The following is a 251,765-nucleotide window of genomic DNA, read 5'->3' on the forward strand; positions in this document are numbered from 1 at the left end:
TTATTTTGTCAGTCGCTGAAAATGAAGGCCTTTAATGCTCCAATTTACACTCTACTGATTTTACAGTGTAATACAAAGACTCAAATGCTGTGAATACAAATCCTATTTGCAGCTATTGGAGCCAAAGAGAGGCATATGAACCAACCCACCATGGGCCTGCACAAGTCTGGGGGAAAGACTGAAGCTCTCACTTCCTTAATTTGCAACAGCCTCTCTTCCACCATGGCATATCTAAGCTTTCACTCATATTCTTAGCTGCTGTATTTCTTTATGGATACAATTCCATAAAAGTATCTAATTATGAGGAACAAGTATTTTGAAAAGCTAATTAATATAGAGCTTAAACTTCTATGGAAGTGTATATAATCATAATGAACTGCTGCATAAAAAAAAAAAAAAAAATCACAGGAGATCCTACACTTCCATGAGAATCTGATCACAATGACTTGCCATGTAAGAAAGCTAAAGCATCCCCCCAGTGAAGTTTTAAAGACTTAATTCAGTTACTTTTGTTAAGCACTAGCTTCAGCAGAGCCATGTCTGATTTCAATTAGGGAAGGCAAAAATCAAACCATGTTCACTTGTCCTTTATATGCACTTCTGAGATACTAAGACTTCACACAATAGATCATGTGCTTTTCAATCCCATACTGATTGAAACTTTTCTCAAAATAGAAAATCTCACTTTAAAACAAAATCTTTCTGTCACATCATATGTGTGCAGCAAAAGACAGTGATGGTTTTCGGGGAAAATCTTATTATCATCTCCATTTCATTTGAGAATGACTGTCTTGCAGCATTTACAATAAGAAATAATTTTAAAACTCATTTTTACAAGGAAGTGAATCCTGAAAACTACTTGATACACACCAAGGACTTTCATGTCCACTTCAGCATCAGTAAATAATTTAATTTCTGTTCTGTAATCCAAGAAGTACCAGAATGAAAAGCTGCATCTTTCAGCACCCAGTTAAGAACTGAACAAGACTGAAAAGTCAGTCAAAAGGAAGGAATGTTCACTCTCTCCATCTTGAAAGACACTAGAATAAAGGATGTGGACAAGAGTCTGAATATAGCTCCTTTCTCTCACTGATTCTGTTAAAAAACAAAACAAAACAAACCAATCCATTTTAACGTTGCAGCTTTATTTGAAAGTGACTTAGAATTTTGGTAACACCATTTTTTATACAAAATCAATACAATGAAAAATAAACTTCAGAGGTTTCCTAGAGCAGATTACAGGCTGTAAACTCATAATCAAATGTACTACATAGAAAAAGGTAACTTTGTTCAAAGTATTGTTTGCAGACCAGCACCTAGTGATCCTGAAAAGCTAGTTTTACTCTATGTGACAAAAAAAAAAAGCTCACCGAAAACCTTGTTTCCTAACTAAGCCAAGTCTCATTGCAGTTGTTCTACCTCACTGTATTTCAAATTTACAGTAATAGTTGTGACTAACTGTACACAAGAAACACATCAAGATACCCAACAATATCTTCAGTGAGTAAAGATCAACTTTTACATACCTGGTATTTTAAAGGTTTTTAAGGAGTCATGGACAACAAAGTATTTGGACAAAACTTTACGAATTGCCATTTCCAAAGAACTCAGAAGTCCATTTAAAAAATAACCCAAAGCCCTGTAACAGTTCCTTTTAAACTATTTCATTTCAGCAGGTCAATTTCACAGACTGTGGGATCACTAATTATTTTTATTCTTATGTCTGCAGCACATCAAAATCCCATCATATAAACTAGCAGTATTAACAGGATCGGGAGGGGGATCTATACAGTCCTGCAATTCTTTTACCATTCTTACCACATGCTCAGTAGAAAGTAAGGCTCCTCCTAAAACCTATCTCTCTTTATTTTTACCTTTGTTGGAAATCAAGTTTCTCAGACAGTGAATCTATTTTGAGAACAAACTTTCTCATTATACACACAGTTCCTCAAACATCCCATTTTTGGGGTGTAACTGTACAGCTTGGCTTCATGCAACACTTGTAGGCACAGGAAAGGTATTGTTCCCCAAATATTAAGGCTGTAGAGAGTTACCCAACAGGAGCAAAATACTATTACTGCAACTGTGAAAATAACTGCTACTGTAATTCTTACACTTACTGTTCTCTGTATGCCACAAAGCAAAATGGTTCTGAATCATGCAAAGTCCTGCAACCGCATTATACTCTGCAGAAGACTGCAAGGGTCTGTTTCCTGCTCTCTGCTAGGCTTGCTTCTGGCTTTATGATGCCTGGGCTCACCAATCTGACTTTATTGTGGCCGTTCACGCAGGTGCGCTAGGAACAGCACCAGTGTAAAAGGATGCAATCCAGTAACCCCAGAAAATGTGCAACTTTAAGTCTTCCCTAGAAATTGAAAAATTTCCCTAGAAAATCCATGTCCTTTTCAGGCTCTTTGCCTTTTTCTTTCATCTCTGAAACATACACCAATCGTTCTTTATGATGGCTCTCCACCCTGTGATACTAATGTAAACAAAACCCAGTGATAGAATAATCAAGTTTTGCCAGTGAAACAAAGCACCACAGCGTTAAAGCTTTGTTCCTTTCAGTAGAGTTACAGCAGCATTTAGAGACCAAAGCCTCACGCATACTATTGCTTATAACCTTGCTCCCAGGTCCTCTGTACTAAGGTACTCTGCAATGCTTTGGATCCTGGGATTAAAACAGAAAGAGTTATTGAACATACTACGTGATCACAGGAACACGGGTAGTAGTTTCTGTGAATTTCTAGCTACATAAATTTGTGTGCAACAGACCTCTGTTGTGCCTGGTGACATTTACAATGCAGATTTAGTTCTCCTGTGAGGCTGATGAGTCATTCACTATTCACTGGCATTGAACAGTTTTGCCATAGCCACCTCTTCCAGCATCATAGTCTTGCCGATATTCGTCTCGGACCTTACAAAGGAAAAAAGGGAAGTCTAGTAAAGACTAAGAAGAACAATTTCTCAAAAACTATTACACCATCAGAATACAGTCAAACTGAGTTCACGACATGCAAGTGGCATCAGGGAGCTGACTGACAAAACAGAAGGCAAAGTGCATCATGCAGAAGCCCAGAATACAGCATAACCTAACTTCCTTTTCAGTAATGCCCAGGGGGACTCTTTAATCAAGACAGCCAAAGTGAGGATGGCTAGCCTCATGCTTCAGCAGCAAAAGCATCTGCTACCTGCTCAACTTTAGGTAAGCTAAGTGCTGTCCTCTGTGTTCTTGACAGCCTTACATCTTCTGGGCTTTTTTATAAGCATTATCTCCCCAAGCAGCCAAGAAGTCTGAAAATACTCTCAGTGAAATACACGAATAAATTACTTATTCTTAGTGGCTAACACCATCACTGGTAAGATTTCTTACAGACTAACATACGGTACTATATTAAACAATAATTCATAAGTTCGTATTTCTGAAGTTGTTCTGAGTGTGTTCATTCAAAAAGCAGTAGTTTCACAGTCCCTTAAAAACCAGGCTGTACAACCTACCTGGCCCCCTGATCTTCCACGACCATACTGTCTACCCTCCTTAAATCCTGCATCCCAGTCTGTCCTTATGATCCTATCATCAAGTCTGGTTCCATTGATGTACCGCATTGCATTTTCAGCATCTCCTCTTGCATAATACCTTAGGAATAGGTTAACGAAATAAAATGGACCTCTATTTTCAACACAAGGAATAAAGAACAATACCAAAGAGGATACAAACCCAAGTATTTGCTTGGATCAGGTTCTTGCTTGGTTACTTTTAAAAGCAACTGCTTTTATGAAGCTATGTGGGCTGAGAAAACTGCTAGTGAAACTGCGCGACATGCAGGAATTCAAGCATATTAAAAACGCACATATAGGATCGAGTTCTTTAACCGCACCCACCCTTAGAAGCAAAAAGCTCTATTACTAAAGAGAGACTGAGAAGCGCCCCCCCCGCCCCCCATATGCATGTTCCGTTCATGCTGCAAACTTCCACCATTTCGGTGAGTTCGCTGGAGCCGGTAACAGAACGATCTTCAAAGAGACTTGCATGTAATGACGCCAACACGTGACAGGGATGCAGGAAACCAACAGAAACTTTACGCGCATGCTCGTTTGAACAGAAACACCTCTACTCGGGCACTGAGAGTATGCTTTTACTGCAGAAGCCAACTATCTAGAAAGCGTCTGGCTTAAAGTATCTGAGTGAAAGCAACCTAATAACCACCACGTAACGTGCAGTGTATGTTAGACCCACAGAATCGTTCCTTTAGGTTGGAAAAGACCTTTAAGATCACCGAGTCCAGCCGTTAACCTCGCCCTGCCCGCTCTCGCCCCGGACTCCCACAGACGCTTTAGCAACCGAATAATTTCGTCCTCGGATGATTTTCCCGTGACTCAGAGCCCGCATTTCAGTTCCCCCACGCCCTGCCCGCTCCTGCCCACCGCTGCGGCGGCCTGCGGGCGGCACCACCAGCCGCCGCCCCAGCGCGGGGCCCGCTCCCCCTGCCCGGCTCAGCGACCGCGGGGCAGCAGGCCCGGGCCCGCAGAAGGATACTCCACGAAGCAGAAGCCGCAGGCGGTTTTCTTCACTTTGTCCAGCCCCATGATGACCTTCTTGATGTCGCCGCTCTTGCCGAAGAGCTCGTGGATCTGCTCCTCCGTGGTGTAGAAGGAGAGGTTCCCCACGTACAGCGTGCAGCTCTTCCTCAGCAGCCGCTCCTGGTCGTACCGCGTCCCCTGAGCCGCAACGACAGCGTTACCCCGCAGCGGGCCCACGGCCGGGCCCGGGCGGCGGCCCAGGCGGCCCGGCAGCCCCCACCCCCGGCAGCGGCGGCGGCGGCGCCCCGCTCACCCGGAAGTGCTGGTCCCGGTACTGGCTGAGGTCGGCGTAGGAGTCGCTGCGCAGGATGCTCAGCGTGCCCCCGGCGGCCATGGCGGCGCCGCCGCCCGCCGCCCCTCAGCGCCCGCCCGCCCCGCGGCTGCCGCGCGAGCAGCCAATGGGGAGCGGGGCGGGCCCGGGCCCTCGCGAGAGCGGGCGGCGCTGGCGGGCGGCTCTCGCGAGAGCGGGCGCAGGATGGTGCTGCGGCGGGTGCTGGTCGCGCTCCTCAGCAACCCGCAGCTGATCGAGCGGCTCGCCCAGTCGCGGCCCATCCGCGCCGCCGCCCGCCTCACGGCCGCTGCCATCACCCGCGGGCAGCTCGGCGCCCACCGGGCGGCGCGGGGCCTGGCCCCCCGCCTGCTCCGCCTGCGCGATACCTTCCTCGGGGAGCTCAAGGACGGCGCCCGGGCGCGGGGCTGGCCGTGGCCCCCCGGGCGCGGGCCGGGCCGAGGCGGCCGCCCCGGAGCAGCGCCCTGACCGCCGCGCCGCGCCGGGCCGGAGGCAGCTGCGGAGCCGCAGCGGGCGCAGGATCCCGCCGGGGAGGAGGTGGGAACCGCGGCCGCTTCCCAAGCGCAGGAGGACGAGCGCGTTAGAGCCGGCGGGGGAACGGGCCCCTGGGCCCCGGCGGCAGGCGGACACCCTCAGCCTCTCCCGAAGGCCGCGGAGCGCCGCGGCGGAAGGCGGGCCGCCGGCTGCGGGCGGGCGCTGCTTTTCCAGAGCCTGTAGCCGGGAGCGGCTCCTGGGGCCGAGCATCACAACGCGAAGCGTGCTGCTGCTGGGTATGACGGATTTTCACCTCAAAGTCAGTTTACACTTTCCGCGGTACTCGGCAACAGGCAGAAGGCAGACAGACTCACATTAAACATCGTCCAGAATACGGTCAGGATTGTCACTTTAAGTGCTCGATAAGAAACTTGAAATAAAACCCAATGTCTCACTGGAGTTCCTTTAACATTTTCCGTCTACACAACAGTAATATTCTACATTTGATACGACTTTGATACAAAAAGCTCTAAATGTCAATGATGATGGTGATGGACAGGATAATAGCCCGTTTACAGGTAGGTAAGAGTCAGTAGCTATTCTGAAAGCACACCTCAAGTCTATGGTAGCGAGAAGGGTTTAGGGGAAAAATCAACCAATAGAGCCATCCTAAATATAAATACAGAAAAGGATGGATCCAGCATAGGTAGTGCACTGGGCTGGTTTACTTAAGGTGCTGTATCTAACAACATGGATGAGACTAAAGTAGTGAACCTTCCCTCATAGCGTGTTTCATTATTTAGTGTAGCTGACTCGATGCTCGGTTAACTGGGAAAGATGATTTCCAATCTCTGTATTACTCTAGGTGAAAAGAACCTTGCATGTTATCTGAGATACAGTTTCCAGCAGTGCCGGTAAAATTAAACCTCCCACCAACAAAGACTTAGGCGTGCATGGATGGAAAAAATGGATCTATGGTGTAAAATGATAAAGGTCTGGCCAATGAGACAAAAGCAGTGTATTTTCAGTCTGAGTTAGTATTTGCAGTCCAGGTTCTCTTCCTGGCTCTGTCACAGGTTAGCTGTGCAGCGGTGGAGAGGTCATTGTGGCATAGGAATCGTGCTCCATCACACCCCTGATGAGTTTCAGGAACTACCCCACTGAGAGTGTCAGAGATCTTGAGTTTATGAAAATAACTTTTAAAACTTAACCTGTTTAAGAAAGCGGAAAACAGTAAGCAGGACATAGTACCAACTGTGCACGTGGCTATTTTCCCAGAGAGAGCAGAAAGGAAATCAACTTGCAAGATACATTTGGTGTCATGATGCTTTTGTAACTACTTCATGCGTTATCAGTACAAACATACACACCCCCCCTCTCCCCCCCCAACATGCACCTTTAATTTACAGGCCTGTCAGTAATGAGGGATGAAGGATGTGAGACAAGCATGTAGGGGAGACAACACAAAATGCTTTACAAGAGAACAAGAGCTATGTTTCCTAAACATCTAGATTGTACATATAGTTTGGAAGACACAGGAAAATCCTTCACACAGGGATTTTTCCTAGCTTCCCTTCAGAGCCTGGCATCAAGCTATAGTATCCTTGTCTGTGTTGAAAACCTGGCTCATGAGACCTTACATAAAGTTGTGTGGATGAAGAACTGCAAAAAGCATTATTGCTGTTGCAAGCAGGAAGAACTCAAGTGTCAGATTTGTTTCAGAGGGAGAGACTTGACCTACAGTGCATGTGCCAAATTAGTATCTCCCTCCCTGTCGGGATGTTTTGTATCCAGAAGTTCATGCAGGCAAAACAAAAATTCTTAGTTGTGCTACACTGTTAAGCATATACCTCATTCTCAGCTGAAGCTCGGGGTTATTTGTATCCCACTTTAAAAGCAGACTGCTCTCCGATAGAGAGTGGGGATGGGATCTGTCATTCTCACTAGGCTGATTTAATGGGGAGCTGTTACTGAAAGGGGAGGGGGTCGCAGGGGATGCGGCTTCTTCCGCGGATCCTCACACACTCCCCTGCAACAGAACTGGTGGATCTCTAACCCTGTGGTAAGCCAGTTCGGAAAGCCATCTGGTCAAACGCCTACAAAGGATCAAGTCCTTGCGAGTCACCTGTTTTCTGTCTGCGCGGCGCCTTGAAGCGGCTCACCGCGGGGCCTGCTGTGCACCACTGCCGGTGTCAGAGCCACGGCAGAGCTATGAAAGCTGTGAGACGTGCAGCAGCAGTGTGCAAGGGAAGGGCTGCCCCCTTTGCACAGCTAGACAACAGACGGGCTTAATGCCATCAAAATACAGCGTTCTCAAGCTGCTGTAATGGAACTGTGGCAAGAAAGACTAAACAGGCAAAATAAAGCTTGGATTTTAGGATTTAGCACGAGTACTGACGCTGAAGCATCTTCTGTGTTCTAAATCTGATTCTGTCAGATCAACAGTGGGGATTTTTCAAGACAGAGTCACCTAAGAACCAGTATCAGACAGTATCATGACGCTGTGATCGCTATATTGTGACTGCAGTCTGGTCTAATGAGTGAGGGGATGCTCCAAATTTTGAAGAGCGTAAAAATAAAACCTAAGACCAACTTTTGTCTAGTCCTGTAACCTCTCTCCAGCAGCTGAGTTAATGCCCATTATCAGTTTTTACCACACAATCCATACCCCCCCTGTTAGAGATTATAAGAACTTTCAAAAATAAGTCTCACATGGGAAGAGCTAAGCTTGAATCACAGTTTTGGTAGGCTTTGATTTCATCCTCTCTCATTAAAAAAATTACACAAGTTCATATGAAATACCACAGGGGCTGAATAACTCAAATTTTAAGCAGATTCCATCTAGAACTGGCTATACTGGTGAGTGTAAGAGCATGAAGAAAGGGAATAAAGACTCGGGAGCTCCCAGTGTCACTGCTTGTGCTGAAGGGGGGTCTGAAGAGGAAGGTCTCGCAGCACCTTGGGCAGCATCCAAGTGAAGTGAAAAACCATTGTTCTAGAATCTAAAGGGTCTGCTGGTCCCTGTCTAGCTGAAGGATGTACAGTCCTAACTGACTTCTCCAATTTCCACTGAATAGGAAGGGTATTTGTGGTGGGTCTTCCATTGATAAGTGTGGAAATATCAAAGTCTCATTCTTGAACGAGACACCACATTTTGTGATTGTGGCTCTGACCGTACCAGGGATTATAACAAAAACATGACAGTTATTGCAGATAAAATTGTTTACTTGCTGCTCTACTGTTTGGCAGAGGGTTTCTTCTTCAGACCCAGCCATATCAATGACTTCTACATGTGTGTCTCTCTTCTTGATATTAAGCAGAGACCTGGGAGGCATGTAGGTGTGAGCAAAGAGTAGCCTGTAGTGGCTGGGCTGGTTTGAGGACTCCGGAGAATGCATGAGTTGCTCCAAGTGAAGCAAACATGGTATCAGTCCTCCCTGGTGTAAGCACCCAAAGAGCAAAGCCCCGAGAACATTGAAAATAATAATGATGTGTTTCCACTTCGCAGCTCTATTCTGTGACGTGCTGAACAGGACTAAAGGCAAGATGAGAGGAATGAGAAACCGAGGTTCTTGGTGACTGAATAGGGAGAGAAATGCCAAAGGAACAAAATAAAACAGCAGTAATGTTGGATTGCCCTCGGAATGCACTAACAACCCAGACGACCGACGGTAATGTGATTTGACCCATATTAATTGGTGGATATATTTCTTCAACATTTTAAAACCAGCACCAATGGCCAGAATATGTAAGATCCCAAAGAGCATTATTCCATTGACTGTAAAATGTGTAACTCGTGGGTGACTTCCATGCAGTGCAAGGTTACGAGGGTTAAGATTATAGCTGAGAAAATTGAAAGGCGTTACTATCACTTTCTCATTTAATTGGCCTATTACATCAAATAGGCTGCTCTTTTTAATGCTGTAGAGGTTGTCTAAGCCTATGGAGGTAAAATAGAAGGTGTCAGCTGTTACAAAAACAACGGCAGTAAAACATGCACATAGGAGAAGCTTCAAAAAGTAGTTTATGACAGTTTTAATGTTCTTTTGAGAGTCAACAATTAAACCAGCCCAGTAAAGCAGGGGCATTAGAGCAAATGCCAAAAAGGTTGGCCTGTTGAAAAACCCCGCAGTTGTTATAATACCTATGAGAGGGCTGCTTGTAGGGTCCGCTAAGCTGCCGTCAGACTTTCTCGAGGAAACCAATAGCATCAGAAGAGCAAAGAGAAGTCCTTCAAGCGTGTTGGTAAACGTTCTTGTATAAAACACCAGAGTGACATACGATCCGGCAAGAAGTACTAGTGCTTTCCACGGATCCGCTTCCCAGAAAGGAGCTAATCTGTAAACACTGTAGTCGAGTATGAAAGAAAAGACTGTAAAGAGAAGGCGAGGTGATACAAGAAGGGTGTAGCTGTTGATGCAACTCGAACATATGTCCAGCTGCTGCAAGGACTTGATCACCCAGTAGGTAACTCCTGATGTCATTAATGGGAAAACAACTGTTCTGCAAGGAGAGCTGGAAAGGAACTCCCAAGGATAATAGACCTGTAGGTTTAAAATATCTCCTATAAAGGAAGAAAAAAAGAAGAAAAAACCCATACATACATAATATATTTTATTCAGTACTTCAGCATTAGGGATACAACTTAGTGTAAGAGGCATCACGATGCAGAGCAGTCCCTAAACTTCTGAGACTGGTGTCAACCTTGAAATTTTTAGGAGTATGCCATTAATTTTTCCCTTTAATTTTTAGAAAACTTCCAAGAGAAAAAAGAGAAGTCTATCATGGTGACACGGTTCCCGGCGCCACTCGCTGTGGACAGCACACAGCGGGAACGCAACCCCCAGGCGGCGGATCCGCTCCGAGCCTGCGGGCGAGGGTCGCTCTGTGACAAGAGGCAGCACGAAGCAGGCCGGCAGCTTCGGTTTCTGCGGGCGCCCCGCAGCCCCTGGGCGCAGGAGCAGGCTGGGCCTCAGCGCCAGGCACCGCTTTACCTCCCCCGCGGGACTCGCGCCGGGGGGGCTGCAGGGGAAATGCCCTCTCGGGGTGTCTCCACCGCCGCTGCCCGCTGAGGGGCGGCGGCCGGGGCCCAGCGCCCCGCCGGGCGTGTGGGCACCGCGGGGCCGGCCCGCCCCAGCCCCGCCCCGCCCGCCGCCCTTACCTGCCATCACCTCGGGCGACTGGAAGAACTCGTCGGGGTGCAGGTAGCCGGCCTGCGGCAGGAGGCACCAGCCCGCCCGCAGCGCGGCCAGCAGCGCCCACAGCCGCCGGGCCCCCATGGCGGCACCGCCTCGCCCCGCCAGGGGGCGCCCGCCCGCCCGCGGCGCCGCAGCGGGAGCCCGGCGCGCATGCGCAGCGCGCTCCGCCCCGCCGCACTGCGGCCCCGCCGCTCCGACAGCCGAATGAAACGCACCTCAAGTCGTAGTGATTTAATAACTGACCAAACCCCCAAGAGATAAGGAAAACACCAATACCCGCCTTTGGGTGGCAGTCTGCCAGTAACTGGCTCGGCCCCGTACCGCTGCGGCAGACGCAGCCCCAACACCTGCAGTACCCGGCCGTGCCGCGTTGTGCCTCTCTTCCCTCTTGGCCCAGGGAACCTTGGAGCGAATGAAACGGGGGGGCAGAGCAGCGAGGAGCAAATGTTGATTTCTCAGAACAGTGAGAAAAGGAGTATAGCTACCAGGCCGAAGTCTGGATAAACTGTAATTACTTCTCGTGTTTATTTGTTATTTTCACTTACAGTATTACTATCTGGTTTTACCAGCTTTTTATTACACCGAATGCCTTTTCATCCCAGGATCATGAGGCAGTAGCTGTAGTCAGGAGGACGCTGCCTGCCAGCAGCACAGCAACATTTGGTGTTATTGCAGCTATATGGATAAAAATAAAAACCAAATGCTACAAGCCAGTAGATACAGAAACTGTTAATCAGAAGTGAACTACTTTGTTTCACTAACAGCAAATACAAGTTTCATGCACAGACATTCAAGATAACCCCATGCAGAAGGAGGACAGCCACAAGTTTCTTGATGGAGACTGCATCAAATTAAAGATCACAGGGCAGACGACATCTCTCTCAAGCACTGAGAGTACTGGTTGTGGAAAGTCAACAAGCTCAGTGGACGCACACATTTGGCTTCGTTCTTTTCCCCTCCAAGTCCCTCTGCCCACCTTCTTTGTCCAATGACTTTGGAGATTGCCCCTAGTTTCTTCTACTGGAAGGTGGAGGACCTTGCCTGTGGCAGAAGCTATATTCTGGACTGCAGGTCGTGTCTCTGTCCACCCTCTGTGCACTTACCTCTTCTGGCAGCAGAGCTCAGGAGAAGCTTGCTCCCAACAAGGGTAGGATGGGATAAGCAGGGATGTAGGAGTCTGAATGTAACCAGCCAGGAGGCCAGAGAGGATTCACTAGACACAGTTTTTGATACTGTCTTCCAAGACACAGAAATTCTTCTACAGGTCAGAAACCCAGTATCCATCTAACAGTACCTGGGAATCCTCCAGCCCAGGGTGGTTCAACATCAGCAAGATGACAAAGACACTCCAGTTTTGGACTGATCTTGTAAACCATGCTGACACTGTATTGCTGGCTTCTGCCCCAAATTCCACCCCATCCATGTGGACAGGCGCTGCTTCCAGCCCCACCCCACTCCCCCGATGAGCAGGTGCTGTTAGCACTTGCCCTGCAAAGAGGCAGGAAGAGGCATTCCAATGTTAGCACAACAGGTTATCCAAACAGCAGCTTATCTGAAGAAAAGGTGTGGTAGGGCAGAGGTGGCCTGGAAGTTGGCATTTGGACCATGCTAGTCCAAACCTTGTATCTGACATAAAGTAAGAAGGGGAACGACAGTAGTCATGAGTAGGTATTGTCTTATCTTATTACCTGCCCCAGAACACTGTGGTGTTTGCATCCCTTCAAGGGACTCAATATATTCACTCCCCAGCCACTCTGCATATGTCCTCCTCTCTTCTACTGGCACAATCTCAACAGCAGAATCCTTAAAGATCAAGTTTTTTCCTTGAAAAGTTGAAGAATCAAACATTTTGAATCCATTTCCATTGCTGCTATTTCCAAAGTAATCCTGAAAACAATACATAAATTTCAGTATTTTGCAAGATTAAGTGCCACATTCCTCTCATGCAACATGAAAGACATTAGGAACATTGTTTTGTAGATGAAAAGTGCGTACACAACTGCAGAATCTCTCTGATGTGTTTGCTTTTAGACACTCCAGTAGATTAGATACAGAATTCTGCCATTAGCAATCAAAAGAACAGCATTTGTGATTTTGGTTTTTTAGTTACTATCTGGAAAGAGCTGCATTTTTAAAAAATTTTTCTGTCTAAATATTGTTGTGTAATACAGGGTTGGGCTGCACAGGAGTTACACAAATGACTGAAACTTAGCATGGAGATACTCAGTATTGCTTTTAAACTAGTTAACTTCAGTATTAACCTGAACCTAGCTGTGGCAGCCAGGCATGGTCTGCCTAGATGGTTTACCATACACATGGCTGCAGCATAAATATACCCAGCAACATTCTGTTGCACTCCTAGGAAGATTCCAGGATGGAAAAGTGTTAGCATGTACGCTATTTCTTGTAGACTTCAAAGTCATGCAGTTTGGGAGAACACCTTAAGCTCCAGGAAAATTACCCCTGAAACCAGTGGCTGGGCAAGAAGTTGAAATCCTTTGTGCACCGGGGTGGTTTTACTAGGAGAATTACACGGGTTGTATTTTACCTTCTCTGTCCCACTCCAACAACAGCGCTCTGCACAGCACATGTGCTGCCAGGCCCATGATGCAGGGAACATAGTATGGCAGTATGGTCCTGTTGTCTTTATCTTTGGTCTGTACCAGACCATATGTAACTCCCCCACAGAATAAATGGATTATCAATACCTGGGCTTTGTCCAGCAGTCCGTACAGAGCAAAAATGCTGGTATCTGGGCGAACCATAATGGCCTGAGCTGGCACCTGAGCCAGGTGACATTCAGCAAACTGGGTGACTTCCGCACGGGCACCATTTGGACACAGTAACTGGAAATCACTGGACTTCAAGTTTTGGGCCCAACTATCAGTATTTTTACCTGGAAAAAGAAACTGGTCACTCATTGAATACTTTAGAGCAAAAAGATTTAAGAAAAGTAACTGAATTATAATAAAGAGATATGTAAAACTAAGTACCGTCTGTGTTCTCAAACACTGTCGAGTGCTTGACAAAGGCCACATCCCCAGAGTCCTGTGCCAGGCACCTTTGGGAAATGAGAGATAAAAATTCAATTCAAAGCATCTTTATGTGAACCACATTTTTTCTAATAACCGATAAGTTTAGAATTCATTTTTGCTTACATACATTCCTGCAAACAAATGCACTGGACCCTAAGACAATAAGCAAAAACAGAGAAATGAAGCATCTTGAGAGAAAACCAACTTCTTTGCAAGTTTATTAAAAAAATATTCTGAATTAAGAATTTTAAGAGAGGAATACAGCAGGATTTTTTTTAATTAAAAACAGTGTGAGAAGAAAAAGGCCAGTATTAGATGAGCAAAGAAACACAAAATATGTGACTCAGTGAAGTATTCCCCATCTACTAGCAGCAGCTTTCACTCCTTTTTAAACCATATACAAAGTATATGTCATTAAGACTTTTTTGCCTAAAATCATTCGAGTGCATAGCCAAAGAGTTTATAAAATTCTGCATATGTGCATGTGTGCACACTCACATGTATACTTTGTTTTTCCTCTTCTTTCCAAGTTAGAGTGACCTTGGTGCTTGCACAGACACTGCTTCTACAGCCCTGCACACTGAAGACATCCAGTTGATCTAACTGCAGTTTCTAAGGGTACTCTTCCAGAACTAAGTTCAGTTTCCCCTAATCTTCTGAAGCAGAAGCGGCCCAACATGCCAAGGGCACCCTAAAATCTCCTCCTTTTCTACAAGTGTGGTATCCCATTCCAGAAGGTTTCAGGGCAGAGGTGTAGAACAACACACCTTTATCAGCATTTGCTTCTTCCCATGTTATATCGTGGTGGTGTCTAGTGCACGATACAACAGGCGTCACAGACTGTTAGGAGATTTTTTACTAGGCCTGAAATACGAAGTCAGCAGATAGGATAAATGCATGGCATTTGCTTTAAACAGCAAATAACACAAATAAAATCAACCTCAATTCAGTGAGCTGGGTGAGCTAGCAAAGAGATCTAACTTCCCAGGTATTTTGGGTAGTGTGCGCTTGCATAGGATGGGTGGGTAAGAGAGTTTAGTGGTGGTGTCTTGTAGTTTATTCTACAAGAGTTTTCAAGATGCATTTCCTAAAAGAAGACAATTTAAAGCTGTAACTGAGCATGGTTTATGTAGTACAAAATGTGAGGGGAAGTTATTGCTGGTAACACTTACCAAAATTACGTATATTCCACATGTACCTAGTTTAACATGCGCAGTTATAATCAAAGGTCTTGTCACCACGTGGCTGACCCTGTCATGCAGAGAACTGAGGACACAGTAGGTGTTGTTCAGTGCATGCCCCATCAGAAAAGGCTGTTCCAAACAGACATTTTGGTACTCTGCACAGTTTAGTCTACCCCAAGTAGTGAATTATACACAAACTGAATGACCTCTCATACCTCTAGTCAGGTCAGTCTGAAGATCTGCAGAGCTCAAGGAATCTGGAAATCTGAGGCAGCATTTTAAGCTCATGTCACCCATTCTTCTTTCAGAGAAGATCACCTAAGCATCACAGCCAGACCCATCCCTACCTTGCAGAAGACTGTGACCCTGCATTTTTCACCCAGATCCTAACCTTTTAAAGACCTAAAACCTTCCACTTCACTCAATGAATTAAACATCATCTCTATTAAAAAAAAAAAAAAAGAAAAAAAGTGATCTCCATATAAAGTTTGGGCTGTATGGGCACTATTATCAAATGCACAACCTTAGAATATGAGCAAGACTCATACAGCCTGTAACAGCATTTGTTGCTTATTCCTTTGGTGACTGGTAGCTAGCTCTGTTAATCTATGAAATACAACAGAGGATCTGGAGTTTGCCTGCAAGGCATGGACCACGGCAAAGCAGCTGGACACAACTAAATAGATTTGCAAAAAGTAGTTCTCTAAGTCTAGCACTTCGATATTTACCAGGCAGCTGCTGTTAGTCTCCTCCCCTGAAGGAAACAGACCCCTCACTGCCAGCTCTGTTACATGCACCACTTCCTCAGAGGTGAAGGTCAGGAAAAGGAAGTGCTACACTACTAAGAGTTTCATTGTCTTTGGGTATGGCCCCATATGTAGATCCCTGCTGTTACACAAAGTATTTATTCCATTTTATACTACTTCCCTCTGTATCTTTAACAAATCTTGTTTTCAAGAGGATTTGATATTTGAACATTGACCATAGCTGTTTGTGCTGTTCAGAAACCTACCTTCACATACAGCCACCAATGAGTAGGGACGGTGAAGACCCACTCCTGGCTCCCCCTCACTAGCCTGCCATGCTCAGCATGGACTCACAGCAGCCAGATACTGGCTACTATTTGCCTGCTTCCCTGCTAAAATTCTTTATAGATGACCCAACCATTCAGAGTGGCAGAGTGTCTGTCACACTAAATTAAAGCAAGACTGGAGACCGATGACAATCCACTTGGTCCTCACTCTCTAGGCGCCCATTGCTCTGTAAACAGAGACATGGATTTGGCTGATGGTCATCTGGTTGGCTGCAGGCCAGGAAGCTGGCAAAAGGCTTTGACATGATCTAGCGTAATGCCTTATGACGTACCTGTATTGCTGAAGACATCTGGGGACACATGTCCCACTTCATTTATGGCACATGCCATATAACTGAAGCAGCAATATCTGCTTTTTGCTGACTGGGATGGAAAATAGCTCCTCTTTGCACTTTGACAAGCTGACAGACTAAATAACAACCCTATGTATTAATTACCTGAAGGCTCCACTGTAGCTGTAATAACGTTCTTGGCTACTTGCACTGCATTTATTGTTTCCACGATTGTCTCCAATACACAGCTGACAGAGTTTTGATGGGTAGTTGTCCTGTTTAGCTGAAGGCACGCAGCTGGCAGAGAAAAACTCACTCACAGCTGAGAAAAGACAGACAAATCAATATAAGGAGTGAAAAGCGTGAGCTCTTCACAATAAAGGTAGCTACACTGTAGTGAAGTTATAACCAATGCAGGTTTCAGTAGAACACTGGAAACATGAGTTACAACTGCCTTACTGGAATTCACAAACTACAACTTTTAAAATATTTTCAAAGCAACACTTAGCTGATTATGTAATGAAACCAAAGAGCTTCCTGGGAGATAGGAAATAGGCAAGCAAAATTTGCATCTGGAGTCCTATGGTCACAGATCCTTTGCTTGTTGTGCTACACTGCTCCATTACTAAATAAATGAAAATAAATGTACTGAAATTCAGGACAGGGATACATCATTTACTGCAGTGACATCCCAGAGCTGGAAGTACCACCTAAAGGGGATACAACTGTATAGACAATGTGAGTTTCTGTGATTGTCCTATTATTGATATCTGACTTGGGTCAGTATCCTCAAGCGACAGCTGAGACAGACAGGTGTGAAAGCAGGATTTTCAATATCATATGATAAGCTAAAAGTTGATGAAATACAAAAATCAATGGACTCTTCAAATGCATTTCTGAAAACCGGAATAAACTTTTGCGGTTTGATACACCAGAGGCCAGGGCTGCCACTGAGATGGATCCAGACAGGCCGGAGAAACAGGCTAACAGGAACCTCAAAGTTCAACAATCATAAATGCAGAATCCTGCTTTTAGGATGGAATAAGACCATGAAAGGCTGGGGACTGGCAGGCTGAAAAGCAGCTCTGTAAGAAAAGGACCTGTGGATCCCAGTGGACAACAAGTTGACCAAGAGTCAGCAGCGTGCTTTCGTGCCTATGAAGGCTAATGGCATACTGGGTTGTGTTAGTGGAGCATTCAGGGGAAGAGATTACTCTCCTCTGACATCTGTGCCAAGTTTTGAGCTTCCAGTGTTGGAAAGACATTGATATTCTAGAGCAAATACAGTGGAAGGAGAGTAGAATTCTCAGAGGGCTGGAGCACATGACATACCAGGCTGAGAGCGGGGTTTGGTCAGCCTGGACATAAGACTGTGTATTGCTGTCTTCATTTACCTAGTGGGTTTTTCAAGAAGACAGAGCCAGATCCTTCTCAGAGATGCAGAGCAAAAGGATGAGAAGCAACAGACTGAAGTTACAAGAAGGAAAATTCAGATTAGATACAAGAAAAATATTCTTTATATGAAGGATGGTCAGGCACTAGGATAGGGGTCCAGCAAGGTTGTGTGTAATCTCCATCCTAGGAGTTACTCAAAACCTGCCTGGACATGGCCCTGGGCAGTCTGATCTAACTGGACCTGCTTTGAGCAGTTGGTTGGACTAGATGACCTCCAAAGGTCCCTTCCGACCTAAATTAGCCAATGATTTTGTGATAAAGAGGGAAAGGAATACTTTTGTGTTAGATATAATATTCTCAGTACGACCCCTCCATTAACCTACTCTGGTGACAAACTTAAAATTTCAGATCATTACATTAAAAACACAACACCCCTTCACAAACAGATAAGCTTAATATAGAACTATGAAATATCAAAATTACTTCCCTAATGAAAGTTTATAATTAGACTGTTACTGCATTTTTGACATGTAGTACTGTTGTCTTACCTTGAGGAATATTACAGTCTCTGGTCTTGATAATGCCCCTCTTAATTAGCACACCAATGGGGATATTCCATCCAGCAGTTCTCCCCAGTCCTGTGTGGCAGGACTTCTTCCCTTTCAGGTCACTGATGGTGAATGCATTGGACAGACTTCGTTTCACCAGTGCCACAGCATAGTATGCACTGCTGTTGTCATCCGCTTGCAGAAAAAAACCAAAATGCATTACAGCTTCCTTTAAGCATTCCCACTGCTTAATGATCATCTACAGATCATTACACTTACATGGTGCCAACTTCAACTGCACCAACAATCAGCTAGTCAGGAATTATGAATGTACATGTAATTATTCTTCACTTCTACTACTTCACAATGTTGCATTCACTTATAGCCTGTATACTGGTACTGCCACGCACTTGAACTGAATAACCTAGAGCTGAACATGAAAGTGTTCTTGTTAACATTAGCTCTTATAAATACATCCCTCCGAAAAACAACATTTGCGTCGTTAGTGACTTGGCGAAACTGCTTTAAGTAGCTATTTTTATGGGAAAAGTCAAACCTGTATTAAAATTTCTGTGAGTTTTGCAGCATACTGAAATTCTGCCTTAGTGACACAATGCCCACAAGTCCTTTTTTTTCATCAGACTCTGAAGCAGCCACATTGACAGGAAGAATTTGTTTCTAACTAGAATCTACTGTAATTTCTGTATTTTTGCTTATGTTAAAAATATTTTGATTTTGTGAATACTATTTTTTCCATTGTAAATATTTTTTGCAGAATTGAAAAGACAAATAAAGAGGTACAAGACTCAAAACTGCCACAAACTCACTGTAGGAACTCATCCATCCCATACTTATTTCCTCCTCTGTCAAGACAGGAGGATAGCAATTCTCATTTCCTTTGAAAACAGTTTTCCCAGCAGGGCTAGGGAATAGAAGCTATGCTTTTAGAGCTGTTTTCAAACAACCTGGAAAAATAGGGTCTATATTTATGTTTCCTGACCTTCTTACCAGAGTAACTTTCTCCAGCAGCTGGTACAAGGCCATATGTCTTCCCAGCTGTGTAAATATCAGCTCCACCCAGAACTACAGCATCACTTTCTTTTTTCTGAAAAATAAAAGTTTGAATTTCTGTAAAAAACCAGCAGATACCTTCCCTGCTACAATGACGACATCTCTAGCATCATACCTGTTGCATCTTGAAGGACAAGTCTGACACTAAAAGAGCAATACACTACTACAGAAAACCCCCAAAACCTGCATAAAGCGTCATCAGTGAAATGAGGACAGGAGATTTCACACATACACACTTGAGCTAGATGGGCAACAATGCCCTCATCACAACTGAATATCATCAGGGTTCAGGCCCATCCATACCATGTGAGCTACAGATCACCTCCTTGAAATCCAGTATTTCTACTGGTCACGTAAGGGCGTATCTCTCTGACCCTACCTACCCAGCAGAGAGCAGCTTGTGTTCATTTGGTTTACTGCACAAGGCTTGTAGCAACCTACCTGGATCAGCTCCATGCACTGCTCCTTTGTCTTGGCTGAAATACACTGAATTGATGGTTTCAAATTCTTTTTCTTAAAGGCAACGGCCATTTCACCACATTTCCAAATCTCCTCAGTGGATATAACACACCAGTTCAGGCTTTCTGGCAATGCTGCACACAATTGGAAAGCAAATACGACAGTTCACCTTCTTTGTAACAGACAAGGAGGGACACACACTGCCCACTGTCAATACATACCATACAAGATATTAAAAATATTTACTTCTCTGTTTCTCTCCATCTCAGACTTATACCTGATTAGGAACCACAGAGCTCTCCCAATTAGTGGTATGTCCACACTGCAAACCTATCCATAGCAAAGGAACAAGAACTCCTACAATTACAGACCATTAAGTGCAGCCGTAATGTATCAGCCGGGTGGAGCAAAAAACCACCCTGAACACAGGCATCCTCATAGCTGACAGTCACTGAGCAATGCCCAGAAGAGACAAGTCTGGGAGGTGGGGGCTTTGCCACAGCACGGAGCATGTCTGGGAGGCTCAGTTGCCATGATTATTAAGCTTCTAAGGGAGAGATTCTTACAACCTGTGTTTCTGACTGCCAGAATGCACATCGAGTCATTTCTGCATTCTTCCAATAGTACCAAAGACTGTTAACGCTTCAATAAAGAGCAGCTGAGGGTTTCTTCAGCTTCTGGAAGAGATTCTCTGCTAGGAACCCATTCATCCATTCTTTACAGACTACCTGAGGATTTACACAGCAACACATTACTAGCAGGTAAGAAATGGAGTACCAGGTAGCAGCAGCCATGTACCAGATTAATGTCTCACATATAGCAGAAAGGGTGGAAAATGCCTGCACCTTATAACACAAAGTGAGCCAATTTGCACAGGAGAGTATTCTGCAATGTGATACTGTTTCTAGGTCAGAAAGTGACCTTTCTCCATGTTCAAAGATTAGGCTGGCATCTTGCCATAACCCTTCAAGAGTCAGAAGAAAATAAAGCAGAATAAAGATGGTCTCTGTTATCAGCTATCTCTGTTCTTGGTTATGAATAGGAATCTAAAGATAACTTACTGTTGGGGTTGCAGCTCAGGGCTTGCATGGCATGAAGATACTCATCACCCAGCCACGCCTGGTAATTCTGAGCTGTGATTGCAATGAGCTCTGTGGTGGAGTCTCTGAACAGAAGATTCTGGGCACCATAGGCTGCGGAGTCAAACATCTGAAACTTGGTGCCTACCCCATTAAATCTTTGCTGTCATGTTAAAGAAAGAAAAGAAGCACCTGTCACACACCCCTCTACCTGGGATGTGTGACATCCCATACCCCTTCAAACCCCACAGAGCTGAAGGTGCCCAGATATCCTGTCTTCAATTCAGCTAGACAGGTGGGAGAACCCCTCTAAAATGCAACGCACTGATGAAAAAATGGTGTCCTACTTGTCCCTGGTTCAGGAGCTGGAAGACAACTGTCCCATCTGTGTCAGGCCGCACAACCACGGCACGAGCTGGGATTCGGGCCAGGTGGCAGGTTCTCCACTCTGTCACATCCGCTGTGTTGCCGTTGCGGCACAGAAGCTGGAAGTCTCGGGAGCGGAGCCGCTGGGCCCATGAAGAAGGACTTCTTCCTGAAATCAGACAGAACATGCTTATGGAACAGACATCAGGTGGGGCTGATGCTTCTGGCTCCATGTGCACATGTAGAGCAGAACACACATCTCCTGAGCATCTCTGAGCTATTCCTGACAGTGTATCCCAATGCATCTACATGGTCCTTTAGTCTTGTGCCTCTGATAAGACAATAAACAGCTTGTGAGAGAAGACACTTGTGAGACTGCACTGAACTGTACTGGGGTCTGCAGCAGTATCTAGAGCGTCCCTAAGTCTAGGATCACATGCCACATTTTTTTTGTTTTTTTCCCTGTAAATGATGGGCAGACAAGCCCATGATATTCAAGTATTGTTATGCTCAAGGTAGATTTCACTAAGTGCCAGATAGGCCAGGCCACATCTTGTTAACTTCCTGCTAGTCTGTGATGAAATCCCTGGGTAGGCAGGAGCAATGTAACAGCCCAGGTCTGTATAAAACTAAGATTTTAGTGTTGTTTAAGCTCTCTTTCCAGAAGAAGCTTAAGATTCCAATTCTAACCTTTACTGAAACTATCAAGCATTTAAAGGAAAAAAAAAAAAAGGATCACATGGACTCCCTATTTCCTCGTGCTTACATCTGTGAGTGCATCTGTTTTTGCTATTAGAGCATTTTTTGCTGATTCCTCAATTCAAAATAAATCAAACATTTGATATTATTCTGTCATTATAGACACCATACTTCAGACCTTGCAGCCACTATTCAACAAGCCTCTGGATTACTCACCATCTGTATTTTCAGGCACTGTGCTGTGCTTCACAAAAGCGACTTCTCCAGCACCTTCAGCCAAACACCTAATAAATATAAATCCAACCATGAAGACGCATCACAAAGCACAGCTCCCATGCGCTGGTCTCTGCCAGCTGACAGCCAGAGGGCTGTATGCAACGATCCAGCAGCCACAGACACTGACCTATTTCCTCGTGCTGGGAGTTTTGCTCAAGGCAGAGACTAGTGGCTGTTAGAGCATGAAGTAAACTATCACTGTCATTTGGTGAACATGGACAACATGTTCAGTGCTGCCTGGGACAAACACCATGACCTTCTTTGTCCAGGAGAGTTCTCCATCTAAGGCAGTCATACAATCCTTTGGGGAATACACAGAGAGGAGCAAGTGTTTCACACAAGCAAATTCTGCCCTTGCTCGGTAAATGCTGTTACCCAGGGACTGGGAACTGAAACACAGCACACAGACAGGAGGAAGGAAAATAAGGGAAGGATTGGTGTGCAAAAATGGAGGGCAGAGTAGCTCAGTAATTCAGTGCAGCTGAGGTGGGGTGACTGAAATAACTGAGCAGGGCAGCAGTTCAGCTCTCGGACTCCAAGGGTCATCAGGTTTTACTGGGAAAGATACAACCTGCAGAAACAAACACTCAGGCTTGTATTAACACCTGCTGGACAAAGCAAACAGCAGTGGGATTTCCCTGCCCAGTGTAAGTGCTGTATATCCATTTGGTTTTAATACTCAGGTATTAATACCTGAAATAGTGGGTTTAGAATTACTTTTGTTCAGTCTCTAGGTTTAAAGCATGGTTGTCCTAACACAATAGCAGATTTTCTAACAAGATCAACTGGAAGTTCTCTGGCTTCAATTTCCTGTCAGTGAGGCCTGGACACATGGCTGTGGATAGACCATAGCGATAAAAAAATTGACAGAGCCATGAGTTTTACCTGAAAGCCCCACTGTAGTCATAGTATCGCTCTTGGGAACTTCGTTTGCATTTGTTCTGCCCAGCCGAATCCCCTTTGCAGAGATGACAGAGGGATTTGGGATAATTTGCACCATTTGCTCCAGGAACACAGCTTGCATTGAAATAGTCACTTACAGCTAAATGTGAAATAAGAATGAGAAATTTTTAGCAATGCATCAGCAAGATCCTACAATCTCATCTACACAGTACATCTCTGAAAACATCTAGAAGGGATAAGTCATTTTGTTCTTAAAAGACAGTTTCCAAGTTTAAAAAAAACCCTGCAGTCTTCATCAGACCTACATTAGGTCTATTCCATCTTACAAGGAGCATCAAAACCAAGGAACAAAACAGTAGCTAGAACCACACATTTCTGTCCACACACAGGGTCGCAAGACCATACAGAAAGGCACTGGTGAAGAACAGATCTTTGCCCTGTAACTCTTACCTTTCGGAAGGTCACACCCCATCGCTGCCAGGCGCCCGCTCTCAATTAGATAGCCCACCGGCACATCCCAGCCTGCAGTTCTGTTGATGCCTGTGTGACATGAACTGACACCCTTCAAGCTGTTGATGGTGATGTTGGAGCTCTTCCTTACCACAGCCACGGCATAATAGGAAGTTCCAATCTCTGCTCACAGGAAGAAAGAGAAGCAACCAAAGTAGTCTCGCAGCAGCATTACAGTGAGATACCCTGATTTGTGGCCTCTTCTGTCTCCCCTACCCACAGGCAAGTCACATTGTTCACATCCTTAGTGAGAACCTGCTGGAGTGAATGTCCTCCATTATCTTTTCAGTGTGAAATGTCTCAGTTAAAGGCCACAGGCAATCTGCCCTAACTTTTAAGGTCACCCTGCTTTGAAAGGGAGGTGGGATGAAAGACATCCAGAGGTTCCTTCCAAGAAGAAAATTTCTCTGTCTCTAAATATATTTGGATTGAATTGATTACTATAATTAATAGTAATAAGTAGTTATAATTAATAGTAAAAAAATGTATTCCCCAGTTGTCTACTAATTTGATCTTAATTTAGACACAGCATAGCAAGTTGATGTCACTGGAGCATCATAGCTGATTTCATTCTCTTTGTTTTACAGTTTGATATAACTCATACAGTCAAGAGTTTAGGGTCTGAAGTGACCATAAAAACATTCAATCTCACTTTATTTAGATTTATTTATTATTTAGATTTATCTATTTATTTAGAAATCATTAAATTTCATTCACTTTTCTCTGATTTAAGCTCAAAACCTGATTAATGGAGATAGCCAGCCTCTGGATCATGAGGCCCATTTAGTTTTGAGAATCTGAAGCTCAGTTTCCGCACCAGAGTTACGATGTGGTTAATGGAGGAGGCGGGGGGCTGCTGCAGGTGATCCAAGTCCCTGCAGGCTGAGCCCAACAGGCACTTCTAAGGATGCCTCAGCCAGATCACACTAAGACCCAGCTGCAAACAAAATCCAGCTCCATTTCACGACAGAGTGGTGGGGCACCAGTGCCTGCAGACTGCTTCCAGAGCTGTTTCTTCCCTTGGGACTCTGAAAGTTATGGGGGACATCTTCCAGCTCTGAACTGCACAAACATATTGATGCTGAGCCCTTAGTTAGGATGACAAGTCACCACTGAATTACCATCTCTGTCTTGAAAGAAACTTGAAGCTTAAGGACACCCAGATAAGCAGCAGAATCTATCACTTCCTTTCTTCCAGCAGGTAATCATATACACTATTAAAAATAAAATCTAATTACTCTAATTTATGGGATTGAGAGACAAACCTAATCACAATTTATGCTTTGCAATTCATTCATTTATCTGCAAAGTATGGAACAGAGAAGAGAGTAAGCAGTGAGACAGTACAAAAAAAAAAAAAAAAAGGCAAAACAAAAAACAACCCAACATACCTATTACAGAAGTGGCTATTTTGACCTAACTGTTTCAGGACAGACTCTTTCCCCCACACATCCTGCTACAAGCAAGAACATCCAACAGGGAACCTGACCATGACCTACTGTTTAGAATCTTCAAGAGGAGGACCCCAAAATAAAATGGAAACAGTAAAAACGCATAAGAAAAAGTTCATATTAAGTAATCTAAAAGTTATTTACCTTGATCATATACTTCCCCAACCACAGGTTTCAGACCATGCTCTTTTCCAGCCTGGTAAATCGAACGGCCGTCCAGTGTCACTGCATCTGCCAAATCATCCTGTGCAGACACAAGGGCAGAATACGTGTTGAAGCTTAAGTATCAGTACTTCTCAACAGCCAGAGGCAGAGTACCCATGGATTTAGGAGAAGAAGCCCTTTAATCTGCATTTGTGAGTTTTCTCCAAAAAGTTCTTTTAAAGGCACTCAAATTTCTGAAGAACAATTACCAAGAGGGATTTTAGAACTTCAAAACCACTTTCATTCAGAAATAATGCAGAAACCAGCCCTGGACCATGATGGCCTGACTAGTCTTCATAGTCCAAAGGAATCTTAGAAATGAATCCTGCAGCCCTGTGACGAACTTTAAGGCCATTCAATTTGGAGTTTCATTCATCTCTATAGCTAGTGCTTCATAAAAGCTTGAAGATTTAAATATTTTTGAGGTTATACACATATAGTTTGAAGTAATGTCTTCTGAGGCCGCAAAATCGGAATGGCAAAGTGTACTCAAAAGCAACCTTAAAGCATGCTGGCTTGTACCTCAGCAAACAGCCACACATTTTGGGAGAGGGGAAGCAGATGGCAGTGCATTTTGGGGAAAGCATCTAAAAAGACTGTCCAAAGTGGGGAATACAAATCTGGGGCATCCATGGCTGGGAAGGTGCTCAAGAACACTGTATCTTTTCAGCTGACTTTATAGTCAAGCTGGCTGGAATCCTGCTACAGATGCAGGATTGCTCTGGATAGCACAGGATAGGACTTCCCACAGCAGCCAGGACTAGAGAACTGCTACACACACCTCTCATCAGCTGAACCTGGCTCTGTGTACTGAACCTACTGGAAGCCAGGAGAGGGCATCTTGCAAAGAGACAAGATACTGCTGAGAAAATAATTAGCAGCTTGACATTTTGCATTTCTAAGCTGATTCCAGGTTTCTTATCAGTTTGCTTAACCTCTGATTCAGCACTGGAGGGGGTAATTTAGTTTCTCATCCCCTGGCAGTTTGCTGAGCATTGGTTAGGGTAGGGCTAGGACTACGCTGCCTAATATAACACAGCAATTTCCCACAGGCTGAGCCACATAAAAAACTTGAAAAAATTTTAAGGGATCATGTGAAAGCATAGGTAATACAACGATGTTGACACCTAAATCAGACTTGAAGTTGCCATGTAATTTGAAATATTTTATTTATTTGGCTCAAGGGAGAAAAAAAAGATATTAATTAACTGAAACAATAGATGTCCTGAGAGTTGCTTCTCATGAATGAGAGCTGAACAAAGCTCCAAGGGAACATGGAGAGGAGTTGGGGTTTGGAGATATTTGGATTTTAAAGAATGGACACAATCTTTCTGGAATAACCAGATCTGATATTCCACTGGTGAGAGCCAAAGCACAGGACGACACTTCAGGAATCAAATATGGCCTTGTTGTTTAGAAGGGACACCTGACAGTGAGAGGAAGAAGAGGAGGTGGGAGTTACAAGGACCTTACCCTCAGGGAGAATGAGCCTCTAGAATTGGTGGTGGACAGTAAACAGAGCAGATAAAATGGGAAGGACTGGCCACAGAAGACAAGGACTGTATTATGTGGACATATTTCCATGTGAGATAGCACTGTACTGAGGGGAAAGCTGAGGCTTTGAGCTCTGTTTAGGAGAAGAGCCTCCTGTCAATAGCTTGTGTATAAATTAACAGAACAAGACAGAAAAAATGCCTATTGTTGTACGTGATGTGAAGTAGTTCACAGGCTACAGACCTTTCCTTTAAACACATACAATCACTGCTGAGGTGGCATATCAGCAACAGTATGGGCATTTTAATTTTTTTTGTAGCAAGCATTTGCCAATACATTTAGTAAAAGCATGGGATTATTCCACGTATGATTTTTTGGTAAGTATATGTGCGATGGTAATACCCTGGTTAATTATTTTCAGAGGGACCTCATTCCTGTGTGTCACGACCTTTGAGAATTACCTACAGAAGTGTTTAAAGACCTGCTGAAGAATAGCTGTGGTCACATTAAATATTGTCAGGTTCCCTAGTTTAATATTGAGACATTTCTCAATTTTTAAACACCTTCAAAGAAAAAGGTTTTTTACTTTATCCATGTGCTAACACATTCACAGGACTAAGTCCAAGTTACATAGTGTTATAAAACTGCGTATCTCTGCCTCTTCAGCCATTGCGTCCCGCTCCCTTTTTGGCCTCAGAGAGCAGAGTTCAGTGTAGATGTGGACTCAGGGCTTCCACACAGAGTTGGCCAGCTTGAACATTTAGTAGATTATTAGCACAAGACAAAAAGGTCTCAAGGACCAAGCCTCATCAGAAGCCTTAAAGTGAAGAGTCATTTTATCAGAATGCTACTTACTCACGCTATCTGCCTGCAGGTTTCTGAGTTCAGCTAATCAAGTTTTATTGGAATCCAAGGCTTTAGATAGGTACCTGCTGCTTGCAATGGCTTAAAAATGCAATTCTCTGTGCACTGTATTTCAGAAACAGACACTCATCAGCCCTTTTAATAACCTGCTTTGCAGAGTCTAACAGACCCCTCTATGGAATGCAGCAATGAGCCAAGCACCTTCAGGAAGATCTGGCATTAGAAAGTATTCCCTGTCTAATCCCAAGGTAAGAGCCACATATGTATCAATATCTACTCCTAACATTCTTCAATACAATCTTGATTCCTTCGCTCAAGAACAGTATTTATCAAGAGGCAATGTGGTAGTTTTAGCAGTCAGACAACTCTTCTGCTTCATTACAAGATACCAATTTCTGAATCTTCCTCCTTTTTTCTGGTCACACAACCACCTGACTCATCTCCCTTCAAACTACTCTGCTGGGCCTCATTTCCTGGCTCTGAACCTCTTGTCCTTGACAGGCTGCATCTCTTCCACAAACTGATTTTTTGGGCATGCCTACACACGATACATACGGTCATCGACAACAACCTCCACAATTCCTCCAATATCCACTTGTTGCCCCCCACCCCCTCCTAAGGAGGGAATTATTTTCCATACATCATTGTGCAAAGTCACATGTTTACAGTCTTTGAAACCTCCCCCAAAGCTCCTTTTGGAAACTGAGCATGCTCTGGGCAGCTGCTCACCCTACTTGCTGCTGTGTACTGGGAGATCTGGTTTGGCTTTACACTCATCTCATCTGTATACACAGCAGTTTCCAGGATGGGACCCTGAAATGGGAGTTTGATCCAGAGTTTATCAAAATACTATCTACTTAACAGGCTCAGCAGCACAGCTTTAACTAGCGTTTGCATCTTATGGCTTCATCCTTTCTTAAATATCTGCTAAATAAATCTGACAATTCCCAAATCAAAGATTTTGGGAGGAAATATTCAAGACCTTTGCTGTGTTCCTAATGACTGGCCATACATGACTAGCCAAATAGATGACACGGGGCCATTCTGACATTCAGGTTCATATGTATACCTTTATGACTCTTTAAAAAAATATATGCATTGATCTTTCAGAGACATGAATGCCAGGAAGCATACAGTCAGCTGCCTGGATCATCAGACACTCACCACAGAGCTGTGTACATTGCCACTGGATTATTATTAGGCACATGGGTAAATTAAATCGATGACACTGCTGTCACTCACAACTCACCTTGATCATCTGTGTACAGTTAGCAGCTGACGCCCCCTCTGTACACTCCAGAGGGGGAAGGATGCCGGCCCTACCAAAGGCCTTACTCATGTCATTACACTTGGAAAGTTCTTGCTCAGAGACAGTGCACCACCGGATACGTTCCAGGCTGAGAGCTGCAAACACAATACCAAGAGAAAATATTATAAAACACATCAGTGCCTTTGTAACAGAGCTTACCATTTAAAGGTTCCCAAAGAGCCAACCTTTTATTCTGTTCCTCCTCCCAAACAGAAAGAAATTGGGGCTCTTTCAACAGTGAGTCTTTAGAGACGGTTCCACCTTCATTCAGATTATCATGAATACTGAAGTTTTTTGGACTGGAAATGAGATAGGCTCAGACTCAGATACTGAAACTCAATGGCATCTGTTTCTGACATAAATGACCACAGAATAGGGCAGGGCATCCAGCCTATTCTTAAAACCTTGCAGAATACATCATCTTTCTCAAGCCAAAAGTGTTTAAAATTAATGTTTAAAATGATACGCTACAAAACCAAAGAGACTGTCCCAAAGACAACACTGTCTCAAGCATTGCTAGTTAGTACCTGGAGTCCTGCCACAGTCCTTTTTGGTCTGGATTAAAAAAAGTTGATCTTAGGTGCTCAAGAGCCTTGCTGCTAGGCTTATTATGAAAACTAAAAAAGTAAACTTCAAAACACTCTTACATAAGAGGCTGTTTCCACAGTCACGAAAAGGGGCAGGCAGTTCCATGAATGAAAAGACTCAAGCTTAGTAGTGGAGATTCCATTAATCAGTGAAGAAAGGTGTCTTTCAGCAGGCCCAAATGCTACCCTACTGAGCACCAAAGCTACAAACACTTTGTTGATTTTGTAAGAATATGTAATCATGTGCAAATGGTGCAGCTGTACATAAAACGCATATGCAAGTATGGCTTATGCCGATAAACAAGCAGAGATCATTTTTGTAAGCAGGGGGCACCACAATCCATTGCTTTTCTACAGTTCTGACTTTTTAAGTTGGAAACTGCTCTAAGTTATTTGTCATGTGGTTTTCTAAAAACTCTAACTGGCCCTCTTCTTACTCACCACTGTCATGAAGCTAAGATACCACACCTAACTTTGCAAGTTAAAATTACTCCACTAGTGCTCAGTAGTAGCCATGCACGTTTTCTGACCTTGTGGCTGCAGACTAAACAAGATCATGGATGCCATAAAGCTTGTTTTGCACCCGATACTGAAACAGAGGGTTTGGATGCTGTTCCACTCAACTCAAGAGCCAACTCTACTGCTGTCAACAAACATGAAGTCAGACTTGGAAAGCTTACAGAAGTTTTCATGGCAGTATGTGCTAGTAGAGGGATAAACAACTGCCCACCTCTGAGTTGCAGGAATTCTGAGAACCAAGATCATTAGAAAAAAGGTACAAGAAGGTCATGGTAAAAAGGCACCTCACAGAAACTTAACATCTACCTCATCTACCTAGATGAAATTTTCAACATTAATTTCTTGGTGCAGGAGGAAGAACCTCCGTTTTCATTTTCTCCTAAACACAAGCAAATGGAAATTAAGTTGGGTTCTCAGCATCTCAGTACACATAGCTAAGTGCCATTCTTCAGCCTCAGCAGACTGGTTTTAGATATAAACACACAAGAAAATGCATGAATTGTATGACAGAATCATTAGCCATATACACCTGAAACAAAAGTCATTTGGCTCTGTATTTCAGCCAAAACAGTGAAACAGCATGAATCTATTGCTTTTTTCCTCACTCATCTAAAAGAGGTCATTAATTTGTCCCTTTCCAAACTGCTGAACTTTGTTGTTACAGGAAAGCCAGGTCCTGGGCAATTTCCCGTTTCCTTCCTTACAAGTTAACCCATCTGAAGTGGGCTTGGGCACAGACAAAGTCTGTAGTTAGCCTCTCTTCCAACTGCCAACCAAGAACACCTTAAAACAGCAGGTCAGTCTCTGAACCCAAGTTTATTCACAATTTTGGCCCTTCTGTATATCTGTAGATATACATAAAGCATCAACTGCAGGAGCTGGCAATTTCCATCTGAAATACACTCAGGGTCCTAAACAGACATATAACTTTATCACTAGCAAACATCCAATTAACTCCTTTGCTGAAAGTAACAGCACTACATTGTGTAACATCAAATGGCTAATACAGATACTAATACACTATCAAGGACTTTCAACAGAAACAATGTAAAAAAAAATTTAAAAAAGAGAATAAACTAGGATAATTTCTTTTTGAGGAACTGCAGAGCGCTTCAGAAACAGCATCTGCACCTCCGGTGAAATTGAAAGCTTTCACCATTAGAATTTGGGAGTGACAGGAGAAAGCCAACATGTCACACAGAGCGTGACAAGTGGAATAAGGCAATTATTTTTATTTTTACAAAATAAGTGTCATAGAACTGTTCACACTTGTGAGAAACAGACACGACTGAACCAGATTCAGCGCTGAGAAAACACAACATTTGACACCAATGAGTCAAGACACATACATGGTGTTCAAACCAGCTTTTTCTACTCCTTTTCTATTTTTTCTATCCCTTTTCCTGGCCACATGAGATTGGTTCTGAAATAGTTGTAGTTTCCCTCTGCTCTCTCACATCACATATAAGTCAACCCCAAAGACACCAGGGCACAGCAAAAGGTTTTGGAGGACACTTACCAGCATGAAAGAAGAGAAGATAGAAGAGATTTCTGGAGCTCTTCATGGTGAAAATATTGGCATTTGTGTTTTTTCCAGCCTTCAGAACCCCCAGAGATCAAGGCTTCTGCAAGTGTGCTCTTCCCAGCCTGCTCTCTGGTGAGAATCAGCAACATCCAATTGCAGGTGCACTTTGTTCAACCATTTATCTTGCTTACCTCTGCACACGTCAGCTCATAATGACTATAGTGAAAAAAACCCTACCTCTCTTCATGCCGCCTCTACACTTGCAAAAAAATTCAGACTAGGACATTGCAAAATATCTGAGGCACCATGAGGTTGTTACTGCTTTAGCACCACCTATCGACTTCGATAAGCAGCTACACACTGACTCATAGGGGTAAGGCAGGGCTGTGTAAAGAAATCCTCATTTTAAGTATTTTATGTTCTGCGTATTCCCTGTGTGTTGGGGCTCAGGGAGCAAAAGTCGATGCAAGTCAAGCACTTTATCTGACAGAGCTGACGGTCACTTTTTTTGCCACATTCTCAGCATTGTCATGAATTCCATAGAGCCATAAGAAGAAACCCAGGCCTTTACAATAGTGAAGCCTGTACACTCTACAGGTGGTACAGTGCGTGCAAAGTGCACATCTCCTGAAATTTAATAGCAAGTGCTATGAAACTGCTGAAGTAGTTCGATTTTTTTAAGTCTTTAGAGAAGGCCCAGAAAGGCTCCTCTCTCCCCAAAAGAGTAAAAACTCTGCTGACAATAGTTCTGCTAAAAGCTGCTGTGAGTAGCTTTCACAGAGCAACACTCACTTATGCTGCCCTTTTCTTCATTTCTCATTAGTCAATGAACTGCAGCCGCCTGTAACGCTTTGTTTAGATAAAAGCCATTTAATGCCACTTTGCTTTGCTCTGCTGACTGCCATTTCTCAGCTCAGCACCCAGCCACCAGAAAAAGAACTGCTGTGTACTGCCATGAAGCCCCATGCACACCTTTACCACCTTCTACTGAGAGCATGCAGGAACAACACAACCCTACGCATCCTTCAGACAGTCTATACATCCAGGAATGTTGCACGGTTGCTTTCAGGAGTTAGTTACCTAGCTACTTGACTGCAATTCAGCCAGGCTGCTAGCTTTAACACCTACTAGCACCTGTAAGACAACAGCTGAGTTTAAGTCAATTAATTGCTATTTCAAGTTTAGAACTTAAAAAAAATAGATTATGACCCCTCTAGACCTTCTTAAACAAAACCTTATGGCCAAACTCTGATTCTTGGCTGCCCAGACCATCTGGAATTAGTCATTCCTTTGTTGTCTAAAGTGCTAAAGAATGACCTGGCACCACTGGAGTCCTTCAAATTTCTGGAAAGATCCATTATTGGGATCCCTCCTGTGCCCTTCCCACTGACTGGATTAACCTCTGAAGCCCTCTGATGCCTGCAGCAAGGCTTACATACACACACAGATGAGAAGACTGATGCACAGTCCTAGCGCCAGTTGCTTAAGCCTGCAAGGGTAAGATTAATAGGAAATTAATTTGGTACCAGGCCTCTCCTGTGGTTCTTCTGATCTTCAGAAGGTAGAAGAGAGCCTTTTTCTACAGGAGGCCTATTCTGAATGCAACCCCCTCTAAACCATCACACAAGCACAGTTCATGATAATTTAGCTCTTTTCCTATTTTATTCACAAGTCTATGAATATCTATGCTTTAAGGAGTTATTAAATTTCTTAACCTAATTTTCAGCACAATTTAGCAAAAATGCCCACCAAGGAAATTATTAATATAACTTAAAATAATAACAGAGAGCAGCAAATACTTCACCAAGCATGCTTCTGTATAGCAGTTACAAATAGTTGGGTTATGCAGGCAGGGAAGAAAACCCACAGTGCCTTCACTGGGCCAGCAAAAGTAGGGTGGTAATGCATCCGTACGACACCATTTGGATTTCCGAATTACTCTAACTGTTAAATTGGAAGCCTTAAGAAAAGTACACATATTGTAAAATGTATCTTTAAAATACAGAAAGGAAAGTGTACCCAAGAAACAAAGACATATCAGCACCCAATACTGGAAAAATGAGATCCAGAGAAACACTAATTAATGCAAGATCCTAAAAATTACAAGATAAAACAAGTCAGCTAGGAGCTTCAGGGCTGTCAGGATCAATTTTTCTGTCAGGACTCAAGGGCAACATCTGAAACAAATAAAACCAAAAATGCGAAGAAGACACCCCAGAGTCCTTTGGGTTTTCTTTATTCAAGACTTGTTTTCACTCAAGCATGACAGCCATGCAGGGTAAGTTCTGTGGACTTCAGTCTGAGTGTAATATTTGGTGACACCTGGCTAGTACATGACAAACACCTGGGAGAAAAGTTCTATGAAAGTTATTCAGACACTCCAATATATGAAAGAGTAATTCCTCACATATTTACTCAGCTGAACAGGACTCTTTCTGATGAGTTAAAAAAAAGAGGTCAGGAAAAAAAAGTGTATACAATATAGAGATCTCAGATGTTATTATGGTTTGCATATTTGATAGCTGAGGTTTAGACCCTTCGATTTTTTTTGTTGGTCTGTTTTAAGATGTCTCACTGTACACCTCAGATAATCAGTCACTCTCAAAGAGGCAGACTATAGTACACTTCTAGCTCCTTTAAAAATTTCTGACATTATTTATCAAAAGTTGCATCAATCTTGTACACCTTGCACTTGCATAGACAGAAGTCTCAGAAAGACAGCACATCTACTTCCAAATCTAAAAAGAAAAATTATTTTGGGCAATACACCAGCTACTTACACCTACTGTAAGTCTTATAAGTATTCCACATAACACCAGCAATATTTATGTCCCGAGTTTAAACCTGCTTTTAGTGTAATATAACTTCACTGGCACCCATCTGGTCACCAGTGTTCCTCTAACACATTATTTTCATTTACAGTCTGAGTCAACTGCTTTAAATGCCACAACACCTATATTTCTTTTGATTAAAAACACACTTGACAAATACATTGTACAATAAAGTTTATTAGCTGTTCTCCTCTTTCTAACAAATGGAATGGATAGTGTTGATAATTCTTTACAAACCAAAGTTAATTTGGTTCTGTGACTGCCCCGTGACTGCCATAAGTACATCCCTCTTATAAACAATCAAGTTTCAAACAAGCAATGGCAGGTACCAAATAATATGGGAATTAGAAAATTTCATTACTGAAGGTAGTTCCACGTTTTGGTACAACGTATTTATAACATTCGGCACTGAAGTTTGTGCATTGCAAATGGAAGATCTTGTGCCTATGCAAACCGAGATGAACACGTACAGAAAAATAAAACGTATTCTTGACTCTGAATTCTCCCTTTGGTTAAGACATGCATATTACAAGGGGTGGGTGGGGGGAAGAGACAAACACCTGAAACTCTGTAGAAAAGAGGAGAACTTGCATGTATTTTTTTTCTTGTAACTAATATACCCTGGACTTTATGCCCAGCCACCATAGCCCATTTGATTTCTTGTGATTAAGGAAGGTAAATTCTAATTTGTATTTTTATTCAAAACAAAAAGCTAGGAGTAGGTGGTAAAAGAAAAATATATATTTTTTATATATATATTTATACGTGTGCGCAACTATGTAAAGAAAATAATTCCCATAGTTACAGAGTTTAGTTAAAGAAAGTTTAATATATATATATTTATTATAACAAAATAGGCAGTTATTGTGGGTAAAATATTCATTAAAATCTGACCCCTAAGAACACACACATTTTTAGGCTACGAATCATTCTCTCATTGCCCTAATGACCATCTCTGCAGCTGTTTTCTGTATTACTGCCAATGGAAATCTGGCATTTCTCTGAAAAATACAAGGTTTCCTAGCACCTAAACATTTTAGGCTCAAAAAGTGTGATGACCATTATCTATAAACAATTTCAGTAAGACACTATAAATAGTGTTTCACGAGGAAGATTAAAAACATTACACATCTTTGTCCCTAGCAATTTTATTGGCAAAAAATGAAAAAATAGATTATAAGAATATCCATATGAAATTATGAAAATGAATATCCCTTGAGGAGTAGTAATGGGACTTAATGAAAATGTTAACTCAAACTTTGGAAGTTTCTCTCTAACTGCCTGGAAAGAAAAAAAAAAAAAAAAAACAAAATAAAACAAAACTGTGAGAATAGAATTTAACTCAGAAAATAAAACCTGAAATTGATTGCCCTGACCAAACCATGCTATTAAAGTTAAACGTGCAAAGTTACTCATGATTTACAACTTCCTTGAATACAACTTTTCTTTCAATTGTTATGAAATTTTAAAAGAACGTCTATAAAGCTTTTTTGAAAAATCTTTGAAAGTTACTTTCCCTTAAACATTAAGGAATTTTACCAAGCAATTCCCTCCCACCCCCACCCCAAACTAATAGCTGGTCAGGCCATTCCATTGTCATGTTTGATAAATGGCAAACCAACAACACACAATAATACAAATTATTTAAACTAAGAGAGACACCAAATGTAAAGCATTATGGGAACTGCAGAATGTGATGGTTAGGGTATGAACCACGCTGGAAAGAACTAGAGGCAGGCTCCACTGGAAGGGCTTAAGAGTCGTCAGATGTAGTAGGTGATGTCAGTTAGAAAATGAAAAATAAAAATCTGTTTTCATAATTTTTCCTTTGCTGGAACCCAGATGTAAGGCCCAGACTGTTCCTCTATGATCTGTTTCACTTGGTTGTAGATTTCTTCCAGTGTGTCTCCTTGGACAATAGCTGCAAAACATAATGTGGCAATCAGCAATCATCCTTCCTAGCTCTGTACAGAAACCAAGATGTTCCAAGCCAAGCTGTTCTTTTCTCTCAGAGAGGGCAAGAGGATTTTAGATTGCTGAAGGAATGGACACCCATGGAGATTTCTGGTTTCTGTGCTGGAATGAAGCCCATTGTTGATGGTACTGCAGGACACACAAAACACCATCTCTCCCACTCAGATGCTTGGGGTCAGGAAGTGGTTTTCACTTTACTACAAGTATATATATACACAACTGAGAAGATTTTTTTGCTTTTCCTAATCACATGTTAGAGCTTGCCTGAGTCAATTCATATCCTCCAGTATTCTTTTTGGTCCAACTTTCATGTGTGTTTCCAACACAACAAAGCAAGACAGACTACAGGGCTGTGTCCTCATGCAGTCAGTCTGAATCAGGCTTGGTGTAATGCACATTGGTGAAGTCCTCAGCTGGATCCTGAACTTCAGAGCAAGGCTGGCTGACCTTGGGATTTCTACCTGCTAGCACTACCTTTGCTTTTGGCCAAAACAACGAGGAACTCATGGAGTTTATTGCCCAGCCAATAGATTCAAATTTTATAGACAGTAGTCTTCCTTATAGAGTTAAAAGTGCAATTTATATTCAGATGGTGTAAGTTAGATATATTTTCTCCAAGGCTAGAAAATAATTAGAAATGAGCCAATATGGATGTGTTCTGACATATCAGAGTGAAGTATGGTCTGGTAAAAATAAGGATGAAGTTAAAGCTGTTCTTACCACGCTTCAGTCTGAAAGCAATCACCATGAGATAGCAACTTCTTTTTAATTAGGATCGCCACCTCAGCGTTGATAATCCAAGAAACAAGTTTAGCATAAAAAATAGTTTTGGAGGCAGGCCAGACTCACTCTTCTGCATTAATATATTACTGCTGCTTCCAAGATTTGCTTTCATGCAAATTACTTCTTTTATATTTCTACTTATCATTCCCATCTCTCATAAACTTTCTCCCCATCTGCAGCCCATTGTCATAGTGCCTGTGGGAGGAGGCTGTTCAATTATTATAGGTCAAGTATAATATTCACAGCACAACAGTGCATTAGAAAGATTCAGAAATGTCTTTGCATAGTCATAAACTTCAGCATCTTGCTTCTCTCCAGCTATGTTTAGCCACACCTCAATACACTCAAACCAGAAGATGGATGTGCTCTTCATGTGCTTCAGTGCAAAGTTTAAGTCTGTTTAAACTTAACCTGCTGATGAAGTTGATTTCAGTTACCCCACATGATGTGGTATTTTTTAACAGATTAAGGAATGGTCACACATTCTGTTTTACCATATCTGACATTTACCATGTCTGACTCATATGGGTGGCAGTCTCCAAACTGTAAGTAGTAATGTCTTCAAGTCTCAAACAGATTAGAAAAGGATTCCTGGCCTGAACTGGATTATCAAGGACAGAAATCTGACCACTGTTATCTTCCTTCGTCAACAAGTCCTACAGTTCTGAGAAGAAACATGGCTGTGAGCACTAGAGTGCTTAAAAAGGCCCACAGGTTTTTGAAACATCTTGAATTATATCCCTTAATTTCCTGAAAAAGTGTCCTATATAATGCCCTGAGACAGCCTAGCAGAATACCAGCTGTGAAATAAATATTTCATTAATATCTGTTAAAATTAACTAATTCATTTCCTGAACAACAAACCTGACACATTTGCAAGTCACTTAGTAAGGGACTCTAGCAGGAAGAATTCGCAATGTATGTTGAGAGTCCCATAACTTTCTGGGTGCAGACAGATAGAGCGCTATGGGAAGAGCAGGAGAGCTAGATGCAGTACTGGGATAAACTGACAGCTGCGAGGCAGCAGAGAGGGAGGGAGGCAGACAAAAAGGGATGGACTCAAGTTGTGCATTGTGTGGGTAGCACACAATGTAGAGAACAAGGCAGTGGGAAGACTGGGGCAGGGAGTCTACTGGTTCCTCTATCTTCTGCTCATATGAAGCCACCACCCCTTCCTGTGTCTCTGCCCAGGTGGAGCAGACCATTGCATTCACAGCTCTGCCCACATAAGCTGTGGAAGGAGGAATTGGGCAAAGGAGTCATGTCACAGAAAGGAGGTGAATGGGGCAGCAAACTGAAACACTGCAAAAGAGAACATAACAGGAAGGAAAGGAGTGAGTATCTATCTAGGACAGGAATAGGGAAGGCTCATCTGTCCTCCTGAAGATCCTGACTTGATCTCCTCCTCCGACTGCAAGCCACAGTGCAATCAACTAGCACAGTTTGAGTGCTTGCAGCCCATCCTTTGCTGTTACAGTTAGGTCTGTGGCATACACAAATTTGATTTGCTAAGTACCATAATGCGTAAGGCTTAATTAATTACCATCATTCTTTACTTCCTGATTTAATAAAAAATGGAAATGAGTAATTTTCTACAGGGAGCTTTGCTGGGCACTCTCAGCTCTGCAAATAAAAAGCTTTAAGCATCCAATATATCAACAAAGCAAACATCTGCATTACAATACCTAGGAAAATGGTAGAAAGTCTCACAGTTTTTAAAGCCTAAATTAAGTTCCTAGTCAATTTCTGTATATATTTAATTGATCAAATTGAAATTGGTGTAGAGGTACTAAGATGGCTCTATGCCTCAAAACAATCACAGATCACCCAGAAAACAAAATTCAGCCTTATCTCAGCAGCAAGGCAATTACTATTTTACAGCAAGCAATAAAACTTTCTGGCAAGGGAACAGTCCCAAGCAAAACACACCTGTGAAGTGTTCAGTAAACTCTTGCTCCAGTTTCATAGCTCTCTCAAATGTCTTCCTGGCTTGCTCTTCCGTTAAGCGTTTATTCATTTCCCTGGAATTGAAAACATTATACATTTAAAAACTATTATCAAATACTTGGAGTCTTTTGAATAAGGTTTTAAACTGTTGTCTGAGTATTAAACCTAATAAGAGGCAGTCTCCTAAATGACACACCTAAGCAAAGATTGTAGTGGGAATGAACTATTCGGACACTATGTTGCATGGAATTTAGCACAATGACATTTGTTCTCAAGAGCTTTAATTTGGATTAAAAACCCCGTCCAAAAGTCCCTAGAAATTAAACTCAGGAAATTAAATATTGTTTCAAATGCAAATATTACAATTGTCTTCACATAACTTGCAGTTGGCTTTTCAAACACAAGGACAGTCTCAATTTAGCCTGAGGTACTTTCTTTTACTCACATGATGTTTTCCACTGTTTTGGGTTTAATAAAAATGGAGATTGGGTACAGCTGGGCAATCTGCAACCTTTTGATCGCATTACCAGAAACATCAAGAATGCAATGTTTACCCTAAAAAGTGAAAGAGAAGGGAAAATGGCACTAAGCAAAGTTTAAGTCACAAGTATGCATAGCATAACAATTTAGAAAACATGTCTCCACTGAAGCCAACAAAATTAGAGCATTTGCATCAATGATACTATGACTTCACCACTTTGGCACAAGGTCCCACAATGCTCCTCTGTGGGAACAGACATCATTTGAGATGTTCCTAACCCTTCTTCCTTCCTTTCTCCACCAGAGGTTGCAGCCCAATCAACAATGCAGCACCATCCAGTGGAACAGCTGTACTTCAACCACACCACCAAAGTGATTTATTTTATTTTTTTAATAATTTGAGAATCCTTTAGGGAGGTGGCCATGTCATGGATGTAGTTTAGAGAGGAGCCAGACGAGCCAGATGATTTACCTGGCATACCTGAGGGAGTAACCACCCCTGATGGCAGAGAAGTATGTCACCATCGGAACTGTTAGATGGAACTGAATACAAGCACTCTCCTCCTCCCCCCAGGTACCAGCACAGTAGAATACCAAGTCTGAGATGGTGAATGTAATTTGTTTGGGCTGATTATTTCTTCATCTCTTAAGAAACAAATGTAACTTAACCGTTCCTTGGGCAGTTGGAAGACAAGGTGGTAGGGCTGCTTTTCTCCCCACTTCTACTCTCCCACTAGAAGCGATTTTCCATCGCTTTTTCTTTGGGGTATCTCATCTCAAAGGCTCTTCCTGTTCCTCAGCTCCTCTCACCTCTGAAACGCTCATTTCCACCTCACACATTTTTATTTCTTTCCTTTCTAAGTAGCACAGGAGTAATTTGGCATACCACCATTTTAGAAGGCGATGGGGGAAGAGGAACAGAAAACCACTGTCTGGTGACTAAAATAAGAAAATCTTTTTTTTTGTGAATGTGAATGGCAGAATTCTGTGATCCAGGATACAAACGCACAAGCACCATAAACCCGAAGGTTAGTCATATCATACAATGCACTTCCTGAACTCCTGAGAGGTCATTCCTGGACAGCACATGGAAGAGTAAGGAAGTGACTGTAGTCTGAAATGACTGACATGTTTCTGCTTCCTGGCAGAAGAGCTCACTAGGATCATTTACATTTGATTTCTTTCACAACAAACCCACAGAATTTTATTTCAGGAATTCTTAAAGAGGATAGAATTATTCTTCCCACATGAACAATACGTATCTGCTTGCTTTCAACTGATGATAGCTGTTTCCCAGATCCAGTCCATGGATCTGGATGCTGACTGGTATCATTTAAGAAAGGTGTTTGTATGTTCTAGCAGAGTGTTTTACTACATGTGCTGACCTGTCCACATATTTCACATGTTTTTTCTTTAAATGTGGCACATGCTCTGGGAACTGAAAATTAAGAGCACTACCCATTTTTCTTTTTGGGATAACACACTTAGTATTTGCTGTGTTTGGCCCAACAGCTTATGGCAGGTGTCAAAGGATTTTGGGCAAAGGGTGGAGGACTAGATGGCCAGCACAGTTGCTGTACTGGACCTTATGGAATGTAACTGTGATGGTTTATTCCAGATCAATAATGAACATGGATTAACAGGGGCCTCAGACACAGAGATTTGCAAGCTGATAGTGATTCCAAAGTAAAAAGGATATGAAAATTCCTTTCAAGTGAAGATTTGGAAGACAAGGAAAAGAAATGCAAGTACTTCATGATACAATTATCATGTTTTCATCCAGGGAAGCTATTTTGCTCTTTGCACAGTGCATGTAAACAATACTGTCAATATTGTACCTATTTTTCAGTTCCTTACTTGCACTGCATCTGATTGAGAAACACCGCAGAGCACACAGTGCCTTTTACAATAACCGAACAATGACATCAAAAAGCATGTTTAGCTGGGTCCATTGTAGGTAAGGAAATGAGAGAGATAAGGATCACCTGGAAGCATGGGCAAATGAACACAATTTAAAGCTATTGCAAGAATACCATTTCTGGTACTTCTGGAGTAGCAGCAGTCACTTCTGTTGTGTTTTTCTCTAAATTCATCATAGAAAGCTTGGAAATCATCTTTTGTATCCAATAATAAGACCCTCTGAAGAGAGTCAGCTCTTAAGCAAGATGGAGAGGAATACAAGGAAAGAGTAACCCCAGATTGACCAGCTCGCAGTCCTGCCATGATTTTGTAGTCAAGTTCTGAAGGACAGGCCATTGTTTCCCACAAAACTAACGTTAACTGGAACTGAGAAATTACTGCATCTACCCAAAGTCCCACAGTGCCTGTGCAAGAGATTTAATAGCATGGAAACATGTGGTAGTACTTTGTTCTTCATGTCAGTTTACAAAAGATTCACAGTCGCTTTGTACCTTACTAATCCCACTAGATGGGCAAAAGAACACAGCCAATTTCAGTTCTAGGATGGAAATAAAGGATTGTATCTGTGCTAGCAGGTGAAGCAACTGCCAACAGGTTTAAAATGTTTAAGTTGTTCAATAATAGTTTCATCTTTTAATCACATGATAGTTTCAAAACTTTGTTCAGCTTCCCATACAAAGTACTGTTCATTTACTTTAACAATTTTGTAATTAATTTTATTTTATTCACTTTTCTTGCTATATACACCACAGGGCCATAGGATGAGAAAGACAGCAGAAGAAAACTTCATCACATGAACCAGAATCTCACCATGTTCACCCTGGTTTTGATTCCAGTGAATTACACTTTCCAGAAATAACAATACTCAGCCATTTGGGCAGAATGGTCTACACTGTTTTCCAGAGGACTAACAACACTCTCGTGTCACATGGGTTAACCACACTTACCCTTTGCATGTCCAGACTGAAAGTGCTCATGCTTGTGAGTTCCCACCTAGAAAATAGCTGTTTCTTCTCTCATATGGATCAGATAACACTGTCTACTATAAATGCACTGTATTTGTAAGCAGTAGAGCAACACTCATCAACTTAACATGGAGCATTTGCAAAGAACTTTCACCAAAAAATTTTCTTTAAAACAAGCATCTAGCTCTAAGAAATATGCTTCCTTCTTCCAACTCCTTTTCAGAGAGCTCAAGTAAACTTCAGTTTGAATTTAGAAATATTTAGATTTTGCAAGAAACAGTTAACTAAAATCTGTTTAGGATAAAACCAGTAAAGTCAGTCTTCAAAATGGAGTGGTAGTTATATAAAAAGTCTTTCTAAAATTGAGTTTATTACATTTACTCTTTTCCCTTTGTCAGCTAAATCCATGAAAGGCACAAAGAATAAAATTTTTACAAGTTTTCTTCTGCACAGGTTTATATCAAATGGATCATCCCATTAATCAACTCCACCACCACTATTCTTAATTAGTTAATGATCTATGTATGTGAGCTAGGCTAATTAGCCTGTAATTCCAATTATTTCTTTATTCTCTTTTTTATAAGAGGGCACAAACTACAGTTGCTCTTTTCCTATTATTTAGTCATGATGTTTTCATTATTCCAAGGCTTCATTACTTCCCTAAATGCATTTGTGACAACACACTTTGTTTCTACTCTTGTACAAATTTCTTTTAAATTCAGAGGGCTCCTAATGGCTTCTTGCCATTCTTTTCTTTTCCCCTGTGAGCACAGTCAGATAATCACCTCAGTAAATGAAAGTAACTGGCACTGATTTACCTTTTCTGCTACTTCTCGCACTGATTGGACACTTGTTCCATAAAGATGATTATTGTACTGGCCAGCTTCAATGAATTTGTGATCCTGAATATCCTTCTCCATTTGCTCTCGAGAAGTGACAAAATGGTAATCACGTCCATCCACCTCATAATCTCGTTTTGGTCTAGTAGTATCTTTAAATATAAACCAGTAATTTTTAAAGCAAAACAGAAAACAGTGACTTTTTTCCCCCTACAATAGCCAAAAATAGTCTCCCATTTATACTGCAAAATTTTCACAAGCAAAGAGATGACTGACAATTAAGATAGGTCTACAAAGTTTAGACAATTTTTTTTTTTAACTCGACATACCAAGGATATCTATTAAGAAAATTAACAGGAAAAACATAATTTAGAATTGTTTTAGGATTTTCTGAGACTTACGTGGAACACATGAGCCAAATTTGTCTGGAAATTCTGAGATCAGATCATCATTTATTCTGTCTTTCATGGGTCCCAAAACAATCACAGGTCGAGTGTAACTGACTATAAACCACAAAGGAATAACATCAGTTATATTTTGGTATGACTGCTAACTTTTACAGTTCAGCACAATAAGCTTTATCACATGGCAAAGATTTTAATATCTAAAATTATTCCTAAAGGGAAGAAAAACATGTTCAAGAATGTAAATCAATTAATACCATAGTCACAGTAATATGCCAGATCTTCACTCTCAAATCACTATCCTGGGTGACTGAAAATGAGTCTTAAATTATGAGGTCTTTGGAAAAAAAAAATCTTTTCATAAAGTAACATCCTTCATTCTAATAAAAAAAGCAAAAGGAGGAAGTGTGAAAATCTTTACACTTTGAAGAGGTACCTAAGCAGTAGCAGAGTTCGTGAAATTCTACTTCTGTGCTGGGAGAAGCTTCTTTTCCTCTAAGACCACAATTAAATACTTGTATATGAAAAGGCTCAACTATATATAGCTTCTGTAACTATTAACTCCCTTATAAAATGAAGTGCTGCATCTTTTAAAAGCAGCTTAATTGTTTATAAAGTTATGAAGGGCTTTTGGTTGGAAATTAAGCTTAAGCAGAAAATATCTTATTATACTGCAAGAACCATGAAGACGATAATGCCTAAGTATCCTGCCATTAACATATAATTTCAGCTGTATAAATTTTAGTTTTAGGTTCAGTCTATCTTTACTGCACAAATAAGTCCAAATTAAATAAAGTATGACCTATGAAACATATTTTAATCTGACTCTCAGAACTATTTCTTTTCCAGGGCATTAATATATTCATAAAAGGAATGTCTTATATCTGTTAACCTATTAATTTAATAACCAACATCTTTGCTTAAAGACTAAGGATGGCCCACCAGCATCTTAATACCCACTAGTGTCTCAAGACCAAGTACCTTAAAAATTATTTTGGTCATTACAGTTCTTTATTCTTCTGGACTTCTTAAAAAAAAGTGCGGAAGTGAATTAGCGGACAAATGCAAATAACATATGCAGGGAATGTATTACTGCTCCTAAGCAAAGGAATGAGGTGCTGGCTCTTTTATGGCCCTCCTCATACATGACTGTAATTCCCTTTATGAGTCTAACATAGTGTATTTAGATGCCAAAGCACTCGGCTCTCTAAAATCTTCAGTTTTATATGATGGTTACTAAACCATTGGCTTGTGTGAAGTCTCATTCACATCTTTTCCCTTCAACCTTGACATTAATTCACTTGGTATTACTATCGTTCTCACTAAACCATTAATCTGGGAAGCTAATACCTGTTAAAAAGATTTTTCTCATTTTGTGAGACCCTCTGGTGTGCATACACGCACCAGACCTGGCAGCTGTTCACTGGAGGGTAACAAACCTCCAGCTCCCTAGCTTAAGCATGGCTTACTTAGCACATCGAAGAGGGCCTACCATTTTCCCATTTCTAGCGTGGTCTTAACTCATGCACTTCTCATCCATGATTTTATTTGGAGACTACCAAATTACAAATTATGTGATATAAATAATGTACTTTGTATTAGCGTTGTATAACAATTTTTACTACTTTTGGAAGCTTACTGATGAAATGATGCCCATATTAACAAGTCAGAGTGGAAAGTGAATACAGGCATGCATGTTCCACAATGCTATTAAAAGCAACTGGGCCATGCCACTCACTGCATGAAACCAAAAATGAAATTTTAACACTCAAAATTCATGTCTACATGATGTGTATTTACTTCGACTGCCACCTTATTTGATAGGTAATAGGTATCAAGTATTCCTGAAGGACATGCCTTTTACATATTAATTTACAAATACTTGATAGGTAATAGGTATCAAATACCCAAAGGACATGCCTTGTACAGACTAATTTACAAATATATGAACTATGTATCAGATAATGTAAATCAGTCGTTAGCACCTGTCCTGGTGAATGGGAACACTAAAAATTCTATATCTATTATACACAGTGAAGCAAGATCAGGACGAAGGTGAAAAGGAAATGATAGCATCCCCCCTGGAAATCAGTGAAAACATTTAATTTTAAATGGAAGTATGAAAAAATATCTTCTCCTATCAATTTCCATTTCATGCAAAAATATTTTTTTTCTGGAAAAAAAATTATCATTTGGCAATTGCTAACAAAATTAGCCATATAAGAAGCCCATACAGAAATGGAAGACTGCTGTATTTTAGAGACATTTCAATTAAAGTTTAAATAGACAAATGATCTATTGTCACACTTTTTGCTGTGCCAGAAAAAAGGAACTACAACAGTGAGAATGCCAAAGCAATATGAAACAGAAGAAAAACACAGTTTCTGAGGTTCATATCGACAAAACTGTTAAACATACCATATTTTCCTTATACAATGTAAACCACACATAATATATTATTTTAATTAGCACACCTTTGGCTCTTGCACTAAATAATTTAGCAATTGCATTTAATAATTTATGTCTTTATGCTTTATTCATATGAATAATAGTAACAAATTCAAAACAGTGAAGAAGTTTATCATGGTGCTCAGTACATAAGGGCACATGAAACATTCTGATAATTCAGATTATATTTACTTTATACTGAGCAAGATCTACAAACCTTCTTGTTGATTGACTGGTTCATATGACAAGACATATTCCTCTTGGCCACCTAAAATGCAAATGCAAAGACATATCTATGTATTTTTTTCTAAATCAACATATTTAAATTGAGTCATTCAATGAACTATAATGATACAGACATTTTGCAGTAATATGCATTACAATGATACTGATGAAGGACACTTTTCAAGAGTGATGAATTATAAAAATCACAAAGATAAGCCAAACACAAAATTTTAAAGCATAAGACACATACAGTATAAATAATTTCCTGGTTTATGTTAGCATGTCAAACTGACATCAAGCACAAGAAGAATTTTACAGCATTATTGAAATGCTTTTGTACACTTTTCCCTGAATGAAATGCATGCATGCTATCATTCACTGCTAGAGGCAATGCCACCTTCATCATGAAAATTCTCCATACTTTGAAGCCAGCATTTACAGTAATGCTTTTCTATATTTATACAGGGCTGACAACCATGTATGTACATATCTTCCATTAACTTTATCATGAAGTGGCATTTACATAAACATCTCAAAAATTACGGTATTTTATTAATGAATTTTTAAAGATGAAGTTGAAAAGAAAGAATGCTTTGTATTGTTCTCAGCTCCAGAAAGCACATCAGCAGTGAATGAAACTAAAATAACTGAGTTTTGACCTTTGACAGCTGCAGGCTTTTTAAATGTTAGTGAAAGCATCCGAAATATACCTCAGTTGCCATCTCTCTAGAAGATTATTTCTAGTCTAACAAGATCTCTCAAAGTAAGATTTCTTGCAATGAAATCACTTAAAATTAACTCCATGACAGCAGAGAATTTATAATTCTGAAGATACAAGTTCAAATTGTATGACATTACTATGAACTTCAAATAAAATACAGTCCTTCAATAACTCACTCGTGTAATTTTGGAACATTCTTTGGAGTTCATAAGCCATACTTACAACAGGCAAAGGAACATACCGATGCTATACCACAGTTGTTTAGAAACAGATGTCAGAAGAAGGCTTTTACAAATTCATATATTGCTTATATATATACTCTTTATTTCATAGCAAATACCATTGATCTTTTAAATCTAAAATTTATAATTTCATTAAGAGAAACACTTCTCTTATTTGCAATAAATTTGCATTCAAACTGTACTACAGCAATACATGACTGAATATTTTAATTTTGTAAGTTATTGCAAGTGAGGAATACCTTAAGACAGACATGAAAACATGCAACCTGTATATTTTAATATCTCAAAAATTTACTCATGCAAATGGATTTTAGAAGGACAGTATATACTTTCAGAACCCCTTTTAGGCTAGGGAGAGGAACAGGGAATCACCAACTATCAACTCATCTGTGAAAGAACCAGGTCTCATATAATTAGATATTTCTTTGGGGAAGTCACACTGCTATAAGGTCAAAAATTAGTTAAGCAAACTACTGAAGACATAATAACAAGTAAAAAGCATCCCCTGATTGAGGGCAAAAAGTATATATTGTCACTGCTTTTCAATATTTTGGAAAAATGAATATTAATAGAATGAACCTTTTGAACAACCGTACTCATCTGTAATCAAGATAACTTTCATATTAGACAGCAGTAAGAAGAAATTAAAAAAATTATTTTAATAAAAAGTGCTTGGAATTACACATTCAGATAAGCAAATCTGTGACACTAATAATAATATCAGGGTTCCTCAAGTAACAACAGAGTAAAAAACTAACTAGTAGTACCAATAACAAGCTTTAAACATAAATAAAGCAAGCTCTGAGAAAAACCTTGGTGAGGGGGAAAGGAAAGCAGCAAATTTATGAAGAAACAGTCACTGTTAAATAGTTTTAATGGCATGTCATTAAAAGTGGCTAAAAATTCTAAGTTTCTCAAAGGCACCTTCCATACATGCTCAGTTTTGTGTTATTCTCAGGGAACACAAATGCCTCCCCCAACTGGTTATTTTCAATTACTATCTACAAGACTGTTAGCATTTTATATACATGTATAAATTCTCTCCTTGAGTGTAATCATCTGGTAGAAAAAATGTGGATCATCATGGCTGAGAAAATCAACAGCTTCCAAACCAATATATCTGTTAATGAACCACCCTCCTTATTACCCTAACATACATTATATCTGTTTCTGAAGTGCCCATTATTCAGGCAACCAGAAGCTGATCAGTGAGCCATGCAGTGTCACACTGCCTGACTTTTACTGTTCTTGCTTTTCATATTTCTCTTCAAATCCTCAACTTTTTCATCTTCCTGCTCTGATCTATCCTGGGTTCCAGGTCTGGATTGTGCACCTTACTGAGGAGTTGTTCACTGGAAATTACCAGTGGGATTGAAGTTCTGGCTCTGATTTAAGACATTTTAAAAGCATTTTAGAGCAGCATCATGCAGCACTGTGAACATGTAGTACTACTGTAGCTTGGGTAATAGTAAATAGTACTGTAGCTTGGGCTAGTAAAAAAGCTAATTCAGACTAGTATTTAAAAGATACAACATCATCAGAGAGAGAGAGAAAGAGGGAGAGAGAGAGAAGAGAGAGAGAGAATGTGCACGCGTGCCTAGCATGCTAATTTATCATAACTGACTCCAGCACTGAATGTGTGTTGTATGCTTTGAAGGCAATTCATACTAAGCACCCACACTTGACAAAAATAGATAAATGAAAGCTGAAAGCAAGGGTAAATACATGTTAGCTTATCATTATTTTCATTAGAAGTATATACACATTAAATCTCAGTTGTGAAAAATTTTAGATAGGTATTGCACTATTTAAGGTTACACAGTTTAGTTATGCTTCCAGTATTATGCTCAACTACATATAATTATATTTGTCAGCATTAAATTTACATTTTGGTTTTAAGAGGTCTAGCTAGCTTGCATAATTTAAAAAAAAATAGAAATAGATTCAAATTAAGCTGAACTATGAAAATCATAGATCACAATAAAAATATCCATAAAGGAGGTTTGCAATGATTCCCTCCAGCCAGTTTTTTAAAAACAAAGACACAGCACAGTTTGCAGTACTCTACCAAATACATTCACATGGATTTCACCTAAATGGGAAGTTCTACTTAACATGTAAATACCCACAAAAGACAGACAAAAAAACCCAAATAAAGATCTACTAAACAAAGGTTCTAAATAAACAAAGAACTTAAAAACACTTACGGTAACTACTTTCACTATCGCTGGCATTAGAGGTTACATGCTCTGAAATTGCAACACAATGGGAAAAAAAAATAAGGAACATACACAAGGAACATGGCATGAGTCCAAAAGAAAGCAAATTGACACAAAATAATCCAGATGAAAGACAATACTGATATCAAAATGCTGAAATCAATACATACTGCATATAAAAGTTTTAAGGTACTTCTCATAGCTCTCAGGATCAAGCTTAATTTCATACGAAAGGAATTGATGTTAATAAAAAGAAAAACATTAAACAGCACATCAAAATAAGATTACAAAAAGTACACTAATTCATAGTTCACATGTAACCCTGCAATTTCTAGGTTTTCACTTCTTACTCTAGAGGTAAGAATACAGTTATGAAGCAAGTATGCTTCTAGTGATTAATAAACATCAAAAAAAGTCAGTCATCATAGGTAAACTAATTAACCTTTTAAAATGTTTTTGGATAAAGTGAACTAATATCTTTAAACCACAAATCTCTGGCTAGACTAACTCCCTCATTTCATTTCTGTGCAGGAAAAACAAATACTTCCTATGTTTGCAAGTACCAGTAATTTGGATCTACTTCCATTTCATTTCCTTGACTTGGAAAAAGAATGTCCATGGAAGAGGCAAATAGCGATGTTTAAAAGCTTTGTGGTAGAACATGAAAAGGAGGCATTGTTAATTGAGAATACAAGTGTTGTGATAGTCTGATAATGGGCACAATCGGTAAAGATGTAAAGCCTAAAATGCCAGCAAGAACAGCAGTCTTGCAGAGCCCAAGTAACACAGCTTGCATTAAGCATAGTAAGGCAGTTTCAAAAAGTCTGACTGTGCTGAAAAACAGGCTAGAAGCCATTTGTTTTTCTAACAGAATCACCTAGGGACATTTCTGGACCATATTACACAGTTCAAACGAGGTATGATCATAAGGCCATAAAGGCTGCTTATGATCTTCTGCTCTAACCTACAAGGCCATAAAGGTTGATAAGGTCTTCTGCTCTAGACCAAGAATTTCCCTGAAACTAGCCATTTCAGAAATGGAAAATTAATGTTATAGCTACCAGAATTTTTATTTCATGATTCAAGTCAAGTATAGAAGTACACCACTTTTTACATGTAATTTCAGGAACACTTTACGTAAGAGTTATGCCCTGTGAAGAAATGTTATTTTTAATGACTTCTAGTCACATGTCTTTAGTGACTAATTTTGCTATTCCATAAATGCATAACAATATATGTGTTTAATATCTGTGATGAAAACAAGGTCTTGACTTTTTTTTTATTTGTTATTTCAGTACAGTGGTGGTATCTGTGTACACAAACAGATCTGTTAAGAGTAATCAAACTTTTGAATCTTACTGTATTTAGTTAACATTTCTTCAAGAAATACAATAAATGCTTATGCGTCTCCTCTATTAGCTACCCCTTTACACGGTCTAAAAGCATCATAAGAGTTCAGATAAGGCAGACAGCAAAACTCCCATGGCATTTGTTAAGCAAAGTTTTTTGTTTAAGTAGTTGTAAACATCAGTCACCTAGAGAGACGACTGAAAACTGTAACTAATTAAAGCATTACAGTAATGGTTGTACTATTACTGTAAAAAGCCATAGGTTATTTTTAAATAAATAAAAACACAAAGACAAGATAGAAGTGACATTAAAAAAAAAAATCACCAAATTCAAAAACATGGTACTATTAAGGACAAACAAGTAAGCGCTGGTAAGCTTCTGAACAACAACAAAAAAATCTAATGTGATAGTCACATGAACTTAAAGTGACATGTTCCTGAAAGCAAAAAACCCCAGAACATTGCAAACTAGAAAAAGCTTATGAAACATTTTTAGTGTCAACCTCCTCATGCCAGTAGAGCACCAGTCTCAAAGAGATCTGTTAAAAAAAAAAAATAGTAGTAATTTTTCAGATGGAGGTTAAAATAACTTGGGAGTATTTTGATCACTTACTCAGGCCTTTTGATCCTATGTCGTCAGGGACCTCCTGCAGAGTAGTCCCCAGAGGGCAAGCAATAAAAAGACAATCACAAAGAAAATAATTGTCAGTAATATATAAAATTGGCGCTACGACAGGAGACAGTTCCCAGAACATCACAGGGGAGGATAAGTCTATAGGATTTGACCTCACTGGCACATGAAGTGTAATCAGTGATGCAAATGGCAGAGAATGCAGTTTATAGCAGACCTGGTCTGAATTAGCAAACGTCTGCAACTGCTTTTTGAGAAGACACTTTTTTTTGTTTTTTAGTGCTGACAACAACGATGAAAATCAAAGTAACCTCTCTTCACTGGGAAAACCAAATTAGAATGAATGACTTCGAAGAAGCCGGTCTAAAGAGACTGATTAGAGAAGCTGGTAAACTCCGTTATACTTTCTTTGCTGCTGTGCCTTCTCCTCCACATCAGAAATGAGGAATCATCACTGGAATACATCACTCCTCCAGTTACGTACACACTGTTACTCAACAGTATTACCCAGTTTATTCCAAACTGGGATACTCTTGTGTTAAATTTTACTTTAACAGCAAACAAACAGTTGCACTGATTTTGTAGATTGGTTTATCATTGGCACCTCAAGTTTGTTAGCCTGTTGCAGCTCATGAAACTGTCTCCATGGTAACACCCTACTGCAATCTAGCAGGCCCTTCTACATGTGCTTTGCTCTCCATCGAATGCCACATACTTACGGTCAATATCACTGGTTTCCTGCTCACTCTGGTCCTTGTTCTTGTAGAAGGGAAATTTTCGGGAAAAGAGGTTCTTTTTACGCTTGTCATTGAATGACTGCTGAAGAAGAGAAGGAGGGGCAAAACAAAGGATGTCTAATGTCTGTGTGAACAAAGGCCCAGACCAGCAGCTTTGTGGAAGCTGACTCCTATAACCACATTATGCAGTGCATATTTCAGTTTAACACTATCTTCTCAGCTCATTATAAAATGGAGATTGGGATCATGGCTTTGCTCACACCATATTTCACAAGTTTGTTACGGAGAGAACTGTCAGGCTGGTTCATCCTATATGGCGTGACCTGTATTTCATAAATTTAGGCTTGCTGGGAGTGTAAAAAGATGTGAAAAACTAGGCTGCTATAAGGTGGCCAAACCATAATGAACTTAAAGCCAATTAAATCACTGATGTTATCTAATATAGTGTTTACAGTATTTTTAAAAAATGCTGAGGCTTTACACCGCTTTTGCAAACAGCTGACATCATAACGGCACACCAGAATTATTTGCCAGTGTTACCCATTTGCAAAGGCAAACACTGTAAATACTGTGGTGACAACTGCTAAATAACATATTATACAGTAAAGAAAAATGGAAGTTAAAAGCTGGTGTTGTACTGAATGCTCTTACGATAAAACTAAGTAACAGTGAAATAGGAAAAAAGGAAAAAAGAAATGTGTCTAGTTAACATATCCAAACAATAAAACCCCCTCAAACCTGTGTTTGTTTCAATCTTTCACAATTGCAATTCATTGCAAGTTCACTGAAAGAGATTACTTCAGTCTACATAATTTTGCATCCCAATACCAAGATTAACTTTCAAAAGATCATAGAACACCAGGTTGGAAGGGACCTCAAGGGTCATCAGGTCCAACCTTTCCTGGCAAAAGCACGGTCTAGACAAGATGGCCCAGCACCCTGTCCAGATGAATCTGGAAAGTGTCCAATGTTGGGGAATCCACCACTTCCCTGGGGAGGTAATTTCAATGGCTGATTGTTCTCACTGTGAAAAATTTTCTTTTTGTGTCCAATCGGAATCTCCCCAGGAGTAACTTGTACCCACTACCTGTCTTTTCCATGTGACTCCTTGTAAAAAGGGAGTCTCCACCTTCTTTGTAGTCACCCTTTAAATACTGGGACATGGTGATAAGGTCTCCCCTAAACTTTCTTTTCTCAAGGCTGAACAAACCCAATTCTCTCAGCCTTTTCTCACATGGCAGGCTTCCCAGTCTTTTGAGATACAAACTCATTTCATTTGTTTACTGTGGCAATTATTTTTTCAAGGGTGCATTTATAGAGAATTACCACATGAAAAATCCTGTTTGTCCGAGGATCATGTTCAGCAACTTTTGACATTAACTGCTTATGTTGCTTAAGAACTTCTGCATCTCAGTTGCTGCAAAAATTTCTGGAGTTATCTACATAGACACATACATATCAACCCATTTGAATATAAACTATTATTGTGCTCCTTTTCTAAGTGATGGAGAGCATCAGTGTATTTTCATTCATATATAGGCATGTCTACAGGTGTAATTAACACAGATTTTAGTAATATCTGCCATGTATTCTGCTGAAGACATTATGTGACTACAGCACCTTTGATTTACTGTTCTAAGTCAATTAAAAAAACTCAATATATAAATAAATCAGTAACATTTTTTGTGCAATTATGCCCAAAACTAGAAAACAGCTAACTTGAAGCCAGCTGAAATTTCTTTTCATAAAGTGAACCATCTGACATGAAATTTGCCATGTGTTTGTCATTTGGTTTGCAGAAACTCTATTACGGGAAGGATGGCAAAAGTGAGAAAATGCCCAACTTGATTTTGAGACCCTGCATGGGGGGATTGTTTATTTCTAAGCCAAGCTTTCTAAGATAAGCTAAACCAAGCAGAGCCCACGTGCAGCAGGAAGTAATAAAACTTCCACAGAACCATTCTTTAAAAATTGCTTTAAAAAAAAAAAATCAATTCATACATTAAAAACTCTATTAACAGATACTTCTAAAATTTGGAGCATGTTAACTTTTAAGTAATTGTCTTCAGCTCATCTTCCTCTAATATATACAATACAGTTGCAAAAAGATATATTATCTTTTCTACCAGCATTAAGTATGGAATGAAATACAGTAACAACTAGGGATCAAATAGGACAAAGTTTTTTCTAACGGTAAGCCACCTTTTTTGGTACAGTTACAAAACTAGCATTTGGCCTTCCTAAAGTGAATGCCTATAGTGCAACACAAAAAGCTGCATCCTGCTACAGTACCAGTACTAACAATCCTTCTGGCCATCTGTTTTAATAGACTTGCTTGGCAGTATCAGATACTGAAACATCCAGTGATATTTTCCTTAACATTGTTTAAAAAAATTACTTAAAATTACCAGGTGTTAAAGAGGCACATGGTACCAAGGGAGCACAATCAGCAACATTGAGCTCTGGAAATAGCAATACTGTGTTAAGTGGGAAATCCATAAAACCTTTAATTGGCTGGCATCTGTGTTTGAGTAAAACTGTCATTCCACTGTAGGAACTGGTAAATTATCAACCTGACATATGGACAAAAGAACTGGTTTCAAGCCAATCATATGCTTGCAGGAACCATAGTGGGAATGGGCAAGGTTTAGGTTATGGTCTTCCTGACCTCCTTTACCTGAAGTCAGCAAGTCATCCCAATTGATTTCTCATAACCAGAAAGGTTACTGTAATCTACAGAACAAGGGCAACAAAGAAATATGCCCAGAGGTGATCTGAGTATACTGAAAAATACTGTAGAATTAATTTCAAAAAATGGAAGCCTCACATCTATGTAATTGTTCACTTCAGACAAGTCCCTCAGTTTGGGCAAAAGAATAGGGGAAACAAATGTAACAAAGCTAAAATGTTGCAGTTTAACCGAGGTGGTGAGACTCTGCGATTTGTATAGTTAATATGAGTGGCTAATTTGTTCTACTTCATAAAATGTAGTTAGGTTCTTCATTTTAGTTTTGAAAATATTTCATGACAAAAATTATTTTAACTTTCTGTACAGTACATCTCACTGAACTAATATCAAATTTTATATACTGCATGTATAATGGTCAGAGTCAGTTCCATTGCCAAAAAAAAAAAAAAAAAGAGAAAATAAAGGTAATATTATACTGATTTTGCATAAAAGATTAGCCAAAAGATTATTTTTAAAAGATACCATGATTATAAAAAGCTAGAGAGAATTGCTTATTAGTTGAAAATGAATAGTAATTGTATTAAATTTTTCATAAGCCCACTGCAAATCATAAACAGGCATCATAAGCAAGAATATATTAAAACAGAAGCAGCACAGAAAGTGAGATAAATGTGTATATGAAAGGAACAAACAAGAAAAAAAATCTAACCATTTCTGCTCCAGATTTTTTAGCGTTCCTTAAAATGAAAGGAACATGGATTTAAATGTTTGTTATCACTAGGGTTATTAAGTTTTTAATCTAGAAATTTTGAAGAATTGTAGAAAGTTGGCATTTCTCCTGTCCATGGAGTATGATCATATGGAGACACAGGAAGGCACACAGTCCATGAGGACATGTATGGTGCGGTGCACACAACTTACTGGGAAAAATATCATCATGACAAATACAGGAAGAATACTTCAAGGAGAAATTGTAACATTAAAACATTTACAGCTGAAGCAAAAGATTGTGAACAGTGTAAGTGTGTTTGCAAAATGAAATGTTACTAAAGAAAAAGAACTGCAGTTCTGTATCAATGGCAAGCGTAGTTGCTTTTCCACTCAGTATTTCATGCATATTGTTGGTGCTATGCTAGTACACAGTGACTGTGCACTAATTATGCTATTATCAAAATGCTACTTCTAATACATCGTTAATTAACTGTTTGCAGTTTATGGGTAGACAAACTACAAAACCATGCAATTATCTTTCAAAGAACATGTAACATTTGAAAAATTATTTCATGTAATTAAAATAGTCTAAACTATCGAAGCCATTTTCTTTATGTGACTTCTAAAAAGTGAACTCAAATTATAAAAATGATCAGGTTAAAAATTACCACATCAGTTTATAATATTTTATTCCAATACCAAAATATGAATGCACCAAAACTGAAAAAAACCTGCTAATCTAGTAAATCCTCAAGGTAGTACTGCAATCATTCATCAGAAAATAACTAGACTTATTGATTTCCTTTTAAACAAATACTTATGGAAATAAACATGACATTTTCTTCATTAATAAGCTAAACTGAAAACTGTGACATATAGCAGAAGGATGTACATACGGATTTGACAGTCTTTAAAGTATAAAGTCCTACACTATCAGGATAAAGTATTGAAGCTTTAATACTGTATAAATGTGATTTTTGAAGTTATGAAAACATAGTAACTGAAATAAATGACTGAAAAGAATCTTTAGGATTTACCATAATGACTGACTAATGTTGCAACATTAGTGCTATTGAAAAAAATAATCACTATTTAAGAAATAGCTTCCCTCAGATGCTTAAAGCACGTTTCAGATTTTTAAAAATGACACTATATTATTACTTTAGAAGGCTCTTAGATCTAAAATGCATATACCTAATTCTTGAAATTACTGGTTATATAATATTGGTAGAAATAGTAAGGTTATGAAATTGTTTCTCAAATTTCAAAACCACCAAAACATTGCAAAAAACCTCACTCTCAAAAAAAAAAAAAAATTGGCTGCTGTACCATTATTAAATTGCTGTAATTTCAGCTACAAACATTCCTATTACTACCTAAGCAGCTACATTGCTTTCCTGCCACTCATTCCCATCACGTGTACTGGGTCAGGCATTGCATATTGTGCAGTAAGCTACACCAAGGGACTGACTAAAATTAAATCCAAGATTTCTTTTGGATTGGGTTATTTTTCATCTACATTGGCTACTTTACACTATTTGAGTCCAGCCATATCTGTATTTGCGCCAACGGAGAGGGCGGTGAGAAAAAAACAGCTGAGAGATGGAGACTGATTCTGGTCAGCAACAGCTCTAGTCTTGAGTTTTTGTTGGCCTATGCCCTTGCAAGAAATTCTTTAAAGCTTCTACATCCGTAAGTGTAACAAAGAAGCTACTTTATGCTGTCTTTGTAACTGTGTACATTGTAAAACCTCATTTCATCATAGGGACCCTTTACTTCCTTGTTTCCTAGAGGCATTAAAAAACCTTAAAGAAAAAAAAGTTTTACTTTTTCTGAAAATTGGTAGTAAGCCCCATCCCATAAAAAAAGAGTCCAGGTGTACAATCCGTACTAAAGGACTAAACTGCTTTATAAACAGCACTTGCAGAGCTGTTAAAAATGGCGTTACTCAATACTTAATTAGTATCTACAACTCCTGTTACATTATAGCATTAATGATATATATTTCTACACTAATTCTTTAAACAATTTGCAGTGTTTTGGCAATTAAACTTTGCTTTGGTGCTCTGAATTATTTTCTGTTTGACAGAATTGAATCTTTTCACTAAAATTTGAAACTGAGTCTGCATTCATAAACCACTGAAAAACATTACCATTCACAATGTCAGGTGTAATTAGCACTTCATTAACTCACCCCTTTATCTCCTCTTGTTTTGGAATTGAATTTCACTGTCTTTAAACGGGCTCGTTCTTTTTTCTCAACTCTACCACAAAAACATACACAAAAACAGACAATCAGCAAAATTCCAGAACTTGAAGTTACTACTTGTTACAATGTAAGCATATAGATGTACCTTTGGTGGTACAGATTTTTATTGCTGATGACACCTGCAGAAAATGGAAGCCTGCTAATGGCAAAGTGTATTGGGAAAGTAGGGTTTTGTTTCTCAAGTGATGAGCTGTGAGGGTATTGGAGTGTTTTGTGATTATATAGGTTCAATAAATCCAGAGGGCGCAAACAGAAAACACGACATAGTGCATGAACAGCCTCAATTATGAGTCAACAGCAGATATTAAAATTCAGAGCACTCAATCTATTATTGGGGTCTCTAGTATGCCAACAAATACCTTGTCTCCGTTTACTCTGGCCACCAAAGAAAGATTTGCCAGTTTTCCAGGTTCTGGGTAGAAGGAATTCATGACAGTGTCATGATTTGAATTAAATTCACTTTACACCTTTTCATAGATAAGTGGAGTAATGTTATTAAACCCATAACTTGCTTACAGTGAGAACAGAGTAATGTACTTGAACCACCTTTATCAACTTCAGCACACAACTAAGGCTAAAGAGGATTTTAACAAAAACTTCTCACTGAGTTAGTCAGAATCCCACTAGAGGTTATTTCTTTTAAAAAAACCAAACAAGCGGCTGATGTGATACAGAATTACAAAGAGCAAAGCATATGCAATATATGTATTAATCATATCAGATGTTTAACAGCAGACATCTCAAAGTCAATAAAATATGACATACCTGCGTTTGCTTGGGATAACTCCAATTTCATCACTTTCTCCATCTGGAGTTACCTGCCGTGCTTGCCACCATTCATCATCAGAAGCATTAATGACATGGAGAATATCGCCAAATTTGAAGTTCAACCCTTGACTTGGAAGGCCGCTATCTTTAGTCTTGTCATAATCAAAAAGAGCTCTACATTGAAAAGAAAAAATTAAAGATAGAAAAAGCAAGAAAAAAATAGGGGAGCATGAAAGCACAAAATATGAAGCAAGCTGCCTGCGTTGGTCATAAATGATTGCATCATTCTGACAGTTGCTTAAAACAAGAATGCTGAATGCTTTCTCTCTCTCATATGTATCCACACACACTTGTAAATTTTAATGAATGAAAACAAACTTAATCCAGAGCAAAACTCTAATGCTTTATAAAAGGTCCACATAAGATACCTCCTGCCATTCCGGAAGTACTTTGCATAGAGCAAGTTACATATCAGCCTAGCATAAAAAAGGCAAGCAAGTATTTGAAGCATACAGCCCTGTCGAAAGTTCTGAAATGTACATTGTTTTATATCAAGTTATAAATTGGAATTATTTTAGTAACTAAAAGTTACTGTCTGTCTTTAAAATGAAAGTCAGTATCTTGCTCACAGGGTTGCAGGGAGAAAAAAAAAAGCAGCAACTTAGAAATATGATCTGACCACAACTTTGCTACTGGAGCACCCAAAGGCAAAGAACCTTATGCACAGTCTTTTGGAAAATTCCCAACCGTTTCAAGAGAATGTCATCCTTTTTTCTAAGGTAGGCCTGTTTTCAAATAGGCACTGGCAATACCCGAACATCAGCTTCAGTGCTGGCTACAGTTTTATTAACATTCCCTCTGCCAGCAAGGTCAGTTTATGCAAGCCCACTATTATCCACACCCACATTCATGCCTGCTTTGTACCAACTCCTTTCCCCTTTCTTGCTTATGAAAGCACAGTTGTCTGGAAAGGCACATGGTGCACCACACTGCAGAGCTGATCTGGGTTAAAATTAATTTCTTTTCTCCCTGTTGGATCATTTTATATCTGGATCTGCTCCCTGAGGAACTGAAGAGACCTGCAGTATGTTTCTCCCAGCACAAACAAGGGTTTATGTGGAAATGAATGATGACTGGAGCCTCTTACCAAATTTTAAGAGATACTCCTAAGATTATGCCTTATAAAGGACTCCTATCTTACATTTGAAAAAGGTGTATGAACCTCACCTATGTAAAGTGAGATGTGCCTGTATTACACAGGCTAAAAAATTCTCAACTTTATTTCATCTGCAAGCTCAAGTTTGTCAGTGATGTACATTCTAAACGATACCCTACCCTGATTTAGAGACTTAGTACTAAGTCCATCACAAAGTAGCATCAATCAATTACAGTGTGATGATTTAAAATGGTGTGCTTTTCCTTGTCCAAATTCAGTTCATTTATTCATCCCAAACAATAGTCTTATGTACCTTTTTCTGCTAGATTTTTAATGTCTCCGAATTTTTTTGACCCATGTAAGCACCTGTAGGTCATAACTGCTCCAAAATGTATTTTAGCTTTGTGAATTTTGCCTTTCTAAAGCACTGAGTGTATTACTTTGGGTTTGAACTGTTATTTTATTTGTTCGTAACCAATGACAAATTGCTTACATGGAAAAAAATTCAAAATTTTCTGTCAGATCAATTAATCTTTAGCATAAGGTCTACTGCAAAATGAGAGTTGTTTAAGACACCATGCCTTTCTTGGGCCATAAAAAGCATCAAAAACTTTTCATACAGGGCTAAAGGTTTTAATAAATATTGCTAAAATGTCTAGAACAAGACACAAATTTTAAAATGGCTTAGAAATATTTACTCTCATGATAAACAAAGCCTATATTTAAATATGCAATGCTTTTAATTTATTAAATTTATAATAAAATTTTGGCTTTCAGTTTTGAAAGAGCTTGAAGGTTGAAATACCACCTTCCTGCAGTAGTGCAACCTCCACTATAACATCTTTCAGTTTAATTCCATAACATACTTGAGAATACTGATTCTTTTAAAAAAATCAGAATTCTTATTTTCTTTGAAATAACCCAAATACTGCAGGTAAGAAACATATACACCTAGTAGTTATTACTCCAGATCTATTCTGCACATATTTGTTCAAGAAGCAGTCTGGACAAATATTCCATATCTCAAAATAAACTGCACACAATCCATTATGCACTTTTAATGCAGATTCAAGTTGTATACATTTTCACTGAATTAATTAAATGCATAATGAAATTTATTTTCTGAGAATTCTTGTTAGCATGCAAGCAATGATCTCTACCAGCACTACTTTTAACTTCTAAGTTTTAGTTTGAATATAAACTTATATGAGCAGTGAGCTGGGCCTAACAGCATTAACACATGTATATTTGTTCTCATGCAGACAACACACAAGAGTGAAATGGAAGCACAAATGGATAAAAAAATATATTATCAACATGTGCTCTTCAAACTAGATAAATGTTACACAGAATAGGTTTTGCACAATGAAAAGCAGTTTCATCAAATACTTTTCCTCTGTTGAAGTCACTTCAAGAAAAATAATTTTATTGGGGAAAAAAGTCAAAGCTGACAGAGACACTTTTATAGTAAGATGAATTAGGGCGTCACACAGTAGTGACAAAACTATGCAGCTAAAATTTATAGGAACACCAGGAACTGGTAACGATCAAATGAGCCAAAAAGCAAACAGAACTAACAAAAAGCTCTTGCGATTCCAACTGATTAACATGGCTTTTCCTGTATGCCTGGCAAGTCATCCAACAACAACTCATTTCACAGCCAAGATGACATATTTATCTACAGAGTGGTGCATAAAAAATCTCTTTTATTAACTCCCTCTGTGGAGACTTACATTTTACAGAGAAAGCACCGAGTCCTCCCTTTCATTTCACCTTGTATTACTCAGCAACTAAACAGCACTAAAAAAGGTAACTGGGTTCCTTCTTTTACAAGTCTACAGAAACTGAAGTCAAGTCACATGTCTCATGAGTGTTCATGCTTCAAAGCCAAAAATTTAATTGCTGTACAGTCAACAGTGCCAAATTCTCCAGAATGTCTTTTTACCTGGCCAAACTCATTACTTTCAATATCATAGGCTGCTTATCAAGTTTTACTGAAACATTTCTTCTTTTAGGGTACTCTTGCTGAACAAAGCAACAAGGAATTCCTGCAGCAAAAGCATCTCCGTGTATTATTTCATGAAACATGAAATAATCTTACCACTTCAGAACGAATGAAGGTAGCTTATAAAAGAGGTTCTCTTTCTCCCTCAGTTTTTGGGACAGCTGTTTGAAACTAGATGTTTCAAACTAGAATAACATAGGCCTGCCAAATTAAAATCCTGCAGGCACGTACACTTTTCAGGCCTAGTGCTAATGCCAGATCTTATTTTTCAGTGGATTTAGTTAAAACTTCCTAATGATTTCAAAACTGTAAAGTTTCTTCCACTTGGATATGCAACCATTTTCTGCTCTGATTCAAGCAGAAATCAGCACCATTGTTTGAATTTGAAATGTATCATGCTGTCAGAAAAATGCACAGAGGTAAAAGTAATTTTCATTTTTGAATTCTATGCATATTGCACAGACTGAGACTTGGCATACAAGATGAGATAAAGCATGGAACAAAATTTACTCCCTCTCAACATAGTATCATAGAAACTTGGTACCATGAAGGCATCTCACCTATTCACATGTAGGTTTTGAATCTACAGATGAAGGAGAAGAGCGTACAGATATAGCTCAGATGCAAAACCAGAAACTATGTATGAGAGAATCTCTCTCCTCTTAGAATAAAGATCAAAAGAAATATAAAGCAAAAATAAGAGAAGGCCATTAAATCAGTACATCCTAATTAGTAGGGAGGAGAGAGTGAGAATTAGATGTTCAAACGAAGAGTTAGCTGCTGCTGAATTGCTGTATTTGTATTGCCCTACAAGGACTGTTATATTGCTATTCATCATATACTGATATACATACAATTAAGAAGAAAAATCTGCCATTTTACTTCACACTGTATTTTCAGGCGCACAATTGTCTTTTCCTTAATATTACATAACATGCCCAAAATGCTGTTTACAGGCAGACTATTCATAAAGATATCAAGCTTCAGTTATGGGAACACAATGCTGTATCTGTTTTCATTTGCCATTTTGTTACCATGATTTTGAGACATCACCAGAGATTATTATTTTTAGAGTATTTTTATTTGATAGGCTTTCTACAATTATGGTTGAATGCCTATAAACATTTTACTGTTAGATTTACCATTCAATTCAGCATTACATTATGTAACTGGAGTCCTTTAAGGCATATACAAAATCAAATATTACACAAAAAAGATAGCTTCGGTTACTAAAATTAGCTTTGAATTGGTACAATTTAAAGTAGAGAATGATCATGCTAGAGTGACTTATAATAAGGAATAAGCTGGATAACTAACACATTCTGTCAGTATCTAGCAAGATGTGAAAAGTTTCATAAAACTTACTTCAGTGAGGTCAAAATTACATCAGAAACCAGACAGAACAGATGTGAACCCATCCTGTGTATACCAAGTTGCCTACCGGTCTTTGGCATCTTTTGGTGCGATGACAAGAGTAGATCTCAAAAGCCCTAGCAGCACCCTCTGTTAAGAGATGTGGGCGGAAAAGTACTTTTCCTGAGGAATTTTTGCATTTTAGATTTTTGTTATGACTTATAACAAAGCCGATTACCTAGTCTCAAAAACCTTTCTTGGAAAGTCTCCACAAAGCTTCTGCCAACAACCTGGAGAAGGCTGCATTTTCTGCAGCAGCCGGCAAAGTCAAGAGCTCACCCTTAGTCACTTACAGATAACAACTTCCAACAGTGGAATAAAAGCTACATAAACACAAAATGCTTGTCAGTAGCTTAAAATACCAGACCAATGTGTGAACATGAGCATAAGCGGTTTAGAACCTAATCAGACTATAGCTAACCAAGCAAAATAAAAGCATTTAGAATTGTTTAGGCTTAGTTATATGATGATGGCTAAAGCAATAAATTTTGGGATTATGGAAAGGAAGATGTCACCACAATATCCTTATGTACACCTACCTCCGGAAATTCTAAGACATGGATAACTGATATCAAGTACTTACCCTTAGGCATTTATCCTTAGAGATTTAAATTTTGACCCCCAAAAATATTTAAGGCAGACAAGGCACAGAAAAAAAAGAACAAGATCAGCTCTGCAAAAACGGAGTTCAGATAAAGCTACTAAAATAACTGGTCAAAACATAAGGGCTACATGTTATAGTCAATCTAACAGAAGCCCTGTATGACTAATTTGCTACATTTGTTTCTAAGTCTTCAGAAATAGGTTGCAAAGTACTGAGACTTTTCTGAGCATAGATGCAGTTACTCAGGTAACTGCCTTGTGTAAGACTTGCTTCCTTTCCCGTAGCTCAACAGATAGAGCACCATCAACAACACAGTATCTGCTTCAGATGGGAAAAGTCAATAGCACCCAAGCCTAGGCTTTAGCAGGTATACCAGTGGGGTCCCACAACATTTTAAACCAAGTCTAACCCAAGCACCAGCACTACTGAAGTCTCACCTGCCCTACTAAGATGTTCTGGCCCCTGCCAAGAGGCTACTGCTGGCCCTTATTCCGTCCAGAGATGAACTGGTTCGGGGAACTCAAAAATCAATTCATTTTTAAAAATGGAATCCTTTCACCCACATTCCATTCTTGAAGCATTATGCTTTATCAGTATATGATAACTGACGCTGGGAGTTAGTTGGCACATTAATGAGCTGCACCTTGCCATAATTTCCCAGTGAAACTACCTATTTTGTTAAATGGTTCATGCTTTTATATTTCCACTTCCTTTTAGCCTCCTTTATGTTTAATTCTATGTGAATAAATTAATGAAGACTGCTCAGTTCATTTGCATTGATGCATTTGCTCTCTTGGTTACCATGGAAATTATTCTATAACAAATGCTATTGGATATAGAAATAAGATTTCTTAATACAAGCTGAGAATACAGCTCAAGTAACCTGAAGGAAAGAAGATGGAAATCTGTCAAAGCTTAAGGGAGACTATAAATCTGAACTCAAGAACTGAACAAGGGAAAATATGAAGACTACTGTCACAGAAACACAAACTGAATTAAGCAAGCTGTTAAGACTTCACACACACTGACTTAAAGAATAAATATGTTTTTGCTGAAGTATTATCATCTCAGAGGCAGGACAAAAAGCAAGTAATAGCACCACTCTTCAAAGTTCACATAGGGTTCTTGGTGCTATTACTTCTTTTTCAGCTCTATTACATTAATCAATTGAAATTAAGCTTTATTTTTAATATACTTTGCACATAAATATCAATTTGTTAAGTTTAATAATGAGTAAATAATTACACAAAAAAGAAAATACAGAAATACTAAGTATACAGAAAAGCAGAAAAACACAGTAGAAATACTGTGAAAAAGACGATTACCTGACATAGAGGGATCTCTTCTGGCTGGTTCGCAAAGATCCTGATCCTGAACTAATGCTACTGTTCATCATCTGTTCCCGTAAATCATGTATTTTAGCTTCAAATCGACTGTATTCTGTAAGAAAGGGAGGCACTGCAATTAATTTCCCCTGAACTTCCACAATTAAATTACTCACAAAAAATGCTAAAAATCTCAGAGAGCAAGCATTTCTTACAGCTTTTTCAATAGAAGAAAAACACTCTCACAAACGCCAACATTTTTATTAAGCCCTGTATTCTGTAATTAAAAGCTATGATAAACTTTACATTTATCAACATTCACTGAAATAAAATCTGAAATAACTGTGATTAGCCAAAACTAATAAACAAGTTATTCTTAAAATTTTCATGGGTTTAATTTATAGTTCACAGTAACTTTTTTTTTCTAATTAACAGAAACATTTTTATTAATAATTTCTATAATAAAAAGACTGATACAGATAAATTTTAACCCATGACAAAAAGAAAACTTCGGAACATACATGTGAAATATATACGTTTATAATCAAGAACTATATACTTTGAAATTTTAAATGTTAAGAAATGGGAATGAAAAGTGTCTGTACTTTTAGATTACTGGTCTTGAACTAGATAAAGAATTTAGCACTACAAGGTGGGAAATACGCAAAACATCTTCTGAATAAGACAGTGTTCCCATGGGAGCTGAGGAAAGGAAAAAAAAAATCCAGAATTCTGGCATGAATCTCAATCCACTTGTAAATGGCATTAGAGACTCAAACAACCTCTACAGAATTATGTACAATGTTAATCCTGGGAAAACGGATTGTGTTCTTAAGCAGCACTGTGTACTAATAAAACTAAGCTAAATGCATTTGATTTTAGCTACAGGGGCAGACAGTAAAACAGTAATAGCTTCTTCTGGACAAACATTTCCTGAAGCAGGGTACTTACATGCTGTCAGAATAAAATATAAACTCTAAGCAAGTAAGTTTTTCCTTCCATTGAATAGTTTGGATTTCAGGATCAACAGATACACTTGTAAAAAACCTTCCTAGTTAAAGGAAATGTTCTGCAGCCACCACCTTCACCGGGAGACCACATGATGCCAGACTATAACAAGTCAACACTGGGAGAGCCAGGGTGCGTGCAGGCAGCTGCTGAACTGGGTAATGTGTTGCTCTTCCTAGCTGCACCCTTATTCCCTGCGGGCATCAAATTCACTCAGGAAATGCAAGAGTGATAGAGAGGGCTCTAAAATGCAAAAATCTTGAAAACATCTCTAAACTAAGGTTCCTTCAACAGTCATCTAAATACTATGACTGATTTATCATATTACAGCCTGTAGCACTTTCTCCCCACACACTCATCAGACAGTGAGCACCGAGGCTTACAGACTACCCAGAGAAGAAGAAGGAAAATACTAAGTTACAGAAGAATATTCTGTGAACCAGTTTCTGGTGTATCACTTCGTTCATCAAGGTTACTATAAATCTGATGCTCTAGCAATAGTAATTATAATTAACCCTATCCCGTTTATGATAATATGAACAGTCTCTTAAATAACCCTGGCTTTTGTCCTTCAAAAACAAAAGCTAGTAGTTTTTAAGGTAGTATCTTAATTTTTAAAACAGCATCAAGTGCCTTTTTATAAATAAAGTCCACAAATAAAGCACTAAATCAGGCTGATGAGGTCGTTTGACAAGAGATATAAAAACATTATTTCCACCACTACCAATACTAATAGCAAAAGAATTTAAGGTGACAGGATGGTAACCTTAAAGGAATGTGATAAAATTGTATTTTTTAGAAAGCAATATCCCTTAGGGAAGGACCCAGAAGCAGAGAGAGAATTGTCTACTCCTGCTGAGCTACTGCTGCACTGCATGACCTTGGGCGAGTCACCTCATTTTACTCATTTATACCTCTCATCTGTCTCTTGGGTGTTTGGGAAGATTAAAGCTCTAAACTTCAAACATTCTATCAGAATGGTAGCTGAGATTTCGGACATAAGATATTTTTTTTAAGCCCCCTGTGTGAAAGCATGGAAAAGACCAGATAATCTTGTGCCACAGCCTATCCAGTACTGAAAATAGCCACAGTTCTTTGCAATAGCTACTGGAACAGTCTACAATTTTCTGTTAAGAAAGTATCATGTGTCTTCTGTGGCAAGAATCAGCTTTCCTCCTATGTAGCATGTAGTATGTAAGAGAGCTATCAGGGAAAGCTATTCCTTACTACCGCTTAACTCTACTTGATCCTATATATCATCTTCAGGTTGCTGGTCTTGCAGTTTCCTGGGATAATTCATTTTTTCTAATCAGAACTCCTGGGAAGTAAGTGCTGAATGAGTGACAGGGACATCTGTAGGAGTAAGAAGGAGATTAAGAATAATTTCTACATAGAGGCTCTGCCATACCAATAAAGCAAGAAAGGAAACTAATGGGCTGGGATTGAGAAGGCTCTATGTTCAAAATGAAGGGGTGCCAAGAGACGTCATACTTAGGAAAAGCTTGAGCACTCTGGGCAGATGGAATCTGGTGAGTTCCTTTGATGTAAAGCAAGCTAAAAATTTGAGTTATATTCTCTTACAGAAGGTTCTGGGAGGAACAGGATGGATAGAAATCTCAGAATCATTGGATTTGGAGCTGAAAAGTAGACAGGATTTTGGTTTTTATAAAAGAAAGCTTGGTATTTGATACAGTGATACTGAAACTAATGTTGGAGACAGAAAATAAGACAACAGCAGGACTCTTGATAGGATGAGAAAAGCAGTATCCATTTGGTACCCAAAGGATCAGCACCCATCTCCTGTTGACTAACTAGGCTTCATTCAACTTCAGCATTATAAAGTAAAGTGTGAGTGCTGCTAATCTGTCCATGGGAGTTTCTATTTCTATCTCTATGATTAAGAAGAGTTGGATATCAACTGTCTTTAGCACCTTCAATCTCTTATTAAACTGAAGAACACTGATGCCATCCGGTAGTTTATGAAATGTAGAAAAGTAGTTCCAGGATAGCAGTCAGAAGACTGTCCACAGCTCCTCCATCTTATATGCCCTACAAGAGGGGAACACCAATAGCCAACAGCTGGTAGCAATACTGGACACTCGGATTCGAGATGCATATGTATCAAATGCAATCCATACAAAATGAAATTTTATTTGATTACAGAAGCACCAAAAAAACTACCTACACACATCTAAGTTTTTAATCAATCCCTGTAGTAATACCTTACTACTTATTAACTGCAGAAAAAACAAACAAAAAGCAGCGAAGAAATTATGGAGAAGTAGCATCGAATTTACACTAATGGAAGACTTCATATAATGGGTGTACCAGGCATAGATGACTTTGTAAGAAACCCCTTAGCTAAAATAACATAAAAGCAGAAGTACCAGATAAAACCAAAAGCACAATCTTCGCTTAATGCTTGTCTCTCTCACTGACGAGAAAGCAAGTATTTAGGGATGACAACTAAGCAAGCAGAGAATACCTTCAAGTATTTTCAATATTTACAGAATTTCATTGTATGTTTAAATTACCTGTTTCATTCAGCTTGTCATCACTAGATTCTCCCAAATGCTATAGCACTGTTTCCTTAACAATTCTATTCTTTCTTATGGGGTATGTCCAATATTACATATATAATGTATGACAAAATGGATGATATTTTTCTCCCTAAATCACAGTGAACAGCACAATAGAATTCCACATGTCTAAGTGTGACCAAGTCATACAATGCACATATAAAAGCTTTTCTTAAAAAGTTTTATTTTGCCACTTCAACATTCCAGAAATTTGGAGCTGCAACAGGCACAGGGAACAAGATAAGAAGGACACTCTGCTTTCTTGGTTAAGAGGAAATGAAGAGGTTGGACGAGAAGGAATATGATTGGTCTAATGTAATCGGATTAACCAAACAGAAAGGACATATGTTACTTAAATGAAAAAGCAAAACTGACTTTAACCCAAATGGAGTAGGCTGGTCACAGGAACTCCATCTACAAATACACTTCCAATTTCCACAGCCACCAAAACACTGAGATTCTGAAATATTATTGTAATTAGAACTATGGTGGCAGAAGAAACACAGACACACACACCCCCAGTGAAATTACATAACAAAACCACAGAATCCAAACCCTCAATCCTTTCACATAAGAATTTGACCAGGATTTGAAACCTGATGTATATGCAACAGCAGTGAATGGGACTTAACTCAGTATCTCTTCTAATGTTCTGAATTTTAGGAAAGCTGCTGATGCTATACATCAAATAAAGGGCAATAGGCAGCAAGACTAACATGAAATGCAATAAAATAAGAACATAACGGTATCAGTTCTTGGCTAGAATTTTCTCAAAGTTTCTAATAAGTTTAGGGGCAGGGAGGGAGTAGTACCTGCTATCATAACATAGAGCTTGAGGAAGTGCAAGCATCTGCTGCTTCGGTTCATGGCATTTATCCAACCGTACCCCACCATCACCAAAGAAAAAAAAGCCCAAAGCCTACTCAGGTTTACACATAGTTAGTTGTTAAGAACATTGGATGGATACATCTGGGCTCAAGTTTAAACTTTAAAATTATACTGGATAAGCAGATGGTGCAAAACTAGAATAAACCTGCTCTATTTCATGTCTGCATGTATTGCACAGCAACAGACAAAAAGGGGGGGGGGGGGGGGAAGATTAGGATATCCTGGAAGATTCCTTTGCTCCCGAGCTCTTAAAGTGATTTTGCCTAGAAAAAGGTAGTATTTTCAATGTCAACGTTTACATTAACAGAAATCAAAACTTCAGAGAAAGGGTCTGGGCAGTGAAACTCTCCTGGACTGCCTATCGAAACTCTCCTGACTGCCTATCTGGTGGGCAACAAGAGGACAGTGATACACAGATACATGGTGAAAAGGCAGGGGAAGAGAAGAGAGTCCACAATGAAAATTAATTTGGTCTGGAACACATGTTCTAGCAAATGAGGCAAAAGAACAGAAGACTACGACAACGGATGTAAAATTCAGCAAACAGCACAGAAGGAAAAGCGACTCATAGAAGCATAGATGGGTGTACAGGGAACAGATGGCAACACAGCACCGAGCAGCAGAGATTCTTACATATACTGAACCCACGAAGAGCTGAAAAAGTTCACTTCAATTAAAAAAAGTATGCCCCTTGCTTCCCTCTTCCCATCTGTCTGTGGAAAGCCCTCCTTTAGCAGGACCTATTGGATCTGTCAAAGCAGGACTCTTGCGCTGACAATTTTATATAACCACTGATTTATATTCTTTCCTCCACCCTCAGAATACTTGATTTTCCTTTTCATGGTACCTCCAAACAAACTGTGAAACGGAGCCTGGTAGTTAAGTTAGGATGGCCACCATCACATTGATCTTGCATTGACCTTCCATTTGTTTTCAATTCTCAGTTTGTGAGGCAGGACTGCCACAGCACGTAGATGACTCAAGTTGTATTTATGAGTTCTAGTCACATACTACTACCATCCTTGATTATCTATACTAGTATTTGATAAATTCATAGGAACCATTCATATTTTGCACACCTTTTCTTGTTACAGACTGTAGTATATATTTCAGTTGGTAGAGGAGGTTGTGGAGTACATGTTTAGTACAACCACTCAAAAACACTAGCAAAGAGGTTACCTATTAAAATGTATGGACCACAATAAAAACATCATAAATAATTTTTGAGGAGATATTGTTTCAGTGCTTGTCATTTTATATTAACATGACCTGAGAGAGAACACAATGCATTTCACATGCTATTGGTGGCTTCCACACACTCTTAATGTGTAATGACCTTGTACCTCATTAATCACTTGAAAGACTAGGCCACGCAATTTCAAAACAGACAAGAAAAAATTGTATTTACTTAAGAACACCTCCTGCAGAATCTGCAAAACTCAGAAAGAGAGTAGGTCCAGTCACTGCTGAAGTGAATTCACCAAAAATGTTGTCGAAGGTTTACTACACATTCACAACCTGTAAAAGACTGAATTGCCCTTAAAGACAACACAGTTTTATTTATTATATTAAAGAGCAGGAGTGAGGTTTTAAAGGTTTAAAACATGTGTAAGCTGCCTTATAGTGTCTATCAGGACTATATATAGCAGAACCCTTCTTCTAATCTTAATGGCACCTATTTTAAAGGTACTTTAATTGATTAATCTGGATTACTTGCAAATGAGTAGAACTAGGTACAAACCAAGCAGGAACAAAAGTTTAGAAGACTAAACACCACATACCCAAAACAGGGTAAACTTTTTAAAAATTATTTTTTAAGATTTTTTCATTTTATGAAATTGGGATGTACTGGTCTTTTAAACCACCTTTGGTTAAGACAATCCATGTTCTCAGCTAGAAAGCAAGGGAAACATCCTCTTGATACAGAACAAATACTGAAAACTGAATTTTGCAAAAGCATTATTGGCTTTCTGCAACTCCAGCTAGACTTTTACAAACAGAAGACTTATAACATATTTCAAGACAAATGCTCAAAAAACAATCTTAGCTTATACACATGGAAGTGCTTCCATTTCCCAGAGCTTACTTATTCTGTTTTAAATTCCACTAGAAAACAGTGCATAAATGGTCACAAACAGAAAAATTGGCCAAATACTGGCCATTGAAAGGTAAGCTCTAACAAAGCGTTTTTTGGGTTTTTTTTTCCTTTTGACTCATTTGTTTTAAAGACGAGAATAAAAAATATGAAGTTGTCATACTTGGATCTTATTTTCAGTAGATGCATACGTTCCTTAAAAAAAAAAAAAAAACAAAAAACAACCCACATGAAAATCCACCTAAAAAATCTGGCTAACCAAGTATGAGGAGTTTTGATTGAACTATGAATCTTGAATACATTTTGCAATGGAGAATCACTTATTTCTTTTAATAGAGCTGAAAGAAAAATGTGTGTTACCTACCTATATGAACAATATAAGTTCAGAAGAAGAGGTTTTACAAAAAATACCTTAAAATCTTCTCTTGAAGTTTTGGCTTCACCTTCTCCTAATCTTACACTGATCCACCCAGTCCCCCAAGAACATGGTCACTTACATCTTACTACTCTTTCAGAAAATAAGTGGATACATAGAGATGGACTTGAGCAACTGAATTACAAAGAGAAGACCAATGTAGATTCTAAATTCTAAATAACATGCAGCTGATAAGTCGCCTGAAAAAAAAAGACTGCTATACTAGTTAAAATTATAATTTTATTTTGTCAGGTGGACCCTCCCTTGGGAAACTGCTGCCACACTTTTCTGTCATGACAGGGTTATCTGAATTTTGCTCCTCTTTTGGGGGAAGGGTTAGATGACTTATGAATGACTCCTGATGCCAATACATTTTGCCAGCTTTTTTTTTCAAGACCCTCCAAGAGCAGGCTTTACAGTTAATGTATATCTAACTGCAGTTACCATTACAGATATACTTAATTGCCCACTTCTGATCTAGTAGAATATAACTACAAAAAACCAATGTTTAATCCACAAAATTATATTCTATCCAATTTCAACCAAATATATTTTCATACTTATAATGTATTTCTTTGGGTACTTTTCTTATTTTTAAACACTTAAATGCACTCAAGCTATAAAACAGTTATGGTAGCCTACTGGCACCTCATGCACCTCATACCTTTTCAGAATGACAAAACCTAACTTTCCAGAAATTCTGAATTTTGAAGTAACGTTACGTCATCGTCAAAAAACAAGAATGTTTCAAATGACCTTTTAATTCGAATGGACAGTCTCAAGAACTGAGACTCTCACATTCCTGTATCCCAACTACATAGCACAATCATAATTCTGACCATCTCTGAATCCCCACCCCCAGGAGATACATGTCTATCCAAATTGCCTAGAGCTTCCTCTCATTCTTCCACCTGAATATCACAGTTTTTCCTTGGCACCTTACGTCTGTTCAAAACCCAAAGAAGGAGATGGAAGTGTAGCACTGAGGTGTCTCTGCAGAGCCAGGGAACAACAGAAAAATGAAATGGCTCAGAAATCTCTACAAATTAAAATGGTTCATCAAAATGCTTTTGTGTACTGGAGAAACACCACTTTCTTTGAAACTGCTGCAGGTCATGGTTTCCAGCAAAACTCATGATAAAGCAAAATCCCTTTTTAGGGATTGATGAATGATGTCTTGAAAGGAGATAGAAATTTGTACTACAAATGGGGGAATACGGAAAAGCTTCCAAATGAAGAGAAAACCAAGAATGACATCCTGACTTCCTCACCACACTTCTACAGGATAGTTCCCATTTCCCAAACTTCTGCTCTTCTTCCACCATGGACACCTCTTCTACAGCATCCAGCCCCAGCAGGTTCAAACCCAGTGATCTCTGCAGCTAGGGAGATTTTATATACACACACATGCGTGTGTACATACCACAGAAGTACGTACAAGTACAACCCAATAGGGGACTCAACAGTTTACAGAAGTAGCTCCTAGGTAAGTTGCAAGATAAAGCATAGAATCTACAAAGAGAAAGCATAAGTTAATTGACTACAGTTGTGGTATTACAGACGTGGTGCCTGATGCACAAGTCACCTTTGTAAGCAGGAGAATACCTTCACATTCCCTATTTGGCTTTTAGCTATCCCAAAGAGTGCTGGTAAGTTGCTGAAATCTGATTCAGTATAGTAGGAAACTTTTGTAAGGCATCCCTCAAATTTACTGAACACTGCTGGAAACTAAATGAATTCTCAGGCGGATATTTTTAGGAATAAGATTACATCTGTTTTCACCAGATTCTATAACCAAGGAACATTTTGGGACATTTAAGGGAAAAAAAGTCAGCGGTTATGTAATTTGAGGATGGATATTATAAAAGCAGTATCATTCAGCCATATTAGCCTACCACAAGTCCAGGAACTAGTGTTTGGATTAACCACGGATTTGAAGAGACAGACATGGAAAATTCAACCCTTTCCATCATAGGAGTTTTCCAAAGATAATTTTTTCTACAGCCTACTTGGGCTTTTCTACAAGAGAACTGTTTGCAGAAATTCTCTTTTCCCAAAAATCTGAGTAGAAATACAAATGGTGAATTTCTGATAGAGCTAATGTAGTAGGATGTAAAAAAACCCAAACTAGGATCCCTGACCACATCTATGAACATACAAACTGTCATATACAATTACAGGGAGTGAAATGAGCTGGTCCCAAGTGTCTTCCAAATGCTCCTATCATACTGAATCTATTTACCCAGTTATAATGAACCCTGATGGATGTCTAGAATCTCCTTGATCTGTCCTAGTTGTCAGCATCTTTTATAAAATCCTGCTGGATTTATAAATATAAATAAAATACATATGCAATACAAGCAGTTGTAACTGATGCTCTTCATCTTTATGAAGACATGTGAGAAACACCAGTGATGAACAACAAGTTTATGAACTCTTCATTTTAATACTTAACTTTTTTTGAATGGCAAAAACAAAAAGTGGAGATACATATATACAAAATTTCCCAACTTAAATGAATCAAGTGAGGGAAAAGAAGACCATCTGCAGCTATAATTTAGGAAGATGATCAAAGAACATATGCCCTTTTATCAAGTACACTCAGTCATATGGATGATATTTTCTATTTGGAAAATCAAATCTCAAACAGACTACTTTCCTATGATAATAAACAAACAGTAACCTTTAAGGAAATATTGTCTTTACTAATCCGACTTACCTCCCACACCAAACCTGAAAGAAGCTGACAGCTGAAGTTCCATTCAACCTCTTTCCATGAGGAGTAAGAAAAAGGCAAGCAGAGGTGTCAAAGTCAGACATTAGTAACTAGAGCTCTCTGAGGTAGGTTGCCCATGTGCCAATTCATACTTTGCCTCTGAGCGACAATGGATTTCAATCTCCTAGTTACACTTTTCCTTCATGGCATACTTCAAAAGGGTAGAGTAAGCCCTAACATGCATCCAACATCCTCACTCTGAATGGAGATTTTAAGCACCATTTCAGAAAGACAGACGGTCATGCAGACCAAACATCTTGCGCAAAAAAAAAAAAAAAAAAAAAAAAATCCTTTCTTTGATTAATGTGTCACATGTCTGCCCATAATCTAGGATAGTTCAAGTAACATCTCCCACATGCATCCTCTCAAATTGGCCCTATAATTCTTTGAGAACAGCATTCTCAGTACAGCTCAACTGCATACAGTCTTGTTCTGAATGCTTCAGTAATCATGAAGGAATGAGTACAGCTCTAAGTTTGAAGTCTACAAGTGACAGTCACTGAGAAATTTCTAAGAGGCAAGGTACGTTGCTCTGGGCAAATCTCTGTGCAATGACTCAAAATCCCATCAGTCAGTCAAGAACCTCAATACATGTTTCAAGAAAATAAGTTATCTACTTGGACAAGTGGTGATGAAGAAAGATGTTATTTCCAATGCAGAATGAGCAGGAACCATCCAAAATTAGTTCTCTTATGCTAAAAGGAAAAGAGTTCTGACTTTCAGAGTATGAAAGGATTCTTTTCTTTTTAAAGCCTGAATCCCAGAAAGAGAGGACAGAAAAACTGCTGCTTTTGCATGGTCTGGATACATGTTTTGGTAATTAAAAAATTTGCTTGTGTCCTGAGATATATTCTACTGGAGAAACATTTCTTCTGCTACTAGAAGCCACATCTCAACATATCTTCCTGGCAGAATAAATAGCGACCAGCAATAACCTCTTTGAACAAAAAGATGGCCAGATGCTCAAAAATGACAACTCATGGGCAAATAAAAACACAGGTTTTATTTCTCACTAAGGTGAGGGATTGCTATGCAAGGAGCAAGAAGGTGTAACAATTTGACCCACCTGTTACAACACTGAAGACCTAAGCAGAGGATAGGCCAAACGTCTATCAAGAGAAATATTTGACAAGTCCAACACAAAGCCAAAGCAAATATTCCAGAACCAATGCTGACGTTACTATTCTTTCTAAAAGGAAGTCTCAGAGTGAGCACTGCTAAAAAACAAATCCTGGAACAGAGCACTCTACAGACTGAACACATGAACAGGATGCACTCCCCCTCAAGACAATACAGGCATTGACAACATGGACTGGCTACAGGGATTTGACCATGAACCAGTCACAAATGAATCGGCAGGTCTTATTACTGAGAGTTCCTAGATCAGTGGAGATATAGGATGTTGATGTGGGTGGAAGGGGAGGGGAATGTGAAAGTTAATGTTTCAATGACTTGAGGACCGCAGGATACAAGAAACATGATAGAAGGGAAGAAATAAAGAATGAAGAAGAGTATGCCGGCAATCAGCTACCTAACAATTTCAGGTGAAGGCAGCAGCCCTGTTCAATGTCTAGTCCTGATAAACACCTACACTACCCCTTGCTAGTACTGTTAAAGGAAAGGTTTAAGCAGACAAGTCACTGCAAGAAAGATTTAGTGATGGATCATCCAATTTAGTAACACTGGAGAAAGTTGTTGATCACCACAGTTCACAGTAAGACCTCAAAATTATTTTATATATAAACAATAATGTATGGGTTTACAAACTCACAGTAAGCATATAATTTTAGACTACTGAACTTTTAAAGTCTCAAATAGACAAAGACATTTGAAATGTGCTGTAGAAATACAAGAAAACAAATATGTGTATATTGTGGTGATGTAGTATTATTTGGCTTCTGTAGAACACACAAGGATGGTTAGCAGCAGCAGCTGCAGTCTAACCCGGACCAGATGAAATTGCTGGATAAACAGAAATACCAGCTCAGTATGAAACAGAAGAATGAAACCCTGATGATCTCCTTAGGTTATCTAAATCAACACAACAGAGAAGGGATTAGTCTTTTATCCTCCTACCGTTAAAGAAAATAAAGCCATCATATATTAAAGGGTGAAGACAACTGTGAAATACAGAAGTAACAACGTGGTATTTTTACTAAATTCTGGATTTACCAGCTTAATTTTCATGTTATGACAGTGTTAACATTCACTGAAGAAATCAAAATTCTGAACATGATCAGAGCAAGAAACATCAAGCTGTGGCACCAACACTTGCAGTTATGCTAACAGGTATGTGTCAACATCTATAGCATTATTTGTTTTTCCCCTCCTCAAAAGAAGGGTTAGGTCAGGTGGGAGGACACTGTAGATTATCCTTCTCTGAGTTTCAAATTGTAGAAGTGAACTTGAATGTTTAAGGCAACCCTTACCTTCTGGACGGTACTGAGCTACAATAGTTACTGCTTGGCCTGCGTTCTTCAGGGCTGCTGCTGCCTGTTCATGGGTAGCTGCTTTTAGATCTACTCCATTTACCTACGAGTAATACAAAACAGCTCTTTATCAAAATTAATGTTTGTGTTTATCATCACAGAACATAGACTCATGAAAAAAAAATTAACTGGACACAAACTAGTTTCCATGTCATGTGAGTCTTGCCGGTTTCCAGTACTACCAGCTAATTAATACAAACAAAGATTACTGATCCTTACTGAAATCCAAAGTCAATAAATCCCCTCTCACATATACCCTCTGTTAAGAAATACTGTAACTGTCATAGCATATCACTTCATGAATTTGTATTCGCTAGGTCCGTTTTCTTCTTGTTTAAGACTTTTTTCTTTCTTTTAAGGAGACACAGAGAATGTTACTTTCTGTGATGGTTCACCTCACCTTTCTACAACAGGGCTTCAGGGATCTCCTTAGCCAAAGTGTGCCTACTGACCATTACATTTAACATCCAGTGACAGACCACACCTATCACGGCTTGTTTTCAATGAAGCAGGTATAAAAATTGTGTCAGAACAAAACTGAAGCAGAAATGTGTGTGTCACATTTTAGATCAAAAGCATTTGTCATAGTTCAAACTAAAACAAAGATGCTTTTTAGTATTAGCATTTTAATAACAGCAGAGCCAAAATTTAAGAGAAAAAAATTCCTCTTAAATAACTACCAAATTATAATGTAATTGTCCAAAGAAATGATTCTCCATAAATTAAGTAATTTTACAAAGAAACACACAAAATCTTTATGACCTTCAGTACTAATATAGAAGAAGCCCTTAGACAGGTATGAGATGGATCTATTTAAGACTAACAGGAAGTTTAGCAGTTATTCCAGGAAGTAAAACACCCGATTTTAGACACTAGTGTCGAGTGTGTCTCCATCTCATTAGAAGCCTTATTTTTTTCAATTTCAACACACACATACCCCTCAGCTACCAGACTAAGATAAGTTAATGTCTTCACCAAATATTGCTACTGAATATCTCTGAGATAGGAACGTGATATTTTAATCAGGTTACAGATGAGAAATCAAGGCAGACTGAAGTTCTCAAAGATACTTTGGAATTATATTGGCATGTGTTCCATTGTCTCAAATTTAGCTCTTCTGTGCACATAAATCATCAACTGGCATTAATATCAAGGGAGGGAAAAACTTTTGTTGTTGTTTAAATAAAAGCAGCAAGGAATCCTACAGAAATTATACGATCTCCTTTCCTAAGCTCTCCACTCAGGTCAGCTGGCCCTCCTGCAAGGATGAAAGAGATGAAAATTCCTTCTCCATCTTCTCCTCCAACAATGTTGAAACCAAGACCTGTTGATCCTCGATGTAGGACAACCTTTCTAGGCTCCCTAAACGAAAGAAAGGAATAAGAAATCTTGGTCACTAGACGTGAATAAAAGTAAAATAAACAATTAGAAAAACCAGGTTTTCTCAGAGAAGTACTGTTGAAAATTTAGATATCAAGTTACACATTTTTTAAGGCAACAATGTCATGTGTCCTACTCCCCCTCACAGGTTCTCTCCCCCCAGAGCTTAGAGTTTTAAATAATATCTTCTATTATTTGTGTGCTTTCAATTCTGCTTCTAGATACAACACAAAATCCCCTCCCTGTTGTTAGGTGAACCGAACAATCTGTAAGTATGTATGTATTCTAAATTCCTATTATGCTACAATCCTATTCAGCACTAAATGTCATTACTTAACACCTTCCATATTGTTCAAGAGCCTCAATATAGCTCACAGTCTTATTCTATCTAATGGTAATAGCAAGCAACAAAATACTGTTTTCCCTTTCTGAAACTTAAAGAACAAATTCTAATGGAAACACCAATAATGAAAAATATGTCCTTACTGCTTTAATTTCACTCCAGTTGGTCAAGCACAGCAAAGAAAAATTCAAGAAGTATGCATAAGCCCTTTTGAAAAAAATCAGAATTTAGGGCATTCTCAAACACATTTGCAATTTGTTTGCAGCAACTGCAATTGAAAAAGTTAAATCTAAACCAAATTGGTGCATTCTTTTTATAGGATCACCTCCTGACTTGGATGAGAAGAGGAAAGAACAAACACTGATCAAGTTAAGATAAGGCCAATCAATTTCTAATGCAGAAAAGCTCCTTCCAAAAATCTACCAAACTGCTACCTGACCCAATGCAAGAAAAGCATAAATGATTTCAGAAACAGACATTTCTAATAAAGCAGAGCAACTGTGCACTGCATTTGAAAAATCACTAGAGAGCACTAAAGAACAATTAATGGACATTCTTAAGTATTTGGAGACATTAATTATTAATTTATAGGATAAACTAAGAAGCTGCATTTTTCTAAAACAAAAGATATCATCTAGTCCAATCTTTAAAAATGACTCCATTTTTGCACTAGCTCTTAAATCAACTTACTGTCAAATTCTCAAATTTCATCCCCTATGAACTATTATATTCATTTTTTTAAGAGTACTGTTTTATTACAAATAAATTACATTGTGAAAACCTATGTATGTTGCTCTGGATCACACTAATACATTAACAAAAATACTGCAGTTAGAGAACATAAATATGCAGTATCTTTTAAAATATTACTCAAAATTTTTAAACCTCTTTTTGTGATGGAAGTAGTGGAAGATGGGAAGGTAATTTAAAGAGAATCACCTAAAGCCTTCAGTGAATAGCCCTTGAGTTTCAGAAGAAATCTAAAAACTTCCTTTTATGCTTATTTTAAAGAAACACTATAAAACTGTAAATTCAACAATGCTATCAGCAGGACAGAATCACTTTGCCTTATATGCCCACCTATCTGAAGTAAAAAATAACTACGAAGACATATCCTACTTTCCAATACACTAAAATTCGTTCTTCAACTTATTATACTGTTAGGTTTCAACCCCAGGTAGACGCTGCCTCAGAAACTGAGTGACATTATCCATATCAGATAATGGTGTGACACAGAATTCAGCAACAACATAATGAAAACACAGTATAACATCCCTATGCTTGCAGAACAGAAGGGTAACAAAATTAGAAGAGCTTCCCTTTATCAGTGATGATGAACATAAGATTAATGTAATCTACTGAATCAGTGGAGGAATGAATGATCTGTTAATGGGAAAGGATTAAGAGCTCTCTAGTCCTTCTGGATTTACAAATCCATCAAATCAAGCACGGGGGAAGGGGGGAACCAAACGAGAAAAATCTCCTTACAACAGTGTTTACAAGTTATTTCTTGAAATAAGTGTTCACAATACTTATTTCTTGAAATAAAATATAGTATTCACTAGTATTTTGCCCATGAACACATCTTATGAGCTTCCCTCATTAACTAATTTGACATGTAGCTTTGACTATTCATTACCTGGTAATCTCATCATCTCCAAGCATTCCCTTGGGAATTGGTGAATATCGCCCTGGTGATGCTGGAGGCAGGGACTGTCCCAAGTAGGCAGATGGACTGATATGGTTATCCACTGGCTGAGAATAAGCTTCAAAGAGAAGAAGAAAAAAAAGCAAGCATTAAGGCAATAAGGAAAAAGAGCTGGAGGAACTGAAACAAAGTATTATAAGGAGTGACCTCTTCTGAAAAACAAAATGTAACAGTTCAAATGATACATTATCAATACAATAGTTCGAAAATACTGTGTCACATCTACACATTCCCCAGTCTCCTCACACTTTAAGGTAGTAATCAAATTTTTCAGTTTGGGTCTCAAAAAAGCCTTTTTAGAAACAGACACTGTGGATAGCTGAAGGCCATGAGGACATGAGTCTGGAGATTTACCTGTTTTTAAAGTTGTCTTTAACTTGACTGAAGTTAATTAAGAATTTCAGTTTCTTAAAATCACAGTCCTTCTTAAATTCACATCTTGGAGCACCAGTGAAATATAAAACATTTTAATGTTACACTTCTTCCAAACTGTCAGGCTGCCTACCTCTTTCCTTTCAGTGCTTTGATGTGGAGCACCTAACATCTCCAGAATACTCCAGGCCATTCTGATTAACAGGTCTGAACAGGGAGGGATGTCACATTTCTTATACACTGAACAAAACCATCTTTAATAGCACCAGTGCTGGTAGTGATGTTAGTATGTGCTCAGCCAACAGCACATATCAGGAAACAAAGGTAAGCAGCATCAATTTACTGAGAGGAATAAACAAGCTAGTGCAAAAAATTTAAACTGTACTGCAAGGGTCAGTTGATTGATTAAAACCAGAAAGGAGTATCAAAAGGATTTAGTCTAACCTCTTGCATAACAGGCCGTGCATCCTGTGCATGAAGTGCCTATGTTTTACCTTAACCACAACACACATATTAGAAAAACTTAGCATCTTAATGATTTCAACTGATGGAAAATATTCTACAATTCCAGGAGAGTTGTTCCAATAAATAATTGAGAGGGTGCATTATATTTCCAAGTTAGGCACATCAATTATAAGTGTCCATTCACCAGGTGTAGTCATAGCCACTGTCTCCTATTACAAAGCATTTTCTACAATTGAAAAAAATCTTTCTCCTGGTGTAGGTGCTTCAGGCTTTTATGCTTAAACATGGGAGTGTGGGGACACTTCACAGATTCAACATTAGTAAAGTTGCCAGATTCTCTCCACTCTTATTTGCTTGCTGTACCTGATGCAGTGCCTGACCTTTGAGGATTTACATTAAACCCAGAGCTTTTTAACTGAATAGACATGACACAGATTGTAGAAGAAACCTGTATATTCTCCTTTTTTCTTTTCTTTTTAAACCACTGGCAGAACATTTGGATCATATACAAAATTCATCAAGAGTATTTTTGTATGACAGATTTGCTAAATAGCCAGCTTTCAAACCACCCAACCTGCACGGGATTGATTCTATTTTAGATTCCTAGTAAACCTATGTGCAGTAAATTCCATACGTTGAGTATGTATCACATGAACACTGTCTTACCCTGATCAATGGTCTAATAAAAGAGGTACCAAGCCAGCTAGGGAACCACCTATAGTACCTTAATGCCTGGCATATAACATATGGTATCATATCTGATTAGCCGGATTGCTTCTTATTCTTTAAAGCTTTGTCACAGTATTAAAGAGTTCTTTCAATTTTCTAGAATGTGTTTCAGCAAGCATTAAAATCCACTATTAACAGCTTAGGTAGTTTAAAAGCACTAGCTGATAAAGTAATTGTGTTACTCAGGCACACCAGCCCTCAAGTGAGTTGTGTGCTCTAGTCTGGGACTTGCAGACTTCTGGAAATTGCAATGCTGAATTCATGGTAGCCTGTCCCCTTCTACAACACAGACAAAAGGAAGCTTCCTCAAGTTAGCTTCATGAGGTCTACAGCAAAGAGAACACTGCTTTTGCTAAAACCAAATGATCAACATAAGCATTCATATTTGAGAATTCCCTAATAATTATGAGTTACTCAAGACACATGACTCCTAAAACCATTTTTTAGAACAGCTGTAACACATGTACACTGCACCTTCACCCTTCTGTTCCCTGCAAGGATTCAACAACTGTAGATCCCACTACTGATTTCTTTCTGTCTGCCCCCGTACACTGTGTAGCTTCTATGCACTGGTAACAGATTTGGACAGTTTACTTTCAATTTCAAAACTTGGTTTTTAGCCACACTGGAGTTTTGGCAACAGATTTCACAATCATTACCAAACCATATGGCAATATTTACTTTTCAGTGAAAAAAATTACGTATTTTAATACAACAGTATATTCCCATGTCACTGTACATACTTTTTGTTTAAAGCAAGTGATACTTTAAAAAATGATTACTGTACATAAATAGAGTTGCTTTGGTTTTCCTCAGAAAATTTTACAGCTAAAGCACAAAAAAAAAAGGAATGCAGACTTTGAGCTCTTTTCCAATTAGTGGAAAATGGGTTTTGATTAAAAAAACCCTAAACAACTGTAGCACAGTATAGCAGCTGTGTACATTCTGTTCATGCACTAAATCTTCTCATTTCGCAAAATGAATTTACTGTTGCTTTTAACAAGTCAGTGGCAGCTATACCGATGCATATTTTATAGGGAGTAATTAGATTTTTCATAACAAATTCTATGGTCATTGACTTACAGTACTTTTTCATTTGATTGTTTTTAAGGTTCCTAAAGCTTTTAACTGCATCATATTCAGAAACATACATATCATCTAATACTATCACATATTCTTACTCTTTAAATTTTGTATCCTTTCACCATGCAACTAAAACTCAGCTATCACACAATATAACAGTTCATTATTTCCAAGCTGAGGACTGTTCCCCATCAGCACTGTCTACATCATTTATAAAGTTCTACATATGCTACTTGCTTAGAAAAGTCAGGTCCTTTCTCAAGGCTGGTATTCTCAGCACTATGGAAGCAAACCTGCAAGGCATAAAAAGGCTCTTTACGGAGTTCCTGCAAAAAAAGGTGCCTGTGCCTTTCCTAGAACTGTTTTAGCTGAAGATTACACCTTAAGAACATTCATGAGGAACATGATAGAAATAAAGGGCAAGCCATCACTTTCTGAATCCTAAATCAGGTCTAAGCTTCTATTTCCAAGTAAATATTTTTACTAGTTTTAACTGATAAAGGAACTGTGTTTTGGATGAACAGAGAATTACATGCATAAAATGAACTTGCTTTGACAGGAGAAGTCAAAGACTCTTAAGAAGAAATTCCATTTCCAAATCCACCTCCCCTTGAGGTAACAGTTCTACACAAAAAGGAAGATCTCCTATTATTTTCTTATCATCTGCAAAACGAAGGCACCAATCACAGTACAATCTCAAAAATGGGAAATAAATTAAAACCTTATTGTCATTTACTGTTACTACATATTCTTCTCTTCCCATATTTATGCTATTTAAGGAATGATAAGGCATTCGTGTCTCTAGTGAGAAAACTGATTATTCCCTACCTTGCAGTATTTTATTTCTCAATGCAGAGTGGAAATACCATACCAATGCACACACACACAAAGGAAAAATACTTTTAATTTGACTAGGAGTCAAAAATGCATCATTACTGTCTTCAAAGGAGACCTGGATAGGAAGCAAGCCCTCTGTCTCAAAAACTGTGTAGACACTTTTTCTGACTCTGATATTCTACAATATACACTGTACAGGTAATGGTGGTGTTTTTAAATAGCAAGTTCTAGATCTTCTTAGTAATATTTCAACACAGTAACTTTAAAAGCATTTATACCAACAAGTTACTGGACATTTGTTCCAGGAACCCTTTAATGACCAACATTTATATACAGATTACTGAGGCAGTTTACAATCTCTACTGACACACGACCTACTACAGAAGACTAGTAACTATGATTATCCAACACACAAATCAGTTTAGCTGCCAATGGTGCTAGCCAGCTGGGCGGCATTGGTCCCAAGGACCACCCCACCTACAGTGCTGCTGCTCCTCTGCATAGAATCAATGTAGGGGGTTTTTGTTGAATTTCTGTGTTTCCTATACTGGAAGTTCTTGTCTTTCAGTGTTTCAGACCCTGGATGCCCCACAGGACAACAGTACTCAAATGACAACGTGCTCAGACAGAACAACGTTTCATAATTCCATTCTTCTTGAGTCAGAAAATAGAGATCACTGTAAAGTAACTGTTTAAACTACCAATACACACCTCAAGGGTTAAAAGAAAAATCTCACAGAAGCAATAGAAACAGGCATATCAATCAACTATTCCAGACTCTGCGGTCAAGCTTTCATCCCCCATACACATACCAGTCTCTAGAGCTACAGCACATAACCATGAGCCATTTTTTCCACATTCATTTCCTGCTAAATGCTCAGGTGTCAGACAGCCCCAACTCTTCTTTAACAAGATTTTCAACGTTAACTTCCCCCATGGACAGCCAGAAGCCGTTCACTCACCCTGATAAATATCAAATGATGGAGGTCAATTTTCAGCCACAGGTGCACAATGTTGGCAGGATCTGTACTCTTCTCAATAAATTCTGCCATAAATCAGAATCTCAGAAACCTCTCGATCAAACATCCCTCGATTCAAAGACACTAACCCCAAAGATATATCAAATATCAAATGATTTAATTATCTATATGGATGCTAACTTACTTTGTCCATCTTTTGTACCATCACACCACCTGACAAGACTGTACTATTGTGTGGCTGGTACTCTTACTACAGGAGTTCTAAAAGAAAACAGATTTTGCAAAAAAGTTAGATACTGAAATTTACAAACCTGGTTCTTAAACAGTTCCTCAGTATAGTTAGCTCTGAATTTGGTGTTTTGTGGACTTTTGAGTGAACTACCACGTTCACAAAAGTTAGCATAGCAAGCAACCTACTGCATGTTCTGCAGACAGTACGGATACCAAGGTGGTAAGTACGGTGCACTATGCTTTTAGATGTTTCTGATAAAATGGGTATTTAAAAACCCACATACATTAAAAAAAACCAAAAAAACAACAAGGGAAGTTCTGGTCAGTGAGCAGTCTATATATACACTCAATCAGCAAAGAGGGTTTCTACCTTAACATCATTTGTAATGGACATGTCCATAGGCAGCCTCTGTGTGGATTTAAGAGATTCAGTAGTGAAATAAACAGTACGTTCTCCTTTATGATGGGCCTGAACTCCTAAGAACTTGGATAAGAGAATTCTGATGGACAGAAATATGAAGGAGGATTGCAAATACATGTCTCAAAACAGCTGCAGGCAAGTAGGTAAAGAAGGAAGACTGGTAAGTGTTTTAACACTCACAATCCAGGTGATTCTAGAAAATACCCCTTTAATATCTGTCATCTGGGAAAACCTCTTCAGAGTTTCTAACCTAAAGCTCCTGCTCTGCTAAATGCAGCACCACTTTTGGAGGTCTCATCTGAGATGAGAACGAAGGTGCAAACAAACCTTGGAATGGTGGCTCTGAAAACATCAGCTTCTAAAATACTATGTACAGGAGCCACCATTTTGTGCTATGAGTTCTATCTAATTCACCAGCTTGTTACAGAAAGTGAAGGCTTTCTAGCTGCAAAGTTATAGTACTCCTTTATAAAGAAGCAATAGCCTTCAAGGAGATTGGTATCTCCCTTTGAAATTTCCATCGTAAATGTGAAAATATCGAGGGGTACTGAAAAAGCTTTTGTTCTGCCCTGTATTAGAAAAATAGCATCTAGCATCTTAGCCATATGCAGTTGCTTCTTATAAGTGAAAGATTTAGGAAAAGGCTAAACTGATTTCCTTGTATTAAGCCATTAAACACCTCAGGCAAGACCTTTGGATCTATTTTGTGTGCAAAATTCAGGCAGTATATCCAGAGTCTCCATGCCAGCTGCAGTAACAGCCAGCTGCACTTTGATCAGAGACACAAACATATGAAGCCTTGGGTAGGAAAGGTTTTCCTGTTGTAAGGAAAAGAAACAGACTGAAGTTTCATCAAAGGACCCAGCACTTTGCAGAAGAATGTTCTTTGGTTAACAGTTGATAAAAGTCCACCAGAAACAGCGCAAAAAAACCAGAGTAACTTCAAACAGAGAACTGAAAGTTAAAGCTGAAGCTAAATGAAACAAAACCCAGCAAATCTACTCAAAAGTACAGCACTTTAGTGCACAAACCTTGTCAAAGGTCACCGAATGACAGAAGACAGACAGACAGCTGGAATCTAAGAAATCTTGTGTGATTTTTTTCAAAATGCATCAGCAGGAGGAGAAAGGTTCCCAGAAGCAGCTGCTGGAGCTTGAGGGGCATGACAGCTCAGGAGATTGGCTTTTCACTCCTCGGTGGACAGAAGTGCCACTTCACACAGAGGACAGAATACTGGGTGCACAGTCCCACTTACAGGGGGAGCAGCCAAATGGAGAGAAACCTGGCAGGGATGACTGTAATGGGACAAAAGAGGACCTACATGTATGGCCAGGGCATTTACCTCCATAAAATGGATGTGAGACTGTCATGTACACTGGGAAATTAAGGACTCAAGGCAAGATGGTAGTACACATCCTCATGGCAATCATGTGGGATTACCCTTGAGAGAACTCTCCTCAAGAGCCAACAGACATGGTAAGAAGGTGTTCTTGAAGATACCACTGTCTCTTTTATGGCTCTATGTTATGATGCAATTAACTTTAATGAACTGAGTCTCCAGCTCATCCACCATTTGAGAGAAAATAATTTGCTGCATGAGAAGGCCAGCAGCATGCCCTTATGACAGATCCTAATTTGCTAGACCATTTGCTAGAACAAATATTCCTTTAGAAGTACATATTGCTACAGACAACGTGAATATAAACACAAAATAATCACCCAAAGGAGAACACCAATTTGTAGTCAAAGAGGAAATATGACTGCTGCTTCGAACAAGACACTCAGCTGTCTGATCTCACTTACCTAAAAACCTACTGAACTACAGTACTGAGAATCAGCCACGCTGATTTTGGTATCTCTGTTCTTCACTTTTGAGTCTACAGACAGTCTTTTTAAGATCAAAGTATCATTTAACGAACAGTATCAAAGCACATAAAAATTCAAAATGAGAATCTACATTTATATCCAACCATTCCTTTATGGTTACCTAGTGAAGGGGTAGGTTTGTCAAATCCTACTACAGGTTCCTTCCTCCATTCATACAAACTGAACAGTTTCAGTTCAGATTTCCTCCCAAATGAGATCATCTGTACTCTAAATTGCTATAGTGCCTTGTTCTTTTCCATCTAAGCCTTATTCCAAGCTGTTTTTTAATAGTTAGGGACACTGAGCAAGAGTTAATAAGTATGACTTTTGCCAATATCAGGGTATCATTGATTATTAGAATTGGGCAAATTATCCTTCTCTACCCTTCCTCTCCCCAAACTTTCTTGAGGCTTTGCCTTTACCCCCACAAAAGATTCATAAAGTAAGTATCCCAGTGATCGAGTCAGGACACAGTAGTAATAAATAAGCTTCTGACAAACTTCTGTTTGTCACATCACCATCCACAGCAGTGTAATTGCATTACTGCAATACTACCAGGAACACTACATACAAATCAGGTTACCTCTGTTCCAGAAATCTGAGTTCAAGGCGAAACATATGAAGGGGGTGGTTACAACAGAGAGAAAAAGAAGTCTGCCTTCCAAGGAAACAATGGGAAAGGTTGAATTATTGGACAAATTAGATACCACAAGGGAAAATGACTGCTCTCTAACCATATATATAAGTATAAAACTGTGGATGAGTAAGTGAAGGCTGAAAATTAGCTTTATGTTAAAGAATGGAGCCTTCAAGTGCTTTCTTCTAATAAGACAGTGAAGACATAAAACCTAATTATCTCCAAATCGTAATTCAATAAGTTTACAAATAGATGTAAAGATACCATAGCTATCGCCAATAAATGATGGGTTTATAAGTACTTCAGTCCTTCGTTGTGCTGCACTTCTGTTTGTTGTTCTTTACATACAGTTTTAGATACTGTTTACATACAGTAATACATACATACACAGAAACAGTTTACATACTGCTTTAGATTACATAAGTGGCTTTTTAGTCCAAAAGTGTTCCTTTTCTCGTGTGAAGTAGTATCTGAACACATTGGTGCCACATATCGATTACTTGTATTTAACAGCACAAACCAAAACAACCCTAAAATAAGTCTCCAGAACCATTTTATGTGATGAGAGGAGTAAAACTGGTCATCCAAAAAAGTCCACCTATTCAGTCTTGGAAAGATACAGTTATACTATTCCCATCCCTTTCTCCAAACACTAAGCAGTAATATCCCTCTTGAAGAAACAGTACATTCAATTCAATTATTTCTTTGCATTGTAGTTCAATCCTGAACTTTTCAGATTTGGACGTTTGACTTCAAAAAGACTCTTGTAAATAGTACCCTCTTGTCAACAAGAAATTCTTGTAAGTATTTTCAATGTACCATTCACTGGTTTTCCACTTGAATTATCAGCAATTATGTCAAAACTGAAGGAAGATTTCAAATAAATTAACATGGAATTTCATAACACATTCACAGGCAGGCATCAGAGGTCAAGACCTCCCCCTCCTCCCAGTCCAGTTTATTCAAATACATGCAGCTCACGAAAAAGCAGGAAAAGAGAAAAAAGTAAGTCGGAACATAACTAATGTCTACCTGAAACAGTATTGTGTTTTTGCTCAGTTCACAGGACACTGAACATCTATGTAGGGCATTGTTTCTTATCCTTCACAGGCTCCAGGAGAATGAGGCACATGTTCTCCTTGTACTCATCAGCAAGGGACCAGAAACATTGAGCCACTAAGACTAGGCCACAGCAGTCACGGAAACACGCTAACCCCATTTTTGCTGTCTTTTCAGTAAGAAGCTATAGGATGTTATTCTGTTCAGCATACAATTTTCCTGATGAATCAACCTTCCTACATCAAGTTTTCACACTGTATAATTTTAAAAAGCTTGAAACTGTTAAAATACTAAAACCAGGGTATGTTAAAGTCTTAAAGGAAAAAATAATTACATCACAAAAATCAGCTGAACTTACAGTTTGTGATGTCAGGAGGGGCATAACTGTCATTCATGAACATGCTGGTGGGTTTTGCAACTTTCAGATAAACAAAATCAGATGTGTTTTTTAAGGCAGTCACTGCTTCTTCATGAGTAACTTCTTCTAAGCAAACACTGTTCACCTAAAGAGAAAAAATAAACAAATTCTCAACACAGAAAAACGTACCTTTTCACAGGACATTCACTGAAAGGTGTTGGAGCACTCTGGCATTGAGGGTCTTTATTAGGATTCACGTGCCACAGATATAATTGCTTATATAAAAGTTGTATGAGAGATGATTTGTAGTGCTGTGAAATGTAAGACATTTGTAATCCAAAGATTACAATAAACTGTATCGAGTGTAACATTGTAAAGAAGGCACACATGACTTTGGAAAACTAACGGGACAAATGCGACACTCAAAATGCCATAAGCGTGCACAATCACAGCACTGACACGGTATGTTACTGCAAGCATTAAACAGAAGAAAGGTTCTTCTAATAAGAATAAATCCTACATGATCTTGTAATGACGTAATTAAGTTCTAGATATTATAATGGGACAACATATTCTTGCAAGAGGTCAAAAGTAGGGATCAAAACTGGAGAAGACCCCAAAGTGTTTGATTTACATGCCAGGTAACAAGAACTAGTTTAACTTTACAGGCAACATATTTTTTAAACTATTGCTATTAAGGTGAAACACTAGCACTTCAGTTTGAAAAAAAAAAAAAAATCCTTTAAAAATTAGTATCTCATATAAAGCCTTAGTAAACTGAGTTGCTGACCCTATCTTCCATATTTTGAAGAGAGAAGTAACTTCTGCAGGTAATTCCAGGAAACATGGGAAATAAGGTTTGTACTGCACTGAACCTGAGGGACCAAAGACACTTTCTTCTGATCACTTAACTTTATATACTGTGTAAAAACAATTGGACCTTGTCAATTGTTGTTTGTGGGGGAAAAACTCTACTGCTAAAATATATTCTTTCCATTTTCTAGAAGTTTCCTAAAAGTTTTCCAAAAGCCTCTTACCTGTTTTTTAAAACAGATTTAAATTCCTACCACTCCTGGTGACTGAAAAGTCATTTTGCAGTGCATTGGTAATTGCAGTACAACAGAAACACACAGAAAGTTATACTCTGCAAAATACAGAGGCTTATCTCTACATTAGTGACTAAAACTTTGACTAAGTGAAATTCAGCTAATCAGAAGATATTATAGATGACATTATACTCACTTCTTTCCTAACTTGCAGAACTAAGGGAATGAGTGCAGGTACAGTAAATTAGGACACTATATTTACTATATCCAATAGCATATTGCATATGCTCCTTACATCCCCGAAACAGTATCTGATATTAATCCAAAACTACTTAAAATTTTGTCAGGCAAATTTTTTTAATGGATAAAGTAATACTGGACAAAGTAATCTGTTGCAAAAGTTTGATATTTCTGACAAAAAAATCCTTAAAACCTTCCGTATGATTTATGATATAAATAAGTTAGCATGAAATTTTCTTGTGCAGGTGACAAATTATAACACTGGAAAGCAGTTCGCCATTAAAAGGAAGCTTTCCAGTGCCCTTGCATTGTGGGGAGGTCCTATAATCAAACCACTTCCTATGATGCAGATTTTAAAATTTAAGAACATCAAATATTAACAGCATTATCATCAAGCAGCTGGATCTTTCGGTTTGTGAATTTGCATGGTATATGAAGATATATATTTATTGTGCAGCTCATAGTAAACATAATACATTCTCTCTCTCTCTTTTCCTCCCAATTCTCATGCAACAATCTGCCTAGAACTATCCATTGTAACACCAAGATCTCATTCCTAATGCTTCAAAAAAGCAGGATTCTTTAGATAAAGGGATAATCCCAGGATTCTTCATCTTTAAGTAGCTTCAGTTTTCCCAGCTCTGTATTTGTAAGTGACAAACTTACCCAAAAATTCTTTTTACAGAAAATGGGAAACTCTGCACTACACATTTAGAGTCAAGTTTCTTACTGTTCGAAGAGCAATAGAGCACACATTCTGCTGTCATGTACTGAGATGCACTCAGAGCTCTTACAGAAGCAGGTACTGCCTGGTAGAGGTAGGAGGGTGGAGCAATTACACCTTACAAGAGTTGAGTTTACAGTTCAGAAATTCATTCAGAAATTCCTGGCCCTGGACAACTACATTTGTGGATGGAATTTAAGGAAGCCGGAAGTTATTTTTACTTTGTGCATAGAAAATTCAACTTTGAAGTATTTTAAGCTTTAAAAAAAAAAAGCTATTCAAAAGCATTACAAACACTGAAATCCAATGTAAGCAGCAGTTTCACTACAGGCTAGCACCTTTCACCAGTACACAGAGTTCCTTTCCATTCCTCTTTTTTGAGAAGAGAAACAGTCCCATTGTATGCTGGTTTACAATCCTGTCACTCAGATCCCAGAAAAATAATAGCAGGCGTCAGAAATAAACATGCTGATTAATACAGTTTTTGCATGAAAATTGTGCTGAGAACAGATTTCAGATTTCCTGATGAGATGGTGTTGAACACTGCAGATTTAACTTTTATCATTGATTTCCTGGCTACATCAATTTTTTTACCGATTTCTATGAAATAACACTCCACTGGCAGGCAGATTAACCACAAAGTAAACCATGCCCTTACTGGGTCTAAAAGTGAATGACCATTAAAAAAACACAGCTCTTACTTACAGCTAAAAGTTTGTCTCCAATCTGAAGTTTGCCATCTTTATGTGCTGCCCCGCCTTCAATGATTTTGGTTACATAGATGCTGTTGTCTCCAGGTATATGCTGATTTCCTACACCACCAGCAATACTGAAACCAAGACCTGCTTGAAGATAAAGTCATTACTCAAGAAACCTTTTAGCATTCATTAGATTCAGATTATTACATCAATAACAATGCTATTTGTATCACACCTACATATATATCTACAAAAAAATATTAGGCTCTGGCTGAAGCAATACTGGATGCCTTTCAAAGTGAACTCCACAATTTTCCAGCAAGTTCTGGAAAAGATGTAACATTTACACAAGTTCTGAAAAATCAAAAGCTAAATATTTTACTTCATGTCTTGTGACAGATGCACACAGCACAACTATAGCATCACCACTGATATTTAAAGAACCATTGTCCAACATTTACCCATATAAAAACAAAATAATACTTTCTCTAAATGTTGTTTAATTTCTTATCCTTTCTAGGTAATTCAATGAAATATTTTACTCCCACTTACAACATACTTAAAAATTACTAAATACTATCAGAAACACAATTTTATTATTTGAAAGAATGCATTCTACAAGAACAGTTTCAAGACACACGGATGAAAATTCAGGAGCATTTGAGATGCCATTATCTTATTTTTCATTATTCTGCATTTCCTAGAACTTCATATGCAAGGTACTATTTTATTTTGAAAAATAAATGCAGAAATCTATCATCCAGTCTATCCTTTTTGTGAAACAGAAGCTTTGTACTTCCTACGTACCTTTAGGGCCTTTTACAAGTTTGATTTCCACTATTTTTTCTGTGACTGGTTTTCTTCTTTTGACATACAATCGTACAATTGATCCCGCTTCTTTCAATGCTTCAACTGCTTTGCTATGTGTCACATCACGAACATCCACCTCATTTACTCGTAGAATACAATCGTTAACCCTAGAGATAGCAACATTCATGTTCAGCTGTTGCGTTATAGCAGAGAGGATACATTAAGAGCCTAATATTTTATCTACAATACACTAACATACATGTTAACACATTAAGATACATAGATTTTGCTTCAAAACTATACTGAATCAAGACAATGCTCTAAAATTAATTACTAGTGCTTAAAAATAAAACAAGGATCACTAGAAAACATTTAACGGGAATATTTTGTTCACAGCCAAAGAGGATACCGTCTTGTGTGTGTTCATATTTAAATAGGATTTTGAAGACAGCTTCATACAAACTACCTTTTGTTTAGGGCTATAAGAAAGAGTTTAAAAATCCAGAAACTAGGAGGCACACAATGAGAACACACTAGTTTTAAGCCATGATACGAACAAGTCAACCTCCATTCCTGCTTTACGCGAGCTATTTAAGTGCTGGCCTTCCACTCCATTTAACATGTTGCTGTAGTAACACTGAGCTCTCATTACACTAAGTACAATGCCTGACTCACCTGCCACCATGTTCTGTCAGATGTACCTCTGACAATGGCCAACAAGCTAAAATGAAGCCTTAAAATAAGCTTATTAGGACTAAAAACCGTAACGCATCAGGCATTTGCACCAAAAATGACAGGGCAAGTTCTTGACAACAGAGAAAAAAAACGGTCCTACAATCGGATGTGGGTTTTTTTCCACACAGTGATACAGGAGTCTATTTAAAGACTGTTCTGGATTAGAAAAATAATTTCTTAATGCAATTTGTTATTAACTTCAAACATTACTCTTCAAGGGAAGTTGCAAATATCACTTGCTACCATCTAGTAATATGCCAACATTTCCTCACTAGGAGTTAAGTAGTAGTATCAGTCCACAATTAAATAAGGAAATGGGGTATACTGGAGAAGGAGTACTCTATTAATTCAAATAAAAATTTGCTTTTGAAGATATGTAGTATCTTTGAAAAATTAAAACACAGCGTAAGAGAGGGCTGTTATTAAGCTCAACTATCTTACAGATCAGAAAATCTGCACATGGATAATGAAGAGTTACCTATCCTACCTAAGCTTTTCCTTTGTCTATTAAGGACTATAGAACATATGGCATAATCAATTTATACCAGTGAATAGAAAAGATAAAGTTCACTTAATTTCACTTAACTGCAGATCTTATTGGTTGGAAAAAAAACCCCCACAACTGGTCTACTCAAACATTTTTTCATTATTTACAAAATACTTCTGTAAGAAAAACTTATTTAAAATGTAGTGTAGCATGATAACAAAAAAGTAACAAAAAGTGTTCTATCCACTGTTTGAAAATATAATAATAAACATTTAGCAACCCAACACAGAAAGTCATCATACCGTAATCTTCCATCCTGTGCAGCTGCACCCCCGGCTATAATTTTTGTAATGAAAATACTTGAATCATCCCCAATATGTGGGTTGTCTGTACCACCTGCAATGCTAAAGCCAAGTCCTGAATTTCCCTAAAGGTAGAGGGGAAAAAAAATTTACACATTTCTTTTTGGGGGAAAAAGATAGGCTAGTATATCTATTTGATTCAATATAGAATCAAATCCATATAATTTTCACTGATTAAAAAAAATATTAAAAGACACTTTAAGCAGTATACTACATATAACCATATGTAAGATGTAATTATACTTATTTTCACAGAAGGAGAACATAAGTCATTGTGTGACTGTAGGAGATACAGTTCCAACACCACAGCTTTCTCATTGAAGTGAGCCTGATAAACTAGATATAAACTTCCCTCTCTAGTGAGCTAGATCTTTGAGATTATTCATATGAATATTTGTTCCTCATTAAAATATTAGTGATGAATTATTTTTTCCCAGAGAAGCCCCCAAGAAATTTGTGTCACATATGTAATATACCCTCACAGATGCAGAGATTCAGCCTGACATTTCCCCTTCAAAGGTTGCCTGCCCTTACTACCAACTGCAAGACCTCTTCACCCTCTCAGTAACCTCCAGAACTGCACAGGTATCAAATGCAACCCTTTCTTTTTGTTAACAGTGCAGCTCAAGAAAAGAGAGCTGAGATAGATCTTAATGTTGTAAACCTAACAAAGCAATGCATATGACAAGGTGTCACTTGTAATCTCAAGTGGAAGCCTGAATCACAATCTAAAGCTTAACGGTACAAATAAAAGCCTTTCATAAATGGCAATATAGGAAACAAAATCATAATTTGTTATTACTCTCTACAAACCTAGATAACAACATTAAATGCAGTATGTCCCAGGGAGATCCTTCCCCCATTTTACTCTTAATGCTCAAGCATATGAATAAAAACTTCTATTCCTACTCCAGCAACTGGGTGTATTTTTTTTCCTTTAGGCTAAATAATCTACCTAGAGAAAAAAAAACAGTGAGGATTGTTTTGGATTGCCATTTAGTAGTATCAAGAGGTTAAATTTTCATTCTAACGTATCATAAATCCCATCTAAAACAGAGTACAGAAGGACATTTAGAATGTTACCCTTTCAAGAGTAATTTCTTCATACTCATAATCTGCATCCGTGCCATTGACCTATAATAAAAGAAGAGTGAGACTTACAGAGAATTTTACACTTTAGATGATACAGTTTGCTCAGTTAGAGGTTCACTCCCATCAAATCTCGGCTGATTCACAGTGACCACTGAGCTCAGAGGGGACGTGTGATTTTCATACTGCTCTGTACATGAATCAGACACTCTTGCTGTATGAGTTTAAAAGTTAAGATTTCAGAGGGCGGACTGTTCTACACAGATACTGTAGAGCAGAGGCCCTCTGCTTCTGATTGCCATAAAACAAAAAAATGCTCTTGAGATTCTCAGATGTTCCTCAGGCCATGTAGCAAGTTGAAACATAAGAAAAGGAAGGGGTCATGGGGTAGGGAAGAAATTGTATATAAGAACAGAGCAGTATTTTCGAATTGCTGTTCCTCACAGAGCAGAGGAAAATCAAAGACTGATGCTTTACACCATTTCTCACCAGAAATGGGTAAGACCCTTCTAAAGCAACATTTAACAATTGTTTAGATTACTATTTATCATGTTACAGATATACTAAAGATCAACAAATTAAAACAGGACCAAAACCAGAAGACTTTATAAGAATATTTAATAAAGCTAGATGAAAAACCCGAATACTAGAAGCCTTGTCATTCTTCAGTTAGAAAGGATACCCACTTTCTTTGCTGCCTACGGAATTAGCACAGAATCAAGTAACAGAAGAAATATCTAAATTAAGTGAAAAGAAATAAATATGAAATACTTAACTATATTTAATATTAAAGTAACATTAAGATTTTTTTTTCCATTACTAAGATATCTTGGAACTCAAATTCTTTCCTCCACAGATACCTACAGCAGCATATACAACATGTGACTACAGGCAATTCCCTATTTCAAGCCTTTTAGGATGAAACATTTATTCTATTATTTTACAAAGCATCTTTTCTATTAAGATATTCTGTATCTGGTAGTCTTCTGTTACATACTATTCAAGATTTTATAAAGATACAAAATATATGTATAAAAGAAAGCATTTTAAAATCTGTACAGTTCTCCAGCAGAGACTAAAGAAAGGGACTTTCATTCACCCCAAACAAAATTAAGATCATGTCTACTTCATTCTACATATGTTTATTTAAGATATTTAAAAGCTGCAAAAGCTGGAGATGCCACAACTTTCACAGGCTAATATCAAGCTCATATATCCCTCGCTACAGTTTTTTCTCAATCTCTAATTATATCTCCCCTTAACACAATAGAAGCCATGTCCATTCCAAACATAACAGATTATTATCATCATCTTTGTGCAGTACCTCAAAAATGATTATGTCCTTAGTAGTCTGTTCAGTGGAAAAGAACACATGATATTTCTCCATTAAAAAGGAAAGAGGTCTTGACCTTCTGAATACATGAAACTGTATCTATTTCTAGGCAAACACAAAAGAAGGCCCTGTGATGAAGTTTTTATGGTAGCTTACTCCTTGAGCTATTATCTACAACATGTGCTAACTGAACCAAACCAGGCATCCAGCATTACAGTACCTGGGAAATAGTTCATTATGACTGATCAGTATGTGGCACTTTTTTCTTCTTCTGTTTTTTGTTTGTTTGTTTGTTTTTTATAAATAACAAGGACATTAATCATTTCCCTATTCATTACCATTAGGCAAAACAAAGCCAATCCTAATATATTTAAGTAGTCTCTTATTTATTTCCACGTGCAAAACTCTGTAAACCAATTTTAAAATATCATCTAGATAAAGAGGAGCAAATATTGTCTTCTGCTTTAGCTCAGAAGCTTTAGAATTGATTTTATCTAACAAACCCTCCATTAGCAGAGACAGGAGTAAGGATACATCAGAGGATAAAATTCACTGTCCTATTCTACTTTTTGCAAGTTTTGAACTGCTCTTAGATCCACTAAGTCAAGCTTTATTTGCAGGGACCTCCCCTGGATGAAGGAAGTTTCTATACAAATGCTGTAATTATGCCACAGCAATCTTCTTGGAATCTGAAAACCTATTAGTAGTTCAGCAGAATTTGGTTAGAGCCTTTTGGCCGTACTACAGTTATTTTCTCTGGTATAGTTAATCTTTTCATGTGCCACCAACTTGAATTTTGTGTGCATTTCCTTGGGCTTTTACAAAGAATAAAATATATGCTCGCTGGTTTTTTTTCCAACCCAGTTTGAGTCCTAAGAGGGAATACTTCCTCAGCAGTTTTATGATGCAGATAACAAGAGCTGTGTTCTTGACCATTTGTTCCTTGATGACTTTCTAGATTCATATTTTGCCTTTTTTCTTCTTTCAACAGAAAAATTTTAATAGTCAAGGTTTTTGTAGATTAGCTACTCAGGGACCTAGAAGGGGATTCCTTTACCCAATTTCCTATGCTTACAGAGCAGGTTAGATTATAGACAGTTATGGGCTTGTTTGTTTTACGTTCACTACAAACTGCTAATTTAGATGGCTTATAATTTTGAGTGCCAGTTTGTTCTGTTAATGCTATTTTCTCTTCCTGTTTCTACTATCTACTGTCCTCCACATGCCTCTATCAGATGGGGCCTTCTGAAATGGGAATACATATTTATTAATCATTTTTCATCTTGGTTTAGTTTGTGTGTGCAGGGAGACACCTTACCTTCAGTATTTCTAAACAGTATCTGCATCACATCAATAAAAGGGCCACACACCGCAGGCTACTGCTCTGATCTTTTAGTTGGAGGCATCATTATTGCTCGGTACTCATTTATGAGCCAATTATGTCACTGTACTAACCTTCTGTCTTCTGCTTAAACTGTTAATTCATGCTTTTGTCTGTCTTTCTAGCTGCTTTCTAGCAAAGCTGCTAAGTTATGAACGCTTTTTGACAAGGACAAGATTTACTCTTTACTTGCCAATACCAGTACTTAGAATAAACACAATATAAAACAACTAGTACAGGCATTAACACTGTTCAGTAAAACAACAAGCAAGTGGGATACGTAAGTAACTGTAGGAGGAAGGTACAGGAGGAAAATTCAGACCTGAAACCTATGCCAAACTTACATACATCCCAAAGTCTCTATCTGCCAGTGGTATTCCTATCACAAAACACACACTGCCAAACACAAATTTTAGCCTCCACATAACGGCACTTATTACCTTAATGTTTCAAAACACATTTTTATGAGCATTTAGAGCACTAAAATCTTAAGTATAGCCACTGCATGAAGAAGTGTTTTTATGCAAAGTGCAACGGAAATAGCACATTAAATATTAAAGCGTCTGTCTGCACAGTTGAAGAAACAGATTGTTCTCTGAACACTGAACCTCTGGAACCTCAAAGAACCATGTTTTGCACTGTCACATAGTGGTACTCAGAACCTTTCACCTGCAATATACAACTTTTTTTTTTCATGAAATAGCTATGTAAAGACTTCAAATAACCATCAGGACAGCTGATGAAATCGAGCACCTTCGAAGAGGTAAAATAGGTTTTATTAAACAGTAACAACAGACCTACACAACCACATACATAAAACATTATCTGAAGTTATAACTGAAAGCAAATGTAGGCTTACGTATGTTGGAGTCTCCAAAGAATCTGTATTCACCAGCACTGGAGGGGGATTTGCCTTTAACAAAAGAATTAAAAAATTATACAGCATAAGAGAAAGCAGTACTAATGATAATTATAAAACATTTAATCTGCTGTTTCTCAAAGTTCTACTAAAAGGTAGCCTCAGCTTCAGAATCTCAAAAATTCACCTTCTGACACACTTTTTTCTACCCTGAACAAATTGCTTTCATGCTACAAAACCACACTCTTCCAGAACTCTGAGCTCATATTTTATATACAAGTTCTGCCATTTATTACCTTGTTTTTCAAAAGAACAACTGAGTCATGCAATCACCTGACATGATGTCAGTTACCCTAATACTTGTAGTATGACATTCAGAAATTGCTTTACCAGCCAATATCTTAAAACCAAATTTTGGTGGATTTGACTTCTCTTTCTTCCTACCAGGAACACTTTTTTTTCCACTCCCCTCTTCAACCTGCAAAATGGAAACTTACAGAAATGCAAACTTATGGAAGAAAGGATCTACAAAACTGACTTGTGAAAGCAAATTCACAGCAGACGTTAATCCACCGCCCAGCAGCATGTGATTCCATCAGAACATTGTTACAGATTCACAAGCCATAAGCAGGGATTATTGCTACAGAAATATGAAATAGTATAGCATTCTTGCTAGCCAGAAACTGGTAGAATAAGCTAACACTTTTACTCTCTGATGTTACTGAGAATTTTTCTGTGAAAAATGTGGTTTCAACTGAAAGAAAATCTGTACAGACTAGTGACATTTATCTGAAATACGTCCAAATAAACAGATTTCCTATTTTTGCATCAATTATCTGCCTTTAAAATAGGCAGTACCTAGCCTGCCCTGAGAACAAACAAAAAAAGTGTACAGACTACAAATACTGTTGATGCATTAAGTTCAATGGGACCTACAAACTCAGTGGCACAAAATTTCCTTACAGCTTTAATAAAGCTGAGATTTTTTTTAAATATGTACAAAAATCCATTATCTTTAAACTTAAGACTTTTTTTTTAATCTCTTATGTGTGCATGGAAGTAAATTTAGGGACAGTTTAACAGGCTGCAATAGAAGGTAGTATTAAACTCATTCAAAGATAAACCTAAGACCTACAGGACAATTACATTAACCTATTCATATTCTGCATTTTAGTTTCATTACCATGACAACAGCATACTTCTGAAGAATTCATAATTTTTAAAAGTTTCCAGAAGCTAGGAACTAAGCAATGACTCAGAAGTTCCTTATGAAAGACCGAGATGAATAATCTACCATCACTAGACAGGAGTCATGAATCTGCTATCAGGTTGCTGTGTCAGAAATTAGGCCTGTATCATTTAATAAGTACTAAAACCAGGTGGTATCTATGCAAGGTAACAGAGTAGACTATTAAAAAAAAGAAACAAAAAGGATGACACTTATGGCTCTGTCAAGATGCCGTCAAACACCTTTATCACCCAGCAATTCTCTCAGTAGAAGCATGGGCACACTTTATGCAGTACAGAAATCGAGTACCAGTTATTATTATCATGATAAAAATCTCTGACAAACAATGCTATCCCTCACAACCATTTTCTGCTATTAAGTTACATTGCAATTTCTGCTTCTTATTCAAGTGCAAGTTCTATTAAAATAAGATTAAATTAAAAATAAGATCCTGTACCCATCAATTAAATTATGCATCACCATCTCTGTAAGAGCTTTACAATTAACACACTTTTAAGAAAAAGAAAACAAAACAATACACTGCATTAAAAAGAAACTGACTGAATATGAGGCATTAGGAGTCTAATCTCCACTTGATCTACAAGAGACCAGCATACATACATTTATTTTATATTTGTGTATCAACTATGAAAATATTTTAGATTTATAAACAGAAAAAAAAACTAGGATTAATTTTGAAAGTTCAGTTACGTTATTTACATTTTACTCAATTTTGGAATTTATTTTAATTAATATTAGGATTCTGTAATATCCAAGTATATTCAACAAAAGCAGTGCCAGAGAAAGCTGGTTTCCCGTGAATCATTTTCTTCAGGTTGACAAGTGGTATTCTTTTACTGTCTTTAAAAAAAAAGAGGAAGACTAGCTAAAAGCAAATTGCTATTAGTAGCTGAGGTTTCTATGTGAGCAGTATGAGACACAAACTAGCCAACACCTTCCTAAATTAAAAGATGGTTCCTAATAGTCCTTTCACATTTATCTGAATTCTCCATCAAGAAGCAATAATTTACCATCACTTCCAAGCAGGAAGGAGAAAAGCTTTGTGCCAGGCATTCCAAAGGTATGCCCAGACACTGCAAAGACAAAGGGCAACATCTATCTCAAAACATCAAATGTCTTTGGAAGGAAGACCAGTATTTCAGTTTGTTTTGCAAGAGTTCTCTAAATTACCTAACACTTTCAAACTTCTGTGCCAGGGCTTGTTCAGATATTTAAAAGACATTCGACAAGTTTGTTTACAAGCCGACTAAGGACTTGCCTAAGGGGTAAAGTGATTAACAAAATAGAGAGTATCTATTGCACAAAAATGCATCTGCCAAATCCAAAATTGATTAGAACTTTCTGTGGTATTTTCTAATTGCTTGGAATCACAAATGATGCAGAATTACATAGCTAACTCCTGTAGACACTTGTATGCACTCAGAAGACAGAGGCACAAACCGCTCAACTCTTACTCTTCTGCTTGTAATTCAGCATCATCAATGGACAGAAATACTGTCACAGAAAGGCAGTCAAAGAACATATAAATACATATGGCACTGATTATTTTATTTTAAATTAAGTTTAGCCTATTGGCAATTCCCTGAAAGTAAATGCTACTGGAGACTCAGTTATCTTTATCCATCAAGGCTGACAATAGAAGTCCACTGCTTGCAACAGTCTGCCTCAAATCCTAATGTGGGCAGAATCTCTCTATAAGTAAATATTTCTTAAACTAACAAAATCTCTGGTCTGCCTGTTGGGAAAAGTAAGGGTGACAGATTCATGTAAATGCACACCCACTAGAAACTGCACAATAAAATAATCAAGTGGAAAAACTTTTGATAATTACTGGATTATGTAAAATTTAACAGTGTAGCAGAGATAAAAAAAGACTACACTAACTGTTGTGAGTTTAGCCACATAGTTTGAAAGCAGACATTAAGCAAAAAAAACATTGATGTGTAATACTACAAAAATATCCTAGTATTATTCTGGATAGCTCAATTCCCTTTTAAAGTTAATAAATATCTGTCACCAAACAATTCCAAAAAGTGGCCCATCTTTTCAGAAGGCAGGCACTCTTCATTTCAGATTTTTGCACTGAAAGTTACAAAAAAATAAAAGCAGAATACCATTCTATATGCAAAAATATAACTGCTACCTATCCTAAATCACATATTTCGAGTTATATGCAAGATATTAATGTTAACTCATGTTTACTTTCACTTGTCTTGACAGGGTTGTTTGTTGGTTTGTTTTGGGTTTTTTTTTCCCCTGTGTGTTGACATTACGTGACCTAAAGGTTGAAGGTCCAGAAGGGAAGCACATTTTATGAGCCAAATATGTTAGGAACAGAGGGGTAAAAAAATCCCCCAAAAAAACCCTTCTGTATTCTAAATGCCCCAAACGACACTAATACCAGCAAATGGTCAGAGAACATAAGAAATGTCATGCAAGTGCAATCGATGAAAGACATATATTATGTATTGGTATATGAGATGAGAAACATTTTTTCTATAAATAAATAAATGAGGCAATAATGCTTTAGTAAGGATGAAATGACTCTAAAATTATTGAACACAAAATATCCTATTGCTTCTTTCCATTCTTTTAAGGTTTTTTCTTTAGCTATATCACACCTTACTAATACACTTCCATATGAAAATATAGATATTTTAAATGGACTAAAAGCTGCTATAAAACAAAGAAAAATTAGGATCAAACTAGTGTATTACTAATTCAGCTATTTCACAGTTCAACTCAAAGCTGTGAGAGTACCAAAAGGTGAATTTAAACAAAGCAATGAAATAGATTGAATAAATAAAAGTTGAACAAATTTAACAAAAAAAAGAATAAAAACCTGTGGTATGGTGGATGGGATGACAGTGGTCTCAGCAGGGACTGGTGGGACAGGGATCACAGGGACAATGGGAGGAGAGGAAGGAACAGCTTCTGTGGGCTAAAAATCACCGACAAAATGTCAAAAATAACAAAAACTAGAAAAACTTTTTAAAACAAACAAGATTCAAATTTAACAGCTTTAAAAAAAAATCTGAAATAGCATATGGATTTGGAGACTATAACTAAAACTGAAGACAACCAACTACCTTTAACCATGCTGTATACAGCAGTGCATCCCCAGCAATGTGCTAACGTCAAAGAACACAAAGTAGTAAGGCATATCCAGGTTGCTTATTCATACCAAGTGACTCACCTTGCAGTACAGAGCATTGAGACTTTGGGGTCCAAGAGAAAACCTGTTCATGCCAATGGACAGAGTGAGGCTTTTTGTGGGCTGGTTTCACAACAGAAGCCCTTCACCATTATACAACAGTGTACAAAAGAAGGGAAACAGTGGCTAAAGTTGATAGCACTGCACCAAGTTAATATTCCTCTTTGATAAAGGGAAAAAAACAGAAGTACATTAAGGTTTCTAAACCGGGCAAAAATCAAAGAAAATCTTTCAGTCAAATGGGCTGAAGATCCTAAAACAGATCCAATCCACCTCTCAAAGATCTTCATACAGGTTTACCATACACGATCAGACTAGTAGAATTTTGGTCTCAGGAATTTTCATTAAAATAATAACCAGGAAAGCTACTGGCACATAAGCTGCAAGGGAAAAAGATTACAAATGGCATTTTGAGCAAAACATTGACTCAAATCATTTTGAGATGTTAACATACTGGTTGTCAACAAGCTGTCAGCAACATAAACTACTGGCAACTATCATCAAAATTACAAGCTGAACAGCAGATCAAAGCTCTTGCAACTTAGTTGTTCCAAGACATTCTTGTGATCCTTAAATATAAGTAAGCATAATGACAAAAGAAAATACTAAATCCTGAAAATGAACCAAAACCCCAGAACATAACAGTATTAAACATACTTTTAAAGTTTGAGTTCTTTTAAAAAACAAGGTACCCTACACCAACACCATACACCAAATTAAAGACTAAAAGCAAATATTAAAGAAACCTGAAACAGCCCAAGAGCAGCAACTTTTATTAAATGCATATATGGTATTTCTATAGGGTTTTTTCAGCTCAAAGTCAATCTACCCAAAATGAACAGCTGGTGAAAAAAGCTGCAGTTATTGAAAGATGTAAGAACAAGATATATGTGATATCTTGAAAGATGATGACTGATGTCATTTAAACATCCCTACATCTATGAACAACAGCACAATCTTTCAAGTGTTAAAAAAAGGAGGGTGGGCAAGAATCTCAACTGGTCTAGAAAAATGGTAATATGCATTTTGCAAAGGATGCAGGAAATGCTCAGTGCAATAAACCTCCAGATACTGGAAGAATGATGCAACCTTTAAGAGGACAGATCAAATTAAATAGCTTAAGCAATCACTCACCCCTACAGATGCAAAAAATAAGCCACCCCTTCAGGTCTGCCTCGTTCCAAAGTAAGCAGCTTCCCGTGTATACACAGTAAAAATCCACTTAATCAAAATTTCAGATATACACATATTACAAATATATAACACAACGTTAAGGCTGAATAGCTAAGCATTTAGCATGTCAGGAAAATTCCAGCTTTACACTTACAACTCCTGCAATAAGAGAAGGCTAAAACCAAACTGAACTTACTCTTAGATACTGACCATACACTTTCCTGCTCTTTCACTTGGCAAAATAACTGACCAAGTTGCAGTTGATTTCCTTATGGGCCAAACAATCTGCACCCCTCTCTTTGCACCAAATGGCAGCTTTATTTTCCTGCTTCCTTCCTTTTCTCAATTCCTAACTCCCACATCTCTCTGGGCTTCTCACTCCCAAATGCTTCAAGAACCCTTCCAACCGGTTCCAATTTTTATCCTTGTTATTTTAAAACTGACACTGTTCAAAGTCCTTCAATTCTCTCAGGTTCCAGTCTCACAAGCTATTTGTACTATCATTGTATTTTCCCTTTGTGCTGTTGGTTTACTATTCGTTGTCTCTTAAAAGCTGCTCCCTGCTCCTCCAAGCATCCTGGCATTGTTCCTGCTGAGTCTCCTCCGCTACCATGTGGGTGAAGAAAGAGGTGACAACACTGGCAACCACTTTCAAAGGATGTGCAAATCCAAATGAAGATAAGACTGTCTTCACTTGAATGTTTCATGGAATACAGTGAACTGAAGCAGGCACCATGGCTACCACAAGGAAGGACAATCCAAGAAATTAAAAGATTTTTAATCACCAGAGAAAGAAGACCTGGAACTTCCTTATAATAGAGGAATGCTAATTTTATTTTAGTATGGCACATAATCAGTCTGAAAATTATCATATGATACAGGTATCTGTGTGAGCAGCTGAATAAGCTCCAATAGCCCAGAGTATCGCTTTCAATGTTCCACTTCCCAGGAATTTTCAAGAAACACTTGTAATTTTTAGGAATTCTCAAAAAAATACACTGAAGTACTCTGAAAAACAAAAGTTTATCCTCAGAATAACTTTATTTAAAGATGTCTGGCTAAAGCATTTAATGATCCTGGTTTAAATGGACACAAATAAATCTAACTACAAAGAAAGTAGTGGGCCAATTAAAAACCTTGTTTTGAATATATATGAACTATAGCACACAATTATGATAGACCATTATATACAGGAATGCATGACTTGAACAACTCACTTTAACAAAATCTGTCAGCCTAAATAAATGTGTTAACACCTACAACAAAAAGCCATCCTGTTACAACAGTATGATAAAAATCAAGTAATTTTTTTTAAGTGTTAGGATGGACTTTAATATCTATATAAAAAAAAAAATCATTTAAGTGGCATGCTTAAAAAAGCTAGATAATAATGCCTTTAAGTGATCAGTTAAAACTAGTGCCTCCCAATCCAACACTAAGTTCAGATGTTTGAAAAGGAAGAACACACCCATTTTCTCATATTTAACCAACACACCAGCTAACCTGAAATTAGATCAGGGCACCAGACACATCCTGAAGACCAACTAAACCAGCAAATTCAAAAAGATATATTTTGGAGAACAGAAATCAAGCAAACCAGACTTTCCTCACTTTCAAGAAATTACTGTAAAAACCCATACTGTATACAGTGCAACAATCTTAATGGGAAGACACCGAGCAGTATTTTTTTGCTAGCCCAATTTCAATTATTGCTACTTTGTTTTCTAGCTATGAAATACAAAAGAAAATTAAGTTATATAAAGTCTCTAGAAATAGCAGGGATAACACTACAGAAAGAAAAAAAGTGTGACATACTTTCTACAGTTTGCATCAAAAATGCACATCTATAAATACCTAGTGCAATACATACCTTTTCTAAAGAACAACTAGAACATGAGCCATCAGACATCCAACCACTAGCAGCTTTTACTTTTGCTGTGCTTTTTGTAGGACTTTTTTTTACACTATCACGTAGGTTTATAAATTTTCCTCTGTGTTTGGAAGACACTGGCAGCATGGATGAACTAAAAGATGTACAAAAGCTCAGTGCCCGCTGCTGATGCCGAAAAGGCTGCTTTGGCTGCATATGAAGATTTTGACGTATTTCCATTCTTGGGCTCCTCGTTAAATCAGTGAGCTTGAGCGTTCCCATTTCACTGTCATCTGTAGCACCACAGTACTTGTAGTCATGACAGTGAGTAGCCATGAAACGAGCAACAAAGATAGTCCTTTTTGAAAAAAAAATGGAGGGAAAATAAACCAAAATATTGCTTCCTGAGAAAGTAAAAAATATGATTGTTTTCTAGATTATGGTCATAGGAAGAAACACTAAATGCTGTTTTAGCTAGTACTGCATGTTATGTACTCTCTCACTCTATTTAAAGAGCACCATTGAACCACCGCACAACAGTCAATTTGCTGGGCATAAATAATCAATGCAATGCACAAATTATTGAATAGATGGCAAAAGTCATCTGACTTTATTAAAAAGAAGCTATGAAAGGTTATAGTTTTCTTTCTCCCCTAAGATCCTACTATCCCTAAACTTGGTTGTATTTTACCACCTCAAAACTTCTCCAAGGTTTACATCTAGAAAATTTTAAAATAGACTAATTCCTCTACTTTTCTGAACACTTTATGGGCGCTGAAAACTAATCAATTTAAAGAAGCTTATGATGAAATGTATATGAATTGTGAACGGGCAGACACACGCAAGATTTCAACATTAAACTTCCATCACAGAAAACAAATTTGTTCAGACCATAACAAGAATTACTTTGTGTTAATAATTGAGTTGTGTTTCCATGAAATACAGCAGCACTGTGAGATCACAATTTTAAGATGCACATTGTTTAAGCTAAAGGATTTTTTTTTAAAAAAACCCAGACATTTAAATGAGCCTGAGTTCTTCATATTTTATTAATTCAGTTTTTAATGCCAAGGATGCATGATCTCTATATCACATCTTTACTCCAATTTTCAAAACAAAAAAGCTCCAAAACAACTCCTATCCCCACTCCAAAAAAAAAAAAAAGGGCACACAATGAGGAGTTGATTTAATTGTGCTGTTGAATATTTAACTTTTCAAGCCAATTTTAAATTAATCATTCTAAAAAGAGGTAAGGATCCAAAGTTAATTTCCCAGTGTCTACATGAAAATTGACAGCTAGAGACATCGATATTCCCAGCCTTACAGAAGGAAGAAGCAGGCTCAAGTCAGTGGTCATGCAGCCTTCTTGACAGTGGACACACAACCAGCATTGCACAGCTCTGGGCCAGCCACAGCACACACCATCTGCCTCTTGCCCCATGGGTCTGTTCTAGGAATATACTGTGAATCTGAGTATATGGCACTGGGTATGATAAAAATGAAGGACACCAGCCCACAGGAAATAAAGCTTGATTAGGTCAGATGTACTGTATTTGGATAAAATGGAGAGAGATTTCATCAGTTCCTAGCATTAATACATGGTTATTCTCCCTCTCACTGTACACCTTCCTACAGCAAATCTGAATATTTAAATAATATGAGTTGGCATAATTTTTACACACAGAATAAAATCTAGAAATATAGACCTACGTACAAACATTTGCAGTTATTTATAGCATGGATATTAAGAGATGAATAGGAACTGACAGCTGCTCTTCTAATCACCAAGAGCTGCCATGTCTCATCTTCTACCCAGAATGGATGTAAGCAAGAGCTGCATAACATATCATTAATGCAATATTCATAAATGCAGAGACAGAAGGGCTTCTGGCCAGTGACAGAAGCTGGAAATGCATTGGTCATACAAACATTCACAGACTTGTGCATGCGTATAGTAGGTGTGCCTTTTGCCTCTGAAGCATCAGGGAGCTGGAGGACTCTGTCCCACTAATACATAATGGGCAGATGCACCCAGGCTGTTCTGTCTGGAAAACCCAAGATCTCTAGATTTTGTTATTGAAGGGCAAAGGCAGAGAGGAAGACAAGCATGTTGTGAATGTGCATATAGGTAAACAGTTCAAAACCAGCACATCACAACTAACTTTTTCTCCTCTGAGAAATTGCCACAGACACATTAATCCTGAGCAACTCTAAAGCACGTTCTCCAGCCTGCAGGGATTATTTGGACAGAGACTATGTCTTGTGTCAAAGCCCCTGTACCAGTATCCTCTTTGGCAACAGTGTGCCAAATGAATGCTTTTGTAGACCACAAACAAACATTTTTTTTCCATAGATTTTATCAAGATTGCTGGAGGTTTAGCAGGCTGCATTCATACCACCCATTTTACTTGCATATCAGTACTCTCTATTTTCTATCCAGCATGACATTGTCTAATTACTAAAATGTAGAAAGGAAGAAGCAAGGGGTTTTGGGTATAAGGCTTTTCTCTTGCGTACATAATAAATCCCAAAATAGGTGATGTTCCAGATTCAAAAGGAACATCTTATTCCTGGAGGCATCAACTTTGTTGAAAACACGTAGACCAAGCAGCTTCTTGATTAAAAAGAAAATCAGCTTTGAAGCATGCTAAGTGAGACAGGGAGGGCAAGGGGAGGTGATGCTTGATACTATATTCTTGGAAACTCAGTTGTTTGGCTTCCTATATTCTCCTCCAAACAAGAAAGGTGAAGACACAAGGCAAAAGACAAGACAAAGGAATTCACATCTCTCCAATGTGCTTTCAGACACACTGATTTCAGAGTGTAACTGGTAACAGCACAAGGTTTTTTTTCCCATAAGTCTTCATGCCTTTGGTCCCTAAGATGATATCAGTAAGATATCAATAATTAAATGAAACAAAATCTTGAAGGCACCTGTAGTTCCAAGAGCAACAGTCCAAGCACCAAAACACAGCCAAGGAACAGGAGGTACAGGCAGAATACCTAACTCATCCAGGGCCGCATGGTGTGCCAGGGCAATCTCCAGTGGAAAAGCTTAGGACACATCGAAATGCAGCCTTATGCAAGTATGGAAAGTGAATCTTGGTCAAAAAGACACGGGAGGAAGAAAAAAGACATATATAATCAAAACATAGCAAGGCTTATCTAGAACAATCATGGTGTAAACAAAATGAAAACAGACAACAGAAAAAAAAATTGAAAGTAGAGAAGGCAAGAAGAATGTTATTAAAATAGATTAATCAGATATTTGAGAGTCACGGGGATCATTCTGCCTAATTACATTCACACATGTGAGGTAAGGCAGAGCCTGTCTTACAGTCGCACTGGTAGAAAAAAAAAAACCACAGATCGCTGGCAAAGCAGTGAGGACATATGCATAATTCAAAGCAAGAAAAAGCAGTTATGTAACTAAAGCTGCACAGGTTTGGCAGATCATCTTTTGACTGCAGAAAGCCTGAACCCGCAAGTGTTCTCTGCAGACTGTATTAATTACTAGCACGAACTGCTCTAATATCAAGCACTAAGTGATTTTTCATAACCAGAAGGGGTTCAAGATCAGGTTATGTTTTCATATTACGTACTAACTCTGAACAATTTGTTACTAACACAAAGCTGAATCATCAATATTTCATTCTTTTAAATTACTACATCGAATGTACAGTGCACACTTCTTTGCAGCAAACTGTTAAAGTACCAGTAATCTTTTACAAGTAGTATTTCTTCAAGGATCATTTTCTTTCCACATTCTATAACACCCACTGAAATAGCTGGATAACAAGAATACCCATGGAAAGGGAAAATAGTACTAATATTTGACCAGCAATGTCTACTGCAAAGGTCTGTTTTAAAGCTTCAATAACCAACCTCCATTACTTCAAAAAGCAATTCTAATAGCTGGGAGAATCCTCCAAAAATAATTCTGTACTTCACTCCTATTGCCTTCAAGCAGATACCACAAAAGCAGCAACTTCTGTTCATATGACCTGACTGATGAAAATAAGCCCATATTCATTACCTCTTTTTGAAAGTAGGAAATAAAATATCTTTCAAAGTGAACAAATCTTTAAAACTGGCAGGAAGAAACAATTTTCACTCAATACCTAGTGACAAAGCTGAATATAAGTCATATTTTCTTTCTATAGATATATAATTTAAGGTCTGGCAGCGTAGTTTTATATCTTTTCTTTGCACTACATCCTAGAATGCCACAGGACATTTCACTAGTGAAGTCTGCTATTTTAAGAATATTGCATCCATCTTCCTCAAAATCACAAAACTCAATACTCATCTAAACACACCTTCAGGGATTTAAGGCTGTTTGGTGGGGTCTGATGGTGGTAAGAATAAAGCACAACTCCCATCCATCCTCATCTATAATCCATGTTATCTGGATGGTGCCCAGCGCATCTAAACCTGAGCACACAGCTAGCATTAACGCTGCCATACTCCTCCCTCAGTCAGAGCCATCCCTGTGGCCTGGGCAGGTCCTTAGTACTACAATGTCAGTGACTTAAGCTGTTAAGCAATAAATTTAAGACACCCATATTTTTCCTGAGTGTATTTATCCAGGACTTTAAACAAATTGTAGCATCAAGAACATACCACAAGTTATTTCGCTACTGCCAAACAAAGTTTCACAGCAATCAAATAAAAAATTACCAAGTTTCACAAGAGGTGAAAAGTGTAGAACTAACTGAACATAGGCAATCATTTAAGTATTGAAATTCCAAACAATGTTCATATATCAAAACAGCATATAACACAGACATGCTAATATGCTGCATGTATCTGAATTTTGAGAACTGCGAAGACAGAAGATCCAATTCTACCCAGGCATGAGTACTGTCGTGCTGATAAACTAGTCTAGAGGGTAAAATACACTGAATACATACGATGGGAAGCAGAACCACCAAAAAGAGAATACCATTAATCAAAGTATGACTAAGATTTTCTCTCTCTACAGGTTTGTTATTTGTTTCACACGAGAAAGGTTCTCTCTTATCAATGGACCATTACTTTGCTTTAAAAATGTGCTTCCCACCTGATGAACTCAAACTCACCTGTACATCTTGCTCAGCATGTTAGTGCAGTAATTCTCCAGTTTTGATACAGATACCATATCTGACTATTTCATACACACTGGCTAAAAACCAAATTATTTAAAATATATGCACTTTTTCAGCTTTTTAACCACTCATGCTTACAAATGTTGTCACAAATTTACATCACACGTACTTCATGGGGATGGGGGTATTGTTTAGATTCTCCTGTCCAAGTCAGCATACTCCATACTGTGTTTAACAGTAAGTTGATTTACCACAAACAAAACCTTAAGAGAGTAAATTATAAGCTTAATTATGATGGCCTCAGCCCACTGGTGGTTACAATTAAATCTGCCTATCATTCTGCACTGATACAAGCATGAGAACTTCTGGCTTCAGATTCGGGTTTCTGACCCTTCTACCCCTTCAAGGGCACTCCCTGTTCCTTGCCATGATGGAGCAAAGACTGATTCCCGTGGTCTCCCAAGGATCAAGGAATAAAAATACCTAGATCTCCACCTGAATGCTGTCCAGGTCTCTCCAAGGAGAGTTTGGGCAGAAAGCACAGAAATGAAGAAGCTGGGACTGAAGCCTGTCAGGGTATGTCTACATGAAGATGGGTTGGTTAGTACACAGTGGTTTTACTGAGAGATTCTGAGGGCAGGCAAGCCATCTTGGAGCTGTAGCACTAGTTCAGATAAGTACTGTAACAAAGTTATGAAAGGTTTTCTGGATCCCAGAAAGGAGATTTACCCACCCAGCCCTTGTAGATTAAAAGGACTACTCTGAATGTCTGTGACTTGATTTTAGGTCTCACTTTTTTCAGAGTAAACCATGGCTCTTGAATATATATCTATGTGAGCACTCTATTTTAAAGACACATAGCTAGCATGCTGGATATGTCTAAACTGTAGGGGTTATCTGGTTGTTTGGTTTTGGTTGTTGTTTTTTGTTTTGTTTTGTTTTTTTAATTCAGTCAACAAATTGATTCTCTAACCTAGTTTCCTCCCCAAACCCCACAGCATTTTACAATGAACTCAAATGAACTTAAAATTCTGAACTTAAAACATAAATAAATAGCTTTGAAGGGGAAAAACAGTGACAGCAGAATATCAGTATAATCACAGATGGTGACAGTGACCTGAATTGATTTAAAGACAAATAAGCAATTTATTTACTGTCAATTCTTTATTGCAATCTTCATCTACAAAAACAACCCAGTGATGAACAATTTGCACCATGGTTACTTCAACAGAAGTAAAGTAGCAAAGGCAGTAACAGAAAGACTCTTATTTGCTGAGGCCTAGTAAACAATTTTTTAGTGCAGAAAATTAAAAAAAAAGGGAAAACAAACATACACCAAAAACACACCACCACAGAATGCTATTAACCATAAGCAATAATATAGGACAAGGCAGACTGTCTAGCAGTTTGTGGGATGAAGTTGTACTCTGTAGCAAAAGTAGAGCTTTGCATACAAGATAAATGGACACCTGCAAAGCGGAAATGGGGCAAAATTATCACCAGCACTCTCACACAGTATCCAGTGGTGGTTTGATGATAAGAATCTCATGCAAATACCTACAATAGTCTCAACAGAACAGTTTCAGCAACCAACCTCTCCTCTCTCTATCAAGATCTAAAAATGGACCCTTACAGACTTGACATCACAATGTTTCACACAGAGGAGACCACCACTGTCCACTTCTGATGTCTGGTATTCAGAAAGATTCACTTAGCTCAAACTAGTTCTCTCACGAACTGCTTAAATGGTTCAATCTCAGTCATATTCCAAATCCATAATACACAAAATGTACACAGAATTAATATTGGTTTTAATAAAGGTAATTTGTGACTTTTGTTTTTCAAATACTAAACGAAATGTCTAGCACTGAACCCTATGCATCTGTATTCACCAAGCAAGCCAGCACTCTAAACTCAAAACAGAATTACAAGGCTCCTCATTTAGGTTCATAAGTGCTATTGAGAATGAATTTAATGCATATAATTTGCAACTTAAAGCAAGGCCTAGAAAGCTCTATTTAAATAACAGCCTTAAGAATAGTAGCTTTCATTATAATGCTAAAGACTCCACAAAGAAGCCCAAGCAGGGTTTCAGCATCAGAACAGCCCAGGCAAAGAGAAAATATGTTCTAAGACTTTATTATAGAAAAATAATGGCAGCTCTAGGGTGTCAATATTTTAGTCTTTGAAATTCACAGTAGAAAGGTTATGCTGTGGTAGTAAAGTGAGATGTCATAGACTCTGTTCACTCCTGACAACTCTATTAAACCAAAATACAACAATAAAGATTGGATACTGTTTACATGCTTTAGTAGATATGACACTTCTTATAAGCTCTCAGAACACATAATTTCCAATTATTTCTGAATTATTCAGGGAATAATTAAACCCTCCTAGACAGCATGCTTATTTTGCTCTTTATAATTCATTCAAATAGCAAAGATGTCCTGTATCTATCTATCTCTGATACTACAAAGTGATCTCTCTCGATACTAGAAATGTGTCCATTAACTCTTAAAACTATCTCACTACTCTTCTCCAAAAGTTTTTTTGGTTGAGGGTTGGGGTTTTTTTGGAGTACATCTATAAGAAACATTACTCATAAAATATGGAAATTATGCATGTGAGCCTCATCTCATCTAAAGCACTATCTGTTTTTTCTTTAGGGTAAGAAACATTCAGGTTCACTTACTTATAGCACGCCAGTGCCCTTGAAGTATTTACGGGTTCAGTCCTAAAACAAGGAGTAATGAAGTGATCTCAAGAAAGTCAGTGAATCCAAGACAGAGCTTTCCAGTTCAGGACAAGAATTTATTATTTTATTGACAATTGTATTATTCTGTGAGCAATCTATTATTATACATCCAAAAATCTCTTTATAATAATAAACAAGTGTGCCCTAAAACACTAAGCATGAGCAGAAAGTCATTTACCTCACATTAATGAACCACAAACAGAAAACCACACAAGAAAACCCATATGTAACAACCTTTTAATTAAAACCCATTAGCTTTTTCAGGATGTAAATGTCAGAAAATTTAGGAAAATTAATGACTTGATTTACACATAGAGTGGCTTTACTCACTCCTTGCTTCATTTACGAAAGGCTTTGTACATATAAGTGGCATTAGCATTTTAACTTTACACATGCTGAATTCCTCCCAAACATACACTATTATTATCACTACAATTCTGATAGCTTTATATTGCTATCCAGATGCTCTGCTTTCTCATTGCTCAGAGCTAAGGCTAAAATCTTTACCATGCAATTACTAGATAGCACCTCATCTGATTTTATTCATTCTTACACCATGGAAACACTGGAAGCTCCTCAGACTTGCTTCCATGACAACATGCAGTTATAATACAGTCTCAAAATAAGTACCATTATACAACACATCCAGGCTCTAGAATGAGTCATAGGAGCCCTGCAACATTTCAGCAAAATAGGCATCTTTTATGTAGCATCAAACACTCATTGTCTTCAGCAAATTAAAATACTATAAAAGTCTTAACAGTTTTAATGCCTAGCATTACTTGAGCAAACTTTCACTCCACAAGTAAATAAAGGCTTTTTTCTTACAATGTTATTTGCTAAAAATTCCTAAGGATTCTAGCACTTTTCAGTATAACTTAGGAAATAATATAGCCTTATGCAACCTTGCAATGGAAAAACATTTATGTATAATTTTAAGTCTACAGTGTTGACTAAAAACAATGTGGTTTTAAAAACAAGGTGTACAAACTGGTTTTTGGTCTGTAATTATCCATAGGCATTTTATCTGGATTTTGGGTTAACTGCATCATAGAAACACAAGTCAGATTTGATCCGTTTATGATCAGTGCTGGACAAACACAGCTATGGTGCACCCATACCCAGGCAGTGCAGAAGCTGCTTAACCTCTCAAGCAGAGCAGGAAACCTGAGCCGTTCTGGGTTCCGTACAAAAACAGCCTGTACATCTCATGAACTGGAACTAGGCCAAGTCAGCTCAAAGTGGAACTAAAATGGAGCAAACTAAGCCCTTGTGTATCCAAACTGAATGCAGAAGCCATGTAAACAGTTCCCTGCAGTTTCCATGAGGACTCACCTTGTTCAGGACAGAGACACAGGAGCCAGAGGATGAGGTTCAGCACTGAGATCAGGTGGTTAACACCTCACCTGGGAAGAAGACACTGCAGTGACAACCACATGGCTCTGCTGGAGTCAGAGCTATTGTGCAAGACTTGCCATTCTGCATCAGTGCCAGGGAAGACCAGGGATCACATAAAGTCAGCATTTTGCGTTGGCATCACACTGACCAAAACGTCTATCAGCCACATGTTGTGTGGCACATCCTTGCCTTATTTACTCTGAATAAAAGAAATATTACCCATACCAACCTGAGAAAAGTGGGTAACAATAAATGTTACAAGAAGTAGCTTAAGTTTCTCAGAATACTATAGAAAACATGAAACAATGTCAGCTTTTCTTGAGTTATGACTTTAATTCCATTAATGGTTTTGGTCTAATCTTGACAGAATACTAGTTTACACAATCGTTTTTGACAATTTCCATTCAGTTCAGATAAATGAAATGCCTAATCCAGAATAAAATGTTTGAAGGCTTTAGGATACAAATATTTTAAATTCTTCATTACAAAAACATGTGTAGGAAGGGCTGAGACAAGGGTTCTGACTTCTGAATTTACAACTGAGGAAAAGCAAAACAGGATTTCTCAGTCCCTCAAAATTACAAACTATTTAAAGAAAATTTTGCAGTTTCATTTTATATAATCCCTATCTAATTCCAACAACATTACACAACACAATTCTACCAGCGATTCACACAATTCTACTAATGATTCAAGCACTTAAACACTGAGAAGCTAACGGACATCAATAAAATATTTCTATACTTAAACAGTTTAAAGGAAAAAAGAAGTGAGGTCATGGCCTGCATTTATTTACCTCCCTACCACAATTACTCAAAAAACTTTCTTCATTCTTACATCCTCAGAATAACGAGATACCAAGATAAATGTACTTTTACCCACACTTTTACAACAGTGGCCAGGCCATGGGTGAAGTTCTGGGTTTCAGGCTTTGACATGTGAGGTTCAAAAGTTTCCACTTCTCAGGCCAGTGCTCAGGCTGCTCCTTGCACAGGCTGCTCCAACAGCTCATCTAATCCCCAGATGCCTTTAAGAACAAACAAACTAAAACCAAATAGGGCCAACAACAGACAGGAAAGACAAATCTGACTCTTCAGTCCAAGGAAAGGGTATTTCCTTAACCTGAATTCTGTTTCCAACACTGTTTTGCATTAAAAAAATCTTTCAACAAAATGCACAAGAACAGGTCTCATAACCCTGACTCTCCTCCGCTAATTAGGTGATAAACAAGCAGAATTTGCTCCTTTCACCATTGAATCCTTGCCACTACAAGAAGGCAGGCCAAGTCAATGAAAACTCAGGGACTCAGGTTTATTAAACACACAAGTCATGTCCAGCTCTTAAATCCCTACACTGAAACAGACAGAAAGCTATGAAAGCCCTCAGAGGAAGCATCATACCTGTTTGTCCTGGGTTTATACTCTTCCCTAGCCCTCCAATCACTGCTGCTGGAAGGACCTTGACAGACATCCCAGTATTTTTCTTTTGCAGTTTTTCTTTTCCAGCAAGCAAAAATTTAAGTAGAAAATTGTATTTTACAGTAGATTCTACTTCATTTGATTATGATTGCTGAAGTTGAAGGACAACTGATAAAACCTGAGCAGCACAACATCGGTAGAAATGAGCAGATAAAGAAACAGGGGTGAAACAAATGGAAAATTAATACTGAAAATTATTAAGTGGTAATGGCATAAATAGATACCTACTTAATTGCTTTAAATTTGAAGAATCAGAAAACAAAATGTATCTGGTTAGCAAGGCTCAAATCCAAATTAGAAGCTGCCAAATTTTTCAAGTCCTGCATTAAAAGCAATTAGGTGAAAGTAATAATCATAGAATACAGAATGGTTTGGGTTGGAAGGGACCTTAAAGATCATCTAGTTCCAGCCCCCCTGCCACGGTCAGGGACACCTTCCACTAGACCAGGTTGCTCAAAGCCCCGTCCAAACTGGCCTTGAACCCTTCCAGGGAGGGGGGCAGCCACAAATTCTCTGGGCAACCTGTGCCAGTGTCTCACCACCCTCATAGTGAAGAATTCTTTTCTTACATCTAATTTAAATCTGCCCTCTTGCAGTTTAAAACCATTACCCCTTGTCCTATCACTATACTCCCTATCAAGAGTCCCTCCTCAGCTTTCCTGTTTTCCCTTTAAGTACTGGAAGGCCGCTATAAGGTCTCCCTGGAGCTTTCTCTTTTCCAGGCTGAACAACCCCAACTCTCTCAGCCTGTTCTCATAAGGGAGGTGCTCCAGCCCCCTGATCATCTTCATGGCCTCCTCTGGACCCACTCAAGCAGGTCTATGTCCTTCTGATGTTGGGGGCCCCAGAGCCAGACACAGCACTGCAGGGGGGGGTCTCACGAGAGTGGAGGGGGAGAATCCCCTCCCTCTATGTGCTGGCCACACTTCTCTTGATGCAGCCCAGGACACGGTTGGCCTTCTGAGCTGTGAGTGCACACTGCTGGCTCATAGTCAGTTTTCCATCCACTAATAACCCCAAGTCCTTCTCCGCAGGGCTGCTCTCAATCCATTCATCGCCCAGTCTGGATTTGTGCTTGGGATTGCCTCGACCCATGTGCAGGACCCTGCACTTGGCCTGGTTGAATTTCATGAGGTTTGCACAGGCCCACCTTGCAAGCACCAGACAAAAAGCAACCTGCCAGCACTCCTGCCATTGACCAATTACATTAGAACACAAGAAGATTCTATAAGATGCACAGCAATATATCTACTGTACTTAGAAGGCATAGCAAGACACAAGAACAATGTTTCTAATTTAGACAGGCCTAAGGACAACAGTAGGGAATTCACCTGTTACTCATTTCCTTTATCACATTCTCTGAAACTATTAATCTATCCACTAGTCCTTCCCAGATAAGTTTCAAGATTAATTCCTACCACTCTGATCTTCTCATGACTGATGCATCACTCAGGGGATGAATCTGTCAGATGGCATTTTCTTAGACTCGGAGACTTCTAGGTCAGATGAGCATGATCGCCGAGTGACACACAAAGGCCAGAAACTGAGATTCTATTCCCTGCATTGAACTCACATTATTGCCAAGCTTCAGAATATCCTCTAGAGATTTATCCAGGGTTTTTTTCCTAGTGTAATTTATTCAGAAACCTCAAATAACACGGTGCACTACAGACACAGATAAATTATTCTGATAGTTCATGTCCCTCTCCATTAAAACAAATGTGCTCCACACAAACAGTAAAAATTGCCATACTGGATGAGAGAAAAGGCCCACTCTGGTCAAGAATCTTACTAACAGCAAAAACTGATAGTTGGGCAAGTAGGAGTTAGACATATGCCCAGTAATTTTCCCAAGAAACCATCTCAGAACCTGACAGTCAAGGTCTTCCTGAACTATCTGTAATACACACACAATCTGTAATAGCTGCCTGCCGCCTGCCTTTTGCAAATCCATTTAACTACACTGTGAAATCATTCTCTTTTTGAACCTTCTCCTCTCCACAGAATTTTGTGGCAGTGACTTTCACAATTTTAGTAGAATTCTTACAGGACAGTTGTGATAGATTTAGAATTAGAGAACTATTAAGTAACTTCTAATTGAGAACCTTCTTAATTTCATTTTTTGTAAGTCTGTATCATATTCTCCCTCAGGTTTTTTTTTGTTTATTTTTAAATTAGCTGTTCCTGTAGATAACTAGATTATTCCTCTTAACACTTTACTACCCTCTTCCTTTTTAATTATGCTATATCCTAAGACAAGGTAAACGGAACCCCACACAAAATTCAAAATATTGATACACAGGAAATATACTCAGTGTCATGTTCTGAGTTATTCCCTACTTCTTTAGTAATACCTAACATTTCATTTACCCTTTTCATTACTGCAGAGGACTAAGGTGACATTTTCAGAGAACCATCAGTGACAACTCCAAAGTCTCCTTCTGGAATAGAAATACTTCATTTGTAGCCTATCACTATATGCACACGTGCAGGATTATCCTTCTAACTCTGTTCCCCATTCATTGCTCTACAATGAATGTTAACAGCTATTTTTGTGCCAGTTCACTTTGGTCTGCTATTCTCTGCAGCTAATTTAGTTAACCTGAAAATAAAAATAATTTAGGAAAAAAAAAAAAAATCAATCACATGCCTCTGCCTCACAGCTTCTCCCCCCCACTCCCAGTCGACCATTCACAACTATGACCTTCTGGGAATCCAGTCCCAGTTGAAGGGACCTGTTTTAATAAATCTACAAAACATCCTTCCCCCCTTTATCTCATGGCACCATTAATTTTAACATACTTTGATCCAAAAAACATTCTTTCCAAAGACTTCTGTAATGATAACAACCTTCTGATGACCACACGTTCTCATGGAGGTTTTTATCTACATGCACCCTGTTTTCAAAGAAGTCTGGAGGAACTGCAAGTCCTTATTTTCCCTTTACAAAGACAAGCTGACTTCTTGTCAAAATAAGTTTATCCATCTATCTGTTAATACTACTTTAATAATAAAAGAATTTCTCAAAGTTTGTACAATAAGGAAATCAGACCTGCTCAGTCTCAGAAAGTACAGCTTAGCTCCTTTTAAAGGGCATCATATTTGCCTTTTTTTAACATTTTTATTCTAGGAATACCCACACAGTTTAAACAAAAAGGTCACACACAACATAGCAGACGGTTCAGCCATATTAAACACAAGTTCCTTAAGAAATCCTGAATAAATGTCATCTCCTATTGATCACCTGTGCCTCTTAACACATTAATTTAAATTCTCTACTATTGGCACCTGAATCTTACTATTTTTAATACAGTAAAACGAATCATAGGAACTACTCCAAGTTCACAGGTAGGGCAGTCCTAGCTGTTTTTTTGCTCTGAGATATGCATCTGCTTTGGCAATCAACACTTATCTGGGAATACAGTCTTAGGTCTGTACTTTCACCATCTTGATTATCAGTATTTCACAGTCACTTGATTCACTTGATATCACTTGATTTAGCATCTAACTACTGAAGTGCTACTCTTTAATGAGGCAGCATGCTCAAATTCTAAAAAGCTGTATATGGAATTTTCCCCCATGGTGTTCATCTTTTAAAAAGAGTAACAAAAATTAGAGAGTTAGAATACAAATTAAAAGCAGTAGTAAAGGGATGTAATAAAATAGTTTTTTAAAAATATAAACTGCTTTTATAGCAGTTTATAGCTTCCAAATAGCAGTTTGAAGTCATTACATTAGATGTTAAATCAGAGATTCTGTATTTTGACATTTTCAAGTACAAATCTGATTTGTCATTATGCTTTTTACACAGGAAATAGTAATTTATTACCCCGATTTGGCAATTACATCATGTCCCACTACGCTTTTAAAATGTTTATTATATTAATACTATTCTTTAAAATTAAGTTTTCTAACTAATTTTGTCTAGCTTCAGTTCCCTGACTTGGAATACAAATGCCTTTTTCTACTAAATAAACAAGCTTTCTAGTTTCCAAAATCTATCCCTATATATTTATAGTCTGTGACCAAATCAACTCCTGACTTTCCTTTGGATGAACTAAGCAGAGGTTTTTAGGTTTCCCATTTTAAAGCAGGTCTTCCTGAACACAATTTACGGTTATAATCCCTTTTCTGAACACTCCCAATATATCAGGATCCCTTTTCAGGCCAGGATTTCAGACTGGAGACTGTACAGGCTACAGACAGAATCCAGAGCTCCCTCTCTCTTCTTCTCCAGAGGGAAAACTGACTCCCTTCTCGCCTGCTACATCACACTGTGTAGTCAGATACAGTTCGTTATCTAAGAAAAACAACTACCGTTTACTTACGAAATTAAACTTGCTTTGCACAAGCAATCTTTACTCTGCTCCCTACTCTGCTACAAAAACCAAACGCCATTACCTGGGAAGCACGTAATACAGGTTGCTCAACTTCTACAGGCATCAGTCTTAAGAGAAACAATTTTATATAAGGAAAAATACACAGTGTGAGGCAGCACCGATAAAGAGAATAAAGGAGGAGCGGCTAGAAGACTCATTCAAAACATTCCCACGGTACAGCAGTTTCCAGTAAATACCACACAAAGCAGTGGGAAGAAATTGAAGATTCCATGGTCAAAGAAAAATCCTGTATTATACCTGCATCCCATAAAATATGACATCATACTAGAAGACTGACACAACTACATACATACTAGTCTCCAGTAAAAGTAAGAGTTTAAAAAACAATGGTAACTTAAAAAGAATACTCTTAAGCTGACTACGAGGACATGAAAAAAAATGGATAAGCACTTCTATTTTACCAGTGTCCTAGTAAGCTTTACACGTGACCCTTTCTTCTTTTCTATGAAAAATATGGATAGGGTGATCTGTTTTTACTTAAATCACTGCTTAGATATATCATTTCTGAGATGTTACAAGGGACTAGAATATGCATTGGAAACAGTTTAATGGAGCAAAAGACTGAAAATTCATAAATGCCAAGATCAGCTTACAAGAGAGACAAAATGAGTCATAAATCTCTATTATCTGTCTGGAGAACACATTAGCTCAACTACATCCTAATGTGCAGCTAAACACAAAAAAGGAAGGCAGCAAATGCACAACAGAAACAAGCTGTAGAACAAGCCTGATATTAGAGAAGTGGGTTACAGGCAGCGAGATGAAATTCAATACTGACAACCCAAGTCACATGAACAGCAACGAACAGCACAGAGACACCCTGAGGAACACCAACTGGAAAAATAAGTCCAGAAGTGCTTTTGTTGGTGGCAAAGATTTTTTAAAATTATGAAAGATTGATGCAGAAGGGGATCTTTGCTCTACATCGACTACTGTCCTTCAGAAAGCTTTTTTGATATTGAGCCGTGCGTGTGTGTGTGTGTGTGCACAAAAACCTGGTACATAGAAGGAAGCCTTAAGTCTTTCAAAAAGCAAGTGACAGAACTGTACAAGTTTTGGGATCCCCGACAGTTTTTTAGGGGATAAAACCACTTTATTGTTATGATACATGTGAGGACCTTAAAAAAATGCAAGAAAAGTGGATCACAGTCCACTGAAACAAGTGCCTCCTCCTACCCCAGCTGCCCAAAGGAAAAACATGTAACAGTTTTTCTTAAATGCACATTGGTGTGGAACAGGTGGCTTCTACCCACCAGAAGATAAGAATCAGCCATGTTGGTAAAGTGGAGATTAGAACATAACTTTAACAACTTTAGCATCTACTCTAGTAGCAGCTTCCAGTAGATAACTTGTAAAACATCAGTGAGGTACAGAGAATGTACATGGCTCAGGAGAGTCAGGAAGCACCTACTGCACGGATTGTCTTGGAGTCCAAGCAGTTCTTGGAAGAAACTCAAGCTGGTAGCAAGAGGAGATTGCTTGAAGTAGCCAGTGATGATCCCAAGTAAACAAAGGTATAGTTTAAAAGATACTGCAGCTTTCTGAGTATATCAAAGAGAGATAAATTTTTTTTTGGACGTGACATACTACTTTCAGGGACATTTCTGACTGATACAGAAATGAATGTTGCTAATGCTACTTTGGGCAAAACCAGAAACAGCAGGTCCTCAGAGGGTACATTTGGGATTCAGGGAAGACTTGCTAGGTGGTGGTGGTATCAACAAAAAGTCAGATTTCAGTACTGAATTTGACCTCTGTATTACAGTGTTCTGAGCTTCTTTGACAGATGGCACAAAGTTATCAGTCTTTGTTGTGAAACAGGAATGCTCCTATCAATGTTGTAAACAACAAAATGGAAAGACTGAGAGTGCTGGCTTAACATGAACATGACAGCTGACAGGGTGGTTATATCCTCCTCAAAGTCTACTGATGTACTCCTGTTATTTTTGCATATGTCCCTGAGACCAGCATTGCAACTATGGTGCCCTTTTAGACTTATACCTGCTAGAATTTCATTACAGTGTTTGGTTAGCAAAGCATCTGTTGCAGGAACAGTCCCAACTGATAAGGATTTCTCTTGTCTTCTAACTGGAGAAGACTTTTAACTGTTCCTGAAATCATATATAGAACTATGCGATCTTCACTTGAATGAAATTTGGGAAGGCACATTAGAAACAGCATCAAAGGAAGTATCCTTACTCAACGGACAAAAGCATCAACTGGGACTTGTCTATTACAGAGCCATTACATGACAAGCAAAGTGTGAACGATGTGGTTATACAAATAAACAAGGATGAGGCACTTCATTTCAATTGCATATGAGATGCATCACATGAAGAGGTGGATGTATTCCTGACATTTTTGTCTTTTATGGATCTGCCAAAGTAATACAAAAAATGAACTGCACTGGAAATGTTTCACAATATGCTTGTGCTTGAAGTTCAGCAAACAGTAGCGTGTCAAACATTAGTCTGAGCTCACTCCCAGGGAGAGCAGTGAAAGGCATGTTCTTCACTCAGACTGTCATGCCCCTGCAATGGCAAAAGTTGTGTGCATAGTCCAAACAGAGTTCGTTCATGCCTTGCAAAGGCATCTTTTATAAAGGGATCTACAGATACACACACCTGACATTTTACAACAGCTGCAGAATACATGCTTGCTTCCATGCACTGAAATACTTCGGAGGTTGACTCTGTGTCCAGGTATAAGCAACAACAATACACATTTCAGTAGAATAAGGAAAACTGGTCTCAAGAGGTGGTAGAATAATATATATGAAACAGGAATCACTGGTTATTATGTGACAATAAAAATCATGCTATAACTCAGATGAGGATAGGGAAGGAATAGAGAACTAGAAATTACCTATCAGGGACTAGGAGTTTACGTAACACTGAGTAGTGTACACACGGTAGGACCACTTGTGAGAACTAGAAAAAAAATTCAACCAAGATAAAATGATTCAAACATTCATACAGAAAACTGAATTATAGAAAATGCTTTTCAGAAAAAAAAAAAAAAAAGAGAACTCAAAGGCCTACCTGCTTCTCTGAAAATTTTAGTAAGTAATTGTTATTCATAAAGACAAATTCAAGTATCTCCTCTCTTTTGGAGTATAGGGGAAAGCACTGGCCCCAACAGAGGTTCTAGAAAAGAAAACCAAATTCTTCTCAAAAGAGACTGCATAGCTACTCTGCACATTAAGATTTTAATTTATCTTGTTTAACAAGACAACAATTACTCTCCTTGAGTTACCATACATCCCAGAATGGCTGTGGACACAAAGTTTACCAAGACTCTAAACTGAGTATGAACTAAAACTCTCTTAAGTTGCACAACATATGGTATCACGTCAGCTCTCAAACATGGAGGCAGATCATTCTAAAAGACAAGGTCACGTTTTCTAAAAACTTCTAAAACATTTCTGTTGCATTAGCTTCTTCAAACTAAAAGAAACATCCTGCACATCCTTAATCATAATTGAGAGTGCTCTTGATGTTGTAGACCAAAAATAGAAGAACAGGAAGAAGATGGCGTTCACTTTAGATTCAGTGGTTCTGTCAGACAGTCATTTACTTAATAATTGTATTAACTGAAACATATACAGCAGCTTTGGCAGCAAAACAGAAATGCTATACCACAGGAACCATGCTAGACCTGTTTAGTAAGCTGACAGCTGGTGAAAGACAGACTGGCCTGTATTTGACTTTCCAAACACTTTGTCAATCAATACAAGCCTCAACTGAGAGGGCAACTATCAAAATATAAAATAAAGTAGCGAAGTTATATAACAGACCTAAAGAGTCCTACCTCTTTCACAGGCTGCCATACATTTAGTTTCATACAGCAAGACTCTGTTAGTCCACTAGAGTTGTTAGTTGGAGTTGAAAACAATGGAGTAAGAGGGGATCCAGTGACTGCCTTGCCTGAAGGTTCAGAGTCTTGGGCACAATACAGACAGAAAGCCCCTGCAGTAGCAGTAGTACTCCAAAAGCAAAACATTCTGTGTCCCCTTCTCCTTTGCTTACCAGATTTCTGACTCATTCTGGAAAAAGTAATTTTCCTGAGACACAATGGAACAGAAATATGAAGAAATTCTGTTATCAACTCTGAGTGAGACAGACCAACAGGTGGGAGGGAACAGGTGAGGGGAAGTGGAATCTAAAACCTTCTGACAGCAAGCAGTGCTGGCAGGGAGCCAGAGCACTGGTTCAGTTCTTATCACCACTGCCGTGTGGCAAGCAATCAACTGAAATAACACACTGCACATGCCAACATTACAGCCACACACAGGGGTTTGGGAAGCAGCACACCTCCACTACTCCATGAGCCCACTGGTTGACTCCATAAAAGGAGAGACAACTGGCTACAGCAGGGAACCAGCATGATGCTAACAAAATCTACATGACATTACATGATTCATGATACATGTTCTTAAGATTTATTGATTTTAATATGCTTTTAAAACTGTGTATCTCTCCTTAAAATGTTAAGCAAACTTCAGTCTTGAGAAGTTTCCATCTGCACCGTACACAGTCAGAAAGTGTTTACAAAATGAACCGAAGGTTACAAAGACAGTCACTTCATGCAAGGCACCCTGGAGACCTTGGCTAGGGCAGGACACAAGCAGAGTGGGAATGACCACTTTCTGTCTTCATTTGTACCTGTTCACACCATCTGTTTCCACTGCTGCCTTTTTCCTAAGAGAGATGGGTGATTTGAATCTCCTAACAACATTAAAAATGGGTAATGCTGGTAAATAAGGCACCTTTAATGTTTGAAAATGGATTGGTAGTCTTCAGGGTGCTGTGGCCTTTCACTCCTGACTAGTCCTCCATGCCACAAAGCATTTGTGCACACATGTATTCTTTTGGGCGTAAATCTAGCAATAACTACAGCAAAAAGCTGTGCTACCATATCCATCACCAACTTCTTCCTTGTTTCCTTAGGGTACAAGACCCCCTAATCAAAAAATGCCCTACCCCAAAATCCAAAGTCCTTCTTTAGCACAGGTCCTCTTACCACCTTGCCGGGGAGAAGGTGACCTGTTGCAAGCCCCAGAGAAGGACCAGGGCACACAGCCCAGTCTCCAGGAGTTGTTTCCCTTTCACTGGTAATGGAGGGAACTAAGGAAGTATCACCATTCCACACCATCCTACCCCATTCAAGAGAGCCAAGCAAATGAAGGTACAGCTAAAAATGCGTGTCATATAGCAGATTCACAAGGGAAGATGACCAGTACTTTAAAAATCATCACTTTGATTTTGTATATGCTAAAAATCATGATGTTCCACCAATAAGATCATCATCACAAGTAGAATTTCAACAGAGAAGGTTAGAGAAGTACATCACATCTAATTATTTATTTGGACTCTGCAAATCTAATTATATTCAGGTGATGAGGATGTACCTTAAATGAACAAATAAAAGTCATCAAGAATTTTCAGAATACTACATCACAGAAGAAAAACTGAAGATAACTGAAAAACAAAATTGCACCACAATGAGCAATCTGCAATATCTTTTTCCCTCCCTGAGGCGAGAACAGCTGCAATGGCTGGATAAGGTACAAGGATAGCACAGCATCTTTCCAGAGGAAGAGGCTTCAACAAGTTCTTATGTATTCAGTGCATTACTTCTGAATATGCTCACTACGTTTTTTTACAACCACTTCAAAATATTTTGGTTTTTTCTCTCCTTCTGGCCATGAACGTGTATAAGCAGTTCTTTTTAACAGAAGAACTGTCAGACTTACAAAAAAAAATTGGCAGGCTTTCACAGAGGTATGCTATCTTTTTCATAGCAGAAAAACAGAACAAACATTGGGATAGTCACAGAATCACAGCTTCGGTTTGAAGGGATCTCAGGATCTTTATCTGGTCTACACTCAAAGCAGAGGCTGTTCAGTATTTTATTTATCAGCAAATTTCTAGTCCCGACTAGTCAGTCCAACTACAAGTTTCATGCATTCCAACATTACTTGTTTAAGCATTAAACAAATAAGACCAACCATAATACTTATTCAAAAGATTAATGTTTTGACTTTTAAAAAAATAACAGTACTTAAAAGCTATTATGTCTATCTAATGCATCACTTAAGAGTTGTATAATGACCCATTACAGAAACTACAGGATCCCTCTTCAACATTCATGTACATTTGCAACAAGAAAGTGAAAATCCCCCTCTAAGATCTCCTATTTATTGTTTTTCTTACAGACTGCAGTATTAAATGTATATTCTGCATGTAAGGAAAGCATTCCTTAATCTTTTTTATGGATTATTAGCAGCCAAAAACCCAGAAAACCGTTACAGACTAGAATTTGTCGTGCTACATGTAATTAAGACTTTATTTAATCCTTTAAATACAATTCTTTAACCAGGAAATATGTAGTCTTTATTGACTTGTCATCTTACTACAGATATGCAATTAGTATTTCTTAAACACATTATTCCCCTCCAGAGCTAAGCAGTAGAATGCAAACTACATTTTTCAGTACTTCACTATTTCATTAAAATACCTCATATTTAAACTTCTGGAAGGCTCATCATTTGCAATATAACTGAAATAAAAATCAGACCTCATTTAGTGTTTCCATTTTCATGCTTTAATGCTAAAAATTATAGAGAGCTCTGTAAAATATGAAAATGAAAGCAGACAGAAAACACCATTCATAAATCAGAGATTATATGAAAGCATGCACATATAAATAATTGCTATTTCTGACTAGCAAGTAACCAGAAAACATGCAGACACAGTAATTTCAACAAGTGGCATATTACCTGGGTGGAGCTGGCAGCAACAGAAATGCAGTCAATGAAACCATGTCTCCGAGTGAAAAATGCAACTATCTGCTGCCAACGGGAAGGCTCATTCCGTAACTCATCTGTTGAGCCTTTCTTTGCCCACTGCTTGTGCTTTGGGCCTACAGAACTGTGGCTTGAGCTAGTGTTGCCTCGATTGGCGCGAGAATAGAGGAGTGTGTTATTTCCGAAAATGTAATTCATCTCTGCAGCTCTGCAGGTGGTTGCCAGGCAGTCTTACTTCCCTACCAGCTGCTGAGTGGTGAATGAGCAGAAAAAAAAAAAAATGCAGATAGAATTACAGCAGCATCATTTACAAACCAGGAAAACAAAATTCTTGATAGCTGATGCTATTTTTCTTCCAAGCTTTTCCACCCCCTACATCCCTTCTCTACCTGTGATTACAATGATGAGCATAATCTTGAGCAATTTTTAACAAAAAAAAAAAAAAGAGCAAGCAAATGTTTTTCTTCTTTTTCCTTTTTTTCAGAACCCACAGGATCGAAAGCTTGTTCTCTCTTCCTAGCTGACAACAGATATTTAAGAGAAACTGGGTAGCAGGTACAGTACAATGTTACAAATTCACAGCTATGAGGATGGTGGTGGATGATAACAGCTACTGGGTGGAGAAAGCATGGATCAAAAATAACCAAGTTTCAATCATTGCCTGTAGTAAGATCCAATAGCATCTTTTCAGTTCCTTGCTTGCATAAATTATGAACCTGAACTGAACAAAACAGGGAGCATGCAGCATAACTGCACTTGTTCACCGATTCTGCCTTTCTGAAAACATTCCACAGAGCAAAAAGAGCTTAACACCCTGTTCAGAAAAAACATCCAAGAACGAACTGTTTGCTGGTTCCTCTTCTTTTCCCCCTTTCCTTACTGCATAAAACATCTATGGAGGGAAGAAATCACAGTGCCACAAAACAGTCATTTTGTGTTGCATATCAATGGATGTCTGGTAGGGCTGTTTTGCTGCGGCATTTTTTAATCAGCAAGAAGATTAGAGATATTAAGATTAAACAGTAAACGTCAACACTCTGTTGTTCTTATTCTATGATTAACATGTCATGATTGTAACACCTATTTCCAAAATTCTGTGACTACTGTAAGCATAATACTAAAACAATAAACATATATTTGTGACCCAACATTATTTCTCAAAAGTACAACTGGCAAAAGATGAAAAATACTTATTATGAACTATTTAATTTTCAGTAACAGTAATTATCTAAAAGATTATATGGAATTCAAGTTACCTTACAGAAATTACCATCCAAATTTTTATACCAAACTACTTTAAAAAAAAAAATCCTCCAGCTCATATCACAGAGGTTACTTAGGCAATCAGTTAAGTGTCAAGGCTTTCAGTACAAGCTTGCCTCCAGAAATACAACACAAAGTTATCAAAACTGTTTGTGGTTTATTTCTATACAAAATGCTCTGTCATAATCATAACACCAGGACAAACATTTTCAAAGAGAAGAAAACAAAGGCAGAAAAGTTCCTTACAACACTGTCACAACTTACAACACCATGAATCTACAAATCCAGTGATTGATAATGTGCATGTTAGTGGGGATTACCCAATTCCCCATATACTTTTTTTGGTATAATATACCCTTCTGCTTAACGCATTCTTACTGACAGCTATCCTATTCTGTGTAACAAATTTTTCCTGACAGCTTACATTACAAGCAGAAATAATAAGTACATTAGTTTAAAACTATAGTAATAAGATCAATGCACCATTTACTTCATCACTAGTACAGCTCAATAACATATCACATATAAATATTCTAAGTACATCTTTCAGACACTTTATTAATATTCAGTGTAAGTCATATGAAACTTGGTCTGACTTGTGCAGTGTCCTCAAAGCCATGTTCATAAGATACATAATGGAGGTAAACAAATGCCTGACACATAATAGATGCAATGATCCTTTAAATGGACAAGCTTTTTATAATGTGAATTATTTTCATGGGTAGACTGCAGTCCTACCTGAGCCATACTTTTTCCAAACTCACCGAAAATACCTAGTCTGAAAAATGCCTATGAATTTATTACTGAAAAAATTATTTAATCCCTGGCTATGACTGAAGATGTTTGGAACAAACTACAAATGAAATGCTTTGAATTCTGAGTCTTTTTATAAAGAGTCAAAGTGAAAATATTTTTTATGCTTTTCTTCACATGGCCTTGAATGTCAACACTGCTGTATGTATTGAAAAGATCTGAGGGCACAAAAATATTGGTATAATTTTCAAAAAAATGTGTAAGAATTTTTTTATATATATACACACACATATGTCTCTATAGGCTCCAAACTGAGAGTCACATGGGAGAGTACTGTTTAAAATTCTGAAAGGAAACACCACAATACATTGACAAGCAATGTACCAAGTACCTATTTTTCTTGCTATTATATCAATCTGTCCAAAGATGAGACAGGTTTGCAGTATTTTAAGGCAGTTTCTTTCAAGGATGATCCCCACCCAGCCAACAATCAACTGTGGTGTCACTGACAATGAGACTTTAGAAACCAGCACTTCCGGAAAGGCTCACATAGACCAAAAAAAAAAATTCCTGAAAGTGAAGCTATGATGATTTGATTTCAATGGAGACAGAAATCCAGAAAAGTACTTCAGGAAGACGTTATGCAATCATGCTGGTGATACAAGACAGCAATCTGTGTCACCTACACTCCATATGGATGTAAATGATATTGAGCAAGATTTGCTGATGCCTAAGAAGATACAGTTGCAGTTATTTGCAGAAGGAGCCTGTACTGTGGTGATGAGACAAATCCTGATTTTTACAAGTTACAAAACAACCTGAAGATAAAGGCATGGCATAACTCTAGAGATGGTACAACATCAGTATAATGCAAAGGAGTCCAGACTAGAAAAATGGTACAGTTGAAAAAACCATGGGTGGGAGTAAAAACAAGAGCTTGTTTTGGTCAAAGAGCATTTCAACAGAGGGTCAAACACCTACAAGTAGAAATCAGAGAGTTCTATTTGGACCGAAAAAGAAGCATCCAGAGAAAGGAAACAATCTAAGAATCGTCAACACAGAGGTGGTAGCTGAAATTGCATCTGTGAATGACTGCCTCCCATGTCAGGAGGTAGTACAGGGAGGCTAACCAGGGAATCTCAGGAAACCCTAATGGGAGCTGAGAGCTTCCATCATCCCTTTTTCATATTCTGGATATTGAACTGATGTGAATAAAATAATAATAATTTTTAAAAACCCCACAACACCACCACCACACACCAAAATCAAACACCACAGCAAAACAAAAAAGCCCCTATTTACTGTGAGGCAAGAATTCAGAATTTGCTGATTTAAAAAAAAAAAAATACAACACCAAAAAACCCCACAAAACAGAACCTAGTTAAGATCTCTAAGTTAGCACACATACCTTTCTACAGGTTAATAAATTTACTGCAAGATACATCTGCATTTGTAGCAGATGCAAAATAACATTATTTGTTTTGTGGCCAATTACCAAGATATAGTGATCACAGCAGTTACAGAATTTAAAAATTAACATCAAATACTTGGAACGAAGTTCCTCTGACTTAGTACCTTAGCCAATTCTTATTATCAGCTCGCTGAGACAAGTGAAAACATTACATAATGCCATATTTTAATCTCAAGGATAAAGCTTTCCAAACATACCTTTACAAGCCTCGGAATTAAAAATGCATAGCAACAAAAACTGTTTGTATATGCAAACAGCAGTTATATCTCAATTACCATTTTAAATAATAACAACAAAACCCCTGAAGCATTTGAAAAGTGTCTTATATTACCTTTTATTACCACCCTGTTAAACAGAGTATTGGCTAAAATAAGCACAGACTCAAAAGGAATAAACATATACTTAATAGAGAAAATTCAAGAGCCACCTAAAACAACATCAGGGATTTATTTTATTTTCAGTATCACTTAGGTGTTTACCAGAACAAGAGACACAAAAGAAATGTGCATAACTCAATTGAAATATTTGAATGAGGACTACGCAACTTTAACTCTCCAGGCAGGGGAATAAAACACACCACTGAAAATGCAGATATAAATTCATGTTTACTTTTTACATTTTTCAGCATTCTATGTTTAATAATTTTTTACTGGCATAACAAATTTAAGTCTCACTACTGAGCATATATAATATTGTAAGCTAAAGCCCAGGAGTACACTACTCAAGTTGGATAATGTGGAAAAAGAAGTTGTTAACCCTTTCTGCTAAGACATGTTGGAAAGCCTATCGTAGCTTTTCACTGATGCAGAACTGAAAGGATAGTCCTTGATCAAGTGTAATTTACAGTGTCAATAAAAAGTAGATATTTTACTGCTGAAACTACCTTATAAGTAAACACCTTAGCATAATTATTCTATAATGACACATTTGAGTAAAAATATTGAATATAAAAGATAATTACGTTATTACTCATACTATCCCTCAAACAACCTACCAATCTGTGCAGATTAAACTGCCTGGTTTTCCGTACCCTGTTCATGAACCTCCTGCCCATCTTTTTGGCACGCCAGACTGATAAAAACATCCTGTGTTTAATCTAAGTTTTTTTAGGCTTTCTTCAGTCATCAAAATGAACCCAACTGCACTGAAAGCTCAGGGGAAATCTCAGGCAAAAAGAGCCAGTAATTAAGATGACTTGATGTTGATTACTGTATCTTAGGTTGTTCTAACGTTTGGATTAATCCACAGTCCATCTGTTACAGTTTTTCTTTCTTGTCTCTGTTGACAAGAATGTGTTTAGCAGATCCATACTGAGAAAAGGGCAGATTCAGTCAACTGCTGCTTACTATAAGGCACAAACTGACACCTTTGCACATATTTGTATATTCTTCATTTACAGGAAGTTTAAAAGTAGTAACTGTCAAGAAGTTGGGCAAGGCATTTTAATTAAAGATTGTAGAGCACCTCCTCTCCAGAATGACCACCAAAATATGACGCTAGCCCAAAAATGAGTATTTCTGAGAGTATGTTCAAGATTTTCTTTATAATTTCCACTACTCTAGGTATGCTCCTAACTCCAAAAGTATTGTCTTCCTGCTGAAGATGTCATAAAGCTTTAGAAAGGTCTCCATTTCGAAAAAGGCAGCAGACTGCAACTTTCTCACAATCATAACTGATCTTGCAATTACCTGTCAACCAATCTTTAATTTCTAAATGGAAACAGTATCTTCATCTTCAGGGTAATATCACCTACGTGCTCAGACAGGAGCAGGATTCAGGAAATAATATAAGCAAAAAAATGTACTAGGGCAAATAGGAAGATGCAGTTACTTTGGCTGTGTGTTGGGTTTGTGTGTGGCGGGGTTTCGGTAGCACCACAGAGGCGGCTCCTGTGAGAAGCTTCTCAAAACTCTCCCAGCTCTAAGTCAGACCCGCCTCTGGCCAGGGACAAGCCAATTAGCAATGGTGGTCACACCTCTACAATAACATATTTAAGAAGGGGAACCTGAGAGGGGGGTGTAGTTGTCAGGGAAATACCCATGCAAACACTGAGGCCAATTAAAGAAAGAAGGCGCAGAGTCAGAAGAGTCAGAAGATCAGCATTGTCTCAACATTGTCATCAGGGACATGGACAGGAAGGTACCTGACAGCAGCCTGTTTGGAACACAGTTGCCAATCCTAAGAGGGGAATGCAGTGCAAAGGCTCCCGAATACAGAACTGTGTGCCACAACAAGTGCTGTGCTATTCTCCTGAGTACTGAACTGTGTGGTACAGGGAGTGCAGTGCTGTTCTTCAGTGCCTGAGCCATGTGGTACAAAGAGCGCTGTGCTATTGTTGTTCAGTACCTGAGCCTAACCAGAGCCATTAGAGATGACCGCATAGCTACTGTCAAAAAAGATGGATCACAACTGTTGCCATAACATTGATGAAGAAATCATGAACTTTAGATGAATTTTGTTTCATTATAATACCAAGACTGACCACGCCTTGGACACTCCCCCTCGTGCATGCATGGTAGCCTCACTTGAGAAGGGCGGAGATCCCTGAGGCAGAGGAGGAGCAAGGTGTGTTACTAAGCATAAAAGATGACTTCTGGGCAATGAAAATTCGAAGCTTCCCCACCAAGGATCATGACGACCAACAACAGAGCACTGGCTGGACGCAGGACCATTAGGACATCTTGAGATCAGCAGTGGTAGCTATAACCTCTCCTGTTCTCTCTAAACTTTACTTTTCCCCTTTCTTTCACCCATCTCTATTGCGTGCCGCTTCACAGGCAACACAATAAAGTTTCACTGTTTGACTGATGTAATCCCCTTTGGTGGTGGTCGCCTTAATTTTGCATTTTTGAGATCACAGAATCATCGAATCATTCAGGTTGGAAAAGACCCTTTGGATCATTGAGTCCAACCATCAGCCCTACTCTACAAAGTTCTCCCCTACACCATATCCCCCAACATCTCATCTAAATGACCCTTAAACACATCCAGGGATGGTGACTCCACCACCTCCCTGGGCAGCCTATTCCACTGTCTGACCATAGTAAACAAACCATCACGATCATAGTAAACAAACCATCACGAGTCCACCAAGTGGACCATGACAGGCAGCCTGTAGTGAGAGGGCAGGCTGTGCCCTGCAGCCCATGAAGGTCACCAGTGGAGTAGATGCCCACCTACAGCCTGTGGAGAACCCCACAATGGAGCAGGTGGCTGCACCCAGAGAAGGCCAGGACTCTGAGGGAAGCCCACACTGAAGCAGTGTGTTGCTGGGAGGATTACAACCCGCAGGAGGGACCCACACTGGAGCACTTTGTGAAGAGCTGCGGTGTGTGGGAAGGACTCACAGTGGAGGTCTGTCTCCCATGAGAGGGCCCCACGCAAGAGCAGGGGAAGAGTGCGAGGAGTCCTCCCCCTGAGGAGGGAGGAGCAGCAGACAGTGGGTGATGAACTGATCACAACCCCCATCTTCCAACACCACTCCAGGGGAGGAGGCAGAGGAATCGGGAGCAAAGCTGAGCCCAGGAAGAAGGGAGGGGTGGAGAGGAAAGTGTTTTTAAGGTGGGGCTGTATTTCTCACTGTCCTACTGATTGGTAAATTAGTGGTGGTGTTCAAACTAAACTGATGTTCTTTTTTCTTCCCTGATCAAGTTTGTCTTTTGCCTGTGACCACAGCAGGTGAGTCATCCCTCTCTGTCCTCGTCTTGACCCCTGAGCCTTTTGTTGTATCTTCTCCTCCACATCCCTGAGGAAGGAGGAGTGAGCAAGTGGCTGCGTGGTGCCCAGTTGCCCTCTGGGCTCAAACCACGACATGCTGTTGACTAACCTTGAACATGCATAGTTCAAATGATAAAGACCATCACTTCTTTGTGAGAGCAGAAAAACTCTCCTAATGAACAGAGAAATCTCTTTTAACAGAAGCTCCACAAGCTCTAAAAGACTTCTGAGCAAGCACTTGAGGGAATGCGAGGGAAGACACACGAGGAGATGAAGAGAAGGGAACCTATTAAGCTTATCAGCACAAGATTCTGGTTCACAGGGAAAGGAGGTTGCCCTGCATCAAAGGAAGCATGTGTGTACACGCACATTTATATAAGCAGTTATTTCCCAGATAGATTAATGGGAAAGAGTTAAATAAAGGTGCTTGCTTCCAGTTGGAGAAAAAGGGCAGAAGAGACAAGCAATGTATGCTATAATACCTTTACTGGTGTAGCCAGAAACTGAAAGACTATCAGCAGCTGAAAGAGAATTCCAAAGTCAGAGACTGACTGTAGATCGCTGTGTTTAGGGGCTAAGATGACTATCACCTGATAATTGATATTTCAAAAAATAAACTGATATTTCAAAAAATAAATTGATATTTCAGAAATAACCCTTCCCTAGTCATATGCATAATTTTAGTGACTCAACCTTACTGACTGTAGTTTTATTTGTCGTTTTATCTCCTGACTCAGCTCTTTACCAAAATGAGGAGTCAAACTGATTCATCTTTCATTATACAGTAGCTGCCCTCTGTGTCTGACCACCCTTATGCCTCTTCTGTGAACCATTTCTAGATTACTATGCCTTTTTCATCAAGATACAGAACAGTGCAGATTTCTAGAGTGATAAAATAATGCAGTTTTATTCCCATTTGCTTCTCCCAATATTCCTTGTACTCCATTTGCCTTTTTGACTGTAACTTGAGTACTGGAGATGATTATTCCATTAATCTGTTACAAACCTGAACTCCCATTCCTCTGAGATGATGCAATGAAAATAAAAGTTCTTCCAAGATCCTTCTGGTAACCTCCATCCATCATGATTACTGATCTTCTTTCTTAGCCTTTACTTTCCTTTTGGTGGTAGTTTGGTTTTTTTTTTGTTTTTTTTTTTTTTTAAAAAACAAATCTCAAGATACTTTTTTCTTATTCCATGACAGCTTAAATTTCTCTATAAGCTTTTTTGAAGAATTCTGCTGTCGGTGTCTATGAAAACCTAGAAACCTACATGAACATGGTGCTCTTTATGCACATGCTCTAAGAGATTCATGCAGCAGAACTTCTCTTCACAATGCTTTCATTGCTTTCTCATCTGCAATTTCTCTACATAATCATTGATTCTGCTCTTTAGAATAGTTTCACACCATGTTTTTCCAGTACAGAAATGAGGGCGAGTTCTCACTTCTCCTTTTCCTTCTGGATGCTATTTTAAGAATGAGTATCACCTTGCCATATTGCATTCCTGTGATACCAGTCAGTTTAAGTAGACTGTTATACAGCATTGCAGCACTAATGGATAAGCAGTTTCATATCAGAGTTAATTTAAAACCATTAAGCTTAAATACCATTAGGTCCTAGAAATACTTTTCCAAATATGCCTAAGCATGTGAAAAAAGGAGGCATACACTAAGTGAGCACAAGACATTTATTTCACAAACTGCAGTGCATGTAGTCAACCGGACTGCTGTACTAGGATTACAAAGCCCATCGTGTAGGTTTGGTTACACTGATATATACTATTAGAAACCCTTCTGAAACAATGAGTACACTACACAAAGTTTGGGGCATCTGGCACAAAAACAGGGGGCCACTACTTCTAAGCAAGAGGAAAGATAAGGCTAGAGAGCATACTTCTTACCCAACAAGCACATTGTCCTGGTTTGAGTGAGTGGCAGGGGTTTTTTGGTAGCAGGGGAGGGGGCTAAGGCAGTGGCCCCCTGTAGAAGCTTCTCGAAGCTTCCCCAGCTCCAAGTCAGACCCACCTTTGCACCAAGGCTGGGCCAATTAGTTGTGCCTCTACAATAAGGTATTTAAGAAGAGAAACCTGGGAGGAGGGGTTGAAGTTGTGAGAAGAAGTTGCAAGGAGAATATCTGAGAAAACACCGAGGTCAGTGGAAGAAAGGAAGAGAAGGGGGGGAGGTGTGCCAGAGCAGAGACTCCCCCATATTCAGTGATGAGAGGGCAGGGCCACCCCCCACCCCACAACCACCCATGGGGGTCACTAGTGGAGCAGATACTGATTTGCAGCCTGTGGGGGCCCCACACCAGGACAGGTGACTGTGCCCAGAGAAGGCTGGGACCCTGTGGGAAGAAGGCCCCGCGGTTGTAGTTCGGTGCTGGGAGGACTGTAACATGCAGGGGTAACCCACACACCCGTGGGAGTGACTCATGTTGGAGCTGGTTTGTGGAGGACTCTCTCCTGTTAGAGGGGGACCGTGCTGGAGCAGGGGAGGGATTCCAGGAGTTCCACACCCCACCCCCAAGCTGGAGGAAGCAGTAGCACTGACCTGCACTGCTGGGGGCAGGGGCTAGGTAGAGATATCAGGAGCAACGCCGAGTCCAGGAAGAAGGGAGGGATGGGGGAATGTGTTTTCAAGATGTGGTATCTGTTAAGTGGTGGTGTTGTTAGTGTCTGTATTGAATTTATGTTCTTTTTTTCTCCTCCTAACAAGTCTGGGTTTTGTCTGTGCCTTAAAGGATGACATCATTGCTCCTTGTCCTTATCTCAAGTTCCTGGAACTTTTTCTTTCCTCCTCCTCCACACTGGGATGGGGGAAGGGGGAAGGGGGAAGTGAGCAGCATCTTCGCTTACTTTCCCCTTCCCAGCGCTGTGGGGGGAAGGGGTGAATGAGCAGCTGCATGGTGCTCAGTTGCCCTCTGAGCTCAAACCATGACACACGTAATCACAGCACTAGGTCAAATAAAATGCCCAACTAACCTATTGCCTGTCTCAGTAGCTAATAGCGTAAGCATTGAATAATCCTTCCCTCCCCACTATACCATCCCAAGCTCCAACAGTTCAGAGATTCATAGAGCCAAAGAAGGTAAGCTCTAGTTTACTGCTTTTATTGTAATAAATGACTACTTCCACACTCATACAAACTGAGCCGGAATAAGTTTATTTTCCTCTTAGATCTGACACAGCTAGGTAAACACAGATAAAGCAGAGGGGCACTGACATGAGGCAAAGCTACTGGTTCAAAGGTATTCAACACATTGTGAGATTAGTTTTGGACCCAGCACCTGAGGCTTCACTTTGGCAAAAGGAGTCTTTGTAGTTAAAGCTTGGGGGTAAAACTTTCATCTTTTTTTCCCCAATGGGGAACAGTATGTCACCTTAGTTTGAAATACTTCACTGCTCAAAGACAGGAAAACAGTAACTCATTTGCATTTAATGTCATAATATTATAAAATCACAGTTTTCTTCACTAAGTTTATATAACCACAAAAGACTCCACCACTGTGCTTTAAATGGACAAGCAGCATTAATCCACATGTCTAAAACTTTTTAAAAAGGTCTTCGGTATAGGGAAGTAGGGATTTTTACTGCATTATCTGAAGCTCAAGTACACTAGCAGAATGTAACAGAACTCAGCCAGAATGACAGGTCTTTGCATGAGACCAAACAGGCAGCTGGTAATAAAAAAGGCCAATCACTATGCTGCCTGATCTGCTCAGTATTGTCTTTTCCCAGCATCACTTAGAGATAATTTCTGTGAACACATGGAGAACAATAAAGTAGCCAACTGTATTGCATGCAGTATGTACAAGAGTCCGTAATTATGTAACCATAAATTGAATATTAACATACATTCCCCCCCACTCCCCCACCCTATTTCTCACAATTCCCGATTGTTCTGCTATTTCACTGATGACTGCACAAAGCTATTCTAAAGATGCCAACTACTCAACCAGTAGAATACCTTTAGTTCCTTATGGACATGCCAGTCTAATTAAAATTTTACTGAATAGCAAGAATAAGCAATTTTAGATACCTTACTAGACTAACAAAGCTAGTACAGCATTCTAAAACATTTATGTTCAGCTGTCGATGTCTGCTATGTAAGGAACAAACCAAGTGCAAGCATTTTTCTCATGCCCTTTGAAGACTGGTGTTACTGTAAAAATCCTCAGAGATAGATCAGCAGGAAAGAAAGAAGAATTTAAGAGACTTTTCTGCATCAGTAAGTCTAGCTTCCTGTTACTGGAGGCAGCCACACCATAATATAATTTATAAACTTACCACATACTTGGAAAACTCTCTAAGGAAAGCCTTGTGCAAATTTTGAATGGGAATTGTGGATATAATGGCACTGTGGTGAATATTGTGATATTAAGAATTTATACAGGGCAAGATTAACATTTATCACACTATTCATGGTATATCTTTCCAGTATAAGATATATTTAGCAGTTTACAAATTATTGCATGTTTTCTTTGGCACTTCTGTACTACCAGAAAAATAACAGTCCCAAATACTAACATATAATACACAAATATAATACAGAAAAATATACAAACCCCAATCAGGATCTATACTGAAATACTGAAATGCCATGCTACATCATAAATATAGAGCTATAAATAAAGTATTTCCCCTTTCATGGACAGCTTGCTTTAAATTAAGAGTACTGCAATTTAATTTTTTTTGCCTTATTACATCATGATCTCTCCTTTTACAGCTTTGTAATAATTTATTACTCAAAGCTTTTTTCCTTGATGGAAAACTTCCACTCCACAGTTTAAAAACTTGTTTGGCATCATATCATATACCTATGACAGATTTCACTTCGTTGGAGCTATTTAATAAAACCAAATATTAAATTCAAAAAACGTCAATCTGAAGGTATGATAGAGAAGATCAATTCAGTTTTACAACTGAAATAAATCCTTTTGTAGCATCACCATCTAGTGGTCAAACTTGGTAGCAATGTCTTGCTTCAACTACATCAAAGCCAATTCAATTTGATCCCATTTTATATCATACCTCAAGGAACCTTGCACTGTAATCACAAGTTTCTATAAGGAATTTGGAGACCTCATACTGAAGAATTTCCGGTACTAAGCTGCCTACCTACCCAAAAATATTCTTTAAAATGTTTGGGACAGAGTATTTGTGAAGGATTTTAAGTTTGACCATTTTTACTATCTCTTCATGACTCCCTATCATTAAACATTTAAAAAAAGCTGTTCTACAGAATTAGAGTTCTACTTTACACAGTATTAAATAGGGAACAGAGGACATCAAATCTCCTGGGTCAAATTTTACTACCTTGATGCTCAAGACATATAAAGTATACATTTCTTCTTATAGTGACAAAGCTCCACCCTAAGACAAAACCTGTAAGCCCTGTCTCATGTTTAAATCAGTACAGCTAGTATCAGTCATTTCATGCTAGTTGCAAACATGCAACATCTTAATCCAACCTGAATCTGAGGTAGCCCACCCCTCTGTCAAGAAGGTAAACCACACCTTGGGTTACTACAGTACTTAATGTGGAATATTTGATAAATATTAGTCACGTATTCATCCTCTAAAAATTTGGGATACACATTTGTGTCTTTTTGGTCATTGAAAGCTGCTCTTTGAAAGCCACCCACCTGTCCAAGCAAGTTGTAAAAGCTACTTTTAAGCCCTAGAAAATTTGAAAGCTTCTCTCAAGAACAGAATGTAAATTAGTTAAAACCAGGCATCACACTTCACGATCTTGTACTCATGTTCTCTATTACTGCTCTAGACTGCAAAGGGCTTGTTATAACGAAACTATTCCTCAAAATCGGGTTCTACCGCCCTCTGCAGTATTTCTTAAAAAGCAGCATATGATCGTAAAAGCACTGTCTACATTTGTTCTTCAAACTACTAATTCTGTATTTGAAATTTCAAGTGTATTTAACTTTTATATTTTTTAAAAAACCCCAAACTTTGCTTATTATTTTATTAGAGTAATAAACACAACCTCCTCTATTACATTTAGTTTCCTTAAATAAATGTACTATTGAACAAACTAATCAAGATCTTGTATATTAGCCAAGACCTGGTCCCTACACAGTGCATCATGCCAACCTACCAAATAAATTACACAAAGCACTCTAACTCAGAGCTGCTGTTGCTAAATTTATGTTCAGCATGAGCTATGCCAAAACTATGAACGTCTTGCAGATCATCAGGCCAAAAGAGGAGAGGACCAGCTATGCTAATAATACAGTAGCAACCTTGGCTTTTTTCTGAGATGATTAAGTTCAGGTTTTAACAGCATTTACTCCAATAACTTTAGCAAACCATCTCCTGACCAAAAAGAAATTGTGAGCTCAAAGGCATTTAACTCTAAAATGTCCCATAAACAGTCCCAGGGCCTATGAAACTATGGATGCACCCTCCTCTCCAAACACCTTCAGACCTCAGACTCTGGTTATGAACAATTTATGCAAAAAAGTTAACTTCTTCTGGAGAAGCGCAAGTCAGCAGCCAACAAGTTCCACAAAATGCTGGTAAACAACTGAAACCTGGAGAACTGACCCCAGTTTTCAGATGAACAAAGCTCAGAGACATTTCACTTCTACCATACATTGCTTTGAAATCAGTCACCTGAAAATAATCAGGTGTATGGTATAAATGGCAATGTGAATTTTATGATGATATTTCTCTTATACACATTCTTTCCTATCAAGTGATTTCCCAGCACTCACCAATTTAAAAAAGAGAATAGTAACCCTCCTCAGAGACCTAAGATACAAAGTATTTTGAAAAGGCCTCACCATATTTTGTAATTATACACTGCTTAACTCTATTTCCATAACAGCATAAATGAGCAGTGGTTTCTTTCTTCCAAAACAGTGTGGAGTTGTATATTTAACACACCCCAAGAAAACTAAAAAATTTTCAGCTTAGATGACATCCGAGCAGAAGAAAGCAAAGTACAATCATTCATATCTATTTCTGTAAAAGTGTTCTGGGTTTTACATCAGTGTCTTTACAGAAAGTTACAGTAGTTCAATAGAACTACAGATAATTAAGGGTCCCACTTTACACTCTAAATACAAGCCTCGCTTGTTTGTGGAGACTGCCTGTAGGATCTCTGTAAGGTAGAGATCACTGGCACTGTAGAGATGTAAGAAATTAAGTCATCTTCTATAGAATGTTAATATTATCAATATCAAATCCTCATTTCTCTATTTCTGTAGTTGGCTATTTGCAAAAATAACCTGAAATAAAGTCAAACACAGGAAATATTCTGAGTAGTCTGGTTTTCCTTAAATCCAGGAAGCCAGAAAGAAACCAAGGTAATTACAGCCTTTTGAACAGTCTCAAGTACAATGAAATAACACTTCATCAGTTCCAAGAAACAGACTTTCCGTCTCACATACCCATTCTAGAATTTTATTTTTTATTTCTATGAGTTTCTGGATTGTGAAATGCATTATACTTGATGACTTACTACAGACAGTTTTACAGTTTGTCTCTGCCTTTTTGATCCCTTTATGCTTTCTGAAATGCAAGACTAACTGCATTATGAATTAGGAAAAGCTTGTGAATAAACAGGTTTGACAAAGTCCTCAGAGGCAGAGGATTTCTTTTTTTCTAACAGTTGCACACAAAATATGTTGCATTACTTTCTGAATATCAATAAATTCAGGGAATTAGACATGTGAAAGTGTGTCGCTGCGTGTCTACCTTCATAAGCAACCAAAGATTGAGGTCCTAGCCACTCTCATATTAGCATTCTAGAAGGCTCTTCAGAGGTTAATATGGCCCACTTGAAAAAGATTATTCATTAGGGCTTAAACAATTCAGCTTGTCTAGCTACTGAAGACTATGGAAACACACAGAATTCATTATGGAGTTACAAGTAAAAATAAATAACTGTGTTCAATACTAACACACACATTTTAAAAATCCTAGAAAAGCTGGAACACAATTAGTAAACACACTTGTCCACTACTGTTGGCTCCACTATAGAATCCATACAAGTCAATTATAAAGAGCTGATACATTTAATAAGATTTTTCTTCATAATAAAAATCTGGAAGTGTAACTAGGTTCAAACCAACTTTTTTCCTTAAAATACAGTGGCACTTGTTATAGTACACTGCCATTTCAGTCACAAAGCACACTACAACACACCAACAATTCATGCTAAAAATACCAAGCTATAGGCCTACCACAATGTAAACCCATCTCATCATTCTAAAGCCCAAATACTCACAAGTATCAAATCATTTCTCCCCTTTTTCCTCAAAACAATCCATAAAGACTCAGAGGTGTTATAGAAAACGCCACTTAGTCTGGTACACTAAAATATTATGCTATTAAGAAAATGATTAAGCTACATCTCCCTGCTAACCCAGTAAATAAAACTGCCTGCTACAACCCACTCCCAAATCTCACACTCAGTTTGTCCTCTTAATTTTTAGATCTGCTTTGAAGTTACTGGAGCTGTCTTGAGAATAATGGGCTATATGTTGAAAAACTCCACATATATATTACATTTGGCTTATTACATTTTCCACATATGTTCTCAATTAAAATGTTTACCAGAAATTGATTCTACAGGATCCTGATAGAAAACCCAAAATGTAACTGACAGTAGGAACTGTAGTGCCCCTCAAAACAGCACTTGAGATCTTAAGTTCCCTACATTTGTTATCTGGGCATTTTACTATCATGCATGTTTAGTCAGAATGTGTGGAAGCAAGTCAATGCCTTAATGTCTACAAATGAGCAGTTACAAACGAACTGTTCCATAAAAAAACAGAAACGGGTGTATCACATGCATTGCTTTCCCCCAATGATTATATCCCTGAAGAGTATATCAAAACAGTTCACTCAATTTTTTAATGCCTACCTTTACTGGAGAAATATGAGAATGGGAAACAAATCCATGGACATTCTCAATCTGCGACAGATTCTTCTCCGATACATGAACCAGCTCTGGACCTGTCACCTCATTGGTAATGTGTGGAGAGCTGTGTTCCTGTGGAGGTGTATCTTCATCCTGGTAGCGGTATTTCTGAAGAAAACAATTATAGAAAAAGATCAGTCCACCACAGAAATTGAAAAGATTATCCAGAAAGCCTAAGTCAGACTGAAATAGTTATTTGTCTGACTGCTGACTTCAAGGCAACGAAATCTATAAACAGAAGTTTTAACTAGTATTAACTAGTTTGAAGACTGATCCTGTCTAAAAATGTTCCAGCCTTTTTAGTCTCACCTAAAACTACTGTAAAGTTAGCTAATTCTCTTTTGCCTATTTGCATATAGGAACACGTCCTGAAACCCTTTTCCCTTGACTAGTTTTTTTCTTATAAACACTTTAGCACTACCTAATTCACTAATAGCAGAAACCCTCAGCACTAACTGGCTTTATCACCTTGTCCTTCCTTTAAAAATAATCAGCCTCAAAAGCTTTTTTTCATACTTCCAATTTAACACATCTGCCAAAAGCATTTTCTGTCAGCTAAAGGGCTTCAGCTTTTACACTAGGGTATCAATGTAGCAATTCACTACTGCTAACTTCATTATGAAACAATAAAATGCGGTTTTGCTACTAGACAGATTAAGCTTCCCCAACAAGTAAATCTTCCAACAGAAACACAAGACATTATGCAGTCTCTGTCTTATTAATTTGCATGCAATTTAAAAAAACAGAACCTATTAGCCACCAGGGATGTGTTCTACTCAGACTGTGCTCTATCCACACCTGCAGATCCCTACTAAAAGGTATTCATGAAATCAGAAGCATACATAATATTGACCTGTTCTCCAGACTGAAGAGTTAAATGCTCATCCAGCACCTCCAAACTCCAAAGTTAACACGGACTCACATTACAAACACAAATATAAGCTTCACCCCAGCTTCACCTTTGTAGTCTCAACCAGTTCTGAGGCACTTTAGGTAGTCTATGCATTTTATTGCTAGTTAAAACTAAAGCTGAAGTCAAGCAACTTCTTTCTAGCAGGGTTTACTGTGCTCATAAGATGCATCACAGTATTTTATAACCACAATCACTTTCACACACTACTAGTATACTTCAGAGCACGCACACAGTTGTTACTAGTTTACAGACAAAGCATGTCCTTGGGTTTTTTTAAACAGAATTTTAAGATCTGCACACTACAGTTTAAGTAAAAAGTAATCACGTTCTTGGTAAGTCATTTATACATCACAATCCAGTAGATCACTGCGAGCAACCCATCTGTATAAGCATGTGAACACTACACCAAGACAGTACCTGATAAACAGTGTATGATAACTAACGCTTTTAACAGTTACATGCAAGTATGATTTTAGGCTACCACAAAGTTCCATGCCCTTCACAGAAAAGTCCTGCAATATTAGAAAGTTATAAAGTCTACAGGATAAACTACAAAGAAACTGCTTGAAATGATCCATCAGTTACCAGCTGCTGTAATGCTTAACCCATTCATTTCCTGCCCACCCAACTCTGAGTGCTTGTCTTACAGGAAGACTTAATTTTTTGTCTATTCAGCAAAAGCCAATCCCTAAGCATGGTCAAATAGGACAGCTAAACTCTTAACAGGAACATCTTGCTCTTCCCTGTCGCCCAAACCTTGGGGATGACACCATATCCGCTTCCTTTCTTTGGTTCTGGCACTCAAATCAGCAGAAAATTGACCACTTTCTTCTCCTGCAGGGGGTTAGACTTGTACTGGATTACTGATCCTGATTCAGGCAGGGACTCAAAGAATACCAGAGACAGTGCAAAAGGAGAGAGGAAATCAAGGACAGGATCTCTCTCTTCTGGAAGCCATACATCAGTCTACTCTGCCTTCTGTAGACTCATCATATAGCAATACTGCAGTTTTGCCAGCAAAGAAGTGGTTCAATGGGGCACCTGAAGTCACATAACTGGCTTGTGCTGAAAGGATTTGTTTGCTCTTCTCTTCCATATGCCACATTGTTCTGCCAACACTAAGATTCCTTGGGAGACAAGCTAAGTTCCCTTACTAACTTAGAAGGAATACTTGTGGCTTTACATTTCCATCACCCACTGCACTATATCCAGTCACAGCCTGCCCTACAGCACACCATCCCCACCCCTCCCTCCAAACCCCAAAGCAACAGCAACGAACCCACACCCAACCACACGCGTACAGGCAGACACTGAAGATGCACAGTTTCTTTTAGCCTGTAACTGGTGAGATGTCAGAGAGCTTTGAAGTTATAACCCTGATTTATTTTTGTACTTAAAAAATAAAGTTAAAAAAAAAAAATCTTTATCCACCCTACTCAATTCAACCATTCATTGTTGAGAACATATGAGATCAAGGTCTACTATATGAGAGAAGTTACACTTTTGAAGAATTAGAAATTACAAAGTAGAAGCAATACAACTATATTTTCTCTAAAAATACCAATGATTAGCAGAGAAAAGCACAAGGCAGAAAAAATAATTCCAAAGAGAAAAGCAAGAGCATTAAGACTTCTGTTTTTACAACAACCAACCTCCAAACACTTCCATACCTTCTCCTTTGCTGGATGGCAAAGGAGACAAGGTGAATGATGGTAGTTGTGAAAAACTGCAATGGTTACGCAAAAAGCCCTAATTTTTCACATCTTTAGCTGAGAGGTTTCATAAGATGACCAAGCCAACTTAATAGCTCAGTACTAGCAGAAGATAAAAGTCCTTTTGCTTTCCCTGCAGCAGTGAGATGCTAGATTGCTCAGGCTGACTCCTGCCATTCATCTATTTTCTGAGATTGACTTGTTTTTAACTTAACAAAACAAAACCCTGAAAGGAGTTGACAATAAGTCTCTAGAGCAGCCATGTTAAACATCAGAAACAGGGAAGAATTATCATTTAAAGAACAGTATTGGGCAAAAATACAAGTGAACATTATCAGAGCATAAATAAGATCACATTGGAAGTTAGAGAAAATAAACATTAAAGCTTCAAGAAGGATAGAAAATATCTCACAACATCAGAAAAAGTAGGAATTCTGCTAGCTTAAAAGGAGCCTGCTCTGCTGGTAAAAGCAATATTTGGCTGGACTTGTGATCCAAACCGTTCCTGCCAGATCTGAAGCTTCAATTTGACTATGAAATGCAGGAAAATGGGACCTGAAAGTGGATTAAGTTCCCAGATCATCTCAGACAAGACCCTGTGGAAATCTCGAAGTGGATCATTCCAGTTTAATTACCAAAAAAAAAAAAAAAAATAGTCACAGGTCAACTAAAATTAACTTCCTTTACAGAACAGTCGGTACCTTTAGGCAAAGCACAGAATTACCTTGATTTTCTTCCTCAAACCAGACAACATTTATTAGGAACAGGTATTTGGACATGCCTGAGTGTAAACAGGCCCTAGATTTCACTAAGAAACATACATTTACATTATAAAGTCTATCAGTGCTTATAGTAACTTCGTGTGTACGAAGTTTTAATAGATCAGTATGCCATTATTTAGATTAAAACGAAAAAATGTTGTGGTAAATGATTCTCTCCCATACGAGGCACTGACAAGGGCTATAAGCTTCTCAAAAAAACATTTTAAATGTGAACTGCTAATTGGATTTTGATGCAAAATTAAAGATTGACTTTACTGTTTGCAAAATATTTCTCACCTTGAAACTACAAAAAAACCCCTCCAGAATCCATGTTTAAAATACACCAACTGAAAGACTTACAGGATTATGTTTCAAAGTGCAAACAGAAGACAAGGACATGCAGTGCATAAAAATATAATATCCACAATACTTCTTATTCTGAAAGGTACCACACTATCCTTGCCCTTTGCAGAAATTACTTTCAAGCACAGTGTTTCAAGTAAAGGAAATTACTGTATCTTCTAACAGCTAATTCTTCATCGAAGTGGAAGTGTTTTGTACTACTGTACCACGGAGCATCACCTCTGAAATACTATGCCTCTTGACTGAGGTAGAGCATTCAAGTGATCTGGCACCATCAAAGAGCCACCATTCAAAACTGTCCATTCCTTTCCTCTCCCAGGAGCTGCCATCCCCTGAACAAGAACTCAGTCAACTGTTTCCGCCATACCAACCTAATTCGCTGCTACATATGAAGCAAAATCCCACGCAGGTTACTTTCTGTAGGAGTCTAAAGATACCATTTCACAATACAGCCTGGCTCACTCAGATGGCAGCTACCGTCCAAAGGAGCAAGACCCATTCAATCCCTCTTGGTCGAGCTGTACAACTATGTCTCCCTGTCCCTTGCTGCTAGTAAACATCTGACTTAAGATGGTGTGCAAGCTTAGCAAACTAATTTAGCAGAATGTTTGTTCCCTCTTCCAGCAATATTAAATTTTCTTTAATTCCCTAAAATATCTCACAACAAAATGAGACACGCAGCAATGCTGGCATAATAGGAAGAAAAGCAGGTAACACCAACCCATCTCATAGTGGCTACCAGACCATTTCTCTGCTTACAACCAAGAGAATCCAAACCTGCACCCAAATCTAGGCTCCAAGGAGACCCTAGTTTAGAAGAGCCAGCCAAACAACAGGCAAGAGAAATCAAAGGAAAGAAAAAAAGGCAGGTGTGGCAAAGCAGCTCTGAACTTGCAGACAGACTGCCTCAGCTGCACATCTTGGAAGTTTCCCAGCACTCAATTTGTTAGTAGCCAAGCTAACTATTTTTTAAGAAGCTTTATGAACTCCTGTGTAATTTATAATCATAATTTAAAGTCCAAAACAACCAAGTGCAAAACATTTAACACAGTTCTGATGGAGATCCTGCCCCAAAGGATTCAACTGCAGGTATACAGGTGGGTCAAGATTAATTAGAAACATTTCTCTTCTGAGGCAACATAGTTAAGATTTCTTCAGGCTAGATTATACCTTTAATGAGTTCTGAACTGTCACCAAACGCTACGGACTAAATTACTTACTGGTGAAAACTACTGAAAAACACATTTAACTTTAATAAACCAGTGCTAGTTTACCTGAGAAGATGGTCCAAATTCACCACAGTGAAATCATTCATTATGTTAATTGTTCAGGCCCACAGCCTCCCTGCTTCAATTCCCAGGCCTAGCAGAGCTGGACAAAAATAAGGACGAACAAAGTATCTGTAACAATCTACAGGACAATCAAGGATTCTACAGACATTTCATAGCACCATTTTTCTGAATACAGATCACCTGGTTCACAGAAAAAGCACAGAAAAGCTTTAGGAAACTCATTCTAAAAAAAAGTTCACTTCAGACTGCCTAAGATCTCATCTGTGTTTTAAAAAGAAGATACTTCAAAGATATTCTCATACGTCATCTACCCTCTAGAGGTAATTAAACTGTGGGTTTATATTTTTTTTTAAAGATCCTCTAATGAAAAATCTTACTAAAACAGAAATGAAAGGAAATTATTTAAAGAACACTTAAGCAATCCCATGCCCTAAACTGGTGACCCATATCCACAACAGCATACAATGCTGTTACTCCAGAGATTCAAGCCATACAGAATGCCATGTTTATGGACAGAAAATTAGTTACACACGACTGTCCTTAGCTACCAGATAACTTAATGACAAAATGCAAGGCAGCAGTAACTACAGTTCTCTTCAAAATGGGATGCGTATCAATCCAATTCATATTAGACATACACATCAATCCATTACCTTATGTAAAAACAAATTTGAAAGCACAGTAATGTATCTTCTCTACACACAAAAAAAATCAGTGCTAAACAGCTTTAAGGTAAGAGTGAAAGGGTGCTTAAAAAACAATAAAGTTGACAAGCTGACATTCCTATACTCATTTCCTTTAACCCTCCCCACACAGCAATATGCTCCCAAATTACTGCACACTTCAAACAACAAAAACTACAAACAAAACCCAAGAAAACACACAGCCTGACTTTTACAGTCTGTCCCTAAATTTTTATTTTCACTGTGAAAGTCCAACCAATGTTTTGAAAGAGGTTATGAATAAGTGAGGACTTAAGTAAATCTAATCATTTGATCATTTGATTCCAACATATAGAAGCTCAAAAGGTCAGACCTTCTCTGATGCAGTATGAGCAGGCAGCATAATAAAACAAAGTGGCTTTAGACCATTTGCACCTGACTCCCCAAGTTTACTTGTCCTTGTTCAGTCACTGCTCCACTTTAGAAGTTAAACTAAATCTGAAAGGACCCTTCAAAAGATCATTCCAGCAACTGATGATGTTGGGAAGCACTGATGTTCAACATCTCCACTCTGACATAGAAGGACTAGGATGCAATATGTCAAAAGCAGATGAGTAGAAAAATCTAAATACCCACAGTTCTCCTCACATCTCCCCAAAAACCAACCTTCACAACTCTGACATCCAGATACCATTCAGCAGAAAAGAAGCTCCAACAACTCTAACAACAAAAGCAACAATGCAGTCAAAATTTGCATAATCTTGCTAAAACAGAACTAATTCAAAATGAACAGTATATTAAGATGCTCATGTATGTTGTGCAAAAGTTCCCTGTCCTCTAGTGAAAGCACTAAACCAGAAATTGGTGCTTAGGAAAATAACTGCCTTCACAGAGGAAAAGAGAAGAATGCAAAACAAAAGGTATGCTCCACTTCTGCAGTACTGAAGTTAACTTGAAAGCCTTCCTTTGTAAAAAACAAGAAAATTACGAAAGCCAAATAGTCCCTTTGCAAGCCAACAGCAGTTCAGACTGAAAAGCTGAAAGCCTGTGAAAGTCCAGTAATATAAGAAAAGAAGGTATGTGTTTGTGTATTTTCAGAACTTCTTCACTGATCATGGAATAGGACATTCAGTATTACTTTCAATTTAGGTCTCAACATATAACAAACTGAATGACTTGAAACATTAGAACAGGTGTTTTGATCTTTGGGTTTGTTTTCTTTAAACAAAGTTCAGTACTTTGAGTAACTTAACTGCTTCCTTCTTAAATAAAAGCACTAAGTTTTCTTTTAATAATTAGAGCTAACACAAAAAGGGCATTTCACCCCCCTTGGACAGTTTCAGTTTGACATTGTCTCTTGAATAAAACTGCTTATAATGTGTTTATTTAGGTCACAGTGTTCCATCATATGTCAAAATGCACAGCTAGTATTGAATGTATTTATGTAATGCTTCATGTCATGGATATCCAGAAATGACACAACAATTTCCCATACATATATACGTTTACAAAAACACCAGAAATATTCACAGTGAAGTTCACCTGTTCCAGAATGCTGAGGAAAAGAAAACAAAGGAAAAACAGTCTGATTATGAATGTTCTTTTCATATGTGGTCAAAAAATAGTAAAGGAAAATGTAAAACACTATTCCATAGGATTACTTGTATGAGATGAATTGTTTCTTTATGTAAAGGACTGAACAGGTTATCCTGTATTATTGTTTCACAGTCACATTGACTCTTTCAGTATTCAAACTATCTAATCAGAGGACAAGAGTATTTTATTTTTAGTGCAGTACAACGCTGCAACTTTTCTTCAAAAATTAACAAGTGCCTGGTGCAAATTCTATCTGCACTACGAGCAGGTCACAACTATTTAAACCTAAATTCTTCAGTTCATTTGGGATGTAGATAGTATAGAGCACCCACTCTGTGTTAACAGCAATATGTTTATTTGAAGATAATTAAAGCCTGTGCATAAATAGTCTGAGATATTTTACAACTCAACACTGCTAAATTAATTACGCTCAAGAAACCTCTCTGGTCTGCAAGGTACACTTCTTACTAGCGTACAGCCAGACAACATTATAAAAAGAGAATCAAAGATTTTCTGCCGGTGAGGGTTTGTAGGAGGTGCTCCCCCCGGCCCGGCCCGGCCCCAGCAGCGCCCTCCGCCGGGCGGGCCCCGCGCAGCGCCGCGCAGCCCCGCGCAGGGGGCCGGGGCGCGGTAAGCCGGCGGTGATGCCTTCAGACGGACAAAAGGAGCCGCGGACGCGCGAGTGCAGCAGAAAATGCCGCCATCGCTCAGATCCGACACAAAATGCCCAAAGTGGATTCTGGATGTTTGCGGGATATTTTTAGTTCGGTCTTAAAGTGAACAGCATCTCTCCCCTGCAGTTCAACCGGCAAAATTAAAAACCAAGATAGCCATTTCATTCTATGGCTTTCTTCCCAAGTTTATTATTTAAACATGAGAATGTCTTATAAATAAAAAAGGGGTGTGCAGCTCCACAAAAAGAAGGAAAGAAATCTTAATTTCATAGCAAATAGTTTCCAAATTGCATCAATAAATATACACATGCTTTCAATAGAAAAATACTCTGGACACATGAAAGATAAGCGGATTCAAAACAAGACAAATTCTTCCCTCCTGGAAGCATTCAACTAAGTTTCATAATGAATCATTCACACTATCAAAAGATCCATAAAAATTTAGACTCCTCCCTCTCAACCTAGATGACATTACTTCAACATGAACATTTTATGATATGTATCTCTCTCTAAAAATGCACCACACATGCATATATGTACATATATGTGTGCACACACACGCAACTGTTCCCAATTTATAAAATCTAGTTCAATTATTTTTTGTTAAAAATAATGAACACTGACTTGGAAACACCAAATATGCAAAATAAGTTTTGGAGAGAAAGATTTTTGAATCTGTCTCAAAAGTAACTTCACACACATATCTCTTTAATTTCAAGGGGGCTTTCCAGTACTTAGTGTTCTCATCAAATCCTTCACCTCGTGCATTAATCTTACTGAAGAAAATGTTTTTGACACAACACTGAATATGTTCTGTTTACTATTCTGAGGATTACCAAATTAGATATGTTTTATTACTCTGAAACCTAAATAGTTGATATAGCCCTAAAATGACTAAATACCCAAGGGCACTGTTAAACCCAAACCTGCCACTAACAATTGCTTCCATCAATATGATGTCAAGAGGCATTTCCAGCCCTGCATCTCAGTGCAAGTCTCCTGTGTATGTAATTCTCTACAGCTGAAGAAAATGAAAGCCAAGTGCAATAAACTGATTACATGATGATTAATGCTGATTAACAGAGAATGACGACATTTTACATGCGTCATTCAGTAAATCCAAAATGTTGTTCAAAGGGATCTTTAAACAGTAGGCATGATAATTCATTACTTCTGTCACAATCATCAAGAGCTCCAATAATCAAGGAAGGCATGGAACAAAATGCACACTATTTAATCAGAAATTTAAGTTACAGTTACATTAGACATAATGGCAATCATTCATTAAATGCAGCTTACATTTCCAGGAAAGTCCTTTTATAGACCCACCTTACATCCAAACATTAAAGATATTGTGTTGTTGGTACATGCTACTTTACAGTGGCATAGCATCGGAGAAAAACAATCCAAGTTTTTTATGCTAGGAGACATTTTTTCAGACCCTGTGCACTTCAATCGATCCGTGACTGAGATTCCAGAAAAATGCCTCTGTAAGCGCTGCTTGCTGCCTGTCTTTGACATTTAATCTAGGTCCATAGTGTTCAAAAATAAGCCTTTGTATAGATAGGTTGAATCCTTCAGGAAGAATTTTGCTTCACGTGAGAAACCAGATTTTTAAAAAAAGGCAAAGAAAAAATCCTGTGTCCATTTTTAAATTTTTCAAGTCAGCTTTATATTTAATTACGTTAGCATCAGCCTGAAGTGACAACTGTCTCGTGGCCCAAAGTAATACTCGGATCCTCTCAGCCAGAACCCAGGGTTAGATCCACCAAGGCAGCTCCACCTGCTGCAGTGTAAGGGCTGCTATCTCCTCCATGAAAACAGAAGCAACTCCAGCAGAGCCACTATGCTCAGTGTGTGCTGGTTGCTTAGGGGAGGGGCAAGATGTTGCAGCAAGGGACTCATTACACGGCCCGATAGAGATAAACCCAACACTTCCTGCAAGGTGCTTTCGCACTGCACCAATGAGCATGTGAAAACCCATTTTAAAATCAGCTGTGCATAATTATAAACCCAGGGAAGTTGTAAGCTTAACAGCAGGGAATTTGCTGATCTGCACTTTACACTAGCTTTTTCAAGGAAGTGTCAGCAGACCACAAAATGAATGGCTATGGGATATTTAATCCTCATTTTCTAACATTAAAAATTCAAGGTTATTTGACACGTTAAAAGAAATGTTCTTTAACTGCTGAGTAAAACTCCTAATGGTCCACCAAAAGCAATAAACAGCTACAGAAATAAATGAATATTCTCCAACTTCAACACACAATGAAATCGGAAGCTGCTATTGTTTCCCCAGTTATCTCTAGAAAATGATGAATAATCTGGACTATGCATCAATTTGGTTATGAGGAGCCTCAGTAGAGCATTTCAGGCAACTGTACATGTGAACACTTTAACAACACAGTTTGAAGAAAAAAAGCTTTTTTCCTTAGAACTGGAATAAATATAGACATGGTCTCAAAATTTGTTTTCCTTTGTTGTGTGCTAACAAGTTTAAGACATGAAATTATTTTTAAAATTATTTGTTGGGGATTTTTCATGTGTTTTTTTTTTTTAATCAAGTCCTATAAGGATTCAAACTTTATTTCCTTTTTTCAAGAAGTACAGGGGTCCCTGCAGACTTTTATGTATTTATAGATTTTAATAAATTGCATTACAGAATTTGATCAAAAACACATTCTCTGTGATTTCTCTGCCCTCATCTATGCCTTAGACCATAAACTAACAAACCTTCGCAAAAAGCTCCAATGAAATGTTAGCCATCACTTCTATTTTTAATTGTACTGAACAGTATTGTAAAAAAGCATTTAATACTTCCAGAGAAATCTTGTTAGATCTCCCCTCTTTAGGAGATGACTGTTCACTTAAGTTTAGACCTGTAGCAGTCTTCCATCATCTCCCTTTTACTTCCTTTGGTTTACCTGACAAGCACCCCTTGAGGTAGCAAGTTTAATGTAGTGTAAAATTGGCATCCACACTTACAGCTCAGAAATGGGTAACTTCATGAATTATACTGAGACAGTCATCTGGATATAAATGTGCAGATTGATGAAACCAAAACTAAGGCAAGATGTCTGGAGAAAAATGTGTAACTCAGCCCACAGTAAACCTCAAAATAAACTTCATTTGCATGAGGACCTCTTTCTTGGTAGAATATCCAAGGACTACAGATGACAGCATTTCCATACTAATAAGCATAGTTTTTTCTTTCCACTGTGTGCCATGACCTACAATTTTTCACCAAATAGCCTTAGACATCATTTGCCACAGTAGGTCATCTTCTGCATGCAAGTACAGCATTAGGGGCAGGACCAAAGAAAAATCTCTAACATTCTGCTTAATCATCAAAGACTATTAAAAAAAAAAAAAAACCAACCCACAAATAAGAAAAGAAGAATACACCTTCTTTGTTTAGCTAAGTTAGGTTAGGTTTTTCTTGCGAGAACATTCAAACCCAAGGGTAGCCCTAAGTATAACAATGGTGGAAGAACCTAAAAACCCCTTTGTTTTCCTTTAGCTGACCCCCAGTCAGTGTTACAGTACACAGTCTCTTGTCTGAAGAAATAGGGCAGAGCACAACTGAACACATACTTAAACACCACACAGGAAAAAGAAAAAAAATGCACAAGGGAAAGCAAAACAGAGTCCCATCTCTTGCCAAACACAAGAATGTTCCTATCCCACAAAACAACCTTTTCTATGCACGACAGATCAACAATCCATCTTACTTTCACACCTCTAATCGCATTGTAATAATATAATTTCTCACTGAAATAATACAGTCAAATGCATGGCAATTTCATGACAACAAATAAAGTCAGAGCCAAAAGCCAAGCAGTCCTTGAATGTTGCAGAAATAGCTTTTTGTGATGCAGAAAATATAAGTTCTAATGTGCCATGGGCATAGAAGAATCAATAAGAGGAAGATATAGTCTACACATCTACAAAGGATTCCATCAGAAAGATACAATAAAGAAGAAAAAGCTTAAATAACTTCAGGCAATGACATCTATAGACATTGTTGATGAAGACTACATAAAACATCCAAATCTTTCAGCCATATATTTGTGGCTGTAAAAAAATAAATTGGTTACACTGCAAAATTGTCTTGATCTTTATACAAACATGGAACTTTTTACACATCTTGCTGCCCATGAGCTTCAAAATACAATATTTAAACTTGTAAAATTAAAACGCATTCTTACATATTTTGCTGATGAAATCCAGAGATTTACCTGTAATGAAGGTTTTACTTGTTCAAAACAATTATTTGTACTCAAAGGCTTTTTAAATACAGTTGTGAACATAAAGCTCTCTGAAATATGAACATACAGTATATTATCATAAGGAGAAACTTATGGAACAGAATATTTGGAAAACTACTTTTGAGCTCTAAAGAGACATATATCCCCACTTATTTAACTACTGCTCTGATTCAAATTGAAGGTTGGATTAACATTTGAAAAACACAAACCAATCTATCAACACAATGACCAAGCTGTTGATAAGAAGAATATGGCCTTAACTCCTTAATGATCTATCAATACTCCCTCCCAGTTTATCAGTCTGTACCTTGTGTTATCACATACAAGCTTAAGCTCCTGCAGTCAGATCCCCATTTCCATGCTGATCATACAAAGCAACAATTTGTAAACTGGGAAACTGCAAGATACATACAGTTGCCAGGACTTCATCTAATGCTGCCATATACTTAAGATCACATCAGCATTCACTGAACACAGAAAAACAAAAACCTAAATTTTCTTCTTGCACAGGATGCTTCTACCTGACACTATACAAATGTTAAAATGACAGGTTTAAACAGAACAATCTAAAGAAACCAATTCAAAACTTTTTAAAAATCACATGTACTCAAAAGTGTTACCAGTAAGTGACTAGTTTCATCCTTATGAAAACATTACATAAAATGAATTGCCTTTATTTCAAGTTCTGTTTGAATGTTTACTTAGCAACAACCCATCTTTACGCATGACTCCCATGTGCACAATAAAAATATCAACAGCATTAAGGTCTTTAATTAGTGAGCTAGACTAATTTTGTTATTATCATAAGAAAGCTCCTACTTCCAAATCTCCCTGAGCAGTACAAATATCAGAGAGAAACAAGACTTACAACAGCATCAGAAAACCACACTATGCTTACAGAAACTTAATGCTTCTGTTCAGCACTTGCCAACTATTCTTGATTGAACACACATAGTACCCGTTTCATCGATCCATGTGTCTCTCAATACAACACAGGTTAGGAAACAGCAATCTCAGAAGCAGTAAGACCTGGAGTTTTTAATGAAACAAGTGAAGATCTAACTTGACAAATGTACCAACTGTTCAGGCTGCCAAACCAAAAGGGAAAAAGCTATACTAACCTTCGTATTTCTTCAGACAGAACATGTCCCTTAAGTATCACTGCAGGCACCTGTCAAGCTGGTAGGACTCTAGTTTGGGTCCCTCTTCCCCAGAAGCCTGAACTCGTATACTTCCAGGATACTTAATACAGTTTAAAAAAAAAAAAAAAAAAAAAAAAAAGATGCTTGTCAGCATCAGAATTATTTAAATCTAAAGAACTTATTTTAGCCTCTGCTCTGCATGATCTTAGTCTGTGTGGTCTTGGAAAGACACACAGAATTCCAGAATTAGTCTCTTTAAAGAAGCCTAGATACTGGTTTAAGACTACCTCATACTAACATAGAGCTCTAATGTAATGGCTGTAACAATTCCTTACTCAAGGAGTAGTAATTTTATAAGCATTTTCTGTAACATAAATGAAATTTGACCACTAGTTTCATAACAACTGATGTCTCGTAAAAACTGCATCCATCAGCATCCATGAAGCTCTCTGGTTTTGCAGTTCTTGCTTCCTGAAATATCAGATGACCATCCAAGCCAATTTTGAGAAAGCAGCCAAAAAATGTACTGCTTGTTCCTGCATGCTCCTAAATTGCCAGGAAAAAAAAAAAAAAAAACAAACACAAACATTTGCACAGTACTCTCAGACAAATGGATTTATTTACAGAAAACACTATAAGCCAAAGTTTCCCCTTCTAAAGGGTATTTTTAACAGGTATCCATATCTTAGAAGCACCTTTTTGTGAGCTTGGCAGGTAAACATGTTTTCAGGAGTTAAACCAGCAGCCACTGTTACACCTCCAGTTCAGAACACTGATGTACATCTGCCCTTCTCAAGAAGCTTAATACTCTCAAATAGAAAATTTGCAGTGCCCACTGACCCATACATACTGAAAATAATCATCACCAAACTCTCAAACAGTGAGAATCCTTTCTATTGTTTTAACATCAACAACAGAAAAATATTTTCTGGTTTTTGTAAATATATTGTCATTATATTGTGAATACAGCTGTCCATGTCTTAAGTTGCCAAAATTTTGAAGAATACCACATCCCCATTATTTCAGAAGGAAGGTGAAATGTTACTTTGGAAAGAGGATTTTGATGAATAGTTGCATTTTTTTAACACTTGCCCTGCAATGGCATTTAAGCCCAGAACAGGTCCTATGAATAGAAACTTTTCAGTGGGTGTTTGTGATTTTTCTCCTAGTTTACTCCAACTCTTAAATTGTTATGTATAAGACAGATTTGGGACATGACTCCTGTGAGGTCCTTCATAAGCCTCAATAAGTCAAGCCAAAAACCAGACAAGAATGTTTTCCTTCCTGAGTGACCATCCTTATGGGTATTTATAAACTTACATTTGGAGTTCTCTTCAGTCCAAAACAGAGGAGGAAAATATAATGCCTTGTCAGAGAAAAAAATCCAGAAGTGTCTGTGTTATGATGTCCTCTATATGCATAAATAATCAGGCTTCAAAATACGAGCTGCAAAATCATGACAGACTAAAAAGTGTTCAGAAGCAAAACTTCATAAAAACAGACCTTTCTGACTATTACCACCAGACAAAGGTCCTATAGCATTGGACATGTGGTTTCAAAGATACTTAATCAAAACATTCATCTGTCAGCCCCTGCCTCTTAGTAATTCCAACACTATAGGTTCACTTCAGCCAAAATAATTGGAGGGATAGAGGTCTCTGAGGATATCAATCATTTGCAAGTTTCTTAGAAGTAGGTAGCAGGCAAGGGAATAAATATCACAAAATCCCCACCAAAGGAAGGGGGAGCAGGGAGGGAATAAGGCTGCCTAAGCAACAAAAGGCAGAATTTATGTAACAAGAAAGATGTTAAGGGGGGGAAATATACTAAAATGGTATATAGTAGATTAAAATGGTAGCACACCTTGAGAAAAAGTCATAGGAAGTCACACTTTGTAAGGCAGGTATGAGACCATTTCATGTTTTGGAATTAAAAAGGTCCAGAGTAGAATCTCTTCCCCTTCTTCTGATGCTCTGAAAGTATTTTAGCACTACTGGAACATGCCTTTACATCTTTAGTTTCCACACAAGAAGTTCCTGAGAATTAGAGAGGCTGCAGAACTGGCTAGTATGACTACTATGAAATCCAAAATCCAATGTTACTTTTTCCTAACTGGAAACCACCAAAAGCAGGAGAACGTTCTCAAAACAGATTAAGAAAGGACTGAAAATAAATGGTTCCTTTTGCAACACTTCCAAGTTTGATCCACTGAAGATGACGTAAATGCAACAGACTGAAGCCTACCTGACCTCCTGTTACAATTCACAGCAAAAAATTAATTTCATTATACTGGTAACATCTCTGAGGAAAAAAAAAAAAAAGGTGACTGTATTCTGAATAGAAAGTATTGTGATTAGAATACAACTCAACTAGGAAATCCCCAAAATCAAACAGTAGTACATTACTTCAAACATTTTTAACATGTCTACGAACAGTCTGTGGTAGGTTGATCCTGGATAGCAGGTACATACCCACTCAGTAACTCACTCACTCCCTGCCAGAGGGATGAGGGAGAGAATCAGAAAGGCAAAAGCAAGGGGAGAAACCTCATAGGTTGAGATAAGTGAGTGAAGGGAAAACAACCAACCACACATAAAAGTGATACAAGCCAGATCACAGATCACCTCCCACCAGCAGACCCATGGCCAACCTGAGCACCAGCTACTTTGGAAAGACTTCCCCCCAGTTTTATTGCTGAGTATGATGTTAAAAAAGATGGAGTATCTTTTCGGTCAGTATGGGGCAGGTGCTCCAGCTGTGTCCCCTCACAACCTCTTGCCCAGCCCCAGCCTACTTGCTAGGGCAGTAGAGTGAGAAACAGAGGAGGCCTTGACACTGTGTGAGCACTATTTAGCAACAGCTACAACATTGGTGTGTTAATGGACAGTTTGTCACAATCTAAAACACAGCACCATATGGACTGCTGTGAAAAAAAATTAACTCCATCCCAGCCAAACCAGTACCAGTCTGACCTGAAAAGTCCTTTAAAATTAAGAACTGAGATCTCTGTATTCAAAAAACATTGCTGAAATCACTCTTAGAATAAAAGTATGTGATTAATCTAAAGTTGCCTTTGATGTGTTGCTCCCATCTGTCCACAAGAGAAAAAAAGGATATGTATTTAGTCCTAAATAGTTCCATCCAAACCTCAAAAAGATTTCTAGTAAATAGACACTGAATCCCAAAGATAAAACTGATAACCTATAAAAGCCCAATTACTTAACAGACCCGAAAGACCCAAAAGCTTTACACCCTTGTCTCATCACCTCACACCCTCAATAAAGCTTCTACCTTGCTAGTATTTGAAGCAGATAGACTCTAAACTCAGCTGATAAAGATTATTAGCCAAGCCAGGTTATACTTGCAGGGCTATACTCAGTGGGAGAGATTTAATCCAGCATGATGTGATTAGCTGGGACTGCCCTCCCCAGTGTAAAGACCAGGCTGGAGCAAGGATCTAATTTATCCCTCTGGGTTGTTCCCTATAGGATGCAGGCTGACTAGGCTAAGCACATCCTCCTAAACATCGTTCTCCTTAAGCATCTATTGTGCTGAGACAGAAGTCCTGTTTGATTCACCCTGTCATGGAAGAACTATTGGAGGGAAAGGCAATGGGAGGAAAGAGAAGCAACATCTTTGAGGTTTATTCCAGAATGGCTAACATATGAAGATCCTTCAGCTATTGAAGGACTGTTCAGAATCTGAGTCATCCCATCCTATCTTTTTGAAAGAGCTCCTTTTAGAGCAGCAATTTTCAGTAGTGGAATACCTTTTAAATGGACCATGCAATGTAGCCAAGAAAAGTAGCTCTGCTGCTGAGTAACTCTCAAAAGTGTTCATCAAGCGTCTGTGCCTCCCATGGAAAAATAACAGCATACAGATAAAAAACAAGTGAAAATGAGGGAGAGAAAATATGCTAATAATACTAATAAAATGCCTTTTATCTGGTGAAGCCTCACACTACTCCAGATTCATTTCAATAGCCATTCATGCTTCCTTAACACAACATCAAAAAAAGACTGCAATTTGATGTGTTTCTGCTCTACTGCTTTGATGTAGCACCAACAGAGTAAAGGCTAAGAGCCTCTCATAGCCAGCGGAGATGAAGTGCTTCCACAGTGCTAATAACTGCATTTCTTTCCCCCCCCCCCACTGCAGACAGTGAGAAGGTTGTTCCCAGAGACAAACACAAATCAGTCCTCCAGTCCCACTGCTTTAAAAGCAGGAAAAACAGATCACGTCTCAATGATAAAATAGTTTACTGAGAACAGGACAGAATCTAGACAGCAATACTGTTCTGTTGATGCTCAAGTATCTGCCATACACTTCTGAGTAAACAGAGGACTGTCGCTAGGTTCTATAAGAAACAACTATTTTCAAAAAGACTTTTTCATACAAAAAGTTGGTTCAATGCTTAAAGGGGAAATTCCCATAGTATATTTCTTCTGTCATTCTAATAGATTTGAACATTTCAAAAAAGAGATGACTCCTTCCTCTAAAAGGAAAAAGACCCATAATGCTACTATTTGACTCCAACAGATAAAATAATTTGCTAGCCTACAGTTTCAATTCAGTGCGACTCCATCACTTTCTCCATTTTAAAATGCAAAGCCTCTTACAGGAAGGGACTAACATTGCCATCTCAATCCAGATGGAAGGATACTGGCAATTTACACTTCATTATTAACTGAGAACATCTGTTCTCAGGAAGGAAGACTTATTGACTGCAGGCCACTGACCCTCCTGCCATTTTCTGGGAAACTAAAAGGCAAAGGGGAGAGTTGCAAGAAAAGACAGAACAGACAGACAGGCAGAGACCAAGGCTTTGAAAAGCTTCTGACACAGCCTCTTGGAACTTTCTCATCTAGAAGTTAAGGACTCACAGGCAGGATAAACAGACTGTTACATGGACTGAAAATTTGATGGACCACCCAGCTCAGAAAACAACTGATAGCATGATACCCAGCTAGCAGCTGTAACAAGCAGAGCACCCCCAGGACAGATACTGGGGCCCATATTGCTCAACATTTTCACTAGTTGCTGGCATGATGACACACAGCACACCCAAAGCAAACTGACAGGTGACACTCCACTAGTTAAACTGGCTAATACAAGAAATTGAAGGACCTTAACATGGACTTCTGTGACCTGGAGGACTGAGTCAGAACGCAGTTCATGAAGCTCAACAAGATGTGCCAAGTTCTGCAGCAAGGATAAAACAAAACCCATGCACTACTACTGGGAATAACAGCTGTACTAAGAAGCATCTAATAGTTATGGGGGACAGCGCAAGCTGCAGGCACTTTAGGGTAGAGCCAATACTGCTAAAAAGTGAGTGTCAATTCTCTCTGTATTTTTCCCAAGTATTTCTGCTGTTGTTAGCAGATTCAGTCTCTTATGCAGTGGTCATTAATATGGTAGCCAGTGCAGTAACACTCTCAGAACTTGCAAATAAGGACGAAATAAGTAATTAGCAAGCTGAAGAAAGGGTTGGGGGGTGGGGGTGGTGTTATGCCTTTTAAAAACTGAAGAGGCAAGTTACAACCTTATCACCATGACAGAACATCTTAAGTGAGAAGTGTGGGGACTGTTACTGAAACTGAACTTGAGCTCCACAAAGGAATCTGAAACTGTATTTTCCTATAGCAGGTTGAATTACCTTAATGCTAGCTAACACAAGTTAAAACGCTTTTTCTCACAGTAAAAATCGCTGTCAGATTAAAGCCAAACTTTGCCAAGAATTCAAACAGTGATGCTTTACATACTTTATTATTACCAAGTGCTAATCATTACCCTGACCACACTTACTCCAGTCCACCTTAGTTATATTTCACTTACTAATGCTTCTCCCTTCCTCCAAAACTTCATCATTTGAGAGAAGGCACAAGGAACACCCCTTACTAGAGCAAAAACATAACAGTAGGTACTTCAACTGACAATGAGGTCTACTGCTGGAAGCAGTCTTCAGAAACAGGCAACATTTGTTTACTATTAACTCACAACTATTAAAGCATACAAATATTAAATCATAGTTTTTAAGCTTATTAAACATTTGCAACATAAGCAGCTTAAATCAAACTTAACTTTGGTTTAGATTTGTATCCATAGTTTATGAAGCAAAGTTTCGAAATATTGATCATAAAAAAATCAATCCTACTTATCAACCCTAGAGCCTCTGCGTATTAAAACATGTTTCTAAACCACAGTACTTCAGCAGGAATCTAGGGCAACACACACGCACACACCAGTCCTTAAGAAACACCAGCAGCTGTTGGCAAACTAATTGCACAACTCTTCAAAAGTGACTATTTATTCTTAGTATGTTTTAGCAAGATGCAGTACCTTGCTACAGAAAACAGTGCCCTACTTCAGCTTTGGAATTACTTCAGAGTTAGAACCCAAGTACCTGAGTGAATGCAACAGCATGTTATAGCAAATGTAGGTCATTCTCTCCTTCCCTCTCCCCTCTGTTACCTAGAAACACACCTAGAAAATAGTACCTTAAGTAAAAAGTTGGTGGTTTAAAAACTCCTCTAAGTGGAGGAAAAGCTATTAGCTCAAAACAATTGAGTTCCAATCTTCAAAACAGAAACTTGAAGAAAACCAGGAAGAATTACTTCTCTGTGTAATTTTAAGGTGTTCACAAATCTTGCCTATTGAAAACATTTCTGATCATCTCATCTGAGAAAAGCAGCAACAAAAAGATCAAAAAAGTACAGAGAATAACAGCAAGGATAAAGATACTCAGTGTCTTCTATTTGAGATTAAACTGACAAAGCACTTCACCTTATAAAGCAAGCAGCTGAGCATGGGAACATGATATGAGATCTTTAAGATGAATGGCATAGAAAAGGCATATAAAAAGCAATTACTATTTAAGACAACACAGGCATTAGCAGACAATTAAATTATCCAGCAGATGTTTTAAAGTAAACAGAAGAAACTACTGTAGAAATCATTGTCAAGGACATCAAATGTTCAAAAGGAAACTACAAAATAGTAGATAAATGTAAATCAAGGTCTAGCAAAAATGTACAAATGTAATCACTCTCAGGAAATCTTTAAGATGGTGCCTGCTGGAGTAGGACAGCAGCTGAAGCGGACACTTGTCCATTACTTACAATGTTTTTCTTAAGATGAATTACCAGTCACACTCAGAAACAGAATCCTAGGCTACATGAAAATTTTGGTCTCATCTTATACATGTTTTTCCATACATTATACTCTCCTCAGTTTCAGTGAACCAACTGTGTAGAAGAAATGAATTTTGCATTATTGTTATTTTGTCAGAAAAATTCCTTTTTAATCATTAACCAGAGATGATATCTATCTGTTGGTGACTTCAAGGAGTACATATGAACCGTGTCTCACACTAACCTAACAGAGAAGGTATTTTTGATAGGAGTACAGACACTTTACTTGGGAAGCAGAAGAGTTATCTTGCTTTCTCCCCACAGCATCACAATCTGATCCATCAATAAAGCAGTCAGGTCACAACAAAGCAAACCAGTTCCCTTCACTTCCACCACTGAGAAGAGGCTGCGTGAGGCAATCAAAGAATCCATAGATACTCTCCTTCTTTCAGGTAAGAGGTTTAAAGAAAGAAAAAAGAAAAATATTTGAAGAGCATCTTTGAACCTGGAAAATCCATGTCCAGTAGAGTGCTATAATTTTCTTTTCAAACTATATTTTCAACTCTAGTCAAAGTGGTCTTATTAATGCTTGGCACTTGAGCAAAAGCATGAAAGCCAAGATGTGAGAAGGACTCTGTCAACTAAACCAGTGCATCTTAGAAAAAAGTAGTTTGTTTGAAGCATATTTTAAACCTGTAGAAGCTATCTGTTGTGAAAGCAGCTGTGACTTCATTTCTGCAAATTGTTACACATTGTCCAAAACTAACACAAGGTACAACTGAACTAAACCAACAGGAAGCAATAAAGCGGAGGAAAAGTGTTGCTACACATGAAAAAGATGGGATACATCAGTGGTTTCTGGAGAACAGTCCAGCATGAAGAAAACAGAAGGGGTTAACCAAGGCATAATTATTGCTACATACATTATGGGCAACTGCACACTCAGAGCAGGAAGTTCAAGATAGGAAAGACCCTTGCGAATTAACTCTCACTGCACTCTTGATTCACTGTATTTGACAGTGCTTCAGTTTTAAAAAGAGTATTTGTACTCTGAAGGATTCAATTTGCATCACCTACTACTGGCAGCACATCAGATACTTGGATCAATTCAAGGCTTCCACTGGGCATCTAAGTATTGGTTAAAGAGATGCTAATACAATGACAAACAGGAACAACAAAAAGAGAAAAGGGTAAGGGAAAGAAAATTACATAAGTTTTAACGCATTTGTGCACTGTAGTGTCTACAAAAGGCAGGTCAGAAAACTTTCAGATTTCTAGTATCTTTATTTGAGGCTATAAGGGAAGTCATCATACAGAGTTGAAGACACTTTCATAGTACTTGGGTTGCTGAGGACACACAAGTTTAAATTAAGAAAGGAAAAGGATAGAAACAGTACTTGCCAGAGTTTGCAAAAGCCCTTTAAAACATTTCATAGAAAAAACAGATCACCAAACCAAAAATAGTTTACTGTTGCCAGTTCTCATATTACAAGAAATCATTACCGAAGCTAATGAGGGCTGGGATAATCCAGTTTTATCAACAATTACCACATGCATATTTTTATAGTGGATATGGAAGGATATTAACTGTATACAGGAATTCCTAAATAATGTAGGAATCAAAAAAAATACAATAACATCAACAAAGATTTTACAGCTTCATGATCAAGCCAACAACTTAATGCTAGCCCTGTAACCTGTAAGCTAATACTACAATTCTGGGACCTCCTCTACCTTTCAAAAGGACCTCCTCACATATTTCAAATCTCGGAGGGCTGAAAAAGCCTTGCCAACTTCTCGACAGTGTAGATACCCGCATTATCCTGCTTTTGTTAATCTAAGAAAAACCCTTTATAAGCAGTAGAGGGCAGCATTTCTCCATTTCCACTCGAAAGAGTTTCTCTGCTTGCTAACAGCAGCATTTAAAGGTAAGGATGTGAAACACAAGAATTTGTAGTAAATTATATTCCTGTTTTATATTCCTTTTTCCAAGGTCTTCATTTTATAGAAATACACTTCACATCCTACAAAGACAAACCAAGAAAATCCACTACGATATCCAAGTCTCAGAATTGAAGCAAAGACAAAACCAGAGAAAATACAAGTTGATTCTGACACAGTTTTTTCACTTCCTTCATTATAGTTACAAACTGCTACAACGTTGTTCCAACATGCTGTTTATAAACTGCAGTGCACTGACCTGATGCACAAAAACTCATTTTGATTTTATTCTCTGAATGAATACATGAAGAAACAATAGGAGAAAAAGTAAAGGTTTGGGGATTATGAGTACTTAAAAAGTTGAAACAATCCTATTCTGAAATTAATTTACCTGTTTAACATTATCAGACATATACTTTTACAATCCTTTTGACAGGAGAGTTACATTAGAATAAGCTAAACAGCGCATATATTTTAGATAACTAACAATCCTCATTTTTGGATCCAAACCAATCTGATGATTTTCCTTCAAAATTATGCACCGTGAGATAGATTTTTCTGCTAGGTGTCTCAAACAACCTAAACCTTTAATAAAAAAAAAAACTTAATACGATCTTTAAAATCATCCAGCTACATCATAACAAGCTTGTGTTATCTACTTTATTGTTATAAAAGGCTTTTATTGAACCAATTACTTTAGCAGCAGGGAACCTTTTGATTTCCAGCTTTAATTTATTTTGGCTTAACTCTTATCGTTCCCATTTCAACATCGTCTCGTTTGAAAAGTCATTGCCATCTTTCAATTTTGGAAACATATTCCCCACCGTGTCAAGACAAGCTGTTCCGGCTTTTTTTTCCCCTCTCCTTGCCAGACAGCACTTCCCTCACTGCTCTAATAGTACTTCCAGCTGTGTATGTACAATTTTGAGTGGCGCATATATAACACTGTATAAAACAGTGTTAACATTGTCACAATCAAAGTAAGATCAGGAATGGAGTTATAAAGACCACACTGCTTCTAGCACAACCTCAAACTTCTCTCCAGTCACCTGAATTCCAGTTACTTGCATAAAACCAGCTGTGTACATCCAATCCTGTAAACAAATAGAAAAATTGATGCATTTCTCACCATACAAAAGATGATGCTTATTTCCAGAAAGTTTTCTACAAACAAATTTTAAGATGCATTTATTAGTAATTGGTCACTAAGTTAACCACTCCTCCTCATCTTCACTGGAATTTTTTACAGCATAGAGTCAAACTTCAATTTAAACAACCCCAGTATTCCCTAGCTGTTTTCTTAGATTGAAGGAAGATGAAAGCAGCAGATAAAAAAAGTTTCATGTAATGAGATAGTCCTACCTTTGCCTTCTTGAGCTACAGTTATTATCAAACTTAAATACAAATAGCAGCAGAAAGGTGGTTTGGTTTTGTAGAGGGTTGTTTATTTTTTGTTTGGTTTGGGGGTTTTTTTAATAAACTGCAATAGCATCATCACTCTAGACTACATAACAGACATTTCTTCCTCTTTTAGGTTTTTTGGGGGGTTGGGGTTTTTTTGGTTGGTTGGTGGTTTTTTTAGGAAAACTGTACTCAATTTAACTACTGCACTTTTCTAAACTAAAGCAAAGTAGATTTTCGGACTCAGTCATGTAGTAAATAATTGCATTTTACCACATGTGAATGAAATTTTTTTTTTTCAAATAGAAAAACAGCAAACTGAAGAATAAGAAGTCTCTTTCTGGCTAAAACATTTACAAAAAGATACAGGAATATACTACAAGCCAAACACGCATAATTTTGGATTACTATACATTTAAAAGAAATAATGCATGTACAAAAAGTGAAAGGCCATCTTCTAATTACCAAGTTAATCATTATAACACTCCAAGGACTTCAACAGAGTTGTTATGGAAATAAATAAAAACCAAGTGCAAGAATGCAAGAAATGTGACTGTTCAGTTCCAGATTCAGTGCTCCCTCATTTGGCCAGCCCACCACCCCAGTACATGTGAGAGCCCAAGTCAGAAGAGCCTTTGTAGTCTGCTTAAGAGAAAAGCTCTGGAGCTTGAGCAACACCACTTGCACATCATCTATTGCATATGCAACATGTGAACAAAACATTCCTCAGTGGTGGTGTCTTCACCAGGTAATAAAGGCACTCCAAATGCATATGGCTAAATGCAACTACCACACTGAGTATTTTTCCAATAGGAAAGAAAGAATAGGCCACAGAGGAACGAAAATTCACTGCACTGGAGTGCTCCATCTCATTGGCACATTTGAGAGAAACTGGAATGGCAGCCGGTGCACTTAGCCTTGCCAGGATAAGGAAGGAGCAAAAATGTCCTCAATGTATTATATGTGGGCACAAAGTAAACCACTGTTAGAGTACGCACACGGACCGAAATAAGTAATTATTGTTTTCATGTTTTCACACAATGGAGAGGAGGGAATCATTCTTCCAGGCAGTATGGGTTTGTCACTAAAACACCCTAAGGACTGTTCATTCTCAGTTGGGCATTTAGAGCAGTTCAGAAAATGCAGATGATTCCTGCCCACATTGGCCTTTAAAGACAGCAGCCCTCAGTTACTCTTTTAGTGTGTATCAGAATTTCATTAAAGTGTGTCCTTCCCTCCTCCAAACCCAAGATGTAGCAGCATACGGTCCTCAACCATCTCATCTCCTCCCCACACCCCAAAAAAAGACACCACCACCAAAACTTAACAAGGCTGAAATATCACTTAAACAGTGATAGTCTTCACCTGAAGATGTCTTCTGTTTTACTTTTTTTAGGTCTGGTAAATACCAGTCCTAGAAATGAGATTCAAGTAATGTTATTACCACTTATGAAAGTATGAGTAATACCCACTGACAATAAGTCAGGCTATGATTAAGCCTCAAATAAAGTGTAAAAACACACCTCATGTTAACAAAGCCCTGGTGCTACTGCATTCACAAAAGAGAAGTGATCAAGCATGGTGCCAGCTAGTAAAACAAAACCGACTAGTGGCATACCAGATAATCAGCCAATGAGTTCAGCCACCCTGAAATCTCATTTCAAGAGAGGAAGCCTTTTGTTTTTCTTCCATCAAGAAATCTAAATACCTCTGCCTACTGAAGGAATCGTGTTGGAGACCATATGTCCAACTACGAACAACCCTACATTTATTCACCCACTGTTTTCTCCCACTGTTTTCATTACAACAGGAAACTATGCCAAAGCTGTTCATTCTGAGGGTCCAGTTTCATGTGCAGCAGTCAAACAGAGCAAACGTTTTGATTTTGCTGAAGAATCACTGCTCTCCTCTCCTTCCAAAGTGTTGAGATGGTAAGTCTTATTTTACCTGCCTTTTCACAGGCAGCTGAGTCAATTTAATCACTCAATACTCTCCAACTCTCCACCCCAGCATCTACCTTTTCCAAGAGCTGCTTTCACCTCATTAGCCATCAGAAAAGCACACCAGGTTCTACTAGGTTCCTAAAAGGTGAACAGTGAATAAAAGGAAGTAGAAGCACTCTCAGTAGCAGCAACCTGATAGATCAGATCACTGTCACACATGAAGTCACAGATAGAATTCTTCTCCCATAGTAAAGGAGGACAGCAAAGCAAAACTGATCAGGAATGAATGTTTCAATGCTCTGCTCCCATTAATCCTACCTGGAAAATTACTCAGGTTAGAATCATCAGCTCCTCTGAATTAAACCCACACAGTTCCAAGCAGGCAAATGGAGTTGTGAAAATGCTTTAAAGGGGTCTTATTTATAGGATTGATTTCAGAGAGTTATTCTCCTTTTTTACTGCAGTATTCATCATCTCCAACCTAAACATATTCCATACCATGTTCTCAAAGTCAGTCCACATTTTGTATAATTCAACTGCTGGAAATACTGATATGTTACAGACACTTGTTTTATCTGCTCTTCAGTCAATTCCTAACCAAAACACACTCAGAACTTGTGCAATAACCAAATGTAACTAATTCATCATTTATCTGTAGTATTAATTAGCAGCTTTTAAAACAGGAGGGGAAACGAGTATGAACTTAAACACAAAGACTCAAGAGCTTCACATAAGATTCATCAGCCTCATATAAGCACCTCAGCTACATGGTATCCAGTTTCTTCAAGCACACAAGCTCAAACAAAGACAAACTTCACTGATGTCTCTGTCTGAAAAACTACACTGTTCTAATAATTTTTGGTGTTATCAGTGAAATGACCCTGCATACTTGCAGTCATTTAGAAAGAGCAATCAAACACATGTAAACAGAGATTTTCTCTGGAGATGCTCTGTATATGAAACATATGCCACAGATTTATACTTTTGTTTTGTATTTTATGTGCATTTTGGTGAGACTAGACAATCCACATCACAGAGTGCCAAATATTACTACAGCAATTGCCTCTGGCCCAGAAAGTCCTTGAGGCCTAAACTGTTGGTTGGGAGAATACCAAGTAACACTTAAGAGAAAGATAACTCTGAACTTAAGAGAATCCCCTTAAAAAGAAGTTAAATGCAGAAAGCTTATTATATCATTGTAATCGATATACAGTAAGAATGCAAACTTTTACTAATTATTTGCATGACATGAGTCTATTTTCTCATGCTCTCTTAGTACAACTTTTCAGATTTCGCATATCAGGTCCCTTTATCATTTCCACTACTGTCACACTCTGCCACCTTCAACTTCATCACTCTTTGTGTCCTTGCTCATCACCTTCAAACCTTTTCATCTTCAAAACTCAAACCACTTTCACTTCCACCCATAGAATTGAAATACAGTATTTCTTAAGTTCTTTAGCTACAACCTCTGGATTTAACCAACCTCATGGTATCTTGTGTCGCATTGAGCTTCTTTGCCATGTAGGGGTTCGAAGCATGACCCCCCCCGCCCAAGTCCATTCTGCATATTAAAACTTCAAGCTTCTTAAAGGCTTGTTCGCAACCACACACACAGTTGGGACATTATTTCTCCTAGCATGGCCACAAGATCAGTATTTTCTGCCTGTATTCTTCATTGTTTATGTCAAATACCCTTTAAACCCACCTATGTCATACATTACTCACACGCTTGGTCTCCTATTCCAAATGAAAGTTAAGCAATCCTTTAGTCTGCAGACAACCATCCTTGATTTTGACACCAACTATCTAGTAGGCAGCTGTTTCTTTGGCATTGCATTATACTTCAAGATTACATGCAAGAGCAATTTCATACCATCTGCTGGCACTGCCAACATTAGTGATGCACCATTTTTTTCACTTCCCAAAGTTTTTATGATGACTGATTCTGCACGCATTTCTTCAACACTATAACCAGATGGCATATCAAAGCCAAGTGGTGTATTATTAGCACTACTCAATTGGCTCACCAGATAACTATGCTTTATATGCAATCCATTCAAATATGTTTGGAAAGCAATTTGCTTTTTAGTGAGGACATGGAATGTTGGCAAAATGAAATTCCTTGCCAAAACCCATCAAAACACATCATTCACATGTGCCAACTTGGAAAGGCTGTTGTGGGCTATTTAGTACTCATGGTATTTCTTAAGCTTTTCGTGTAATAATTTCCAATATAACTGTGTTTCCATCTCTTCTACAATTTTAAATTCACAAAATTCTATATTTTGTTCCTCTGCTTTAAGAAAGCATCCTCCTTTGGGCCCACCAAGTCATTTCTGCATCAAGTTTATACATAAAAGCTTAGATTTTAGCTGTTTCCATTTTCACACAATTGCCTCCATCACAATTTACTTCCTACCAACATTGGAGTTTTTAGTTTTTATGCACACAGTATCTCCACAAAGTCAAAACTTGCATTATAGTCTCTCCCTATGCTTTTTTAAACACTTGTAAGATCATATCTGTAATACAGGAACAAGTACAGTGGAGAGACACCAAGATGGTCAAGCAGTGGAAGCACAAGGAAGAATGTTTAGGGAACTGTGCTTGTTCAACCCTGGAGAAAAGGCAGCTTTGCTAGAGCTAGCAGCAGCCTTCTAATGTCTAAGAGAAGGTTACCAAGAAAACAAAGCTTGGCCCTTGTTATGCACAGCAGCAGAGACAATGTTAAACTGAGACAGGGCAAGGGGGTTTACAACACCTACTCAGAGCCCTAGGTAACCTGGCCTGAAGTTGATGCTGACTCTGCTTCAAGTACTGCATTGGATCTCTTGCAAGAGATTGTCATTGCCTTTCGCACTTGCAACTGGTAGGTGAGGAGGCACAAATCACTGAAGTTGAGGAAAATTCTGAAAATTGACAACAGTGGGACTCGAAACTACAGTACACCACACAACCAAGTGAGGAAATCTGCGGGAATCACAGAAACTCAGTGCCATCTTTCCAGCTTCAGCCACGCTGGCTGTAGTTGTGCTCCTCTGTTCAGGCACCATGCAACCTCCCACCTTGTACAGCCACACCACTGTGCTCACCCAGAACAGAGCTGATCCAGAATTTATGAGGACTCATGACTTAAGTTTAACAACTTGGAAAAAACCTTCATCCTTCTCCCTTGGTAACAGGCTGATATATCATACATGCTTCCTCTCTCCTGAGATATCAGGTTCAGGCTACTGTCAAAATGAGGTACTGGACTAGACCAATACTGCTCTGGTATAGTCCAGGCAGCATGTTGCTTAGTATTCTGAAATAAAAATGGTACAGAAGAATCATTCTTTTGCACTAGTCTTACTAGAAATATTATTTGAAGAAATTTTACATCACTTCAAATAATTCAACTGTTTTACTGAAAGTATACTACCGAACAACCAAACTAAGAATGACTGCTCAAAAATTGTTTTTGTGAAAAAATTAATGATGTTTCATATTCTGAATATTTAAGTGCCATGAACTCATTTAAAACTGTTACTTAAATAAAAATCATTACTGTAAGCTCAGCCCACATGCCTGCTCTTAATAGTATCCATGGTTGCAGTGATGCAAATTTGCCTACCTACATCAAACCGAATGTGCCCACATAAGGAGAAAAAAAATACTGCATTAATCAGTACTCTTTGCACTAGATTAGTGCAAAGTAAACCAATAAGACCTTAGAAGACACGACAAAGTAGTTTAAGGACCTGTTCACCCATCATAGCTAGATCTTAATTCTGAATTAAGTAAGTCAGAATTATCAAATACCAAATTATGAAAGATTTCTTAAATTCATTAGAAATTTCACCTTTCTGACCAAATTCTTCTCTTCCCTATTCAGAAATAAAGAGTAACAACAAATTGTTTCATATACTCCATCACTCAAGCTGAAGAAAGGGGAAGCATGTAACGTTATTACTGATCCTATCATACATTTCTTTAATGTCAATTTCAAAATTGCCTTATATGCATTCATTTTCCTTTGTTTGAGAAATAGGTTTATGGAAAAAACCAAGGAATGTATTTTACACCAGACTACAACTTTCGAGTCATCAGATGCACACATGTTCACAGGGAAGCAAACAGTTCTTTAAACTACACTGTAAACAAACAGCTTTAGTTGAAGCTACAAGGTACTACAGCAGCATTTAGTTAAATGAGGCCAAAACTTCACATGAAACAGGCAGACAGGATTAAGTGCTGATAACTCCACGTGGAAATGCATGATCAGTCTAAGCCCATCTAAAACTATGCTGTGCAGACAGGATGATCTCTTCCTCTCCGGAGCAGCAGTTCTGTGAGCAGTCTTACTTGCTTAGCACTCATAGAGCTAGGCTAACCATACTAAAAACCAATACTTTTTTTCCCCAGAATACATCTGTTGGCTTAACTTTCTATATAAATTGTCTTTCTGCTCTTAGACAAGTAGATATGGGAAGGTAAGCAAGTGCAGAAAATAAAACTGAAGTTGAGCAGTTCAATTATGAAAATTACAGCACTGTCCTTCCCTTTTTTAAAAGAAATACAACAAGATTAAGGTACATATTGATATGACCAAAGTCAAGGAATTAATATTTTATCCTAATCTCACTGTACAAAAGAGAATATTCTAAAGGAGAAATGCCACAAATGAATGTTATTAAATCAAATGTGATTTTAAAGGGTACGTTTCACTTCCCAAAAAACCTGACATCAGAAAAACTCCTTTGATGGTGAGACAAGGTAACTTCACCCATTCCAATCAGCCTATGCTTCCTTGTGTCAACCAGACCAATAAACATCTTGATCTTTTCTTTTATAAAAGCTATCATTAAATCTACATAATATTCTCAAAGACCTTCAATTTTATTATACTTCTTGGGAAGGATGTTTGTATGAACAAGTTTTATGGTTTCAAATAATCCAGAAAAATGCTACAAGTAGCTTGTTAAAAAAAAATTACACATGCAACTATTTGAACATCCAGAGAAAAGGGAGCAATACAGAACAGTTTACCACTTGCAAGAAAATAAAAAGCTTCCAAAAAACACAAACTCACCAAGTCAATATTTCACAAGCACACTACTAATACATTCTGTTTATGCATCAGATTTTATCTTTAGCAGTTACAAGTGAACTGTACTAAAAACAGTCATACGTGAAACTTTATCCTAGCACAGAAGTAACAACACTAAGCTATCTGGGTGTCTTCATCTCAAAGCAGCAAAATCTGAAAATAACAAAGCATCTTGAAATATATCCATCCCTAACAGGACTTCCCAGATTCTTCATCTTCTCTTTGATTATTTTAAACATAACCTTTATCAGGACATGTAAAACATCATTTGGAATTCCTCATTCTGGAATAAAAAGCAAACTATTATTTTAGCACATTTAAAAGAGAGTGAATTTTTGTAGAAGAGAGTCTTACTGCAGAATGACAAAAAATTTCATCATTCTACCACACTTGAGTTTTTCAATATGGGCATAATTGGCTCTTAGAAGAGTTAACATCTATGATTGTTCTTAGCAACAGCTACAGAATTTATTTTGGCAATCTGTGCAGTTAAAGTTAAAAATCAACACTAGAAAACCATCAAGACATTTTCATTACAGGTCGACAAAAACTGGAAAAAAGATTCAACAAGAACTTCAAAGATTGTAGGCATTAATCAAAAGCTTTAGCATCTTACCTTTGTTGTTACAATGCATAAGCAATCCATCGTTTCAGCATAGCAGGTATCTTTCCAAACATTTAAAAGGTTTATTTTCAATCACAGCTAAACACCATCTCAACAGAACAAGAAAGAGCACACTTATTTAATAGTCAAAACAGTAGAATGCGTGCCAGGTTTCCCTTTGCATTCATTCAGAGGTAGAAACACCGTGGAGAAAAAAAAAAAAAGCAGGCTAAAATACAAATGCTTTAGGTTTCATGAAAGATTCTTAACCTGTTTTGATTACCTATGTCTGAAAAACTTAAATTTATCCTGGAAAATATCCTACAAAAGATGTCAAATCCTATTCCATACCAGTTAAGTACCTCCTCGTATTCTATTTCATATACTCCTCTTTCAGGATTACCTAACACATGAGCATCACAGGGAATCATTTGATGAAATGCAATACAAAATTATTTTGCAGCAAAAAATCTCAATTCAGCTTTTCTTAGCTGGTTACAATTTCTAAAATGAAGCGTTTGTTCAAAAATAGTTTTGGTTGCAAGCAAGTATTTCTCCTCTAACGTCATTTCAGCATTTGCAGACTGCAAAATAACTGATTTCTTAGGCAGTAATGAATGGAATATTCCATGTAGAACAGGGAGAGAAGAAAGTGGCAAGGAAAGAGTAATGCATATTGCAAGAGAAACGCTATTTTGAGCCTCGAATTAACCTAGAATTTCATTTCCTTTTGTAAGGCTGTAATGCAGTGACAAGGCAAAGTTTGTGTGCACAGGCATTGTCTTCTCTGCCTAATTATCACAGCTGGGGAAGGTCAAACACTTGGGCACAAAAAACCCTTCTATGTCCTATGAAACACTAAATTGACAGTTTCATACGTTGCTATGAACCTTATTACATTAATTTCCCACAAGAGGCATTGAAAGCAACTAGTTAACTCAGTTTCTGCTATCTTGTTCCATTAGGTCTCCCACTAACACCTTAGCTACAAACACAATGAAGTATACTGATAAAATTCAATAAATAATTTCAAGCTATTAAATCTCATCTGCATCATTTTGCTTTTAGTCCAAGATGTACAACTAGCCAAACTGATTATATTTCACATCAGCAAATGACTCTATAATATCCTAAGTATGTATCTAGAGCATTCTCACTATTCCCTTTAAGTTTTCTGCAACTTTACTCCACTTGATTCCCTGGCTCTGCTATATATACTAGGAGGGTGGCAGGCTGGGGGGCAATGAGGGCAGGGGGAGGGGCAGAAAATAAAAAGTTAAGAATAAAGGAAGTATTCTTCCTAAAATTACACATTTTATTTTGTGGGCAGGTGGTACCTTTACAGGACAAAGAGGAAAAGGAGAACATTAAAAAAATCCTCTGATTTGACAAAACAAAACACACCCAACCCACACCCCAAAAATCCCAAACTGTTAAATAAAAGCTTGATTGCATGCTAGTAAAAACAACCCCCCTCAGCTTTAATGGAATTTCAAGGTAAATCTTACATTCAGCCACCAAGACCAGGATTTTTACCCTGTGTGTCCACCAAATCAAGGCAGAGATACTTTCCATTTTTACATTGTCTATGAAGTCTGTGAAGAATTTTTACTATGAACACCTAGGTGAAGTCTTCACTGCTGCAAAGCATCAGTGGGGAAAAATACACATCTTTCAGATTGACAACTCTCAACCCAGACAGAAGTCTAAAACTTCTGACTTCAGAAAGCAGAAAAGCACCAGTTAAGCTGATGGAACTTCCCTCTTCATCAGAAAAGAAAAAAAATTACTTCGTAGCTGAACGCACACAAGGTACCCCACATAAAAATTATTCTTTAATTTCCCAAGTCTTCTGTCAGGAAGACTGTAAAATTCAGAGAAATTAACAAAGTGTAAGCATCCAAAAAAATAAGGGAAATGGAGAAAATGCATTTTTGGGTGACTTGGCACATGTCCAGTGTCTTGCCCAGAAATATCCTGGACTAGTCCAAGACTTTCAGTCAGTCCATATTTACGTTTCTTGCACAAACTTCACTTTAGGAGCCCCAATAGCACACGCAAACTAGGCTTGTCCCTCACACTGTGTCTATGAAGGGAAAGGTCAATGATACTTCCTCATCACTCAAATTTCTCTCAGCCACCTTGGTTCAAGATTGAGCTTCTGCAGACTAATCCTGGCTACAACCAGTTTACGTTCAGGATCAATCACTTTCTTTTTCCCCAATTTTTTCTTCTGTTGCCGTCTTTGGGACTCTTTCAGAACTAAGGATCATCATCACACCATTTTTTTCCCCTCCCACTCACTATCATCCTTTTAACAAGACCTGAGGACCACTAGTCTTGTCATAGGAAGCATATAACATCTGTCAGGTTGCCAATGCAAACTATGAGTTGTGGAAAAGAGACCTATCCAGAGAGGTGGGGAAAAGGCATTTCTTTGCTGACGATTTGTGGATCAGACTGCTCATCATGAACAGGCACGCTGAACACTTCAGAGGGCACAAAGTCATCTCTTAACAAGCACGCTTGAGAAGTAGTAACACATCCACTGCATGGATCAGAATAGCATGTACAACCTAGCTACATTAGAGCCCTTTACCAATCACTGCACCACTACAATGGATTAAAAGCCCTTCTGGTAACTCTCTGCACAGTTCGCTCAAGACCCATCTTCAGCTAAGCACAAACAAGAGAATGCCCACATAGAAAAAGACACCACACATATACCATACTGGTAGAGCAAAAGAATTTGTAGCAAACACCAATACACGTTTTCATAAATATAGTACACAGGTGAATAAGCACTCAAAAAAAGAGAGCACTGTACTTAAAGTATTTTCTAGTCCAAAAGCAGTTTCTGCAGACTTTTCATTGGAAATAAAAAAATAAATATTAAAAAAAGATTGACCAAGATTCAAACTCTCATGAAGTTTAGCACAAGAAACAATAATATAGCTTCTTGAAGCTTCTTGAAGACAAATTTTAAAAGTCCTTGAATAAGCAAGAATGTATTACATTTTGGAGCTCAGAAGAAAGGTTTTTTCAAAATAAGAACTAGGTAAGGACACCAGAACTAAAACTACTGGAATTAAACAATTCAATAAAATAACTTAAAACCTTATTTACTTTAAATTGTATTGTGAGGAGCAACAGCAAGACATTAAAGGACACACCAAAACTTGAATCAAAATCATGAAATGCATGAAAAGCCCCATTTTTAATGCACTGAAGAGTGAGACATTTCCACATAGTACTGCTAGCCATTAAAAACACTATTATTCTAGTGAATTGGTGAGAAGCACTGCAATCTCTTCATGTCATTCATACTTACTGAAAATAAACCTCTCTGTCCTGTCAGTTCCAAGTGATCTCAGTAATCATCAGCAACAGCTATATTCTATACAGTTTGGCCAGAAGAAAGAAGTATATTTCCATTCACCATTATTTGTGGCATTAATATTAAAACACAAAGGATGATTCTCATGTGGGAAACACAAAGGAAAGAGATAGTTTTTTCTTGCCTTGAATTATCTACCAATTCTTTCAGGTTATGTTTGGCAGTCACTTTTTGTGTGTCACAGGCTTATTCTTTTTCCAAGGTGAGAGATTCTATCTACAAAGTCACCAAATAACTGAAGGAAAATTCATGCACAGGTAAACCATGCATAGAAATAAATCACGCAAATGAAAACAATGCTTTGGAAAATACTGATTTTGCAGATAAGTTATTTCTTCATCTATCTGAAAATTTAGAAGTGCATATGGTTATTTAAATGCTAATTCTCTCTCAGATTCTGTGAGAAAACCCGCATAACACACAGCTGTCACAGGTGTAACCAGAGAAGCAGGCTCAGCTCGGCTTAAGGGTATGTCAATGGCCCAACTTCAGCATATTTGAGAAGACATTTCAAAGACTCAGTAAAGATCAAGCACTATCATCACTGCAAGCATTTTCTCAGTTTCTTTAGTAAAGAAAGCATTAAAATTGTAAGATGCTGTAACCTAATTTATCTAGCTACCTTTGAACCCAGCTGCAAGATGTAGTTATTACAAGTTTAAAAAAACCCAACATAATTAGATACCAAATTCACATCATTTTTTGTAGGTTATCTATTTACTTCTGAATTGAGAAAGGTAAGTTTTTAGAAATAGCAGATTTTTTTACTGCTTGTGTACGCATCCTGAACAGAGCACTGGGGTTTTGTTTGTTTGCTTTTGCATTCAGTTTGACCAGAAGCCTTCCCTGGAAGACTTTTTTAGCTTTGGTTCAAAATTCACCTTCTTTCATTTGTTCAAACAGCCTGGATTTCAAGAATGGAAGGCAAAATATATATCAAGCCAAATACCATTTCCCCACTGTAAAGTCAACACAGAGAAAGCAATGAGGCTCCTGAGTGACCCAAGACTATACCCTATTAGGTGCTCCAATAAAACAAGCACACCAATTCTGCAGAAAAGGAGTTGATACAAATAACAGTTAATACACACATACAGATACAAGCATAAAGGACCAGTATCATAACAGTGAGTACAACAATCAGACATAAGATATCATCAAGTTAGCCAGTACTGAATCTTTATAAATATTAAGGCAAAGAAGGTATTTGAAGACAGTGCAATAGGTGTGGGATTTTCCCAGAACAGCTGTTATTACAACAGGTACAACTGACTGCATTTGTAAAGGCCAGGTGAGGATACTGCAGTTAAAATTCAGAAAACAGAAAAACAGAACTTGAGTATCCTGCCACTTTAATAATGTATTCTATATACGCAGGTATCTCTTTCCAAGTTTTCCTCTAAGACGTCAATTAGCTGCTTGATGCACCATTCCACTTTGAATACAAACTGCTACTGATTAAACACAGGTTTTTTCATTCCACTGGAAACAATACAGCCAAAGTTCTTTACACTATGTCAGCTCATCTTACTAAGAAGTTACACAAAGCTATCAGTCTTAAAGCTTAAAAAGACATTACCACTTGCTTTGTAAACAAAACCAATTCCTATACTGCAGGTGAAAATCAGGTTAGCTTAACTCTATCCCTTTTCAAAACATTCGCATTGACTATTGTCTTTTTACAGATACTGAGCAAACCATACATGAGCCTGCAGTATGCCTTAATAGCAAAGGAGGCTAACAGGAGTGGCAGTAGCAAAACCAGTCAGTAATATCAAGCAACTATTATTCCTCTTTGCTTGGCACTTCTAAGACGACATCTGGAATACTGCATTCAGTTTTGGGCTCCCCAGTATAACAAGGATATTGATAACGTGAAGCAAGCTATGCAGAGGCCCATTAAGATGGTGAGTGGGCTGGAAGACTTGCCCTTTAAAGAGAGGATGATGGCACAGGGCTTGGGTTAGCTTTGAGAAAAAAGTTCAGTGGAACTTTAAAAGCACTCTTCCAGTACCTCCAATGAGGTTACCCAGAAGACAGAGCCAAGTGCATGATGGAAAGACATGAGGAACTACAAATAAATTGAAACAGAGTTTTCAGTCAGAAATAAGGAAGAGCTTTTTCACCATGAGGGTAGTCAAGCATTGGAACAGATCAGCCAGAAAAGTTTTGCAGTTCCCATCGTTGGAGGTTTTCAAGGCTCAGCTGGTTGAAACCCTTTGTAATCTGATCCACCTCACAGGTGAGAGTGAATTATTTTATGATTCCAAGATGTTTAGAGTTTCATTTCCACCCTGCCTTGGTGTCAAATTTAGCTGATATGTCTATGATTTCAGCTATTTTCCTTAATTCCTCTTTTGCTTTCTTTTTATTAAAAGAAATTGGCAAAAGGCCTTAAAGACAGCGCGCCATACAGTCTCTCTACAAGCCAGACTCTAAACACGTGGGCACGTGCAGATACATCAGGACCACAGATCAGACCAAAGGTCTTCTGCGCTCATTACTCACTAAATACAGCAATCTGTTAGCCCAACTGTAAGACACTCCAGATCGAGTTCCACCTCCTAAGACAAAACATTTCTTTTGAGGCAGTGTTCAGTGGGGATTTTTTTCAACATCTAAAATGAAATTATCGTGGATATTTTTAATTCAAGCTAAACAGCAAACACTTTTTAACTTAACTTTTCAGATTTAAAACAATCACAATATTGAAACATACCCTACAGATTTAAAAAAAAAAAAAAGTCACAAGTCAACTATTTCCTTAACAATGCACTACTCAGGTCAAAGGAGATTTCTACCAGTGATTCAAGTTTCACCACGTATTTCTAAAACACAAACTGTCCCACCTACAGATGGCACTACATATCACAGCCAACAGCTTAAAAGACTGGTCCCTCCTGTACACATACTTCTCACACGATTACTAGTAGTAAGAGATGTTTAGATTTGTTAGCTGCTTTGCCAACGCATACATAGAACTCAGTATTTAATGCACGTAAGAAAAAGGTATGCGCCTTTCGCCCTTTTCAAATTGAATTTTTTTTGCTAGTTTCTAGTACTGAAAAGATTAACGTTCCTTTCTTGCTTATGACTGTCTTGAATTTCTCCTTTATTCCCCCCCCCCCATCTTTTTGTACTGGGGAGTAAAATAAAACTGTCAAACAAGGTTCCAGGAAACATAAAGCATGGAAAAGATGACAGATTGCTGTGAACAGGAAAACTGCAATCTGTAGCTCTAACTTTCTCTAACACAATAACCTGTGAGGATTACAAACTCAAGTCTTTTGATCCAGAAGCAGGAAGGCAAAAGCAGAACTAGGCTATGTCCCATCAAAAGTCCTCAGACAACCTAAGCTTGTATACCACTATTCTATGTATATACACAAGCACGCATTGCTAAAAAGTCATTCCCAAAGTCAGCTGTGTAGAAAGTTCGTGTAATACAATCCTTAATCACTTTAGGGGAGCATTATATTCCCACTCTCAAGAAACACTCACATATACCATCAAAGTGTCAGCTGGAAGAATACTCATTTGGCCCAAAATAACTACAACAAAAATATATCATTAAGGTAAAAGAAACAGGGTTGGAAGGTATTACTTCGAAGGCTAACAATTTGCAAGCAAGAAAAAAAACGTGTCCCATTCTTATCGCCTACAGTACTACCAGCCTGGCAAGCAACAGAATATAGCTAAAATAATCTCAAAGCGCATCTGGTATGCCGATCTGGTTGTATCTGGTTAATGAACTAATAGCGAATTGGGCAGCAGCCTTGCAAGTCTAAAAAGTGACAGTTTCTGTTGAAAAAAAAAAGCTTGCTATGAAGAAAATCAGATATACTAAACTCGAGTTCCTTCCAATCTCTAGTAAATTCCAGCAAGCAAAACAAGTAATTAAATACATGCTGTACTGGAATTGTTATGCCCTTGGATTGATTAAAACCAAATATTAAAAATAAACCTAAGTACCTAAAAAAGCAGGATATTATTGAAACCAAAATGCATTAAGTTTCACAGGATAAAAACATTACTTTTCACGTACTACACATACCAAGTATGTGGAATATAAACTGTCAATACATAAGAATTTGTCCTCATCATTTTTATTAAATTTCAAAATATTGAGGGAAAGTTATTGCCTTTCAAGTGTATAAATCAAAGAACAGTCACTGAAGAAAGAATTAAGGCCAATAAAATGTACAAGATTGTATGTTTACTGTAACAATTTTCATACATACTTGAAAGCTAAACCAAGACATTCAGATATACTAGAAAAAGCAAATGAAACCAACAGTGAACTACCACTCTTCAAAATTGTCCATCTTTACAACTATAATGTGTAAGCAGTATTCTAACTAATGAAATACAAGGTAACATTTACTGTTGGCAATAGACTGTGAGAAAAGTTTGGTTTCAGTTTCACATAAACTAAGATCAACATCAATATATGCAATTATGCTCTTAAATACTGGCAGTAAATGTAAAATCTGACCTTCATATACCAAAGGTCAAACAACTGTCTGACTTTCACACGATGCTTGAGACAAAAAAAATCTGAATGAAAACAGGTAGCTTTGTCATAGATGTTCAAATCTGGGCCACTTAGAAAAATGACCAAGTATTTCACACTATATCAGGTTCTGTTAGGTAACACTATATACCATGATCAGCAGACTGTACTGGAGAAGCAGATGTATTATCCAGCAAACAGCTCAGCTGAGAACATACACTGAAGTCTATGGTGAGACTTCCCAAATTAGGCCATTCTTCCTTACAACACGTTAGTAACCTTGCCATGATAATGTGCCTCTTGTCATTGGTGGAGTGTTATGGACACTGGCAGTCTACTAGCACAGGGCAATAAAAACTAAAGATGCAACTTTGTAATTAAATTGCACCTTCACATGCGTCTATGTAAAATTTAGAAAGAAACAAGGACAACACTACCCTTTAGCTGGTAAGTTAGTTTTTCTTATTGTGGACATCACGGTCGCAAATTAAGCAAACTTTTATAGGATAAGCTTTCCAGCTTCTGGAAAGGGTTGGGGGAGAATAATCACAAAGCCTGGATTAAACAATATGCACTATTCTGTACTTTAGATTTCAGCAAGTTTCCCCTATAGTGGAAGCACAAAACCTGTGCTATGGTTGGAACAACAAAATGGCTTGGTAGGGACATAAACCCTCAAGTCCACTACACTGTTCCAAGGTGTATTTAAAAGGGAAAAACCCCCAACATTTCAGCCATTTAAGACAGTTACACTGCTTTTAAAGACCTTCAATAAGGGAGATTTGCCCACATACAGCTATTCTGGTGCTTCGGAAAACATTTAAAATGTTTTTGCTAAGCCTATTACTATAGTGTAAGTCTAATACATCTTGTATAGGCAAAAAATATTATCTTCCTTTTTTTACATTAGCCTACAAAGGAAAACTGTTTCCCAATTAAGTATTCAATTCTCTTAAGCAGCACCAAATCTTTCCAGTCTTCATTTCTTTTTAAGCTTTTCAAACTTCCCTGTCAATCTCTAAGCACTTAAATTCTTCTACATCTTTTTGCACCACAGTACCTTAAATTTTACATCTCCAGCAAAGCCTTATGCAGACCAAGTAGAACAGAACAGTTTTACACCACACTTACATCAATAAGGTGTTTCTTTTCATGTATTAACATGCCATGGTTGACTCACCTTGAGATACAAAAGTGACCCAGATCTTTCCTGAGAAACCACTTCTTAACTATTCAACCTCTTTATGCTACTTTATTCAACTTGTTTATGCTACTTTAGTACAACTAAAGTGCAGGACACTGTGCTTGGTGCTGCTGAACTAGAGCCTGCCCATTAATTACTTCAACTGCTCATGGCTTCTGAAGCAACACACCATTCTCCTCCCATGGTTTAGTTTATAATTTAATCAGGATATTTTCACTAATAACTCAAACTAGGATGCATTTTTTAGAAATTTTAACTGATAAATTATCTCAAAAGATAGCCTGTTAAACCATGCCAGAAGTTTTACTGAAGTCAGAATTTATCACATTTACTGTTTCTTCTAACCACAACTATTACTACATTAGAAAGAAACTGTTTGACAAAACTGTTATAACAATTATGATGGCTGTTATTTGGCTCATTTATCACTTTCAAGGAGCTACAAAAAGACTGCAGAATCATTCCCTGTACTTGTTAAACCTGGATCCTCCTTTCCTGCCTTGCTGCTATATATGCCCTTTTTAAGTGTTTGTCCATCTGCAATTTTCTGGAACTCCATCCATCCTCCACGACCAAGGGCAACTATAATGACTCTTAAACTGCCTCATTAAGTTCTCTGCACATACAAACATGAAATGCATTAGAACCAGCTTATTTCAAAACCCCTCATTAGACAAAATAAACTTTGCCTATCCTTGCCCACCTTATTGTCTACAGTCCATTCTGCCCCTGCTTCTAAGAGACTTTATTTCCACCATACCTTCAGAAAGAGAAGTTCTACAGCTTGAAGCCTAAGATTTAGATGATGGCATACAAGTAAATAGTACAATGGTGTTTTCCATACTATTTCTCATACACCCTAGCATTACTCCATTTTCTCCAAAGATGATAATTCTTGGAGAAAATTTTCATTAAGGTGACTATGATGACAGTGGCCTTCTCTAGGCAATTTCAGGTAACTAAGATTCCAAAGAGACATATAATTTAAGTTTTCCAGTGTATAAATAAGATTTAAAAAAAAAAAAATCAAAGGGAAATCATCTATTCCTACACTGCAAGTTCAGCTAGATTTTTAATCCCTCAGTGTTCAATTACTTACAAACCTAAAAATACAGTATACCTAGGCTGCTCAGTTTTTTCATGTAAAGATATTTTAATGACTGATCTCAGCAATATATAAATCTTGTCCCTGGCTAGACTCATCTTTTATCTACTAGCCATTTTCTACTTTCTGATAGAACACAAAACAGCTCTTGCATTTTTTCTATAGATTCCTTTAAGGCATTTCTGATGCATTTCATACTAGCTTCAATATGACAAATTTTTAAAAAGCACTTTTTTTAAACTGCACAAACTCCCTAGCACATCACACACTTGCTTATGTTCTGCAGCTAAAAGGACTTCTTACACAGATCAAGCAGCTTCTGATAGAGTTCACTCAGTAAAGCATCCTTACCACTTTACCTTGCTGGGTAGTACAAGTTTCTGAGCTTCCCTACAGGCTGCAGCACTGGTCCTTTGGCTGTTCTCCCCCCAGTGCTCTTCAGCTCTATTACCATTTCATGAAAATGGGTCATCACAGCACACTGCCTTCAGTTATTACTGCGAAGCTCACACACCTTTGCCAATGCTGTCTGTACTGAAGGCACACTTGAAACAAAGTTCACCTCTTTGGGGACAAACAATAGGTCTGATGCAATAGAAATCAAGCAACATTGTAACTTGAACAGGGAAATCCTGATTCAGGAAAAACACATCAATGTGCATTTCCCTGCTCAGTTTTTGAACCACTCACTAGGGACAACTGTATTCATCTAGTTTTCAAAAAAAGTCCTTCCAGAACACAGATGGAAGTTGCAGAGAATTTCTTATGAACAGATGGAAAATTTTACTATCAGAAAGATATAGCTTCAGATTTCCCAAATTATTAATGGATTAATGACAGAAGAGTCATCAGTATGGATGAGTACAAGCATATCAAGCCTGTCTGCAAGGTTCCAAATTCAAAGCATAAATCCAATTTAATGGTCACTTAGTGGTACATTTGACAAACAAAGTTTATAAATTTTTGACTAAGCAAAAGGCATACATCTGTTACTAAACATTTCAATATTTAAATCCCCTATGACTATTGATCTTAATAATGTAAGTTTTCTATTGAAATAAATATTTTATAAAATGAAGGAAGTGTAGAGAACAACGTTGAGCTAATAGTCCCAATCAGAACAATAAAACAGCAGTTTCTATATCCTACCTCTACACTTGGGCTAAGGCTGCTCGGCAGTGTTTCTGATGTCACTGTTGTGCTTGGAAGGCTGGAGAAGTCCCAGGTATTCACAGGCTGTATTGGTTCAGATGGCTGAGAGTGATCAATGCATTTTGGATTGTCCAATAAGGTCACTTCATAAAATTCTTGAATATCTAAACACGTGAAAAAAAATTGAGAAGTTAAGCTTTATAGTTACTAAAACATTCTGATCTTAACACCATCTTCCTCCTGCAAAACAAATTAGATACCTACTACTTTATCTATCTATTATAGATGAAGCTGTATCACCAAGATCACATGAACCTCCCCACAGGATATACAACTCGCTCTTTACATCCCATATCTCAGAGCCTAAGTGTCCCCACTCACTTTCGACTTCTGCCACCAACCCCAGTAGCATGATCTGCAGCAGGAATGGCAGAAGCGTATGGAATAACCACAGTGGAATAGTAGAAGGGATGGGTGTCTATGCTTCAAGTTATGGTCTGCATTATTTCATCTAATGCAGCCTTTGGTTAGCTGAATTCTAATGTTCATGGGCAACATCAAAAGGTCTTTTTTGTGGTATATTTTAATCAGATGACCACAGGAAAAAAGTATACTGATGAAATCATCAAGAAAAGTTGCAAGAAGTTAGGAAAAAGGAAATTGATCAGGATGGGTCCTCATCTGCTTTTTTAGTTTAAGTAACAGAAATAGGATGAAACTTTTAACAGTATGAATTACAAGTCATACTTATGAATGAATAAAGAGCTTTTTCTATAACCCTGAAAAAATCAACTGGAAACTTCTAGGGAACAAGACTCTAGCTGTATTGGTGTTTTTATTGACATCCTATCCACTACATGAAGCACCAATAAAAATAACACAATCTAGAGAAGCATAAAAGGTGTTTCTGTGAAGTATAAGCATATGAAACTTGCTAACACAACTGTAATCACATCTGTAAATACATTAAAAAACAAAAATCTGAAAAGGTATAGGCTAAGGGAAGGGGAGACAAATGAAGTTGTCTTATAAAGCTTTTAGTATCATCTTCAAAGTAAAAATCTGCTAAACAGGAGTTGTAAATTCATGTTTTCAGTTACACCAACTTCACAGAAAACAAACATACAGAAACAGTCAGCCCAAGTAAATAGGATCCAGCCATGAATAAGGAGAACTTTAATCAGCCGAATCTTGTAGCTTTTCAGAGGTTGCCCAGAGTCAGCAACAGAGATACAATAACTTAATTTCTTTATAAAGCTGTACCACAAAAAAAACCCCACACAAATAAGAGAAGTCTAACTGTTGCTGGTGTTCCAGTCTTAGATTTATTTTTTTTTTTACATAGAAATTGCACTCCTGCTCTCTAACAGTTTAGAAGACCACAATTCTCAAACTCCATTTGTGTCTCTTCTCTGAGCAAGAGTCAAATTCCTATCAACTGCTTACATTAATTTTTAAAGTTATACTTGCTCTTAGTGCTGCTGATTGGAAGAAATAGCAGTGAGGGTTGCAGGAGATGTTAAGTGACCTAGATATACAGGAGCAAAGCAGCCTAAGAGATACAAATTGTCTTTAAATCTATCTTTCACATTAGCTTCTTCAGTTGCAAATTTGTCTTGTAGCTGCATTAACATTAATACATCAATCAAGCACACCAAGTAAAGATTTTTTTTTCCCCTGATAGAGAGTACTTGGTATATTAAATAGGCAGTGGTTTCAGTTGATTCTATAGCTGCAATCCACAGCAACCAAGCCAGGAAGATCACTACATTATTTATGGGAAGGGGTTATTTGCGCAACTGTTTTGCAACAGAAATCTAGGGCACCGATTCTCAATTCTGCTACCATTCTTTTAAGTCCCTGCCAGCGGAGGTAGCCATTTATTCATACTGCAGAATGACTTGTTTCAAAAAGCACTTTATTTCCCATACATCTTCTCCACTTAAGTCTATGAATGACACCATAACAGGCTTACTATTGAAAGATATCAGAAATATATACACCACTTAATATGGGGGTTAGTTTATGTTTATCATGAACTTGCTCCAAATCTGCAAAAAAAGTTTCTAGGAACATGGTGTCTAAATGATAATATCTACCTTTATTGGGGGGGGGGGGGGGGGGGGGGGACGGCACGACAAAACCAAATAAAACAAAAAAACCATTTCTTTACATTTTTACTATTCAGAATGCAAACATTAAGTACTTTGGAGCATAGGCAAGCAGTCTATGCACCCTGAATGGATTAGGTCCACAAGGAATGAGTGCTGGACATTTTAATCTTTTAAAGCCATAAACTCAGGCCATACAAAATTCAACCTAAAAAATTTCTTCTTCTGGTCTAGTGCTATGTAGCAGCTCACAAAACTATTTCATCACATGAACACACTTAAATATCTACTGAAGTCATATTAATCTGTGGATGCATTATTAGCATATAAGAAGTTCTAATATTTTCCTAATTCTTACAAATAGCAGGTAGTAAACCACTAATTTTTTAAGTTATATTTATGGTTAGAGTCCCTCTTCGAGCTAGATGTGCTTTTTTCATGTCCCTGCCCTTTTCTCCCATATTAATTCCAAAACAGATTTTATCTCAAATTAAGTTACAGAAAACTAAGTTACAGAAAAATAATCCAAATCAGGTATCACACAACAGCAAAAGAAAACACAGATGGGGAACATTTCTAACTAGAGGGGGAACATTAAAAGAACAGCTGACATAATTAAAAAAATAGGAGCACAAACTTTCAGGAAAGCCAAAGTGACAAAAGTGATGAATGGTAGGCAACACAGAAAATCATCATGGAATTATGTCAGTTTACAAGTAAAATCACATTAAGTAGCCAAATCAGCGATATGTTTGACAGCAACAAGAATAAAAGTCTCTACAAAGCAAGTGACAGACCACCAATTCTGAAAAGGAGGACCCTGAAGACATGAAAATTATTTTTCTTATTAGTAATGTGAAAAGCTAATCAGTGGTGACAAACACTGTATTTTTTCCAATATTCATTACAGTAGAAGTTGACAAACTACAAGCAGTTTGTCAGTTAGTATTTCCCCACCCCCCCTCATGTTTTCCACTCATCTTAATGCTGTTCTTTGAACGGGCTCATTCACCAGTAATGTGATACATCGGAAGCTAAAACTGTTCACTCTTAAAGGAAACAAGAAAGAATTATCTACCAAATATAAATTGAATCCCAAACCAACTTCACAAGGGAGTTCCACGTTCACTGAAAACCACAACACAGTAATTAAAAGAACAGCAAAGCAAACAAATTCTTACAGCATCTCCTAAATTAAGTATATTTGATGGCACTTCAAGAGTCTACATCAATTTTGTCTAGAGGATCTGCCTCCGAGGACAAGGATTCCAACCAGCAACATGACACCATTCCTTCAGATAGATTTGTTCCCTGCTGCTTAGAAATCAGACATAAGGCCTCTGCTTGCCATTTCTCCTGGTATGTGGAGAGCCTGATACTTTCTGCCATATATTTGGGGAGTACACTTGTAATCAGCATAACTTAAGATCAGTCTATGTTCTAAAAATCCCATTGTCAAGCCAAGCTCTCCCCATACGCCTTTCCTGCAGAAAGGAGTATGTAATTTTAGTATAGCCAGATAGTAAAATAAAGCTGAACAGAATTATTCTATGCATGAACCTTTCAGTAAGCCTAACTTCACAAGTCAAAGATGGGATACCTATAATTGCATTTTCTTGAGTGTAATCCCATAAACAAGGTGTTAGCACTGCTTGCAACAGGGCATAGGTCTCATATTAAGCTAATAACCAGGCGTCTGGACTTGTCTTGGCCTGCCTGTAGCTTTGTTTTAGCTTGTCCAACTCTAACAGCAATTTTCTAAAGACTTATCTAATTTGTATAGCTTTTACTTAGCTTCAGATAATTGTGATGTAACATCTATTTTTATAAATATTTCTATATGAAATACACACAGTTTATGCATATTTAAATATATAAATTTGCATATAAATGTTATATATATTCCTTATATATTATATAAAAATATATGTAAAGCCCGTAGGTGTTACATCACACAATTGTCTGAAGCTAAGTAAAAGCTGTATTTAAATACAGGCACACACAGAGACTGTATATACAAATAAGACTCTGTGTGTATTTCTGTAGCTAACAGGTATCAAGTAGTTATTCTGTGGGGAATTAATTGCCCATGGCCCCAGAATAAAGAGCTCCATAGAGGAGCACAAGTATAGAATGAGAGCAGAGGCCTTGAAAATAAAGGCATAGGACAGAATCGAGGCCTCAAGGCTATAAACAATTCACCAACTGCTATTTACTGGTCAAAGGAAACCAACCTTGAGAACTGAGCAAAAACAGTTTTGGGGATAACAGAACAAAGAACAAGCATCCAGCATCTGTAAAACACACCATATATACAAGAAATTCAGATGAAACATGGAACTGCAAAGTAATGAAGAAAGAACAAAGCACAGAATATGTTAGCAAACAAAAATAACCTCAAGAAAACACAACAGTGAGGAAGAAACCATCAACACTGTACATCTCTATGGGAAGGATTCCCTCTTCTTCCCTGCCCATATTTTAATATGGTTTAGCTTTCCAACAAGTATTAAGCAACTCACTAATTTTTTACATGATGCTGTTCTTTATGTTTCTAATATTGGACCTTTAATGTTATGGTATAGCAGGAATCACTAAAATTTCACTGGCATTTACTACTTATCTACCTGAAAGGAGGTTGTAACAAGGTGGATGTTGGTCTCTTCTCCCAAGTGACAAGAGACAGGACAAGAGCAAATGGCCTCAAGTTCCTTTGCCTCAAGTTGCACCAGGGGAGGTTTAGATTGGATATTAGGAAAAATTTCTTCACCAAAAGGGTTGTCAAGCATTAGACCAGGCAGCCCAGGGAAACAGTTGAGTCACCATCCCTGAAGTTATTTAAAAGATGTATAGATGTGGCGCTTAGGGACATGGTTTAGTGGTGGGCTTGGCAGTGCTAGGTTAATGGTTAGACTCGATCTTAAAGGTCCTTTCCAACCTAAATGATTATATGATTTTATTTTTTTTTTTTTTAAGAAAAGCAGTCCTTTGACAATCACTACTGGGTTTAGGTTTGGCATTTTCACACTTTAAGCATCTTGACCATTTGTGGGTTATAGTTGTTTTTTCTTAAATAAATGCCAGGAAATTCCACACAAACTTAATGTTTCATCAACTAAAACACACATTTACTACAACAGACTGTGCTGGACACCGCATGTAAAACTGAACTGTTGGACTTACACCATACACTATGTAAAGTTGTAAACTGCTACTATAATATACACAAAGTTAACAACCACATTTTTATATGCTGTATCCTTATTTGAAGGCTTTCAATTTTAATGTATTTAACAGCTTTGTGCATGAGCAAGAGTTAGCTTAGGAAGTTCATCCTGGTTTTCTGTCTGCTCATTTTTTACAAACTCTAAATCCATATTTCGTATTCTAAAATGCAAAGCAGGAGGGTCACCTCCCCCGAACTGCTGGCAATACTTTGTCTAACACAGCCCAGGATACTCTTTGCTGCCTTCGCCACAAGGGCACAGCGCTTGTTCATGTTCAACTTGGTGTCCACCAGGACCCCCAGGTCCTTCTCTGCAGAACTGCTTTCCAGCTGGGTGGCACACAGCATACATTGGTACATGGGATTGTTCCTCCCCAGGTGCTGGACTTTGCTCTTCTCTTTGCTGAACTCCATAAGGTTCCCATCAACACATTTCTCCAGCCTGACGAGGTTCCTCTGCACAGCAGCATGACCAGGATTTACATGCTCCAGCTATATAGTTAATTCTGCACTGACATCAATGAAGTATTCCTTTCTGACAGACGTTCAACAGCAGAACAAACAGATTTCAGCCAATGTTCAAGTCAGCAAGCCAGAAAACCTCTAGATACATTTGCATCAACATTCAGACTTTACCAGACAAAGCATTTCAATACCAGCTTCATTCAGGAGAACCTTTTCAGTATGACCATGCTCCCTCAGACTTGCAAGCAACCAAGAAGTTTATTAATTCTTTCAGAAATTGACTTAGTTCAGATTAGTAGTTCACTTGAAGATCCATCCATGTGAGCAATTCCTCTGTCATCTCTCATTGGTCTGTCTCTTCTCAGACATTCACTCATCCAAATACCCATATTCAAAAAAAAATGGGTAACTTCATAAACAAACAGGTCTGACTACCTGTACATTGTCCAGGAAGATGTGTCATCCCATTACAAATTAAGTGCTTCTCTAATTCAAGGGGGCGGTTGGAAGGGGTGGTAAAGACATCCTTCTTTCTTAGGGCTTCCTGCCAAAGCACCTGAAGCACTGAAAACTTAAGACTTAAAACTACTAGAAAGGAAAACCAAGGTCAACATGTTATTCCAGTTCAGGGCAATTTGAGATGTATGGCATCTGCCAAATTCTTAGCAGCCCTACACAACGGATGTACAGACAAAACGTGTAGAGAGTCATGATCACTGTCGGAACAGACAAAAGAATCTGCCAGTGCTACAGACTTTCACTCTTCAGTTGTAAAGCAACTCCTACTAATTTTAAGGACATCTCAATCCTGCATGCTTACTTCACCTGCTATATCAAACTAAAAATATCTATTTAACACAAGTGAACTGAGACTTGAAAAGTATAGTATTAGTGATCAATAAGAAAATACAAACACAAAGAAAAGCTTCATATACATTTACCAAGTCAATGACCACAGTCAGCTAAGTATTCTCTTTGTGTATTCACTGGTTGCGTTGTGTCATAGTCTCTGTGTCCAGGCAAAAATAAATGTTTGCATTCATACTATGGAAGTGGAAACCAGCCTCATCACAGCCCATGTAAAGCCCCTTTCCGGGTTAGTTGGTTTAGTTTGGTTTTGGTTTCTCTTCTTTAAAAATCTAAACCTACTACTGCTGTGCACAATCAAGACAAAAATGAAAGTTGAAAGTTGCAGTGCAACTTTCTCACCACTCATGTTCTGTTCTACAAGATCCTTTACTACAAGCTAGAGCATCCAACTACTCATCCTCAGCCCTTCCACTTGTTTCAGTAACTGTGTCCTACCCTTTAATCCTCCACTCTGCAGATGCTTCTTTACTTAACGCAAATTCCAGGAGATGCTATTTTCCCCTTTAACACAAATGCTCCTTAATTTGCGCTGAACTGAAACCATCCTCATCTAACCTCAGATCTAGTTGTTTGCTTTTATTCCTCTAGCTGTTTTTTACAGACATGTTGAACTCCTTGCCAGCCTGTCTACTTATGATTTCCAAACTGTTCATTCATATTTTTCCTCTTTGCTTACTAATCACTCCTTCACCATACCCTCACATTGTCTCTCTCCAATTTTCCTTCAGCAACCCACAGGGTCTTCTCCTCTATGTTCAGAACTAAGGTAGGAAAAAACCTAAAAATTAAAGTTGTCACCACACAGACAAAAATTGGCATAACAATCCTCCAAATGCTATCCAAACTCTTTTCAATTAATACCACCTCATGCGCAATTAGTCATCATGAACCTAAGCCTAAATATAAAAAAACACACAACCAAATCCAAACTAAAAATTAACTCCCAGTTATCCACCCTTTCCAAATATTTCAACCCCAGCTGCAAATCAGTAGCCAGTATAACAATGTACTTTTTTTTCTTAAAAGAACGCATTTACTACTGTCTTTAGTGGTAATAAAAACCTGTCAGGGACAAAGGAAGTGTTACTACTAAGGCTTATTTGTAGGACGTCCCCTAAATAGTGTCAGTACAGGACTGAGGAGGTTTCTCTCCAAATGCGTTCATAAAAAAATCAAACTATTTTTGGCATGAGTTCACTCAATACTCTAAGCTGAGCTTTCATACAGGTGCATAGCTCTGCTTTAGAGGAGACAGCACAAGCATTGGTTTCTTCTACCAACATAAATCTCAGACTCCAAGGTATTATCTGACATCAGTGGCAACACAAGGGTGGGTGACATCACATACTAGCATCTCCATCAGTGGTAACACTTGTACATCTCTTGCAGCCAAATTCTAACACAAGTTTCTGAAAACAGGACTTAAGTTTGCAACACTTCTACAATTTGTCCACAAGTTTTCCTTATTGCACCTCTGTCTTAGGCTGACCTTTTAATTTCAAGCCAAAATAACTCAACTTTTTTGAGAACATGTCTGGGAAGATACTTGCACACAACAAGATTCCTATAAAAGCTTTACCAAAGAGCTCTAGAGCCTCCCCTAAATTGGAGAAGGAACATGAAGCTGTTATTCTAGTGTCAGCCCTACACCTTCTGTGATCTCTTAACATTCTTGCAAATTTGGCCTACTTATAATTCAGGAAGCCATCTGTGCAAGGAGACTACTAGTCAGCTGCTAGAGTTCAGCTTCTTTGAAGATTCATTCCACCTGCACCAAAACAAGCATCATCCCTCAGAATACAGGCAACCAGATGCACAGGAGGCATGTGGCATTCCAGCTGCAGGGCTGAACAAGATGGAAGCAGGCCTAAGATTAAGACCAAATACCCTCTCTCGTGTTTTCCCCCTTCCTCTACACTGTAGTGAAACAAATGTTGAGGGAAATTAGGAGCAAAGCCAGGTACACATCAGCATGGGAGGAGACAGGCATCAGAATCTGGGAAAACAGGTAAAAGAACACAGGAAATAAAGTGAAACAAGAACAGAAGTTTCACAGAACCTGGAAACTATACCAATTATTCCCAACTTTGACTTTCTTTTCAGCCCCTGGATGAACAGCAGATTTATTGGCAGTTTTCTTGTCAACAGCCCCTTTTAATGGTATTCCTGTGAAGAGAATGCCATAATCGATAATTCTACAGTGCAGCTATTCAACACTAAATACACAGTCAGTATAATGACCACAAGGATAATCTTTTGCCACAATACGATTTATCTGCATACCAGTAGCTACTCAACTTACGCTAGTCTTACTTGCTATTTTAGGGTACCAAAAGCAGCACCTAATCCCAAAAATTCAATACATTGCACTGTCAGACACACACATGTAATACAGCATGAGAAACACTTAAAAAAGCAAGCACACAACCACCCCAAAACTTTCTACACTTCCGAACTGCACTACATACATACAAAACAATAAATAGTTCTTTAAAAAAGAGGAGTAATGAGACTGTTCACTCATTATTAGGTTCCTTGAAGAGGAAGACGAGAACTTCTTCTAGAAAATGGGACATTCTAAAGCAAAGACAAACTACATGGCAGAAGCATACTAACAATGACTGAGTTAACACTCCAGTCATCTGCACACCAACTAAAATGTTTTATCCTCCCTCCATCTGGATAGAGAAAAATACATGAAAATGATCAAGTACTTAACTACCTTTGAAAACACAAAGCCAGGTCAAATCTCTCTGAAACTGAGCAGCTTTTGCATCAGTTTTGGAAGGAGACCATAGTAAACCTAACCATAGTATATCCTTCAGAAACTTGTCCAAAAAGCAAACACATCAAAGTTGCAAGAATTATATTCCATGGATGTTTCAGCCTAAAACATAGCAAAGATGTATTTCAGAAGTTGCAATCTGGGGAAAAGCTCAGAAAAATGTAACATGGATAAGATTTCCATGTGAAAACACCCTGTTTAGCATCTACAATTTCAGCAGTATCTAATATAACAGAAGATCCAATTCTCTCTAAACTTTCCTCCAATTAAAAAAACCCACAACCCAACATTCACTGATTATCTAACTAGAGCCTCAACTTACTGTCAAGAATTTCTGGATTCTTAATGTAAATATTATTCAACTGAGTCTGAAAGACCTTGTAGTAGAGCCTCAGTAACATTTAGAAAATGGGAAGCAGTTCACAAAGTAGCCTTCCTCAAGTTAACTGAAGAGCAGTCTTACACAATGACACATACCCACAACTAAAATTTTCTACAAGGCCTGAGCTGATTTGAAAAGTTAACTGTGTCATTACGCCATATGCTCTATTAACTAACCATATCACTGAAATAAAAGCTGATACTGAAGTTTCCCCAAGAACAAGTACTTTTGGTTTCAGTTATAAAGAAGAGCTTCTGCTTTAACTGTGTTTGATTTCAATTTAGCCAGCAAGTACAGAAAATATTTCCATGCTGGCTAATTGAAAGGGAGCTAAAAGACAAAGAATGCCTACAGAGATGCCACACGCAGCTCAGAGAACCAGGGCTACATGCCATCTAGCAGAAATGTGGTCAGTCTACTCCAAAGGGTACCAACTTTGAGGAGTACTGATCGAATCCAGTCTACATCCATCTAAAATCTAGGGTTGTTTTCCTAGTTCAGTTCAGAAAACCAGTGTGGACAGAGCTGAGAAAATGTTTTATATTCCTAGAAGTTTCAGCCCTAGTCAGACTGCTGACAAACCTGAACAAAGTTTACCTTAATGCAACCGTCAATTTTACAAAAATTTCGGAGACAGGACTTTTTCTGGTGTGTAAAAACAAATTAACACTATCTTTAATATATTCTGTCCAATTCATAAAGCTCATGAATCCAAACTATGGCTAACAAACCTTAATGATTACTAGGGGGGAGCTGTTCTTTGGTTCAGTAAGGATTATGGAAATCACTACATTTTTTTCTTCAAAATTTCCCACACTGGATATTTAGTGTTAGGAATACCCAGTGCATAAGCACAATTCTTGAGGCAGCTCTTCATGCAAAAGGACTCCAAGTGAAATAAACTCATATGCTTACACATATGAAATTCAACCTTCCCTTGTCAAATTTGCCATTTTATACCAGAAAGCCTTTATATGCATAGCTATATTAAAAGAAAGGAAAAAAAAAAAAAAAAAAGACAAAAAACCGAACACTTAAGGCAAGAAAGAAAGCAAGAAAGGCAGCACAACTAACTCCATTGCCAGGGTATGTAGAGACTCTTTTAGAATTCCCTTTTTCTGACAGCTGTGCAAATTGAGTTATTGTCAGGAAAATGAATATTTTTCAAGTAGTAAACTATCTCATGTTTCTAGCTATAACTAGGAATATTTTTAATTTTAGAAGACTGTTTTAATATGGTCAACTGCAGCACACAACCTATTAGAAACAGTCTTTAATTACACAGAAAGATTCAGTATATGAACAGAAGTCTGCTTCAAATGTTTTTCCCTCAGAAGTGTTAGACTTCTGTAAGTGTTGCATGTAAGTGTTGTTCCTCCTATATTCTCAAAAAGACAAATACATCATATATCTGTACCTTCACAAGAACCTGTACCTTCTCAAGAAGGTAAAAGAGTCCCAAATTAGAAGCAGAACTTATCTGTGGAATTATTACCCCACTATTTGAAGATAACTTCACTTTGGTAAAGAATTTGACATTTAAGTCTATTCTGTGCTTCCATATGTGGATATCTTACTATGGTCTTTTAATAAACTGACTCACCAATTATCAGAATATCAATAACAAGCTATTTTAACTACAGCCAAGAATTCATAAGCTAGAAAAAGATAGCACACAATTCTGAGACTGTACAACAGGAAATTTACTTAAAACTGACACGATTCTCAAGCTGATTTTAATTACACACCATTGGTATTCATTTAATTAAAGTACCAAGCATCATTACACTTGGCTGGTTGCAGCAACAGCAATGGGAAATACCACATTACAGAAGACACAGAAAATAAAAGAAGGGCTTTTTCACAGACCGTTTTAAGGAGGTCATGTTTGGTTACCAATTTTGTTACTAATTTGAAGTTCTTACAGTTATTTCACTTAAAACAGAACACTGTTGTGATGTCAGTTTTGTAACACTTGTTGTTCACACTGACTAGTTACTGCTCTAATTCAAATCATTTAAAGCCATAATTATATATTTAAGAACTAGGTCAAGTTCATAGATTGCTGAACTAAAATTTTATTGATAGAATTAAAAAAGAGAGGACAACATAAAAAAGACTTAAAAGAGAAAACAATACCACTGATTCTTCAGCATCCAAATGGAAATTTTAAAAAAATTAACCTTTAATTTCTTCATGTGTATCTAAATATATGAAATATTAATAAAATCTGTAGGTTTCAGGAATATTTTATTTCCCCCATTATAAACCCAAAGATATATTTCTGTGCATAAAGTAATGTCTATTTATTGCTTGAAAGAACAGTATTTGATTGCCAAGTTAAAAATCGTACTAAAAAAGATACATGAAGTTGACAGCAGATCCTGACTGAAGCCTTCACAAACATTCTCACCTACCATGGACAGGCAGGTCTTCGATATAGTGCAGTAACTTGGCAGAAAAAGCAGAAAATAAACTAAATTCTTTTTCCTTTTTAGTATTATTTTATTTTAAAAAAACAGAAACTAAAAGTAGCACACTTTCTGGAAGAAGTATCTATAGGAGAAATAACCTGGTATTTGAGCTTGAAACTTTGTCAGAACAGCATGGGCTATTTCAGGTGGGAACACATTGCAACTTCTCTAAAAGGCACACTTAAAAATCGGCCATGAAGTGATGTGAAATGCAGTATTCCAGGTAAGCCTAACATGCAACACAGCTGAATACTTCATCCAGCCTGCTCCCAAACCTTCATGGAAAGAGGACAGGCAGAAGCAAGCTCAGGGTCTTCCCAGTAGCCACAGCCATCCTCCAGATCACATCTTTTCCAGGGAGTCCCCAGCTCTTCACCCCCATCATGCAGCAGTCACACCAAAAAAAGATGTTTCCAGGTAAACAATAGCCAGGAGCACCCTGCCATGAACAAGAACTCCCTGGATGCATTTCCACGGAAAGGAGGAGGTTAGAGAAAGACTCAAGTTGACAGCATAAGTTGCTTGGAAAATACTAGCCTTCTGTGTTATCAACTTTCAGACTAACAGCTTGGGACCATACACACTCTGTAATAAACAATCATACAGTGAACCAATAAATGCAAACAATGCAACACACCCAAGAAGCATGACACCTACTGTGCATGCACAGATGAATTGAACTCAACAAAAATTAGGGTCATACAGCTGCAACATACAACGTCTTACAAGACCAGAAAACAGGCCATGTAACCCACCCAGACAACACCACATTCCCCTTTTCTGCTCCTGCAGAATGAAGCCAGCAGACATGAGGTGGCTTGCTGTTTCAAGTTTACTACTACTAGGTGCAGAGTTATTAAAACAATGAAGATCCATATGTGAATATGAGAAGCAACTATGTCTTGCAGGTTAGAATATCAAGGACTAATAGACTGGTATCTTATTCAATGAAGAGGAGAAAACTGCATGGGTCTTCAAGACAGATTAAAAAAAAAAAAAACCACACATACACCCAGAACAAGAAAAATGGTAGAATCATAGAATCATTCAGGTTGGAAAAGACCCTTTGGATCATCAAGTCCAACCATCAGCCCTACTCTACAAAGTTCTCCCCTACACCGTATCCCCCAACATCTCATCTAAACAACCCTTAAACACATCCAGGGATGGTGACTCCACCCCCTCCCTGGGCAGCCTATTCCACTGTCTGACCACTCTTCCTGGGAAAATTTTTTTCCTAATGTCCAGTCCAAACCTCCCCTGTTGGAGTTTAAAGCTGTTCCCCCTTGTTCTGTCACTAATCACCTGTGAGAAGAGACCAGCACCAACCTCTCTACAATGTCCTTTCAGGTAGGTGTAGAGAGCGATGAGGTCTCCCCTCAGCCTTCTCCTCCTCAAACTGAAGGTAGTCAACACTGAAATTTGCTGGGTGGAAATACAAGGCACAACTGCAGTACATTAAGCTTTTGATGTAAGACTTCAACATTCTGATCCACCAATGAGTGAATCCTGTTCATAGATATCCCACAAGTATTGTGTAGCTTTTTATCATGGGGTTGGTTAGCATCAACTGAGTATTGAAGAGAAACAGAGTTCCTGTAAGTAAAGGATTTCTGTAACTGACTTATTTTCACAACTACCTTTTCCGAATTTACATAATAAAAAAACTACAGCAAGATTATTATCTTCTGAAAATCTAAGAAGATTAAATAAATGCTCCAGAAGAAAATATTCCACATGCAGCAACACATGTTTGTGTTTTGCCTGTCCCTGTGTTTCCACCACAACAGAGATTCAAAGAAGCTAATATACTATGAAGCAAGACACACACCTGTAGGACACCAACCATTCCAGTACCCAAATAAATTCAGCTACAGTGTCTGTTATTAGTACAATTCAGACACAGGTTACTTTGTTAAAAGACAAGGATGCAGAACTTCACAAATTTTACTCTTGAAGGTAAACTAACAAAACCGTTTCATTCATTAGCTGTCAAAAATAGTGACAATTGATCAAAGAGAAACCACATCTCACTACTTCCCTGCAGAAGTTTCCAAATAAGTCAGGATTCTGCAAGTTGTATTTATGCTCAACTTTTTTCCCAAACACACATGCAGGAAATTCAAGATTACATGTAAGTAATTTAACCAGACTTACGAGAACATTTTAAGTGAAGCACAACAAATATGCTAAGCTAAGAATTAATAGTGTTTACACTACACTTTAATATGTAACAAGCAAAGAAAAAAAGATCACTGTAGTATTCCCTGAAGCATTAGAGGTTTCTTCTCATTTACTTCAAGTTAACTTTGCACTTCAAATACACATTTTGTGATGTTTTTAGAGATTTCTCTGCATGAACATTTGCCTGAATCATACCTTAGATTAAAATCATTTCAACTCATTCATTAACCTGTAACATATGGACTCACAGAAAAAAAAATCACCTCCTCAGAAATTGCTCAGGTGAATAAAGATATGGGGAAAAACAGTCTAAAGTAATCTACAATAACTTGTGACAAGAAAAAATTGCACCACAGTTTTAAGTAGTTTGGGCCAGTCAAAAGCCTCAAATAAAGTAAGTATATGAAAGAAGTGAACTGTTGATCGGTAACAGCACGTGTTACTATGCAAAATAAAAACACAAGGACAAAAAGCACGTGGCTTCTAACAAAAGGGCAAAATACCGTTTCTTCTTAACACTGCAAGTGACAGCACAAGCAAGAACCAGCCGGCTTGAGCACAAACTGAAAGAAATCAGCCTTTACCTATCAAAGCCTGGAAGAGGTTACTTTGGAAGATGCTGATGACACGCTCTATGGAGTTTCGCAGCTGCCGGTCCTCCGCCTGGCTCAGCTTGGAGCGGTATTCCTCCAGGAGGCGCAGGGCTCGCTGGGTATCTGCAACCGGAGACCAGACACACCGGTGACCCGGGCGCACCAGGTAGGAGGACCGGGGATGCACACGCCGGGGACGCAACCAGCCTCCGCGCTCGGGACCGCCCCAGCCCAGCCCGGCAGCTTCTTTGTTCGCAGCTGGGAGAGCGCGGGCGGGACCGTGCCCCTCGGCGGGCTCGCACCCTCCCGCTGCCCACGGACCGCCGGCTCCCGGCAGCCGCCCCTCCCCGCCCGTCCCGCCGCCGCCGCAGCTGTCAGGCAGCGGCCGCGGGCAGCTGCCGGGGCCCCTCAGCGTGCGGCGCTCACCTTGCTTCCTGACGGGCATGGCGCTCCGGGGCCGCGGCGCTCCCCCGCCGGCCGGGGCTCCGCCTCACAAACTTTGAGCCCGACTCGGGGCGGCGCGGCGGGGGCGGCGGTGCGGCTCCCCCTGCCGGCCGGGCGCGGGGGGGGCGGTGGCCGCCCCGTCTGACCGACCCACCGACCGACCCGCGCACCCGCCGGCGAGCGAGCGGCTCCGCTCGGGGCTCCCACCGGCGCCCGCCGCGGCGCCTCCGCGAGCGATGGGACAAGCCAGGCCGGGCGGCGCGGTGCGGTGCAGCGCGGCGGGCAGGGCCGGGCCGGGCCAGGCCGGGGCGGGCAGGGCTGGGGCGCTCGCGCCGCCCGCCGCCTCCCGCTCGCACCGCTCGGAAATTCCAAACTTTCCAGCCAAAATGGCGGCCTAGAGGCTGTGGGGAGCGCGCCCCCCCACCACCACGTGACCGGGCCCGGCGGCCGCCCAATCAGGGCTCGGCTCGGCCCGGGGCCGGTACCTAGTTCGCGGGGCGCGGGGGGAGGAGGAAAGGTGAGCCTCGCCGCCCGCCTTAAAGGGCCGGCGCGCGGCCGCCTGGCCCCGCCCAGCCCCGCGCGAGGGGGCGGTGGCCCCTCAGCCCCGGCCCGCCCGCCCGGCCCCTCAGCTCGCTGGAGAGCTGCCGCCGGGCGCCGGCGGGGCCGGGGCGGCACCGGGGAGCGGAGCGCCCGCCGCGGGAAGGCGAGGCTGGGTCCGCTACACGGCGCCGAGGCTCCACGCTCCGCCCAGCCCCTCAGGGGCCGGCAGCATCGTGCTCCCTCCCTCCCGCCGGCCGCGGCGGTGCGGCCTCACCGGCGGGAACGGGACCGGGACCGGGACCGGGACCGTCCCCCCGACGAAACCCGCACCCGAGCGTCCTCGGCGCTGATCGCCGCCGCCCCGCTGTAGGCGTGAGGCGCTCCCTGGTGCGGCGGGGCCGCTCGCCCGGGCGCACCGCTGGTGACGGCCGGCGTGTGCTCTGGGAGGGCGGGACAGGGACAGGTGTGCCGCCGAAGTCACCCGACCGTACCGGTTATCCCCCTTTAACTGCCGGTTACCAAACGGGTATGCAGCTGGCAGAGGAGTTAACGACAAAAATGGACTAGATAACTGCTGGCACTGATACTGCAAGAGTCCCAGGCATGGATCAGCTCCTGTTGTGCTGCCTACCGTAAAAATACCCAGCTAGAGATGTTCCTTGCTCCAGGAAGCTGATAACCTAATTACATGACAAGAAGTCATGGGACAGGCAGGGGACACAGATACCCTACAGACCTTACTGGCTGACACAATAAGCAATACAGAGAGCACCGGCATCCACCTGTTGCTCGGTTTGGTTTTTTTGTTTCAGTCATCCTGGCAAAGAACAGCATGAGAAGGAGAGGAAGGTCTTATCTGAAGGAGGATAAAGAAATAGCTTTGCTGTGGTTAACAAAGGACATAAGGTTAACATAAGGACATCATGGGAAAAATCACGAAAAAACTTACTCATCTGAAAATTTCAGAAATGGGCTGTATAGGCTGATATCATGGACCGGTCAGAATCATGAAAGCTATTTTCTCAAAACTGGCATGGAAATGATAATGAGGTGCCTTCAAAGGCAATACAAACAGCTCGCTTTTTTGTGTGATAGCAAAGAGGAAAACAGAGCATAGAAATGGGTGACTTGGATAGAAACATGTGTGAGGTAAATGATCTTTGCAGCATATTCTTGATTCCCCTTAAAGGGAAAATGTGTATTAAGACTGGTGAATTTAGGGGTAACTCAAATGCCTGTAACTGAGGGGGAATGTTACTTATTTCTCAATCAGATGGAAGATCAACCAGAACCTCAAATCAGAAAAACCTCAAACCTTGTATGAACGTGCATATGAGAGGCAGAGAGAGACTTGAAAGTTCAAAGCAAATCCTGTTGATGTAATTTTTTTGATCCAAGCTTGCATTTCCATTTACACTTTTTTGATTTAAACACAACTGAAAAGGCACACAAGCTTACCCCAGGTACCTAAAAAGTACCTGGCAACTCTTGAAAATTTGAAGTTTAAAAATTAGGACTAGATTTGGCTGTGGCAAAGTCCTTGTCTTAAAAAAAAAAAACTTACACTGCAAAAAAACCTAACCCAGATCTAGAAAAGGCCTCTCTTCTCTCTCTCTCCATCTCCTTCCCCAATACTCCCATGTTTTTTTACTTAGAGTTGCACCAGGAGTTTCTCCTCCTCCCACATCTGCATACTGTGAAATTGTTCACATACCTCATTGAAGAAAACAGAATATACATTTAGTATATGCTAACTGACACACATTTCCTGTTTTCCTCCTTTCTAGTTGTATTTTCATACTCTCAGAGTTTTGGCACTAACTGGTACCAGTGCATATATTTTGAAATGAAAGCATGCTAAGAAGGGACATTGGCAGAAGCCTCCATCATCTGGCCTCATCAGATTTCACTGTTTACAACAGCAATAAATGTACTCTAAAGGGGCCATAGTCCTCTTGATGTCAGAGGAATATATACACAGAAGGAGAGGAAGAACAGCCTAAATTTAGCTAGCAGAAAGAAGACATCTGCAGCAGTTAGGTTGGGTTTGCTGACTGACAAAAATGTATTATTACAAAGCAAAAAAAGAAAATTTTTTGCAATTAAAGGAACCACCATAAAGAAGCTACTTTTTTCATAAAAAGGATTTGATGTTTCCTAGGCTTTTTTATTTTAAATAAGAGATAATCCTGTTACATACGGTCATTGTGCTGGCGATAGAGAAATAATCCCATATATAATAGCCTGAGACAGCATTTCTCACTTGTTACTAATGCTCCAAGAAAAAAAAAAAAAAAAAGAAAACATCAAAGAGGGGGTCAGGATGACGGATCAGCAGGCCAGGAAGCAATTAGGTGAGCCTTATTGTACCTCCGAGAGCAGGGTTGGTTCCCGGCACTTCTGTTTCAGTTCTAGGAGTATATTTGTTGATTGGAAGTGGTTGAACCAGAAAGCACAGTATTAAACTTCAGTATATAAAGTAGTTTTGAAATTCCAGCACACATAGAAAATATTCCATGAATGGAAAATGGCATTTTTACTAGCACAGTACAGTAAGAGTCAATGTTGCAAAACTGTCCTGTATTACACATCATGTTTTTCAGGCTCTGGTTTTCAGGAAATGGTGCAGTTCCCTTGGAGGAACTGGGTATGAACCAGAGCATCATTTATGCCACAGCTTAAGCAGTATCATTTAAATCAAACCGTTATAGGCAGCATACAGAAAGGCTTGTACTTAAATTGTGACTGGTGTGGTCAGCATACAAGTCAGCATTATGCTGCGCTCAACACGGCCTGGCTGTGCTCCAGAACGACCCTTGGCGGAGGAACTCCAGAACAATTATACGAAACAGCAGCCTGTAGCCATTGCAGCCCTCTTGGCCCCAGCAGCGGCTCAGGATCTGACCGATGGTCCCCTCTCCCTGCCTTCAGATTTCCCTGTTAAAATCCTTTCTTCTGTGAGCGCTGCCAGCAGCCTGCATGTGACGCTATCTGGGACCATACCTCTGGCCGGGACAGGCAGCTTGCTACAACACATGTACTGCTCTGCCTGTTGCAGGACATGGTGCTTAGGGGGGATGTGTGACAGGAGCAGGCGGCTTTTGGCAGCAAGGAAGCCAGCACGGCACAAGCATGTTGCCCAGATGTGGAAAAACTTCTGTAACAGACACCTGATCCTAGCCCATGGCATTTGTGCACACGGGGAAAAGCAGGCCCTGTGCAAGAGGCCAGTAAACCCAGTTTACAAACCCATAGCAAAACAGAGACAACGCTTTTCCGTTTTGAAAAACTATGCCAGAGTGTGTTGGCAGCTGCCTGCCCCCTACCAGGGATTTGTACCTGATTGTGCACAAGCTCCTACCTCCTCCACGCCAGCCAGCTGCCAGATGCCGCTTTGAAAATGTCTCTTTCTGCTCTAGAAATGTCACCTTTATGGCTGACACCCACCATAGGGAACAGGAATGCTGTCAGGCTTCTTGTGCCTTGCAGCAGTCACATTTTGGACACAGGCAGGGCAACATGACATGGAGGGGTCTAACTTCATGCCAGCTACCTGGTGGACCCCTTAAGTCCCACTGGAGCAAGTTGAGAACCATGTGGACAACTCAAAATGGCAATATAAGTACATGTGTTGCAGCTGGTGCCCCACACAGTAACTGCAGGGGTATGATAAACTTGGACCAGGAGACTTCAAGAAACATTCACTAGATCCACACATAACACACCAATCACAACAGCAACAACCATTTGAAAACCAAGACGAAAAGGACAGCAGACATCACCACATTGCAAGAGTTTACAGTTATCAGTGTGGCCAAGAAAATACAATAGTAACAAGGTCAGAGAAACTCTATTACAGCAGAAGGTGGGGAAGGCTAACTCAGTAAATACTGGTACATGTATTCATATTCACTTCAAGTTGGATACTGGCATATAAGGTGGCATATTACTAGAATCAATAACATTAACTTTAGCAAAAAGAATTGCTGCTTGTTGAAGAGTAATGAGTAAAACTCAGGAGTTTTTTATATTGGGCTTACTAATAAAAGAACACACGAACAAGAAAATTGATCCTTTCTATCTTATGTTTGTCACTGTTTAATGCCCCAAATCACCATATACTATACAAAGCAGATGGTTTCCCTTTTTCATACAGAACTGGGAATTGTTACTCATAAAAGGATCTCTGACAGCTGCAGAAAAGCTTTCCCTTCACTTCCCCTGGAAACTCAGTGCAAAGCTTCACAGCTAACTGGGGAAGCAATGAAACTAATGAAGCCTAATTTCCCCTGGCTAATAAGGAATGAAGCCTGAGTGAAGTTAGCTTGTTCATTATGCTTCCACTCATCTGGATTCTCTGATGTCTGATAAGATTGGATCATGTGCCACAGCCTTACCTTCCAGGAGCTGTCTTTTCAAAAGAGCGTCTTTTCTTTATCATCTGTAATTTTGTGGGTTATAAGAGGTGCAAACAACTTCTTATAGAAGCAGTCTGCTTGAATGAAAGCATGGCATGGTGGCATATGTCTTCTTTCTGCAAGAGCTAATACTTATAGCTAATTTTCGTGAGACTACTAAAGATTAAAGCTACTCTTTTCATTGTGCTGTGCAGTTACTGTGTCACACGACCCAATGAGTCGCATGCCTGTCATATATACTATTAACAGTCAAAATACCAGCTCACTCTTTTCTATCATCTTCATTCTTATGGGTAAAATAAGTTGCTGCCTATCACACACAGAAGGATCCAATCTTATTCCAGTTGTTAAAAGTTTTATTAAAAATCATGGTCTAGCTTATTTAATTAAGTCTACTCAATAGAATTCTTATAGGATCATCTTATGCATCTCTGATTGTTTGATTTTAATCTTTCTTATACAGATAAGACCATTTCCCAGTAACACAAGCTTCATATTTTTAATTTGTGAGCTCTATATCCAGTGTTTGTTCTCATAACTGAAACTTGTCTTATGTTAATTCAATCTTGATCAGAATACAAGGATGCCTTTATTCTTAGGGTTAGAGAATCCAGCTGAGTATGACCATAGATGAACACATTCCTGTTTACAGAGAGAGTAAGAGAGAACTGTTCTTTTTTTTAATCTAAAGAAAAAAATATTTTTTTCCCCTATCATTGTGTAGCTTGTGTGGTCTGAAGTTGTGGTCTGAATGTATGCCATGTGTATAAAGTCATGTCATCTTTCTTTTGCTCTTGTAATAAGGTATATCTGTTCAGTTTGGGACAGTTCGCAATCCTGCAAAAGAGTGAGTTTTGTTATTCCAGCAACCTCAGAAACTAGAGCATTATAGGAAATTATATGACTTCTATTTCATTATTTTGAATGTTTTATTTTAAATGTATTTACCTAACGTACAGAATAGTGTAACTGGAGTTTCTATAAACAAAGATCAGTGCCTGGCTGCTAATGCTCCAACGCGTTCTGGAAGGCTGCAAAACGTCAAAAACAAAAGCATACAAAACAATATTAATTATAACCATTAACAACTACTGCCAATATGACATGCATCAACCTAGATCATCTTCCTCCACACTTTCTATAATCAGGACTGTGTTATATAATATCAGTAAGAGCTTCTTAGTTGACTTCCTATTGTAAAGATAAACATCATCATATAACCTGCCTATTTTAACTTTCCCAGTTAAGCAGAGGTGTTGGTGTATTGTATGGAATGAGTTTGTCTGTGTAAAAACCCGACTCAAGAAGTAAACCCTCAAAGAGTGGGTTAGATGCTCTTCAGCAGTGTTTTCCTGTGAGGAGTACAGCAGTGGCTTTGGGTTTTGCCTGATCAGATGCTAACAGGTGTGTTTAGAAAGTTAATTTGGGAATCTTTCTATGATCAAGTGTTAGCCAATTAAAACAAAATCTATGCAAAATGAATTTAACTCTTCACATCATACATATGAATATATAACAAATCCCCCCAAAACAGCAAGGTTATCTAACTCAGACAAAACACAAGAAAGTGCTATTAAACCTCAGTGTGGAATTCAGACACAGGCTATGCAAAGTAGCACCTTCCCCCAGAAAGCACAAAAGCCACTTTTACTCTAGTGCTTTTTCCTTATTTCTGTGGCACAGTCCACAGCATGCCTTGAAGTGGAGCCGCTAGTCATGGCTCTTTTTACTCTGTGCTAATTTTCAGGCAGCTGCTCTCTGGAGGAGCTGCCACAGCCAGAGTCCTTGCGCTGTCCTAGTGTCAGCTCAGACATCTGTACAAGCCTAACCTCCCCTGGAGTACAGAAAGTGGTGTGCCTGAACCACGCGATCCAGTAGCACACAGCAAAATGACATCACAGCATATCACATCAAGATACCTTTGTTTTCCCAACCCAAACAATGTAGTACTTGTAGTAGAGAGAATGGGATTGTGCCCAGCCTTATGACTCTTACACAAGGGTGAGATCTACGTACATCTGCTGCCACCACGTTGTCTGTCACATGTACCTGAAGAAACAAATAATCTTTGTCTTTTGGGATTACAGACACACATAGCCAGATTAGGTGAGTGGAAAAACTAGAAAGAGAGTTTGGCAGTGATTCTTATAGGAATCAAAATCATACTTGTCAGAAAGTACCTTATTGTAAAAGCTAAGAATCCCTCTCTAAATAAACAGCTTTCTTGCAAGGTCTTAAGACATTCTAATTTGCATCAAATACTGAGTATTTCTAAGCACTGCAGGAACACACTGAGCATGTGGAGCTCTTATAGTAACCCCTCTCTCTCCTGGGATGACAGCCAGCTTGTTTAAAATTCCCTCTTCCTATGCTAACACCTACCTTTTGAGCTAACCAGATAATTGGAGAAATACTTATTTGAGAGCTATTAGGAAGAGCACAGACAGCAGACTCTTGGTTTACCCTTCACGAGCCATAGCTCCATCTGTGGCATTCTGCCTGCTACTAGCTATAGGCTATGATATAGGTACGCAAGCCCCAAGCTTCCCCTCCTCACCCCCTGCTGCTTGAGATTGTAGAAGTTTTCTGCAAAGAGATCAGTTGAGAGCAGGAGTTACCGGAGCCAGCATGCTCAGCTGTCCCTCAGGGCTACCACTGGTGGTGAGCAAGTAATTGAATTATCAGGCACACCTTCCCTCTAATGGGTTTTCTTCCTCCTTGTTTGTGTAGAAGCTTTGGGATGATAAGCATGAGTATGTTCCACAGCTATGTGAAGGAAAAGAGCAGTGCTAAAAAGGAACACAGCTAGAGAACTCAAAGTTTTGTCTTGCTTAGAATTTTATGAATAATTTACATTCTAGGAGAGAAAGGCTGCCAGTGACTGAAACTGAGGGATGAGTCCTTCAGTGTCCCACTGCAGAGCTGGATCAACTCTGGATGAGCAGTGAGGAAACCCACAAAACTGTGTCCAGCTATGCAGGTATCTACTGAGGAAAAGGACCTAGGGGCTGCAGAAATTGCCCACAGTTAATGCAACCTACCCTTTGCTCCAGATGAAGTAAGCATTCAGTGGTGCTGAGCTCCCATTAACAGCAAGCATCCTGCAGTGCCTACACAGCTTTTCTGTTATATTTTGATATGTGTTTAGGTGAAGAAAGTACTTGTAAACCTGCTCTGTTTTTAAGAAAGGACTTTGCAGAGAGCTCTCATATACGTTTTGTAAAAAACACCCTTTAAATCCTAGTGGCATTGTGTTTATTCTTACTGAGTATGAAAGAGTTTGTCAGAGTTCAAAGGAATCTGTTACTGATTAACATGCAGGTTCCAGTTTGTCCTTTCAGTAAAACATCTGTGATAGATAGTTCATTTAAGCTTTGTAGCTTACACATCACTTATCTTGGCCCAGTTCCCCGATCAAATACTACTGCAAGTTGAGGTCAATGGAAATTTTAACAGTTCCTGATGGTAATTCCCAAAGAACTTATATTAGATTCTCAGAATAAGAACTACTTCTGAACATATTGACCTCAGCATTCTGTTGCTGCTGGCAAAGGCTTGCACGGACAGCTAACTTCTCCAGCTGGGTCCAAGGATCTAGCTATGTGCTTCGGAAAGCTACAGGGAAGCTGGCTGCAATAATCAAACATGCACACTCAGCTACAAGCAGCACCGTAAGGCTATTTATTTACTACTGATATTCCAGTGTTTCTATTACTTCTGTTTGCTTTCTGTCCTCAAAATACAGCATCTCTGGAAAGAATCTGTCAACCTTTCTTATTTTCAGATTTTCATTGTGGGGAGAAAAAAAATCTTCCACTAACCATGACTGTGCAAGGTAAAAAAGTGGTATCACCAGAGGCTGTACCACATTCCTTCTCAGATCTACACTATTGCAACAGCAGAGTGCATTGAGTAACTAGTTTGTCTGATACTAAGACTGACTCATAAGGACAAGAAAAGTTGGAAGACAGGTGTATGCTTGCAGTTCTTGTCCCCTTTCCCTAATAATTTAGAAGTGTGGCAGAAGAAAACGTTAACTTGGTGATGTGCAGTCCCCGCTTCTGGAATGGTTTACCTTTATGTATTTGCTTAATGCTGAAAACAGCAAAGTTCCTTTATTTATTTTTGCTTGCAGAGACCATGTGGACTAGGACTTAAAGTAAAATATCTTCCCTTCTCTCTCATCAGTAAATATTTTACACTCTGTGGAGACAGACTTATAGAAGAAACATGGGCTGACATGAAGAGCAACAGCAAAACAAATGCTGTGAATAGTGTAGAGATCAAAGTCATACCAGGCAGGAAGGAGAGGTAAGAAATGTGGCTATTCAACACAGGATGACTGTGAGCCCTTACTGAGACATGACTATGAAAGGGGAAGATGATCAATGCGGGCTTCAGCAGGTAGGGTTACCCTAATGACCCTGTAGAAAACACTAGTGAGACCTCACCTAGAGTAATATGTAACCATGAGCATCTGTGTTCAATGAAGGTGAATTTGCACTAGAAGGCAGGCAAGAAGGGCTTCTGGGATGATGACCGGAGTGGAGAGCCTCAGAGGACACTCAGGTCAGCAAGGCTGTCAAAAAAGAATGAGGTTCCCCCAGAAAACTTCCCAGGACAAGAGCAGTGAGGTTTGGAGCTGCTTCGTAACTGGAAGAGTTCAGACAGCTCACCGAGCTGGTTTCAAGGTGGGACTTGATGAAGCCACACATCACGGTAAACTGAACACAGTAAAATGTTGCCTTCAAAATGCACACAGTGTCCTTTCAATTCCATGTCCTAGAGCCTTGGTGCCTTTCACCTCAGATACTCACAGACTGCACCATGTATTTAAATAGAAAAGTAAATTTCAGTCAGATCTGGGCTGCATCTGCATTGAAATTGCTCAATATTGATGGGAAACAGTGTACAAAGATTTTGGGTTTGTTTCATTGTGGTAAGTTGCCTCTCACACAGTTTCTCTTGTGCCTTCATTCTTGATATTTCTGGGGCCCTCTGGTAGGTGGTCTGAACAGTATTGTAAGGTACAGCAGCTTCAAGGTAACAAGCTGCTGAAAGCCAGGAGTCCTGAAGACTATTCTGATAGCTGAGAACATCTCTAAAATAGTAAAACACTAGATAGGCTCCTCTACTGTAAGGTGAACAGGAGGGAACAGACTAAAACCTCTGCTAGTTTTGGGTTTGGGGTTTTTTTTACTGCTTTATATTTAATCATATCAAGGAAGGGACAAAAACAGCTAGTGAGGAAGAGTGGTACTCCTCTCAAAGCTGCACTGAATTTACATTTCTGCTCTAGGATTGCTATGAACTCCCAGGCCTGTGTACTGAGGGTAGACTCCAGAGAACAGCTCAGTCCACCATTGCTAGTCTGGATTCAAGGACTCCCACTTACTTTCTTAATCAGAAACATCTCAGTATTCTCCTAGATCTCCTGGCATCATGCAGATGCAGAGCATGCCTCACATTTCAGAAACTCACTAAGGATTTACTCAATTATTAATTAAAATTTCATTTGATTATGATTCTATCACATGCTGGAGGAAGCATCCAGTTTCATTGTGAACACTTAATTTAGACTCTTTGAAGACGTTCCGTCATTTAAAACAAAACCAGCAGACCAAAGAAAGAGAACTATATAATTATTTATGGCATTACAATTCAGATGGGATTAACTAACTCTATTTCTATTCTCCTTAACAATATAATATGATGAAACATGTTGGCTGTGTTAATTATTGTTTGTTAAGGCTATTTATGCAGAGTACATCTTTGGTGTAGATCCAGTGAATTTCTGATGCATCTTTGCCTCTGCAGATTTCAGTTTTCTCTGCTTTGTCTTAATGTAACTAAAAATGATAATTTTGTGGGTAGTCCCTGCACACTGAGCCACATTCTTATATTTATATCAGAAACAGCTCATACCTTCAAGAAATTAGCAACTGAAATGCGCTAATTTCTATCTGTGGCTGGAATTAGCTGCTAGATACCCACTGTGTCTGTTTTTCATATAGGCCCACAGAACTGCAAGCATCAAAGGGACATTGCGTGAGTATAAAGCAGCCCCCGCAGATCTCACTTTCTTGATTCCTTATGTGGACTTCATTTAAGTTTCTGCAGTTAGTCAGGCAGTGTTCGATTCTGCTCCTACCCTGCTCCACGCTGCCCCAGCGTACACAGCCCTGTGCTCTCCATGCCAGGCCATGGCATCTTGCTGGCCACAGTCATACCGGTGAGGGGACCAAAGGAGACTCAGCTGACTTGCAGCCCTTATTGACTCACAGTGCTTCAGAAATTTCACTACCCATGCAGTAAGTGCTAGTAAGTAAACTATGTGGTCTAGCCCCAGTGAGTTTAAATTAACATTTCCACACAGTACAAACACTTGCTGCTTTTTATATTTTTGCAGCAAGTTATTTCTGTAAACTCTTTGGATGGATGGAAAGTACGTTTGAAAATGTGGAAAACATATAAAACTCCTTCAAATACCTTGCAGATTTTAACAGCCCACACATGGACCAACTCCATTTCATTGCTGGTGCCTGCAAGGGAAAGCAGACTGCCAGCCCAGGCAGCCGGAATCCAATCGCTCACAAGAGTGTCACTGTTAAAGCCAAGGAAATCATCCCACAACCACCACAGTGAGAATTAAATCATTGGCCTCGTACCATGACAGTTTCAGCAATTATATATGTTGAAAGCAGAATACAGGTTTTCATTTTACAGACCCCTAAAAGCTTTTCAATGTCCATGCAGATCTGGGGAGTCACTTCTAGACTCATTAAACAATAGGCTTAATTTCTTGGTTCACTTTTACAGTGTCCTTAAAAGCAGCCCATCCTACAGAGATCCACAGACCATTTGAGGAAAAACACTCAGCTAGAAGGAAAGATGAGGTGGCATGTGGGAAGTGCAAAACAAGAGTCCCTGCTAGTTTGTGTTGATGGAGTAGCACAAGCTCGCAGGATCTGGGGTGCCCAGCCTTATCACGCGTGTACCAGGCTTGCTGCTCCTGGTGGCCTCTTCATCTTGGAAAGCTGCAGGGGGACACCGCCTTTCCCTAGGAGTTATTGGGAGGCTCAGCTGGGGACCAAGTTCCCCTGAACAGCTGAGATTACTTAAACTCTCTCAGCTTGAAGCAGAGACAGCTTCAGAAATGCCCCTCAGGAATGGGAACCTGCCCGGTAAGCACGATGCACTTTCTTAGGGAGAGCTGCCCTCAGGGCTGACAGGGCAGCCAGGCCCCTGGGGACGGCCAGAAGGCTTCCTGGGACACAGGCACTCCACCGCAGCATTTATTTTGCTGTAAGCAATCACAGACTGTGCCAGAAACAACCTGTAAACTTTCTTCTTACTTAAGGGCTACATTATGTGGGCTCAGATCTGTTACATAGATCCCTCCAGCAGCACTTGTGGAACAGCTCTTCCTAAAAGCAACCACTTGGCTAATTTCTGTTGCATGTGCAAAAGCATATATTCAGATAGGGTATTTCATCTCTACTTAATACTTCAGCTTCTTATTTCTCTTCTTATTAGCTAGCATGTTATTGTCAATATTTCAAGAATCTGTCTATGCAGTGGGGATGTATCACTTGCAGGCAGAAGGGTTCCCCTGCAGTGCTGTATCAGGGGTTCAGCACACCAGCACCCCTGCAACCTCTGCGTCAAAGCAGCTTTCACTGAAGCTTTCTCTTGAAGCTCTCCTGTCATCTCATGCACCCACGATCCTTTAACTCTGCTCTCTACTCTCCTGCCCTATTGTATGTAGTATACCTTGCGGCTTACAAATAATATTAAAACTGATTTTTTAATATCTATAAAAATACCCTTAAAGTTTTTGAAGGGCTCTGTATTGCCATTTCTGAACTCAGTAATCTCCCAGGACGGATGCTATATGGGCAGCCAAAGGAAAGCTTTCTTCAAGCTGTGTTACAAAGTACAAGAACGTTTCCATGGAAGGCTGCAAACATTTCTTCTATGGTGTCTCAGATAAGATTGCTGACAAGAAATACCAAAACTGCCTACCCTCATTACACCTGCCCTCTGGGAAATGGGCTGAAACAAACTTATTACAGAGCAGCCATCACACTCTAAGTCTTTTCAGTCACTACCAATTATCAATATTGTTTGACAAAATACTATATAGTAAGTTAGCCAGGTTTACTAGCACACTTTTTCAAAATATTTGTGAGTTTGTTTGTTGGGGTTTTTTTAATTCCACAGAGCAAATCTTTTGAAACAGTACCACTCTGAATGAAGGGTGGGAGGGGTCTAAATTAGCAATGTTTTTGTGTGCCCATTTGCAGCTTTCCAGGTCAGACACACTTCACAACAGTACAGTAACACTAGGAAAGTCCCTGCCTCCACTGAGCAATGTTTTTGGGCGGATGAGTAAAGTAACATATTCTCTCACAGTGGGGGAGGCAGCTAGATTGTTTGCCCTAATGAATATTTCTGGCAATTTTACTATGCTAAATTACAGCAAGAAGTTCTCTACAATCTCACATTGCTTATTCCAGCTATACAAAAAGCTCGCATGTAGCCTCTGACACTTTCTGGCTCTATAAAGCCACAGAATTATCATGAGGTTGGGGAACACTTATGAGGGGACATAGATGTTTTTAATGTAAACAGTCAGCACACATGCTCTACAGCAGAACAGTGTATCTACACATTCTTTGCCCTTAGATTGATTGTGAGATTTTTCTGCTAAACACCTAATGCTGCTAGCATTTGGGGTACAGCTGCAAAAATAGTTCTGTTTCTGGCAGGCTGGTTATATCATTCATAGCTGCTGCAGCAAACCTCGGGGCTACTGTTCTTAATTTGGGCTGTAATGTCAGTGCTGGCCCTTTGTAGAGGAAGAAGGAAGAGCTATCTTTTATCTATTTTCATCAGCAAAAAGCAACAGTCAAAGTTTACATGTTGCCTGTTCTGTGCTGAGGTGGCAAAATTGCCATGTAATGAGGCTGATAAAGGGCAGATAGACTTGTCTGAGGCTGGAGTCCATGCAGCTGAGGAGCTGACAGCATGAAGACAGACATTCGCCCCTCTGCCCCGAGTCAGTCCCCAGGATGTGCAGGAGCGATCCAAGTGTGCTCCATCCGCACCAGGCCTTAGCACAGCAAAGCAGCATCAAAGACTCTGGGATGCCCACACCCCGCTGAAGGCAGCGTAGCAGCTACCTTTGGACACTGAAACCACCAAGCAAGGGTCAACAGTGAGCAAGTAGGGCTCTGCCAGAGCAGCGAGAAAGGGCTAAAGCAACTAGCCACATTCATGGGTTTGTGTCTTGGACTTTCTGCCCCCAAAACCCTACCTTCAAGAGGTTCTTGCTTTACCAGTTCGATCCCATAGCCTGAGACAGCTGTAGACAGTGCTCTGCAGTCATCTAGATTCGATTCTCTTCAAAGTAAGAAGTGCCATTGCATTACCACCCATGAAACTAAAAGCAGAATAGGAAAAACCATACATATGCAAATGGTTATGCATAACTGTCTAAAGTTCTTAAGAGATTGCATGGAAAATAGATGTGGAAATTTCACAGATTTTCAGCATGACTCAGGGGGCATCCAAACAGTAAATGTGACTCATGGACTGCGTAGGCATGTACAGGTATGTGGGTAGGCTTCTGGAAGCCATATGGTTTCCTGCAGGAGCTGAATATCAGCACAAGCGGTGGTGGGGAGAAGAAATGTGACGTTTTATCACATAACAAGCTACTTAAGCGCTGCCTGTCCAAGAACTGCTAATGGAGCAGAGCCTGGCGAGGGCTGGCTTCCATCAGCACTGCAGAATAGCATGGCTCCTCTAAAGAATGGGATCTATTTACAGGAAACTCTTTGGAGCACAATGAAATTTAAGGGAGTGAGAGGCAATTATATTCCAAAATAATTTGTTTTTGTTGAAACTGGTTTTTGAAGGACTCTCTATAGGAGGCCACAGTCTGGCAGAAAAGGGACATCATGTGGGACCCTGGCAATATTTGGGCTTTGTGAAAGCAGCTGGAAGCAATTTCATCTGAACTCTAATAGTGTTTAAAAATGAACAGCCAAGCTCGGATCCAGAGCAAGACACCTACCCCACGGAGCTGAAGTAGTTGTACCTGCTTAGCCCCATCTAAATGTGCTATGAAATACTGTAATTAACTATTCAGGTGAGCTTCTCCAGTCAAACAACTGACATGCTGTACTTGTCAATTCCTGGCACCGGACAGTACACAGATCCGCAGTCTGCTGCGGACAAAGGAAGTCTGAAAAGCCAAAGGTACCTGAGGACAGGGGGCTTGCATCCTGCTTTGGGTTTGGATCTTATGGGTGCTGGGTGTCTGGAGATGGGACTGAGTTGATCTTACCCATGCTCACAGCAAACCTGATCTGCTGCAGAACTGGGTAACACTTCCTCTGCAAAGTGCAGGTGTCACTTGGAGTCCCTCTCCAAAGAAAATTTCCACCAAAAATGGGGATTGTTTTGCCTGAAAGCATCAAAATCCTGCAGAAAGTCTTGTTTTGCAAGTCTCCTTTTGAGATCTGTAGTTAAAGAGAGAGTTACTCTGGGGCACTTGACCTAGGGCATGTTCTGTGGTCTGTGGCTTTCACAGTGATGGAAAACCCTGTTCTCACCACAGTGAAGACATCCTTGGATAGATAGAGTTACTCTGCTTTTGGGATAAATGATAATTTTGCTGATAAATACTTGTAGATGAGGCAATACCCTTCTGTCAGTGCTGCTTCTACATTATAGCAGATTTGATGAATGAAAAGACACAGAGACAACCATCTTGATCTAACAATACATGAGAAAAACTGGAATGACAGAAATAAAATACTAGCCTCTGAGCTGTCAGAACATCTATGCTGATATGGGAACATGCGGGAAGATAGCAGAGGGAGAGCAGGTTACAGAAACAGTGATCAACCATGAAAATTTAATTCCAAAAGCCATTTGAAAAGTATGGACATCAAATAGTGAGCCCCATGTTGAGAAGCTGATTAGGGTTCTCGTCCACTATCTTCTGTTGGCCTCTGAAGGAGCAATGTTATCTGCTTTCAAACATATTGCTGGTACAATTTTAGCTAGAGTCTTTGCTCCATCTTTTAGTTAGTGGATGTAGAGGATATGGATTAGAGAGTCTCTTTCAGCTCCCTGGACAACTATGACACCTCAACACCTTGATATCTTAGGACACTTAAGGTAAAAATGAAATATTTTCTCACCTTCCAGAAATCTGCCAGATCCGCTTGGACAGAACCTGTCTCCCAGTGGTGGGCAGGGAGGGATGAGGGCAGTACTCATCTGCAGGAGCACTTCTGTGTGGGAGAGAGACGCTGGAGATACCCCCACTTCCATGTGTGCAAACACCCCTTGCCATGGGTACCAAAATGAATGTCCTGCCCCAAAAAGGACTGCCTCCTGTCTGTCCTTCTCAGGCACATCACAGGTGTCCTCAGTCATCCGCCAGCTGAGCCAGATTATATCCAGGACACTTCTGGCACACCAGCAAAAACAAAGCAGACAATTACCAGCAATGTGTGAAGTGAGTACAGACTCCTGTGCAGGTCCTACATCCAGTTCACTTGAGGTTGATGCACTTCATGTTTCATTCTTGACTTAGCAAGATCATGTCTTCACAAATAGGCAAAGTACTACTAAATAGACAAGCCTTATGTAGCTTTTAGAAGCTAATCTTTCCCCAGAATCAGTGATTAATTTTAATTTAACATAATAAAGATGTCTCTGTAAGAGCTTGAACATAACTGATCATGAAATAAACATAACTTAATATATCTCACTGATATTGCAATTATCTGCACAAGCAGCTGGCTGGTCAGCTGGGTCCCTGCCGTTGTCAGAGGCCTGCTCCAGGGATGACACATTCCCTAAGCAACAAGCCTGAGAAACTCCTATGTCCCAGAGACCTCCTTGAGCCAATGTGGAGCTAATGGAGAGGTTTCACTACAGCAGCACAACCCAGGAAGGGCAGGATCAGAGGGGAGAAAGGTTAACAAACCTTTTTAAAAGGAAACTCAATGAAAGTTGAGTAGGTCTCCAGATGCAGATTCAGGCCCAGGGAGCATTTCTAGGTGCTCTTTCCATCATGAGGAAAAGTGAGAGAAGTGCTAGGTTCAGGTAGAAAGGCAACGGTCATGCTGTGATCCTCCCGGTGGGATCTGCAGGGAGTTCAGGCTTGCCTGCACCTCGCTGGTACTGGAAGCAGCCCCAGTAGCCACTCATCCTCTGGCTGGTGAGGGGAGGTCAGCCTGGCACAGGGGTGGTAGGAGCCAAGTCCACATACAAAGGTTGCAGGGGGCAAGATGGTTTTTGTGGGACTCAACTCCAGGCAATTCCCTCCTCCACTCCCAAGTGGTGATGTTGGCTCAGGGGACAGAGCCCTGCAGACACCTCCAGCCATGGTTCTGTATAGGAAAAGCTGTATGTGTGAGTATGTCTGTGCAAGGCATTGGCAGCTATGGTTTTCTGTGCTCTTGCAACCTCTGTGGCAAGTTAATTGTGTTGATTACAGACCCAGTGCAATCTTGTTAATTTGCAACACAGAACAACAACAGCCATTTAAGAGAGCAGCCCTGCATCCAGCTCCTCAAGCATGAAAATCTCACGCTATGATACAAGGCTGGTTAGGAAACAAATAGCGCACAGATCTGGTAAGGGCCAGAAGAGATTGAGAAGCAGATAATAGCTACCTGATTAGTGTAACATGAGGTGTTACACTCCATCACTTTTGTGGTGGCAGCCTACTCATGTGAAGATCAGGTCTCTGCTGTGCTAGGCAGTGCAGGCAGAAAAGTTGCTGTACAATGCCTCAGTCTTGTGGCCTCTTTCCACTCTTGTTGGTACCTGCCAGGGAGCCCGTGGGGCCAGCTGAACCTCTGAGCTGTCTCACATCTCTACTGTGGGAGCTGCCCTGTCCCTGTACGCTGGCAGGGCAAGGAGCCGGAAAGAGGTGACCTGAAAGGCAAAGTGACTTGACCAAGGTCACCCAGCAAACCAGCAGCAGAGCCACATGCAAGGCTCCATTGAAATGAGCGACTGTGGTCTGGGCATGGTGACCCAAGCTCACCGCGGGGCAGGGACAGCCCATTTGTAGCGGGACACAGAAGTTTCTAGCTTTTCTGTAAAACAGTTCTTCAGGTGACACCCTTCAAAATTCCGGCAGAACAAGAGAAAGAGCTGCAATTCCTCACTTAGAGCCTCTGTCGGCTCTGCCAGAAGGAGAACGGGATGAGGCAGGAGACATACATTGTCTGTGTCCAGTACCCTGGACGTATGCTCAGGCAAGCTCTATGGGACATTCTTTCACATCATCTCATGAAAAAACTAATTTCCTATTGCTAAGAGAACCACCACATCTGTACATGATGCTTGACTTAATTTTTTTATTCTAACACAGCAGCAAATAATTGCTTTATATAACACATATACAAAAGTGGGATTTGTAACAAATCTGAGTTTTACATTCTTTTCTTTCATTCAAATGTCATGATGTTGCATATGCAACTCTGCAGCATGCCTGCCTTCTCACTAAGCTTATATTGCCCCTTCCCAGAGGAATGGGAGCAAGAGCAGCTCTACTGAGCTGCAGATTTCTTTGTGGCTGTCCCTGATGGATGATGGTGACATAAGCTGGCTGTCTTGGGGATGTCACATAAGCTGAGGCTTGGAAGGCTGAGCTACACAGAAGCAGCATCAAAGCACACCCAGGAGCCCAGAATAGGGAGGAGAAGGAGACGCATTGACTGAAGTGGCTCAGAAGCACTAGATCTGGACAGCAGATTAAATATAAATTGCTGTGAATGTGGGGTTTGTTTAAACCAGCTCCAGCAAGACATGGGTGAGATGTCCTGCGGTGTACTGCGGGCACAGAGAACAGAGTGCTTGTAAGTAAAAATAAGGCCTGTGAATACCTCCCCACTTCTCCCCACAACCAAAGCAAGAAATCCCAAATCAAGACCTAGATCAGTTAAAAGCTATCAGTACCAAAAATATTTTTGGGCAAGTGGAAAAGATAAGTTTTGAAGCAGCAAAAAGCAGGCAAAACCGATCAGAAATGAAAGAAGCCAAGAGTGAGTACGCAGGGTCCCGATGCAGTCTGAGAGCGCTGGTTGCTACCTTCTATGGTATCAAAGGGATCGGGAGTGACACCCAGATCCAAACAAGGCTTGCACAGACCAGTTTGGAATTAAAGTACAGTTTCAACCTCAGTCACAGTCACACTAACATTACTGCAACCAGGAGTGAAGGCGTGTGGCTGCAGAGCCCCCTTTAGGGATGGATCACCAGCCTGTGCAGGGAGAGGCAGACAATCTGCAAACCTTCTTTTCTTACACACTCCTCCAAATACCTTTGGCCACTTCCCCCTTTCATGTAGCCGGGTAACACTGCAAACCACCAACCTACTGACTACACCTTCTAGGTGACATTCAGAAAAATCATTAAAAAATTAAAAACACCTGTATATGAAAATTCAAGCTTTGACTTGTTAATATATCCTCACATAAAGCTAGGGCAACAGCATACAGGTGTGTTTTACAGATGCATGTGAAGTGGGCAGGGATGTAATCACTGAACTGCTGTTGTCACTTTCAGGGATGACTGGCAGGGTTCAGGAAGAGGAAATGTTCATCTTCCCTGATGAGCTGTATGTGAACAGCGATGAGAAATGCTGTCACTTCATTGCTAAATCCAAAACAACACATTTGCCTTTAATCTACTGCATTTTAAAAAGCATTAGTCAGACAAGGCACATGACGCTGGTTACCCCAGAAGAACGGTAAGTAAAGCTTAGAGTCTCCTAAGCAGTTTATAGGCTATACATTATGCTCGAGTGCCTCCTCCAAGTAAAAACCCACGAAATCCTTCATCTCCAACACCTTCGGAAGCAACAGAACTGACAACCAGCTGCGCAAGGAGCTGATACAAGTCACAAGGTCAGCACCCAGCACAGAGGTACCACCTTATCCCCACACAGCAGAGCAAATGTCCCTGCAGGACTGTCCCCCCACCAGTACGGGCACCGAGACACTTTAACATCTCCTTGCTGCCTCTGTTTCTACATCATCATGTGATACCTCCCAGACCTCCAGGACTATAGTCTGTCCCTATTCTACATACCACAGTCACTCTGGACTCTGTGGTTCAATGTCCCTGAGATCAAGGGAATTTATATCTGGATGAGATCCTATGTAACCAGGCAGAAATACATGTCATGAAAGCATGGTAAAGAAAATATTCCTAGTAGGAACTGGGGGAGCACTCCCAGCAAGGAACCGGTTCCTGCCTGGTGCCTCTGTTGGGGATGGCTGGACACAATTCCCTTTGCAGATCAACGTTATTCATATGTAAATCAAAAACTGGTTCAAAGGCTTCTGTTGAATTCTTGATTCCCCCTGACTGTGGCTTTCAGTTTTCCCCCTTATGCCAACTGCTTAGTCAGAACTCTTTTAAATCACTGGAAACATCTCAATTATATAATTAACCAGACTGTGAATATCTGCAAACTGCAACAAGGGAAGGCTTTGGCTGCCCAAGTTTGAGGGTATGGAGAAAGCTTGTATGCTATTAATTTGTAGCTAAAGCTAATAGAGAGGAAGCTAAAACCAGCTGTGATCCTCTCTGCCAGTTCCTCCAAGGGCATAGCAGCCATGAATGTTGCACTGTGCCTACATAATCACATGCACCCCATGGCTACATGGGGAGGTTTGAATCCTCTCTGTTAAGGGAAGGAATTGCCCAGGAGGCGGTTTTTGCATCCTTAGAGGTGACTTGGCAATCCCCAAAAATGCTTTGTTCCCCAGGCCAGGCTTTGCCCGAGTGCCCCATCACCTGATCCGTGTGAATAAGCCTTTTCCTATTTAAGTTTCACTCTCAGCTGATGGACCATGAACTGCTGAGCCCTAAATGAAAGGGCAGGGCCAATGGAGGCAGGAGAGTGAAGGAGTTAAGCAGTCACCAGCTAAGGCCGGTGAACAGTAAGGCAGGGATTTATCTGCCTGGGAAGCAGAGACAAAGACGAGGACAGTTATGAAGGCAGCATGAAGGGAGTGAAAAGAAGCACAGAGACAGGAGACTGCAGTGTCACAAGATATATGTAACCCTTGAGAGGGACACATGGTGATGGTTGCTTCAGCATATAGTGCCAGTGACAGAGCTTGTGAAAAGGGAGTGGATAAAAATAAATTACTATCAATTGAGCACATATTAATTTACACCAAACCTCTAAGGAACACAGGTCTGATTCCAAATTCCAAATCCTGAAAGGCAAATTGATCAGCTGTAGGAAACGAGCAACCAGCTAGGCTGAGGAATTCAAGAACCAAAGGTGGAAGAAAAGCTCTTAAATTGCTCTGGGACTTGTATCTCATGCAAAAGGGGTAAGGTCTGGAGCAGCACTGCAAGCCCAAAACCCCACTGCACCACCTTAGAAGAGTTGTTGGAGGATGCAGAGACTCCAAGTGGAATGGAATAGGGACTAAAAGCAAAGGTATCAATACATACAGGTCAAAAACATTTAGTTATCACCTCTGGCAATCCTCAGACTAAACAACACCTCACAGGTATTAAACCCACAGAAAGTTTTAGTCAGCTACATGAGAAAAAGTAGATCAAAGAAAGGAGAAGGGAGGGTCTTTTTACAGAGAAAATGGGATAAACACTAATCTCAGGATGGCCCCAAGCTATGTTAACTCTTTGCCTTACTTTTCAATAGGAAAACAATAATGTTGGATATGAGGTAAAAGGCAAGATGGATAATATGATAAATGTGATAAATAAATTCTGTAATTGGCCATTTTTTTCAGCCTAGAGATGAAGGAAAAAAAAGCAGTTTCACATACTCAACTAGAGTGGACTGACACATAAAGCTGCAGAAATAGCAGTATTTAAGCACATCTGGGACATTACCATATGACTAGAGAAATGCAAAACAATATCTATACTTAAGAAGGGAGAATTGATGAGGAAAGGTTGAGACCCAGTAGTCTAACTGCATTAGGAAGCTAGATCTTAAAACAAATTTTGAAACAGTACAAGGTAATGAAAAATACAATAACAGTAAATGTGGATTTTGCAAAACGAAGTTTTGTCAGACTTTGTTCTTTCTTCCTTCAAAAGCCAAAGGAAGCCCCTTAGAGCTCATCCCTTTGGACTTCAGAGAAGCAGCTGACGTGGCATCAAAGGGAGATTAGCAGACTGAAGATGCTTCTGCTAAAAGACAAGATACAAAGTAGGAAGGAACTGGCTACAAGGGATGCAATAAAAACCAGTGTTGACAGAGGCAGGATGAGCCTAAAGAAGAATTACTACCACAGGTCCTTAAGGGTCTGCCATTGAGTTTGATATTTCATTTACTTCTCTGGCACAAGAAGTGAAGTTTGCTCTTGCTGCCTACATTCAAAAGGGCTAGATTAATTTCAGCAGACACGAAAGAAGGTTCCACCAGGAAACCAGCCTGCTTCAGCAAGGATTAAATGGCTGAACAGTTCAGGCTGCAAAAGAAAAACAGAGGAGACCTCATTCCTCTCTAAGACAGACCAGAGAACAGGCACAAGAGAGGAAACAGTTGTTTCAGCTACCAACAGCAGTGTTGCAGGCTGGCCAGGGTATGCCTGGCATGCATCAGCAGCCCTCTCACCACCAGGACAGCGGGGGCAAGAAGCCAAACTCGTTTCTGGATCATCTGTGAAGAGCAGCAGACAGGGCAAGGTAGTGAGTGCAGTTACACGGAAACACCCACACCAGCAAAGTCATCCCATTCCCTAGAAACACACCACTCCTCTCTCACTGCCTACTTCTTTCCATCCATGTTTGGGCAGGGTTTCACTTCAAATTGTGCCAAGGTGCTGAGCAAATTGGCCAGGGAGTGCTTGCAGGGCCACGGTACCTGCAGCACTGCCAGGGAGAGGCTGGTAGCTGGCAGAGGTGTTCCGCTACCAGTTGCTGCCAGGACAGACCCCTTGGTGACAGCGGGTGCCCTGGGAGCAGTCACTCTCCAGTAACTGGGGAGCATTTCTAGCAGTATTAGTCACCCACCCTTGTCCTGACACATTCTGGGCTGTCTAGCCAAGTTAATGACACAGACATTGCTTCACGGTGGTCAAATCTCTTGGCTCATAAAATAGTAGCTTGAGTTTCCTGCCTTTCATAAAAGTCAGGAGCCCTTCAGTATCCAGCTCATTCATGGAAGATAAAAATCTCTTGGCACAGGCTCTTTCCTCACTTGTAGGTTAATTTCATTGTTCAGGCTCTGCAGAGCCCTTGATACATCTCTCCCCTGTTAATCTCCAGCAAAGTTTTTGACTGATGTGGCTGGGTATCAGCCAGGCCCCACCACTTAAGGTGCAGGGGAATTCTTTACTGGTATGTTCATTTTCTCTCCCCTCTCCATGACCAGCCACACACCCAGCCTGTCATTCTGCCTCTTGCACCTCTGATCTGCCTTACCCACCAGTAACGACATGTCCAGTGTCTTGCAGCACCAAGGAAGTTAATGACTCATTTACCAGGGTGGGAAACAGCAAAGTAGTAGCAGTAGGACCCAAAGGTGTAGTGTCTGGGTGCAGGAGGTGGCAACGGCTATGTATCGAGGAACTGGTCCCAGAAATAGCACGTGCCTGTAAGCACTAGAAGTGCCTGGGCCTCCTGGCTTGCCTTAGGGACCATGCACAGCAACGGTTAGAGCCAGTCAGCATGAGGTCTTCTCTTCTGCGAGATAATGGCACCACTCCAGTGAAGTTAGTACAGTTCAAAGATATTAAGCAGCACACTTTAATTACAATTATAAACTAATGAACCAGGTTCCCAAGGCACATGGTAAAATATCCATCATTGAGCTTTCACAATGAGGCTAAATGCATGGCCAGAAAATTAAAAATCCTTGGTTTGGAACAAGAGTGGGAACTGTGCAGAGATCTCTGCATCTCCTTCAGAGACCAAACTTCCCAACACATTTGCTCACCTAGTCTTTCCCTCGGGACTTGCTATAGATATTTACCAGTTGCATCCCATCACAATTTAACTAACATGGTCATACAGACTGTCTAGTCCTCATCCTAAAGATGTATTCCCTTTGTAGCCATCATCTTATCTCTGTGACTCTGCAGAGCTCATGTAAACCTTCTGCTGCCTGCTAGTGGTGTAGTGCTTTGTGTCAGGCTAGTGACTGAAAAGCCTTTCACTATTATAATTTAGCTTTGTGTAGAGGTGCAGTTAATCATGGATGTGCCTTTGTAATTCAGAATTACAGAACTCAACCTAAGAAGCACAGCCCTACAAAGGACATTAATACACAGAAAGGGATTTGATCTAAATGGGGCCGTCTTGTGTGCCCCCACATGGTCCTGCATCTGTCCCTGCAGTGGTGAGATGGTGAGAGCAGGAGCATTCCCTTTTTTTTTTCCTCCACCAGCACTAGTACTTTTAGAGGCTGAACGTTATAATGCAGTGCTAAATAATAATTTAAAAATCAGCACCTCTGCTCTATTAGGCAGCTACAAGGACACCTAGCACTGCTCAACCAGTCTGATTTTTGTCAAGGCAGCATGGAGCTCTTGCACTGCTCCTGCAACTATGAGCTAGCAGTGCCCAGAGCTCATCAACCTCTCTGCAAACCTGGCTAGTAATACTGGCACCACTGCCAGGCTTAGGAAGGAGATCTGACCTTTCCTCAGCCTTTCCTGGTGTTGCCCACACCAGGTCTCTTCCAGTCTTGATTGCACAGGGCAGAAATAGAGAGACTGCATTCAGTTTATGAAGCAGATGAGAGGTTATCCGCAGGGTCCGAGCAGCAGGGCATTTTGCTGTTGCAGTGGGGCAGCTCACTGTGGGAAGCGTTGTCACCAAGCTGTGTGTGCCTGTAGGACTGGAGCCACAGTTATTCCCTGTCTTCAAGCCCTTAACTCCAAGCATCAGTCCCAAGCTCTGTCCCCCACAGCACCCCCCCATCCACCAGAGCTAGCTATGCCTGTGATAACACACAGCTTTAGCTCTTCCAGGCAAAAGAATGAAGTCATACTGAAATATATAGATTAATTCTGCTCCCAATCTATAAACCCAGTGATCTTGGACAAGTTTTCCACCTCCTGAGCCCTGTTGCTTGGTAATGCCCCAGTTCCTGCTGGTTAACAGTCTCCATCCCTCACAGTCACAGTGAAACTGGCAAACAGCTGGGAAACAACAATTTTGGAAAGGATGCAGAAGAGATCAGAAGAACATGAGCTTTCACTATGACACTACATCCAGACTTGACAAAGTGCTAGCCAGGCAGCTAGACTGTTCAAGACAGTTCTAGAGACAGACATCAGCCCCAACGACATCACTGTCCCACCCTTCAGGAGGAGTCCCTGGATGCAAAGGCAGAAGAGCTCAAGAGTGCCAAAAGGCTTCAACAGGGAAAAATAACACAAGGAAACTCAGCAGATATCACCTCTCTGCATTTCTGTAATGTACTTGTCACAGCCTGTCATGGGACAGGGGATGGAGGGTCCCATCTTCTCTGGCTGGGCTCCCTGGAGACAGGACACATCGGGGGAAAATGAGCATTACTGCAGCAACAGCAAGTGCCAGAAACCAGAGCAAGCTGCCCTCCTCCTCCCCAAACAGGCCTGAACCTTTCTCACAGAAGGCTAGGGTAGGGGGAAAAATGGAAATTGCAGCTTTGTTTCTAAATGGATGACAAGTTTTTTTTCCCCACTTAGAGCAGCAGTTACATAAATGCTTCTTGGAAGAGAAACATTTGCTTTTTCAGGAGCCAGTAGGCAGATGCACGTGCAGCATTTGGGGCAGAGCAAGGGTTTGTCCAGGGTAATGCTGTTCCCCTGAAAGCACCACAGCATTTTTCTGTTCTGTTGCCCATTAATTCCTTGCATCACTTGCCTTGCACTCAGCAGGAATGACCTTGGCAGAGGCCTCTGGAAACATCTGGGTAACAAACTGATATGTGTCCTTTTTGGTCAAAGAACAATCCTGCAAAATAATAAAAAAACACTTTATAGAGAAGTTTAGTTTCATATTTATGTCTCCTCTAGTAATTGTATTCACAGAATTGCATATTTCATCAAGGCATCTTTGTTCTTTTATTTCCCTCCTTGTGCACTTACTCCAACAATGTTTATAACTCAACTACAGTGCCAGATGAATTAATATCAAAATATTTATACAATGTCAAACTACTAAGTCTCCCAAAACCAGAAAAATATTTAAATAGGTGATTTTGTGAAGTGAACTATTTCTTCAGTGAGAAATTTTTGTGATGTGGAAAGTTATTAAAAACAAGTTTTCATATGTAAATTCACACTAATAACTTCAAGACCTAGCCCCAGTTCTCCTTGCAATTCCTTGGCAAAAATCAGTGTGACTTGACTCTGGTCTGTAGTACACATGAGAAAGTAGCAGGTATAGAAACAGTTTTGGTTTGAATCACCAAAAGCTTCCTGATTTACTTCCTATCAGAAGCACAAACCGGAGATGAGGACCTCATGAGTGCACGCAATAGCTTTTCTATCAGTTACTTTAAAAAAGAGAACAGGATGATACTGGTTCACAGACAGATAAACATTAAAAGTAGCACCTTGAAAGTCCACTTCGTTAAGTACATGGTAACAATATCTGAAACATGAAGTCCAGTGTCCCAGCCATAAAAAAAAAAAAAAAACCACCAAACACCAAGCCCAAGCCCCCTAAGCCCTTAAAGCTAAGAGGAGCTGGGAGGTTCATCACCTCTGAAGAGGGATGCTTTTAGAGACCACCGAGTGGGTGTATGAAGCCAGCTTGGGACCTGGGTCAGGAGACTGTGCAATTAGCACACAGTCTCCAAATAGACAAATTTGAGTCAAGACCTGGCTTCAGTCCAGAGTCCAGTATTTTTTTCACACCAAAACATCATCTTCCCCATCTGAACACATCTCTTTGGGGACAACAGCAGCAGTACAGATTGTGCATCTGGATTCCTATAGCAATATTGTTTGTTGCCTGTCTGCTTCCTATCTCAGTCCCCTTTCCATCACCCTCAGGTTAGAGGAATTTCTTCTAAGGTTTAAAGTATCTGAACAAAGGTGTCCTTACGTGTAAATCTAGAAGCATCACACCTCTTCTCTGGAAGCAAAGAAGTAGATGCAGCTCTTGAACAAAACACCCTGGTACAGGACTACCAGCATCTTGCTCCTGGAATTTGGTCTGATCATCCTGTACCTTAAGATTGTTTTCCAGGTAACATGTATTTTCTGAACTGTTGTACATAGTAGATAAAAGAGGCTTACTCTGCTGTTCTGATCACAGAATGCTCTGTTAGACGTGTTGTTCTCTGGCATAGTCTGTAATACACAGTAAGTGCTTTTTCTGGTTTGCCCAAGCCATAGCCTATAGCATAACCACCTCTGGTTGGAAAACAAGGTCAGCAAAAATTCACATATACAAAAGCATATGAATCTTATTCATACTGCAATCTGTTTTGTGCTGTACCTATGCATATTTGTGCAAATACCAACACACTCCTCCAGGTAATGATACACAGAGGAGCAATGCACTGGGGTGTTCTAAAGAATTTTCAGAAAAATAAGTCTTTACTGGAAGTCAGGAGGGTTGCCCAGGATTAGGTTTGAACAGAATCCACAAAAGAAGGCTTTCTCCTGGGCTGTTAGTCAATTAACTTCAATTTTTTGCCAGTTTTGCCTGTCTAAGGCAATACAGCCTTGTTGCCTGCAGAATACACTCAGTGATGCCCTGGGCACAGCAGCAATTGCTGTGCTGATGGATGGAAGATCTTGCTGGTGGTCAATGCCTGTGGTCACGCAGCAGGTCAGGACAGCCGCTGGGTTATGGGCTGTTCTCCCCAGGTGCCCAGCGTGACAGGGTTGCTTCCATCAGCTGTGGCAGGAGACTGATGTCAGAGAATATTTTGAGCCTGGCACCATGAATGGAGGTAAACTAGTATCATCACGCAGGAGCTAGAAGTAGGTAGAAAGAGAAGCTTTGTGTGGGTGGTGAGAGAGAAAAAAGGCAGATTAAGGAGACAAGGATCAGAATCTGCAAATCACGTAAAACCAGTTCTGTGTTAGGCAGGGAATAATTAACTTGCTCTTTTTTTTCCCTAGACAAGCAGCACTGGTGTTGATTCAGAAACTTCCTTTCTGACACCAGGTAAAACTGGACACCTTTGAGGATGTTTTGCTTTGGCTTTTCAGTAGTTGTAGTGCATAGTTTCACCACTCACTGTATATTAATATGGCCCCACAGATGGATGGTAGCTGCTGCTTCCATTGTATATCCAAACCTGCTGGCAAAGACACAGGGCCTTGGTGAGGGTCAGTGCCTGGGGAAATGGTTCAAGACAGTTCTAGTGGCAGACATCAGCCCCAGTGACAGCCAGGGGAGTTCTCCTGTGAGTTTAAGCAAGAGGTAGTTATTCCCAAGAAAATTTTTAGTATAAAGATTTAGTGGTATTCCTGTTTCCTTAATTATTCCTTGGATTTTCCGTCCACACAAGGCTTTTCACTCTTACATCTGTGTAACTTTGAGGATGGGATCCAGAAACCAGACGCGAGGGAGGGAAGATCAGGAACAAATGTCTGCCATAGCAAAGCACAAACAAAACCAGCCTGCTGGCAGGTGAGCTTCCCTTCCATGGATCAATACAGGCCTGTTATTTCTGCATTATCGCCTAGGGTTTTTTTGTTGTTGGAATGAGACGTTTTCTGAAGCTGCAGTTATGTCCCACATAAAATTATCAGTGCAGGCTGTGGTGTTATGCAAACCATACCTGTGCTTCATGGGCTTGGCCATTGTCTGGCCATGATCAGGCTGCATTCACCTATTTTCTGCTGGGTACAGCACTGAGTATAGTTAGTTTTGTTCATCAAGTTGTAAAATAAAAGCTTGGTATGAAGAACCAGAAGTTCCTGACCAACACCTTACAAGCATGATACACATTGCCAGCATCAGATCTGAACAGACACCACTTTGCTGCCCAAAACCCATCCTTCCTGGCACTGTGCCTGTTCCCAGACCAGCACAACAAGAAAGGAGCAGCTGCTTGCTCTTTATATCTTCCACACAAGAGTCCAAATTTCTGCAGTGCTTATTTTCAGGACACATGTGAGAAGCAGGTAAGTCTCCCAGGCATAAGTAGAGGCACAAAAACTATTAGAGGACTTGACTTACCTGACCTCTACAGAAGTTAACTGAGAACAAAATCCAGGAGCCTTTACACTTTGTCCTGGGTGCTAAGAGCAGAGGTGGAAAGACACGTTGCATGTTTTCACACATTAGAGAGGACAGAATCATCCTGCATTTAAAAAAAAAAAAAAAAAAAAAAGACATTCAAAGCCTGCTGTTTTGAAAAAGAAATTGTTCCAACTCAGGGGGGAAAAAAAAAAAAAAAAGACACAGGCAGCTATTATTCTGTCTGTACGAGACTTAATAATCCAATGTCTGTAAACCATAACTTGAAAATTTTCCCTGTCCTACAACATGCCAGACCACAGCTGCGTAAAGTAGAGAAAACCCATTATAAGTGACCAGAGCCATTGGAAAACTCTGGAAATATTGCCTCAGGCTGCAAGGCCCTTTCCTGTGGAAAGGATATTTTGCAATTGTCTATTAATACTGTTCGTTGCTGACAACTAGAGCTCATACATTCTGCGTTTCATCAAAAAGGCTTATGGATAAGCTGTTCAAAACTCTGAATGCAAATCAAGCAAGTTTTCTTCCTCATTATTCCGATTTATACATTTCTCCCCCTTCTCTCCTACCTTACACATGAGACATTGAAGAGAACGAGAACTCACAAGCACGGGGATAATGAATGCGCAGGAACAGGATGCCACATGGCACAGAGGCACCATTGCTGGATTCTCCATGTAATAGGGGAGATTTCTGGACTGGTAAGAAGATGCTAGAGGAATGCTTTAAAACAATTTTTTCACTATTACATCAATACTTAGTATTGTTCTTTAAGCAAAGCAGCACTCCACATAATCAGTTTTTTGCAATACCTTCTAAGACATCAAGTCAATGAGCTGAAATCTGTGACTAAATATCAGAGCTGCAAAATTCTACAAAAACCTGCAACGTTTGAGTCGACTCACAGTGCTCCACTCGCCCCTCCCTCCCCCAGGCTGGTCCCTTTAGGGGTCTAATTCAGCACCCCCTCCAGTGAAAACTGCCCCTCTCCTGCCTCAGCCCCATCTGTAATGAATTGTCACTCCCCAGGTCTCTGCTCTGTTTGTGCACTGATGTTTGTCAGCACACATTGCATTTGAATGAGAACGAGCCAAGGTCTTTGAGCTGAAGAATTCACATGCTGATTTTTGAAATTAATTTTTCTGAGCAATGCACAACTGTAAGCTAACAGATCTGCAAAAGTGTGGAAGCAATTAAATCTGAGGTTCAGGGTAAACTCAAGGCTGATAAAGGGAACGGTTAAAGATTTAATATGGACAAAGGTTCTTCTAAAGTTTAAGGACAGTGGTTTGGGCCCCTCCATAGCATCTGGGTGAACACAAGCTCAGCTTGCCTATCACACCAACATCAACCTTTGCCAGATAGTCCTCGCTTTTCCACTCACGGAAGAGTTAATAACCTTCTCTAGGTTCAAACACCCACAGACTCTGCCAGGAAATTCTTCACTGAGCTGAAATTTTATTGTTAACTTTCTCTGCCAAAACCAAGTTCGCCAGCAGATCCCTTGCTGGGGGCCATCAGGAGGGACACTACCTCAAAGGGGTGGAAGCCAGAAGGGTTACAAAAAACTCAATCCTGGACTGCGAGCCCTCAAATGGAAGCAAGTAAAGACAACCCAATGTATACAACTAGTAAAGCCATTTGCAGTCCTTTGGCACCCCGTGTCCACAGGACAACCACCATCCTGTTTCTCGGTTGCATACCTGCCAGCAAACGTGCTGAGGAGCTCATGGACATACATGGTACATAATTCGCCTGCACCCTAACTGCAGTCAAAACAGATGTATCTTTCCCATTGTGTTCCTAAGGATATAAGCACCAGTGGTGGAGGTTTCTGGCAACAAATTATAGTAGTCAATATAGGGAAGACTGTGCTCTCACAACTGGACTAAGATAAGCAGAAGTTTTGGGGCATGACCAAGGAGAAGAAAATTTCCAAAGATTTGAAAGAGAAGCATTATTTCCAGAGCATATCCTAGACAGTGTTTTAATGTGCTTTGCTTGTCAGCTCAGAACAGAATTAAAGTAGCACAGTAGGAAAAAGCAGCAGGGAATGGGAGCTAACGAGAGTCTGATTCACTGGGCTGGGAGGTGATGGGCAACCTGGAAATAAGAGGGCATTCTGAAGGGTGACAGCTGTAGCAAAGCCAAAACAGTATCAGGAAACACAGGGGTCTTCACCAGGGCAATGAAAAGAGCTAAACCAAAAGTTGTGCAGAAGGCAACACCCGTGCCATCTCATGGTGGTTGCACAACAAGCCACCCACTACAGCTCTACCCCCCAGACAGCTCTTGTGCTGCCATCAGGAACAGGTTCCCCTGCCTGCACGACAGCATCGACAGCGATGCAGGAGTGCTGAGGCAAAGATAAGAAGTGCAGTTTTGCAAACTTCTTCCATTTGTCATTATTTTGAACCCTGGTTCTATCCTCTAGCATGCTTGCTCCTCACCACCTCCTGTGAGCCAGACTTCTGATGGAGCCACAGCACAGAACCAGACCAGGGGCAGTCCCCCCCCCACTTGCTGGTACAGAGCAGCGCTTCACACCTGGGCAGCAGGAGCATTTGCAACATCTCAAAGCTTTCAAACACTTCAGCAAAACGCAGCTTTATACCACTCATCAAAAACTGAAGCACAAGTCTGCATAGTGCAGAGAAATCAAAGAGAAGACCTAGAGATCTTGATGAAGAAGGTTAAGGAAGGGAACGCTAACTAGTGTGGGCTGCCAAAGGGGCAGGCTCCTGCCCTAGTTCAGGAGCTGCCAGGACCAGACTGGCTGCTACCCAGCAATAACCATATCACAGCCCAGCCCCCTTCCAACCTCTCCTCCTAGCAAACATCCACCTGCAGACCTGCCCATGTTCAGCTAATTCACAGGTCACAGGCAACCCATACCCCAAGCCAGCTCCAGCACAGAGCTGGCCACTGGTGTCCTGCCATGCCCTCCTTCCTGGCACAAGAGAGGAACCTCTTACTTTCTGATGCTCTTGGCAAAACAACAGACACAGGAAAAAGTAACACAGACTCAAGGAAACCTCTTACACAGCAGAACTGCAGGCAGCTCCAGACCACAGGGGCGGGTTGCAGCACCAACAGCAGCCAAGCGGCTCTGTGCTGCACAGCGCAGGGAAAACTGAACCCAAAATTCAAGAGGAAAATAGACTTGCTGGTAGCACAAGAAAAATCCACACAGCCACTTCCAGCTAGTGGGGGAGGGAGCCCTGCAAAGTTGCACAGCCCAGGGCCAGATGGAGAGGTGGAACAGCCGGCTGTGCTGGACTTGCAGTGACAGTTAATCAGTAAATAACACCGGGATTTTTGGCCATACAAACAAACGACAGCAAGGAAACAAGGGAGGCTGTGCTACACTGGGACAGAACTAGAGGTCTTCCAGGTCCACAAGAAGGAAGCAGTTTTAATTACTTTCCCCTAGAACAACAATGGTAGATGTAGGAAGAGGCACAGACTGCTGGAAATGAACAGTTAAACAAGGAAATAACTGCATCAGAGTCAAAAGGAAAAAATCTGAAGTTTGGCATGCTAGACCAGGGGAGGCCAAGCAACAGCCATGCTGGAGAGCTGGAAGCCAGCATGTTGAACCACAAGTGTGACAGCAAGGATTTTCAGCAGAACCATGAACTCGCATCATGTCAGATGGCAGAAAGGTTTTCCAGGCTAAACACAGGTAGCTTCAGCTTGGAAGTAAAGGCTATGGTGGATGAGTGGCTTCCAACAAAAGGTCTGTGTTATCCTGAAGTTTCCAAGATTTGGGGCTATAGGGCTGGGGGTGAGGATCTTGTTTCCTACCTCCTTAGCTGCTCTGCTCCCCCAGCAGGAATGGAGCAGAGCTGTCACATAGGCAGCCCCCAGGGTAGGGGCTGGAGGAGGACTAGGGGAGGCACAGGGGCACTGCAGCACGCAACAGAGCCAAACCCAGCCCCAGAGATGGAGTAAGGGAGATCCTTCCTAGAGACCCAAGGAGCTTGTTTCAGAGTTTCTTACAGTATTTCAGGACATACCGAAATAGAAAGTAAGACTGGAGTTAAGTGCCTTCTATCACCCCCCAGGACACAGCAAGGGGAGATAAATCAAATAGCAAGATCTAAGATCCATTCACTCACACAGGAGATCTGTATTTACACTGTTCAAAATGCAACCTTGTTTTGGTTACAGAAAAGTATTCTTTTGGGGGTCAGACACCTTTTGCCACTCCTCCGTTACACAAAGATAGGGCAGTTCTACCCCCACCTATTGCAGAGCCCTCTCTCCACCTTCCATAGTACTTACAGCACTGCATGATACTGCTGTCACCCCTCCATGTGCTCACCCAGACAGCAGATAAGGACCCTACCCTTCCCCTACCGCATCCCACAGCTTCACTTATAGAAATGAACTTGATAGCAGAAGTGATTATATACTAACTGGTACCTGAGCAGCTGGGAGTGAGAAGAGCTGTCTAGGCTGGTGTTGCCACAGGAACAAACTGATATCATCTGGTCACAATTAAAACTCAGTCTGTGATACTTTCTGTTCTAAAACAAGGTTTCTATCCATTACAACCATGGGTGTCTGCAGCAGCTTCCATATAGGAATAGCCCAGGCCAAGCCCCGCTGTTTAGAAACAGATTACATCATCTGGTTGCTAGAGATAATAAGCAATTAGATTTGAGGATCCATGAATTTCCTCCTGACCTATTTTCTGTGATCCAAACAGAGGGTGTTTTTGCCTTCATGTTCAGAGCTGGCTAATTGGGAGAACACCTGCAAAGAAACGAAAGCAATCTCCCCATCCACAAAGGCACTTGTGCAGGCTCCCAGATCGTAACAAGGCTGTTTTGCAAAAATGGTGTAGAAAGTCCTGAGCAGCACCTGGCAGGAAGGGAGAGCTCTGTCCGTACTATGGTTTCTGCACATGGAAAGCATAAAAACCCCATGCTCAGCGTGAGTCATTTATTACCCGTGCTGCAAAGCCCTAGACAAAACAGATTAAATCAGCTGGCAGTGGGCAAGCTGACAAAACATCTGCTTGTACCCGTGTGGTGTGTGGAAACAGGGCTGCCATGTTCTAACATCTTAATGGTATGAAATTAGAGCAAAACCACATGGCTAACAGTTAAACAGTGGTTTTATCTTGTGGAGAAATTATAATGTATCTATAGCTCTTGTTGTGTACAGGAGGAATCTCTTTGTAAGTCACTAGCAATTAAGGAAAACACACTTGAATTAAAGAGCCATGTTGCTTTTAATTTTCAGATTTTATTATTAGATTTCAGGTTTAATTGAGTGATAAGTGCTGGCCTTCTGTGCCCTCTGTATCTCACTGTGCCTGTTGGATCTGAGGATGAACCTGATGCTTTATTTCATGCTTACACAATGCCATGGCCAAGGTGAACCCAGCTTGGACTTTGTGGTGCTGCTGTCACTGGGCTGAACCAGATGTTCTGGAGGGGAGAAAGTTCCCTTGCGGGATCTTGGCACTGCCGAAACAAGCTCATCTCCCCTCTCTGTCCAGGCAGATACAGGGACTGCCTTCCTCACGGTTGTTTCGATATAATCAGGCAACAAATTATTTTTATTCTACCAAAATGAAACCTATTCCTCAAAGTTATTACAAGGGCAGCTGTGACCAAAGGTGACTGGGAACACTGCTGGTGGAAACAGCCATCAGTGGTTCGCATGACCCAGGGATGGTGTAGACTAGGGAGAAGATGAAGAAGGTCCCGTAGCACCTCCTGTGGTCTATTGTGGCCCAGGGATCTGCAGCCACTGTTAATAGCTGTTATCTTCCAGCAATAGTAATTATGAACCGAAGGAGACAGGACTGTAAAGGGCTAATAAAGCTACACCTTTTCTGCTTCATTTATTTGATTGCCTCCGTTTTTGTTATATCCACCCCTCTAGGATGTGTTTTTTAATCCTCCAAGCTGATCTATCCCTATGAATATTCACTGTCAATAATACACTTATTACTGCTGCCTGAATATCCTGAAGCTGCTATCAACCATGCATTAATCTTACACACAGCTCCTAGGACTTCATCTAAAATGCAAATGTAAAATATGTAAAATGTAAAGAACCAGGAGAAGAAAACGCTAAAGTCAGTAAATGCTGAATTAAGCTTTCCCCGTTCAGCTTCATATTTGTTTTCCCATCCTGGATTTTGGAGTAGTAACTGATCAGGCAGCCTTTGTTAAAAGTCCACATATTACTTATGCAGAACCCTGTAAACTTCACACGTATGTTGAGCAAAGGGATGTGAAAACAGTTGCTTGCCAAGGGAAGAGTAAGTGTCCAGGGGAGCTTGCAGGAATGACTCCTGAATGTCCTCCCCACATCTGCTGGCACTTGATTCAGGGACTTCATAGTGGGATTGGATTTGAGTTAGTGACCATCAGGTATTTTCTTCCATGAATCCAATGAATAATTTTTTGAATCCTTGTAAAATTTTAGTAGCCTCTATGCCATGTAGCAAAGACTTTCACAGCTTAGCTACAAATTTTGTAAATGAGTATCTCCTCTTCTGTTGTTGTGAACAGGCTTCTGCTAGTTTCACCTGATGCCTCCAAACCTCATATGAGAAGAGGTGGAGGATAACCATTCCCTACTTGTCACAGCACTCAGTATTTAGTAGACTTCTATAATATTCTCCCTGGGTCATTTATTTTTGCAGTCTGTAGAACTGTCCTAACCTACTGAACCATCCCTCACGGGGAAGCTGTTCAAATCCCAGATCACCTTTGCAGTGCAAGAGCGCGCCATGTCTCTCATAAACCACTTCACTGAGGTGATGCTGGGTGACACACAGATGCAGGAATTTGCTGATGCAGTCTGCACAAGCAGCTGGTGTGGCACTCCTAGGCTGCCACAGCCCAGCACTCCTCCATCCCCATGCCCCGAGCTAGCTGCCATCCCACTATGTGCTGAGCTAGCTCTGTCCCTTGGGCACCCAAGTGGCTCCCATCCCTCCTGAGCACTGAGCTGCTCCCAGGACTGGCAGTACAGCGACAGCATCGCTGGGCAAGAGAGGGACTGGCTGTTTGCACAGCACGCTGCCCTGGCATCCAGGCCAGAGGGTGTTTCCTGAAGCAGGGACTTCACTCATCACTATTTTACACATCGCTTTGTTCATATTTCTTCTTCTACAATGAAATGTCATAAGAGGGGCAAGAAGGCTTTTGTCATCAGCTCATGGGGAGAAACAATAGCTCTGCTCACTCTGTCACCACCCCGCAGAGGCTGAATCACCGTCACAAGGCGAATTATCCTCTTGCCTGTTGCTCAGCTCCTTCATCCCGGTGACTCATTCTGGAACAAGGACGGGAGTGAAAGGCAGATGCTACAACCTCCTCCCCCCATACCAAAACGTGAACCAAAATAATAATCTGTGGTTGGGATCATGTCAGGGCAGGGGCCAGTGAGCAGAGCTGGCGAGGAGAGCCCGGGAGGCAGCAGCAGGGCTCAGAGGCTGGGGAGGCTGCACGGCTGGAGGCAGAGCTGGTGTAGGGCACAGGGGCACAGGCAGCCGCTGCTGGGCAGCTCTGGGTAAGCAGTGGTTTTGCTGGTTCTGCAGCCTCTCTCGGGGTTGGCTTTCTTGTTAGCTAATTCCACTAGCCTGATACAATCCATAAAGCTTGTCTTTCCTAGCTGAGCAAAGGTTCCCCATAAGCAATAATATTTCTCCTGCCTTCCTTTGGTGAAGAAATTGTGTGGTTTTCTATACATGGGGCCACCAGAACACCAGGTGCTTTGCAGGTAGCATGGAGAGATGCTCCTCCCTGCAGGCGTCTTTTAAATATATTTAAGTGCCCACGAGGAGAAATGAACCCTGTCCTGATCTAACACAGCTCTCATAGCTCATTCTGGAGGTCAGAGGTGCCAGTGAGTCTCTGACCGCGGGCTGAAGGCTTTCCTGAAGGGGCCCAAGCCCTGCACATACCCCTAGTCTGTGGGCAGGCAGGGCTGGACCCTGAGCTCAACCTCACACGTTATCCCCAGGTCACATCCACCCAGCTACAGAGCCACGGAGGCGGCATCTCACCCGGCGCGTGATGCGTTGTAAAACAAGTGCTGGTGATTTCAGGATAAAGAAGCTCAAAACAGCCTGACGGGGGAAAATATGTCTCCAGAAAAAGGGTACCATATGTGCCTGCCAAGCAGGGCTGCTCTCACTGCCGCAGCGAGGCTTCTCTTCTTACTCATCAGCAGTGAAACACACTGCCAGGCTCTTGGCAAAGAGACATTGTGTTACCAAGATTAGACACAAAATGTATTTTACAGGAGGTCTAAAACTAGTCTGAGGGTAATGAATTTTACAGCATGCTGCCTTTTGGAGCATGCTGGAGGGCAATTCCTCCTTCCTGTGGCTTTGCTGTTATCAAGGGAACCCTGAGATCCAGTTGCTGCAGGGGCCATGTGAGCACCTGGTCACCCGGGGGTTCAGGTGAGCAGGAGCATCTCTCACAACGGGGCGAGCAGGGTGCCCACACAGCCCCCAGCCGACCCATGTTGAGGGACAGCAGCAACTTGCTCCCTACACACCCCAGTGGCACTCTGCCAGGGAAATACTAAAAAACAGCCCATGGGCACTTTTCTACTCACTGGGTGGCTCACTCTGGCAGAATGATTTGTGCTGGCTTAACTCTTCATACTTATGTCTCCCCTGTGTTGCCACTTGCCTTCCTGGTCCCCACAGCCTCTCGTCCCCTGGGTTTCCTCACCTCCATCACCACCCACACCGCAGCTCCGCCGTGCGTGCTCTGCCTCGTGGAGCCTCGCAGGAGTGCAGCACAGCCGGCAAATGGCCTTTCCTGCGCACACAGAGCTGAAGGAGGAGGCAGCAGGCACCACAAGCTGCTATGGGATAAATTAATTGTTGAGGCAAGAAGAAGGTCATTGCATTATCTCATTGCTAACAGAAAAGTTCAGGCAATTAAGCATTAAGACACATTGGAGGTACTAGAAGTGATTACAACTGTCAGACAAATATTTTGTGGCAATAAATAACAAATGAACACAGATTTTTACCAGGCTTTTTAAGCTTGAGGAAAAAGAAGGACTTTTATTTATTTTTTCTTATAAACCTCCCCTCTGCAAAGGCAGTCAGTAAATCCAATATACAAACCTTTGCTGGGAAGGAGAATGTCTTCAGTTTGCAGTCCCGGTGTAAGCTCCTCTGTGTATCATCATACCTTTAATTGTGCCTGTTATGCTTAGAAATCACCTATGATTTCATACAAACCATATAGTATAAGGCACAGGAGTTTCAAAGTGTTGCTGAGGAGCAGAGGGAGCTCTGCAGGCAGCATTTCCATTACAAACCAACTACTCCATAGCCCGCACCAGCTTGTGTTGTGCGTGTTGGACCTGGTGGTGCGGAACAGCCCCATGCAGGATCCAGCTGCCGTAGCCAGGATGCTCCATGGCTGCAACAGGGGAGAGCAGCATCCCCAACCTGCCCAGCTGTTGCCCCCAGCAAAGCCCTACAGCCAGCATAGGGGCTGCCAGTGCTGCCATTAAGGGAGGGCTCGAGATGCTTTGTCCATGAAGGGTAGATGTGATCCCTCTCTGGGGAATCACAGGGGGTCTAGGAGCTTCCTGAACACCTAAAAGGTGAGTGAGTGAGTGTGCTGATCTTCTCACCTGACTCTGCATGGCACAGCTGTTGCTGCAGGGAAAAGCTCAACGGCAAAGACCTTGCTGGGCAAGCAAGGATTCCCATCGCAGGTAGAAGTTATAACTGGAAAAGCCCAAAGCATGGTCCAGCTTGAGTGCCAGCCCCCCACGAGCTGCAGAGCAGCCTTGCACCCTCTCAGAGTATTTTCTGAGACACCCAGAGCAGGGAGAGAACCTCTCTGCAGCATCGCCAGCATCACTGCAAGCCTCGAGTGGAGAATAGGGTGTTCATGAGACCACCTGCCCCTGTTCCCTTGGGGATTAATGGCACTCACATGTGCGGGTGAATCATTAAGCCCAGGAGAAACAGTTCTCCTGCAGTAATTGTCTTGCTGTTGCCCAGTAATGTCTGCTAACAGTACTGACAGCCTTCACTTTTGGGAGGCTTATAGAATTAAAAAATGGGTACTTGTGTTCCTCCTGACCCTCTGCAGACTTCAACCTCTATGGATAGCCAGTTTTATCCCAATAAATAATGGGCTTGCTTAGAGATATTATAAATAGACTGATAAGTAAGCATGAATGACAGGGCTGCTATTATACCAGAGGGTTACCCTGACATTACAAACCGATGCTGAAGCTGGAGAAGTGGTGCTGGGGTCACTGGGCTCCCAGGCAGGATGTCGGTGGTACCCGTTGCGAAGGTTCACACTGAGAAATTTCATATTGCTTTGGGACATGTTTTCATAGCTATTCATTGGCAGTATTTCCAAGATATTTTTAGTACAAACAAAATAAAATACTGTTTTACACAAAAGACATCTCCACAGTTTACAACTGCTGCAAACCTTTTTAAGCCTCTGAGCACTAAGGGGTATTATCAGCATTTTTGAAGGCTGGGAACAGTCTTGGGGGATGTGGAAGCCTTGGAGACGGTGGCACGGCTCTGAGCAGGGAGCTCAGGAGAGCCAGCTGAGCCCGAGGTGCCCAACCCTGCTGGGCTCCAGCCTGGGGAGGAGGCTTGCAGCAGGGTGATGGGCAGAGGAAAGACAGGGAGGGCTACGAAGCAGAGGATGGGGGGACATCTGGAGTCCTGCATGGTCTCCATCGGCTGCAGTGCTGGAAGATGCTGCAAACACTGCGGGGTGCAGACACAGTGGTACAGGAGCAAACTGCTCAGGAGAGCCTGTCCAGCGCAGCTGGCCTGCGGGAGCACCAGGATCCGTCCCAGCCCTGTGGTGCTCGGTGCTCAAACGCACGGCTGGTTGGGCACTTGGTTTAGGAGACCTGGGAGCGGAAGACACGTCTGACAGCAGTGCCTGTGTGCTGGGGACCAAGCCTTGGCACAGCACCGCACTCTCCCTGAACACAGCACACCAAATAAAAGGCGGTGGCACATACCACACAGATAAGACATTTCCTCTCTGAAGTGCTTTATGACCGTAGTCATAAAGTCAGTCAGGCTTCCCCCACCTCCCAGATGTTACGTGACCTCTGGGGCAACACTGCATAGCAAAACTGCTGCTTCTGTCCCCAACGGTGCGAGGCAACACTTGCAGGGAGAGCTGAGGTCCTGCGCTGGCCCGACAGACCCAAGGAAGCGTTCGCCTACCCAAGCACTTGTCTGTGTCCCCCAGCCGTAACAGTCTGCTTAATTAAAAACCTGCCTCTCCCTACGAACCCGGCATGGCAGGAACTCCTGCCAGTGGAGGGGAGCGAGTCTGGCTGGTCTCTGCGCTCCCCAGGGAGAGGTGAGCGGCTCTGCCTGCCGTGGGGCTGGGAGAGGGAGCACGACAGACACCAAGACCCGGCCCCCAGGAGCAGGTCCCCCCGTACTGGGGGTCCCTGGGAAGCACAGTCTCCTCACCACCCACTTGAGGGGTCTCTTTTCCCCAAAAAGAGGAAAGGTCTTCAAAATAACACTTGCGACTCTTACTTGCTCCCCCTGAGCCTGCTCAAGACACATCCAAACTTCTCTCCAGGAGTACAAGGGCTGCAGATCTGCTTCCTGGGGGCGAGGAGGCTGATGCTGCCAACTAACCGCTTCAGCACCGACAGCCTGGAGCTGCAAGGAGAGAAAAGCCACCAAACCTTCTGTGACTCACACCGAAACCATGAGTTGTCTGCATTTCCAGCCAGGCCTGTAATCAGGCTGGAAAAGGGCTCAACCCAAAAAGGTGGGAAGGTGACAAGGATCCAGCTGTCAGAGGGATCACAGCCTGAGCTAGGTGACCCACAGCTCGTCCCCAAGGGCACAGACCCCCAGGCTGGGGGGAGCATCTCCAAGCCTGCATTTCCCCCTGGCTGCTCAGGGGCTGCTGCTGCTGCAAAAGCTTCAGTAGATTTTGCCACTGACAACACTCATGCCACCTTCAAAATTAGGTTGTTTAAGGAATGTGATGTTTTAAAAATTCTGCCGTGGAGTTGCGATGTGCACTGGTGCAGTTGTAGCTTAAGACACATCCACCACCTGAGTATCAGCTGGCTAAAAATCCAGCCCTGCCTGTTTGCTGTCTTCGTTTACAGAAATCCTCCAAAACAGTTGTGATTGCTTTGGTAACGCTGTTATTAGCTCAAAAATCTCCTGTCTGCCTGCTGCAGTGCTACAAGAGCTCCCGCGAGCTCTCCCACCACACTTGGGATCAAAGCTGCCAGCTCAGCTCAAAGCACTGCTGAGAGCAGATCTTAAAGAGTGTTTCAGCCCAGTCCTAAAAAAAGCTCATTTGCTTTCATCCTCGCTGTGGTCTAACAGACATCTACAGGCCCCTGGGTAATTCCTTGTGGATTCCCTTCCTCTCTGCTGTATAAAACCAGGATGAATCCTGTCAAAAGGCACATTTCAAAGATCTCAGTGATCTCGGCAGTCCCGTCTCCCCTGTCTGGGAGGTGGGTGGCTGGGAGGGAGGCAGTGCCAGAGCGGTGTTTTCCAGGAGCAGGAGCTCAGCCTGGTGGGCATCCCCCAGAGATGCCAAGCACAAAAGCTGTATCGTGTGTTCTGCCTCCTGGGACACCTGGCTATAAGCTGGGCTGGGAATTTGGGTACATTTTTTCCATCTCTGGGATGGAGTTAACATGCCTGGATTTTTTTCTAAAGAATAGAGGAAGGGAAATAGCAGTCAGAAGATACAGTCCTCCACGGCACCAACATTTCCCTGGAATGGGAAAGAAAAATGCCTGGTGTTATTCTCAGATACCAGGACATCTGCCCCACTTCTGCTTCCCTGGTGCGATCCCCTGCACATGCCAGGCACACACCACCACTGAGCCCAGCCTAGGACCACCTAAGGCCCTGTTTAATCACAAGTAACAGCATTAGCAGCAAATCTTCCATCCCATGGAGCACCAAACAGGGCAGCAAAACAAAGCCCCAGTGCTGCTGGGCAGAGCTGTGTTCAAGCGTGCACCCAGGGCCAGGTTGGCTCCTGGACACACACCTCAGGGCAACGTGAGCATCTCTGGCATGGGTCTTTTTAGGGAATGGAGCTGGTGACCCCCAGCACCATGTGAGATGTGTGGTGTTTGGATGGGATGCACGTCCTGGGAGAGAATCATACCCCAGATACTGGCAAATGAGACCTTCTGCCTAGCACAGCTCGAGAGTGGCCACATCTAGAGCAAACCCAAAAAACTGCACATTGCTGGTGCTCCACTCTTCACTCCGAGGGATTTCTGGAGGATTTTGGCATGTCACAAAAGCATCTGTGCGCAGGAGAATCCTGCCTCGAGAGGGGGGCTGGAAGTGGAGGCAGATGGCACAGGGTCCGACCACAGCAGCTGGGGCCACAAAGAGCCTTTCAGGGCAGCAGGCAGGGGCTGGGGCTCAGCCCGGTGGTGGGTACCAGCCCGTGCATGGCCAGCAGCACCAGCGTGCGGCTGGGCTCCATCTGCGCTTTGTGCCGGCAGCTGAATTGTCTCTGGAGGATGCGTCGCCCCTTGTTCTCATCTGCCAGGGCTGAAAGGGACCTTTTCAGGGCCTGGGGATAGTTGCTCAGCTCCACCCAGTGCTCAGGACACCCAGTGCTTGTGGCACACAGCACCAACACCCATCACATCTGTGGGGCGACTGCAGGGAACAGCACAACTGTAGGGCACTGCATACTGGGACTCCAGGGGGTGCCTGGGTCTGCAGACAAGCTAAAAAACCCCTTGGGCTGCACAGGGGGAAGGGATGAACAATGGCTTAACGCTGAAAGCCAAGGAGCCCGGGTATCTGCCTACCTCATCCCCACAACCTCCTCCACACAAGAGGGCCGAGCTGATGCACAAGAGGGGCTTTGCTGCATGCTCGCCCCAGGAGCCGGGGATGCCCTGCCAGCTCCCCTCGGCATGCAGATGGCAGGTGGCTGGGAGGACCCCGGGGGTTTCAATCCAGGGCCAGCACCTTGGGGACAGCCTGTCCTCCCACCCACCACCCCACGGCCCTCCTGCAGCAGTCGGGACAGGAGCTGGCTGGAGACAGTGCAGCAAATCTGCTCAGGTCACACTGCTGTGTTGTTTTCAGCAGTGGGTTAGAGCTAAGTGGTTTCTGGCAGTGCCGGGGTGGGAGGCTCTGGTGTCAGCACGGCGTGGGCCCAGAGCTTCCCAGGGCTGCTCTGGCTGGGGGGGAACACTGCACATGGGAAAGCTATTCTCAGGGTGAGCCTGCTCCCTGCCATCACTGGTGGGGCTGCAGGCAGGGCTGCTTTAGCTTTCCAAATCCCTTGGGATCACACAGCGACTCACTGCTCAGCCATGCACACCCACCCCCATCCTGTGGCAGGCTGCCCTGTGCCCCTGTAGCCTCCCCAAGATGCCACTGTCCCTCGTGGCACCCCTGCCACATCCCTGTTGTCTGTCTCACCCTGCAGCATCCCTGTGCCTTGCTGCCCTCCCAGCACACCCACCCCCTGTGGTCCTGGGCCAGCCGAGTCTGCAAGGGAAACTTGCTTTAAAGAACAACAGGGAAAAATGTCTCACAACTTGTTGAGGTGCTCTTGATGTCCCTGTCAGTGGCTCCTCTTCCCCAGTGCAAGGGCCACCAGCCCCAGCTGTGGGTGCATCCCTGGGCTTTGGTGCCGAGCACTCAGAGAGCTCAGACAGGGATGGTCACTGCCTCCCAGGCATGGAAACGAGTTGGATGGCAAACTACAGCTGAGCAAAATCTGTCAGAAGACCCTGTGCACCTGCCTGTGCACTTCTGTCTCCTCTTCAGCAGCAAAATGCAGACTGGACACCCCCAAAGCCACAGAGCACTGCAAAACACAGGGGCATCCCTGCACCTGCACTCACCCCCTGGGCCACCAAATCCCCAGTCCTGAGTGTGTCACCCCATGCAGAGGAGCTGGCCTCTCCCCTGCACCCACCAGGGCTTCCCACGCACCAGTTACCCCAGTGCTGGCGAGCCCCTTGACGCAGAGGGAGGTCAGTCTGGCAGGGCACAAAGCCACATGTACCATGACAAAAACAGGGGCACTGCCGAGAGGAGCCTGGGAGCCACTTGCTGGGACATTCACCCCTCTGAGCCCCTCACCCATTAGTGCCAGAGCACAGCTGGAAGTGCATTGATCTGGCAGAGCAATTAACCTGAGGGTCTCCCAAGAGCTGAGAAACAAAGGAAGAGTTCAGAAGGAAACAAGGGATGAGGAGGAGGAGGAGGAGGAAGAGGAAGGGCTGCATCCCTGGGACCTGCCATAGCAGGGCTACAAGCAGGGCTGGGCTGGGTTGTGCCGGGCTGTGCCGTGCCAGGAGTTTGGCCCTCTCTCTCCTGCGCAGAGCCCGGCTTTCCAGGCATTGATCGTGAGAAGTGCTGCTCCACAGCAGGTGAGCTGGAAGAACAGCACGTTGCTCCTTGCTGAGGGATTTGATGCTACATAAAACTCATAAGTAACAGAGAGGCAGAGCTGGCCCAGAGCATCAGCAAAAGGAATGCAAATCCCTGACTCTGTGGGGTGGAGGGCAATTTCCTCATCTGCAAAGCTCTCCGCCAAGCATGGCTAATCCCCACGGAGCAGGCTCGGAGAGGCAGGGAGCAGGGTGGCATCCAGAGGAGCTTCAGGGGAAGCACTGGCGAGCCAGAGGAAAGCAGCTCCCTCCGCTTCTGCTGGCCCAGCACCCTCTGCTGCATGCCAGCACCCTGCCAGATGCACATCGACTGGCTACAGGGGACAGCAGGGACCTCTCAGCACTGAGCAGCAGCAGCAGGGTCAAGAAGCAGAGCCAGGACAAGGAGGGAGGGGGTGACCTCCTGGTGCCACTGGGACCACTCCTGAGCACAGCAGGTTGAGCGAGAGCACCATCAGGGCTGCCAGGAGCAGTCCCCATCAGAGCAGATCCATCCCTTGCCCCTGGGCCCTGCTCTTGCCCTCAGCAGGAGCATGGGCTCTGCCCATTGGAGAGAGAGATAGGCAGGGTTGTAGGGGTCCATCCAGCCCTGTGGGCCTGAAGACCAGCATCCTCCATCCCCAGCCCGGGGGAGACTGACAGCCACAAGCGGGACAGAAATGGGATCCTGGGCCATGGGCTGGGCAGGGGATCCCGGCTGGGGCTGGTCAGGTCCTGACAAGGATCAGGGAGTAAGATCTTTCTCAGTGGTTTCAAACTCATTGCAGATCCAGAGGTGACACAATAACCCAAAGCTTCTGTTGACCTAATCTGTAATTTTTCCTGGTTTCTCCTTCAGACCAGTTATACTTTCAGTCTTGCGACAACAAATACTCCGATTTCACCGTGTTATGGATTGGATCCTGGTAGGGTTTCCCACAATACCTCCAAGATCTCATGATAGGGGAAGCAGTGAATACCCACCCTGTGTTCATGGGTGCAACAGAAACCTGCTGCTTTCTGCGCTAGCAATGCCCAGTCCTGGGTGGGCTAGTTCAGATGTGCCGGCAGCATTCAGACTCCTAAGGCCTGAAAAACTGGCTGGAAGTCTCTGTGTCAACATGTTATCTTGCAAGATTTATGGTCCATCCTGCTCCAGGCAAAGTCAGAAATACCACCGCAGTGATCACTCCGGATATTACCACATTTTTTACACTGCTGCTCTGACATTCACAGCTGAGGGAGAAAAGAGGACAGGAACATTTACACTTTCACCCCCAGATCCAGCAGGGAGCTTTCTGGGGGGTTTGTGTGCGGGTATTTGGGGCGGGGGAGAATAGGCTCCTGTTACTTCCCAGCTTGTGATTCTAGCTGGAAAATAAAGTAAGGTTGTGCTCAAGGATGAATACGTGCACAAGCCCAGGAGGGGGATTTTAGTCTTCTATGTCATCTTTTCCCTTGGGAAAGGCGCGACCCCTTGTCAGTGCCCAGCCCATATGCTGATGGAGAGGTAAGCAGTGAGGGGAGCAAACACTCCAGGGACCAGAACATTGAAGCTTGTCAGAAATGCAAAGGGAGGACGGGCCAAAGTCCCTGCTGAGGGCTGCACGTGCCTGGGGTGGCTGCAGAGGCTGTGGCTCCCAGGGCACAGCTCCTTGGCACCATAGACAGATCCCAACCAGTTTGTGGGTGGGACAACCCACCTGCTGCGTGGCTGTGAAACTGGAGCACCCCCACTTTGGGAGAGCTCTGTTTCCCCGGGACTCATGTGGGAGGTGAGGACAGGTCTCCCAAGCTTTTCTGCTAAAGATGTCCCACATCACACAAATAATTACACAACCTTGTGCTTGGGAAGGGAGGGGACAGGATGACTGGAGGAGCTTGCAGCCAGGTTCATATGGTAGAGCCCCAGAAAGACAGAGGGACTCATTTGTGATTGAGGACAGATGCTGACAAAAAGGCATCTTCAAATAACCACACTCAGTAGCAAACAAAACACTGGGTTAGCAAAAATTATTTAAAGATAGCAACCTACATCTGAACCAGACTCCTCACCCCTACGCCTCCCGCAGACCGCAGTGAGCTGTGTTCTGGCTACGGAAGCAGAGCAGCCTGATCTGCAGTTTTCCAGGCAGTCCTGAAGTCCTGGGGCCCTTTGGAAGGTAGAAGGTGGTAGACAACTACCTCCGCTGCAGGGGAGCTGCAGAATGGCACCTGTGCCACTGCATGTCCCCCTCTGCGTGGTTGCGGGGGGAAGTCCCTGGTAACAGAGGCCAAGCTGGGACCCCGTGTTTGCCACCGCCACCCTCATGGCTCTGCTGGCAGGGGAGGGTGGTGAGCCTGCTCCAGGGAGTCAGTCTGTCCGGCTGTCGGAGCACACGCTACCCCAGCTGACTGTCAAATTTAGGGCACGTTCACAGCACCCCTTTCACCCACCACCCAGCGAGGGTTGGGATGCCCTGGTGACGGGTGGTGAGGAGCAGGGGCTGGCACTGCTAGCACTACCTGCCATCCATGTGAGGTGTGCACAGGCTGCTCCTAGCCCTGGCATCTCCTGCTCCTTGCACTCATGCACGGTGAGGAAGAACTCGCTGCTCGCTGATTTGCTGGTACCAAAGCTGCATCTTGCACGGGGAAGCACCAGTTTAAGTCTGCAGCGCTCCAAGGCTGCATGGCAAGCCTACACTGCTGTTGGGAAAGGAAGAGAAACCAGTGCTGTGCTCCTGAGTGGTTATCTCCCCAGGGAAGTGTCATCAGATCTTCTGTGCGTTATGCTTACCATTCCCTTCTTGTTTGCTGGGAAGATACTTTCTTTCCAAAGCCATAGTCCACTAAGTGCCAGCGGCTGTACATACGCTTTGCAGCAAGGCCCCTTGGCTTCAGTCCAGTCTCAGTACAGACAGGGATTTGACTTTGTAACTCAGCAACTGAGCCACTCATATATTTAATTGAGTGTCTATGTAATTGTTATATTTAATTCAGCTGGGGAAGACATCCTGTGCTCAGCTATTTAACACTGCCTGAACAGGAGTGGTCCTTTCCTCTTTTCTGTTTCCAGAGCAGCCCTGTTTCCAAACTGCTAGTCCAGGATGGTGAGTCTCAGCCAGACTCACAGGGCTGAGACCTGGGAGGAAACCTGGGCCAGACCTCTGCCAGGATGTCGGAGCTGTGGCACGGGCTTGGGACCAGCTCCCCCAAAAGCTGTGCGACTTCCTGGCTGTAGAATGATTTTAACTGGGAAATCCCTGCACTTCATCCAGATAATGTGGCACTAAGGGGTCACTAAATGCTGATCTTTTCAAACGCAGCATTCACCACCCTCATCACTAGGAGCAAAAAGTTCTGAAGTGGGTAGGATTTCATGATTTCCTCATTAAGGTTCAGAACAAGATGTAACAGCTGTAGTTAAAATTACCCCATCTCTGCTGCCTCCCACCACACAAGGGAAAGTTATTTTTAACTCCAGGTTGCCCAAGGGATGCTGCACCGTGAGATCTGTTGCACCATCACCAAGGGTCTTTGCCTGGCAAATTTGGGAAGCGAGAGCCCTCCCTCCAGCCAGCTGGGAACAGACTATAGCCCAGGGGTGGGCACTCCTGCAAACTGACCCCTCCAGGCTCCCCAGCTCCTCCCGAGGAGGCAGAAGCTCCCACTGAGGCAGCTCTGGGAGTGCAAAGGACCAGGTGCCTGGCCAAGTCCTCT

The 251,765-nt window shown here is 40.0% G+C and overlaps 4 protein-coding genes across 25 annotated transcripts; all 4 read right to left on the reverse strand.

Moving 5' to 3' along the window:
• Positions 1-1,124: 1,124 nt before the first annotated feature.
• On the reverse strand, positions 1,125-4,968 carry NCBP2 (nuclear cap binding protein subunit 2). Its single transcript, XM_074833898.1, has 4 exons — positions 4,835-4,968; positions 4,538-4,719; positions 3,499-3,637; positions 1,125-2,917 (listed from the first exon to the last, which is right to left on the reverse strand). Exons 1-4 carry the CDS (start codon positions 4,913-4,915, stop codon positions 2,846-2,848), a joined length of 474 nt encoding a protein of 157 aa, XP_074689999.1. The 5' UTR covers positions 4,916-4,968; the 3' UTR covers positions 1,125-2,845.
• A 761-nt stretch (positions 4,969-5,729) lies between these two features.
• On the reverse strand, positions 5,730-10,629 carry PIGZ (phosphatidylinositol glycan anchor biosynthesis class Z). Its single transcript, XM_074833897.1, has 2 exons — positions 10,506-10,629; positions 5,730-9,908 (listed from the first exon to the last, which is right to left on the reverse strand). Exons 1-2 carry the CDS (start codon positions 10,621-10,623, stop codon positions 8,347-8,349), a joined length of 1,680 nt encoding a protein of 559 aa, XP_074689998.1. The 5' UTR covers positions 10,624-10,629; the 3' UTR covers positions 5,730-8,346.
• A 410-nt stretch (positions 10,630-11,039) lies between these two features.
• MELTF (melanotransferrin) lies at positions 11,040-31,505 on the reverse strand. Of its 3 annotated transcripts, none has more exons than XM_074833895.1 (15): positions 31,380-31,505; positions 28,695-28,849; positions 25,028-25,127; positions 23,373-23,555; positions 22,905-23,061; positions 21,960-22,027; positions 21,026-21,213; positions 20,661-20,841; positions 19,582-19,733; positions 19,078-19,174; positions 18,070-18,264; positions 16,292-16,448; positions 13,536-13,603; positions 13,251-13,438; positions 11,040-12,429 (listed from the first exon to the last, which is right to left on the reverse strand). In XM_074833895.1, the coding sequence occupies exons 1-15, from the start codon at positions 31,423-31,425 to the stop codon at positions 12,151-12,153; spliced, it is 2,214 nt and encodes a 737-aa protein (XP_074689996.1). In that variant the 5' UTR covers positions 31,426-31,505; the 3' UTR covers positions 11,040-12,150. The 3 variants fall into 3 exon arrangements, with proteins under 3 accessions (XP_074689996.1, XP_074689995.1, XP_074689994.1); XM_074833894.1 differs by lacking the exon at positions 31,380-31,505 and having other exon boundaries at positions 11,040-11,217; positions 12,231-12,429; positions 28,695-28,941; XM_074833893.1 differs by lacking the exon at positions 31,380-31,505 and having other exon boundaries at positions 28,695-28,941.
• A 2,871-nt stretch (positions 31,506-34,376) lies between these two features.
• Positions 34,377-203,893, reverse strand: DLG1 (discs large MAGUK scaffold protein 1). Of its 20 annotated transcripts, XM_074833888.1 has the most exons (26): positions 203,488-203,893; positions 203,053-203,184; positions 187,969-188,135; positions 145,047-145,211; positions 103,615-103,713; positions 99,524-99,577; positions 95,945-95,995; positions 94,802-94,926; positions 93,275-93,444; positions 92,475-92,611; positions 89,760-89,904; positions 80,653-80,779; positions 78,496-78,652; positions 77,231-77,333; positions 65,041-65,155; positions 58,535-58,711; positions 57,695-57,764; positions 52,083-52,182; positions 49,372-49,413; positions 47,744-47,779; positions 46,194-46,244; positions 43,526-43,627; positions 43,104-43,276; positions 39,366-39,475; positions 38,903-38,994; positions 34,377-36,137 (listed from the first exon to the last, which is right to left on the reverse strand). In XM_074833888.1, exons 1-26 carry the CDS (start codon positions 203,504-203,506, stop codon positions 36,031-36,033), a joined length of 2,826 nt encoding a protein of 941 aa, XP_074689989.1. In that variant the 5' UTR covers positions 203,507-203,893; the 3' UTR covers positions 34,377-36,030. The 20 variants fall into 20 exon arrangements, with proteins under 20 accessions (XP_074689989.1, XP_074689973.1, XP_074689975.1 ...); XM_074833872.1 differs by lacking the exon at positions 47,744-47,779 and having other exon boundaries at positions 52,083-52,179; positions 203,488-203,891; XM_074833874.1 differs by lacking the exons at positions 49,372-49,413; positions 52,083-52,182 and adding an exon at positions 51,346-51,379 and having other exon boundaries at positions 203,488-203,890.
• Between the last annotated feature and the right edge of the window lie 47,872 nt (positions 203,894-251,765).

The sequence above is a fragment of the Strix aluco genome, chromosome 9, assembly GCF_031877795.1.
Source record: "Strix aluco isolate bStrAlu1 chromosome 9, bStrAlu1.hap1, whole genome shotgun sequence".
Classification (NCBI taxonomy): Eukaryota; Metazoa; Chordata; class Aves; order Strigiformes; family Strigidae; genus Strix; species Strix aluco.

What these genes read in the sequence shown, in the direction of transcription:
- DLG1 (XM_074833888.1), bottom strand. An exon ending in AGCTCAGTACCGTCCAGAAG is followed by an intron (nt 65,156 to 77,230) that starts GTAAGGGTTGCC and finishes CCTTTCTTACAG; the next exon opens with AATACAGTCGATTTGAAGCT. An exon ending in ATTTGGCTCATGTGTTCCAC is followed by an intron (nt 43,277 to 43,525) that starts GTAAGTCTCAGA and finishes TTATATTTAAAG; the next exon opens with ATACTACTAGACCAAAACGA.
- NCBP2 (XM_074833898.1), bottom strand. Translation starts at nt 4,915, where the DNA reads ATGGCCGCCGGGGGCACGCTGAGCATCCTGCGCAGCGACTCCTACGCC. An exon ending in ACCGGGACCAGCACTTCCGG is followed by an intron (nt 4,720 to 4,834) that starts GTGAGCGGGGCG and finishes GTTGCGGCTCAG; the next exon opens with GGGACGCGGTACGACCAGGA. An exon ending in TGCGGCTTCTGCTTCGTGGA is followed by an intron (nt 3,638 to 4,537) that starts GTATCCTTCTGC and finishes CCTATTCCTAAG; the next exon opens with GTATTATGCAAGAGGAGATG.
- MELTF (XM_074833893.1), bottom strand. Translation starts at nt 28,916, where the DNA reads ATGGTAAGCTCTGTTACAAAGGCACTGATGTGTTTTATAATATTTTCT. An exon ending in CCTGAGCTGCAACCCCAACA is followed by an intron (nt 19,734 to 20,660) that starts GTAAGTTATCTT and finishes AATTGTGTGCAG; the next exon opens with CATTGCCAGAAAGCCTGAAC. An exon ending in AGTGTTTGAGAACACAGACG is followed by an intron (nt 13,439 to 13,535) that starts GTACTTAGTTTT and finishes TTCTTTTTCCAG; the next exon opens with GTAAAAATACTGATAGTTGG.
- PIGZ (XM_074833897.1), bottom strand. Translation starts at nt 10,623, where the DNA reads ATGGGGGCCCGGCGGCTGTGGGCGCTGCTGGCCGCGCTGCGGGCGGGC. An exon ending in GTCGCCCGAGGTGATGGCAG is followed by an intron (nt 9,909 to 10,505) that starts GTAAGGGCGGCG and finishes CTTCCTTTATAG; the next exon opens with GAGATATTTTAAACCTACAG.